This window comes from Diceros bicornis, chromosome 1 (assembly GCF_020826845.1).
Source record: "Diceros bicornis minor isolate mBicDic1 chromosome 1, mDicBic1.mat.cur, whole genome shotgun sequence".
Lineage (NCBI taxonomy): Eukaryota > Metazoa > Chordata > Mammalia > Perissodactyla > Rhinocerotidae > Diceros > Diceros bicornis.
Window position 1 is genome coordinate 41,749,438 of NC_080740.1, and position 215,242 is coordinate 41,964,679.

Sequence of the window (215,242 nt, forward strand, 5' to 3'; positions counted from 1 at the left end):
AAATTATTTAACTATAGAACCTGTGCCAGAATAACCATTAACCATTAGGCAGATAAAATACATGTTTGGGACACCAGCAAAATTGGGAAGAAAAAAAATGATATCGATATTTAATATCCGTTTAAAGCATCAAGAAAGTTAACACCAGAGAAAAATCAGAATTTTGTTGGACATGTTATTTATTCCACAGCCTAATGTGCTCATTTTGGTATGCATGGTGGATGTACACTTGATTTTTTCAGCACTTAAGGCCTTTAATGGAATTGATCCAGAACTCCTTTTTTCAAGGAGCATCTACCGGGGTAATGTTGTGTAGAACACACTTAGGGAATTTCTGTTCTAAATCCCATTGGCCATATTTGTCATTCTGCTCACCTAAGGATACTATAATACTTTTCTTCTTGGAACTTTCTGGCACAACCAGTTCCCCTGGGATAACTGTGGATCTGATGTGGCTGCCTCAGGGTTCTCTCATTAAGAAGGACCCAGCCAGCTTCTTAGAAGATACAAGAGCTAAGGATCAATTTAACACAGATGGTGACACTGAAGATGTCTCCTGCTTTGTGCAGTTGGAGGCGATGGGGCAAGATGACCTGCATTAACCCAAATCTCTTCTTGAGCTAACAAGGATTCTGCTTCACACAAGAATGGACTAAAGCATTAGGACTAAACCAAGGCAAAATAGCAAAGCAGATGATTTATTTTTAGCAGACTCTTTTTCTCTTCTGTCATATCCCAGTCAGCCATGCTTTCTGGAACCCCTAGACAGCCTTCTCTCTTATTTAGAGCCTTCTTACTGCAACACTCACTCTTCCACTCCTTTGGAATTACCTCCCTGATCTGCCATTGATGTTTGTGTGCTCTCTCTTCAAATACTCAACTAAATGACAGTAAATGAGCTTTTTTAATGGCTTTATCACAAGAAAAGAAAAAGAACAGGAGCAGAGACAACATAATAGAAGAGAAAATCATAACTGACTTAACAAAGCAGAGGAAGTTAAAACCAAAATGTCTTTAGAGAGACATGCCAAAGACAAGTAAGATACTCAGCCTGAAGAACTCATGAAAAGCTCAAAATCTAGAGGTACCCAATCTACCAAATGCAGGGATTATGTGGAGCTAAAAACAAGCAGATTGATCAAAAACAGAGTCCCGTAGACCTTTAGAGTTTGTTACTATCCTTACCCCCAGAAATCCAGAAAACAGTATGCACTGCCCCTTCCCCAAAATGAAGGGATTATTTTCCAGAGAAATTAAATGGCCCCAAGGGGAAAATACCTACAGATATTGATAAATGAGGGAGTGTAATGAAAAGCCTGACATTTTGTGATCACTATAGTTAAGTCAACTAAATCAGTCGTTCTCAAACTTGAATGTGCACATGAAACACCTGAGATCTTGCTAAAATGCAGATTCTGATTTATTCTGGTATGTGGCCTGAGATTCTACATTTCTAATACTTCCGTATATGCTGGTCCATGAGCCACACTTTGAGTGAAAAAACATTAGACAACAAACTGCATATGTGCTCAGAGTAATCGGTCATTTTTTACTGCTTCAGTCGTCAATATGGGTAGACAGACAAGAGTCACCAGCTATTTGAAGGAAGCTTCCTACATAAAAGACAGACCAAGAAGAAATCAGGGAGGCAAAAAAAAAAAGGGGAACATGAAGCTTATGGAGACAATGTTATGTACATAAGAAAATGTCAAAAAGTGAAAAATATAAAATACATGATAAATAACATCAATAGGAGAGTTGGAAAATAAAATCAAAGAAATCTCCAAGAAAGTAGAACACATATACCAAAAGACTGAAAATAAGAAAGACTGGCTAAGAAATTTGGAATCAATCCAAGGGAACTAACATTGGAAAAATAGTAGTTTTAGTAAGAGAAAAAAAAGAGGGAAGGAAATTATGAAAGAAAATTATACAAGAAAAATTATTGGAACTGAAGGCATGAGTCTCCAGATGGAAAAGGCTCACTGAATAAGACCTACTTCAAGACATGTCAATATAATACACGCCAGGAATACAAATTTAACCTCAGAATCTAAAAGATAGTATAAAAATGTCATAACAATCCTGAAGAAAAATTATTTCCAGCCTAGAATTCTATATCCAGATCAAATAGTAACCAGCTGTTAAGGTAGAATAAAGACCTATTTAGATACAAGGACTAAATATTGTACCTGCCATGCATGAGTTCTTAGGAAGTTTCCAGAGAATGTGCTGTAGTCAAATGAGGTATTAAAACAAGAAAGTGAAAGACATGGGATCCAAGAGAAAGATGACTCATTAAAGGATACTGATAAAACTAATCTCCAACATAACGAGAAAGAAGAGTCCAAATGGACAAATGTGCAGCCAGCCCAGGAAGCAACAGGTTGAATTGTATCCAAAGAGTCAAGGACTTGAGATGAAGAATCTCCAACAGAGAAAAATAGACGTAATGTACTTGAGCATATAAAAAGGAATAATAGATGTGGTGAAATTTTTAGACTTTCGGAAAAAAGGATAAGCACGTTAACAACAAAAAGAAGTGAAGTAGGGTTATCAATTGTAACAAATGTACCATTTTGATGGGGGATGTTGATAATGGAGGAGGCGATGCATGTGTTGGGGCATGGGGTATATGGGAAATCTCTGTAACTTTCCCTCAATTTTGCTGTGAACCTTAAACTACTCTAAAAAATAAATAAAAGTTTTCATTTAAAAAAAAAGTGAATGAACGAATTTGGCAGTTTTAATTCTAGGAAAAATGAAGAGAGATACAGGAACAGAGAAAGATTTGTATTAAATATTTGTACTTGTCTCAGCAGTAAACAACTGCAAAGTCATTATATGTAATCATGACTAGTGGTTTAGCAAAAAAAGTGTCTATAACTAGGTAGGAGCAGGGTAGAGATTATGTGGGTGAATAGAGTATTTTCAAGTTAAAACATCAACCACCACGGCCAGAAGTAAACAAATCATTTGTAAAATGAATGAATCAATAAATAACAGGATAATCCCATTAGTCAGAAACACAGAGAAAAATACCATGAACAATAGCTAGAAGAGTTGATGGTAGTTGCTGCCAGATGGCAGACCTAAAGGGTGAGAAGATGGAAGGAGACTTTTATTTTTCAAATAAGACTTTGAGAAGTATTTTTTAACTATATGATAACATCATAATTAATTTAAAAACAAGCAAACAAACAAGGTAAGGGCAATCAGGGCCCCAGTATGTTCAGCTGTGATGAAGGTAGAGCCTTCAGTTGGAGCTGGTCAGAAGAAGGGAGCCCCCATCTCTTAGCCACACTTTCCCAGAACTTAGCTTCAGCAAACATATGGCTGGGCATAGCAGGAGAAATGCTGAAGGCCTTCTCCTCCTGAGAACATAGCTCTCTGGCTGGGAGTTGCCTGCAGAAGAGCCTTGTTCCGGGCTGTACCCTACTGGAGTGGAGTTTCCCTCCCCTTTCCCTGAGCTGAGAGGGCAGTGGGGGGGAGCAGGTCTTAGTTCAAATACCTCATTGTTCTCATCAAGTTTTAGTATATTTTCTTTAAGAAATATGTTTTTCTTGGTATATGCTCTTAGAACCATTTCTAGAGACTTAAATTGTTGTTTTTTAAAAATAACTTTCACCAGTTTCACTAGAAAGCAGGTCCACGGAGCTCTTTCGGATATCATACCAGAAGCGGCTCTCTAACCAGCTTTCGATTTAATACCAGCTACTCAACTTCTCTTAGATTATTACTTTTTCTTTAAAATGAAAATAATACTGCCTAATTTTCAAGGTTTTTGTTAACATTAAATAAGTATGCATATAAAGTGTTTAATGTAATATTTCTTATGGAATGCATTTTTGTAAAGAGCAACTATTATTGTCTTTAATCAAAAGTGAACATATGTTCTGTATTCATTCATTCACTCAAATATTTCTTGAGCACAAGCTCTGTGTACTGTTCCAGATGGTAGAAATTTTGAACAAATTAAAGGAGATGCCTTCATAGAGCTTATATTCTAATGGAGGAGATAAATAATAAACAAATGAAAATATAAAATAATATCAGGGAGTGCAAAGTATGATAAAGAAAAATAAAACAAGTGGTTAGAAAGAGATGGGGCTACCAGAGATATGCAGGTTTCAACTATTCCACTTTTCCATTAAAATGTCAAGCTAGTCTAAAACTTCCAAATTTTGGCATCTAATGACTGTTGTCTTCAGAAGTAGAGCAAAAATCCTTTGTCAACCCTTGATTCCCAGTTTTGGACCTGGAAAATACAGGTGTGTGTGTGTATATATATATATCTGCTGTGATAGAGGCTAAGCTTCCACAGCAATGCTTAAATATAATAACCTTTAGCCATTGATTCTATTCTTATAAGTTGAAGCCTGCCTAAAAGTGGTGAGGACTGGCTAATAGACTCTCTGGTCACTTTTAATTCTGTACTTCTGTGACATAAAGATGTGATATATATATGAATGGGAGTTCAGAGAGAGTGAGAGAGAGACTAAAGATCTTATAAATCTGATAAAATACTACAGGAATTAAAAATATTGTAGATGACAGAATTTATTATCCTGAAAGTAACTTTAAAAAATATAGGGAAATATAAAAAACTTAATATAAATTATTTGAGAACTAATTACTAAATTGGTTTCTATGCATTAGTATTCTCTTAGAAGATAGAATAGCCCCTTGACTATTTACTCTAAATCACAAACACTGAGATTTTATTAAGTACCCAACTTTATGAGAGGGTATGTGGTATTAGACACATACCCTATCCTCAAGGAGTTTATATTATAGTAGAAAGAAGAAAAAACTACAGAAATAACTGTAAATTTCATATCCCCAGGCCACCAACACAGGAATAATGTTAAGATGAAGTTAACATTATAGCAGTTCTAACGGCTAAACTGCTTCACCTCCTTCCCTCTGTCTCAATAAGGATGGTGGAGAATTTAAGGGACAAGGATTATTTCTTGGATGTCTCCTGCATCCTTGTCTTATTCCTGATTGCCCCAACACCTCTCAGAGAACCAGGTACTGGTGGAAAAGTCCACATTCTGCTATTTCAGCCATTAATTCCCTTGTGGATCAGCGTGCTTGGGCAATGGGAAGGGGTGATACCCCATGCAGTCTTCCCTTGCCTTAAGAAGAACTGTGTGCCAGGAACTTGTGCAGAGAAAGTTGGCAAAATTTTACGTTACAGGCAGGAACTAGGGGGGTTTCATTGCAAGGCTGCTGCTCCGTCTGTGACAGCTGCTGTGTTCCACAAAGCCATGACCATCATTCACATCTGGCAACCATCGTGCATTGACCTTTCATTGCAACAGCCCCCTGAAAAATGCTCTTTTACTGCCTAAAATGGCTTATTTTCTTCTTTTGGTACAACCTCAAGAAGCTCTGAGCTATGGGTGCTAAACTTGCCTCTAATTCTTGACAAATTATTGATCCCGTTGCCTCATAAATTGCTGAGGAGGACTGACCTGAAATTCCCTCTCTCTCCCTTTTTCAGAAGTCTCCTAGAAGTTTATCTATTAAAAACCCCAAGTACCCCTTTGGAGTCTCACTTCCTAGTGGCAACTTCCAATTCTAATCAACCAGTTCCGTTTCCCAATGCCACCAGCAGATTTATTTTGGGAGGTCTGGAAAGGAAAGAATTGATACAAAAGACATTTAGAAGGCAGAAAGGGTAGAACTTAGTGACCAATTGGATGTGAGTGATGGAAGTTTGGAAGGAGTTAGGAACAACTTCCTAGGTTCTGGTATAGGCCACTGGTAGAGACAAGTGATAGAAATTCAAGAACGTGGGGAAGCAGCGGATCAACAGGCTTTGGTAACCCCCAAGATTATGTTTCAAAACTCATGTCGTATGTTCAGCTTCAAAAGGGGAGGGTGAAAGTAGAAAGAAATTCAGACAGGACGTGGTCAGAAAGGAACAAAATATAGGCACTAAAAGAAGATAACACTGGCTTGGATAATGCTCTTAGTGGATGCCACCCGAAGTACATGCCAGAGCTTTCACTCAACTGACATTATTCAAGGGTCCAGGCCAGAAGAGTCCTTTTATGTTGGTATAGAACTGTTACTTGATAATAAATCCATGACTGCACTCTGCTGTTAATGAGTTCAAATAGCAGGTAAGATGGAAATAAAGTGGGAACCAGAAGATAGGGATTTGTGGTCTGAGAATGAAACAGCGAATTTTAAGATTTCAGAGTTAGAGCAGTTATGGATTGTTTAAGGAGTGGCCTAGAGGTGAAGGACATTGGAAATATAGGACATCAAGGAATTATGAGTCTAGTGTATTGGTTAGGGCATTCTCATGGGGGTTTATATTAAACAAAAGGACAGATAGAAACAGAGCAAAGAACTATGAATAAAGCAGGTTCCTCCGTGATGGTAACTAAATTCCTTCTATGATGGTAACCAGGGTAAGGGGAATACAGTAAATTACGGAGAGGATAAAAAGAATATAATATTCCACCCCAACCCTGCCTGATAGAACTTTCTGCAATGATGGAAATGCTCTATATCTGCACTAATCAATATAATAGCCACCAGCCACATGTAATAGTGAGTACTAGAAATATGACTAGTTTAACTGAGGAACTGAATTTTTAACGCAATTTAATTTTAATTAAGTTTAATTTAAATAGTGACAGAGAGCTAATAGCCATCATATTGGACGTTGCAGTTCCAGATTTGGAAGAACAGTGTATTGAAACCAGTGACAGTGATGTGTCATATTGCTGATCCTTCTGCCAGACTGGAGCATAGAATACACATGAACCTCACAGTGTCTTCCACCTGTGTTTCCAGGAGTCCTACTATCTGCTTTACTCCTCTAAGGGTAAGGTGTGGAGACTAAAAGAGTAAGTCACGTTTAGGGAGCAGAGAGTAAAAATGCTGTGATAATTATAAGCTCTTGTAACTAGGTAATATTGATAAATACGTGATGTTGTAGTTTTTATGTACGCTATTTCTTCTGCCAGAATGTCTGTTAAGCTTCTATATCTTCAGCAGCAATTCCCAAAGTTTGGTCTATGGAACCCTAGGAGTTTCAGGACCCTTTCAGGGGGTCCAGGAGATCAAAACTATTTTCAGAATACACTATGGCATTACTTGCCTTTTTTCACTGTTGTGATATTTGCACTCATTTTATGAAAGTAATGGTAAATAATCTTAGCAGCAATCAAGGCTCTGGTACCAAACTATATAAGTAATCGTTGTATTTTTCACTGCCAGGCACTTGCAGTTAAAAAAGAGAGAATTTTATTTGGGAATGGATGCTTTAATGAAGCAATAAAATTATTAATTTGTTAAATCATGACTCTTGCTTACTCAACTTTTAAATATGTTTTGTGGCAAAAAGGGAAGTACTTATGCTGGACACTGAAATACAATGGTTGTCCCATTATGTTGTGCAATTTTTGAGTTGTGAGGTGAACCTGGCTCGAACTTCAGTCTTAAAAAACCTTTCTCTAGCTTCCCAGCCACTGACTCCCTGTTCTGTGCTTATATAGCATTTGCATAAATGTTCTTTTGAATGTGTCTATATTGTATGTGGGAGAGAGACAAAGAGAAAAGCAGACAGACACATACACTGGTGGAGTTAAGCTACAGCCCTATTTATAAAGTGGAAACAATGGTACATTTATGGGCAAAGACAAAGAAACCATGGATAGAGAAAAGAAAAATTAAAAGAAAAATGTAGAACGATGAAGCAAGTGCATGTGCTGGATTTTAAGAATACTGGTTGTGAAGAAGAGCCAAGGTAAAAGAATTAATCTTAAAAAGGAGCAACTGCATTTTTCTATCTACCTTGAGAGAGGTTAGTATTGATAAAAATTTAGTATTGGTGAAATGAAAACTAAGAATGATGAGAGCTATCGTGTTGAATGACCTCATCTTTTTCAAAAACAGAGGAAACATCATCATCTACTAAAGGAAAAAAGAGAGGGGAACTTGTAATCATGACTATCTGACTGTCATGACCGTGAGACAGTGCTAGGAAACAGATAGAGATGAGTTAAAGGACTTGCTGGGCATCCGAGGGGGTATGGCCATGATTAGACAGCTCAGATGTTTATTAGAACCTCCGAACTTTCCCTGACTTTCTCTTATAGAGCAGGGCAGACAAAGCTACTTAGAGTGAAAGTAAAGTTCAGAACTAACAGAGACAAAATCATAGAAAAGAGAAGTAGTGAGCAGCTTTGGCAGACATGGAGCTCTGATATGAAAGAGTTCCAGAGAGGGTTTTGTTTGCTTTATTTTATACATTTGATTGTTTGTTAAGTATAAGTCAAATTATATGAATGACTTACTCTGGCAAATAATTGGTGTATAGTATAATTTTTGATGTCTGACTAATGTCTAATTCAATTGAGAATAATGAGCAACTTTACTAATTATGGCTCCAATTTTAATTCTTTTATGAGGACAAGGAGACCTCAGAGTAAAACATACCCTATGCCTTAACTCTAGGAAAAAAGTATTTGAGGCTGGCATCTTATGGCATCTCTTTCATTAGCAATCACCTTTAAATGGCATTGGTGAGGGTACAGCAATTAATGTAAATAAATTATAGTCTTTCATAATAATTGTAAACTGGATCTCATAAGTTAATTACCATATTGTTTTTGCTTGTTTTGAAAATTGACCAGTGTTTGGTTTCAATCTTGTTATCAAAAAAAGTGTTAACCTACTGGTTTGTTATTTCTACCAAAAGAGACTTTTGACTCCTCTTCCAATTAGCTGTTATATCCTCCAGTGAGCGTTCCTTGATTTCCTGATGCTAGCTAGATACCTTTCTACTGGGTTCCCATAACACACTATGCCAACCTCTATCTTGGGGTATATCATATGGTACCATAAGCACTCATTCACTTGTCTGCATCACTCAGACAAAAAATTCCTAAAGGGAAAGATATGTATTTTATTTATTATATCATCCTCAGAGCCAGACACAGTATTGGGCAAATACTAAATAATTAATAATTCGAACAGAAAAAATAAGAAAAAGAAGGTAATAAAACAAGTCACAATAGCTTTAACCTAAGTTGGTCTTTCCAAGCTAAGTAAAAGGGCAAGGTGACACACAGGGACAGGTTTCAGCACTTAGATTTGCAGGCGCAAACCCTATAGCTCTTTGTGGTGTGGCTGCAGGAGGTTTTGAATTAAGGATTACATATCCATGATATATATCCGTGATCCTTTATTATTTAAGCATCTGGGGTGATGCATTATTTAACAAACAGTCTAATTTTTTTCTTAAATATTCGAAACATTTTGTGTCATCTTCATCCTAATTGGGAACAAACACTCTACTAGCCAGAGAATCAATCAAACCACAGTGAACTGTCACGTACCTCTCTTTGGATATTTATTTAAATTAGAAAAAATATTCACCTAGTTCTATCTTAGAAACTTTTATATATTTATAGGTAATTTTAAATGATGCTTTTGAATATGCAATACATGCAGTTAGCGCATTATTCAAAGGTTATAGAAGAATATACATAATAGAAAGAGTCTCCTTCCCTTCTCCAGTGCCCGGCCACATAGATCTATACACTCAAGGCAAACACTGATGAAGATTTTATAGATCATTTGTAAAATAGGAAATCAATTGATGTAGAATATATTTTTTAAATAAGTTCTTTCTTGTCGCATATTCCTCATATTGCATAATCCTGGCCAAGGCTACCCCACATTTTAGATCCCATTTGAAAAAGCACAGACTTAGGAAGAACTTTCCTGACCCTTCATTATGGTTTAACTTTCTCTTGTTATTTGATCCCATAATATCAGATAATTTATCTTTTATAATTTATTATACGATATCTGTCTTTTTTTACTGGGCTATAATTTTCATAAAGGATAAGAAAAATGTGTATCTTATTCATGATATGCTTTTCCACTTACACAGTGCCTTGCACAAGTTTGATATGTAATGAAATCTTGGTGAATGAATGTGAAATGAATAAGCGTGAGTTAGTCTATGAGTCCAGCTCCCACAAAACAGAAACTATACTAAGTCTTTCAAACAGAGGGAATAAAATTTGGGGAATTGTTTACATGTGTGGTAGAAGAGCTGGTGAATCAGTCAGAGATAATAAGGCAAACCAGAGATTAATAACAGCTGGAAGCATGACTAGCCTGGAGCACAAGAGACAGAGGGAAGAGGTAGTGATACCAGATCTAGAAGTTGGGCTACTCAAGGGGAGCTAGAACCTTGGCCATCAGTGAGTGGATCTCAGAAGGAGGGAGAGGCTGTTCTGCATGACCTGAGGAGATGCAACCACTGCCCAAGATGTTGCTGCAGTGTCTAACCATCCCAAAAGAGAGGAAGAAACTCTGGTTTCTCTCTTACTCTCACTTTCCCATTTTCACCATTGCATAAACCTGCCCAGAAGCCAGTTGGCAAGAGAAGCTAGCTGGCAGGAAAGTGGTGTTCCCTGTGATGTAGAACAGAGTTGAGGAAAGGGCAGGAAATGGATTAGTAGAGTAACAAATGCCCAGTACAATCGACTGTATAAACCACCTGGCTGACTGATTTCTTGGGGAGCCAGCCTGTAACTAGTGGGACACAAAATAATAATTTAGTGTAGAGGAATTCAGTATAGATGTCTTTTCTGGCACTATTATTTCAAGAGAATAAAGAGTAAAATATTTCTATTTCAAAATGAAATTGTTATACAGGCATTAAGTCTATGCATACTCATAAGGTGTTACTGGAATGGTGTATGGCAAAACATATATTGAGTATATAGTAAAATGAATTATATCCATAGACAAAAGAGAATCATGGTAACAGTAATAATTTCTGACATGTAGAATATATAAGGCTGCTAGAAACACAAAGAATAGAATGTATTCTGTTTTACATACTTTTGTGGGAAACATTTATAGCTTCTGGGGTATAAAAATGTGTGATCATAAAAGATCCTGTGTTTTTCTGACATCAACAACTTTATGGTCCAAGTAATAGATTTCAACCATCAGAGAATACATTCCAGACCCTTTCTTCATTGTTTCATTATTAAAGAGCTGAAAGGAAAATGAGAAAAGCAGTTAGTCAATTACATAAATATAGAGGGTTTTCAATAAGCATACTCTATCTCTAGAATAAAGAAAATATTATTAGGTAAGGAGGATGTGGCCCAACTGTTGGTGAAAAAATTATGTTTGTGTGTCTGTAACATTGGTAGTGGAAGTTATCCAGGGAGAGAAGCAAAAAACACAGACTAAAGCCTTATTTCCCTCTCCTAGTGGAATCTCCTATAAAAAGGAATGCAAGAAAGTGAATGATTTGAACATATACCATCCAGATAATCCAGTCGTGTACTTTAAAATTTCTGGGCACTTGATGCAAGCTCATTAAGTAAATGATTGATTGAATATATGAAATATTACTGGTGGAAAATTTATGAGAGATCATAAAGTAAAATGTCTTTATTACACGGATGAAAAATTGAGACCAAGAAAGGACAGAAATTTATTCAAGTTTGCAGATACATGACAGATAATAAATAGAGTTCCTGTTTTTGCACTCAAAGACTCGTAGTTAAGGGTACTGATTTTGCAATCAGACTTGGAATTAATTCAGAACTCTGCTACTTCTTGTGTGACCAAATGCAATTAAGTTCTTTTTGTCTCAGTATTCTTATCTGTACATGAGGATAAACATATTCAGTAACTCATAAGATGTTTGTAAGGATGAAATGAGCTAATGTGTATAAAGCATTGAGCAGAGTACCTGGTAAGGATACAATAGATGTTATTTTATTCTTGTTCTGCAACACTCCCCGACTTTCCATCAGGCACTGATTACCCAAGCATTTTAGTTGAAATGATGGTCTAAATCCTTATAGAGATCTACAGGAGGAGGCAGCAGTCATTCACATACTCTCGTGATATTTTCTGTAGGACTCATTCTAATATCTTCCCACTATCATCATACCACCATTGTAGTTTTCTTGTCCAAACCGACAGTCTTGATTTATTGTTCCTGACTACTTCTATGATCCAAAATGAACAGGAGACTCAGCAGCAAACTGACCACTGGAATCTTTGGTCTATTTGGACAATGAACTTTGTAGTTAGACCTTCATTAAGGTGTGGAAATGAGAGTCAGTAGGGACAGAACTTGCTGGCTAGGTGGCTTCTACACTGTGGCATGGATATGGGTGACAGTGGTCACCCTGTGCCACAGTGATTAATGTAAAATAAGAAAGAAAAGGCAGTGTTTAATGAGATGTGTTGTACATAATTTGTGATCATGAATTTCTGTTATAATATACTGGATTAAGAGATATGGAGTGGGAATGTGTTCCAGGCATGATTTTTCTGAAGGGCATAGCAAACGTATCAAGGGCTTTTCAAGTGCTTAGCACTCAATCAGAAAAAATATACATAATCAATAATATTAGTAGTCAAAGTCAGGGCCTTGAAAGGGAATGTGTGGGTCCATGAGACTAAAGACGGAAATATTTAGGTAGAGGCAGTTGAAATATACCACCTCCCAGATTCCCCTGAGTCCTCTACGCTTGTGGAATTAGTCCATTCTGCCTTGTTAGGTCACCCTTGTTTGAAGACACAAATATGGCTAGTGCCTTTTGGGACAACCTTGACCTATTCAGGATCTCCCCTCAAATACCCTCCTTACCATCAGACGAATAATTTTGTCAAATCTGAGCGTGACCCAAATGGGGAAGACCTCAGCATGTGAAGAGACGAGAGGATTATTTTTTTACCAAAAAACTATCAGGCCTGGCTGACATAACATGTATAATATTGTCAAAAAGAATTGGAGAGTATGCCTGGGAGTGGATACTGAAGGTACTGATCTAGAGGGGGCAAGAATATAATTCTGGATAAGGGAGAGTTTTCAATCTGGGGCACTTATTCCATGCCTCGGGAATTAACATTTTGGCACAGGACTTTGGAAATGATTTTAATAAGCCTCTCAGATGACTCTTAGAAACTTGAAAAAGTTAAGTGAGTTAGAGATGGCAGAACTGCTATGGGAGAATATGCAAGAATGGATCAAGAGGCTCAGAGAAGAGCACATGCTCTTATGTGCATGTTATGAAAGATTGGAAGACTCACCAGTCGAAAATGCCAAAGCAATAAAAGATGCGCTGGTGAGCACCAGCATTCCTGCATACCTCAGTAATGATTGTCCTCCGCATGACAGGATTGATAGTGGGAGCTTCTCTCACTCCCCATAGCAATAAGGATGAGAGAATCTCAGAATAGCAGAGGTCAGGGAGCAGCACTTAACCATCAGAAGCAAGGTAGGTGTAATAATCATAAAGGCCGTCTCAGTTAGAATAGCAGCTCTGAGACATCTGATACCTGTCTCAGAAGAATCTTTAGAGACGACTCATGAAACATGGTGCACCAACAAGGATAACTGTATTATATATAAAGCTTCCATGGTGTAATTCACGTTTTAGAGCTTTTGGTGGAATCAGACTTGGCCCCACTAAGAGGCAAGTTTTCTGACACCACAACTGTTATGGATTGAATTTTTGTGTCCCCTGAAAATTCATGTGTTGAAGTCCTACTCCCCAGTGTGATGATGGGGTCTTTGGGAGGTAATTAGGGTTAGATGAGGTCATGAGGGTGGGGCCCTTATGATGGGATTAATGCTCTTATAAGAAGAGATTCTAGGAAACCTGACTCTCTTGCTCTCTCTCTCCCTGTGACTGCACACAGAGGTCATGTGAGGACACAGTGAGATGGTGGCCACCTACAAGTCAAAAGAAGAGGCCTCAGAATGAACCTACCTTGATGGTACCTTGATCTTGGGCTTCTCAGCCTCCAGAACTGTAGGAAACAAATTTCTGTTGTTTAATCCATCCAGTCTATGGTATTTCATTATTGTAGCCTGAACAGAATAATACATCTTTGCCTGGTTTCTTCATACTCTCTCCTGCTTTCTTCATATCCTTATATGCTCCTCCTGAGAATGTGTATCTCAGGCCCTGCTACTAAGGAACCCAATTTAGGACAGCAATGTTTATTCACATATTCATTGAGCATATACCAGTGCCAGACATGCCGACACTAGGGATGCAATTGTGAACATGACAAGCACTTTACCTGCCTTCATGGGGCTCAGAGGCTAGTGATCTCATTAGCATTATTTACTAAGCGTTTTATATTAATGAAATTTGATAGTAATTTGTAAGAGTACTTTTGTTAACTTCATAATTATCTTTTAAAATTTTTATGTTAGTTTCTGGATTTGTTGTTTTCTGACCAGAGAATGTGTCATATAATATCCGCTTTAGGGAAAACATATTAAGAGCTTAATAAATTTTATACATATTCCAGACGTATTCAAAGAGAAAATATGTTACTTGCCTTCTCAGCCTGTTTTTTTCTTATACTTTTCTGGTATTGTTCTACAGATGCCATATTTTCTTGTTTCTCATTGGTATTGCTAAAAAGGTTTCTTTTAAAGTATTTTCTCTGGTTTCTTTATTAAATTATTTCTTCAAGCATCCTCTTCATTATTTTTCATATTAATGGTTTTCTTTACTTGTTTTGCAATATTTAATCGTAGTCCCCATGTTCTTTGGTTCCCCCCTCTCTCTCCACCTCCCTATCCTTATTTAAGGAGATATGCATTCCACCTCAGTGTTTGCCAATCAGTCATGGAATATCAGTTGCCCTGCCCTTTCCACATTCCTCTTGGATATTATTGAGGCCTTGAGTACACATCTCAGGTATAACCATAAGTCAGGTTGTGATACATGATTCCAGGGTCCTTCTTGGTACTTAGTTGGCATTTATTTGGTGTATTTCTGCTTTAAGAGATGGTCTTATTTTTACCCTCTGCCTGTCTTCTTATACTTCAAACTTAAAGAAGCATTCTTTATGTGAAAACATATAATTTCTAGTGTACAGAGCTACTTCACGGTCTTTTCGCTGCTTAGTTAATTTTACTTTCAAGGACTCTACCCTCCCGCCTCGGTTTCAGTCTGCCACTACCTGTATCTCCTCTTCATATAGCTGTCCTATTTTTCTCTGTCAGCCGCAGCCTCCGCATGGATATGGAGCTATGAAAGTGGGCATTAGCAGTATTCTGATCACATTAAAAATAAGTGACCAACAGTGGATAGGACTGCTTTTGCTTTTTATTTTTGTCAGTGGTCAAGCATCTAATTTACTATTTTTTTGTCTTTATAGGAATTTGAAAAGAAAATTTAGGGGGGAAGAATCAAACACCACTGGCAAGGAACCATTTAAAACTGCAACCAACCAATTACATTTTGAGATTTTTAAATGTATTGTTAACTTTAGCTACACTTTCCAAAGGACAGACACATTCGCCCTCACCAAATGCCCTGGGAGCATTTCTTAGAGATATGATCGGAAACACTCCACGCTCTCCATGCCCCAGTGACAATCTGCCCTACACGTCCTCTTAAATCTTCCATTTACCAGAACTATCATGGAGACTGAAGGGGTCCAATAGTATATAACTCTATACAAAAACATGCTAATGATAGTTCTAAAAATTAGAATGCTGCGAGACACCATATAGTATAGAGTTACGTATGTCATTATAAAATAGCCAAATGAGAACACTAAAATAGGAAGAATAAGCCAGCACAGCATGAAAAGAAACTTAAACTTCTAATAGAGTTTCTAAAATAATTAACATGTAAAGCAATTTTAATATGTTCTTTTCAAGTTAATCAGCAGTACAACTCACTATTCTTATATGAAACACATAAGCACAGGAGTTAAAAATAATTCAATTGCATTTAAAAAATATTTATTTCCACCTATGATTATGTACCCCAATCTCTTTTATTTGCCTGATATTGCTTATGGAAGAAACCATTGATGCTACTTATACAACTAATAGTATCCGAATACATCTAGTTGCTTAGAAAAATAATCTGAACGAGGCGTGTATGATGGTAAAGTTATTTGCGTAATTTAATTGTGAGAGCTAAAGAAAGAAAACTACTAGAAAAATATCAAATTTTATGCACCTGTAAAAATGTAAAAGTTTGACCATATAAACATGCTAAAATTCTACCATTTTGACCTAATATATAAGTAATTTATTAAATACATTGGTTATGAATGCACTTGTATTCCAGGGTGGGCATGTGGATGGGAGCATGAGCCAGCAGATACACACTACATTGTAAAACATACACACACACACACACACACACACACACATTATTTTCCTACAGTGACTATCAACCTGCGACTAAGATTGAGGACCTGAGGTCTCTCTTCATCTAGAGTCAAGGACTTTCCACAAAGTTCTTTTATATTTTTGCAAATAGGGCCCTAACTGGTTGGCCAGCCATACATGTGCAGACATGTTTGACTTTGTAGTGTATATAAGGCAGGGTCAGGTAAAACATGGCACTTTGACACTGGGTAATTTAAAAAGAGATTAATAAAAGGACAGTCAACAAAAGTCTGCTTAGAGTATAGTGAAAGAAAGTAGTGGAGCAGAACCTCCAAAGAGGCTGAGGTCTGAGGAGAAAAAGAGGGTGAATGGTATAAACAGAACCCAGGAAAGCCTTTGTCAAGGGCTACGACTTAGGGACATAGCCAGCCCTACAGGAAATAAACCACACAAAGAATATTCTTCCTCTAGTCCTCATCACCTGAACCAATCTGGAAGGCAGAGAGCAGAGGAATTCACGGATGTAATCCATATAGGTGAGTCTCCTGTGCACAGATCACTGCAAAAAATAGTGGACAGTGTGTCTAGTTTTACTAATGCAAACTCTTGCCTTGGCAAGTCCCCCATCAGGATCCACTCACTGACGCTCTTACCCCTTACCTGGCATGTGTACATTAGTACCCATCTTGTGACAGCAGAATCACTTCAGTATAAAGCACTATGGGAACCCCATTTTAATTTCATAACTTTACTAGGGTTATTCCTACAAAATTGACTGGAAAGATTTTAATCTATGTATTATGTCAAACTCAAAATAATAATATTAAATTAATTTTATAATATGCAATTTATCACTGGATTTAGTGAAACACTGTACATTACAACAATTTTTAAGCTTAGAAACATACATGTTGTCAGGTAAATAAGAAACAGCATATACCCTTACTAGAATCAGTATTGCATAAGTTATTGATTTTTATACTGCAACTCCTAAAATAATAAAAATCCTGGGTCAGGATTTTATTTTGTCCTGGGTCAGATCAAATTGAATCCAATGGTTACATTATTGCAGAATTTGGTACATAGCATGGTTTTCACACTATTCCAACCATCAATTCGCTTGGCTATAAATTACCTGGCATTCTGCCTATCAAAAGAAGCTGACTGAATCTTACCGTGTGCTGCAGCATGGTGATATGCCAACGTAGTCTAAGTCACATTTTCTATTCATGGGCTGCTCTACCGAACAGCTCAGAAATGTCAGGAATGTTACTGAGCTGCCAATATGTCAAACACATGGTGGAAAGTACACAGTGAAAACCTTTCCCTTTTTTGTTTTCTTAGTTACATTAGTGTAGTCTGAGCTCGTTTATGGCTCCAGATGGGCACCACCTGAACAACTGCTTTTTTTTCATAAAATATTGCCATGCCTTTATGGCAGAGAAAGTCCCATTGTTATAGTATGTACTCCTCTACTATAGGATTATTAACCCAATTCCCTCTGAATCCTCAGAGGATCAGTCTTACTCTTAAAAAGTCTGAAATAGCCACAGTCTTTGAAATTTCTTGAATAAATCTCAGTTTGATTTTGAGGATAGGAGACTTTCTTAAGTAATTTAAACCACATAACCTGCCCCCCCATCTCCCTCTCCTATTCCCAAATACTATGCAGCAAATAAAGGTAGGAGTTCAGTTATAGGTAGCTAAAAATAAGCAAGTAAATTCTACCCTTCACGTTTCTAACCTGAAGCAGAAAATACACTATTTTTTGGCACTCAATGACAGCAGAGAATTGCAGGTGCACAGGATGAAAGGCAAAGAGTTGAAGAAGCTTTGCATGATAGGAGAAAGCTCAATAAGCAAGAATGGGGACACCTAGGTTCTGCTGCTGGTTCTGTCTCACAACAGCTATGTGATCCCAAGTAGGTCTCTTAGCCTTGGAAGCCCCATCTGTAAATTGAGGATAATAGTACTTCCCTGCTCTAGTTTTATTGGATTATCTTGAGAATCAAGGGAGATGATGATGTGACATTGGGAAGTGCTTGGAAAATAGTAGAGGTCTATATAAACACAGCATGTATAAAAATAGAACAAAATTTGTTATATGAAAAAATACATCAGCATAAAAATACTACTGAAACACACACCTACACAAGATTCCTGATAAAGCCCTCCTATACATAATCCAGGCTCACAGAATCAATTATTTGGAAAAGAAAAATACGATCAAAAGTAATCACTGGAAACTTTTAGAACAGAGCTTACCAAATTGTGTTCCATGAAATTCTTTAAGCAGAATATTTATAGGTATTATGTTAAAAGAAGAAGGAAGGAAAAGACGGAAAGAAGGAAGGAAGGAGGGAGGAAAGCAGGGAAGGAAGCGACAAGGAAAGAAGGGGATTCCATAGTCAAATAAAATAAATCTGGGAACTAACATCAAACAGGTAAGATTTTTCAGACTTTTAGTATCCTGATATTTAGCCTCATCATTACATACAAAGGTTACATAGTATGCAGTGTTTCCAAATGTTTTTGAAAATTGAAACTCCTGGAACATTGAAAAATGCTGTTGCAGAGGAATTTACCTAATCAAGCAATTCTGGAAAGCAGCCAAATCCCGGAACAATGAAGGTAGCACGTTCCTTGATGCACAGAGAACATCACTCAAAACAAATGAAAAAGAATACAAATGGTTAACATTTGCTCAGTAATTCACTGATTACAAAACGTTGTCACATCATTATCTCTTTTGATTCTCAATCCACTTTTGCAAAATAGGTATTGTATCTACATTTGCAGAAAAAGAAGCAAATGGCTAAGATCACATAGCTAGCTAGTGGCAGAACATGAGTTTGAAACCCAAGGTGGTTAACTTCAAATCCACTGAGTTTTCACCAGAGCCTGCTGTTTTATTGTTTAGAAAGAATAAGAGAGACACCGAAGCACTTTGTACTGGTTCTTTAAAACCAAAGGGCTGGAGACTTTTCCTTCCATTAGATCTTACATACCGCTGGCATAGTGGTTTTTAAAGGGAACGGTACCACCCTGTGTGTTTGTGGCCGGGGGCAGAGGGCTTTTAGGTGTCTGGACAGCTGATATGACTGGCATTTATTGGAATGAGAGATACTAAATGTCTGTGCAAAGTAGGAAAGGGCTGAACCATTTTCAAATGTCCTACAAAACTATTAGTTAGCTAGTGCTAAGCACACTGAAAATACAGTCTAAGAGGTAACTTTATACAGGTAATATTAAAAAGCTTTTACAAAAATTATGTGAAAAGCTAAGTAATATACGAAAAGTTCATTATGATGGGATGCTACCGTGGAATAAAGACGTTGTCTTGAAACTTATCAACACTGAGCATTTTTCCCTCTCAATTATAACATTTACAAATACATGCTGATTTAAAAACAATTTCAATGAATTAGAACAGTTATTGAAAAAGAAAGAGATCTCGAGTCAAGATGGCGGCGTAGGCAGACTCTGAACCCACCTCCTCCCGTGGACACAGCCAATTTACAACTACTCGTGGAAAAATTACCCCTGAGACAGAACTGAAGACTGGATAAGAGGAACTCCTGCAACAACGGACAATCCTAACTGAGGTAGAAGAGGCAGAGACTCCCTTCCGGAGAGGAAAAACGCCGCTTTCACAGGCCGCCAGCTTCACTGCCGCCAGGAGCAGCTCACAGGTCCACAGTCCTCCCTAGAAGAGCGGGGCCGTGAGCCGGGAGCGCCCCCGCTGTGGGCATTTTGTGGACACAGCACAATCGAGACCAGCGGCATAATATCTGACTGTGCCTGCTACTAAAACATTGGGGAGCACCCCCAGAAAACCCGGTTCACAAAGAAACTAAAACCGGCTCTTAAAGGGCCCGCACGCAAACTCACCCATTTCAGAAAGCATCCTAAAATCACCAGAAAGAAAGGTGCACAGTGCTGTGGTGACAAGAGACTCACCTAATAGGCCCTGAGTGCATCTCGGTGAGGGGTGAGACCTCTCCAGGGACTGGGACATTGGTGGCAGCCATTGTTGTGGCCTGGTGTGGGCTTGCTGACACAGATGCCATTGGAGTTCTCCCTGGGGCCTGCTGGCCCAGGGTCTGCCCCACCCGCTAGAGTACCGATTAATCCAGCTCAGCCAGGGCAGGCAGCCCACCCTAGAGACTGGCCCCACCCAACAACAAGCCCTCAGGCAACTTGTGGGCCTGCATAGATTGGTGACTGGATTCTCTGCAGCCTGGCAACTGAGCCGACTTTAGCGGGGCAGGGTGTGCACAAGTAGCAGGTGGAAAGTGTGGGGCTCCCGCCGTGGAGAGACTGGGTCCTCTTGGGGAGGTCGGGGCATGCACACGGGGCAGGACTGTGTTGACTGTGTGTGTGGACCTGTGGGCGGCAGGGCTTGTCAGCTGCAGAAGACTTGTGCTTCTCAAAGACCCAAATAGGGGGTTTGCCCCACCTTCCAAAGCCTGAAACGATTGGGTGCTCCTGTGCTTGAGGCCAGCCCCACCCAGCTGCAATCCTCAGAGAGCTGACAAGAGACCTAATAGGCTAGAGGCTTACAGCAATTGTAAGGCCCTGAGCCTAACAACCTGCCACGCTGGGGGCCTACTCACTTAAAAGAAATACTGCAACACAAATGTGGTGTTAGAACTTGCAGCCAACTGTGCTGGGGCTCCCCACACCTCATAAAGAGACTGAAGGGCCCACAACAACTACAAGCAGCTGAGCATTACAACAGCTGGCCAGGAGCATAACTTGGCCTCCCTGGGCACCTACAGGGAGAGCAACCATGCCACAACAGAAGGACACACGTAGCCCACATAGGGGTCACCCCTGGAACACTGAGAACTGAGGGAAGCACTCTGGAAGCCTCCTAAGGCATCACTTACATAAGGTCACCTATCCAAGAGCAGGAGACGTAGCTGACCTACCTAATACATAGACACAAGCACAGGGAAAGAGGCAAAATGAAGAGGCAAAAGAATACATTCCAAGTAAGGGAACAGGACAAAACCCCAGAAAAGGAACTAAGTGAAACACAAATGAGCAACCTACCCGACAGAGAGTTCAAACAAAGAGTGTTAAGGATGCTCACTGATGTGAGGAGAAGAATAGATGAACTCAGTGAGAATGTCAACAAAGAAATGGAGGATATAAAAAAGAACCAATCAGAAATGAAGAATACAATACTGGAAATGAAAAATTCATTAGAGGGACTCAAAAGCAGAGTAGAGGATACAGAAGAACGGATCTGTGAGCTGGACGAAAGACTAGAAGAAATTACCCAAGGTGAACAGGTAAAAGAGAAAAGAATTAAAAAGAGTGAGGACAGTCTAAGGGACCTCTGGGACAACATCAAGCGCACTAACATCCGTGTTATAGGTGTCCCGGAAGGAGTAGAGCGAGACAAGGGGACAGAGAATCTATTTCAAGAAGTAATAGATGAAAACTTCCCTAACCTAAGGAAGGAAACAGACATCCAGGTACAGGAAGCACAGAGAGCCCCAACCAGATAAACCCAAAGAGGCCCACACCAAGACACATCATAATCAAAATGTCCAGAATTAAAGATAAAGAGAGAATCCTAAAAGCCACAAGAGAGTGTCAAGTTACATACAAAGGAAACCCCATAAGGCTATCAGCTGACTTCTCAGCAGAAACCTTACAGGCTAGAAGAGAATGGCACAATATATTTGAAGTGCTAAAAGGAAAAAACTTACAGCCAAGAATACTCTACCCAGCAAGGTTATCGTTCAAAATGGAAGGAGAGATCAAAATGTTCCCAGACAGCAAAAATTAAAGGAGTTTGTCAGCAAGAAACAAGTGTTATAAGAAATGTTAAAAGGACTGATTTAAGGGGAAAAGAGAAGACCACAAATAGGAAAAATTATCTATTTCCATGATAAGAACGTAATGGATACAAATGCAGAAAAAAGAGGTTAGAGATTATATCAAAAACATAAAAGGAGGGAGGAGGGGAGTTAAAGAGTACAGCTTTCAGATAGAGGTCAAACTAAAGTGACCATGAATTCTGTCTAGAAGAAGAAAGGAACAGAGAAGGACGACTAAAACACTGAGGAAAAAAAAAACAAAGTTAAAAAATGGCAGTAAATACATACTTATCAATAGCTACTTTAAACGTCAATGGACTAAATGCTCCAATTAAAAGGCATAGGGTGGCTGACTGGATAAAAAAACAAGACCCATATATATGCTGCATACAAGAGACACACTTCAGACCTAAAGACACTCACAAACTGAAAGTGAAGGGATGGAAAAAGATACTCCACGCAAATGGCAATGAAAAGAAAGCTGGGGTAGCAGTACTCATATTAGACAAAATAGACTTTAAAACAAAAACTGTAAAAAGAGACAAAGAAGGGCATTACATAATGATCAAGGGAACAATCCAACAAGAGGATATAACACTTGTAATATCTACGAACCCAATGTAGGTGCACCTAAATATATAAAGCAATTATTAACAGACATAAAAACAGAAATAGACAGTCACACAATAATAGTAGGAGACTTTAACACTCCACTTACACCAACGGATAGATCATCCAAACAGAAGATCAATAAGGAAACATTGGCCTTAAACGACACACTAGAACAGATGGGCCTAGTAGATATATACAGAGCATTCCATCCAAAAACCGAAGAATACACGTTCTTTTCAAATGTACATGGAACATTCTCCAGGATTGATCACATATTAGGCCACAAAACAAGTCTCCATAAATTTAAGAAGATTGAAATAATACCAAGCATCTTTTCTGACCACAACAGTATGAAACTAGAAATCAACTATAGGAAGAAAATCAGAAAAGCCACAAATACGTGGAGATTAAACAAAATGTTACTGATCAACGACTGGGTCAACGAAGAAATCAAAGAAGAAATCAAAAAATACGTGGAGACAAATGAAAATGAAAATACGACATGCCAGAATTTATGGGATACAGCAAAAGCGGTTCTAAGTGGGAAGTTTATAGCGATACAGGCCTATCTCAACAAACAAGAAAAATCTCAAATAAACAATCTAACAATGCACCTAAAGGAACTGGAAAAAGAAGAACAAACAAAGCCCAAAATCAGTAGAAGAAGGGAAATAATAAAAATCAGAGAAGAAATAAATGAAATAGATACCAAAAAAACAATAGAAAAAATTAATAAAACCAAGAGCTGGTTCTTTGAAAAGATCAACAAAATTGACAAACCTTTAGCTAGACTCACCAAGAAAAAAAGAGAGAAGGCACAAATAAGTAAAATCAGAAATGAAAGAGGAGAGGTTACAACAGACACCTCAGAAATACAAAAGATTATAAGAGAATACTATGAAAAGCTATATGCCAACCAATTCGACAATCTGGAAGAAATGGATAAATTCTTAGAATCATACAACCTTCCAAAACTGGATCAAGAAGAAGTAGAGAATTTGAATAAACCAATCACCAGTAAGGAGATCGAAACAGTAATCACAAACCTCCCCAAAAATAAAAGTCCAGGACCAGACGGCTTCCCTGGTGAATTCTACCAAACATTCAAAGAAGACTTAATACCTATCCTTCTCAAACTCTTCCAAAAAATTGAGGAGGGGGGGAAGTTTCCTAACTCATTCTATGAAGCTGACATTACCCTGATACCAAAACCAGACAAGGACAACACACAAAAAAAAGAAAACTACAGGCCAATATCACTGATGAACATCGACGCAAAAATCCTCAACAAAATACTAGCAAATCGCATACAACAATACGTTAAAAAGATTATACACCATGATCAAGTGGGATTTATTCCAGGTATGCAGGGATGGTTTAACATTTGCAAATCAATCAACGTAATACACCACATTAATAAAATGAAGAATAAAAATCACATGATCATCTCAATAGTTGCAGAGAAAGCATTTGACAAGATACAGCATCCATTTATGATAAAAACTCTGAAAAAAATGGGTATAGAAGGAAAGTACCTCAACATAATAAAGACCATATATGAGAAACCCACAGCTTATATTATCCTCAATGGTGAAAAACTGAAAGCTATCCCTCTAAGAACAGGAACCAGACAAGGATGCCCACTGTCACCACTCCTGTTTAACATAGTATTGGAAGTCCTAGCCAGAGCAATCAGGCAAGAGAAAGAAATAGCAGGGATCCAAATTGGAAAGGAAGAAGTGAAACTGTCACTATTTGCAGATGACACGATTTTATATATAGAAAACCCTAAAGAATCCACCAGAAAACTTTTAGAAGTAATAAACGAATATGGTAAAGTTGCAGGATACAAAGTCAACATACAAAAATCAGTTGCATTTCTGTACACTCACAACGAAGTAGCAGAAAGAGAAATTAAGAATACCATCCCATTTACAATTGCAACAAAAAGAATAAAATACCTAGGAATAAACTTAACCAAAGAGGTGAAAGATCTGTACACCGAAAACTATAAAACATTTCTGAAAGAAACTGAAGAAGACACAAGGAAATGGAAAGATATTCCGTGCTCTTGGATTGGAAGAATTAACATAGTTAAGATGTCCATACTTCCTCAAGCCATCTATAGATTCAATGCAATCCCTATCAAAGTTCCAACAACATTTTTCACAGAAATGGAACAAAGACTCCTAAAGTTTATATGGAACAACAAAAGACCCCGAATAGCTAAAGGAATCCTGAGAAAAAGAACAAAGCTGGAGGTATCACACTCCCTTATTTCAAAATATACTACAAAGCTATAGTAACCAAAACAGCATGGTACTGGCACAAAAACAGACACACAGATCAATGGAATAGAATTGAAAGCCCAGAAATAAACCCACACATCTATGGACAGCTAATCTTTGACAAAGGAGCCAAGAACATACAATGGAGAAAAGAAAGTCTCTTCAACAAATGGTGTTGTGAAAACTGGATAGCCACATGCAAAAAAATGAAGTAGACCCTTACCTTATACCATACACAAAAATTAACTCCAAATGGATTAACGACTTGAATGTAAGACCTGAAACCGTGAAACTTTTAGAAGAAAACATAGGCAGTACGCTCTTCAACATCAGTCTTAGCAACATCTTTTCAAGCACCATGTCTGACCGGGCAAGAGAAACAATAGAAAAAATAAACAAATGGGACTACATCAAACTAAAAAGCTTCTGCACAGCAAAGGAAACCATCAACAAAATGAAAAGACAACCTAACAATTGGGAGAAGATATTTGCAAACCATACATCTGATAAGGGCTTAATCTCCAAAATACATAAAGAACTCATGCATCTCAACAATAAAAAAACTACCAACCCAGTTAAAAAATGGACAAAAGACCTGAACAGACATTTCTCCAAAGAAGATATACAGATGGCCAACAGACACATGAAAAGATGTTCAAAATCACTAACTATCAGGGAAATGCAAATCAAAACTACAATGAGATATCACCTCACGCCTGTCAGAATGGCTATAATTAACAAGACAGGAAACAACATGTGTTGGAGAGGATGTGGAGAGAAGGGAACTCTCATACACTGCTGGTGGGAGTGCAAACTGGTGCAGCCACTATGGAAAACAGTATGGAGATTCCTCAAAAAATCAAGGATAGAACTACCATATGATCCAGCTATTCCACTGTTGGGTATTTATCCAAAGAACTTGAAAACACCAATTTGTAAAGGTACATGCACCCCTGTGTTCATTGCAGCATTATTCACAATAGCCAAGACTTGGAAGCAACCTAAGTGCCCATCAAGGGACGAATGGATAAAGAAGATGTGGTATATATACACAATGGAATACTACTCAGCCATAAGGAACGATGAAATCCAGCCATTTGTGACAACATAGATGGACATTGAGGGTATTATGCAAAGTGAAATAAGTCAGAGGGAGAAGGTCAAATACCTTATGATTTCCTTCATTAAGTAGTAGATAATAACAACAATAAACAAACACATAGAGATAGAGATTGGATTGGTGGTTACCAGAGGGGAAGGGGGGAGGGAGGAGGGTGAAAGGGATAATTCGGTACTTGTGTGTGGTGATGGGTTATAATTAGTATTTTGGTGGTGAACATGATGTAATCTATGCAGAAATAGAAGTATAATGATGTACACCTGAAATTTTTACAATGTTATGAACCAATGTTACTGCAATGAACAAAAAATTTAAAAAAAATGAAAAAGAAAGAAACAGCTTGCAAGTATGTAAAAGGATATTTGAGAAAAATTTAATAAAATTAGAACCAAATATTAAAATAGCAGAGATATCAGGGTTTTGATCAAATTTCATTACCACAGATGGTTAAAAATATTTCTTATGTTACCACCCTATACATATCCATTAAATTTGTGAAACATAATAATAAGAAATCTGTGTTGTGCAAAGTTACATACTAATTTTTTTGCTGTATTACCAAGTTAAGCATTGCTCTTCTCTCTTATTCTATATGCCTTTGGAGGTCTCCCCTACAACTTTTCTAGGGCCTGTAGCATTAATGCTTCCTTTTTTTAATCCCTGCTGTCTTTCAAAGGATATTATCACCCAGATAGTTTAAAGAACTATAGATTTACTGTGTGCTTCAAGATGTAGGGAGCTTTTAAGGTAGGAGAGATGGTTTTCATGATACTTTATTATTCTACAATGCTTTCAAAAAGATTCAGTTTAGGGAGAGCTAATGTTTTCTTGACCTATTTGTATTAGTCAAAGGTCCATGTATGACCACATATCAGAAGATCTGAATTTGATCATTTGTTGATTCTGTGATCTTCGACTAATCACGTAATCTCTCTGAACTTACTGATATCAGTAAGACTAAAAGATTTGGATTATATGGCTTCTAAGGTCATTTCTACTCCTGAAGTTCTAAGATTTTCTAAAATCTTTCTCCACTAGAGTGCAAGCATCTGCTTATTTTGTGATGTTGACTATTCTTATACATAAACTTTTGGAGTAATACCTGATCTTTGAATAGTGTACCATTTACATACACACTTCAATTCTCGTTAGGAGAAAAGTGCAAGGCCATTTGATTTCATACTATATGGTACATGCATTTTGCTTCTTTTTCCTTCAGTCCATAAAAATGTATCATTACCAGATTATGCATGACGTTTAAGTATGTTTCAAAATATATTAGAATATTTTGAAACATTTGAAAATAACATTGATTCAAAATCTTAAAACCAAACTTGACTTCTTTCTTACTGATGTATTGAATTAGTTGCCAGAGCATGTGGCTGATACCTCCTTCTCTTCCCTGAAAACCTATGGAGTATTTCCAATGCAGCATCACTACTCCTACCTAGTTTAGGCCTGTAGCCTGTGTCTACTGCACACCCACAGCAACCATCCTAACTCAGAAAACTGCTCTGTCTCTCTCTCCCTGCTCCTTTTTTTTTTTTTTTGCAGGGGAAGAGTGGCCCTAAGGTAACATCTGTTGCCAATTTTTCTCCTTTTTTCTTCCTTCCCCCCACAAAGCCCCAGTACACAGTTGTGTATAGTTGTAAGTTCTTCTTGTTCTTCTATGTGAGCCACTGCCACAGCATGGCTACTGACAGATGACTGGTGTGGTTCCACACCCAGGAACCGAACCCAGACTGCCGAAGCAGAGTGCGCCGAACTTTAACAGCTAGGCCATCAGGGATGGCTCTCCCTGCTCCTTTTTGTCCATTACTGAAGACTTTAACACTCAACTTTACACTTTGTGAACTGCAAGATCCCAGAGGGCATTGTTCACATATACACTCTATGCACTAGCCAACCTCCAAGGCTTATCTCAAATACTCTCTAAGAAATGCCACCACCTTCATGTAATTTTAGAACTCCTCTGAGGTGGACAATACCTGCCTCTGGGAGCTCTGGCTGCCATAACAAAATACCACAGACTGGGTGGTTTAAAGAACAGAGTTGTATTTTCTCACAGTTCTGGAGGCTGAAAAATCTAAGATCACGGTGCTGGCAGATTTGGTTTCTGGTTAGAGTTCTCTTCCTGGCTTGCACACAGTTGCCTTCTTGTTGTACGCTCACATAGCCTTTGATGCTTCTACATGGAGAGAGAGAGAAAGAGATGGAGGGTGGGGGGAGAGAGAGAGATCTTTTTCTTTTCTTTAAGGCCCATCCTCATGACTTTACCTAATCCTAATTACCTCCCAAAAGCCTCATTTCCAAATACCGTAACACTGGGAGTTAGGGCTTAAACATATGAATTTTGAGGGGACACAAACATTAAGTCTATAACCATTCTGTCCCTGAGCCCCCAAATTCATGTCCTTCTTGCATGTAAAATACATTCATTCCATCCCAACAGCCCCAAAAGACTTAACTCGTTCCAACATCAACTCTAAAATCTAAAGTCCAGTCGCAGCATCAACTCTAAAATCTCAAGTCCAGTCACAGCTAAATATTGTCTAAATCAGATATGGTGAGACTCAAGGTACAATTCATTCTGAAGCAAAATTACTCTCTAGCTATGAACCTGTGAAACCAGACAAGTTAATGTGCTCCCAAAATACAGTCGTGGGACAGGCATAGGATAGACATTCCCGTTCCAAAAGGGAGAAATAGGAATGTAAGAAAGGATGATGGGTCACCGGTGAGTCCAAAACCTAGCAAGGCGAATTCCGTCAGATCTTAAGGCTTGAGAATAATCCTACTTGATTCAATGCTCTGCCCTACAGGCCTACTGGGGCAATGATCCTACCGCTATGGCTCTGCTGAGTGGAAGTCACACCCCCAAGACTCTTGGCTGCCTTGTCCCACGGTTTTGCAGGGTAGTCTAGTCTGCAAGTCTTTAGTCAAAGGCCATCTGGCCTGTTAAAACCAAGGCAGTGACCCTAATAATTTCTGAATTGGCTTCAGGGTCCTTCTTCCCTTTACTTGAAGGAGAGTGCATATTTGCACTGTAATAGTTCTGATACAATCCTATAGGATCTAAGAAGTCTGACAGCCTTCCTTTATTTTGTTCCTTCTCTGTTCCTTTCAGTTCCCACTTCTCAGTGCCAAAATCTATCTTAGAACCACCATATGGTCCAGCAATATCCCCTTCTGGATAAATATCCAAAGGAAATAAAATCGGGATTTCAAAGAGATATTTCTACTCTCATTTTCACTGAGGCATTATTCACAATAGCCAAGATATAGAAACAACTGAAATGTGTGTCAACGGATGAACAGATAAAGAATGTGGTATACACATATAATGGCATATTATACAGCCATGATAAAGAAAGAAATCCTGCCATTTGTGACAATGTGGATTGACCTTGGGGCATTATGCTAAGTGAAATAAGTCAGGGAAAAACAAATACTGTATGATATCACTTTTATGTAGAATATAAAAAAGCCAAACTATAGAAATAGAAATTCAAACGGTTACGAGGAGCTGGGGGGTAGGGAAAAGGGGAGATATTGGTCAAAGGGTACAAACTTCCAGTTATAAAATGAACAAGTTCCATGATCTAAAATATAGCAAGGTGATTATAGCTAATAATACTGTATTATATACTTGAAAGTTGCTCAGAAAGTAGATCTTAGATGTTCTCACCACAAAGGAAATGGTAATTATGTGATGAGATGGAGGTGTTAGCTAACACTATGGTGGGAATCATTTTGCAATGTATAAGTATACCAAGTCAGCATGTTGTATACCTTAAACCTACATAATGTTATATGTCAATTATATCTTAATAAAGCTGGAAAAACAAAACAAAATCTATCTTTGTCATCTGGGGCTTCCATAACAAAATACTATAGACTTGGTGGCTTAAATAACTGAGATTCATTTTCTCACAGTTCTGGAGGTTAGGAAATCTAAGATCAAGGTGCCAGCCAATTCAGTTCCTGGTGAGGGTTCTCTTCCTGTCTTGCAGATGGCTACCTTCCCACAGTGGCCTCACATAATTTTACCGGTGCATGCTCACGGAAAGAGAGATCTCTCTCTCTTTCACTTCCTCTTCTGATAAGGTCACTAATGCTATTATTATGAAGCCTTACCTTCACGACCTAATCAACCCTAATTACTTGCAAAGGCCCCATCTCCAAATAACAACACATCAGGAGTTACGACTTCAACATATAAATTTTGGGGGCACACAAACATTCAGTCCATAACAATACCCTTTTATATATTTGAGGCTTGGGTTGAGGCATAGGCCATGGCTCATGGACTTTTGATGAGAGAGATGGGTAAAAAATGGAAGTAGTATGCCAATTAAATAGAGCAGTAGCTTCATTATTGACCTCAATTCTTGTATCAAGGCCCACTAGTTCAGACTGGCAGGGTGACTAAGTCCTCACATTTTTGCCTTACACAGAATGCTCTAGACTTGGGTTGGGTCATTCCATCCCAGTTCCCAATTGAGGAACTAAAACTATGCACTCTTTCTGGCCATACACAGTGAATGACATTGGTGGCCACCTTACACCTGGCAAGACGTGGCTTTATGTTCCTGAAGGCTGGGGTGGGGTATTCCTACAGCAGAGGGATGGGCACAGCCTCTGCTAACTTCTCTTTCCTCTCTGACTTTATTAAAAACCACTAATGCTTCCTGGCCCACCATTATTCACTACCTTGAGAAAAAAAAATAATAAAGACCCTGAAACTTAGTAAAGACAGGGATCTCCAAGTATCTACAAAAACTATCTGAGTGCGTGAATGATTGAGTAAGACTTTCAATCGTCTTGGTGCTAGCAGGGTGTATTGGGTTCTACTAAGTGATCAAGTTTTTCTTGGTTGTAGCTGAGTCGCCCTCCAGGGAAAGAAGTTGTTATGCAGAGTGGCAACTGGCCAAGTTCTAAGAACACCTCCTTAGCTGCATCTGTAAGAATCTCAGAGTATGGCAAGTCTCAAGTTCTCTCTTGGTCCAGCAATCTGAAGCTAACAGGTAGAATGAGATTGGGACTACCATGTCAGGCATGGCTCCAGGGTTTCAGGCTGAGTGGAAACTCCTAAAAACTTGGGTGAAAGGAAGTAATTGTCTCAGCATTGCTTGCACCTGTGGTGGGGCAGTTCCGCAGCTCTGGGCTGGGTGAGATCTTTAGAGCAGGGACCTTAAGATGAGAATGGATGAGGGGTTGGTGGCTCTTGGCATGGGTAAACTGAATGCCAAATCTAAGACTTGAGTGAAGTTAGCTTTGAGAAGCAAAAACAATTCAAAAATGTCAATCTGTAAGTGAGAAGAAACTAATGTACATAATACAATGTACAGGCTCTATGGTAGATATCTATTGTTTTATTTTCCCAGGGGTGCATCTCCTTTTTGGGGGGAGAAATAGGCCACAGGTGTAGGTAACGCAATCCAAATTGGGCCAGTTGTTATATTTCCTTACCACCAGTTACTGACCCAAGCAGGATCATTGCTAATTCATATAGTGTCTTTCTTTGCGTGAATTTGAAAATGATTTTCCTTTCTGAAAACACTTGACTACCATATACCAGAAAATTATCATAATATACTCATTTCTTTAGAATAATTCATATTACTGCCACCTGCTGGAAAATCATGGTACTAAATATATAGTTGTATGACTTTTCTATGATAAGAACGGAACAATGTAATAGCAGCTTTGCACCAACCCAATCACAGCCATTGGCGAGGTGTGTGTACATGATCTAAGTTAGGCCTATCAAAGTCCCCTCCTGGGAGCCTGCTGTGATGCTCTCTTTCTTTTCTAGTTATAAAGTTGTGAAGATGTGAGCCTAGATGTATCAGTGACCAAGGTTCAACTTATGGAGAAATTGGCCTAAAAGAAAGAAGCCAAACCACAAAAAGTGGGTGGGATACAGGGACAAAAAGAAATAGTGCCAACAGTCCTAGAATTTCTGGCTCCAATCCTACGTGAAGATATTTCTATCATTGCCTTTATGGTTCAGCTGTAAAACAATTTCCTTTGTTGAGTTAAGCAAAAGTTCAGTTTCTCACACATAGATAAAAATCAAGTATACATTGACTTTGGAGGTCAAGTAAAATGAACTGACTACAAATGGGAAAGAGGGCAGGAAGAGATACTCTGAGATAATCTCACTGTATTAGAGTCAGGTGTGGAATTATTTAATTGTTCCTGCTGGGAGTATGTCTTACTAAATCTGGGGACAGATTTACTCCATAGCATAGATTCTTACCTGGAGTAGCCATCTAAAAACATTTGTTGAATTGAATTAATTTCAAAACACACAGATGTAGACAACATTTTATTTATTCATTTATTCCGTTGTCAAGTATTTATTGAGCAGCTACTTTGTAATACACACAGTTCTAATTACTCAGGATACTACAATTGAGTATTGGTATTTAAACTTCCAGATCACATATTTTTTTTTACCAATATTCATCTATAGTAGATAGTCATCATGCCAAAAGCAGCTGATACATAAAAAGGAAACATTCTCCAGACAAATGAAGACAATTCAACAAAATGTATGAGTCAACACGAGTTCTAGCTCCCAATTTGTATTCCCTAGATGTGAAACGTTAGATATATCATTTAACCTCCCAAGGCCTTAGTTTTCTCATCTATAATGTAAAGAGTTCTAACTAGATGATCTTTAAAGCTTATTCTGGCTAAAAAACACCCTCAAGTCTTCTTGCACTCTCTCAAACCAGTGGTTTTCAGTGTGTGGTCCCTTACTAGCAGCCTAGAAACTTGTTAAAATACAAATTTCAGGCCCTACTTCAACCTACTGGATCAGACACCCTGGGGGTGGGGTCCAGTAATCTGTGTTTTAACAAGCTCTGATGTATGCCAGAGTTCAGGAACCCCTGCCTAGACATATGCAATATATTTAATAGTCAATGTACATATGGAGAACTCTTCTAATTTTTCTCTGCTGCATTTCACCAACAACATTTTATATCCTAGACTTCCATGTCCTTCTCCACCATTCTCCACCTGCATCCGCCAGTGAAAACTATTTTGGTCAGAAGAAAGCTGTCATTTTTTTTTCTTTGTTTTCAAATATCTCTAATGATTTTTTTGGATTTTACAAACAAAAATAAGTTCATGCAAAAGAAAAGAAAGAAAGAAAACTAAAAGTCTCCATTAAGAGTGATGTTCTAGTATGCATATCATTCTTTTTTTGAGAATCAATGAGCACCATTATGGTAGTATATCAATAAAAGCCACCGCCAACAAAATGGCACAAAATATTTTGGGAATATTCTTGAGCTCTTCGTGAATTAAAGATTATGTCCATGTCATAGTACTTCCTCATGCAGGTTAATTATTAGCGATCAATTACAATAGATTAAATACACACAGGAGAATACTGATAGGCGCTTGTAATGAAAAAACAAACACTAGATGATCTCCCATAATTATCCAATCTTGCCTGTTGCAAAACTCAGAAAATGATGAATAAAGAGACAGAAAGAATAAAATGCTGGGTGCACAATCACTTGTATAAATAACACCTTCCTTTTCTATTTAGAAATCTGTTATCCTGTCTAAGTTTATAAATGATGTGGTTTGAGTATGTACCCATTTGCAGCTAGCACTAGTACATAAACAAATTTATGGACAGATTCCTCAGACATTTTATTGGGTGTCGATTTTGCTGTGTGGTCCCTATGATTTGGCTTTAAAACATCATATATACCAATCTCTGAGAGAGTCCAGGATGAGCCAAAGGAATGAACGATTTTTCCATAGGGGTAATAAAAAAATGGGAGTAAATAGACTTTATTTATATCCATGTGTCCTTTTCATTCTGCCCCCTTACTGTCAGCATTTTTAACTCTCTTTGTAAAATTTTCTCCTTTAGGAATATTTTATCCACACCTGCTTAATGACTGGAAGATAGTGGTAGCCACCACTGCTAGAGTCCTACTAGCTTTCTCAGTTTGGGAACTTTTCCCCTTTCAGTTAACTCCATATTGTATTTAGATATAGACAGACAGATAGTTATTATTTAAGAGTAAATTGTGATGTGGATGTGGATGGTGTGTTTTAGAGTAATAATTATGGTTCAATTTTGAGCCAGAATAGTTTGGTTCATTAACAGCAATGGATACCATAAGAGAACAGAGTTTTTTTTTAATCTTTAGAGAAGGAGATGCCGTGTAGCATGGAAATATTCTTCTATTGTAAGAGGATTATTCTGTCAGTGGGAAGGAAAACACCACTTCCTTCGCTCTTCTCCAATATTCTTGCCTAAAATCACTATTCTTTGAGTTATGGGGGCTTCTCTATTCTCTTGCATACTATTGAGTCAAAAATTCAAATATAGAGGAGCAGCACCTTCTCTTTTTTTCTCACATTATCTCTTGCCATTTCATACCATTTATCTTTCTTCAGATATGAAATAAGAGTATCATTAAAGATGAGGAATTTCCAGTGGGGGAGTTTACAAACATGATATAACTATTTTTACTATTACATCTTTATAAAATAAAGAAGAACCTGCAGAGATAAAGGAACTTAAAAAAAAAAAAACTATTCTTCCTACCTTGGAGAACTCAAGCATATTACTTATTTTACACTTCTAATTATTTCTTCTCTTTTCTCCTCTCCTATTTGCTTAGTGCACACTGGCTCTTTTAATCTTCCTTATTTTAATTTTCTTCTGGCAGCTTCTGCTGTCCACCTTTCTTCTTTTTTCCTGATTTTTCAATGCTGGTATGCTTTTGATACCACTTCCAAATTTCTGTTTTTTTCTTCTATTGTCTCTTTCTTCTTCCGTCTCAAATATGACTTCCAAAGATTTTGTCAAGATGAATTGTTCGGAATGAAGACAGCGAGTATGAGGAGCTTAAGGAACTGGGAAAAGGAGAGCTGCCGAGACTGTCTTCCTGTATAGAAGCATGTTGGAGGGACCTGGGGTGTGAGAAGCAAGAAACAGAGAGCCTTGCTAAGGAATGACCAAAATGGGAAGCCTATTCAAATAATGATTTGGAATAGTGTGCACTGAAGAAAATAAAGTAGAGCCAGCCAGCCAGGTCAGTAGCTAATAGCCCATGGGTGTGCTACTATGGAAATTAAAACTTTAGCTAATGAGAATGGTAGCCACCTATCTACTGAGAATGACGCTGAAGGCTTCCTATTAACTCTCCTTGCTGGCTCCTTTTGACAGAACAGTCAGAAAGTTATTTCCTATTTACTTAGAAGCAAAATGCTTGAAATGGAGGCAAAAAAAAAAAAAAAAAGTTGGATGCGTTATTCAGCTCCCTCAAGAGGAGATCTAGACAGGGTACTTCCCCCCACCTCTATCCAAAACACACATCAGCATAGGTCACGAAAAGAGGAAGGACAGCTAAAAGAAAAAAAAAAGGAAAAGAAGAAGGGGAAGCTGTCCCAGATAAATACAGCCAAGATGACTCAGACAATCTCCCAGGGGATTTTTGGTGTGGGCACTTCAAGTTAATAAATCCGCTCTTAACACTGTGGAATCAGCAGGGTTGGGCTACCTCTTCCAAGAACACTTGTTGAATATCATGATTCCAGGGGGCGAGGGGTCGCTATTTACGCAATTCTCTTTGTTTTTCCTGCAGAAGTAAGAACACATCTGTTTAACTCGCAGGTCACTAGGAGAATGATTGCAGGCCTTCTGGACATACTTTGGTCCTGGATAAACATTAAGGGTCACTTGACTGACCCTAAACTCAACTGCTGATCCTATTGTGGTTCTTTCCAAATTGATCAGAAAGCGTGGTGGGGATCCGGATCTCTGCTACCGGGTGAAGCCGAAGGAATCCAGGCTAGATGTGAGACGACGTACAGCAGGCTGCGATGATGAGGGCATTTCAGGATTAAGAGGAGGGGACGCGAACTTGTCTCCAGGTGTTCTGGGAGAGACCCCGGAGGGTGTGCCGCGGGCCTGCAGCTGACGGCGCTGGGCACCGCGGCCGGGGAGCGAGCGCGTGTGTGCGCGAGAGCTGCGGGCGGCGGCGGGAGGAGGCGCAGGCGCGCTGCTCGCGCGTCTGCAGCCCCGCGCCGAGCGCGGCGTCTTGGGGAGTTGATGGCAGCACCACAGTGCGGCCGCCCGGCCGAGCGCCGAGCGCAGCCACCCTCCGCTGCCCAGGGAGCGTCCAAGATGTGGGGGGATCGGGGCGGCAGGAGCCGCAGCAGCGCCAGGGACGGGGGCGTGCAGCAGCCTCCGCTCGCCCGCCTGTGCTGACCTGCCTCGCTTGCCCCCAAAGAATGTCAGCCAAGTCCAAGGGGACCCACTCCTCGTCCTCTCCAGCCGAGGGACCGCCGGCAGCCTCCAAAACCAAGGTGAAGGAACAGATCAAGATCATCGTGGAGGATCTGGAATTAGTCCTGGGCGACCTGAAGGACGTGGCTAAGGAACTTAAGGAGGTGAGAGGCGCACGGGTGGGGAAGGAGTTCGTCGCCTTTTGCTCCCTCGGGGTTCCGAGTCCTGTTTTCACTGGGGACCGCCAGATTTCTTAACTCCTAGGAAACTATAGAAAGACGCCCGCAGACGGACTTTCTTTGCTCCGGCGACTCCTGAGAAGAGTTGCTGCACTTTCTTTTTTTTCAATCAGGAAGAAATCAACTAGTGTTTTAATCGATGGACCTGGGATGGTGGGAGGGCTGAACGCACGCGTGTGTCTCTGTATCTGTAACGTCTGGGGAGGGGGTTAACTGGGGGTGTGTCGACAGGGGAAGAAATGAACAGCCTGGCCGGAGAGTGCAAGATGCTCCTCTCCTGCCCTCTTGCTCCCCTAGAGTCCTTTGGCAAGTTGCTCTTGCCTGGCAGCCTCCCCAAGCCAGGGCTGAAGAGCGGTCGGGGTCCCGACCCTGGGCCAGGCCGGGGAGGGCAGCCTGGAGGAAGCTCGGTTCCGGCTCCCCTCCCGGGCTCCCGAGCCCCGCTGCAAGGAAGGCGACCCTGGCTGGTAGCAGAGAGCCCAGACTTGGGGATGTAGAGCGATCTGGGACTTGCTCACTTTCGCAGTTCCTGAAGCATCCCCTGCTCTCCTCCGAACGTCGCTACCAGTAACTCTGGGCCTTCCCACCACCCTACCTCCTTCCTTCCTCCCATCTTGTCGCCACTTGGCATTGAACCTGGGGAGCAGGGCGCGTCGGTGAGTGTGTGTGTGTGTGGTGTGCGTGCACCAGGGTCTTGCCACTTGAGTCCTGGCTCTTGGGAACCGGGACGGTTTGGGTCTTTCCGGCTCCCCCCCTCCCGGTTCCACTTCTGCCCTCCCACCCCCACCCCCCGTGATCCGTGATCCGGATAGAAAGAAGCGGAGGCAGTGTCAGGGCTGAGCCTGCGTTACTCGGCTGCTGCTCCAGGCGGGGGCGAGGGCCGGGTTGGGAGGGGTGGGGTCTCCCGCGAGCCCGGCTGGCAGCTGGTGGCGTCGCGGAGCTGGTGGCAGAATCCGAGCCGGCTGTTCCGCTTTCGAATGGGCGCCTGGTGCGGTTCTCGGTCAGGCAGTCCGCACCCGCAGTTGCTGGAGAGCTAAGACTGTAACTTCGAAGGTGGTGGTGGCCGCGGCGGAAAGGGAATGGGTGGGGCGTGGCCTAGGTCCAAAATTGTAATCCTGTGTCTGAGGCCAAGTGGGAGGAGATTGAGGGTTGTTTAGATGTCTGGCCTCTGGAGATTAACCTCCTCTGTCCAATTTCCAATCCAAATGTGAGGAAAGAGTGCCCGCCTCCTTCTCCCCGCTCTCTTCATTACCTCTACGAACTGAACTCCTCATTTGTTACCAAATGCAAATCTGTTAAAATGGCCCATTCGTTGCCAGGGTTCGGTTTGCCACTGGCAAATGTCATTTCTGTAGGTTGCTCCACAGACAGAACGTAATTACTACTGAGGTCCTGAGAGTGGGACTGATATAAATGATAGATGTGAGGATAAAACTTGTTCGTGTTTGCAGGGCTTCTCTAGGATCATTGCTTCACAACTGGTTGACAGATGGTGAGGTTACGTATTGAAATTAAACTCGAAAGATGTTCGTTTCTTTGTTATCCTTTTATTTGACATCTTTGGCAGGCTGTATTTTCATCTGAAACATTATGGCGTTTTAAAAAATGAACAAATTTGGGCATGTTCCTTTTGGCAGAATTGTGCTTTATAGTTGTTGAAGTTTCTAAGGTGGGGGAGATGGGAAACCTATATCAGTACAGTAACGTATATATTGTCTTAGCGAGGAGGCTGAGATTATGGTCACATCGCTCCTTACATTACGATGTGTCACTCCGCTCCGTATTTTAGACGAATAAATGACAAGAGACTGCACATGGTCCTGGTTCTGCTTTGCATCCTTATTCTGTAAACGTTAGAGACCAGGTAGATCTCCAGAGAAACTTTTAACCTCTCTGTGGCTCTTGGTTAGAATCGCAAAGAAGTAAATCAGGGAGTCTGTGGATCTCTCCTCCTTTCACTCTTTCTGTGTCTTCATTTACTTGGGGATTTTTAAGGAAAAAAAAAAAAAAAACCCAGGTAGTTTATAAAAGGAATAGAAAGCATAGATAATGTATAACCAAGTAAATGAAAGGATCTGTCTCCCAAACAGATCTAGAGATAAAATTTTGACTTGATGCTTTGGAAGCTTTGATCTGCTGCCAGGGCCTGTTTGGGTAAAAATCTTACCCCTGAGAGTGAAATTGATGAATGATAAATGATGTGATGTGATTGTTAGTTACTTTTGTGAGGATATCGTCATCCTCAGTTTGCACATGGAGATGTTTAGACTATGGCTAAATCTCAAAACATTAGCCATTTATATAATATGAATGATGGTTATTTTGAGAACAAAATATTTAGAGGGCATGTTTAACCTATGACATCTTGCAGTTGTTCATCATTTATCTTTTTGAGATAATACTGCACATGTGGCTGAACATGTCTTTAATGTAGTTTTAAATGAAGAAGTAACTGAAAACTTGGTAAATTACAAACCTTGTTGGTCTCTATACCTGTAAAATAAATATAAATGTCATTATTAATTCATCAGCTGTTACATTCAATATTCTGGCAGTTTATCCTTGGTATATATTAAATATAAACTGTTATATTTAAAATTCTAATTCCTTTATTTGCAATGCTGTGCTTTTAGGCCATAATGTATTTTGATATAAATTAGCAGAGAGCTCTTATTAACTTGGAACAGAAATTAGAAATCAAAAAGTGATTATGACTACATCACTATATAAGGCACCATATGGTATTTGTTTTTCTTTTCTGCTTTTTTCATTCTAAACAAAAATGCAGTATTCGTTTTTGAATATTCTGTTCTTTATTTTCCTATAACCTCTGCACCAGCACTGTTGGACTTTTGTTTGAGGTTATTTTAAATATTATTATGGGTGTCTTTTATGATTAGTTATTATTGCTTAATCATTTATAAGTGGATTATATATATACTGGAAGAAGAACAGGATTTCTAGAAAGTCTAAGGGCAGTTTTATTCTGCCCTCAGAATTTAGTGAAACCTCAAATAATTTGACTTTTCAGAAATAATAGGTCTTTTGGTCTTCTATACTATAATGGAAAAGGCTTAAGTATAATTCGACATATTTATTCAGTACCTATTATGTGCCAAGTACTATGTTATATTTTTATTGCTGCCAAGATGAGTAAGTTGTAGTTTCTGGTCTCAGTGAGCTCAACAGTTTGGTTTGGGATGCATTTATCCTCTCTTTGAACATCAATAGTGTAAAAAGTCATTACTGTTTTTAGTGGCCACTCTCACTATGATCTAATAGCTTTGGGGGAAGAAAGCAGAATTGAGAATAAGAATGAGTATATGAAGATTTATAAACCAATGCTTGCTATATACTTAGTAGTATGGTGAGCCTTTGGTGAAGAGAGTAGAAGCTTAAAATAGATAGTAAAATATGAATTTTAAGAAACTTACAATTTATTCAGATTGTCATGATTAGCATATATGGATCAATGCCATCTATAGGAGATCATATATCCAAGTGTTACAACTAAATATTGGAGATTTTCATGAAGGATAAGTCCTTTGAAGAAATGAAGAGTCAAAAAGGAAGATTTTGGATCTTTCTTTGAGGTGTGGATAAGATTTGAAGAGGTAGAGAGGAGAAAGAATTAACAGGAAACAGCATTGGAATACAAGATCAATCCATGTTGCCTTTTTCTACACATTGAAGAAAAGAAAAAAAATAATGGCGAAACTCTGGAGTTTTAGGGAAAATATTAACCATTACTGGTTTGTTAGGTGTGGAGTGATCTTTTTTTCTTAAGCAATGTAGAAAAAAGAGCTATTGATTTTTAGAAATAGTTCTTAACCTGACACTTTTGGGTACCAATTTGCCTGTTCTTTTATGAAGATCTCACTGGTAAACTGTTGTGCATTAAATGTTGGTGTTAATGTGGGATCACAGATCTTGTTGGTTAGAGAGAGATTGGAATATGTAATAAACAGCCTTTTATTGGAAACAAAATTCATTCCTGCTTCAGCTGAATTCTCTTTTAGTTTAGACTGATTATAACCTTGTGCATTTTTTGTAGTGTTTTCATTTTATGATTTTAAGTAACAAGACTGCTATATGGGTTGAAAAAATGTGTATATAATTTTTTTTTTTTTTTACTAAGCTTTGTCGAGTAGACATGACTCTCATGGAGGAACCAGTTAAGATGAGGTGTTCTCTTACTGCCCTGGAATCACTCAGTGATCAGACTCCACGGGTGGGAAGATGTGTCAGCATTGCGGTTGGGGATTGGAAAGCACCCAGGATTTGTCTTATAATGTCATAAACAGAAATCAATTAAACTTCAGTTTAATTTTGAAAAGTTTGAAAACTCATAGAAAATGATCCATTTGGGGGCTGATGAAAACAGAATTAACAGTTATCTGCAAAATATATTTGTTTTTAAATGTTTTCCTCTTTTTAATGGCTTATCCACTTGAAGCTCTGTAGTTTATTGCTGTAGGAAATCCTACCAAATATGTTTTGGTTAATGAGTCCATGCACATATAAAATTCATTACTAGAACAAATTATAGAGAATAATCTCTGGAGTATTTTCTAAGTTCTAAAGTTGTGAATGAATGAAATTTCACAGTTCATTCAATTGTAGCAATAGCTGTACTTTTACTAGGCTGTACAACAGTCTACCTCCCCAAACTGAAGTATATTTACCAAATGCTAAAATGCTTTTTAATTTTTCTTGTCTTAATCCTGATGGCTTAGCAAGTTCCTAAAAGAGCAGAATGGTTCTGAGAAAATAAAGATAACCAATAACTATCCTTCTAGGTCTCTCTATTTCCAATGCATTAAACCATTCAAGACTCAGAGAATTAGCTGATAAGAAATTCAAGCAGACTTAAAGAAATAAATAGACAGTATGCCTGAGGCAATAGTGAAGTAATAGATAATAAAACCAATGTAATAAGTTTCATTGCTACCTGGATTATGTTTTTTCCACACTTGCTGCTCTGAGGATCTCGGGTATTGAAATCAAAATGTAGGGAAAGAGCTAGAAATGCAAGTATCTATATTTCAAATAGAAACATATTTTCCCAAACAAATTAAACTACAGAATCTTCTTGAGAACTATTTCATGAAAAATTTTATGGGCAATTTTGAAAATTAGAAAGATAAAATTTCAATAGACTGCTGATTCAGTTCTGATTGAAATTCACATAATTGACATCAAGCTGAAAATAAAAGATTAGTGAACAACAAAAAGTATTTTTTTCTTTTAAAAAAATTAAATTTATTTATTTATTATTTATTTATTTTATTAAGACTTTATTTTTACTTTATTTTTTTAGAGCAGTTTTAGGTTCACAGCAAAATTGAGGGGAAGGTACAGAGATTTCCTATATACTCCCTGCCCCCACACATGCATAGCCTCCCCATTATCAACATCCCCCACCAGAGTGCTCCATTTGGCACAACCAATGAGTCTTCACTGACACATCATAATCACTCCCAAAGCCCATAGTTTACATTATGGTTCACTCTTGGTGTTGTGCATTCTGTGGGTTTGGACAAATGTATAATGACGTGTATCCATCATTATGGTATCATACACAGTATTTTCACTTCCCTAAAAATCCTTTGTGCTCTACCTATTCATCCCTCCACCAGACTCAACCCCAAGGATTCATTTTTTAAAGGACAGATATCGTTTTTTTTCTGATTTTAGAAGTAATATAGTATATGAATTTCACAGAGAGTTTGGAAAAATCTAAAAATTATAAAGGAGAAAATAAAAATTATCCTTAATACCACAGAGAAATAGATATGTTGAACATTTTGCTATATTTCCTTTCAGTCATTTTGTATACATATTTTTAACATAGATGAAGTCATGTAAAACTATGAAATTATGTACAAGTGTGTTTTCTGCTTTCTCCAATAGCATTAGATCATAACAATTAGATCTGCTGTAAGTTACTTTTATAGTTCCCCTAATGTTGGACATTCTATTTATTTCCAAATATTTGTGGTTTTAAATATCACTAAAAAGAACAGCTTTGGCAATTAAAATAGCTAAGATGGATAGATTTTACTCTCTGCCTGGTACTCTTCTAAGTGCATTTATTTATGTTAAATCCTCAAATCCTCAAAACAGACATATGAGAAATGTACTATTTTTACTCCATTTTATGGATCACAAAACAGAGGCTAGAAATATTAAGTCACATGCCCAAGGTCACTTGACTTGTAAGTGAGAAGTGAGTTTTCAGTGCCAGGCATTTTAGTGCTAGAGCCCAGGCCTTTAATCACTAAGTGCTATGGCTTTTCCCAATTTTTTTCTTCCCTTGCAAGTCAAGGATGTGAAAGTTTTAAAGTTTTCAATCCATACTGCAAAACTCTCTTCCAGGGAATTTTCACAAATTTTTACTTCCAGCAGCAGTATATGTGTGGACACTATTTCTTAAATTTCGAATGAAGCTAATAAACCATTTAGGTCTTGTGTAGTTTATTATTTTTTTATGGTAGCAGTCATCGTTCTTGTGGGTTGCACTCAATTTCACGGACCAGTACTGAGGCAAAATTAACAATAAGTTAATTAGACCTTGCAGTTTGCATCTTCCAAATAAATAGGTGCTGCAGTGAATTATTTTTGACCTATTTGGTCTTCAAAAAAATACTAATAAAGGGGCTGGCCTTGTGCCATAGCAGTTAAGTGCATGCGCTCCACTGCTGGCGGCCCAGGTTCAGAACCCCGGGCTCGCACCGATGCACCGCTTGTCAGGCCATGCTGTGGCGGCATCCCATATAAAGTAGAGGAAGATGGGCACGGATGTTAGCCCAGGGCCAATCTTCCTCAGTAAAAAGAGGAGGATTGGCATGCATGTTAGCTCAGAACTGATCTTCCTCACACGCACAAAACAAATACTAATAAGAATATTACATAGCTTTTGTATTATGACTTAGAAAATAAAGGAGCAACTAATATGGGTGCTTGCCGATATCTTCATTGTATTCAGCTGTTGCAAATGAATTTAAAAGAATTTGGAAAACTTTTATTCTCTTTTGTTATCAAATTGCCTTAGAAGGGAGGTACTATCCCTAAGTTTTCTGAGAGATGTTTGGGGCTTGACAGTTGTTTTGCTTTCTGCAAACATTAGATTTCTCATGTTAATTTTCGTGCCATCAAATGTAGGCCATCCTCTCTTCCACTCACGTATAAAGGGAAACAAGAAATGATCTTATTCTAAAATCCCGTTTGTTTTTTTTTCCCATATAATATGGATAGAAATGTTTTCATTATATTGAAAGTTAGTTCATTAGAAAGAACCAGTCTGAATTAAGATTTCCCATAGGACCTGGGAAACCAAAGTCAGCACTACTTCAGCTCTAAACAAGATCCAGAAAGTAAGAACAACTGAAATGAGAAATTAGACATATCTAATTAATGGCCAAATCAAAGTAGGCCCACAAAGTGGCCTGTCAACTCAGGACAGATGTTGCCTTATATGGCATAAGCTATTTTTATTTTTGAGAATGGAAGGACCTGAGGATTCCAAGGGAACTGAGCTCCCAGACCCCTCTTTAGGTAAGAAACATTAGCATTGTTAAGACAGAACTTGTATTTATGATCTTTGTTTTCCCTCCTGCTTTGCAAATACTACTTCAGGTCGGCGTTTTAGATAAATGTTTACTTGTAGAATAATTGAAGTCAGTCAAATTACATACCTATGCCCAATGAGTCAGTTGTTATGCTGTGTGGCACACTGTAAATAGAATTCCAGCTACAGATAACATATGCCATACTTGTCTAGAGAGAGCAAATTTGATAATTTCTAACAGGTTCTGTTGTCTTCTCTATACTACACGAAAGCTAACAGATATATTGGTGTTCATGTGCCTCTTTCATAATATCAAATCTTATTCTAAGATTTCAACCTATGTTCAAGTGACAGAAAAATACCAGGTTAAAAAAAATATCAGTCAAATCAATTGTCTTTTAGCAGCAGTGGTTCTTAATTTTTTTCCCCCATATCAAAAAGCCCTTTGAAACTTGGACAAAACTGTGGATATTTCTCCTGGAATAAAAGCTCATACAAACATAAGTTTTTGCACATGTTCAGGAATCTTGGGAGGATGAGAATGACTCAGGTAAAGAGATAAAACAAGTGATTGATTGCCTTTTAAAAAGTTTTTTCAGCTAGTTATTTGAGCCCCAGTTTCATAATTTTCAAAATCAAAGTCAAGGAAGCAAGGAAGAAAAAAATGCTAATGGCTGCCATCTGATGGTTTTTATTTCAGAGAGAAAATGGGTAGTTTATTGGCAATTTACTTCTCTTAGAGGGGCTGTGGTAGATGTAATCTCAAAGTGGGGGGAAAAATATATGTATGTAATTCACTACTCTCCAAAAACTGTAGAGTGCTCATATGTCTAAAGGTTAACTCTCACAGTTTGTTGTCTTTTATGATGTGTGCTGGAGTACATCACTTCATAGAAGGACAAAATGTTTCCAGAGCTTTTTGTAAATTAAGCGTATTCTCTTCTTAAAACTGGTCCCAGAACAGCCTTTTTCTTTGTTTATAATTTTCCTGTGTGATATTAATTCATGAATTAAGAAAGATTTATTGAATTCTTGATACGTGTAAGGCACTGTGCTGAACCGTAAAGGATGAGAACGTGAATGAGCTTGAGGACCAGCCCTTGAAGAAAGTCACCTGTAGTAGGGTAAACTTCACCTCTAGTAGGGTGCAGGAAGTAACTCTAAAGCAACGTGGAATGCAGAAAGGGCCGTATTAAGTCACACCTAGAATGCAAAGATGGAAGAAGCATTCATCTCACTTACCATTTTAATTGATTCTCTCTGAGTTAATGAATTCTAAACTTCGCTTAATAAGATGTGTGGTAACTCCGATAATGATACAATAATTTTGGGATATGAAGGCAAGCCTTTCAAATTCATACATATTTTGCTTTGTTATTCCACATTAGAAGATTAGTCTTAGGGATTATGTTAATGTATTATGAAATTTCAGTACATATTACTAACACCAGAAGTCACTTTTATAAAACAAGTCTCTCCCAATGTTCTCTGTTACCAAAGAAATGTGGATGCATTTGAAAACAATCAGCAACTGGTTATTGTTCTCTTTAAAACTTGTTAAAATAAATCACTAATGTTTTACGTACGTTGTGACAATCAAGCTTTTGTAGGTATATGATTTCTATCTCTTAATTTAATTTGAATATACAGCTAAAAAATTATGACAAAATTGCTGAAAAAGGTATCTAGGTAACTATTTTCTTTTTACTTTCAATGATGGTGATAACGCTCTAGGGCAACCATAATTATTTGAAAATTACTTTGTAATCTTAAAGCTCAAATATCAGATATAAGTTTTTGTCTATTCAATTATTGTATGTAGAATAAAGTATAAGTTTGATTGTCCTGTGATTGGCTAGATGGATGTTTTTGATAAATGTTTGAAATTATTTTTTTTTTAAAATAATAGGATAATTTTGAGGCTGTGTTACACAGTAAGGTGGAATAGTGCAAAAGGGTAAGATCTCAGACTCTGAAGCTGCCACTTCATTTCAAATTGCTCTGCTGTGCAATATTGGGCACATTACTTAATCTTTCTTTGACTTCATTTCCTCCTTAACATGGCAATGGCGATCATAATATTACGTACAGTATAGACTGGTTATGGAGATTGAGTTAATGTATGTAAAGCACTTAAAATGGTTCCCATGAACAGAGTGAGTGCTGTATGTGTATTTGTAATTGTCATTATTATTTGAATTTGTGCGAGCCTCTTTATTCATTTATTCAACAAATAATTGTTTAGCACCTACTATATGCCAGGCACTGTTCTAGTTCTGGGGATATAGTGGTTAACAAAATAGATAGAATTCCTTCATGGAGCTTGCATAGGGGGTAGGGAGGGCATGGGAAAGACAGACCAACATAATAAATGCCAAATTACGTCAAATACTAGAAGGTGACAAGTCCTGTGAAACAATAGAGGATTATAATGGGAAGAGCAGTGATGGGGAGGAGGTGCAATTTTAAATAGGGTGGTCCAGAATAAGCCTGATTGAGATAGCAACATGGCGGCATCAGAGAAAAAGCTTGGAGGTGAAGGAGATAGCCCCTAGTATGGATGTCTAGGGGAGCACTTTCCAAGTAGAGGGAACAGTGGTCCAAAGGCCCATGGTGGGCATGTGTTCCGAGTATTTGCAGAAGAGCAGGGAGGCCGGTGTAGCAGGAGTGGTTGAGCGGGGGTCAGAAGGGCACAGGGAGATACATCTAAGGATTCTAACTTTTACTCAGAATACAATGGCGTCTTTGCAGAGTTTTGAGCAGAGGAGTGACCATGTCTTCCTCTAATTTACCTTTAATCTCTAGTTCAGGGTTTCACAAACATCGCTCGATTGACATTTTGGGCAGATAATTTTTGTTGTTGAGGGCTGTCCTGTGCATTGTAGGATGTTTAGCAGCATCCCTGGCCTCTACTAACTAGATGCCAGTAGCAACCCAAAATGGCAGTGTGACAACTAAAAATATTTCTAGATATTGCCAAATGTCCCCTCGGGGGAGAAAGGAATCATCCTAGTTGAGAATTACTGCTCTAGCTCTTCCCTCTTGTTCCATATTACTTAATATTGCTTTCTTTCTCGCACCTTTTTATGTATTTATGCTTTTATTTGGTATTTATTCATCAAGCATTGGGATTTTATGTTCCTTTCATATCTTGTATTCTCTTTTTTTGTAAACCATTATCTGTGCTTTTTTCTTACAATTACCTGATTCTTTTTCCCCTCACTGAGCCTAGTTTTAAAATGCACCTTCTCATTTCCATTCTCCACTTTCTCTATTTCATTTTCCGTTTCTCACAATGAAATAAAAATTAAACTGACAAATTTCAAGGAATTTGAGTGTGTATGTGTATTTTATGATTTGGGATAAAGAAGGGAAACTCAGAAGGGATGCTGAGAATGGCCGGGGCTGAGCTGCTTGCCTTCTTGCCACTGTCAGTTGACTGGAAGGAAGAGCTCTGCATCTCATCCGTCAATCTGCCTCATGCTTCTCCTGCCTGCTCCATTTCTGTAGAGATAGGAGAAGTTTGCAGGGCATCACTGCTCTGTGGCACAGCACAAGTTTTAGAAGAAATAGGATTGTGGTGATGATGATGATGAACATGACTAACATCTGTTCAGTGCTCACCATGTACCAGGAGCTGTTCTGAGTTAACTCATTTAATCCTCACAGTCACCCTTTGAGGTTATTATAATTGTTCTACATATGAGGAAGCTGAGACAGAGAGATTGACTAGTATAGAGAGCAAGTGATGGAGTTGGACCCTTATATTTCTCCCTTTAAACCATTGTCCATAACCAGCTTCCCAGTTCCTAGCAGCAAAGTAGTCACTCTGCTATTTTTCAGGCTTTAAACTTCAATGTAATCTTTTTCCTGTCCCTCCTCTACTTCATCTGTCACTTTCCCTTTTCTTTTTCTTCTCTTCTTTCTCTTTTCCTATATTCCTCTGTTTTTGTTCTCTTTTCCTTCTTCTGCTTCCTTATCAGCTTCTTTGATAGGCCTATGTATCTTATTCACTTATTCAAAAATTTTCCTTAAATGCCCACTATTTTCAGGGCAATGTGCTAGGCAATAGAAATAAAATAGTGAGGAACACATACATGGCCCCTGCCATCTGGAATGTGCATGCTAGTGGGCAGACATTATTCGAATAATAACAGAAATAATATTTATTAAGGAGCATGAAGGGCTATTAAAGAAAAGTACACAATACGACACCAAGGTAAAATCATGGATAAATCTTGTAGATTCTTGCTCAACAGGGAATTTCAGATTAGCTGCCTTTTTCCTTCCCACTGCCACCTCTTTAATCCCAATGCTATTAATTTCATGGATGATGTTTTAATAGCCCTAGAGCTAATCTCTCTGTCTTTTGTTCTCCTCTGCCAATTCGTTCTATAAACACTGCCAGATTTATCTTCTTAATGCTTGCTTCCTTCAGGCCACTCCCCTGCTTAAAAGATCACACACTATCCTCCTGATACTTAAAGTGTTACACGAACAAACTCAGCCTTCCAGCCTGACATTCAGCAGTCTCATTTTTTCTGTTTGGCTTTATCTCTGTCTTCTCTTCAGTGAGTAACACAGAGACCATCCCTGACAATCTTGACACCATCACAATTTTTTACCTGACTTGAATTCTGTACTCCTCACGTTTATAGTCACTATGCCATTATGTTGTATTTGCTTATGTTACTTAACAATTGTTCCCTGTTCATACCTTGTTAAAAAATCTAGTAACTTTTTTCTGTTAGTTAATAACCGTGTAATCTTCAATACAACATTTTTGAAGTCTCACTCTTGTTATCTGATGAGGAACTTGAACTTGAGGATCCAATTCCAAGTAATACTTATTAAAGGTGTTAAGGGCTAAAAGCCAAGCATTCCACCTGTGTATGAAAGCCTGCTCTTTCTCATCTCAAGAAAATCACTAACAATCCTCCCCTCTCTCTCCTAAACCGTCATTTTTTCACTCTGCCCCAGATGATTCTCATCAGCATACAAATGAAAATAAAGATAATGGTAAAATCCTTTCTTGACCCCACTTCCCCTGAAAATTACCATCCTACTTCCTAGCTCCCCTACCAAAAACTTGAGTTGTCTATACTTGCTATCACCTATTTTCCCCCATTCTTTCCTAAACCCACTCTGACCAGACCTTTACTGAAACCACTACAGCAAAATTGTCTCTATCAAGGTTGTCAGTGACTCAATGTTATTTAATCAAGTAGTCAATTTTGAGTCCTAATCTTATTTAATCTATCAGCAGCATTTGACAGTCTCTTTAGTAATCTTCCTTCACTTGGCTTGAAGAATACTATGCTTTCTCACCTCACTGATTTTTCTTTCTCTGTTACGTTTACTTATTCCTCTTCTGAGATGTCTGAGCTCAAATTTTGATCCTCTTTTTTTTTTAAAAAAAATTCTTCACACTCCCTTTCTTGGTGCTTTTATTCAGTCTTATGGTTAAATTCCATTTGTAGGTCCATGACTTCCAAATTTGCATCTCCAGCCCAGACTTTTTTCTAACCTTATATAGTCAGTGGTCTTCTCCACATCTCTACTTGGATGTCTAAGAGACATCTTTACCTTACCATGTCCAAAACTGACTCCTGATCTCCTCTCTCCCTCAAAACCTAATAGCTTGCAGTCTTTCCCATGTCAATGGATGGTATTTCCATCCTTCTAGACCTTGGAATTATTATCAACTCCTCTTTCTCTCATGAGTTATATTCAATTCATCAGGAAGTCTGATTGGCTCTATCTGCAAAATGTTTCCAGAATTTGACCAATTCTTACCACCTCCACTGCCACCACCCTGGTCCAAGCGAACATCCTCTCCATTTGGATTGCTACTACAGCCTCCTGACTGTTCTTCTCTCTTGCTCCCTTAAGTCTTTTCTCAACTCAGCAGTTAGGGTAAAGCTAGATCACATTACTCTCCTCAATTCCCTGTAGCAACTTCCCATTTCACTCAAAATCTAAGTGCTTACAATGGTTATGAGGCCTCACAACATTTCCTTCCTCCCCTGTTAACCCTCTTTCCTCCCCTTACTACTTTGTCTCTTGCTCTCTCTGCTTTAGCTGCAGTAATCTTGCTGTTCCAGGAACCAATGTGCCATGCACATTTTCATGGCTAACTCTTTCACCTCATTCAAATTGTGCTCTGGTGTCATCCCACCACGGACTGTTCTGGCAATTCCGTATGTTGTTATATACTGGCATTCCCTATCCTTCTTTCTCTGTTTTACCTTTTCTCTTAATACTTATCAGCTTCTGATATACTAAACAATTTATTTCTAGTGTTTATCATTTGTTTGTTTCCCACTGCTAGAGTGTCAGCTCCTGGAGGTCAGTGACCTTTGTTTTATTCCCTTATGTATCTCAGGTTCCTAAAGCAGTGGCTGTCATGTGTTAGATGCTCATTAAATGTATTAATGAATAACTAGATCTCTTCTAACTCTTGTCCCATCAAAGTTCTCAAGGACCAAACTATCACCTTTTACTTTCCCCTGCATATCTACTAGTTACAGAGGAGTGTGTAGTCGATGCTTATTAAAGACTTTTTGCATGGATTATTTATCTTCCTGCCTATTACATATGGTGGTAGTTTGTAGGCTGGCTGGAGGGACCTCATGTTTCCTTTACTTTGATTTCATAATCTACTACTTTCATTAAACCCATTCCATTAAAGCCAATCCATATTCTTATTATTTGAAAGTGACAAAGGATCTCTCAATAGTAGTTAAGACCTTGAATGCTTACCGTGTGTCAGGCAGAGGTTTAAGTGTATAAAAAAAATATTAACTCATGAAGTCCTCACCCTTCTCGTCCCTCGACCAGTGGCTCCCGTGTTATCCCTTCCATATGGAAATCCTGGAGACATCTTGTCTATATAAACCCTAAATGTGGTGTAACCTCAGGGTTTCCCCTTCAGAGAGAAGTCCGGCTCTGATTTGAGAGTGCCCATTATTCCCTTAGGCTCAGGGATGTCATTTTAAACTCTTTGAAGCAAATCAGATATAATTCTACTTTCTTCCAATAGAATATGTAAACTAAAATGAGGAGAAAGTATGTCTACTTTTTATAGCATTCACTGTTTTTCTGCTTTTTAAATATTGTGTACCTTTCTTGCCATTAGTCATTATAAATTTTAAATTAACTGGAAAATGACATCTAAAGGGGAATATTGGATACTGTTTAAATACATTTTAATCATTCCACTGTGTCCATAAGAAATAAGCAAGCAGTTTGTTGCAAAGACCCGATAGTATGTAAAACAGCCAAGAACCAGGTAATATCAGATTTGGCTTCTTTTTCTTTTATGTACTCCCTCTAGTGTTCAAAAATATGAGTGCTTATAATTAGCCTATTCAGATACTAAAGAACAAACATTAATGTAGAAATAGGGCCTTTTAAACCTGATATCATTTTGTTTTACTCAGGAGATTATATTGTCCAGTTACTGAACTTTCAACATATTGTATGAAAAACATTCTCTCTCTCCTTTCCTGTGGGGATCTGATGACGTCTGTTTTTTCATATGGATATTTTCAATCTGTCCACTTCTGCCAAGGAGAATATTGGACTCCTTGGACTTCTGTCTTTAAAGACCATACAATATTGCCAATTATTGCTCAAATTTTAAAACTGAAGTGTAGGTTTTAGTTGGGCAATTTGGATATGAACAGAAACCTTCTCACATGGTGAATATATGCAAAGTGAAAAACAAACCTATATTAACTAGAGGAGTGTCTTTGAACATGGAAATTAAAACATTTAAATAACGTCATTTTGCTTAATATATGGAAACATCATTTAAATATATTGGTCTCAGATTATCTTAATAAATAACCAAGATATCCCTAGGAATAACAAATACGTAAAAAGAAATAATGTATACTATTGTTATTTAATAGAAAATATTAATAATTGCTAGCATATATAGAAGAGAGATAGTTTTAAATTGTAAAATTAACTAAGTTATTACTATTTACTAATTATTAAAAATCAGAGACTAGTGTCGGAAGTTAATTTTTCTAAACTGACATATATTGTTACTTATATTTGATTAATGTCCTACAGTTTTTAAGCCACTTTGATGCCTGCTATTTCATTTGCTCATCATCAGATGAAGTAAAAAAAAATAGAAACAATATGACTTTCAGAGGCATTGTTTTCTAAGGTCTATCTGCTCCCTGGAATTATATTCAATACTTAAACTTTATGCATAACAGGCTATATTGTATGTCCTTGGGTAAACTTACATTTTTTTTTTAAATAACAGAATAATATGGCACAACATGCCTATTTGGAGCTGTTTTGTTATAGACAGTTTGCACCAAAGTGCTTCAGAGTTTAACATGTGCTTCCTGAAGTCACTAATGCACATAAATATAGTGTCTAATGAATTCCATTACTCACCAACAAGCTCTTAGGTTATCTGGGTTCTGATATACTCTGCATTGAATACTGGGTTGGCCAATAACACTTCTAGGACCCACGATCTTGTGATACTGCTATCTTAACGCATGGTTTCCAGGGGAAAAAAAGGAATGCAAGGAGAATTCATACCCACACTTCTGTCTTTTAGTCTGCAAGTGATGCAGATTGCCTGTGCATATAGACCTGTAAGCCCAACGGTTGCAAGGGAAATGAAGCCTTCTTATAAACCCATGATGAAGAAAATTAGTTGGGACTTGATGAAGCCAGTATTGTCTTGGCTACAACTTTACTCTTTCTAGATTCTTGTTTTTAAAGTAAGCTTTATGGAATAATCATTTCCTCAAGTAGGTTTTGTGCGTACGCACGCTCACACACACGCGCGCGCGCGCACGCGCGCGCACACACACACACACACACACACACTGTCTTACAGAGAGGATTTGCCAAACAATACATTTGGCATTATTTCCCATACTTATTGGAATAAGGATTCTGCTTTTTGGAGACCATCTGTCGGAACTAGTATTCTGTGGAGCAATTTTAGAAAACACTCTTCTTCATCAAATAGATTGAATAAGTGTCAGAATGTGTAAGAAGAAGAAGAAACTCACATTTAGTGGAGTCTTTAGCTTACAATAAATTCATGGATACATCACTTTTGATTGTACTTGTCAATAAAACTTAAATGGAATAATAATATACCATTTAGCCTATCATAAAGACAAATTTCTGCCATCTCAGATGGCAGAGCATAGCCAAGGACCTGAAATTAAGAGAAAAAGAAATGCCTATAATTGACTTAAGTAATTCTTAACTAATTTGTGCAAAGATCGTGCACTAAAACAAATTTACTTTATTTCAGTCAATTCCAACTTAGTCTTAGTTGGCACAGAGTATTAACAATCTTACTTTTCAGTTGTAGCAAGTTATAGATACCAAATTAGAATGGATTGCTGGTTTTCTTTTCCCCTTAGAGATTTGTATACTGGCACTACTGTGAAACAAAAGCATACAGCCCAACAATAAGGAAAAACCCAGAATGACTATTAAAAAACAAGCAAATGCATAACAACCAACCATATTTTTAACAGGAGAAAAATATCTCTGTTCCTCAATTATTCAAGTTATCCAAGCGAAGTTAAATTACTAGTAGCATGCTCAGTTTTAAAAAGTCAAGCAAATGCATAAAACATTTTAAATAATTGTCAATTCACATATCAAAAGTAAAAATAATGTTTCATTTTTTAAAACTGTAAGCTTCAGCGATATGAGATTTTCAGAATATATCCTCCCTTCTGTCTATGTAAATTAGAAGACAATGGTATAATGCTGTTTTGAATTTATAGAATAAAATGTGTCATATAAATTTTTCTCATTTTCTCTCCTAATAAGATGGTGAAATAATTAGGAAGTTGGTGCCTAGTATTGTAAATAGTTGTTTTAAGTTTCATACATACATATATATTTTATATAATGGTATAATTGAAATTATATGACATAATTTCAATATAATTCTTTGATTTAAAGATTATATATATTTTTTTGTTGGCAGAAATATATCAGCTTCTAGGGGAGAAGGGATATATGCATTTTCCTTCCCTGAACTTCAGGAAAATAATTTCTGTACTGATTGAAATAATATAATTGATTTTCTGACTTGAGTACAACCATTTCATGTATGTAATTTTTATTAGCATTTTAAATGAGCAGTTATGCACATGCACTAATTTACAGTTACAATGAAATCTTAATTAACTTGCTAAATTGTCACATTTTAGGATAATTCTTAGCCCAATTAGAAGAGTAGATTTAAAAATATTTCCCTATATCTTGTATAATAATTGAGCTTTTGTAACAATTTGCATTACATTTTTCATTAAATTGTTTTCCATACTTCCAGAAAAAGTTTTAAGATAAATATTGATTAGTGAAATCAGTAAATTTTATGAGTGAAAAATTATAAAAGGACTATATATGTAATTAATTAGGTATACTTTTCATCATGTATTTGTTGGAGATGCATTTTGGATAATGGCAAATGCCAGCATTCAGTAGGCATTAACAGGATTATTTATGTGCTTATAACATCTGCTGTTTGTACCTGCTATGGATTTTCTGAAGTTCTCTTAAATGAAAGCAATGATGTATCATGCAAAGCATAGACCAACCACAGGAAAATTGTTCATCATGAGTTACTACTGAGCCTTTGTAATTGTTGGTGTAAATTATGGCTAGATTTAGTTTTTAACGTTTATCTACTGTCACATTGAGTATAGCATGAGGGGTCACTTGAAAAGACTGGAAAATGACTAGGTCCTGTGATTAATTTTCTTGGGAGTCTGTTAGCCTGAAAATATATTAGAAATTATATACCTTAATCATTTTCTCTTCTTGTATATTCTGTATTAACTTAGACATAAGACCTAAGGGCACACACTCTCTCTTTTTTATTTTTATTTTTATTCATTTCCTTTTAAAAACTATCTACCAGTTTAAGGGAATGATGTCACTTCCAATATCATAATGCTTTGATTACAAATCCATTAGGAGCATCTGAGTAATCAAGGAATTGGAATGACATGATTACCAGTGTACATAGTATTACAAAAAATGGAAATGGAGTTAATAAATTATAGTGTTCCCTTTCATTGTTCGCCTTTATTTTTAATTCATATGTGGAAAACACATAGGGTTCAGTTTTCTAGGGTTAATTTTTGAACTATTGTTGGCTTTGGTTGTTTGATTTGTAGTTAAAACGAAACAAGAGCATTATTAACTGTGTTATAGTCTGCTTTATACCTAAACTGTTACACTTTTTTTATGTCTTGTTTTACCAAAATCTTCAATAAGTTGGTACCATTTTTCTAAATTTAAGCTTTTCATTTTGAGATAACTGTAGATTCGCATACAGTGTAAGAAATAATACAGAGAGATCCCATGTACCTTTACCCATTTTGCTCCAGTGATAATATCTTGAAAAACTATAGTACAATATCACAACCAGAATATTGACATTGATATAGTCAAGATACAGAATAGTTCCTTCACTACAAAGATCTCTCATCAGGCCTTTTTATAGCCCAAACCACTTCTCTCTGCTGTCCCCATCCCACCCGCCACCTCCTGCCAATTGCTAATCTGTTCTCCATTTCTAGTTAATCGTTTTACGATTGTTATATAAATAGAATCACACAATATGTATCCTTTGGGGATTGGCTTTTTTTTACTCATCATAATTCTGTGGAGATTCTTCCAGGTTTTTATGTGTATCAATAGTTTGTTTCTTTTTATTGCTGACTAGTATTCCATGGTATAGATGTGCCATACCTTATTTAACCACTCACCCATTGAAAGACATTTGAGTTGTTTCCAGTTTGGGGCTATCATTAAAAAAACCTGCTATAAACATTTATATACAAGTTTTTGTGTGAACATAAATTTTTATTACTCTTACAGAAATACAAATGCAATTGTTAGATTATATGGCAGTTCCCTGTATAACTTTATAAGAACTGTCAAACAGTTTTCCAGAGTTGCTTTACCATTTTTGGTCCCACCAGAAATGTATGAGTGATCCCATTTCTCAACATCCTTACTATCATTTGATGTTGTCACTACTTTTATCTTAGATATTCTGATAGGTGTTCAGAGATATTTTATTGTGGTTTTAATTTGTATTTCCCTGATGGCTAATGATGTTGAGCATCTTTTCATTTGCTTATTTGCTAGCTGTGTATCATCTTTGGTGAAATATCTATTTCATGTATTTTGTCCATTTTTCAATTGGACTATTTTTTTTTACTGTTGAGTTTTGAGAGTTCTTTATACCTTCTAGATACTAGTCTCTTGTAAGATGTATGGTTTGCTAATATATTTTCCCAGTCTGTAGATTGTCTTTTCATCCTCTTCATGACGCCTTTCTTAGAGCAAAAGTTTTAAAATTTGATGAAGGTCAATTTATCAGTTTTTCATTTTGTGGATTATGCTGTCAGTGTCAAGTATAACCCTAAATCCTGAAGATTTTCTCTTTTTTTCCCTAAAATTTTATGTTTTTGCATTTTTCACTTAAGACTGTGATCCATTTAGAGTTAACTTTTGTATAAGATGTGAGACTTAAGTTGAAGTTTATTATTTTGCTATGGATATCTACTTGCTACGGAACCATTTGTTGAAAAGGCTAGCTTTCTTTCATTAATTGCTTTTGCATCTTTATAAAAAAATCATTTGGGCGTATTTCTGTGGGGCTATTCCTAGATTCCCTATTCTGTTCTGTTGGTCTATGTGTCTGTCCCTCCACTGTTACCACACAGTATTGATTATTGTAGTTATATAATAAGTCTTCAAGTTGGGTAGACTGATTCCTCCCACTTTGTTCTTTTCAAAATTTTTTCAGCTATTCTAATTTCTTTGATTTCCATTTGAAGTTTTAGAATAATGTTGTCAATCACTATTAAAAAACTTTGCTGGGATTTTGATAGAAATTATATTAAACCTGAATATCAATTTGGGGAGAATTGACAGCTTTACAATGTTGAGTCTTTCAATGAACATAGTATTTATTAGATCTCATTTTTAGATCTCATCTCTTTTATTGACATTTTGTGTTTTTCTGCATACGTCATGTACATGTTTTGTTAGATTTCTACCTATTTTTTAAGTGATTGTAAATAGTATCATGTTTTTAATTTCAGTGTCCACCTGCTCATTGCGAGTATATAAAGATACAATTGAGAGGGGCCGGCCCAGTGGTGCAGTGGTTAAGTTCACTCATTCTGCTTTGGCGGCCCTGGGTTTGCCAGTTCAGAGCCTGGGCTCAGACCTACGCACTGCTCATCAAGCCATGCTGAGGCGGCATCCCACATAGAAAAACTAAAAAGACCTACAACTAGGATGTACAACTACGTACTGAGGGCTTTGGGGAGAAAAGGAAAAAAAGAGGAAGATTGGCAACAGATGTTAGCTCAGGGCCAATCTTCCTCAAAAAAAAAAAAAAGAAAGAAAATACAATTGATTTTTGTATGTGTATCTTATATCCTGTGACCTTGCTGAAAACATGTATTATTTCTGGGAGATTTTTTTTGTATGTTTTTAGATTCTTTGGGATTTTCTACATCAACAATCACGTTATTTGCAAATAAATATAATTTATATTTATATATATAATTTATATAATATATGATTTATATAATATATAGTTTTATTTCTGCCTTTCCTATCTGTATGCTTTTTATTTCCTTTTCTTGCCTATTTCACTGGCTAGAACCCCTAGGATTATGTTCAATAAAAGTGGTGAGACTGGCCATCATTTTTTGTGCCCAGTCTTAGGGACAATGTATTCATTTTTTCAGCATTAAATAAAATATTAGCTGTAGGTTTTTTGTAAATGTTCTTTGATCAATTTAAGGAAGTTCCCCTCTATTCGTGCATATTTTTCTGAGCATTTGTATTATAAATAGTGTTGAATGTTTTCCCAATGCTTTTTCTACACCAATCGATATGATCATGTGACTTTTCTTCTTTAGCATTTTAATAGGTAGATTCAACCAGCCTTTCATTCCTGAAATAAACACCATTTGGTCATGGTGTATAATTCACTTTATATATACTTGAACTCTATTTGCTAATAAATTGTTAAAAATTTTTGTTTTTATAGTGGTGAGGGATATTGGTATGTGGTTTTGTATTTTTGTACTCTCATTGATTGGTTATGGCATTGGGGTGATATTAGCTTTACAAAATGAATTGTGAAGTTCCCTCATAGCTATTTTCTAGAATAGATTGTGTTAAATTTATATTAATGTTTCTTTGAATGTTTGATAGAATTCTTCATCTGGGCTTGAAGATTGTCCTTTTTGGGAATTTAAAAATTATCATTTCAATTTCCCTAATGATTATAGAATTATTCAAATTATCTGGTTTATATTGACTAAGATGAGGTAGTTTGTGTTTTTCAAGGAATTGATTAATTTCATTTAACTTGGCAAATTTATATCTGTAGAGCTATTTATAGTATTTCTTTATTATTGTTTTAATATCAGTAGGACCTGTGGTGATATTCCTAGTTTCATCCCTGATATTGGTAATTTGTATTGTCTCTCTTGTTTTCTTTGTCGTTCTTTAGAGGTTTGTCAATTTTATTGATCTTTTCAAAAAATCAGCTCATTATTCCATTGATTTTATAAATTGTTTTTCTGCTTTTAATTTCACTTATTTCTGCTCTTATGTTTATTATTAACTTCCTTCTGCTTATTTTAGTTTATTTTTTTCTTCTTTTTCTAGATTCTTAAGATAGGACCTTGACTGATTATTTTTGGACTTTTCATCTTTTCTAATGTAAGCATGTAGTGCGACATACTTCCCTCTTAACTCTGCTTTAGCTTTGTCCCACGTATATTGACATTTTGTATTTTCATTTTCATACAGTTCAGTTTATTTTTTAGTTTCTCTTGAGACCTCCTCTTTGACCCATGGATTGTTTAGAAGTATGTTGTTTTGTTTCTAAGTATTTGGAGATTTTCACGTTCTCTTTTTGTTATTGATTTCTAGTTTGATTCCATTGAGGTCAGAGAACACACTCTGTATAATTTAAATTCTGCTAATTAGTTGAGGCTTTTTTAATGGCCCAAAATATAGTATATTTTGATGTATGTTCCATAAATACTTGAAACGAGTGTGCATTCTGCTGTTGTATTCAGTAAAAAAATGTGCATTCAGCTATTATGAGAAGTGTTCCATAAATGTTGATTAGATCTTATTGGTTGATGGTATTGTTGATTTCTTCTATATCCTTGCTGATTTTCTGTCTAGTCGTCCTATCAATTTCAAGAGAAGAGTGTTGAAGTCTCCAACTGTAACTGTGGTTTTGTGTATTTTTCCTTCACAGTTTTTGCTTCACTTGTTTGCAGCTCTGTTTTTAGTGCATACACATTACAATTTCTATGTCTTCTTGGTGGATTGATCCTTTTATTATTATATAATGTTCCTCTCTTGCTGTGTCTTTCTTTTTCTCTGGTGTGTATGTATCTTTTTTTTCTAAAGTCTGTTTGATGTAATATTAATATAGACACTCTTGCTTTTTTTGATTAATGTCTGCATGATATATCTTTTTCAATCTTTTCCACCTGCCTATCATATTTGGAATGAATTTCTTGTAGACAATATGTGTTTGGGTCATTCACATTACTAATCTCTCTGTTTTAATTAATATTTTTAGACCATTTACATTTAATATGATTATTGACATGTTAAGGCTTCAGTCTGTCATTTTAATTTTTGTTTTCTGTTTGTATTCTTTGCTTTTCATTTCTGTTTTCTTTTTCCTGACTTCTTGTGTGTTACTTGAATGTTTTTATAATTACATTTTGATTTATCTGTGGTGTTTTCGTGTTTATCTCTTTATATAGATTTTTTGGTGGTAGTTCTAGGTATTGCATTATATATGCATAGTTTATTATAGTCTACTGGTGTTTCATTTTACCAATTTTAGTGCAGTGTAGAAACCTTACCTCTCTCTGTGTTCCTTTACCCTCCTCCATTTATAGTTTATTTGCCTTAAAAAATTTCTCTACATATATTTAGAACCACATCAGACAGTGTTATACTTTTTTATTCCACCATCAAACATAATACAAAAAATATTAAATAAGAAAGTAATATCTGTTGTATTTACTCATGTTTTTATTTACTGTGTTCTTTCTTCCTTCTGGACATTTTAAGTTTCCTTTCTAAATCATTTCCTTTTTGTTCAGAGAAATTCCTTTCGTCTTTCTTTTAGGAAAGGTCTGTTAGTGAGTAATTCTCTTAGCTTTCCTTCATCTGGGAATGTCTTGATTTCCCTTCCATTCTTTAAAGATATTTTCACTGGTTGTAGGATTAGTTATATGGGTAAATAGTTCTTTTCTTTCAGCAGGTGAAAAGTGTTGCTCCACTTTCTTCTTATCTCCATGGTTTCTGATAAGAAATTTGCTGTAATTCAAATTACTTTTCCCCCATAGATAAAGTGTTATTTTTTCTCTTGCTGCTTTCATTATTTTTCTATGTCTTTAGTTTTCAGAAAGTTGACTATGATGTTTCTTGGTTTGGATTTCTTTGAATTTATCCTCTTTGGAGTTTGCTCATTTTCCTGAATCTGTAGGCATGTCTTTTGACAAATATGGGACATTTTCAACCATTATATCTTTGATTACATTTTTGTAGCCCTGCCGTCTTTCTCCTCTCTTTCTGTGACTTCAGTGAAATGAGTGTTAGATCTTTGGTTATGGTCTCATGGATCCCTGAGGCTCTTTTTGTTGTTGTTGTTTTCAGTGTATTTTCTCTCTGTTGTTCGGATTGGATACTTTCTATTGTTATATGCAATTAAATTCACTGATTCTTTCTTCTGTCCCCTCCATTCTGGTGTTGAGCCCATTCACTGAGTTTTTAATTTTGATTATTATATTTTTCACAAAAAAAATTTACATTTGGCTCATCTTTATGTCTGTGATTTCTTTGCTGAGTTTTTCTATTTCTTTTCTATTTCTCCTATTTTTTCATTCATTTCAAGTATTGTCATAATTATTCATTGAAGCATTTTTTTGTAATGGGCGCTTTAAAATCTTCATCTGATATCTCTATCATCAAGCTATTCACACCTATTGATTGTCTCCCTCCCTCTCGCTCTCTTTTTTTTTTTTTTCATTCAGTTTGGCAACTTCCTGGTTCTTGGTATGATAAGTGAGTCCCAGTTGAAACCTGGATATTTGAGTATTATGTTATCAGATTCTGGGAAGTGAATGCATCACATCATTACTGCCTGAGTGGGTAGAAATCTAGTTTCCCTACTCTCCTCTGTTGATACCTGAGGGAGGGAAAGAAGGGTGTAGGAGGGAGGCCTACTCTTTACTGTCCTTTGAGTAAGAAAGTCCAAGTTCCCTCCTACTCAGCCTTCTCTGATACCACAGCAGTGGGAGTGTTGGAGTTCCTCTTTAGACCCTCTCAGGGCAGAAGTCTAGGTTCCACTTTGTCCTTTGCTGTTGCAAGTGAGAGTGGGGCCACCGTTTTTCTGTGGTGTTTGTTTAAAGTAGAGCAGCTGTTGTCTAAATTTTTCTGTCTTGCTAGGCTGTTCTTTTCCTGGTGATTTGGCTAGAGGGATAAAGCTTTTGTAGGGCCTTTTTTTGGTCTACTCCCCTTGATATTTATAGCTTGATGGCTTCTTCAGCAATAAGTCTTGGATATATAAGGCAAAAAGAAAAGCCAGGGAACTAATGATCTTTTTTCCCATAGGTCCCAAGGTCCCTAGCTGTTCTTCCTTCTTTCCTCCTTTTGGAGTCTTCTTATGTTAGTTTTATATATAATGTCCAAGGCTTTTAGTTGTACTTAGTGGGAGTAATAGAAAAAAGTACATCAACTTCATCTTTTTGGAAACAGAGGTCCTTTATACCGTTTGCTTTTCAACTGGAACATTAAACTAATTAAACTAATTCTGTATTTGATAATATAAACATGTTGTAAAAGTTAAAAATTTTTGGCTAAAATGTTAAATTATGAATCTCAAAAATATGGCAGTCACCAAGGAGAAGTATTTATTCTTGATTTCTTGCCTATTTGTAATTAGATAATAGAAACACCGCATGGAAAGCTATTTCCCTCTTAAGAAATTTGTATTTTCTTTATACAAATGTAGAAATTACATTAAAGGACATAACTTATTTTTGTTATTAAAAGAAGCAATCTTAAGTGTGCCAATTAATGTAAATCCATGAGAAGAGAATCAGAATTATTTAAGTTCATATTAAATTCTATAAATTTTATATTCTTTTCTTTGCTTATCTTATATGTTGAATAGAATTGGATATTTGGATAAGACTTCCTTGTGTTTATTTTTTTGATCTTATCCCTATGTAATCACTAAGAAGACTTAAAAAACAAAGTAAGTGGCTATGATATGAAAGACAACGGAAATACAAGATGAAAAGATCGAGTACATTTTCCTAAAGAATTCAGGGAAAAGGCCTTTAACTTCAGATGACACGTAGAAGTATTAAACTTGTTAATTTGAAATAATACCAAAGGTTTTGCATGAATATGTAGAGTGAATGTGAAAGGGCTTAGGAAGGTAGAAATGTGTAGAATTAATTTAATGAAGAAACCTTCAGAATTGGGTTTACTCTTTGTGGGTGACATGCTTAATTTAATGACATAAATTAAATTAATTGAACATTACTTAAGAATTCTACCAGTAAATTTTAAGTGGGAATATATTTGAATGTATATTGTGATAGGATTGGAGAAGGGATAGTAAAATTCATCAAAAATTCAGCCATGTGCCAGATATTTCTTTTGTCTAGGAAAAAAAGATGACGGAGATATTAAAACTTACACACATACACCCACACACACCCCAAACTGAATCTTGTTGAGAAAAGATTAACTTCTCAAAATAAGTCTAATTTTTGATGGTATGATGAAAAAGTAGTTATTTGCCACCTTTTTTTTTGCACTTTTTCAAGGGGACGTCTTTAATAAACAGTATCTTCTCTAATGTTTTAAAGGGCATTTATATTAAGATGGTATTTCCATATGTTGGTTCAGATCTCATTCATAGAAATGAGTGGAACTATCTAAAATGAAAAATGTCAGAGAATGTGATCCAGTGGTTCATAAAAAAAGAAAAATAAATGGCTAATATACATATGAAAAATCACTGTGGAGGCGAGGAGGGAGTGAAGCACATTCAAAACAAAGCTAATGAAGGTGGAAATTGGTACAATATTTCTGGAGGCACTTTGTCAGTATTTATCAGAAGCCACGCAAACCCTTTGTCCCAGTAATTCTACTTCAAGGAATCTGTTCTAAGGAAATAATCGGAGAAGCACAGAAAATTTTAAATAAAAGAGTATACATCAAAATATCTATGTTAGTTTTGTTATTTTTTTTAATTTATTCTGAATTTTCTTCATAATTCTGCTTTTATTTATTTTTTACATTGGACAACCAAAAGTATTAGTAAAGAAATCTGATAAATATTATTTTCAAAAGCATTTATTAAAATTGGAGTATTTAACCCATTAAACCCTATACAGTAGCCAGTCAAGGGTGAAATATTCGTCTTATTGTCTTTGTTACTCAGGCAGAAAATTCCTTTAATTCTTCCTTGTGTCTGTGACAGGAATGTTTTAAATGGTAGAAAACAGAAACTGTAGCAGAAAGACAACTGGTATGTTAAGAGGCTGTATGTGCTTAAAATGCAAGGCCACCTGGTGTGGGAATCCAGAGGTCTTGACTTAGATTCAGTTCTCTTACTAACCTTGGGTAAGTCTGTTAATCCCTCTGGGAGGCAGTTTTCTTTTTATTAGTTGAAGCATATGATGTTGCCATTTTTGTTGGTCGAAATAGTTCCCTACTGGCAATTTCTGGTTCAATCTAATAAAATGAGTAATAGATTTTCTCCTAACACCAATGATCTATGAGTCTATTGTGGAGTTAGTGCTGATTTGTCTAAAAAAATAAGTAGTTTCTTCTTATTCAAAAGATCTACTTTTAAGAGGCAAAGGAGCCTCTCTGGCCTTTCAAGAACCTTATATTTACTAGTGAAATGGTTAGCTCAGCTCACCTATAACTTATCCTTTCATTTAAAAAATATTACCCTGGTTAAAAATCCCATGTTATTTTGAAGCACATAAATAAAATACTAGGGGCCATTAGGTTAAAAAAAATAATTGCTATACATTCAGTTAATCTTAGAGACATCAGATTCCACCAATAAATATAAGAAAGTTTAAGAATAAATTAGAAAGTATCAGTATTGTGCATTTTGGAAATGTTATAAAAAATATAAAAAAAAATTCAGACTTTAGGAACTAAAATATGGCATGTTTGGTAAAATGAAGGAAAAGGAGAGAAAACACAAATTATAGAAAAATATTTGCTTAAAAATGATGCAAATTATAAGGATTTAAAGATTTAAAAAATTATACTATTTCATTGATTTACGGTTTCTATGAAGTGACATAATTTTACATGATCTCATTTTAGGGGTAGGAAAAATGTGTGTTGATGTAGTGTGAATGCCCTAATAGAAACAATAAACATAAAGTCATTGCAGAGAAAAATCTGGAATCCAATTCCTTTACTCCTAAAGTATGGTGAAAGAAGAGGGCAGGGAGATTCAGATAACCTCATGAGCTAAGAATATTTATTTGTCATTCAAGTAAGACTCACACTTCTTTGGAAAAACCATGAAATAATCCAGCTGTTGGAGACACAGTGGTATTTGGCAAAGGTTCAGGCCCTTCACCCACTTTCTTTTTCCCTCTGCCCTGGCCTTGGTCCTGATTCTGCTGCAAGTTACTGGCAATGCACCAGAATCAGTAGGAGTGATCTGGAGTCTTACAGTGTATCGTATCCTAGTGGAGAGAAACCAAAAGGGATGATAATAATTTCTCTGAATGCTTATCGGGTGTTTCTTATACATGAAGCTGATAAGTTACTGAAGAAATTGTGTAGATATGTCTAGTCTTTTTCACCTACTACTTTGAGACTGCCTGCTTTGAAGAAGTCTGTCATGTACTGGGCTGACATGTTGGAAAAAAACTCTTTTGCTCCAGTCTTTGAGAAGTACTTCTAATTAAAAAAGAGGGCAATGAGTCACCCTTCATAGGGTTCATGTGAGCAATGGACATTTGACCCAAGAAGGGCAGAGTCTCTGGAAGAAAATGATGATGTGGTCAGTAGAGAGGAGCTCATGCGAGAATTCAGAAAAGGGCATGGAGCCAGTTCTTTGCTGCAGCCGTGCAAAGGCCCCTTCAGCCATAGGGAGCCCCTCTGAAGCCAAACTCTGAAGGGAATGACAGTGCCTGTGACCTTTTCATGCTGCTTCTTAGGCATATCAAATATGAGTGCCAGAGAGTCACACACTCTGGGATGTCCTGCGTCATTACATTAAATCCTCCAGGCCTCACATTCACAAATCTATTGGCAAAGAAATGCTCTGCATTTTAAGGATTTGATCCCACTAACTTATGGGAACAAGGGGAAGTAGTTGATGAGAGAAGGCAGGAGTGCTTTTACTGATATTGGCGGCTTTCATTGTAGCACCTCTCCATGTTCTTAGGAATTCTCTCAATTTGGTATTAATTTTTTTCTACACATTTGGAATATAATCTGGAGAATCAAGCTGTCTTTCAATAATAATGCTAAAAAGAATTCCACCTGATTAATTTAATCCTGTCTCTTCTGTTCTCCTGCTTTCTTCTCCCTTTCCAAACACTTTTCTGACTATTAGAAATGAGTTGCAAGGTAATATAATTAAACTTAATGAGGCTTCCCATAAGTATTTGAATTGAAAACTCTAGTGTCTAAAAAAATACTGATGTGGTCCTTAATAAAGAAACAATTTCTAATCCATTTGGTTATTAAAGTGTGTCTGAACAAATGTAATAAAAATAATCCAAGTCCTGGGAAAGAACTCTAAAAGGGAGTTGGTTACTTTAAACGAGTCTGAATATGGCTTTTGTCACCTGCTTGGGCAGGTGTCCAATCATAAATGGACTTCCCAAATGGACTCCTTTGCACCCCACTTACCAGATGGAAGGGCTTAAGTACGTAAAGCTCAAATTCCAAAACATGATTCTCAAAATTTACTTTGAGATCGTTCATCATAAGAGTTATCAGATTATCCATCACTGGAGGATGAAGGTAACATACATATATCAATTGTATAAGTGTCAATTATTTTAATGAAAAAAGCGCCATGAAATTTTCCATTTTTCTTTTATAACAGATTGCTACAGAGGAAAGTTTTAAACAGGTTGAAACCTTCTCTTGTCTTTTTTCTTTGTGTAGCCTCAAAAGCTATACAAGATAAAAATTGTTCATGAATTATTTGTCATGTCTACTTTAAACTGATATCTACTTTTTAAACTTACTCCTTCTCTTCTGAAAGTATGTGTATGTGTGTGTTTTTATATATATGTATATATAAGTAAAAATATATTTCCCTTTTTTTCTGCATAATCTCTTTTTTTCTGCATAAAATGCATCTTGTTTTGTCACATTTATTTGTAAACTCATATCATGTGACAAAGAATAAAACTTTCCTTGCCTTGAGAACTTAAAAACACTGATTTCCCAGCAATGATGCTTTAAAAACAGTTGAAGAAACAGACAAACATATATACTGTACAGAGACTGTAGAGTATTTTCATATGAATTATCTTTGGGTCGCTGTCTGGATGTGCTTGTTTCAATTTGGAATTTTGATAAAAAATTGGCTTTTAGGCTTTATTTACAACTCCTTCCATCTTTATTCCATCTGATAAGGAAAGGACAAATACAATCTTATTTTAGAAGAAATCCCTGCAAACCCAAAATTAAAACACACTAGAATATATTTTGATTAGATATTTATAAATAATGTTTAAAAATTTTTGTCAGAGATAACAGCCTGATGTTCAGTGAATACATATGTGATGTAAGCTGAACTGGTTTTTATCAATTGAGACTGTATTCAAGGTACGAATTATAGAAAACTTGATGAATGGTGGCTTAAACTTACGATGGTGATTTTTCTTATGTAACAGTTTCAGAGGCAGTCCATCCAAGGCTAAAGCAACAGATTTACAGTGTCATCAAGCACTCATGCATCTTCTATCTTCTATCTTTCTGTTTCTCTATCCACGTTCTCTATCTTCCTTATGGTGGCAAGATGGATGCTGCACCTCCAGGTGTCACATCAGTTTCCAGGCAGAAAGAAAGGAGAAGAACAAAAGGCTACAGAGTGCTAAGAAGAGCTTGGCAGCTGCGTCTGTTCCTTTAAAAAAGTTTTCCCATCTGTTTCCATCTTGTTGAACACAGTTGGGTCCCGTGACTAGAAAGGAGGCTAGAAAGGGCAGTAGTTCATCTTTTTGGCCTCAATAGAAGCAGGCAAGGCAACTTCGATGGCTTTAGGGGAGTAATTCAGTGTCTGCCATGCCATTCATGTCAACTTTCTGTCAGTGGTCACACCAGGCTAAAGAAATCTGAAGGAGAAACCTTGATTTTTAAATCTAGCCAGGTAGCTACTCCATTTTCAATCTGATCATTGAGTAATTTATCTCAAAGGATAAGCCTTTTTATTTTTGAGAATATATCCAGAAACCCTGAAGAAACTAGATACATAAAGACACCCTTTCCCATAGAATGTCACAACTGTACTTTTATGAGACGTAATATTCCATATTTACAATCTTAAATGTAAAGATTTACACTCTCTAAGGCATTTTTATGTTATGTATACCTATGCTGTCAAAGCTAAAATGGACGTTAAGATTTATTTCTATTTTTGATGACGTATGTCCATAAAATATTTGCTTAAATTACAAAACAAACTTTTCGCTGATCATCATTTCTAATTTATGACCAGTGTTTCTTGATTTGAAAAACCTTATAGTTAGCAAAAATGGCAAATGTGTGACTGCATGCAGAACAGATGACATATCTCAACAATTTAGTTTGATCATCTTACAAAAAAATATGATTCCCCCAGGAATAACATACCCCATACATATCCCTTGCAGCGACACCACCAGTGAAATGTTGAACTAACGTGATGTAGGCAGACTGTATATATGAAGCCTGGAGAGTGTCATGCAGTATTTTGGTCATTGTTATTATTTCATTTTGCTTTGTTTTACATATTTTAATTGAAAGTGCCCTTTTTTTTCCTTGCTAACAAGTACAAGCTCAAGTCTTTTATGATATAACTTGAAATTTGGAGTCAGAGAGTACTAGGTTCGAATAATTTAAGATGTCTGACTTAAGTTACTGAGTGAAAAGTGTTAGCTTCTGTTATCTCCTTTGTCAGTGGGGACAATACCACCTCTCTTAGGAATGATGGTTGTGCTTCCATGAGATGGACGTGTGATGTGCTGAGCATAGAGCTTGTGTAGAGCAAGGATTCCAGTTTCCTTTCATTCCCTTCCTCTTCACCCGCAGCGTTTTACCTTCATACCCTAAAGCTTATAGTTCTTTCATAACCTTTATTTCAGATTGGGGGAGCATGGAGAGGGAGGGATGAGGGACACCAGTTAACTCTTAGTGTTTCTGGAGTGTTAAATATGGCAGTTTGTGCTTGGAGATCTTTGGGGGTAATCACTGCCTGATAAAAGAATCAGTATAAACTGATTCTCTTTTTCAGAGACTTTCAAAATTATGTCCTGTTGGGTTTGTACATAGAAACAACTGGACAAGAGAGCAGTGCATTCACAACAGTGCAGATACTGCTAGATGCCTACCTACTATAGTCCCTCTTTCTCCCTTCATGTCAGACTCTCACTTTGCTTTGATACGCTAATGTGCTCACTAAATAACTATACTTTTCAGCCTCTCATAATAAAAGGTTATGTAGTCAGGTCAGTGATATCTAAGTATAATTCATTGCTGGCTCTTTCAGGAAAGCTCTTGAAAGGGGGCAGATACCGCTGCACATGCCTTTTCTCCTTTTCCTTCCTTTCCTCCCCTTCTCGCTGCCTGTAATAGGGATATAATGCCCAGAGACGCAGTTGACCTTTTGAGACCGTGAGGATGAAAGCTACACACGGAGATGGATGATGTCTGGAGTATTCATTCCAGACTTCTTGTAGTTGTTGCACCATCCCTGGACTGCTTAAAATCGGGCTTTCTGTTATGTAAATCCCTGTGTGCTGAAAGCAGTGTTATTTTTTTTTTTTATGTGTAATTGAACACAATTTTCAACTATTACAATAACTTAAGGAGAATGTGTGGAGACTAACGACAATTTGCCTTCTTCAATAGTGGTCTGCTGCAATATGATAAAATCAACTTCCTTCAGACAGCTGATAAGCCAGGAAGCTTTAGTTGCTTTAGAAATTACAGTAGAAATGAAAGGCTTTAGAACAATGATATTATCTCTCTATATATCATTAAATTCCCATATTGGTAGGCTCAGGCTTCTCCAAAATATGCAGAATATACTTATATTATAAAATCTGTCTTTACTTAAGGGAGCCTTAGGTGGGTAACATTCCTCTGCAAACACTTTACTTTTGCACTTTGAATTTTTTTCCCATATTCAGGGGTCATCTTAGGTTTTAAAACATTAATTTGAGGACAAAGCTATTATATGATTATGGACTGCTTTGTCAAACAGTGAATATGTTAAATATATAAATGCAGCCTACGAATAAGTTAAACCATAATGTCGTGAGAAGTACTAGGGTTACCACTGGATGAATTTAAATATTTATTACTATATGCTTTTTTTCTGTATGACCTATAACTTCAGTTGGGTGGGGTTAGATGGTGATAATTTGCTCAGTCCAATAGAATTTATAAATTTGAAGACGTATATTGATGGGACTGGCTTTCCCTAAGTAGGCTGTTGATTTAGATTCTATAGTCCCATTTTACATTTACGTTACCCATGAATTTAGATAGTGAGTTTCTAATTAGCTGGCAAAATGCAGTAGTACAGTAAATCTTTGTCTTTTACATTCGTGTGTGTTTTGTGTTTCTTGCAGTCATCTTGTAAATACTTTAACTCACATAGTTTATGAGCAGCACAGGCCCACTATGGTGTAATCATTCATCTGCAAGCCAGATTTTCCCCTTGGCTTCTGTTGAGTTCTCTGCATCCATCTGTAGGACTTTTTACAACCATATGCTTTTGGTATCACGTGAGAGTAAAAGGATTGGCTGAGACCACCAGAAGATGAATGGCAAGTTATTTTGGGCTATTGAAATTTTTCAGTTGGGTGCAGTCCGCAGGCTGGAAAGTATGTTGGGTTGCTGAGGCTGTTTTTCTCAGGGTGGGGTATAGGGAATAATGGTTTAGAAGGGCTCCCCCGCTGAGGGCTTCTCTACCAATTGACAGTTCCTTTTGTCGTTCTTCATAGTTAAATGTGGTAGCATCTAGACATTACTGGGGGGTGAGGAAGGATTTAAATTTGAGAAGAGGAGGATGTTAGTTTTAGGCTACTGATGGCTGTTGAATTTTTATTATGTTTCAGTGTTAAAGGCACCAGAGTTTTGCCCTCTTGTATTTGTGTTAGAGCAGAAGGAAATAAATGTGAACTCAAGTTATCAGGTGAATATCAAGACAGATCAGTTTTTATTTTATCTATTCAATCAGGAACTTTCACTACCCAGTGAGTGAATAACCTTCTAAATTGGAATTTTGTATCAGCATTGAGTAATACTTAAACCATAATGGCCTATCAGGACTTCAAGTCCTCTTATTGGAATCTCTTCTCAGTTTGACATGCTGTGCTTCTGGTATGAAAGGGCGACTGAATCCCCCTTCATTATACTGCCCTTTACACATATGTGTTTGGACTAGTGCATCAGTAGGCTTCTACTAGCTAAAAAGAAAGTTTTAAAAAGGGCCAGTCCATGGAGGGTTAAAAGATTCTTATGGTAGAATGGCCAAAACTGGGTAAATACATGTTTTATTCTTGCTGGGCTTATTATTTAAACTGTTTTGTCATTATCTTACTCTGACTTAATGTTCTTTTCTCAACTGTTAAAGTGAGAGAATGATTTATTTATGCCTGCCTCCAAAGAGATGATATTATGAGCAAAGTATTGTCGGGGGAAGAGGGAGAATCTCCCTCTGCCCTTTCCCTTAAGGTTCTTATGGCTGGCCAAATAGTTAACAAGACAGGTTAGCAGGAGAAAATAATACCAAGTTTATTAACATGTATACATGGGAGAAACTCAGAAATGAGCAACTTGTCCCTCTGGCTAAGCTGCTTGCTTAAGTATTGCAGCTAAAGGCGAGGAGCATGTTGGGGGTGGGTAGTGGCCTGGGACTTCAGAGGGCAGGAGGCCAATTCTTTTTGGGGTCATCTATAGATAATGTGGTCAGGGAGAGACAGAGTTTTTTGATAAAAGAGGCTTGGTGCCTTTGCTATTGTAACCTCTATCCTACATTATCTTTATAGCCATCATGATAGAAGATCTGTTCCAGGAAGGAGCCACCATGTCAAATTCTTTAGGCAGTTAGTGGGGGAGGTCAAATGTCCCTCAGAGAAAACAATCAAGGTAAAGAGATATATTTCAGGGTGGCCAAATCTTGATCTCCCACAGTATTCATGATTGGCAGAACTCTTTGTGTTCTCAGAAAGCTACTTAAATACTACATAGTAACGTTCAGTGTGTACACAGGAGCTTGTTAATGTATGTTAGAATACAATTCATAATGGAAATATTAGAAATGGATAGGTCTTGACAGTTGAAACTGCTCCTCAGTTGAAATTACTAAGATGAAAAATTACTCTCTGGCATGCTTATCATTGTACAACAGAGCCTGCTATCTTTGAGGGATTATTTTGTACTCTTATCATTTGTAGAAAAGGATCATGTCCCATGAAATGCTATCTGTGCCCACATATTGGATGTTAGACATGGTTGATGCCACTATTGTTTTTTAAACTATCAAAAGCAGCCTTGTACATGGCAGATGAAGAAGGAGATAGGATGCATTGGGTGATGGTGAGAGGGGATTTGAAAATCACTTAATTAGATAAATGAATTCTACTGAGCTTGGTCTACAAATTGAAATCCCTAGAGGATTTCTGTTTATCACAAACCCAGGAATTTATACAGAGGGTCAGTAGATAATTAATGTGTTGCATACATCTCGGACGCAAGGTGGACAAGCAATCAAGAGGTCCAGTTTCTGGTCCTGGTTCTGCTACATATGAGCTATGTGCCTTTAGTTATCTTGTTTGTGAAATGTGTAGGTTGTCTCTTCCCTACTTGTTTGGAAACACTGATATCATGTGGATGAGAGTGCAGAATGATATTATGTAATATGTTCTGGTTTTCAGCTTTATATTCTCAGCAACCTGATTTATTGGCATACTGAATGTGAATCTTTCTCTTAGGATCCCACACACAAGCTCCCAGAAACTAATGGATAAAAGCAGAATGCCAGTGTATTAATGTATAATGAGAAATAGCACCACCAAAGGGGCCATCATCTTTTGGCTAGCTGATTTTTTTCCCTAAGGGTAAACTATTTGGGATACCAGAATATAATTAAAAGCCTGTACAGGTTGCATGATATCAGTTTAGGTTGAATGGCATCATCTAAGGTAACTTAATTCATACAAATAAAGTTTTATTTGTCCCTGGGACCAGAGAGAATGCATCCTTGGGCCAAAGCATTCCCTCCCTTGGACCAGGGAACTGAGAATGTTCATTTTCTACATTTTTCTAAACTTACATTGCTGATTCTCTTCCAACTAATTCATTATTATTGATTTTAGTCATAGTATAGCTGATTTTCCGTGTCTGGGAGCCATTTCTGGCTCTTCAAAATGACTTACCTTATCTCTCTCTGATCTATTATGTGATGCTTTTATAATTTAATTTTCATAGGGAAACCTTCTCTCTCTTACTTTTAAGTTCTTGGTGGAATTTCTCGCTGTAGCCCCTCCGCTACCATCATTGCCTATGTTAGGTTAATTCAATATTTAGAAAACTCAGATCTAGGGCAACTTTCTACTCAATGTATTTATTTGGGGAGTTCTTGGTGTTTAAGAGGCAATTAGACTTTTCAGATTTTGCTCTCATCCTACAGGAAAAAAAAAATCAAAATCCTTTGAAACACTAGGTAGGCAACAGAGGAGGAATAACATTATCTTTTTAACACAGTTTAGTGTCAAATTACAAGACACACATACACAAATGGAAATCTAGAGGAACCGCTCTACATGTGTCATTCCCATCAATTTGAGTTATCTTAGAAAAGTAAGAAAACTTGCCCCTTCTGGAAGTCTTCAAGGAAAATGAACAACCATTGTTTTTAAAAGCTTTGGTGAAAGAGAAATCTGTTTGAAGTACCCAAACCCCACAGTTAAATTATTCAGTCTTATTCACCACAGCAATTAGGTAATGCTTTATTAGTGTGGTTAAGGAACCCTGAGAGGAAAGATGCTAATAGAGTTCAAACACTTTCCCCATCAGGGCTCTGCTGAGTTTCAGCTCTGCTCTAGATTCAGGCTTCTGCTGATCAGCTTTGCGGGCTACCAGCTCTCCCTAGAACTCCTGCTGTTCCTGGACTCCCCTTCCATTAATCTGTTCTCCCCCACCCCCCTGCAGGGGTAGCGTACAGGTTCAGGATACACATCTTCCCTCCTTCATCCGTTGTCCCTTTTCTATGAGGCATAGCTTTTCGTTTCTCTGCAGCTTTGTGAACATCAGGGTGGTGACAGCTCCAGGGGATCAAGTCCATAAAAGATCACAATTGCCTGGCTGTGGTTCAGCACTTAGCAAAAAAAGTCAACGGTCATGAGGATGGGTGGTAGCACTTGGTATATGGAAATCCCTTCCTCTGGGACATTTGCTTCTGGCCATTCTTCCCAGACGTTTGGAAGGGATAGATGAATTTCATCTTACAGGAGGTTGGATTCTGGCAGCAGAGAAAAAACTTAGGATGATATCGAGATGGTGTTTCCTACAGGCACTCTCCAAACAGCCGTTTAAGACTTAAATCAGATCAAGTCATTCTGCTTATATCCTTTCAATGACTTCCTGATGAACTTACAATATAACTTCTCATGGTGGCCACCTCACATTGCCTGCCTCTCCAACCTCATCTCAGACCTCACTCCTCTTTGCTCATCACGCTTTAGCCATGTTGACCCCTTTCCAGTTCTCCAATGCTTCATACTCTCAGGGCTCCAGGCCTTCACACATGTTTCCTCTGCCTGGAGTTCTGTTCCTCTTACTCGTCACTTGACTCCTTCCCATCCTCAGACACCGATCGCTGCCCCCACCCTCCTCATCCCAGTATTCTCTATTACATGACTGTGTTCTCCTATTTTACAGAACTTGTCACAATTTGGAATTAACGTGTTTATTTGTGGTTTTGCTTAATTGATGGTGAGGCTTATGAGGTTAGAGATAACATCTGTTTCATTCATCATCATATGCCCAGCATTTAGCACCAGGTCTGGCATATTTTAGGTGCTCAATAAGTATTTTATAAATGATGAATGGATGGACTTCAGATTCCATTTTCAGCCTAAGGATTTACTGATTCTGTATGACACTATAACACGTGACATCTAGATTGCCTGGGCTGTCAGTAAGAGCTCAGTAAAACCAAGGGCTCAATTCCATTCTGTCTGAAATTGAAGGCTCTTGTTAAATTTGTGATAAAGGAATGTTGATGCATTTTCTTTAATTGCTGAAGATGTATATATGGAGTGTGTTTGCTGTCCCATAATATCTTCTAGGGACTCCTTAATATTCGTGTTAACCTTCTCCTTTTTTTCTTTAAGTAGAGAGAACACATAAAAGTCCCATCCCATTTTCAATAGAAGAGCCTTTCTAAAATAATCTCTTTGTAAATCAATGAAAAGTGATATATGATTAATAATACTCATGATCACATGGACAATAGGACCTTGTATAATGTAGCTGAGCACGGCACCTTTCCTTGGAAATTGCTTGGGTTAAACAGTATCAGGGATACCCTCCCTACTAATCACTGTTTCTTTTTTTAATCTTTATCCACTCAGTCACTGCAAAAAACCAGTTGAAGAGTCTATTGTACCAGTCTTTGATACAATCTACACATGTATATGCATATTAATTTACACAATAAATACAGCATGTTTCTCACAATTTTAAGCAATATGTTATAAAAAGTTCACCTCCGGAAAGAGAAATACGGTGTGTCTTGTGTGGACTGGGGTGTATGCAAAGATTGCACATTCATTCCCTTATACCATTTATGTATTCTGAGATTATTTTGGTTTTATTCAGTTGGAAGGTATTTCTGTACATGTTATCTTGATATAATTTCTTTCTCCAAGGATATCTTGTTCCAGAAAGCCTGACCTAAAACATCTCATTTTAAATTGATGGTGTTTTTCTGCTTATTGAGGATTTTCTGGTGGGTGATTTTTATTTTTCTGATTGGTCACTCTTGTTAGTATGGTTGCTTCCCTATATTGTCCTCTTATTGCAGTTTAAGTCTGAGAATTTTTATATTAAAAAGAAAAAAAGTCTCTTGATATTATCTCTAAGGACAGAAGTACACATACATTGGCAATTATAAGGCATTTACATTTCACTTTAAAACCATCCTATCACAACATTAGTGTCTACAGAATATTAATTCTGCTGAGCAAAGTATGGTCTGGATGGATGCTTTTCTTTTTACATTTTCTTCTTTCAAAATGTAGTTATTTCAGACACCAATCAAAGAAGTAAAAAGGAAATCAGCAGAATATTTTGAAGTACTATTTGCTATATTGCCATGGGTTGGTGATGTTCCATGGATGTTAGACATTTCAAAGGCAGGGATGCTTTGCATCATAGACTAATGCTAATTCTACCATGGCAAGGGAAGCTAGTGGCCTCACAACCTGCTGCTTTATTTCCTATTTTAGCAAATTTCCATATGGCTCATATGGAACCTATCAGCAGGCTTTGCCAGGCAGAAGCACTGAGTGGCCCGTGGCATTTTGAACATCCTGCTGGGTTTGTATTTTAACCAAGAAGGATTTCTATTGTTAGCAAATTCTGCGAGAAATTCTCCTGAGGTAAATATTGCCCAAAGAGAAGGCTTGTTCGGGGTTTCCCCGAGTCAGAGTAAAAGATTGGTGGGAAGAAATCTTTGGCAGCAGATGCTTTTACACCGCCCTGCCAGTAAAGTGGGAGAAAACTGTTAGGACAGAGAACATACCGAGGCTGATTTGCTTGACTTAAATTCTTTTGGGCAGCCCACTTTTCCTCATTTGAAAACATTAATTTTGATGCCCTTTTTTTTTTTTATTATTTTATTAAAGTTACATAAGAAATACAGGAATTCAACTCATTTCTCTTTCAGAGAAATTAGAAGATTACAATTGAAGCCAAAACCTGCTCGGCATCCTCCACAGTGTGATTCTCCCGCTTCCTGCTCTCTCTGCCCCCACCTACTCCCACAAACCCGCAAAAACTCTTAAGACTTAAGACTCTGAAGACTTTTGTTTGTATTCTTTCAGACACTTAAAAAAAAACTTTTCACATACATAAGTGGGTTCCCATATAAAATATATAGTTTTCTTTTTTATATATAAGACATAATGGAGTTTTATATATAAATATAAAATATAATATATAAATATATATAAATATAAAAACTTTTCCATGGTGAAAAAAATATTCTGGGGAATCCTCAGGGTTTTAAAAAAAAATAGCAGTTTCATAGATTGCCTTTCTTTTGAAAAGTAGCTAAAATGTTGAGAGATTGCTCTCTTTTTAGAGAAGTACCCAGACTGTTCATGGTTAATACTTTGTAGGTAATAGAAGAGTGTTCCTAGGTCAAACTCTGCTTTGTATCTGTCTCAGTCATTTTTTACTCTATTTCCAAAGAGAAGGGCCAGTGTGAAGTAATGGCTGAGCTCTCTTCTGAGAACCAGGAGACCTGGGTTCTAGTATCTTATCTGCCACGGCTCTCTGTGTGACTTTCCTAGGTGTGACCTCAGTGAGATCTACAAGGACTTGCTTAGCTGTAAAGTTCTGGGATTCTCTGCGATGCATCAGTGTACTTGCAAGTGGAATACATTGTCTTAGCGGGGAAAAAGTTGTGTGCCCATAGAGTGAAGGATAGGTAGCCCTATTGAGCTATAGGATCTGAAGTCAAATTGCCTGGGTTTGAATCTTTCTTATCTGCTCTTGTGTGTGTGTGACCCAGTAATGTGATATTAGAAAGTCTATATTAGAAAGACAGTTGTCTTCCTGATACTAACTTTTCAGCAAAAGTTAATTATGATTCTTTCATTTACAAATTTAAATCTTTTAGGAAGCTGTTTACATTTCTCACCTAGACTCTCTCTTGTACCAGTACTGAAATAGCAACTGTGTGGTTTTTTTGTTTTTTTTTTTTTTTTTGGTCTCATTTATTTTATTTGATTTATTTATTTATTCCTCTTTTTTTAAAATTGAGGTAACATTGGTTTATAACATCATATAAATTTAAGGTTTACATCATTATTTTTTTTTTTTTTTTTTTTTTTTTTTTTTTTGTGAGGAGATCAGCCCTGAGCTAACATCCGCCAATCCTCCTCTTTTTTTTGCTGAGGAAGACGGCCCTGGGCTAACATCTGTGCCTATCTTCCTCCACTTTATATGGGACGCCGCCACAGCATGGCTTACCAAGCAGTGCGTCAGTGCGCGCCCGGGATCCGAACCAACGAACCCCGGGCCGCCGCAGCGGAGCGCGCGCACTTAACCGCTTGCGCCACCGGGCCGGCCCCTACATCATTATTTTTTGACTTCTGTATAGATATATCGTGGTCACCATTAGAAGTCTAGTTGCCATCTATCACCATTCCTGTGTGCCTCTTTACCCCTTTTACACTTTCATCTTCCCCTCTGGTAACCACCATCTATTCTCTGTATCTATGTGTTTGTTGTTGTTTTATCTGCCACATGAGTGAAATCATATGGTATTTGGCTTTCTCCATCTAACTTATTTCACTTAGCATAATACCCTCAAGGTCCATCCATGTTGTCACAAATGGCAAAATTTCATTTTTTATGGCTGAATAGTATTCCATTGCATATGTATATACCACATCTTCTTTATCCATTCATCCATTGATGAGCGCTTAGGTTGCTTCCAAGTCTTGGCTATTGTGAATTATGCTGCAGTGAACAGCATACGAGTGCATATATCTTTTTGAATTAGCGTTTTCATGTTCTTTGGATAAATACTCAGAAGTGGAATAGCTGGATCACCTGATAGTTCTATTTTTAGTATTTTAATGAATCTCCATATTGTTTTCCATAGTGGTTGTACAATTTTACATTCCCACCAGCTGTGTGCGAGGTTCCCTTTTCTCCACAACCTCTCTAGCACTTGTTATTTCTTGTCTTTTTAATAGCCATTCTGATGGGCATGGGGTGATGTCTCATTGTGATTTTGATTTGCATTTCTCTAATAATTCTCTAACATCATTTCATGTGCCTATTGGCTGTCTGTCTATCCTCTTTGGAAAAATGTCTGTTCAGATCCTTTGCTAATTTTTTAATTGGATTGTTTGTTTTATTTTTGAATTGTACGTGTTCTTTATATATTTTGGATATTAACCACTTAACAGATATATGATTTGCAAATATCTTCTCTCAGTTGATAGTTGTCTTTTTATTTTGTTGATGATTTCCCTTGCTGTGCAGAAGCTTTTTAGTTTGATATAGTCCCATTTGTTCATATTTTCTTTTGTTTCCCTTGCGTGGTCAGATATATCCAAAAAGATATTGCTAAGACCAATGTCAAAACGTGTTCTGCCTATGTTTTCTTCTAGGAGTTTTATGGTTTCAAGTCTTACATTCAAGTCTTTAATCCATTTTGACTTAATTTTTGTATATGGTGTAAGATAATGATCTGCTTTCATTCGTTTGCATGTGGTTGTTCAGTTTTCCTAACACCGTTTATTGAAGAGATTTTCCTATCTCCATTGTATGTTCTTGGCTCCTTTGTCAAAAATTGGCTGTCCATAAATTTATGGATTTATTTCTGGGCTCTCAATTCTGTTCCATAGATCTGTATGTCTATTTTTCTGCTGGTACCATGCTGTTTTGATTACTATAGCTTTGTAGTATAATTTGAAATCAGGGAGTGTGATACCTCCAGCTTTGTTATTTTCTCAGGATTGCTTTGGCTCATTTATTTTAAAGAGAAAAACATGCCAGCAATTTTGCTGGGCCCCTAAGACAGGAAAGAGTTGGATGCAATGAGCAAGAGGATATGCTGATTGAGAGAGGAATACCAGGGTAAGTTGACCTGAGGAACTGACATGGAAGCTGTTTTAGGGATGGGCTAGCTGGGGCAAAACTTTATAAAAAGAGGACAGAATGCACGTAAAAGCTTTGAGATTGGAAAAGCTCTGAATAGTTGAAGAACTAGAACAAAGGTCCCTGCAGCAACATAGTGAGATTGGGAAAGAATTGTTCAAATTGAAGATGGAGAGAGTGTAAAGGACTCTATGAGAGCTGGAGCTACAGCTGGTATTGCTCACTCCTGTATCTCCAGACTCCATTCTACCAAATGAGTAAATGAATGAGCAATAAATAAATGTGTGAATGAGGTGACCAAAAAGAAAAGCTGTCACCAGGTTAGGAAGAAACCCATGAGAGTTTGGTGTCAAGAAAGACAAAAGCAGAACATTTTTAAAGAAGGAAGGGATGTTCAGTTGCTGCTGAGAAGTGAAGTGAGGTGAGGATGAAAGTCCCCAAGGGTTTTAGTAGCATTCCGGTCACTAGTAACCATAACAGGAGCAATTTCATTGGGCGGTAGAGTTGGTGGTCAGATTGAGTAGGTTGTCATGAGTAGTAGTGGAGAACATAAATACAGGATGTAATTATAACTCTTTATCTTGTAGATTTCTGGATTTATTATTGTTGTTGTTATTGCTATTTAGCTCCAATGGAATATGTATACTTTGTTCCTAATATATATAGACCAGACCAGAATCACAAACTACAGTCTGCGTATCTTTATGAGGCTCATTTTTGTGGTAAAACTTTGAGCCTGTTATCTGTCTTTTGACTTAATTTAGAATCATACAGCATGAGTCCCAGCCTCTCTTATTCTAAATTAACTTCAAAAGAGTGACTAAAATAATTTTCCTTTAATTCTTTCATTTATTTGTTTCTATTTTATAGAGACGGACTTCATAGCTTGTGCACTTCTGGAAAGTAACACATCTTATGTTATTTTATGTTTTGTATCTTATGTTTATTTATGGTTTGGATCTAATTAATTATTAGTTCTATGTTGGTGACATAAAGATATATGGAATTTTCTTAGGCGTAATTGCCTCTAGAATTGATATATTTCAATAGAATAACTTAGTTACAGCATATGGTATTAAGTGTGTTATTTAATAGTTAACATTATTATTAATGTGCTTTTACTAATGGGGTAAATGCTGTTTTGAATTGCATATATGAACTTTGCCACAGCACAGACAAGTACAATAAATTCCTTTGTATTTGCAAATATACCTAACCACCATTTAGTATTGATGTCAGTGAATATGGTTTATTAGCTGTATACTGTTTCATTTCCTTTAACTTTAATTTGTGGCGACATTTGTTGAACATAAAATTCATTAATTAATATTCTATGATTTAATATTTATTTTCAATTTAAATCTATTTTTTTCTGAGGGCTTCATAATTTACTGCAGTTATTATTCCCTACAGTCAGTGCTTTATCATGCTTGCATTTATGTGCATTTTTAAATTAACATAACATATGTTTCCTGGTAGTAATCACCTTCAGTCAACATTTTCAAAGTATGTATTATTTATGTATTCATTTATTGATTATTTTTTAACCCAACTTGTACCATAAAAGACTTGAGGTGATATCAAAAACACTCTATCTTATAAAAGTAGAATAAAGAAGAAATAGATAATTAAAACCAGGAGAATACAAAGAAGTAATAACTGAAAATCAGAGGAAGGAATATTAATATGTAGACCACAAGGGTCAAAGGGGTTCTTTTCTATGAAATAGTTTTCAATATCTTCTCCATGAAAATCCCTACAGAAAACCTAGTAGCCCAATCCCAAGTTTGTTCTGAGAAAGGGTCTCAGTGTATTTAAGTATAATTAATAGTGTGTCTTTATACTTCTTGCTTAGTAAAGACCTAACCTGTCTAATGTACAAGCTGCACAATTAAGTGAGGGTGAACAAATTTTGATGCTGCGCAAGATCCATATCACACTTTATTTTCCGTGATTTCCAAACTATGAAGGTAAACATTTGAAATGGCTGATGTTTAATTATTTTTGATCTACAAAATGGCAGTTCCATATGGTTCAGCCTAATATTGAAAGTGATATCTTAAAAATATGATAATATAGAAATGTCTCATTTGTCAGTAGGGTCGTGTGGAGATTTCCTATAATAGGTCCTCTAATTCTGCTGCCCCAGTCTATTAGTCTTCTTCAAAATATTTGATGTTATAGTCTACAGAAGGCAATTTGTGATGTCAAGTCACTCTTTTCTTATGAGACTTAGTTTCCTCATTTCTAATGTAGACTTACTGAGATAGGAAAATAAATGTATTTAACATTGTTTATATAATGCAAAGTGATATGTAAATGTGAGAGGGCTCCATTATATATTTAAATATAATAAATCAGGTTGACTTCAAATTCACCGCACTGCCCTCTCTTTGCAAGCTTGATGACTCAAGCCATGCTACGTGGCCCTATTATAGCTCCTTATTTCTGCCAGTTCTTCCATATCCAGACTTAAATTTAAATTAAATACACATTGTAGCTCTACCATTGTTTTTCTTTTTTATTCTCCTCTTTTAATTTATGTTCTCTTGCTATATTTTAAGAATCTTTATAAGCCATCTTAAATTCTTTCTGGAACATGGCTGATTAGAAATAAATGCATTTATTAAGTAGATGTTCCACTTCAAACTATTCAGTTCCGCGGGCCACTATGAATATGCAATAGTGACCTAATTTAAGAACACATGGTTTTCCTTTAGCAGCAGCATCAATATTGCATGTTTTTAGTAAATACTGGGTACAAAATTCTGCTAGGTATTGTGAGGGCCATTGTCTTGCCAAATCTGCACCCACAAGTAATAACGTAGACAAAACGGACACACACGAAGCAGTTACAGAACGTGTCAGTGTTTGTAAGTCATTAGTGCGCTTTGAAAAATAAGCCTTGATGAGGACTCACTGTGCAGGTCAAATGGTCAAGTTGGTGCAATAGATGTTGAGCGTAACATTTATTATTTTTTTAATGATGCAGCGGATGACTTATTAGGTAATGATATGCTTTGCTCCCTGTTTAAAGAATTTAAAGTGTTTTGAAGAAAGGACATTTTTGGACAAACATTTTCCCATGCAATAACATAACAGATTAAGTTATATCTGAAGAGAAATCTGATTTAATTGTCACTCTTGGCAGGAAAAGGGGCTGGAGGACGGTCAGGTCCCCAATTTCAGATCTAGTCTTTCTGTTCTGATGGGGAAGCTCATCCATGGTATGAGCTGCGAAGAAAGTGTTGTATAACCCCCAGAGAATTTTTGGGTCTGGATAATAAGGGTGTAATCTTGTGGTTGCCTTCCTTTCATTAATGTGAGCCTTGCAAACTTTTTCCCCATCATACACCAAGTACTACCCAGACTGCCCTTCCCAATGGGAACACAGATTAGGCCATCTCAGTCCATTGTTAACCCTAAATCCATTTATACCACTACTTTCAGATCTGTAGATCTTCCGAAAGCATTTATGTTATCTAATTATAATTTTGTACCATTTCTTTCCCTTTCTGACTTTTGGAATACATTTCTGTGCCTCACATTTTTTCTCTTCAGGCAACAAATCCAGGAAATAACATGGATTATTGCAGCCCTCCATCACTTACTCATCTTACAGTGCACTTACTGAGCTCCACTGTGTGTCAAGCCCTGGGCCAGGCACATCTTTGGTAGTAGAGCCACTGTACCACCTGTGCTCTCTACCAGAGACTGATAATCGTAAAATAATACAGTCTGTACATGTGATAGTTGGTTAAATCACATTCTTAAAAATTTGGAACAATCTAATCTCAGTAAAATGAAAGCAAAGTAACAGATGAAAGAATATATAATAATTATTTTCCAAGAATTTACAGGCATTTGCAAACTACATCTAGGTTTTCGGTGACATCATTGTAGCAGAACTGTTGCAGCTATTGCAGATGAGCCATTGAAGAGAATCGATAATCCATAATGAGTGATCTGATTAGCAAATACCACTTTTGCTAATTTGTTTGTATTGGGCCACTAGTCAGATAGCTCTCTTTTCTAGATTATGTCACTGTATAGGTGGACTTTAGAGCCTTAGGATCGTGTAAAGATAGAGTTTGCTGATATAGTAATCATAAAAGTAAAAATAGTAAGCAAATAAAAAATTCCTGGTTGTATGAAGTGAAGCCAGTGTCACATGGTGAGTTCATGGTTGAAATGGATTGATAATCTAGGTTTACCTACTGCGGAAGCATTGCCTTTCCTGATCAATTAATTTGTGCTTCTTGTAACCCTGTATAGGTCTTCACCTTGATAGATAATGGCTGCCCAGGTTAGAGCCTATTTAGGTTCGTACCCAAGTGGAAGATACGATAAATTAGCTCCCCAAGCTCCATTGACCAAAGCTCCTAGTTTCAGGGAGGTGAGTCAAGCCCGTTGGATCCGGCAGCCACAGCTCATTCTCGGTTGTGTCTTGGGTCTTTGCCTTTGTCCAGAATTCCATGCTGGATTTTGTGACTTAAACAAGATTAGAGTACCAGAAGTTCAAATTAGCACTGAGACATAGCTATTGCTATAATTCTAAATCTCCATGCCAATGTGGCTGCTTCTGAATGGGGAGTGGAGGGCAGAATGAACTCCAGTGAAGAAATGCTACCTTTAGGACAAACGGAAGCTGGAGATAGTTAAAGGAAATTGCCAGAAGGAGAGGGTAAACAACAGCAGAGACAGTACAATATTGTGATTAAGAATAGGGGCTTAGGGGTCAAAGTAAGCTGTGCCCATACTAGCTCTGTGTCTTAGGTAAGCCGGTTAGCCTTTCTGAGCCTCCATTTCATCATCATCTTTAAATAGGAACAATGCCTACCTCATAGGGTTTGAAGTTCATAAAGCCTAATACTTAGTAAGCATTCAGTTAATGCTGGTAATGAGTACTGATTTGAAAACCTGTTTTAGTAAGAAAATGAAGATAGAGGAGTTGCCACTTAACATTTAGTTAATATGCATTAAAACAAGCAGAAAAAAACAAAGAAATAGATGGTTTAATGTGGAAAAAATATAATGTGAAACTCCTCGAGTTCTTGCCTTAATTACACTGTTACAGAGGTTTTCCTTTGCTTTTCATGGAATATCTCCAGCTATGGTCCCTTAAAGCAGGGGTCAGCAAACCTTTTCTGTAAAGGGCCAGATAGTAACTATTTTAGGATCTGTGGATTGAGAGTCAAAATCAAGGATTTAATGTAGAAGCTTATGTAACAAACACACTTCCACACATTTTTATTGATGAAATTCAAAATATAATAATAGTAACTGGGTACAAGTTTTTGTAATGCAGATCAGTCTACTGAGAAGACTAATTGAATTCTTTTGGGGGAGGGAATAATGTTTTCCTTAATTGTGGTTCAAAGTTATTGTTCCCTATCATCAAACTGATTGCTAATGTTCGTCTGTGAAAACCATTTTTAGCTTATGGGCTGTACAGAAACAGGTGGCAGGCCGGATTTGGCTCATGGGCTGTAGTTTACTGACCCTGGTCTTAAAGGATTAAGGAAGCAAAAGAGCCTTGAGAGACTCTGAACAAATTAACATGTCAGCAAATAACGGTTTGAGTAGCTTCCGGCTGATTTTGAGTCATGAAGTGGGAAGTATAGCTGTAATAGTGTCTGAACATATTTAGATGAGGAGTGCAAATGGAAACAAAACTTGGGACTATGCCATGAATCCCTGGTTTCTGGAAGAAGGCTCTAAAATCTAAAACTGAGCTGCATTTCTCTTCTTCACGTTTGCCTGAACTTTCCATTAAGAGGGTAGACAGGATTGACAAATACCTTCTTATGTGCATCTTCTCAGATGCTGGAGCCATTTTCACAGAAGGGAGAAAGAGCACATCAAAGGCAGTGCTGAGGCATGCTCACTTCATTTCCTCTCTTAGAAGAACACAGTAGCCTGGAAGTGAAAACAGACGAGAATGGAAATTACCTTTCCCCTTTATATATGCCCAAAGTGGAAACAATATGAAGTAGTGAAGGGAAACCCGCAGATATCCCACAGAACCCTTTCATAAGTGATGAAAAAAATTCCAAATCAGTTACTTAGTGAATATTATTCTAGACAAAGTCAGATAGGAAAGACATAACAGAAGCCTTAATAGTGATAAGGTGCCTAGCTCCTCCTGCTGTGCCATGATGAGCATCCTGTATGCCTTGGGCTGGTGGAAAGACTATCTTTTACCTGCTGCTACTGTGGGAAATTCTAGAATTTAGATATAACGGAGAGGTGAGGTCAAGAAAGGGAGTCCAAATGTGACACCAATAGAGACAAAGGCGCTTGAAGCTTTTTGCACTGTCAGCACTATAGAGAGCCAGAAAGATGAGAGCAGAGTAAGCAGTGGTTGAGAAGAGTCAGTTGGAGTGTGGTAAAATTGATGTTGCCCTAAAATGGCCTTCATTTGAGTGCAATTGAATGGTGATTGCTAGACACATGATTTTGTGGGAATCAAGATACCAACCATCTGTGGCAACTTTGCCATATTCTGGGGATGGGGTAGAAGAAAGAGCCTGGAGAGGAAGGGGACCCCTGGAAAAGAAGAAAATGGGAAAACTGGTACCTCAGAGAAAGTCCAAAGAGTCCCCAAATCATGTAGGAATTTGGGGTCTGTGAAGGCATCTGAGTTTCCAGCTGAGTCTTGGGGATCTATTACAGAATGGGATCCCATTGGATGCAGAGATCTGATGCAGAATGGGAAGGACAGGAGCCTCAGTTGTAAGAGTACAAAGAGGATATGGCCGAGACACCAGGTCCAGAGGTGATTTACAGAGTTCAGTCTGAGCAGGATGCAGGACCAAATTCTTTCCTCGGAAGTCTGAGAGTGACAGGAAAATATTGGAGGCAGGCTGAGGCAGCCGTCTGGAGACTGTTGACAGGTCTTCCCTTGACCCGCCCTCATGCTGGATGACAATGGGCATATTCATGAGGAGCACAGGAAACTGAACAGTATGGATTTCCCAAATATCCTGAATAGTTTTGATGTTCTTCGGAGGTCGGCTAAGACCATGGGGCCTTGTGGAAAGAGATAAGGTTGACAGTGAGACTGCTTTACCCGGATGATGATGTAGCTTGAATAGAAAATCATATTTTTATAATTTTGCTAAACAGCCATTTTTTATTATTTAAGTGTTCTCTCCTCCTTGAAAAGCAAACTTAATCTCAGTCCAGCAGACATTAGTTCTTAATGTATATTAGAGCAGTGCACTCCATTGATGAAGAACAAACCAATCAATGTTCACTCTAGTTGCTTTTCTCATTACAGCACCTTTTGAGAGACTAAGTGCCAGTGCTATGCTAGGATTACAAAGATGAATTTTATATAGTTTCTGGAGAAAAAGCTTTAAAAATTATGTTAATTATAACATTATGGTCACTGGTAATGAAGAGCTACACAAACACATAGGAGGTGGTAACTAACTTTTAAAATTTCTGACAGTGTTTACTTTTAACAATAGCTTACTGATAACCCAAATCATCTCTGAGGTTATATATGCACTGAAATAATGAATAATAAGGCTTTATTAGAGACCACCTTATTTTGAAAAGTTATCTGTCCCTAAGACAAAAATCTAAATTTTTCTCTCTAAAACGGCAAGCACAATAAATAACCTTCTGGATTATATAACAAATTCTGGCGATATTTATCCATTTGAATTTAGTGCAAAAAAAATTCCTGCTGGGAGTTCACTATCAGAAAGTGCATCACCTTTCCTGGTGTGAGACCTGCTCCTGTTCAAATCAGCTTAATGAGGGGTGAAATAGGACGGAGGAAAGTTCTTAAACATCCTCTTGAAAATGATAAGAGAGGAATGGATAAATTGCATATGAATCTCAGGATTCAAGAATAGGTATTTTTTAACCCATTTGTATTGGTTTGCACTAAAATAGAATAATTGTCAAAGGATCTTGTTACCATGGTGATACATCTTTTAAGAGCGCATAACTAGATAAGGTCACTCCATTATAATACCAGAAAACATTGAACACAATATTGCAGGCTTTCTTTGTTTATAATATTAACCTTTTTAAAATTGAATAAAAATAATACAAAATTGAATTTTGTCTACTGGGATGAAATGAAAAGAATACATTATGATATTTGTTTTTAGGAAGCTTACATTTCTTAAAATATTTTTTTTCCTGTCTTGTATCAAGCTAACACAAACTGACCATTTGGGGACCAAGTATAGGCAATTCTCAAGCAAAAAATGTTATCCCTCTAGGGCCGGCCCTCTGGCTTGGTGGTTAAGTGCGCGCGCTGCGATGCTGGTGGCCCAGGTTCGGATCCCGGGTGCGCATCGAGGCACCACTTCTCCTGAGGCCGAGTCCCACATGCAGCAACTGGAGGGATGTGCAGCTGCGACATACAACTATCCACTGGGGCTTTGGGGGGAAAAAATAAAATAAATAAAATCTTTAAAAAAAAAAAATGTTATCCCTCTAAATTTGCTATACACATATATATGTTTTACTTAAACACTGCGTGTAAAGCAGGTAGCACAATGCCTGTCCCAGAGTTAGCCCTCAGTATTTGTGAATGATGATACTCCTCTACTTACCCTGTTTCCTTTTTCCCGACTTCCCCTCTCTGCCTTTTTCCTCCCTTCACTTTCTTTCATTGTGTCCTTGCACTTTCTGTTTTGTAGTTCCTTCTATTGGCTCTTAATACTTTTATCCTTAGTTTCCCTGTTTTTCTTTTCCTTCCATTTTTTAAACTAATTTGTGTGTGTGTGTGTGTGAGGAAGATCGGCGCTGAGCTAACATCTGCCAATCCTCCTCTTTTTTTGCTGAGGAAGACTAGCCCTGGGCTAACATCCATGCCCATCTTCCTCTACTTTATATGGGACGCCAAGTGGTGCGTCTGTGCGGGCCGGGGATCCAAACCGGCGAACCCGGGGCGCTGCATCGGAGCGTGCACACTTAACCGCTTGTGCCACCGGGCTGACCCCTAAACTAATCTCTTAAAAAAATTAAATAGGGGCCGGCCCGTGGCTTGGCGGTTAAGTGCGCGCGCTCCGCTGCTGGCGGCCCGGGTTCAGAACCCCAGGCACGCACCGACGCACTGCTTCTCTGGTCATGCTGAGGCCACGTCCCACACACAGCAACTAGAAGGATGTACAGCTATAACACACAACTATCTACTGGGGCTTTGGGGGGAAAAATAAATAAATAAAAAAATTAAAAAAAAAATTAAATAGGAGAGAAGTAGCATAAGACTGGTGCTAGGATGACCCTGTGGTAGTGAAAGGACATGTTGTTGCCAGGTTGAGTAACATTTGATTTTGGAAGAGGTGAAGTGGAGGGGATCTGGGAGAGATGGGTATGAGAAAGGGATGGCAGGGTGGAATTTGATAGGAGGAGAAAGGAAACAAGGTCAGTAGAAGAGGGATTTGAATAATGAGGAAGAGTCTCCCTGGCACCACTCAAGATGGAAATTTCTGTTTTCCCATCTAAGCTAGAGAGCCTCATACAATCCTTACTACCAAAATAGTAGAAAGCTTTAGCAAACATTCTACAGGAGACTTTAGTAGAGCATATTGGAATCTTAGAATTTTACCCACATCATTCCATGCAGTGCATAGCTTAGTGCAACAGAAGATAGAAACAGAAATAGACATACAGTTGGCAAAAAATAATTGAAATATAAAAGAGATGCACTGACAACCTCCTCCTTCTGTCAGATCAAACATTCTCTTTGCTTAGCTCCATTTTCTCTGCATTTCAGTTATGCTGGCTAGAATAACTAGGAGGTTTAAAAATCCAGAGTTTAAATTTTCTTTTCCTGTTTAAAGGAAGGAAAACTGTCAAGTAAGAACCTGTCTTGAATATAAGCATCTTTTTTCCGTCTTTAGTGGTGGTAGTTTCAAGGCAAATTACAGGTTGCCATATTTGCTCTCAGTTTTACCATGGGAATAATTGTTAACAGGGAGTCGTTCAGACCTTTAAGAGAATATTGCTGGGGGCTTCCTCGTCTTCTTCCGCTCTTTGCAAGGCCCCAGGGAACTTGGGGCCATTATGACTGCAACGCAGAATGGGTTGTAGTGAGTGAAGTAGAGGTCTGGAATAGCAGGTAGAGGTCTAGAAGAACATGCCTGGTGTCCAGCTTTCCATCCATAAGCAGTCACTCCCAAATACAGTAAACGAATCAGTGGACACTTGCATTCTCTAGCAGGTCATTCCCATATAAGCTTCAGTTGGGGGCAAGTAATTTGAATCTTTGATTTCTGCCTTCTTGTTTGTATCTTCATTTATTTAGACAGCTTGCTTTGTGATGTTCTGTCACTGTCTAAATGATGCTTCAGAACTCTATAAATTAAGGGAAAACACCAAAAAAGGAGTAGTATCTCTTAAGCATAAAGCTAAATTATAAATATTTTATGTATACATATTTAAATATGTAAATATGCTACAAAGCATGATTTATTTATTGACATGACTCTGCTGAGCCATTGTAGAGTAAGTTAAGACAGAGATAAAAGTGTTGTTAACTGGCATCTAATGAATTGCCAATAGTGAACTTGTTGTCTAATAGTTAACTTGTTAACAGTGAATTAATTGGAGAAATAATTATAAAGAAACTCCATTAGAAATTTCCTTTTTGAGTATGCTTGGGTTCTCCCCTCTCATATTTTGAGAAAGTAAGTATGGATTGAATTTCATATCAACAGAGAAGGTGAGAATAAATTAATATGATTATATAATACTGTCTCACAACCATAAAATCCTATTGGTTGGGATCTGGAGAAACTTACCCAGTCTCTTCACTCTAGGCAAGATTACACATAAATCTCATTATGATTATCCAGCCATGCCATTATAGGTAAGGATAATACACTGTTGTTTGGAAATATTTTCTATGTTTATTACTTATGTATAAGTTCTTTAGAAATCTATCTAAAATTCCTTTGGAGCACATTTCTGGCTCCTTTATAGATATAAAAAATAGGTTATAAAATTATTTGTTAAATCTCATATGATATCAGGCTTTATAGGAATGATTAATAATTCCAGTTTTTCTGGTATTGAGAGTGTTTCTACCTTCATTGTCCAAGTTGTGCCTCAGAATAGCTTGGTTAAAACCTTATAATGTGCAATGCTACATTCAAAGAACTTAGAAGAAATTTGGGATATTCAATTTTATCTTTTAAGAGGGTTAACTTTTACTTTTTATAAGGAAATGTATATAGGCTTAGAAGAATTTTTATTTTCTAGAAGAATTAACTTTCAATTTTATATGAATTTTTAGGGAAACAATCCACATACTAGAGAAATGACAAAAAAGCAAAACCAATTCCAAAGCCCATTCTCCAGAAAAAAAGTCATCATTAACATTTGGCAAATGTCATTCCAGAAACTTCTCTGTATAAAAACAAAAAGGTATAGAATGAGTGGGCTGGGGTTATGCCTCCCTACATTTTCAGTGTTTCCAGATCATTCTGACTCAGAGCTGTGTCCCTGAAGTCACAGGTGGATTGTTGCTTTTCCTGCTCTTTCACTCCCTTTCATCTCTGTCTGTCTACCTCAGGGGTCTACTGCAACTGGAACTTAGGGGTCTAGATAGAAGACTGTAGAATAGTTTACCTGAGACTCTACTACTCCTGCCCATTTGGAGTAATCGACTGGATTTCTCTGTGGAAATCTTTACGTATATCCCCCTCATCCATCTGAATACAACTCTAAGGCATCAAATTTAGTAATTCCAAAACAACCTAATTATCTGCACCACTATTAACTTGTTTTTTTTTAAATTTTCAATTTAATTCAATATGTATTTATTGAGTGCTTGTCATATGCTAGGCATTGTTGTAGGAACTTGGGTATCTGTCAATAAATGAAGCAGACAAAGATCCTTGTTCTGTTGGAGCTGAAATTTTAAAAGGGGAGATGGACGTTAAACAATAGACATAATAGATTAGTAAGTTATATATGGCATGTTAGAAAGTGATAAGTTCTGTGGAAAAAGAACAAGTAGACTGGTGTGAGGGGGATCTGGATTGCCAGGGTGGATGTGGGGATAGGTTGCTATTTTGAGTAGGATGGTTATTGTGAAAGTGTCATTTGAGCAAAGATTTCAAGAGGGCGAAGGAGTTGGCCATGTGACTGTGTATGGAAAAAATATTTCAGCTGGTGTAAACAGCCAGGGCAAAGTTTCCAAGGCAGGACTATGCCTGGTATTTTCAAGGAAGCGTTTGTGGCTGGAACAGATGGAGCAAGGGAAGGGTACTAAGAGATGACATCAAAAAGGCAACGAGAGCCCAGCCGTTGAGAATTGTAATACTTGTAACAACTTCAGCTTTTCTCTGAGTGAAATAGGGGACCAATGTGGACTTTTGAATAGAGGAGCACATGATTGGAATTATATTTTTAAAAGATCGTTCTAACTTGTGTGTTGAGAATAGCTTGTAGCATGGCACGGGCAGAAAGAGAGAACATTAGGAGGCTATTACGGTAGTCCAGGTGACAGATGACAGATGATGGCTTGGACCACAAAGGTAGCAGTGGAGGTAGTAAGAAGTGGCTGGATACTGGATATGTTTTGAGAGTACAACTAACAAGGTTTCCTGACAGATGGGATGTGGGTTAAAACAGCAAGAGAGGACTCAAAGATGAATTCAGTTCTTTTGGTCTGGTTATATGGAGTTGCCCCCACTGAGATGAGGAAGGCTTCAGTGGGACAGGTGTGGGGAGATATCAGTTCAGTTTTTGACAAAAGGCGCCTGAGCTGCTTGTTAGAAATGCAGACAGATGTTTAATAGGCAATTGTATAAACCATTTAGGAGTTTGTGCGAGAGGTTCGAACTGGGGATACAAATTTGATTGCTATTGGCAAACAGGTGGTATTTCAAGCCATGAAACTGATGAAATCATTAGGTAAGTGAGATAGAGGAGAGGGCCAAGGACCGAGTTCAGATGCATTCAGCATTAGGAGAATGAGCACCTGCTCTACACACGTCTGTTGGTCTTGTGTTTCTGAATATCTTTTTTAAATCTTATATTTTTACTCTTAGCCTTAAACTCAAATATTCTTTTTTAGAGAGTATATACAAAAAAGGCGTATAAATGTGCTATTCACAACACCTAATAGAGACAGTTAAGGTAGACCCAAGTCCAACTGTCGTTGACCGTACTGCACTTAAAATATTCTATCGAACCTTTTTTGTATATATTATTTTATAATTGGAGTTATGTATCTGACTGTCTGTACTTAAAAGTATATTACTTCTCACCTTTTTTCCTCTCCCTACACACTCAATACAACTGGTTCATCATTCTGTTTTCAGTGTATTTCCAAAGATTATCTTAAAATAGATCTTTTTAAAGTGAAATCCTGGAATCCTTTGTTGCCTTTATTTATTTAGATGTGAGCCCCAACTGGTTAAGTTAGAAAGAAGAGAAATACAATTCCTTAAACAAGCTATACGAATATGTGTAGTATGAAAAATTCTTGTATGGAAAATTTTCATTTTATTGGTAGTTGAACTTTTTTATAGTTCTAGCAATAACTTTGTAAATGAACCAAAATTTTTATCAGAATTTTGTAGGGCATAGTTGTTTTTAAAGGCATATATTAAGATGAGTAACAGATATGGGTCTAAATAATGTAATGAACCAGATTGTAATGAATTTGGAATCCAAAGTGATTATTTGTATTCACTTTACATTGTGTTCATTTTACTTGTGTGCCACACACACATATGCATGCACATACATGTATGTATAATGTACATATATAAAAAGCTCCATGAGACTGCCACGTCTGTTGCTTTATTCCTCTTCTCACTATTGAGAATAACATTGCAGATCTCTGTAATAAGTTGTTTATTGAGTATCATCATGAAGAAAAAATATGCTTTGTAAGATGGTCTTAAAAAGCTTTTTGTTTTGGAAGAACTTCAGTCACAGAGAATTTGCACAACTAGTACTCAGAATTCTTGTGTACTCGGATTCCCTAGCTCTTAACATTTTACCGTACTTATTTTATTATTCTTTCTCATATTCTATAATTGTCTTTTTTAAAATCGCTAAGTAATTTGCATATATGATGCCCCTTTATTTCTAAATATTTTGTGTATATTTCCTATAAAACAAGGACATTCACTTACGTAACCATAGTACAGTTTTCAAGATCAAGAAGTTAACACTTAATATATTGCTGTTATCTAGTCTACAGATATTTGTCAAATTTCACAAATTGTCCCAGGTTTAGTCACTAACTAAAAGTTAGTTATTTATTTTTAGGTCATTTACTTTTGTTAAGTGATCAAATATCACATCAACCACTGCTCGTTTTTAGTTATGGAGCTGTGATAATTGGCATAAGCAGATGACTTTGTGTGTGTGACTTGCCTGTAATCAGGAGAGAATTCTAACTGATTGAATCTCTTTAGTAACCTGTTGGTTTAAATGTCAGTGATACACTGATTCCCGTAATACTGGTCATGGTCTCTCTTTTCCAGTGCCATAATATTGTACATATTTTATATTATACAATGTACCTTACAAAGTTACTTAATTTTTGCAGTTAAATATCTGACTATCCCGTTCAAAGTGTTCTACAGATGCAGTGTCCCAAAATGTCTTCCCTTTTAAAAAAACATCTGGAAATAAGGATACGTGTATACTGTTTAGTTCAAACAAATTACACATGAATGAATGGAAAGAACCATGTCCATGTGAAAGGATGCAATTTTGATGTGTGTGCAAGACACTGTATATGTTTACATTTTAGTGGATCTACCTCTGTCCTTATTTGTCACTGATGAATTAAGTCTTAATACTAGGATTAGCTGTTATCTGCCTCCTATCAACTAAGATATTTTCCTTATCATTTATGATTTATTTAGATTCTTGTTTTCTAACTGTGTTCCTTAGCACTGTAGTGTGCTTCAGGGGAAATCATTATTTAATTCAAATTTAATTTTAAAAAATTAATAACTTAAAAAACCTAAAAGACCACACATTTATTAATTAACACATTTGAATACACCCTAGATCACCAGTGTATTTAATTTGTTTTACCAAATTGATTCTTGAAATAAAATTTTCTCTACCACCTCTGGGCATATATTTGGCACTTCTAGAAAATGTGTTATTGACTAGACAGGGTATAGTGTTATACTTGCTTCATTTGCAATCATATAAAATTTCTCAGTTACTATGGAATGCATATGCATACCAGGTAAAACTCACTGGACGCTCTAGCAAGTATTATACAAATATTACTTATCCCATCATAAAAATATCATTTTACCATGGTACTAGTGGATATTGTTAAATTGGAAGGTCCTCCCCACTGCACCCTGGCTGTTATTAAGCAGAATGAGCTGAATTTGGCCAACTAAGATCACGATTCATTTCCATTACTGGCTCTTTAACTACAGTTAAGCTACTTGTAGGTGACTGCAGTTAAAGAGCCTGTAATGGAACTGAAATAAAATGTGGAGTCAGCCTGAAATAAATTATTTTTGAACTTTTGAATGATTTTTTAACCCTAAATGGTTACCCATATATCTTGGAATTTTTAAAATATGATATTTTTTTAAACATATTATAATGTTAAAGTATACTTCGAAGTATAACAAAGGAGACTAAGACTGACTGAGTTGTCTTTTCATTGACTCCATCCATGTTGAATATTTACTATTTAGGAAATTCAAGTAAGCTATTATTAATGTTCTAATTCTAATTTGAACAAAAGATTTCTACTCCTCTTTCAGGCTACCGAATTAGTTTGATGAATATTCTGAGATTTTAAGAGGAGCTCTTGAGAAGACATGGCAATGTTAGCTATATTTCTATGTGCATTAGGATTTTGTCACTGCTGTAACCAAAATGAAATTTACAAGTAATTGATCTATGGAAGCAGCAGTCATCTATCAGCCTCAACTGCAGAATTTTCTGTTGATAAAATATACATCAATTCAGTTTATTTGGTGTATATATTACAATTTTGAATTTGTAAACATTTGTATATAATATTATAATGCCACTTTTAGTGGAGATTGAGTGGATAGAATAAAGGTTTCCACTGCTAATAGTCTGATACCTGCTTGATGGTTTGAATTACTTAGATCAAAAGAAAGCACGAGTCTATAGAGTGCTTTTGAAAACTGAAAACATCCTCCGCATTTGCAGTAATGTGTTGCAATTGCAGATTAAAAAAGAAAGCTGTTCTTGCTTAGCAGACTTTTCTAAATGATCCCAAATAACCGAATTCCTTGGAGATACCAGTCATCTGAATTACATCACTGTTCTCCTTTTCCCAGTGGTTCCAACCATGTGTGAGCCAGTTGAGTTTGTGCAGCCTGCTTAGGGCCACTGCTGGAAGAAAGGATCAGCTACTGACTAGCAATTGTGTTGTGAGTTTGTTCCCTGGAGGAAGATGGTGAAAAAGTGGGTGAAGTGAAATAGAAAGAAAATTGGTATGAAGGAAAATGGCTAAATCAGGAGCAGACAGATGACCCCAAGGCAGGAAAGAGTTTTTTTTACAATACTCGGCCTCCTGAAAAAACAGGAAAGAGCAGCTCAGTATGGTTTTTGGCATTTTGTGAAATTTCTGACAAGCAGCTTCAAGGCTATTTCTACCACATGAAGAGAAGAACTGATGCAGGTTCTCATGAATATTTCCTATTGAAGAAAACGAGATTTTAAAAAATCATGGTCCGTATTGATGAAACAAAGCAACGATATTTGTTTTAATGTAGTATTTTGTTTTTCTGGCAAAGTATTCTAAATCAGGACCAGATATTTAAAATAATAACAACAACAATAACAAAGAAACCAAGAAATAGGAAACAATGACCATAAGTTATTCAAAATGATTTTAATATAGACTTTATTCTGAAATTCAAAAGATTAATAATAAATAATATTGTGAATAACTATCCAAGACTCCTATGGATTTAAATCTTTTTCTCTAGCAAAAATTTAGCCATATTCGTTGGCAAAATGTATGTAGAAGAGCATTATGAGGCATGAGGTTCTTATAACAGTCATCCATTAATGTGTGTTTAAATGATGAGTATAATGTAATTAGATGGTTAAATTTTTAACAATAATGCGTATATCAGCCTGAAGCAGATAGTGTCTAGAGTATTTTATTTTTTCTATTTCTTGCAAGGATTATTGTGAAAAAATTATACTAATAATAAGCTTTATTTATTTATTTTTGATGAGTGATTAACATGTGCAGTGGAAGAGGTGACTGAGTTGTTTTTAGAGTTCATTCTCTTTTATATTTTAGGTTCCTTGTTTCAAAATGCCTCTTTGGTTGAAATTCACGCATGTCACTCCTAAAGGCTGAGAAGACAGCTGCTTCTACAGAGGCTCATACCTGTGTAGAGCTGGCCATGTTCTTATTTTACTTTGAAACCAACTTCAATTTTGATGAATCTAGCTGGGTTTCATATTGTGATAGTCATTAGATAGAGAAGACAGTAATGAAAATGTTGTTTTCTTGAATGAGCCAACCACATTTACACATTATATTTTTTGTTCTTGGAGAACTTCTCTCCAGGGCAGGACAAGAATTCTCAGCAGGGCCATGGTAGAGGCCACTAAGGAGCCTCTTTTATCTACCTGTACACAGCAGCCAGATGATCTTTCTTGAATGCAAATATGGAAATGTCTCTTTCTTCCTTAAGCGCACTTTGCAGGCTTGGGCTTGCCTTTACCAGCAAATTCAGGGCTCTTCCGATAACAATAAAATTTTTGTCTCAGTCCTATAAGACCCTGTGTGACCTGACCTCTTACCAGGCCCATTGTGCACCACGTGCCCCTGAACAGCCAGTGTTCTGGTCGCATAGGCCTGTTTTCTGCCCCTTGAAAATGTCACGCCCCTTCCTGCCTGGACGTTGGATGTACTGTACCCGCCGCCCGCTTCCTCTCCATTTTGGTCTTCCCCAGCCAACTCTTTTCCTCCTTCAGAACTGAGCTTACAGAGTTGAGCCTTTTACTGACCGCAGAATAGATTAACACCGCTGGTTTGCTATTTTTCAATACCATTGACTCTTCCTGTGTAGCATTTGTCGTAAACAACTCTAATGAAGTTGTTAATTTTATTATTGCTTCTTCATTGTCTGCCAGCCCAGATAGGATGTACGTTCTGTGTAGGCACGTGGAACAGAGCCATGAACATAGGGGATACGCGACAGATATTTAAACAAATGCATTCAGATATGTATACATGTATATGTATTTATTTATTTATAAAGGGATTCTTTAGTGGTCTTCTCATTGATTGCTTTAGTATTTGAGGTAGGGCAGAAGTAGCATGGTCTAGACATATAGCAATAAAGAACTGTTTTTTGAAAGCTTGAATGTTTTCCACTACTTCCCAAGTCTGCATCATTTCTAGTCAAAAGCATAGGATTTTGTTGAGCAGTGTAGACAAAAATGCACATTAGACTGTGCATTCCACTCCTAAGAACTAATGGCAAACAATTAAATAGTATCTTCTGCCACAGCAGATAGGGGGCTTTAAAATGACTGCTTAATGGCATTTTGAAGAATTGCCTGTTTCCTAGGATTCAGGTGCTGAGATACCCTCATATCCACGTCATTTTTTATAACAAATGTTAGTCTTTGGTAGTAATTGTGGACCTAGACATAGGAGTGTTCCTGCTGGGATAATTGGGGTCACACAACTTTCTGGGCCCAGATGGGCTGTGTTGGAAACAGGCATGTTCATCAACTGAAAAGATGTTTCCTCCAGGAAGTCTTGGCCTCTTCATATTCTCCTGATCTTTCTCTAAATCAATAGGTAGGCTTTTTTCCCCACTTTGTTCTTTTTTCATTATACTCTTAAGGATTCATTGAAGTCACAGGTTAAAAATAAGCAATACGTCTTCTTGGGTCTACCCTGTTAAAACCAAATCATTGGTATTTCTTCCCTCTAGAGTGTTACAAAGAACCTCTGAAAAGGATACTTCTTTATTAGTTAAAACTATTTTTTTGTATTATATGTCTTAGAGGGACACCGTAGTTCAGTGTTGGAGCACCTTTGGGCCTTGTTATAGCTATGACCTTGTCATGAGCCTTGAGCCAGCTTGTTGCAAGGTTTTGAGTGGTGATAGTTATACTGGAGTAGATTTTTGATGAAGGAATATTTTCTTGAAGATAAATTTATGCTTTTTTGTTTTTACTGCTAACTAATATAACATTCTCATAACATCTTTATTAATGGTTTCTCAATATTTTTTAATAAACCTTTTATTTTGGGATAATGTTAGATTTACAGAAAAGTTTCCAAGATAGTACAGAGAGTTCCCATACACCCTTCTAGTTTTCCCCAATTTTAACATCTTTCATTGCTGTGATGCATTTGTCAAAATTAGGAAATAAATGTGGGCTGTTCATACGTTAGAATGAACACAATGTAGTAATTGATCTATACCAATCTTCCATTCCTTCAATTGATATACACTTGGATATTGTAGATAAGCAAGGAAACTGATGTAAACAAAATATGATGTTGGCAAGAATAGAATAGTGATTGGTAGTACTTTATTTCTATCAGCAATGTCTACATTACTGATAGATCATTTACACATAACACATATTACCTTGGCTTTGGTATGCCTCAGTAGCATTTGTACTGCCTTTCACTTCTGAAAATTATTTAACTAAAGGCAGCCATGTGTAGTAGAAAGGTCATCAAGATAGGAAGGAGAATTTATTTCTAATCATGGAGCTATGAACTCTGTGATTTTTGGCATTTTACTTGCTCTCTTTGGGTCTCAGTCTCCTCATCTGTGAAAAGAAAAGTTTAGACTGAGGACCTCTAAAGAGTGTGTTGGCTTTACTGATGGATGATTTGGTAATTATGTCTTTCATGATCATGTATTCAGTGCCTGTCAGACTGTGGGGTGATCCAGGCCAAATCATGAATCTCTGTTAGAATCCGTGGACCTCTGTGATCATCATGGAAGCAGAAGTCTAGACCAGATGTGACAAATTCAAATGTCCAAAGTTATCTGGCAGGTACAGAACTGAAAGAAAAGAGAGGAGGTGGGGACCCTGATGACCTGGAGAACGCATGCCCTTACTAATGGTGCAGCTGTGCCTCGGCATCCAAGGACTAAACCCCAGAGGAAGGCCAGATCTTCGGATCTTTCAAAGGAAGCTGCACAAACAGCTTTATATGTGAACTCTCACAATCTTTAAATATTTGCAACTAATTCAATTTAAAGAAACCCGCGATGTGAGCTAAACTAAATATTCAGTTGGCTGGAACTTATCTGTTGGATGCCTGTTTGTGATTTCGGTTCTATTTCAGTGGCTTTCAAACATTTTTTCTCATTACAGTCGTAAGAAATGTCTTTTCCATTACAACCTAGTACACACGTGTGTGTGTGTGTGTATGAAACTGAAACAAAAATTTAATTAAATAACGTGTATGATACATTTATGTTTTCTATTTTATTCTATATAGCATGTTTTCTATTCTTTTCTGTATTTTTATATTTCATTTCTTGAAAAAGTTAGTCACACTCATTAAGTCACTTTCATGACCCACCAATAGATTGACTTCCTATTCACTGTTCCTGTGAAAAATCTAGAGGGCAGTACTGTTGATACTTGAATGTGATTTTCCTACCTAGAGATCTGAGATCTGAAATATCTCAGAGGTGATTTCCTCAGCTTGATGTCTTAAGGAACATTTCATAACCAATGTGAATGTATTGCTTGCTGAGAACGTGAGGTTTCCATATGTCCCAAGTAATCAGTACAGTGAGAAATGATAGTGTCCCCACTAAGAAGGCAAGGCTGAGCAGAGAGAGTAGGAGAGAAGGGACAAAGGTAGGCTATTTGGGAACCTTAAATTGAATGTTACAACTCTTTTTGGTAAAAAAGATAATTTTCTTCTTCTTAATTGCCTACAGATGGCATGTCTTCATGCTTGTTCACATGCACATGGCTGTGTCCATAAGCATCCTTGTCTCTTCTGAATGTTTTAGTTGTTTCCTGACAAATAAAAATCAATTTCATTAGATAAGTAGTATAGATGGCTTTATATATTAGATTCTGTCCATGAGATTCATATTTTTATCACACACTTTATTTGGAATTAATCAATGTTCTCCACATAACGTCAATCTCATTGGTAAGGCTTCTTTCAACCCTAATATCTTATAATTTATAGTAGACAACTCATATATGGCAATGAGTTTCATAATGTCATAAAGAAGGCTGAAAACTCTTACCTTACACATTTTATCCTTCAAGTCAATGGGGCTTATTTCTAGGAGAAAATATTGTCAAAAAAATCATTAAACTTATATATAAAATTAGGATGTCACATAGTGCTTCCCAAGTTAAATTCTTTTAAAAAATGCTACATGACATATTTTATAGTTTTTATTGGTATCTGTGGAGAAATCTCCTAAAACCATGTATTTTGTCAATGAATTATTGAATATCAAGACCATAATACACTACTCATGACGAATAATTTGCCTCATTAAAAATAAAATGAGGGCCGGCTCAGTGGCACAGCAGTTAAGTGCACGCGCTCTGCTTCGGCAGCCCCGGGTTCGTGGGTTCGGATCCCAGGCGCACTCCTACACACCGTTTGTCAAGCCATGCTATGGCAGCGTCCCATATAAAGTAGAGGAAGATGGGCACATTTGTTAGCCCAAGGCCAATCTTCCTCAGCAAAAACAGAGGAGGATTGGCATCGGATGTTAGCTCAGGGCTGATCTTCCTCACAAAAAAATAAAAAACAAATAAAATGGAAAGACGTCGGGTACCACAGATTTTATTTTGTTTTTTCAGACCTTTCAAATATGTTTGTTCCTCAATTCCCAAACTTAAGTTGAAGAATATGGCATTCTCCAACAGCTTGAAAAGTATGGTGGGTTCTTGCCAATTTCCTTTTAGGTGACTGAAGATACACCTGGAGACTCTATTTTCTATTGATCTTGTCAGGGTAGTTGGATGAAGACATGGTCTTCTACTACTAAGGTAGAGAGGTACCAGCAGTTACTGAGCACTCACCATGCAAGTTGCTTTTCATCCATTACTCTATTAATTCTCAGAGTGTTACAAGGAGTATTTTTATCATTTCCATTTTATAAATGAGGAAGCTGGAGTTAACAGTGTTGCACAGTTAGTGGTAGAGCCATGTTCTTAACCACTGTGCTACACTGTCTCCATATTTATCTTAGAAAAGATTTACTTTCGAGGCTACCAATAATTAAGTCACCACACACCCTAGAATATAGAGGAGATGCTTATACATATAAACACGGCTTATATTCAATCAGTACACCCTGCTAAAGATGTACTTGTGGATTGTAAAAATAATGAAATATTTTTATATAGATTGACAGATATTGATCTGACCTAATCTGACCTAGCCTCCCCCCCACCCCCTGCCACCTCCACCACTCAAAGTTTCCCACAGCACCTCAACAGGTCCTCCATGATTCAGAAACTAGATTATTGCTTGGCACAGAAGGAACCAGCAGAGACCTGCCTCTGTTCTCAGGCCCAGGCTGTTTCTGATTGGTTGGTATAACCTACTGATTGTTAAATACTTCAGAATCATCCCTACATATCAATGTTTAACTTGAAGAAAGAGGTGCTATCACTTTCTAAAGGTGCTAGAAAGAGGTCAACTATCACTGCATGATCTGCTGAATGGAAAGCACATATTGGGGTGGTGACCAAATGTTGACTAGAGATTTCCTCTCTGCTCTTAGGAGTCTGAAGTGTGATTCATCTCAATGAAGGGCCCTTGGCAGTTTCTAAAGAGCTCAAACCACTTTCAGTTTTCAAGGTTGGTAGAAAATTCCCAGATCCTTGGATCCTTCTTCGTTCCTGGGAAAATACCAAAAAAAAAAAAGAAAAAAAGAAATCTAGGGGGCAGTATGGGAATTTTGGGGATATACTCTTAGTTGCCAAGTGAGGCAGGAACCAGGATAGCTCACCAAATGCCATCCACTGTGTCCTACTTGTGCAGGGTGGCTGAGTGTCTCTAAACTCAGAGGTTCCGTTGGCCTGTCTTGAGAGGAAAAATAAAACAACTGGTGACTCTCCTCTCTGTGCTCTTCCTCCTTAAATCCTTGGCTGATATTCTTGGACCTGTGCTTCTCTCAGAAGGCAATCATCCTCATTATGATGCAATTTCCATTTTTTAAAATATTAATTATCTTTTGCATTATCTGCAAGAACATAATTGATAAAAACAAAATTGAATTCTTGTTATCTAACACAGAGTGTTAAAGAGCAGAATGTCAATCACTGAAGTAATCAAAGTGCTCACTTATTTGAAATTATTTAAAATTTCTGCAACAAGTATTAATCTCCTTCATGCTGTGAGACTTTCAAACATTCAAAAAAGGATAAGGATCTGAATTTTTGTAGGGATATAATACTTTATTCTATTTCTTAAAAAAAAATGATTAAAATGCACAGTGAGTGAATCTACCAATTTATATAAAAGCATGCACCCACACAGGCAATAGGTGAGAAATCTTATTTTTTTTAATTTTTGTAAGACCTTTCTTCAGTAACATGAAAAAAAATACTGGGTAATGAAAATAAAAACACTAGAGTTTTTAATGAATGAATATGATAAACGGTGGATTTAGGATGCATCTCCTCTGCTCCTGCGTGCTAATGATGACAGTGCTAAGTCTAAAGAGATACTGAGGAAGGTAGAGGTGTTTTTCAAGTTGAGAATCTTGATTTCAGAAAAGGAAACCAAGACTGTATGACCCTGTTTCCAAACATTGTAGACAGATATGCATGATTGATGTTACTAGTCGCTTTGTTTCCTAAGCTGCACCTATTTCTAAGTAACCAACTGTAGGTATATTAACTTTCTTGATATTTAGCACTGCTTATCTGAGCCACATGCAGTCGTTATTTTTCAGATTTAGATATATCAATGTGTTCTAGTCACTTGTTTACATTGTTACTATTTTTTCATAATTTTCTCCTTAAAGCTCAGCAAGCCCTCAATTGCAGCTTTTTAAGCATTTCAACTAAATGAAAGGGGCTTGGAAATTTAAACAGTTAGTAATAAACAGAAAAAACAATCCTTAAAACAGTCAATAATAAAGAGAAAATATTTAAAAGTATTGGGCACTTTTCATTGCTTGTCAAAGGCAAATGTTTCACTTTAGTGGAATCAGAGTTATTTTAAAGAAAAATTGAGAAGTTTATAGAAAAATAACAGGTCAGTCCTTTCAAGCTGTCTGTGCTCTGGCTGGTTGACAGAGTAACTTCAATTTAAAGCGTCAAATGTTATAATTGACCCTCAAGTCCTGTGCCTTTTCTTTCCTTGTTGTCCTGGAATTATGTTTTATCAGTAGAGCTGGAAATAAGCTAGGGCTTGACACGTTATCTTTTCATGGATTTATTGTAATGTAACATTGTGATGGCATCTGACTTTTATGGTCAAGAGGTTACTAAGAATTAGGGAACAGACAGTGATGTAAACTGCGTCATGACCGCTATGCTTTACGCTTTTGGTTAGATTCCACAAATTAGATTTTGATTCACTGAACCGAGTTTAAATGCATTGATAGATATGAGTGTTGAAAACATTGAGACTTGGTGTTAAAAAAAAACAAACCAGGCACTCTCTATCTCTCGACATGCACACACATACATGCACACACATACACATATATATGCACATTTGTTTCTTCTTCAATAATAAAGCCAAGTTACCATTCTAGAAGAGTATATTGGCCTATTTTCCTCATATCTCCAAGTTGCTAAACTTGCATGTTTTTCTACTTTTATCCTTTAAAAGATAAACTTGTTAGAATAATTTTCCTAAAATATAAATTCCATGTCCTCCCACTGTTAAGAATTGAAAGTGGCTCTCTGTCGTCTACCCCATCAATTGAAATCTCAGGCTGGGTTTTAAGACACTCCTTAATCTCTGATCTCCCTACTTATGGGAACATTCCTGCTAATTTTGCATCCTCTGAGGGAGTCAAGCAGGCTTCCTTCTCTTCCTTCGGAACAGCTAATGTTTTCCCTGTTTCTCTAGTCTGAAACCACCTCCTCTTCTGTTTTCAACACACATGCTGTGTATTTCATGCTGAGTGCTGGCTCCTACACCCGTAGTCTACCCTGAGACCTTGTCTGACTATCCGGCCCTCAGTGAGCTCTCTCTTGCTTACCCTGGTGTTAGTGCTGCCAGGTTTTCACTTCCTCAGATTGCTCTGAGCATATTCATCAATCAACTAGATTATGAATTTTTTGAATCCAGTCCTAATTGTGGATGGATTAGGAGCCAAGGCAGTTCATGGCTAAAGTAGCTAGGGTGGGACATTGTCCCAATTAACTAATTTTCACGTCCAGTAGACTTTATTGTGTTCCATGGCTACAGATTTGTCTAGCCCCAATTCTAGGTGGTTAATTTGCAAATTAATTAATCCAACAAATGCTTATGGAGCACCTACTACGCACCTGAGTGTTGCTAGGTATTTAGGGATACAATGTTGAGTAAAAATAGATAAGTCCCTGCCCTCTTGGAGTTTATATTCTACCCCCAAGGAATAGAATTATATAATTCCTCACAGAAATGTACAATTGCAACACTCATCAGCCCTGTAAAGGATGCATAAGGGGATTTGGCCCAAATTGGGAAAGTTGAAGCAAATTTTCCTAAGAGAAGAAATTGCAAAATGAGTACAAGTTAACTTGGCGATGAGAGGAAGTACATATGTGCTGGGCAGAGAGGATGCTGTTCTTAAAAATGTTATCAGGAAAATGAGGTACTGCACAGAATGTTCCATGGCACCTATTTGTCATTATCACTAGAAAAGCATCTTCAAGTATACAGTCCTCTATTACTGCTTAATAACAACTGCAAATACGAATTTCAAGGCATTAAAAAATTTGTTGAGAAATAATCGACTGAGTCATTAGGTTTGAATAGCTTGTATCTTAGTTTTTCTAAGAGGTTCAATAGAATAGAAATTATTTGACTGCAGTGAAAATGAAAAAGAATGGAGAGAAGTAAGTGGCAAATTGTGGGTCTGCTTATTTTACAGGCACAAAATATAGGAAGTTTCTGGGTTTGGTGGTAAATAACTAAAAACGAAATAAAGACATTTTAGAAAGCGGCTGCGCTCCCCTTCCACTCTGAGGAGAGAACTGTGCCAGTGCCCCTTCTGTTGATTAGGACCAACAGAAGGAGTGAGCGGATCTCAACAAACACAGCAAACAAAAATGTTTGAAATACATCATCTCTGAGTCAAACAGGCCTGGATTTCAATTCTGGCGCTGCTCTTCAAAGGGTGATTTCTCCATCTGTGAAAATAGAAACAATATTAAGAGGATTAATTGAGTTAATGTTTGGGTAGCTAGGTAGCTAGCATAATTCCTTGAACATGGATGTTTCCTCCATTATTTTTCCTCTTTCTTTTTTGCCCTCATTCCTTTTCTTCCTCATTGTTAACAGATTTTTAAACTGCATTGTAGCCTAAAGGAGGGAAGGACAGAATTGGCAGATGCCCTGATTATTTCAGTGTCTTCACTGCTCTTTACCAGCCCTCAATATTGTGTTGATTCTTTTTAAAGGGAAGCTGTATTAAAATTTGGCTTTTAGAGTCAGATGAACTTGGATTAAAATGCTGACTCTTTAACTAGCTGTGTGACTATTCACCAGTTATTTAATTTCACTTTAGATTCAGATTCAGATTCATCGTCTTATTAAATGTGGATAATAAGCACTCCCTCATCAAGCTATTGTTCTCTTAGCATAGCCTGTCGTATAATCAATACACAATAAAGGCATGTTTGTTTCCTCTGTGTACTGGAAGTAAGTCAAACTTAAAGTTAAGTTTTATCAAATGTTACTGTCTGTTACATCTAAGAGTTTTCTACAAACTGCTAATGCTTTCTTGGTCAAAAAGTAAGACCTGTGCATTCATGTAAGGATAGGATATGATAAATACGTAAGAGAAATTGCCATTGCCGTGGAACTAGTGTCAGTGCAGGAGTGCGGAGAAAGACATTAGCCATGCTGAATGGGTTGCTTGGCTCACCAGAGGGAAAATACTAGTGGATTCTCTGACTTGGTAGAACAGGTTCTCTTGTTGTGCTGGCATCGTGTCTTATGCATTTAATAAATATTTACTATTTGATTGGATGAATGAATATGTCCACTAAGAGCTCAGTGCAGGATGTTCAGAGCATCTCATGGATTTATTTACTCGTGTAGGACCAAAGGAGAACTTTCTTGCCGATGGAGCGATAAATAAAAGTGAGTCAGGCATCCTCTGAGATCCCAATTCACAATCCCCTATGGCATTTGGAGACTAAAAGTGACAAATGGCTTTCGCAGTAGCAACAGGCTATACAATAGGTAGACAATTTTGATAAGAGCATGTGAACCTCTGAAGTTTATAGTGATTTGAAATTCAATTTGTGTCTTTCAAAAGCCTCGGATGGCTCCTTTCATTGACATGGCTAGAGATGTGGTCAGTGGGGGAGTAATGGTAAATGCTTCTTTTCTCAACCTCGTTATACGTTTTGCCTCAAGTTACTGCACTAGGAACTAGCTACTTTATTCTTTATTATTGGTGTCAGTGGGCATAACATTAATATGACCTAGAAAATACAGAATAACTATAAATAGAAACAAAACAATAAGATTTATGTATCATTTTGGGTAGTGGTGTTGACATTTGTAATATGGCTGAAGTCAAATGGAAATCATAAGGCATATAGTGAAACACAGCATTTATCTTTTTAGCATTCAGAATCTATATCATTTATATCATTTAAAGAAGTTGAAAATAAGAAATATATTTTTTGATTGCCTGTGGATTATTCCTATCTTGTCCTACAAAATTGATGCAGATTTTTTTCTTTTTTTCAGTTAGAAATAGTTTTAGGAAATTCTTATCATTCAAAAACTAATATTTTTTATTTACATACTAAACCATGTTTCTTGATCTTGGACCATCCTTGTGGAAATAAACCATGTGCAAATTTCTTCTGCAACTTTCCAAGCTGAGACAAATCTGTATCTTATACTAATGTAAATTTTGCAGAAGAATCATTAAGAAATTGTAATCGTAACTATAATTTTTATTTCTATAGCATGTCATGCCTTAGGAAATTCTTTGGCACTCATTTGCTATTGACTGTCAGAGTCATCCACTGCATGTTGATGATGAAAGAAAAATTAGAATTCAGATGAGGAGATCTGAGTTCTGAGCCTGCCTCCTCCGCTAACCAGCTTCATAATCTTGACTAAATATTTTCAGCCCTCTGGGATCGCACAGTTCAGAGAATGGACCAGATAACTCTGAACTCAGACTACTCTCATTTTATAGACAGTGCAGAGATTTTAACTGGTTTGTCCAAGACAAATGTGTCTAGGTGATATACCCAGAAATATAATCCAGTTTTTCCACCTTAGTGTTAGTGTTATTCCCACAACACTCAGATGCTATGAAGAATGAAGGAGATAACAGATTAATAAGTGGCAAATCATTTTCTTCCCTTTGGTGAAAAATAAGATGTCATGCCAGATACATGCACAGACTATTATTCTTGAAAAATTCTACATAGACTTGTTATTAAATCATGGTCTGAGGATGTTAAAAAGAGCAGTAATGACCGGAATATAATGTATATTCCCTAGGAACCAATCTTACCATACTCATTTAATGTTTTGGTAGGGTTACTAAATGATAAATTAGATACTACTTCCTCTGTATCATAACTTGATTGTAGTAAGGCGTTTTGCAGAGTGTTTTGTGATGTCTTTGTTATACAGGAAGGACCATCCCCAGAATCAGGAAGAAGTGCTTTGAATTATAGCTCACAGTTTTTCAAACGTATAATCATTATGGATGATGACGCATGCGGGCCTGAGTTTTGGCCGCTTCTTAGTTTTGTTGTGGAGGTGCTTTCTCTTGTCTTTTTTTTTTTAATCACTGGTATTTTGATTTTCCAGGTGAAAATTCTTTTCGTGAGATATTTGCAAGGCCATGAGATCTCATAACCTTTTTTCTTCACATTTCTCTAAAGAGATTTTAAGGCCACACTCACAGCAACTGGTGAATTCATTTTCAAGAATTGGAAATCTCTTATATTTCAAGGCAATCAATTACCTTTTACTAACGTTTTAAGAAATAACCATTGTCCTTCATTCCCACAATGCTTCTGATTAGTGTTTTGTTTTTCTCAATTCTTTATACCACAATCAATAATCATGCTCAAATAATACCCTCAATGACATTGTAACTTGGTATAATAATTACCAATGAAACAATCACACTCAGATCATGTCAATTCATAGCAGTCTTCCATTAAATGAGATAGAATTTTCTAGCAAGTCACATAGTAGGAATTTAATAAATGTTCTACTTGTCTGCTTATTGAGTCTAGCAAGCAAGGCCCTCTCTAGTAACATTCCAATGAGTTCTCTGTTTTGTTTTGTCCCTTTTCAACATCTTTTCCTTAAATTGGTTAAATCCATAGAAGCATACTAACTAAATTTACAGATGACACACAATTGAGAGAGGATAGAAAACATATTGAAGTTTAGAATGAAATTTTCAAAATCAAGTTTGTTTAGTGCTGTTTTTGGAAGGCACCAGGTGTGTAGGCAGGACTGGCAGATATGATTTTCTAGGTTCTCCTTGCAAACTCCTACTTTGGGAGGCTTTATGCCAATAATCTTGGTGCATTCTTTAGAGAGAGTGTTTATAAATATATAGTGTTTGTTTGTTTGTTTGATTGTTTGTAGTAAATTCAGCTTTCATAAGATCTTGATAGTCTGGCATAAGTCTTGATAGTTCTTTCTTCTTCTTCTTATAAGGACACTGATCACATCACCGGGGTCCCACCCTCATGATCTCATCTAAACCTAATTACTTCTCCAAGGCTTCAGCTCCAAATACCATCACATCGGGGGTTAAGGCTTCAACATATGAATTTTTGGGGGGAGGGGAGGGACAAACCTTCAGCCCATAAATATTTATAACATGACCTATCCATAAAATGCGTAACTTCCTGGATTCTCCAAATTATAGATGCAACCTGCTAGATAACCTTTTAAGGTTTTATTGGTTTGAGTCAGTTATTTTTTTTTCCCTATGTGGGAGAGCAAGATTTTAGTTTAAGAAATATAATCCTGACATTGTCATAATTGTTTTTCCATCTAGAAAATTGATTTCAAAAAATGGTGAGTTCTTGTTTCCATTGGCAAGAATTGTATGTCAGCCAAATTGTATTCTTTGAATATAATCACCAAACTTTTCACCAATACCATTGTAAGACTCAGAGTATTCTGAAATGGAAAATTCCCAATTTAAATGTGAATTTTTTCTGTTCTCCTCCCATAGAATACAGAAAAGGGTTCTGAAGGCCAAAGAAAACTTTAATAAACAGCTTACCTAGAGTCTGTATAGTTCTAGGTCTAGATATATATGTTTATCTATCTGTATAGATATCTATCTGTATAGATAAATGTATATATCTATATAATACATACTTTCCATTTCCTCTTTATATTTTATTTTGCATACATGATATTTGATTTGATTGTATCTGTGCTCTTTGCAAATTGCTTCAGATTATCATTACTAATACAATTAAATGAACATGCACTGAAATGATGAAAAGAGATATGGACTGGGCTTCAGGGGACGTGGTTCCAATAACTGACTCTGTCCCTTGTTAGCTTCCCCCCAGCTTTGTTGAAGTATTATTGACAAATAAAAATCGTAGGTATATTTAAAGTGTACAGTATGACGTTTTGATATATATGTGTATTGTGAAATGATTACCACAATTAAGCTAATTAACATATCCATCACCTTACATAGTTACCCCTTTGTGCGTGTATGGTGAGAACACTTGAGATTTACTCTTAGCGAGTTTCAAGTATACAATACATTGTTCATAACTATAGTCATCATACCGTACATTAGGTCTCCAGAACATTTATCTTATGTTGTACCCTTTGACCAACATCTCCCCTTTTCCTCAAACCCCAGTCCCTGTTGGTTTAACCACCATTCTATTCTCTGTTACTATGAGTTGGACGTTTTTTTTTTTTAGATTCCACATAGAGTGAGATCATGCAGTATTTGTCTTTCTGTGTCTGGTTTCTTTCACTTAGCATAATGTCCTCCAGGTTCATCCACATTGTCACACACGGCAGGATTTCCTTCTCTTTTAAGGCTGAATAATATTTCATTGTATATATATATACATTTTCTTTATTCATTCGTCTTTCAACAGGCACTTAGCATGTTTCCATATCTTAGCTACTGTGAATAATGCTGCAGTGAACATGGGAATGCAAATATCTATTAAGATAGTGATTTTATTTCCTTTGGATATATACCCAGAAATGGAATTGCTGCTGGAAAAAATGGCAGTTTTATTTTTAATTTTCTGAGGGACCTGTATACTGTTTTCCATGATGGCTTTACCAATTTGCATTCTCACCAACAATTACAATGGTTCCCTTTTCTCCACATTCTCCGACCACTTGTTACTTTTTGACTTTTTGTTAATTCTAACAGCTGTGAGGTGATAGGTCATTGTCATTTTGATTTGCTTTTCCCTGGTGATTATTGACATTTAGCATCTTTTCTTATGTCTCTTGGCCATTTGTTTGTCTTCTTTGGAGAAATGCCTATTCAGGTCCTCTGACCATTTTTTAATTATTTTTTTTTTGCTATTGAGTTGCATGAATTTCTTATATATTTTGGATATTAACCTCTTATGGGATATATGGTTTGTAAATATTTTCTCTCATTCCCTCTATTGCCTTTATATTTTGTTGATTGTTTCCTTTGCTGTGCAGAAACTTTTTAGTTTTATATAGTCTCACTTGTTTATTTTTGCTTTTGTTGCCTATGCTTTTGGTGTCAAATCCAAAAAAATCATTGCCAAGACCAATACTTTGGGCAAATCTCTGGCAGTTCTGGATATTTATTTTCTCATGCAAAATAAAGTGTTTGATTATATATAATTATAATTCCTGTGGTTTCTTTTGCATTCTTAAGTAGAGATTGTAATATATAATTACATTTCAATTCACTAAATACTTAGTAGAAGAAATATGAACCCTATCTGATTATTAGGTTATTTACAATTTGAATTTAGCATCTCTTGAAATAACATGTTTTTCAAAGTTAAAGTTCTTGTATGTGTGTACTTCCAAAGAATCATTTTGGAACTCATTCTACTTGGAACTTGTTAATATTAGAAAATGTTTTGAATTTACAAGGGGGAGGACATAGGTATTGGTTAGAGTTTAGAGTTTCTACTACAAAGTACAGGAATTTTGCATTAGGCCTTTTACCATATTTGGGTGTTTTTTTTTTTTTTCCTCACCTTAATATTATTCAAGTGTTTCTATGTTTTTTGGATTTTTTATAAGTTTAAAACCAGAACTTTAAAGAAGTATTCTTTAAAATAATCCATTCTCTGTGTTAATGAACTAAATTATGGGAATCCTTTCACAGTGTACACATATATCAAATCATCATGTTGTACACTTTAAATATGTTACAATTTTATTTATCAATTATACCTCAGTAAAGCTGAAAATAAAATGAAATAATCCATTCTTCCACAAAACATAATAAAGGCACTGACATCTCCTACACCTGAAGGTTGAAGACTATTAAGAAGTAAATCAGTAAAAAGACTTGGAGGTAAATTCTTTCTGTATATAAACAATATGTAGTTCTGGAAAGATAACAGACATTTGGAAGGATTATAAATAGGATAGGTACCCTACTTCTGTGTTTTTGACTTAGGAAGTTTTAAAACAAAATAGATATCTTGTCACTAGACCGCAATGTTAGTTCCATATGTAACTTTCACTATGATTCTGCATATCTATTATTTTAAGTAAAGATTCTTCATATCTTTCTGGGAAATAATTGGATAATGATTTTTTTTTAAACCCACAACTAAGTCCCTTTAACAAATGATACCAAATATCAATATCTTCCAATTGTTCTTACATAATTTTTGTAAGGAACTTTACTGCTTGCTTTATATGAGTGAGATACAGCTTGTATACTCAATTATGACATCAATGAAATATGCAGGCTTCATTTGATACTTTGTTAATTTTTGATTTTGGTTATGTTTGGATTACAGCACCCTACAATACAAATTAAGATAAAAATTTTTCTTGGCTTTCGTTAGTAATCCACAATTGAAAGGTCCAGACATATGCAGTGGCATAATAGGTTGTAACATTTTTAGGGGAGCTGGTGTACTGATGATCCATTTATATGCCTGTATTTTATCCTAGTGCTGAAATCCTAGCTAAGCTTCCCAATTGCGTCAGTATGATATATTAGAAATTAACTGGGGGAAAACAAGGATTTAAGAAAATATTAAAGCCAGGTATAACCTTGAAAAATAAAGTGGTAAATTGGTGTAATGATACGTTATTGAGATGAAATGATATCTTGAGGTTTTATACTCTTTGTATGTGGAAACGAGCCCATTTGGACCAATCTGATTAACCTTGCCTAAATGTGGAGAAACATCTCAAAACTACTAGTTTCTAAAAGAACTTGTTTGGGGCCGTCCTGGTGGCGCAGCGGTTAAGTGCTTGCGCTCTGCTGCCGGGGTTTGGATCCCAGGAATGCACTGATGCACCACTTGTTAAGCCGTGCTATGCCGGCGTCCCATATAAGGTAAAGAAAGATGGGCACGGATGTTAGCCCAGGGCCAATCTTCCTCAAGAAAAAAGAGGAGGATTGGCATTGGATGTTAGCTCAGGGCTAGCCCTCCTCACAAAAAAAAAAAGCACTTGTTCTGCTATGTTTGATTGGATTTCTAATTCATCAAAGTGTGATCTAGAAAGATCATAGGGGTTTGAACTAGATCCAGACTCTTGACTGCTTTCTCTATCCCTTCCTACCTCTGAGATCCCTAGCAAATCTCTAGCCTTACATATAAAATAAAATAATACTTGCCGCTAAGGATTTGTGGGATAGAAGGAAGGAAGAATGTTCCCTTTGAAATAGCTCTGCTGATTCTAAAGTGTATTACAAGCCTTAGCAATTATCTTCTCAAAACCCAGTAGTACTCCTAAAATATCATTCTATTTCATTGTTTTGGGTACTGGGCTTATTATAAGTGCCATTAGCTTTACATTTGCATCACACATTGATTTCTTTCACAGTATTTTGACATTTCAATTTATTCTGAATGGTTTTTCCCTCTGAATTTTGACAGGGTTGATTTAGCCTATTCACACGTGGATCATGGCATATTCTGTGTAAATGTGTAAACATGTCGTTGTGGACTGGGGTGTGTGATTTTCTTCCTGCCCTTTCCAGTGGATGTTACCAAAACAATAGCTGGACTCATGTTTACCTTTGTGTCCTATTGAGTTTTACATATTTTCTTTTAGTGTTTGTTTTTACCAACAGTCTAGAATTTCTTGGCCCCACAGCTATTTAGAACAATGTCTTTTGCTGAGGTATGCTATTGGCTGATGGAAGTATTTTTGATCACTGATTTCAGAATATGGGTATATCCATGTATAAAAAAAGCAGAGTGAGAAACTCAAACACTCATCTCTTGTTTTAAAGTTAATTTTTAAGTAATTTATAGATGTAGATTCTATAAAATTTAAGTTTCAAAAGGACATTCATGTTACAGTAAGACTCTTCTATCTCCCTGCCTCTTACTCCTCTTCCTGGGAAGTAATAACTGTTAACAGTTTCTTGAATTACTTCCTATACATATTCTAGAAGCAGTGCTCTATGAATTCAATCAGAAAAGCACTTTTACCCTAACTCAGCCAATATCGTGCTATTCTTAGGTTTCACTCTGATCTTTGATATATTACTCTTAAATTGGTGAAAATGTGATTTTCTTTTATGTCTCACAAAATTCTATCTGTTGTTTTTTCTTTCAGTTCTTCAGGCATACTCAGTTCCTGCATAATTTCTAAATAAACAGCTTTTCAGCGGTTTGTGTTTAGTCTTCCATGCTTATCAGATCAGTGTGTGTTATGCTTTCATACTTCTCATATCTTAAAAATTAGTGTAGAGGAATAAATCTATTGTGCTAAGCCAGATATCTGATGCATGTCATTTGGACACTCTCGTGTCTACGATTGGCAGTATTGGTTCTTAACTTAAAAATACGTGCTTAGTCTGTGTTGCTGGCTTTCTGGCCTAGTTTCTTTTTTCTGAGGTACACTTGCCTAGGTCCCTGTTATGGACTGAATGTTTGTTTACCCCGCAAATTCTTATGTTGAAGCCCTAACCCCCAATGTGATGGGGGTTTTGAGAGGTGGGGCCTTTGAGAGGTAATTAGGCTTGGATGAGGTCATGAGCATGAGGTCGTCACAATTAGATTAGTGCCCTATAAGAAGGGACCGGATAGCTTGTTCTTTCTCCCTTCTCTGCTATGTGAGGATACAATAAGAAGGTAACTGGCATCTGCAAACCAGGAAGAGGGCTCTCACCAGACACTGAATCTGCTGGCACCTCAATCTTGGACTTCTCACCCTCCAAAACTGTGAGAAATAAATGTTTTTTTTTCTTGTTTAAGTCACCCAGTCTATGAATTTTCTTATAGCAGCCCAACCTGCCTAGCTCCCAAAGGGCATCTTACCTGAGGGACTGAACCTTGCCTTGGTTTTTCAGTTAACCTTCTTACCATTGTGTTTTTCCATCACATTTGCCTGGAATAGACAGAGTTCACAGAGCCTGGTGGGATGTTATCATTAAGACAGCTTGCTACCTTCTAAGAGACAGCCCTCTATAAGAAATGATTTGTCACTTTGGGCCAGGCCCTATCTTGTCCAGGTCCACTCCTCTTCCCACCCATCTCCACTCAGGTTCAACGTGTCTGTTGGATGAGACTGCAGAATGTATGAGAGTCACAGGAGTTTTATATGGTTGCAAAAGGTATATTTCTAGGATGACATGACATAAACTTTAGTTTCAATGAATACACCGGGACCCTATATTGTTTCTCTGCTTGTAAATCCATCACCAGTACCTGCTGGAAAAGTGATTATCAGCTTTGTGCTGTGAGGTAATTGCTTCTTTGCATATCGATCATCTTTGAGGAGACCTGGAGAATCCAGAAAAACTGATACAGATGGAACCAGGCAGTGTGCAGCAATAGCAGGGACTGGAAATGCCAATAGATGATGCTAATAAGCTGGCTTTCAAAAATTATAGGTCTCCAGGTCCCATCCAGATTCAGCATCAATAGGGCTAGGATGGAGCCCAAAGAATCTACTTTTAAAAGCTCCTTGGGTGATAAGGTTGTGCAGCTGGCAAGGAATTACTGCCCCAAAGAGAAAGTGATGAACTTTCTGTCATTGGTTATGATCAGGGATATGATGTTTATGGGAAAGATCTTTATTGAAAGAAACCAAAATCAAATCATCCTGGGAAAAAAATGACTTTTTAATGTTCTATATAAAAAATAATATAAAGGACTAACTCCTCTCCCTCAATCTTTCTACTTTCTCCACCACCTAATCAAGGGAACCAATTCTAAACAGAAAATATTGTTCAATATTTGTTGATTTATTGTCTGTGTTGTATAGCACGGCATATAGGATATCTCATTTTTTATTTGTGTAGTGAACAGAGTAATATAAAAGTGAGAATTACTCAGTCTTTGGTAATGATAGATTATACAACACCACAAACATTTTTTTAAAAGTGACCCTGATACTTTTTTGGCACACAGGGTTTAGACACTAAATGTCTGATATACTAGGTTAACTTGTCAGAACCAACTGAGTAGAAGCTTTGTGAAATGAATTTAGCTAATTTTAGGAAACCAAATGTTTTTGGAATTCTGTTATCACTGGTTTTTGACAAATGCAATAGATTCACCAGCCATTTGAAAGCTTTGATACTAGGTCCCTTTTCTGATGCCTCAACTTGTGAATTTTTTATTTCTCACTTTGGGTCATATGTGATTAATTCATTTCACTCATATTTTGACACCCTCATTTTATACACGATGTACATTACATCTCTGTCATCACTATCCTGCTTTTAGGGGTTATTTGTTTTCCTTTCTGTTTATAAATGTTTATAAATATTTGTTATATGTGCTAAGTTTTTCTGTTGTATACTCATAATACACCATTTTTAATCAATTGTTTACTTTATCTTTCATAAGCATTAAAGTGTTTTATATTTTTTAAATGTGCTCTCTTATAAACTTGCAAATTTTATACCTGTAAAAACTTATAAGAGTGGTGTACAGACTGTTAGAGCATTTAGTGTATTACACTGAGGAGAGACTCTTGCTAGGCAAGCATTAAGGAAAGTTCATTGCTTTAGTTTTAACAGTGATGGGGTTATGGAGTTTTCCATGCAACACAGAATTTTGTGTTTTGGAAACAGAAACTGAAGTGAGAATTTGGCTACCACAAGGAGGAAGCATGGACATGCTTTGCATAGTATGTTCATTTAATAAGGATTTACTGTCTTGGAAGAGATAAATAAAGAAAACTCATAGTCCCTGAACTCAGAAAGCTTATAAGTTGGATGAGGAGACAAGCATACTACAGCAGATGATGTACAGAAGATGTCCATTGGAACATAAGACTTTAAAAGAGATGACAAAACAGAACGTTACCCCACAAAGGAGTAGCAAAAAAGTGCTATGGTGTCATATGATGTCCCAGTACGTTCAGGGAAGCGTTCATAAAAGAGATAGGAATGAATCTGGGCTTTGAAATGTGGGCAGGAATTTGCTAGATGGAAGGTAGAGAATGATAAATGCCATGGCAGTGTTTGGAAACAGGGGACCTGGTTGGGAACAGCTGGGTAAAGGGTAATGTAAAGGAACAATTGGAGATAAAATTAGGGATGTATTATGACTTTTGTGAGACAAGTAAAGGAAACTGGTTAAAGAAAAAAGTTAAATGCTAGAGATTATTGGATCATGACAGCTTCAAATTCCAGGGATAGAATTCAGTTTAGATATGGCTTATTAGGACCGGAAGATGTAACCAGGATTTGGTTTCTCTGTTATTGTTTCTTGACTCTGTGTCTCCAAGATTTGCTCCATTTCCAGGTTACAAGCCTTATGTCTTTGACTGTCAAATCCAGGAGATGAGAGTATTGCTTTGGTAAATTCTATAGAAGAGAAATAAAACTCTTCCTCCAGGAGCTGCAGCAAACATCTCTAATAGCTTATCAATCACTGTGGATCAAGAGAATGGGATGTACTGAATGGCTTCTGCAAGTCAGTTCTATTCCTAGAGCTTCCATTGTGACACACCCACTGCTGAAATGAGAAAGAAGTTAATTTATCAAGGGAAAATTAAGGTATTGTTGGTGGAAGAACAGGAGAATAAATGGTGAAAAGATAACCACATATCCTGCACAGGTAAATATACTGGACCAGATGTGTAATGAAGGGACTAAAGAAGCTTAGATGGTGTTCAGTAGAAACAAGACCTGATGCAAGGAGTTATAGAAAAGCATAACATTCCAATAACCTATGACTTAGACGTTATACTGTTAGGTATTTTACCAAGGGGAACTCTTAAATATATGCACTAGAAGACCTATACAATAATATTTATAGTAACAGTATTCACAGTAGCAAATCTGAAAACCATCTAAATGCGAATCAAGATGAGAGTGGATGAGTAATTTGTTGTATATTCACAAAATAATATCATAGGCAAAATGAATAATCTATAGCAAAATGCATCAACATGGATAAATCCTAGTAATTAATTGTTAGATGAAAAAATGGATTCCCAAAGATTATAAACATAGTAGTCTTTTTGTAAATTTAAAAACAACTAACTTTTAAAAATATATAGCTTTTAAGAATAATGTAAATGCAGCACAATTATACAAAAAGGGCTGAGAGCGAAAATAAATAAGTGAATAGGTAATATAGATGGCTATGTTACATGGTTTGAGAAAAAAAGCAATGTACAATGATAGAGTTTCCTGGAGTGGGAATGTTGAGGTATTATTTTATATATGATGGTCATCAAAGTCTTCTCTTAGAAGATGACATTTAAGCAGAGAATGGATGGAAGTGAAGGAGTGAGCCATGTGGGTGACAAAAGAGGAGGTCTGTTTTGGGCAGAGGGAGTAGTAAATGCAAATGCAGTAATAAATGCAGTGGGAATATACTTGGCCTATTCCAGGAACTTCTGTGAGGCCAGTATGGCTGAAGTGGAACGGGTATGAGGAAGAATGGTAGGACGTAACGTCAAAACAGCAGAGGAGGTTCAGATCATGTAAGGCTGTCAAAGCCATTGTAAGGACCTGGCTATTAACCTCCATGAGATAGGAATCCATTGGAGGGTTTTAAGGAAAGAGTGACATATTTTTAAAAGGATTATTCTGGCTGCTTTGTAAAGAGAAGGACAGAAAGGTCAAGCTTGGAATCAGGGAGATTGAAGATCAAAGTCTTCAAAGTCATCCAAGAGAGGGATGATGGTACCTTGGGAAAGGATGATTGTTCTGGTTATCTATTACTTTGGAACAAATTACCCCAAAATTTAGCGGCTTATTTTATTTGATTATATGTCACATTTTTGTTCGTCAAGAATGTGAGCAGGGCTCTCAGTTGGGCAATTCTGCTTCATAAGGAGCAAAAAAAGGTCATTTGGAGGTATTCAGCTGGTAGCTTATCTGGAGGCTCCAAGACAGCTTCCTACACATGCTTGATACCTTGGAAAGGAGATCAGGAGGCTGGGCTTAGTTGAGTCTTTCTCTCCCTCCTTGTAGTCTCAGGGCCTCTCCCCATGGTCTTTCCAGTGTGTTATTCAGACTGCTTACATAGTAGTTTACAACTCCAAGAGGAAGTATCCCAAGAGACCAAAAGTGGTAGCTTCCGGTGTCTTAAGGTCTGGATGTAGAAAGTGGCACGACATCCCTTCCGTCATATTTTATTTGTCAAAGCAGTTACAGAGCCCACTCAAATTCCAGGGTAGGGAATTTAAACTTTATCTCTCGATGGGAGGACTCTCAAAGAATTTGTGGCCATATATAACCTGCCATAGTGCAAGAGGTACAGGTTATAAGAAGTGGTTAAATTCTAGATAAATTTTAAATGTTTAGCCTATAGGTTGGGCTAATGGATTAGATGTGTATTTGAGAGAAAAAGAAGAATCAGAGATGGCCCCATGATTTTTGATCTAGACAACTGGAAGAATGGAATTGCCATTTACTGAGATAGGGATAATAGTCTGAAGAAAAAGCAGAAGTTCCATTTTGTACATGGTAGGTTTGAGTTGCCTATTAAATATCCAAGAAGACATATCAAGTAGGCGGTCAGATATATGACTCTGCAGTTCAGGAGAGAGGTCTGAGCAGAGGCTATTTGCATATAGATGGTATTTAAATTAATGGAACTTTGTGAGTTTCATTTAGGGAGGAGAGTAGGTGGAGAAGAAGAGAAATCTAATTACTAACCCTAAGAGAAATTCAAATATTAGCAATTACAGAAATGAGGAGGAACTAGCAAAGAAACCAAGAAAGAGTATGTCATGAAGTAGAAGAACCAAAGAAAATGATGTCTAACAAGCCTAGTGAAATTATTTGAAGGAGTGGGGAATGATCAAATTGGTTACACACTGCTGATTACATAGATGAAGATGGAAACTTGAATATTATCTCGAGCATAGAATCCACTGGTGACCCTTCTAGGAGCTATTTTGTTTGAGTCATGGGCACAAACACCTATGAGAGTGGCTGCAAGAAGAAACATGAAGAGAGCAAGTAGAGAAAGCTAGCATGGACAAAATCCGTAATACGCTTTCTAGCATGGCTCTTGTCTACTAAAATGAAACGCCTTTATTCTCAGTCTTGGCCTGTGTGTCTGAACAGAGGCAAATGGAGGGCTCTGGACATTGGTATCAACTTAAGGGCAATTGCTGAAGCTCGTGTCTGTGACCTTAAGTCTGTGACTTAAAGAACGTTGACTAGAATTGTTTCTGGCCATTGAGTATGTTTATATTTGTCTCCTTCTCACACTGTTAAATATCCAGAAGGTTTCATCACTTTGAATTTAAATGCTTGTTTGAAAGTGTTTTCTTACTATTATATCAAAATGGCAGAGGAATTAAATTTCAATTTCAAACCTATAAGGAAAAAAATTGAATCCGAAAGCCTTTGGGCTTATATTTCTCAGCTGGCTGTAGTTCATACCATTATTTACTGTCTTATTAATATTTCCTGCCTTATTTCTCAAAGCTGTTGTGTTAGAGCTGTTGATTTCATTGTGGCAAAGCTGCTACCTTCTCTTGGATAATTTAGTAAAACTTTAGAAGGAGCACAGTGAGCCTGGAGGACATTGACCCTGCAGATAGGATACTCGAGTTCCAGACCTGGAACTCACTGGATTGGAGAACTCACTGCCACTCACTGGATAAAATTGATGACAATGATGTTAATGGTAGTAATGTCACCTCCACAACATGACTGCAAAGAAGAGGTGCTATGCTAATGATGTTATACATTCTATCTCATAGACTCCTTCCTATAAATTGAGGTAGGAATTATTGTTGCCATTTTACAGATGGGGAATTGAGGCTTAATGAGTTTAAATAACTTGTTCAGTGTCACACATCTAATCTATGCAGTCAACTTGGGAAGAATCCAGAGCTTATAAGGATTGAATGCTAACTGTCTCCCTTTTGCTAGTTTTAATTCAGTTTAGTGAAGTAAGGATATCAACTGACCTACTTATTTCTTATTGTGAGAAACAACCAGAAATATATGTAAATACACTTTTAGACTATAAAACACTATATAATTTTGAGATAATTTCTACAATGAAAGGTGGAACATATTAGTTTAACCCTCTGGTTGACCTATTTTTTAAGGTTACTGATTTCTAATACCTTTACCTTGGTCTTTTCTTTAAGGTTCCTGGATTTCTAATTTCAATTAAGTAGTGTCAAGTTAAGTGACCTGCCTTTCAGTTGTTCAAATCTGAAGCCAAATGATTTATATGTTCCCTTTTCTACAAAAATGTCACATATTAATAATTAGTAAATATAAATTTTATAGCAGTTTTTTAATAGTATTGACTTGCCTAGTTTTTGAAGTGATTATTCTCAATTCAAATATATCCATTTTTTTTAAGCTAAAAGAGCCCAAAGCTTAGAGAAGCATATACAGGATTCAAGAGATAAAAAATGTTACTTGGTTTTCAAAATATATTTATGTTCATGTTGAGCTTACAGGCAAATAATGGGAAGACAAAATATCCCCAAAAGTATTTTTTAAATGAAAATTTAGGTTCTCCTTTATGTGTTGTTGGGTAAGATAATTTTCATTTGATTTATTTTCATTCTGATATTATTTGACGCAGAGGAATATAAATAAGAAGAATCTAAGGTCATTGACACACTATATCTACCAATGTATGGATTCTGTGCAGCTAGTTAATTAATACATCAAAAGATATCCTGAAACCCTACTGCAAAGCATGTGGTCTATTTTCTCTCTTTTTCAGATAATCATAAACATAGACTTAACGTTACAAATTTATTCAATTTAGTTTGAGAAATTCAGAAAAGACTGGATTTTAAAGATAGTTGTTTAGTAATCTAGAGCATAGATTAAACATTACACAGAATTTTATTAAGGCAACCTTGAAATGTTCTCGGTTCGAGATTTAGTCTAGCCTGAAATCTTTCCAAAGTTGTTGGAGTCTGCATATTCTCTAGAGCAGAACCAACATATGATCCTCTGCATCACTGTGTCTACTCAACAGAGCTGCAGTTGGACTGGCACCGCAGTTGTTCATGGAATACATTTACTGTTCTTGGCAAATGGCTGTATTCACTCCAAATTAAAAGAATTTATGGAAAAAATGGATTTGAGAGAATTTTTGTTTTGTTTTATTATTCTACTTTTCTAATTCTAGCCGTATGTCACAACAGGTAGACCAGAAGTCCCAGCATTTTCCCCCTACTGAGTATTCAACCTGTCTCCTTTCTGAGAACTTTGATAGGAATGCTTCATTGGAAACTAGTGGTTTGGGGTAAATTAGACCTTTTGAAAATAACATTTTTTTCTGTGTATAAAGGTACCATAGATTCACTGTTGAAAGTTTGGCTGCTATATTGAGATATAAAGGAGAAAGTAAAATATAAAGCTTAATCAGGACAAGAATTAATGCTTTCAAACAGAAATCCTTGAATTCCCAGAGTAGTAATTTCCTAAATGGGACCAGTCTTAAATGTTAATGTTGTTGTTGTTGTGGCAAAAGAAATTGTTAGTTTTATCAATTCTCATATTTTTGAATTATAGTTAGTTCTCTTATGAGGATACTACAAGTATCTTTTTCAAATTAAAGCACTTTGATATTTATAATTATTTTGAATTTGGACATAAATAATGAATACTAATATTTTGCTGTTCTTTATAAGTGAAGAATCCAGGACTATTAGTTGGAAGAATGTGAAAACACTTCACTCAAGAAAGATTTATTGAGCGCCTACAATATGCCATTTACTGTTGCAGATGCTATGAGTATAAGATCTCTAACTCCTTGTTCTCTAAGAAACCAGTAGGGTTATGGAATTAAGAATATGTTGAGACTATAAGCATGAATTGTTACTTTGTAGGTAATAAATTTGTTCCCAAAGCACTTCTTTTTATTGAGATAAAATTGACATATAACATTGTGTAAGTTTAAGGTATATGACATGTTGATTAAATATATTTGTATGTTGCAATATGATTGCAATTCTGTCACGTTATATAATTATCATTTCTATTATCCAAAGAACATGAAAACATTAATTAAAAAAGATATATGCACCCCTGTGTTCACTGCAGCATTATTCACAATAGCCAAGACATGGAAGCAAACTAAGTGCTTATCAACAGATGAATGGATAAAGACAATGTGGTATATATACGCGATCGAATACTACTCAGCCATGAAAAAAAAAAAAAGATGAAATCTTGCCATTTGCAGCTACATGTGTGGAGCTTGAGGGTATTATGCTAAATGAAATATCATATGCAGAAAGAGAATTTCCATATGACTTCACTCATATTTAGAAGATAAACAAAAAAATACATAGGTGTGAAGAAGAAATTGGTAGTTTCCAGAGGGAAAGGGGACAGAAGGGGGCAAAAAGGGTAAAGGGGCACATGTGTATGGTGACAGATGGCAACTAGACTTTTGGAGATGCACATAATGTAGTGTATACAGAAGCCAAAGTACTTTTAAAAAGAAGCCGAGTTGTCTATAATACTTTCTATTTGTCTTTGTGTAATAACTAAGCTAAATTTAGTACTCAAAATGTCTGCAGGTGTGGAGAAAGGATTTTTGTTCAGTAAATAATGCCATGTCAATTGAATGTATAGTCTGGAAATAATAAATGAATTTTGAACCTTACTTCATATCATTAAAAAATCAATATTAGAATGATTATAGCTATAAAAGTGAAAGATAAAACACTATAGCTTTTAGAATAAAATAGAATATCTTCATGACCTTGTAGTAGGCAAAGATAATTTTTTAAAAGATACAGAAAGATCTAACTGTAATGGAAAAATATCAATAAATTGAACTAAATGAAAATGAACTACTCTTTATCAAAAAACATCATAAAGAGAGTAAAAGAGCAAAACACAGACAAGAAGAAGAGTTTGGTATATATATTTGAGAAAGGACTTGTTTCCAGAATAGACAACTAATTCCAACAAATAAATAATGATAATAAAAAAAGACGACCCCATACAAAAAATGAACAAAGCCGTGAATGGTCATATTACAAAAGAGTATATCTAAATCACCAAAAAAATAAGAAAGGCCGCCCAATTTCATTAGTCAAAGAGAAATGCAAATTAAACCCACTTTATATTTCTACACACTCACCAGAATGGTTAAAATGAAAAAAAATGGACTATATGGAATGTTGGTGAGGACACGGAGCAACTAGAACTCTCATACACTGTTGGTAGAAAGTTAAATTGATATGACTACTTTGAAAACTGTGTCTAGAGTCTCGGAAAACTGAACACCATATGTACATTCAAGCCCAGAAATTCCACTCCTAGGTATATACCAAAGGAACTTATTCACATATTTGCCAAAAGACATGTAAAAGAATGTTTATGGTAGTATTATTCAAAATAGCCAAAAGAAAGAAGTAACCCAATTGCACATCATAGTAGAATGGATAAAATGTGATATATTCATTTGATGGAGTACTACATAGCAAAGAGAATAAGCTGTATGCAACAGTATGGATTAATCTTATGAATTAATAACATTTCACACACTATGTTGAGCAAAAGAAGCCAGACACAAAAGATTACTTCATTTATAAAAAATTCAAAGCAAGTAAAATGAATCTATGGAATTAGAAGTAAGAATCATGGTTATTTTTCTGAGGAGGTAGTAACTGAGAGAGGGGTGAGGGGAGCTTCTAGAGTGCTGTTCATTGTCTATCTCTTGAACTATCTGCTGATGTCATAGGTGTGTTCACTTTGTGAAAATTTTAAATACTTTGTGCACTCTTTTGTATGCATGATACACTACAATAAAATGTATTTATAAAGATTAGAAAAATAAATGAAGAGAACAAAATATATTGCAGCTAATACATTGCTCAGAATTGACCCCTCCAAGAGAAAAAGCTCAACATTTTTTATAAAAAAAATTTTATTCTGATAGTAAGGAAACTCCCACTCCTATACACTGCCTCTGTCAGTTATCCTAGTTTGAGCTATATTTCCTTAATCATGCTACTATTTTGTTCTTATGTTTTTGCCTGGAAAAGTCAGAAAATTATTACTAAATTTAAAAAATAGTGGCTGTTTGAGCTGAGATATTGATCTTCTCCTGCCTTTGAACCTGAACTGAAACATTGGCTTTTCTTGAGTCTTGAGTCTTCCAGCTTTTGGACTGGAGCCTGCACCATCGGCTTTCCTGGTCTTCAGGCCTTTGGACTGGGAATGGAACCACGCTATCTGCTGTCCTGGATCTCCAGCTTGCCGACTGCAGATCCTGGGACTTTGTGGCTTCTATACTCATCTAAGCCAATTCCTTATAATCCATCTCTTTATTTCTCTCTATATGTACGTTACTGCACAAAACTGGGGTTTTCTTGCCGAATGCACACTAAAAAAAAAAAAACAATTATTATGGCATCATCTTTTAGAAAAAGAGATCAGCTTTATTCTGTGAGATCAATCTGCAGGGAGACAGGGGGCGTGTGCCCTCTGATCTGTCTCTGCAATTCAGGATTTGGGGTGAAATTTAAAAGGTTGGGGAGAACAGGCTGGCACTTAGAAACACTGGTGGAACAGGTTTTGATTGGTAGGCTTCAAGCATTTATGGTAAGGTTCTAAATGTTTATGGTAAGGTTCTAAACATTTATGGTAAGGTGGGGAAGGAATTTTAACACCATATCTTCCTGAATGACGGACCCCTCACTTCTGATAAGAGCCCAACTTTTAAGTTCGGGTTATGTCCTGGTCCTTTGGTTCCATGGGGAGGAGAATCTTTGGTTCTGCGGTCATTCCAGGTCAAGATTTCTTCTTCTGCACGTGCTCTGGCTATGTGACTTTGCAAATTTTCTGAAAGATAATTCTTAATCATTCTGTTGATAAGAGATGGGGTCTGTTCATACTGCCTCTAAACGGACCCATGGTTGCAAATACATCCTATCTGTTCTGTTTCTCTGGAGAACCCTGAGTAATACAGGCACCATTTTTAAAAGATTTGGTTTTCTTAGGCTGACAGATTCTTTTTTTTTGTTAAGCATGGGTGAATTCCAGGAAATGGTTCAAAATGGGTGAATAATTGCATATTCTTGTGAGTTCACACTAATATGATTCATATATAACTATATATAGCAATGTATACAGACAAAAGCAATATGTGTTCCAAGGAAGTGCTTTGAAATTTTAACAAAGAAATCCAAACCAGACAGTTTTTGTATTTTCATTTCAAATGTCCTTGTTTAAAGCCTTGCAGTCTCCATACTGAGAAGTCACTAGCATATGAAATCTCAGTTAGCAAAGGCTGTAAACCGAAAACCGCAGAAGCTGGAGAGAGACTGTTTTATTGAGGTTTAGAGAATGACCTTGGCCCATTCATCGTCTCCATGAACGGTAACTTGATTGACACATTAGTTCAGTTTTGAGGAAATAAAATAGGAGCAAAGAAATAACAGCAATTTTTTTTCAAGGTAACTTTTAGTTGTGTGGGTTTTTCTTTTTTTTTGAAACACTGACATCTTTCTGACATTTTTGAGAAACACCGTTTCATGATCACTGCTTTCTGGAATTTGCGCAAATCTTTTTACACAAGTCAATGCAGCATTAAAAAACACACAAATGTTTGTTTGGGTTAGGTGATGTTTGATGTTCCTTCTGCCTCTGTTAATAATACTGACCTCCCCTTAAGGGAGGTAAAGAAGGACACAGAGGGAGGAATGACAGGAAAGAGAATGCAAAGTAGCAGCTCTCATTTGTTGAGTGATGACCATGTGGCAGGCACAATGCTAAGAGCTTTATTATCTTATTTAATTTTTCAGCAATTGGAGATGGAGATACTATTATTATGCTAATTTTTATAAATGTGGAAACCTGGGAAGTCACTAATTTACGGAAATTCACACTGTTAGAAAGCAGCTGAGATGTCATTTAAACCCAGTTCTTTTATAATCCAGAGACCAAACTCTTAATTGGCTAACTTGTGAATGAAGAAAAGAAATAGAACGAAGAGAAAGGAGGCAGAGAGGATAAAAAGAAAGAGAGAAGGGCCGGCCCGTGGCTTAGTGGTTAAGCGCGAGCGCTCCGCTACTGGCGGCCCAGGTTCGAATCCCAGGCGTGCACCGATGCACTGCTTCTCCGGCCATGCTGAGGCCGAGTCCCACATACAGCAACTAGAAGGATGTGCAGCTATGACATACAACTATCTACTGGGGCTTTGGGGGAAAAAAAGGAGGAGGATTGGCAATAGATGTTAGCTCAGAGCTGGTCTTCCTCAGCAAAAAGAGGAGGATTAGCACGGATGTTAGCTCAGGGCTGATCTTCCTCACCAAAAAAAAAAAAAAAAAAAAAAAAGAAAGAGAAAATTAACTAAAAATATTTTATTATAAAAGATATACCTTCCATTATAAATTATTTGGTAAAATAATAGAAAATGTAAAAGAAAAAAAAGTCAGCTAGGCACCCCCAACCAAGAAACCTCTTTTATATTTTCCCCAAGTTTTTATACTGTGCATAAATTTGCTTGATCATGGTCCTATTATATATGTGCTGTAGTTATCTTATTTCCTCATTAAACATTATACTCTCAGTATTTTCTGAGTTACTGTAAGTCTTTGTATACAATTTAATGTTGTATAATATTACATTAAGAAAATGAGCCATAAATTAATTAACTATATTTCTATTTGAGGACCTTTAGTTGTTCACTGTGATACATAATACAAGTGTGGACATCAACATTCATAGAGCTTTTTCCCAATTTGGAATTAATCTTCTACCTCTGAATATCCATTTTATATGAAACTTTTAAAATACTTGATTCTTGACAGAATTTTAGAGATGGTGTATTATAGTACCCACTTATATAGTATTGCTACCAATGAAAATAAATTTTAAAGACAATTAACTTCTAAACCTTTTCACCCTTAAATTGCACGTTTTCTGGCAATAAATTGTATATCATTGATTTTTTAGACAAAGCAGCTCAGTGTTATTTTTCCTAGCATCTTAGAATACTTGAAGAGGTTCTTTTCTACAACCATAATACTTGTTTTTTAAAATTTTTTCTTAGCCTTTTCAAGTAAGCCTTTTAACAATACAGGTTAGAAATATTCAAATGGAGGTTTACTTTTTCACAAAGTAAGCACTGTGTTCATAAACTTTTTATTTTATGTCATTCTTTATCACCTTCAGATTACTTAGGCTTCCATCATCATATTACTCACATATAAATCCCAAGCCTGACCTTGGTGTCTAAATCATCTGTTGACCTCTGTCCTTTTAAGTCCAGAGAGATTGCCAAAGTTTACTTTTTTCCCCCCCTTATACCTCTTAAAATTGAGAGAAAGGGTTGCAGCTTTCTTGGACACTGTTCACTGAACTTCTACTAGCAGATGAAGTTGTAGTCTCTAAAATTGCATTTCTTGTTCTAGTTATACCATCATAACTTTGCTGGCTAAATTTGCATGTATTTTGTCAAAATTAATAAATTCTACATGGAATATCGGAAGAGGGTTGTTTTTCTAGTTTTATGGCTGTGTTTTAAATTGTAGGCATCCCTCGAATTTGATGTTTAATGTTGATAATTTGACGGTTTAATGTACTGCTCTTCTCTAACTGCAGGTGATCATACAATGAGTATTAAGCAATTGGCTGGACACAACAGTAGGGTGAGGCAAAGAACTTGCTCGGAAAAAAACTTGAATACAAATGAAAAGATAAGATGTAAATATCATAATAATTATAGGTGTACCTTGACCTTTTAAGTGCTTAGATTCTCAGTTAATCCTCACAGCAGCTTTGGGAGCTAGGTACAGTTTTCATCTCCATTTTACAGATGGGAAAACTGAAGCATACATGAGAAGGTAAATAATAATCCAGAGAGGAAATGGACTAATTTTGATTTTCAGGAGCATGTTATTTCGCAGATTGGAATGAGGTCTTCCTACTGGTATGTACTCGGAAGACTTTGTAGAATATCTGTGGGTGTATTTGTTGGTGGGGGACTGGACAGAGAGGGGTTAAAGATGAGCCATAGGTTTGAGGAGTGGTGGGGAGGGAATTCTAACAGTGAAAACTGAGTGAAAAAAAAGTATGTTTCAGAGAAGTATTTTTATCAGTCAAATAATTTGAATAGAATCAAGAATTTATATAGATAAACTTAAAATCAAATAAATGGGTAAAGACTTCTTAGTGAATCAATAGGGAGTAGAGAGGTCTGGGGTTCACAGTATTGTGTATTTTCTGCCAATGAGAATTCACATTTCATAAAAACAAAAAGAAATTTAAAAAAATAAAACAAAACAACAAAACTATGTTCTTCAAACCCTGTTGGAGAAATATAGTTGAAAACATAGATAGAGAAATATTGTGGAGAACTTTAAAAAACAATCTAGAATCTTTTATCGAACAGTTAAGGAATTTAGTACAGTACTTTCTGAATGATTTTCTTATTTCTTCCATAATGGTAATATTTGCTATAGGAATATGAGGTTCAAAGGGGTTATTTCCAGATAGTATCAATAAAAAAGTGCCTAAAGAGTATGAGAGGTCTCAGACTACCTTATATCTAGTTGTAAATTGATATTCCAAAGGCTAGGCAACCTGCCAAATCAATTTTGATTATCTATTGCTGCATAACAAATCATCCCAAAACTTGGTGGCTTAAAACAGCAATAATCATCTATTTTCTCTCATGGTTCCTATGAGTCTCAGCTGGAAGACTTAAACGTTGGAGGCTGGAGTTATCTGTAGTCTCATTCACTCACCATCTGGTGGTGGGGGCCTACTATGGCTATTGGTTGGTGTGCCCACATGGGGCCTCTTCAAGTAGCCTGGGATTCCTCACAACATAGTGGCTGGCTTCCAAGAGCAAGTGTCTCAACTTTGAGGGTGGGCCAATCTGAGGTCGTTTTTCTTTTTATTACCTAGTCCCAGAGGACACACAGCACTACTTCCTCTGCATGTTATTGATCGAGGCAGTTATAAAGGTCCATTTGGGTTTAAGGAGGAGGGAACATAGACCTCACATTTCATTAGAGGATTGCCATTACATTTTGGTTGTGTGCAGGAAAGGATGTGTGTGTGTGTGTGTCTGTGTGTGTGCATGACCCTGCTTGGAAAATGCAATCTGCCATTCCATCTGAGGGTTCTAAAAATTCCCAGGGCCTGGCAAACCAGGTAGAAAGCAATGAGTCACATTTGTCTCCTGGAGGTATTTTATTAAGCATGGCAGGGGCTAGGCCAACTCACAAAGGGAGACTTTATTTTGTATCTCTTTAGCCCATACATTTTGGTGAGTATTTGTACTAAGAAGTTGGGAATTTCTTGTGGAACATGACTAGAAATAGATCTAAAAATAAAATAGTTGTGTCAAAGATGAAATAACTCTGTCAAGAATGGTATCACAATTATTTGTAAATCTCATGAGATTTGGGTATTTGAACTGCCAAGGCTAAGATTAGTTGCCTGGCACAAAGACAGCTCTGGAGGTTGGTGGAGGTTTTAGAATGATGTTGTTTATTGTAAATGGAAACTACCTCTTACGTGCGGGGCACGCTGACTGTAGCCTGTGCTCTAATTGCCTGATGTTAGGGAGGGTTCTCAGACTCACTGGCCTGGCAGCTGTGATCATTTTGGCATTTGACCCAAGCCATCCCAGGTATTCCAGAGATTTGTCGGAAGTTTCAGAGATTGTCCTGACTTTTTTTATTGGTCCAGTTCAACTCTTATTAAATCTCTGGTGTGGATCAAGCACTGTGTGCTCTGATGAAAGTGCAAAGATGAACAAGGTCCCCTCTGTTCAGTAACGGATCTAGCAAAAGAAAAAGACATGCAAATAGGCCATTTCACTGCAGGATGGTAAGTGCCCGATAAAAGGAAAAAGAAAGGGAGATCTTCTACGCAGAGGGAGAAGCACTTGAAAAGAATAGAGACAAAATGCCACAAGGCATTACAAATTATAGGACAAAGTGGGATGAAATAGGAGTTGAGGCTTGCGAGGTAAGTAGCATCTAGGACATAGAGAAAGAGTTTATTATTGAGGGGTGTTACCTAAACTAAATAGATACAGTGCCTTCACTTTCTTGAGTTCTGTGTTAGAGTCTGAGTAAGCAGTTTTTACAGGAAACGTCAAAAATTATAAAGTTTAAGAATCAGAAAGAATCTTAGAGGTCATGTAGTAACTGTATAATTCTAATTAAATGCTGGGTAATAAATTGGCCTATGAAAATGATATCATAGTTGATTAATAGACTGAAAAGTTAATTGCCAAAATTTTTTCTTACTCTTATTCTTGAATTTTAAAAAGTATTTTCTGGATGCTATTTGGAATTAGTTATACTACATTTATATTGCTTTTCTGTTCCACATGCAGTATCTAATTTGATGCTCAAGCAATTTTTTTTAGATAGGCACAGAGTAGATTATCTGCATTTTATAATGGAGTAAAGTTTATTTTAGATGAGTTGTGAATAGCCTATGATCAAAATTTAGCAATTTGTACAACCAGGAGTAATAATTCTGACTTTTGACTTCAAATCACTTGTTTAAAATGAAAGTACTTTCTTCCAAAATTGTAGTCATCTGTGTTTATTAAGAGCCTGCTATTTAAGAGGTCTTCTAGAAGCTTCTTCCATATGTTATCTTATTTAACCTTCCCAATGATCCCATGGGATAGGTGACGTGGTAGAGAAACTAAGACACAGAGTCATTCGATGGTCTCAGGGCAGAGTGGGGCTCCAACATGTCTTGTTGAAGTCTAGGACCCTGGCCTTTCCACCTCATCAGATTGGCCCCACTGTTGTCCTCAGTTTCTCAAAAGTTTTCTCTAAAATAAAATGGCAATGGGTTTACCCTTCCCCTCGTGGGAAATGAAAGGTTCAATTGTTAAAACAGTTTAAAAATTAATGGACTTTGAAATGCTAAAAAAAAGAACAAGACAGATATGTCGATTCCACTTCCGTGCTTGATGGAAATATGTTTTCTTATTGAAGTGGGCCTAATTTTTTACTGTTAAAATTTTAAGTCAATAGAATAGCAACACACATCACTACACAGTAGTGTAAGAAAATTTTGCTGATTTAGAAGAATGAAGGACAGGGTTTTTCTGTTTGGTTAAAAATAAAGCTTAATTTTTGTCTCCCCAAATATTTACATTCTATTAAGAATTTCAGCTATTTGAGCATATAGCTTCAAGTTAGTGCTTCTAGTGAGCATATTATTTCAGGTACTTGTTAACATATCACCTTCAGTTCTGGGATTCCTGTCATCTTGGAGTTTACTCTCCACATATAAAAATAAAATACAATAATATATTTTAAATTGATGTGTACAAGTTATCTTAATCTTGAAATGTAATATGCACAACAACTCAATCTGGGATTAAGATATCCATCTTCCACTCTTTCTTATTTCTTTGTTTTAAAAAATAATAGGATAATCAAGTCCTTCTTCTCTCTGTATCTAACATAGGATCTGTAAGTTATTCATAGTAAATCCCAGTTCTAATAATATTATTTTCTAGGGAGAAAAGTCCCAGTAAACCTCCGGGAGTAGAGTCTTGGCTCTACCATTTTCTAGCAGTGTGACCTTAAATTTCTTAGCCTCTCTGGGCTTCAGTTTAATCGTCTATAAAATAGAGATAATAATAAAACCCACTTTATAGGGTTATTATAAAGATGAAATGAGTAAGCGCTTTATGTTAATAGAGAATAAAAATTAAGCTCATTAGCCTGATTTTCAGGACTTTTTTGCTATCTAATTTAAAGACACTTTCTGAAATATATCTTCTGCCTTAAAAAAATATATGTGCTCCAATTTTCCTGAAACATGCCTGATTTTCTGAGTATTTCTTCTTGGCTCCACCTTTCACAGCTTTGCAGATGCCATTCTCTTTAACAAGAATACCTCTACCTCCTTCCTATCTGCTTTATCAGAATCTGTTAATATTTGATGTAACCCAGCCCAGTCCAAGGAGGGTATCCATAAATTCTCAAGGTATAGGAATGTCCAACCCAATAGACTTTATTGCCACTGCCCGCAGGCTTAGTCTGAGGCTATGGCTTTAGGGCAGTGATCCTTAGACTACCTGGCCAAAGGGCCACAATCTGAAAGGGATTGGCTTCCAAATTTGCCTGCCAAGAAGGTAGCTTAGAACTGAGAATAGTTTTCCCTTATATGTATGATAGTAATTATGTGTTTCTTCTCTACTCAAAAGCATTTCTGTGATTCATAGTTGATTTGTTTGATTTCTTATCTAGGATCTTCAGCTAATATTTTTTTAAAGACTTGGACATACAAAAAGCTATACATATTTAATGTACACAACTTGATGAGTTTGTAGATACACATATATCTGTGCAACCGTCACCACAATCAGTGCCATTTCCATCACCTCCAAATGTTTCTTCCTGCCCTCTTTATTTATTATTATTTTTTGTGATAAGAACACTTATTATAATATCTACTTTTTTAGCAAATTTTTAAGAGATACCTGCACTTCCATGTTCATTTCAGTTGCTGTTTTTGTTCCATATCTACGACATGATTTTCAGAAAACACTTGGCTGGAAGAATATTTCCCTCTCAACAGAATCTAAATGGAAGATACGTGACAATATCAAATACTCTATTACTTTAACGAGGCCTCATTTCCCAACCTCTCCTCAACTTGATCCTTGAAGATCCAGCCCAGATTCTTATTCCTCCCCTTTTCACTCTTCTCCTGCCTCTGAATGCCCATGGCAATTTGTGCCTATCTTGCTGCACCTATCCAGTTTTTTTGTGTCTTGAAGTTATTTGTGCACTTGCCTTGTCTCACTAAGAAATAGTGAGCAACCTGAGAGGGGTTTGCCTCATCTTCCTGTTTTCCACAGATATTTTGTCAGTAGGAGTTTCTGAATGAATATTTCATTTTATTCTTATTCTGTAATTATTAATAATATTTTTATTCTTATTCTAAATGATTCAATGTTAAAGTTTTAGAAAATTTTACTTTTTTCTGAAAGCTTCAGACTTACTTCAGACTACTAACTTCAGTAGTGTTGGTTGATTTCAACTTTCAGGATTATAGAAATTGCTATATAATATCAGGGTAAGAGTAATTTTAAAATAATAAACTCATAGAGATTAATAGTGTTGTAAATAAAATTGCATAAATGGATTTGGAATTCTTATCCTGAATCTTTAAAAGTACAAATTAAAGATATAAGATTTAGAATGGTATCTTTAAAAGACAGGCTAAAACAGCTTTACAAGAGTAGCTTGCAACATAGCACAAGTAGCTTATGTTTCCATTTGATATGTATAAGAGAAAAATCCTAGGATTGCTATCGTAGTCTTTATTTCTTATGCAGTACAACAGCTTGACTCTTCATATGGTAATTAGGACATCTATCACTTTCACCATCAAGATGTCTGAGAAGATACACTAGCATAACCAAGGCATTATACTATGTTATAGTTTTGTCGTACATAATGATGGAGATGTCATACTATTCTTCCATAAATGTTGGTAATGAACTTAACTTGGTTGAAGTCTATATGGTACTTCCAAAAGACTCTCTTTCAAGCATAAATTTCAGATGAAAATACTCTACTTATTAACATGAAAAATGTACTCGCAGGCCTGGGGAATGAAATGCAGAATAACTCTTAGAGCAGTATACTGCTCAGTGGATGCTTAGTAAATGCTCTTTGCTGAATTGACAGTCGATGCAACCAAGTTGTGAAGTGCTGTATTCAGGACCAGTCAATTTGTTTTTGTTTCATTTTGACATATATTACATCATCTTATATATTACATTTATATGAAGTATATGAATCGTAGTAAATAAAGTTTTTTTTATATATTGTCACTTTAGGAAGACAAACTTTTGGCGAATGATGGAAGCATAATCTTTTCCAGTGGTTTATTTCAAAAGCAATTTGAAATACAACTGTTTTACACATTATTTATCTTTTCTTTTTCTTTGCTGCCTACTCTCTCTGTGATTCATCCTTAGGAGGACCATAATTTATTGTTTAAACTGAGACATATATCTACATATCTTAAGTAATAATTAACTTTGGATTTTCATAATAATGGTTATTTTATAGGACATGTGAAAGTATTTTATTATATTATTAATATTTTATTAACATATCTCCCATGTAATATTGCAGAATCTCAATGATAAATGCAAATGCTAGCTTCTAAAGATGCATTACTCTATTTTCTGGAGTAGCGTGAGATAACTAAAGGTAACCTCTTTAACAGATGCAAAAAACTAAGGTATGTACCTTGTTTGTGATTTTCCTTTTTAAATTACTAACCTGAGAAACTACTTTATTCTCAAAGAGTTTTAATGTGAATTTGGTATTTTCCTTTAAGAATCTTTTTTTCCCCAATTAGTGTCCATTTTTCATATAAATACTTTAAAGCGTTCTGGGTCTCTAATATTGCTTTATCTTGACAGTAGTTCTAGTTAGGAGAATTTAGCTTTGCAACTTAAATTAACTCTTAAAGTTCTGTCATTAAAAACTACCTAATGTATTTCCTTTCAAAATGAAATATTTGGTAAGCACGTTTTCAAGTGAGATCCTCAGAGCAAGGCAAAAGATTGGCAGCTATTGTGAAAATTTAAGAGGTTTCTCAGCAACGTTACGGATAGCTTTGTTCTCAGATGTCGGCAATTGCTTGGCTTTGCTTTGACTCCTTAGAACTGGCCATTGAAATACAAAAAAGCTTTCTCATACTTTGTACTTTTATCTGTATCTGTCTATCTATCTGTCTGCCTGTCTGTCTACCCACCTACCTATCTATCTATCTATCTATCTATCTATCTATCTATCTATCTATCTATCTATCTATCTATCTCATAATAGACATAACAGATATCCCACTTTTTGATCTCTTGTCTTTTTTTATTTCCTAATCTATTGGCCACTGTGATTGGTTAAGGCATGTAGTCTTGGTTTGTTCCCATGAGATATGAGAAGGCACCTGCTGAGGTTTGTGGGAAAGTTTTTTCTCTCTTCCTCCATAATGTACCTGAACTTCATCTGGACACTGTGGTGCAAGACTGTGAGCTCTAGACCCCACCTGAGGATGAATTTAACTCTTGAAGTAAGAGCTGTGTGATTTTCAGAAAACCAGAGGCTGATTGTACTGAGAAGCCTAGAGATAAACTCTTCCTGAAGCTTGCCCTACCATTGAAACTTTAATTTATTTTGAGTGATTAAATTAAATCTTTTGTTTTTCTTCTTTATTTTGTTTTCTTAGGAATAGTTTTTTCCCTTTATTTTTCTTTCTTTTAATATAATGAAATATTTCAACCATATCAGAATTGCAGAAAATGAGATAACCAACACCTTTGTATCCATTGGCCAACTTTAACAAAACAAATGGTTTATCATATTTTATCTAAAATTTTTATAAAAGTTTTATAAATAAAATATCACAAATATGATTTATGTCCCCTATGTAAATTTCCCTAATCCCACTCGCTCTTTTCATCTGTTCCTGGATATAAACAAAATCCTGAATTTGGTGTTTATTATTATAATGTATGTTCTATATCTTCCACATATGTATAAATCCATACATAATATGCATAAGTGTTTTGAATTCTATCTGATTTGTGTCATATGCACTTATTGTGCAAAATAATTTTTCATACAACATTATGCTTTCTAGAACTTCTGGTTATAGTTCATGCATTTTTACTGCTGGAAAGTATTCCATTATAGAATATAAAGGGCATTCCATTATGAAGATAGACCACAATTTATTTATATATTCACCCATTGATTGACAGTTATGGTTTTTCAAGTTTTGTTATTAAGGATATTAAAATGGCATCTAACTAACATTTTAATCAGTATTTCCCTGATTACAAATGTTCATTGGCCATTTGAGTTTTCTTATTTGTTAAAATTTTTGTTCACATACTTTACATTTTATTTTTCATATTGATTTATAGAAGATTTTGTTTATTATATTTGAGTACTAGTACTTTATAAGATATATGCTTTGAAAATATCTCTTGTTCTTTTAGTTGTTTTGAATATTGTTTATAGTATCTCATAATTTTTAGTGGAATTTATCACCATTTTACTTTATGGTTTGTGCTTTTTGGTTCTTGTTTTCAAAATCCATTTAGATTCTGAGGTCATAAAATTCTATATTCCTATATTTTCTTCTAAACTTGCTAAAGTTTTGCCTTTCATGTTTAAGAACTCTTTTCATATCCCAATATCATGTTTTTCACTGTTTTTCTCTAAAAGTGTTCAAATCCTGACTTGCACATTTAAATTTTTAATAATATTTATTTTTGTATGTCATACAAAGTAAGGGTAGAATATTCTGATTTTCCATATTTATAGCACATTATCAAGAACCATTTATTCTTTCCCCTCACTGATTTATCAAATTCCTCATAAATATATTTCTGGGCATTTGTTACTATATAACAATACTGCATTTTCTGAAGTACTCTAACTTTATAATATGTTGGTATGTGGAAGGATGATCCCCCCAAATTTAGGCTTATTTGTCTTTCTGCTTCCCTTCCTCCAACTCCTCCTTCTAATTCTTCTACTGAATATTCTTGGCAAAGCCAACAAAGGCAAAAATAAACAACTAGGACTACATTAAACTAAAAAACTTCTGCACAGTGAAGGAAACCAACAAAATGAAAAGGCAACCCATGGAATGAGAGAAAATATTTGCAAACCACATGTCTGATAAGGGATTAATATCCAAAATATACAAGGGACTCATACAACTCAATAGCAAAAATACAAATAGTCCAATTAAAAAATGAGCAGAAGGGGTGGGCCCGGTGGTGTAGTGGTTGAGTTTGCCTGCTCCACTTTGGCGGCCCAGGGTTCACGAATTTGGATCCCAGGCACAGACCTACACACCACTCATCAAGCCATGCTGTGGTGGCGTCCCATATACGAAATAGAGGAGGATTGGTATAGATGTTAGCTCAGGGACAACCTTCCTCAAGCAAAAAGAGCAAGATTGGCAATGGATGTTAGCTCAGGGCCAATCTTCCTCACCAAAAAAGAAAGGGGGGGGGGCAAGGACCCAAATAGGTATTTCTCGAAAGAAAACATACAAATGGCCAACAGGTATATGAAGGGATGCTCAGCATCACTAATTATCAGGGAAGTGCAAATCAAAACCACAATAAAATATCACTTCGCACCTGTTAGAATGGCTGTTATCAAAAGAGGAAAGGTAATTAATGTTGGTGAGGATGTGGAGAAAGGGAACCCTTGCATACTGTTGGTGGGAATGTAAACTGGTACAGCCACTATGGAAAACAGTATGGAAGTTCCTCAAGAAATTAAAAATAGAACTACCGTATGATCCAGCAATCCCAAATCTGAGTATATATCCGAAAGAATCTAAATCATTACCTCCAAGAAATATCTGTACTCCCAGGTTCATTGTACCATAACTATTACATTTAAAACATTTTTTCATTTATCACCCAATGTCACTGTATTAACCACCAATCTGATGCTCTTAGGAAAAATTGTGGTAAACCACACCACCTCCTCTACCTAACATCACGTGTCGTTGGCTTTAGGTTTAGCCAAGCAAGCAACTAGATCTGTGTTAAATAATTTCCAAGATGTAGGAAATGCTTTGGGATCCAATTGGAAAGGAAGATCCTTTTAGTCTATTAGATTTGTGAGTGTAGGAATTTTAAGTATCAGTAAATTATCTTTTATAACTGCCCCATTAGAACCTGTAAATAGTGGTACTTGGTTCAGTTGTTTCAGGAAGGTATTTGAAGCAGTAAATGCACCTATGATTTATAACAACTTTATTCATGTAGCCAGTTGTGAAATGTATATCTTAATTTATTCACTTTTTAAAGATAGACTATGTCTTTTCACCTTTAAATGAAGAGTGAGAAGTTCCTAGTGTTTTTTTTAACATGCTATATCCCACATGCAATGATATAATGTGAAATGTGATAACTATTTGTATCTTGTCAGCACTGAAAGGAAGAAACTAAAACAAACTTTTCTTATTCTTTTCCCTTTTGGAGATGAATATTAGTTTCTTTGAGATATTTTATTCTACAAAGGAGTTTTATTGGAATTCACAGAGATTTGTCAGCACAGGTGAGTTGTGCCAGTAGAGACTTTTGTTGTAGTGATTGTTTTGTTCCCTTCCATTTGTCTTGTTTTCCTAGAGTTTATTACTCATTTTTTTGTTGTTCTTGTTTTGTTTTGCTTTTTTTTTTTAATTCTAGGAAATTCACTTTAAAGAAAACAACGAAAATCTTTTAAATTTGGCACATCCTGAGCCATTCTCATCCTTCCCTACTCCCTTCACCCATGTAAATAAAGAAATAAATCAACAGTAGCAAACCTTACATTTAGAGAGCTGCTTTTTAATGTCTTTAAGTCGCTACTTTCTTCAACTCATCCTTCAAGTGGATGGCAGATCTTGGAGTTGCTATAGTAGAGTCACCTAATGCAGGCAGCGGTAATCACTGGGAGCACATCCACAGGCTTCAGCATCTTAAGCTCATAAGACAAGGGGGGCATATCTTGGTTGAAGCCCTTCCCTTATGTTATGTTTCCTTGAAATACGTCCAGTTGTTTAGTTTTGAACATAAATCGCTAAGAAGTAAAGACCAGAGGCTTTTGGTAGTACAAGAATGGAATAAGATTTAACCTTCCCTGTATAATCTCCATTGTTATGTTACCTTCAGCCCCTCCAAATGAACCTGTGCTTTAAGTAAAAATATCGTTCTTACTATGCACAATAGGTTTCTTAGGCTAGATCCCTGACCCACCTTTCCAGCTAGATTGCTGCCTCTGAGCCCTTCCTATGTAGGTATGTTGAAGCCAGCACTGCTATTCAAAATTTATGATGATTACATTAGTATTCAAAATAGGGGGCAGAAGTGAAGAAGGTAAAGCTATCCAATTAATGCAAAAATGAAACAAAAACAAAAATATAGACCTGTTTTCAAGGTGAAGGTTTGTTTATTGCTAACAGTCCAAATTTTGCAAGCATTTTAGTAGTTACAAAAAAATGACTAGAGTACTAATTAGTGGTTTATTTATTTATTTATTTTGTGAGAAGATCAGCCCTGTGCTAACATCTGCCCATCCTCCTCTGTTTTTGCTGAGGAAGACTGGCCTTGGGCTAACATCCCTGCCCATCTTCCTCTACTTTATATGGGACGCTGCCACAGCATGGTTTAACAAGTGGTGCGACGGTGCACGCCCGGGATCTGAACCAGCGAACCCTGGGCTACCACAGCGGAGCGCCCACACTTAACCGCTTGCGCCACCTGGCCGACCCCCTAATTGATGGTTTAATATACTGAATAAAAATTTTTAATCTAGTAATTATAGGAATATTTCTATTAGGCCAGATTTTATTAACCTATTTTCAATTATAAGACTGCATTTCTTTGAAAAGTATATTGTGATAATGATTAAGTCTTCCTAAACCTGTAGATGGTATTTCATCTCTTTTTTTTAATTCCTGCTGTGATTCAAGGTTCTGTTGTATGTTTGACCCATAGAAAATAAAATGGGATTAACCTATTCCTGGTGAATTTTCGGAATGTAAACTGAGATCTTCATTCCCATTGTGTTTCATCTGGAATCAGAAAGCTGTTAAAAAGAGAATGTCTCCTGCTGGCATCAGTATTATGTTAAGAAAATTAATCCTTGAAACTCTTCATATTCAAAGGAGAGCTATCATCCTAGGAAGATCACATATTCAAAAATACTTGCTTTTCTTCCATAAGAAGAGATATTCTTCATTGAGTTACATCACTTGGCTTCTCTTTTCAAATTATTTGGGGATCTTTGCCAAATTATTGTGGAAACAGATATGATAATCTCAGGATGAAGAGCCGTTTATCAAAGCTTTTAAACAATGAAAAGTTTCAAGATTAAAATAATAATAATATGGTCATAAATGTAAGGCTCAAGGCAATGTGTATCTTGTCAAATTGTTCCCTTTTTTTCTCTAAGTGAAATCTGAATTGCTCAAAAATTTGAAAAAATGTTTTATTAAGAATTAGGTATGGGTGAGTGTTGCACGTGTGTATACTACATTATTCATGCAATTAAAAACTAGAGTAGTAAAAAAAAATGTCATATTTATTATCTGGAAATCTTCACTCCATTTTCTTCTCCGTTTCCCTGGGCTGTTCCTAGAATAATAGTTTAAACTGAGGAAAGCTGCCATAGTTTCAATTCTGTTACCATGGTCCCAGAGTTACGTTTTTGCACTGCACTTAGCTTTCCAAATTCTCAGGCCCCATGAAGAACTAGTTTCTTTGGTATTGAAGCCTGTCCTCTGCTTTGCCCAAATTCCATAAATAAGGACATTTAGCTTCAGGCAGTTCTGCTACAGTCTAATCCCAGAAGTGCATGGCATGCATCACAGGCCCATTTTAGCACCTTCAACAGCTATGCTGCAAAGGCAGGTGAAAAGCAGTTCCTTACCATTTCATGTACAGATTTGTAGGGGAGGAGGCTTTCTCCATTGTTGTCCATCTGTTTGCTGATGCCAGTTGAAAAATTCCTTTGCACTACAAACTGGTTCAAAATGCAACTGCCTTGAAATAGTCTATTTCAAAGCTGCACTCTCCCTTTTTTTAAACCCTGAATGTCTGCTGTGGCAACGTGAGTTTTTAGTTTTGAGGTAATATTAGCTATAGTTTAAATATACTTTAAAGCTAAAAAAAGTTTTAATACGTCTTTAATTTTTAGTTGATTCTTTTTTAAATTATGCTATTTTGTGTTCTAAAATGCTAATAAATTCAATTCTTTTATTGCATTGTTCAGTGAAGTAGATATATTACTTCCACAAAACCTTCAAGTCCTTTTTAGTATGAGTATTAATGCGAGTGTTTTGTGAAATTGAGCACTCAAGTGACATGATCATATTTTGATCCTGAAAACTCAAACTTTTGTTTTACTGAAGTGATGGATTATTTAAGAGGTCACTCTGTACTATTTTCTGAAACTGAAATTCTTATTGGACAAAGACATATAAATGTTGTGTATACTTTGTGCTGATTATAGGCAAAGCGTCCATTTAGTAGTTTAGCGGAGATTGAAGAGCGTATAATGCTGTTACTTACCCAGGAAATTATACATGGAGCATGGATATAGTGCCTCTTGCCCAAATCTAAATAAAATGAAGAAAACTTAGTAATTAAGCATGAATTTTAAAACAAGGATCACATTTTGTTGTTTAATTGCTGGTTTTCTGGATAATCATAGAATGCACAATTAAAGCTAGTATTGGTATTTTATAAATAAGAAGTATTAAATTTTATGGTCAGATTTCATCATTGTCTTTTTGGTGGCATTGAACTTGAAGTTAGTTTAAACTTGCAAGTTTGTAAATTTCTTTTTTTCTCTTTTCTTCTTTCTCTTAAATCTTAAAATGTAAATGCAAATCTTAAATCTTAAACATTCTTTGGAAAGTCATGCTTTGTATTTTTTTTTCAATAATTCTGTAAGCATATTACTAAAATTCATAACTTAAATCCCCCAAAGATGTTTCCAAATAATTTACATGAAAGTTATTTAGACTATCCATTTTTCCTTTCATTTGGGACAGAGTAACTAAACTATTATCCAAAATTTGAATATTTTATTTAATTCATATGATTGCCTTCTATATGTGATCTATTATATAATTAAATTTAGTTTTTAAAATGTATTTAAATCGTCGGCTTTTCTAGGGTTCTTCATACAATTTCAACAGCATGGTGATATACTTGATAAATACTTTCTTTAAAGCAGTAATACATCATTTAGATTATGGCCACTAATAATGAGACTGAATCCTGCATTGTAATTCTTTATATCCACCACGTGATTCATTTAAGAAATCTAGACTGAGAGTCCAGTAGCTGTCTGCTGCTTAGCCTAACAGCTGAACTTTAATTAAGTGTGTATAGTCAATACACAAATCTCCTTTGTTTCTCGGATGCTGGTGTTATAAAGATGAGTAAGAGGTTATCACTTCCCTAAAGGAACTTTTAGTGCAGCCAGTTGGATACTGATTAGAATTTGAGTGGAGCTTTCTTAGCAAAGCACTCTCACCCACATGGATTCAAACGATGGATATTTGTAGCTTGTGGATTATGGGTGTATGTTTGATTGCTAGATAAATCTGATGGCTTAATACAGAGACTTCTTTTTCTTCTATAACCAGACTGTGACCCTGTGCATGTGACACCTTTTGCAAGTGTGTGTTGTTGATCATAGCGGAGACAAGATAATGTGGCAAGCTCAGTCTAAAACCCATAACGATTCCTGAAAAACCTATTCAACATTCAGTTCTTATACTGCGGGCTTTTTCACATCTTGTTGTTGAAGGATAAGCAAATACTCAGGGTGGAGTTATCAAAGCAGACTGTGAATGTGGATTAATTCTGCAGAGGCCAAAAATGTAATTGCACATTTGTCAGGAATTCAAGTTTGGTACTCTCCCCTCTAACAAATTCAGATCGTCTTCTATTATCTCCCAATGGCCAATTCCAAGCATACATTTTAGATATTTTCCTTCTAGAATGGGTAATGATTCTCTGGATAAGTGAAATACAGTTTAACGGTTTACTTCAAACATTTACTAGATAATTTTCAAACCTTTCCCATTTTGGTTTTAGCCTAGTTTGAGACTGTGTCTGAAATACATGAGCAGAATGAAGGAAGGAATTGTTCAGCTTGTACTTGGCGGAAAAATTCTATTGCTGAATAAGATCACAAGTTATGGCTGAAATGGTTTGGTAATAGTTTTTTCCGCTGAGCCAAGCCAAACCATCTCTGCCAAACAGCCAAACAGAATCTATACCGTCAAAATGAAAAAATGGAAAAAGTGGTGGCAATTATGAAGCCGGGGAATTCTGGCAGTGCTCTTAGAATTTGGCTCTTGCACTTTGCTGTGAGAAGGAATGAGTGGGCACCAACTATTGCAGCTTGGTCTGTAGCTGTGTTGCCTGGAGCGTATTTGACAATGAGATTAATGACAAAGCTTAAGTGCTTGGTTCAGGAGTCTTCCTTCAGAGAGTTCTGAGAGCCTCTGTCAGTAAAGATTGTGACACGCATCGTTCCTGCAGTGCTCTTCCAATTTAACGGCAGAAATGAGAGCACACACTTATTATGTGCTTTAAAAAGTGTTCAATCCTTTCCGTGTATTAACTCATTTAATTCTCACTTTAATCCTATGAAGCTAGTACTTTTTTTTTTATTTACCTCCCTGTTGGAGAGGTGAAAAGAGAGGGAACAGGGAAGTAAGTACCTTGTCTGGGGCCACACAGCTAGCAGGTCTGACTGTGGAAGCCGGATTTTACTACCATTTTCCAGTGTCTTGGTATGAAGAGTGCAATAGCAGTGTTTAACAGAAAAATCCATATTCTCTTCCTTAGGCCCTTAGGGCTCTTTTTTAATGGCTTTTTTTGGGTAAAGATTTTTTTTTAGGGGAAGGGGAGAACAGAGGTACATAAATTCCATCAAAAATATTAATATAGAAAGCATAATTTTCACTGTTTCTTTGCTTTTCCGCTCCAGCATAACTTTATGAATCTCTGATTTTTGTCAGTGTTGTTGGGAGTATTCAATGTAGATTTATGTGAAATGTGGTTGGAAAATTTGATTGCTTTCCTTAGTTTTGACTGTTAACTTTGTTAAATGTTTGAACCATGAAATTGTTTAATACTGAGTCACAATTCAATAGTGCCTGCGTAATACTTTTCATTAGATTATTTTTTTAAATTAGTGTTTTGCATTCAAACTTTATAATTCATTATTAACAGAAATTTTTCCTATAATCCACCTGTATATAAGAAAAGTGTGGGCAGGAATTTTGGGTGTTTTATTCCCAACAACTAAAAGGACTCCTGGCACGTAAGGGGTGCTCAATGAGTATTTCATGAATGAGTATTCATCGTGAATGGATGAAGGATGAAGCTAAACACTTTGAGCTTATTAAAGTGTATAATTTTGCTTTTCCTCTACTAAATATTCAAGGTTATTGTTGATGAAGAAAGTCAATAATAGCAGGAAGCTGAGAAAATGGTGCCCTTCCTCAACCCTTGCCCCAAGCTGGTTCTTTTGAGCTCCTTGAGAAAGGATCTTTCTCATTTATCTCTGCATTCCTTGTACTGACAAAGTGTAGTGCTCTATAAGCAGTGAAAGAATGAGTGAATGATTGTGCAAACTGAATGGCTTAAACTCTTGTCCTTTCATTTATACCTAGTTTGAACAAGTCTCAAGTACAGCAACTGCCATGTTTGGGGAACATGTTACCAAAGGCTTAATGCAGGAATGACGGACTGCACAGTTGGAGAGCAAGGATCTAGCATCTCTAGATTGGGTGTGACCTCATGGATCACTGGCTCTGTACTCACTGCCCTCTAGTACTTCGAGTCTTGACAGTATCACTGCCAAGTGATCACTTAGCCTCTGCTCTAACCAACCGTGTCACTCAGATTTCGTGTAGTCTTTGTTTCGCATGACCTAGGGTGTTTCTCTGAGGATGGGTCAGCCCATTGACATCTCACACACCAAGCCTAGGTTTTCTGAGACAAGGCATCCCTTCAAATACTTGAGGATAGCTCTCTTATTTCCAGAGGCTACTCTATGAGACTACACTACTTGGGATATTTTTACCAGTTTTGGTGACATGGTTGACTGCCCTTTCTCTCCTGATTACTGTCCTTAGAGCTGGTCCACAATCGTCTATGTTAATGGCTCATTGAGCAGCAATACTAAAACGGTGTTGATTAGTGAATAAGTGTTAATCTCATGAAAGTTTCCAGTGACTTACTGTAGCATTCTGTTCTCAGAAAGAATAGGTGCTCAGTGAACATTCTTGAAGACTATATCACAGTCCTTATGTTTTCCTTCACATTATTAGTCCTTCACATACATTTCCTCCATAAACATGCTTCATATGTTAACTCCTTCTCTCTTCCATTCATGTATACATTTCCATCATTACAGCCTATTCCTTCATACTGACTAATCCCGATTCATAATCTCCTGTACCTGTTCAGTTCAGTGTGTTTTGGAAAGTCTAAAGTAAATACACTATTTTTAAAAGTTCTCTAATTTTTTTAACAGAAGCTCCATAACCTACTCCCACCTCCCCACATGATGAAACAGGGAAACAGAACTGCAGGCAGACAGTGACAACAGGACACCAGGAAATGCCCAAGAAGGTCAGCCCCACCTTGACACGATGTTTGCAAGAATTTGGACAACACATACCAGCATTTCTAACAAACATGCAAGTCCAGTATATCATTTGTTATTCAAAATATGTGCAAAAGTTGCGATTAACAATTAGATATCTGAGTATTAAAATTATTAAATAATGGCCATGAATAACATGATTAACAATCACAACACTAGTTATCACCATATAAATTATCATATTTTCAGTCTGTCTTTTATGATTAAATTTCATAAAGGAAAATGTGTGTAAATATCATGAAATTCAGCAATGTTCTCTTTGTTTTTAGGGCTCCAAAAATATTTTAAGGAACATTTATGGTATTTTTTAAATTGCGGGATTTAACTTCCAATATGCCAGGATTAATGAGTTTATGTTACAATATCCATGCTTTCTGTGACCGAAACTAGTTTACATTTTGATAATTTCTCTTTATATATATTGACTATAGGAAACTAATAAATGTGGCCATTAGAAAAGCAACAAAAATTACATAAAAGATATGATTATATAGAATGAAATATTGAGTTAATGCTCATTTTCTCTTAAAAGTTGATTTATGTTGCACAGAACTCATTTGTAACTCAGGGATAGTCTTGGCTACACCGTATGTGAGCATAGAAGGATCATTACCTTTAACAGCTGTGAATTCCTAACGAAGTGAAAACATGTACAGTCAAGATCAACAATGTTCTTTTATTGCAATTTTCCATTTTCCCACCATAAAAGGCTGCCAATAAGGGTTTCATTGATCCCAGTATTTTTCTATATATAAAAGAATATGGGTTTATTGTTCATTAATCCCTAATGCTTCTGGAACAATAATTTAATTTCAATGCTCCTGTCTATATAGGGCTCTACATATCATTTGTGTTAAATTTGGATACTAAATTTTTCCACATGTAGATAAATCTGAAAGACACCATGATTAGTCAGCTATTGAATTTGAAGAGTGAATTTATTATATCCAAAACCAAAAATAAAAGATGCCTGGATAATGTCAAATATTGAGGATTTATTGACATGTTTACAATGACTCTTTTTCTTTAATCAGTTACAGTCTTTTGTTATGCATTTGGGAATACTCTGTTTGAAATGAATTCCTCTGAGGGGTATTGACTTTGTTCTTGAGAGCCCGGTAAATAAACTTTCTCTATAAGTGTACAGTGAATTCAATAATGTAATTAGTAAACCATTTTCAATTGTGAAATTGTAGCAATTATACTGTTTTTTAACAGTTTGTTAGGAGCTGTGCCATGAATTGTCTTCATTATAATATACGCTAATTGTAAAACCAAAAGGGGATATTATTTGAAATTTAGCTACACTGATATTCTTAATCAAATTTTACTTTAGAGATAAGTAAAATAGAAGTTATAGAGATTTATGTAAATGGAAAAAATATACTGAAAGGAAAGTAAGGGTAAGGTAAGTTGTTGACTAAATCAGGATAAACAGGTTAAAAAAAATCTGTCTATATCTATATTGATAGGCAAGACCCATGGAGAAATTCTTAGACTTGCTTTTTAATTTTCCTTTCCTTTGTTATGAGTAATGTGAATTCACCGTGAAGCTACACAACATATTCAAGATCAAATTATGTGGTGAAGATCATGTAAGACCAGAAATGGAGGTTTCTCAAATTCAAATTCTAGCTCTACTATCAACTTTCTGAGTAATATTTTGCAAGTTGCTTATTCAATATGAGTTCATAAGACCTTCAGCTGACTTAATGGACCAGAGAATTCAAGACCTAGTTTCAATGTATTCTGTTTGACATGACTTTTATAGAAAAAGCAGGACACTGTAGGCTCCACATTTTCCATTGGAATGAAGTGTTGATGGTCTACAACCAGACAATATCTTTCTCCTCCAGTGAAGTATGTTGCACTCTTTTGGTTTCTAGTGTCTGATAGAACCTCTCAAATTCATTTATAATTTTTCTAGAAAAAATATCCAGGTCTAATATTTAACTGTTTCAACTAAGTTTAGTTGATTAAAAATGGTGAATTCATTGTTGAAATAATTATAAAGTTGATGAGTAAAAATAGTACTATAGAATTTGCAGTGTTTTTTCGTAATTATTATAGGAACTATAAATTTTATTAACATATAAGAAGTAGTTGCCACATTGAGCAAAGGAGAAAATCAAATATTTAATATTGCTGTTGAGTTTAACCATATTGAAGTTTTTGAGGATAAAAAAAAATCATAGGTCAATTGAATAGCAGTTGTCACTTAAAATGGTTTGTTATTATACTAGCATACTAATAAAAATTACATAGCCAAATAAAAGAGAGGTAGGAAAATTTGGGGGGCTGATGAATCTCAGTAATAGGGGAATTTCTCCTAAGTGTCTAATTTAAAATACAATAAATCAGTCCCTTGATATCTTTATTATTTTTGTCAAACTGAAAAAGAGCAGTTTGAACTAATCCAGTAGATTAGTTAGCTCATTCATTCACTCAAGACTTATTGAACATGTACTTTGTACTGGGCACCATGCTAGAAATAAGAGATATGAAGATTAATAAGACACAGTACTGCCCTTGATATGTTCAGAGTCTAGTGGAAGAGTTAAAAAAAATAAATAAGATAAGACAAGTGAATTGAAGGTAAATCAGAGAGAGGATACAAAGTAATTAATCAAGTTTATGCAATAAAAATGAATAGTGACAGTAGAGAGCAGCTAAAATTAATGTGGCTCAAAAACTGAAATAAGTATTGTTTTACAGTTGTCGAAATGTCTCAAGAAAGAATGCACAATGATCTGGCATCTGCTGTTTTAGTTAGTGAAATAAAAAGAAGAATATGAAAAATATCTATCAGAACTTTTGCAAGATTGTGCATTACATAATAAAATAGTGAATGAAGTTTATCTTAAATTTATTCGTCACAAAGAATGACCTTGAATGTGATGACGGTGAAGAATTATGGCTCAAAGTGACAGCAAGGCCAGCAGTTGTAATGGTGAAACAGGAAGATCAGCTTGACGGTTATGTTGCAATTCCCCTGAGATGTGTGCAGTGATTGATAACCTGCAGGAAAGTGTGCTTATGAGTTGAGGTTGCTTGGTTTTGTTGTTAAATCAAAACACTGTAGAAATTATTCTAGAGAAGTATTGTTTATATCCAGCCTTAATCAGCAAACAAGTAGTTCTATGATATAGGTCAGCGAACTTGCTATGATAGCGCTGCAATGTGTGAAAAATGCCAGAGAGCACTACTTTTTGGTTATTGTTGTTAGAATGTTATCTGTCAAGGTTCTGTGCATGGAACGGGTAAATTTACATTTCCCCTTCTACCTCACTGGCCACCCTGCCTTAGTGTTTCTTGCTGAATCCTTGCTTCCTCAACCTCTAAGTGTTGCAGGGTCCAAATACTCAGTCTGAGCACTCGCTTTCTCTCGCTTTCTCTCGCTCTCTCTCTCTCTCTCTCACACACACACACACACACACACACACACACACACACACACTCCTCTCCCCCTGCATCCCCCATGCTAATCTCATTTAGTCCCATAGCTTTAAACACTAAGTATATGCGAGTGGCTCCCAAATTTATATCTCTAGCCCTGACCTCTCCCCTGAGCCCACTCATCATCTCCATTGGATATTTAATAGGCGTCTCAAACTAAACATGTCGAAAGCAGAACTTAAGAATCAATACCCAGGCCCATAACTCTCTTTTGTGTTTAATCTCTTCCATGTTAGTACATCACTCCATCATTTAACTAGTTGCCTGGGCTAACACTCTTGGTGTCATTCTTGCTTCCTCCCTTTTACTCACCCCTCACGTCCAATCCATTAGAAAGTTTTGTGAAATCTTCCTCCAAAATATGTCATGAATCCTCGTTTTTACTGTCTTCACTGCATCCGTCTTGGCTGTCTTCATCTTTTAATTAGACTGTCCCTACACAAATTCCTAACCAGACTCTGCTACCTCCCTGGCCCTCCTATAATCCATTTTCCTCAGAGCAGAAAGAGTAGGATTTTTGAAATGTAAAAGGTTCAGCGTCATCCCATGTTGAAAACTTTTGTGGCTCCTCGTTGCTGCTAGAGCTCCTTCATTATCTCTCTTGGCTATCTACCTTGTGATGAACCCATTGTGATCTCTTCTGACCCCAGAACTCATCTCCGGTCAGTCTCACATGCCCCTGCCTGATGCTCTACCATGCAAGCTCTTCTTTGGGTTCCTTGGGCTTCCCAAACTCATCCCCTCTTCTGGGCCTTTGCACTTCGTATGCACATGGCTGGCTTTTTCTATTCTTTTAGTCTTAGAGATGCTTTTGCTGACCACGCAGCCTGACTCTAGCTGTCCATGTGCATCTCTCTCACTCTCCCATACTTAACCTCCTGTGCACCACTGTCTTTCGTGGTACTATCTGTAGTTTTCCTCATGGCACCTACCACTCTATGATATCTTGTTTATGTGTTTGTTTTCTTATTTGTTGACCGTCTCCTGCCTGTCAAATGTAACTTCCTTAAGAGCGTGGACCTCATCTGCCCTTTTCATTACTGAGCCTTCAGCATCTAGAAAAGTAATGGCAAAATATGTATGGAGTAAACGAAACAGATCAATTTGTTCTTCTTTTTCCATCTTCAGCAGCTTTGAAAAGGTTACCAAGAGATAAGCTACAGAGAACTGAAGAAATCTCTTACTCATTACTTTGATATTGTCTTCTGAGAACAAAGCATGAAAAGCGTGCACTTTTTAGAAGTTGGCATTCCATTTTTTAGCAACGTTTTGCAGTCTTTAAATCTAGTGCATTTTTGCATGATTTCCTTTTTGCTCTTTAAAAGACTATGTGTCGAAATAGAATTTGATTTGCCAAAAATTAATGTTGGCACTTTGAAAAGCGTGGAGTAGGTAGAAAACAATAATAATAAAAAAAAAAAAATGCATACTCTTCACTCACAAACACAACACATTTTATATCTCAGAATTAGGGATTAATGTATGAATAATCCTTCCATAGAAAAATGAAAAGTAATATGAGAGAGTGCTTTGACTGCAGATACATTTTATTATTTTCAACTGTTTACAGAATATACCACCACTTGAAAAATGTGCTGTCACTGAAATTATTTTAGAATGGGGAAGAAAGAAAAAAATATTCTAATCATCAGACTCCTTAGTAAAGAGAAAAAGAGACATATAAAAGTGGAAAGGTTTTATAATAGCAAAAGAATCGGGAATTAACATAAATTACGGTGAATAAATCATGTCTCCCATTCTTAGATTTTCCTTGGTAGTTTTATGCAATAATGATCTATTTCTTAGTCTGCATGTGTAAGTGATATGATTGCCTGGGACACAGTAGAAGGCAGGTCAGGGTAATTATTGGAATATGAATTCTGGGTGTAGAATGCCTGGATTTGAAGCCTAGCTTCACCTCTTGCTGAGTGTGTGCCTGGGGCACAATACTCAGTTCTTCCTTTGTAAAATGAGAATCAATACATACTTGCCTTCTGGGGTTATTTTGAGCATTAAATAAGATAATCCATGTACAACACAATGTCTGCAGCATGATAAGCCCCTAATAATGTTAGTGAATGTTACTTTACACTTACCCATGTCATCATATATTATTAACTGTTGTCTTTCCTATGGCTCAGACCTCAAAGATTGTATTAGAATAAGGTTTCATTGGAAGAACAAGAAATAATTGCATTAATTTGCTATAGATTGGTTAGATGTCTGGAGAACTATTTTCTAATATAGGTAAATAGGTGTTACATAGAAGAAAAGCAAACTCCATTATTTTAATATAATTTTTAAATTATTTTTAAAAATTATTTTCTTGAGGTCACATTGGTTTATAAACATTGCATAAATTTCAGGTGTTCATTATTATATTTCAGCTTCTGTATAGACTGCATCGTGTTCATCACCAATAGTCTGGTTTTTATCCATTACCATATGTATGTGCCCCTTTACCCCTTTCGCCTTCCCCCCACCCCCTTCCCCTCTGGTAACCACCAATCTGTTCTCCCTATCTATGTGTTTGTTTTCTTTTAATATTTTGAGAAGTGCTGCACTAAACAAATTTAGTTAGGTTTATATACATCAGGACTGTTCAGAGCCTTTAAAATGTTAACCTAGAGCTACATTGGGATTATCTGTAGGTTTTATCTTTTATAAGTATGTACCTAATGTTTGTGTAATTAAAAAGTTTAAAAATGTTAATGTGCACCATGATCTTCCAAGAAGGTTATAAACTGTGCAAGATTTTTAAAAATTGGGAATGTTTTTCCACAGAGGGTCTACTACTCGCTCAATTCCCAGTTAGTGAAACAGTGATTGATTAGAAAGAGAATGTTCTTATGGTCAGATTAGGGATCCTTTCTGGTGTTCGACGAACCTCATCTATGAACTTGAAAAGCCAGCATTACATTTATATAAAATGGGCCAGGGGATTTAAGATGAAACTGAATGTAGGGTATAATTTAGACCTTCCTTGTTTCACCTATCTTTGAAAGTGGTGTTTCCCTGTGGCTTAAAGTAAATCAAATAGTATGATTAAAGGAAATTGGTCTGTGTGCAGAACAAAATTGATTGTGCTTCTACCTGTCTTTTCTGGGGATATTTCTGCTTCAGGAAGATGTTTCTATCTTCTAGCAAAAGAGGTAGCAAAGCATAGAGGTGTGAACTAAACGCTGGAGCTAGGTTGCCTGGTTTGAAGCTCAGCTCTGTACTTACTAGCTGTGTGACCCTGGTCAAATTACTCACTCTCTGTGCCTCAGTTATCTCATCTGAAATTGGAGAGAGTAAATAGATATTACCTCATAGGGTTTTGTGAAAATTAAATGTTACTATTTTTAAAAAATTCAGAACTGTTCCTGACCCATAATATGTACTTTATACTTGTTTAAAGAAATAAATTAAGCTGGAGAAACTATGTCATTGCTTTTTCTATTTATTTTTCATTCCCTTTCTTCTGTCATGTGTCAAGTGTCATATTCAAGAGGATGTGATAGCAGGAAGAATGGTTGTTCAATAGTAGAAATCTAATTCTGCTACTTTGTCTCCAGATCTGGTGATGTTCTATCTTGAGGCAAGCGGTTATTAGAGATTCTTTCCCAGCCAGTGGCTGTGTGGTGATGGCCAGACAGAAAAATCAGTATTTTTCTACCCTTCATATAAAATCTTGTGGTGTCTGCACTTGATAGTGTACTGTATTAAGCAGGAGTAAGGGTTGCATCTCTTAGTGGGAAAATAGATTCAGAAATCTTCTAAACATCTTGTTTTAATAGCACTACTAATCTCTTAAAAATTACTTCCATGATGATTTGGTGCACAGTTGTAATTATAAAAGTTTACATCTAGTGAGCACTGTGCTGAGTGTGTTTTGCATCACCTAACCCTCACTATAAGCTTATAAAGGAGCCATTGTCATTATCCCCATTTAACAGTGAAGGAAACCAAAGAAGTTAATGACTTGCCTGACTTAGAATGTATGATGTTGAACTGGTTTACAAACCCGAAGAACCCGACTCCAGAATCTGTGCTCTTAACCACTCTACAATTCCGTCTCTCTTCATCTGGAAACTTTAGAACAATAATAGAGCACCTGGAAAGTCTAAATTTATGGCTTGTATATCTTAGTACCAATTTCCCCAATGCTGAGTGAGCACTAGGGACATATATACCGTATATATTATGAGCAAAATCCATTATATACCCGTGAAACTGGATTATGATGTCCATCGCAGCATTATTCATAATAGCCCAAAAATGGAAACAATTCAAATGTCCATCAACTGATGATTGGATAAACAAAATGGGAAATATCCATGCAATAGAATATTATTCAGCAATAAAAAGTAATCAACTATTGATACATGCGACAACAAGCATGAACCTCAAAAACGTGATGCTAAGTACAAGAAGCTGGATATGGAAGACCACATAGTGTATGACTCCATTTATATGAAATGTCCGTAAAAAGCAAATCTATAGAGTCGGAAAGTAGAGTATTGGTGGACTGGGACTAGGGGTTGTAAAAGGTATTGACTGAAATGGGCATGAGAAGTCTTTTTGGTGTGATGGAAATGTCCTAAAGCTGGACTGTGGTGATGGTTGCACAAATCTGTAAATTTACTAAAAATTATTTACCAAAAAGGAATTGTGCACTTAAATGGGTGAATTTTATCATATGCAAATTATTCCTCAATAAAGCTGTTAAAAAAAGATAAACAAATGGGATCATGGCCCAAAGATTTAGTATGTTGGATCATAGAGTAGTGATGAGGATAAAGAAGACTGACAATCAAGTTCAAAAGTTTATCATCTATTGTAATTCTTACATTTATCTGCCCTCTCTCCATAATTTGAGGAATAAAAGGTAAAAAGTCACTTTTTTACATTTAGCATAAAAAATAAATTGGCAAAATAAATTGGGTTTCTGTACTTCATTTAAATCTTGTCTCTTCAACTGAAAATATTTAAATGGAGGTTGCATCATGGTATTAGATTCGTGTATAGAGGAACATCTGCAAAGCGCAGAAGGAATCTGCTGCCTGTATCCTGGATAGGTGATTAATACACTCCTTTATAGCCAATAGCCCAATTTCATTATGTTCTATCCTTTGATTTTCACTCATTTCTATTTTGTGAGATATGCAGGGCATTTATTTAACATGTCCCCCATTTTGCAGATTAGGCAACAGAGGCGTATAGAGATTAAGCCCGAGTCGTGTAACTTTATGGCTGAGATGGGCCTAGTATTCAGTTTTCCTGAACACTAGTTGTGTATAATCCATATATGATCCTAATACTCTGCACTTGTTGCTTGAAATTATAGCTATTTAATAAGTGATGATTGATTAATTCCATAGAACCATGATAGATATCATAGCTGGGTTCTTGAGCTATAATAGTTTCATTACCATCATCTCATACGATTCTCTTAACATCATGTATTAAGTTGGAACTGCAAGCAATAAGAGTTTAAAATATGACTTGGTACTGATGCGTTATAATGGAGTTTGATGTGCATTATCAGATACCTTACAATGGGTAGATGGAGAAAAGTATGATCCCACATACGCTATACCCATTTAAAAATAATGTTCCTGAGTGTAGCATTTTTCATTCCTGGACTTCAAGCTTTGTGAAAAAAATTAGGGAAGTATCATAAATTATTTACCTATTGTGCTGGCTTGCCATTCATCAAAACAGAAGAAGAGAGACACACTGCTGCCTTTACCAAAGGTGGAAATGGGCTCTGATGTACCTCCAACTTATTCTTCTCCAGGAATATTCTGACTGGCATATTTCCTGATGCTTGAAAGCCTTAGATCTCAGTCCATTTCTTATGGGCTCAACATCTTACTGTTAAAGATAGAGTTGTCAAAAGCTCACAAATCCATTCTCTCCCTTTTTAGTCCCTTTCTTTTTTTTTTTTTATTGCTGTATCATTGGTTTATAACATTGTATAAATTTCAGGTGTACATCATTATACTTCTATTTAGGCATAGATTACATCATGTTCACCACCCAAATACTAATTACATCATGTTCACCACCCAATACTAATGAAACAATGTCTCTTGACCTGTTCTTAGTACATTTATGTTTCTTAATTATATTCCCTTTCTGTTGTCCTGACTCTGCTATATTTCTTTTTTTAACAGCAACATGGATCCTGTAATCATTTCTTCAATTGTTCGTTTTCTTGTGAATTTATGTTCCTTACACGTGAAGATGGATTGTTCCCTGGAAGGCTGAACGTCAAGCCTAGATGCTTTGTTTTTTATTTGCAGTCCCCCTGTTTTCACTTCGTGTTTTTTTGAGTTTAGAAACTGATGTGCTGACAGCAAGGGAACAAAGATGGGTATCTTTTTCAGAAAGCAGTACACATGGGAACTATGTACACATTTTTCTGGTTACATTTATTTTGTTTTTAAGACAGTTGTTTTTTAGGTATAAGTGAGACTGAGTGCGGTGGACTTAATGTAAAGCACAAGTATTGGCAAATTTGCAGACACTTGTTAGAGCTCTCTGCGCCTATGTTGAATAATGGATTCTTTTTGTTATGTGTTTTTGGCAAAGCCTAGCACTGTGATTTTCAAAATCTAGGAAACATGTAAGTTTACAGGAACTCTTTACCACCACTTCAGGCTGTAAAGAGGAAGGATTTAAAATGTAGGCAAGAGAGATTAGATTTCTCTAGAATAAAACAGATTTTTATCTTTTGCTGTATGAAATTATATCTGTGTTTTTCCCATCCAACAGTAAGCATCATAAAGGCAGGAAGCTCTGATTTTCGTTGTTGAATTCCCTCAACTTGTTTGAAATATACACTTTTTTTTTCTGGTCTTTAGCGACTACGTTCACTTTTTAACATGCATACTTGATTTCGGCAAATGTGCATTTCTAAAATGCGGATTTAACATGCATAAAAATATTTCTATATGCCTCTTGACCAATAAAAGAATCTTAGAATGTTTTAATTCTGCTCACTACCTTACTGTCCAGTATTTGACTCATCTTGGTTTATATGCCCTAAAGTAGTCATTATTATACTTATTGTTTTATACTAACAATGCTTATTTAGATTTACTGCTGTGCTTCCCAATTTCTTTGTTCACCATTGCATCGTACTCCTTTCTGGCTCAGTTTCCATATTCCTAAAGTGTATCATTTAGTTTTTTAGTTAAGAACAGCTAGTAGAAGACTTGTTTTTGCTTTGAAAAATATTTATTTTATCCTTCATTTTAGATGACGATTTACTGGGCATAGCATTGTAGGCAAACAGTTATTTCCATTCATACTTTTAATAATATTAATCCATTATCTTCTGGTTTCTACTGTTGCATTTGAGAAGTCTGAAATCAGCTGTCAGCATAACTTTCATTTTTTAGCAGTTAATCTGTCTTTTCTCTCTGGCTGCTTTCAAGATCTTCTATATTCTTTGGTCATTGACTATTTCGTTTTGATGCCCCTGGGTGTGTATTTTTTTTTTAATCACATTTATGTCTCATTTTTCCCTTCTATCAGAGGATTCATGTTTTTCATCAATTCTGGAAAATCCTCAGTTATTCTTTCTTTAAATACTAATTTATTCCCATTTTCCTTATTTTCATTCTCCTTCTGTCTCCCTTCCTCTCTCCCTCCCTCCCTCTCTTTCTCAGAACTTTTATTAAATGTTGTTCCTCTTTATTGTCATCTGTATCTCTTAACTACTTTTTAATATTTTCAAAATCTTTATATTACTCTACTATATTTCCTTGTTTATTTTCTAGTTCACTGTATTTCTCTTTAGCTGTGTCTAATTTGATGTTTAGCTTGCTTATAAGTTCATTTACATTTATACACAGCATCTTATTCTATGTGTTTTTAATATATATATGCCTTTAGTCACTTTAAACATACTTATTTCACAGTTTATATTTTTTATTATCTTAAGTGCTTGGGTTTCTATTTCTATTGTTTGTTCTCTGTGCTCTCAGTCATAGTGCATTGTTTCCTTATATGTTTTGTCACTTTTGATTATAAGGTCATCTAAATCTTTAAAATCTCCTAAGATCTGACTTGTCTCTACTTCTGCCAGATGTTTCTATGCTATCACAAGCTTACTGTTAGACAAGCTTTTATAATTCCCTGGCTTGGGATTTCCACAATGTGCAGATTCTATAAATTTGAATCCGAAACCCAGATAAAGTTTTTTAAAAGTTACCGAAAAAACACTTTGTTTTCCCTGCACCAATAGTGCAGAAAAAATCCTTGTCTTCTACTCTAATTAGGTGTATTTATCTTTTTCTTGTCTACCCCTTCACCAAGGGTGTAGCTCTTCTAGGATTCTGCTTTGATGCAGGTGTTGCTACCTCTTCTCTGTGGTCCATGTGAATGTCAAACCCTAAACCCCTTGATTACCCAAATAAACAGTCACCTTCCTCCCCAGCCAAGGTTTATTTCTATACCAGCTCATTGGCTTACATTTCTGTTTCTGGCACCTGGATGGTCCTTTTCCTTTTTGAGCAAATCTAAATATGCATTTTAGAGAAGGTTCAAGTTTTCTAGTCTGCCTAGTCTGGTATATTGTGAGAAACAGCATTCTCCCATATCTGTTAATTGTTTAACTATATTTTCTCTAAATATTCAGGACTCACTCACAAACACATTTTTAGTGTTTGAAGCTGACCTATCATAAAGAAACAGGTGATAATAGAATAAACTAATACTGAAAATTTGTTTAAAACAAAAAATTCAGAGGGAATTTACTAGACCCAAAATAGAGACAACCTCATCTTTATATGTCACCAAAGTAAAATAAGAGCTGATGTTTTAAAGCTGATGATTCTGGGGCATATTAAGAGCCCTAATTACATATGTACATACATAGTGTAAACCTGGAATACTCCTTTTTACTGAGCATAAAAAGAAATAGATTGGAGGGAAAATAATTTACCATTTGAGTATTGCTGTCTTCTTGATTTTTTTTCTTATTAGATGAATCTACTTCCTCTATCTTTATGTCTTCCTATTTTTTGCTGCTTTTAACTCACTCTCCCATACATTTTTTAAAAAGATCTCTCTTAAAAGGAACCCTGATTTAGCAGTTTTATTATTGGTTTTCTTTGAAATGCATGCAAAGTAACACCTGAAGGCAAAGAAATATTGAGATACCGTAATAATATTAGGTTATCTCCTTGTTAGAAATTTTAGCCAGATTCATTAATTCTTCTTGAGCTCCTTCTCCAGTGTTGGTAGGCATCATAGTAACCTTTTTTAAAATATAGAAATAGCATCACAGATTATTTCATCAAGGTCTTTCATGAAGTTATCAGTAATGTGATATTTTTAAGCATAAGTATATCCATAAGCTGTCTAAACAATGTATTTGACTCAATATTTTTTGGGATAATTCGTGACACATAGAGGCTAGAGGAATTTCGATAATGGTAATCAATAAATAATAACGCTATAAACTAGACACTGTTCTGAGATTTGCCATTTATATACTCATCTAGTTCTAACAGGTCTATGAAATTATATTATAATCCTATTTAAGGCAAGGCATTCTGAGAGGTTAAGCTCCTTCTCAAAGTTATGTAGGTAGGAGATAGCAAAGCTGGGATTTACAGCCAGGTCGTCTGTAGTCTGGCTCTACAGTTTAGCTGTGAACTACTACTCTGCACGCCAACACACACACATATCCGGACACACACACCTCGACACACACACGCAGCCTATAGTGTGATAATTATCTTAGAAAAATCTCTACCTCTATCTGTCTATCTTTCTCTCTATTTACCTAATTAGGAAGAAAAGGGGCAAACACTCTCGCTATTCAGTTTATAATAATGATCCCAATAAAATGGATTTTCTGATCTGTGGCAAATGCTCCAATCCTAATGAAGGATGTTATTTTAGAGGAGTTGAGGCACATATTTCATAGAATTGAAGCCAAAAATCTTATCTATTCAGTTAACTTCAAGGAGTTCTGAAATCATTACAACACGTATTTTATTATTGGAAAACAACAGATTTTATTTCAAACTTCAGTATCTAGTGAGTTGATTCAGCATCTGTGCCTTCCACTAACTCAGAACAAGCAAATGAATGACATTTATCGTTAGTAAGTAACTTATTTTTTGGAGCTTAGCCATTTTATACATTTATATGTTTTATATATCTGATAATGATCGCGTATTAACCAATATTAGATATTTAATTATGATTTTGGATTCAATTAATGTATTTTTATTGTTTTAATGTTATTTCAGTCATTTAGTTATTATAGTTTGTTTAACTCATAAAATTGTTTGGAAAGAAATGAACTTTAATTATAGTCAATTTTATAACAAGAAGATTATAAAAATGGAAATAAAGTTCTAATGAATAGGAAGGACATTTTGCTTCCTTTCATGATATATCAATGTATCTTATATTCTGTTTTCTTCTGTAGTTGGACTAGATTAAGCTTAGTCAAAAAGTCTTTGGAAATGCTTTTTATATATTCAAAATCCAAAGCCCCCAGATAATGGTAGCTTTTCTGATTCTCCTTCTTCTTCACCTTAAAATATCCTGATTGTCATTTTAAATCAATGTTGCTGAATTTAAATCTATGACATATAGATACTACAAGGATTTTTACATTGATGTCATTAACATATTTTATGCCATATGGAAAGAGAAACATGAGACAGGCACACATAACAGTCTCATGAAGGTAGTCATTCTAATGCTGCATAATAACTTTGTAATTCACCACCAGTGAAATAGCAGTTTTGAACACAGTGTAATCTTAGGAAAGATTGTGATTTATTTATGCACTAATCATTTATACATGGATAGAGAACTAGAATTACATATAGAATGGTTGCACGTGCCCGTGAATGGAGCACTAGGTCTGGGCCAAAGGTAGAACATGAATTTTACTGCTGTTTTCTTCACAGAATAACTTTTGGCCAACTCTTTCATCTTCATTAAAAGGTAGATGAATAGTACTGTCAAATGGCCTCGCCATTCTCAAAAGAAATAAAACGAGATGAAACAGAAAAAAACCCAACTCTTCCCTGAGTCTCTTACCCACAAAACCACTATTGGCTTTAACCCTTTAGGTTGAGCTGGCTTATTGGTTAGGCAGTTTTCACTTTATCCTTCTGAGTTGGCAGTCTTTGAATTGGCTCTCAAAGATCTGGCTGACTTCCTACAGAGCCTAGAGGCAATGAGTGAAAGAAATATCCATTGCCTAAAATTTTTAACAAGAGGCCATTGTAAGGCTAGTGCCTTGGCAACCAGAGGAACAGAGAAGGGGTGGAGGTGGGAAAGGAGAAAAAGAGTAACAACAAACAAGCAAATGAAGACAGACGGTGAGGATGAGGAGCTAAACAAAGCTTTAATCTCATTTCAGATTCTGCTGAGACTGAGCAGAATGTGACCTGTCTTCTCTATATGCAAAAAATAATCCTCCTTCTCAATTTATTCATTCAGCAAATGTCTACTGAGAACTATGCCAGGTAGTGTGTAAAGGCTGGAAAATTAACTGTTAGGAGGTTACGATACCTGGTCTGGTGGAGCTAATAGATTAATGGCAGAGACAGACAAAGCCAATAATTATAATGTAGTTAGATAAATGGCAACAGAAATATATAATTACTAAGTAGTTTCTGAAGAATGTATGTGAAAGAGAATAAAATGTTTTTTTTCCTCTTTTTCTTTAACTTCTCCAGCCTTCTACGGTAAAGGAGAACTGCACTTCAGGTAGCAATGTCATTGTCACACTGTCCTGTACAAAGTGAGCATCATCTGTTCCTTGTCACACTCCCACTTCTCACCCCTAGGCACACTAAAACTTTCCTTTTCTATATGTTCCCACTACATTTTATCTTCACTTCTATAGAATAATGTTTTGTAACACTTGTCTTCACAACTGTTTCTCTAAGATCCTTGAAGTCAGTAACTAGGTCTTTGTTCTTGATTTCTCAGCACCTAGCATAGTCTTTTGGCCTATAGTGGATCATTAACAGATATTTGTGACATGAATAAATAAATAAATAAATAACTTGCTTCTTGAATTATTTTAATTAGAGTTAATTTCAAAGATAAATATACTCAAAATATTTGGTATAGTGATATGCTCCTTCATTTTTGAAATAGAATAAGAATTCAGATGTAAATTTGTTGATAATAAAATGATTGAAAGCAAGAAGAGACGTATAGGTGAAAAACAAACAAAACAAAACCCCTCAATTGTCATTTTCATACCGATTGGGATTCATATATAGGGTGTGAAACTTTCTCTTTTGGCTTCTTTAGTTTGTTATTAGTAAATTTAAGGCATTTGAAGAGAGCCTGCCCAATCTCCAGCCCATCCAAAGTTTCTCTGCTCTGTGTGTTTGTACAGTGAGCACTGACAGTCAAAATCACAACTCATGATTGTGTTATGTTCAAGCTACATTCAGGTAACTGTATTTAGACTTAGCAGTCCTGGAAAATGGAAACATAGTGAAAAAAATGATTTACTCATTCTTGTGTTTTGATCAAAATACTATAAATCTTTAGTAACGTAAATTGTAAAGTATAACTGTAATGGTTTGTCTTTTTATACCTTAAAATTATTAAAATTTATTTTAAATATCTATATTGAGAACCTGATGAATATTACAGAATATGTCCCCAAAGTGTAAAATGGGCCAACGAGCCCTCACTGTCAGCTCAGCAGTGATGTCTTTCCCAGGTAGGGCTTCAGTACACCTGGGTGAAGTAGGGAGAAAGGTAGCCTGGGGACTAAAGCATTTTGGCTGAGGCCTTAGAAATCCTTAGATAGAACTCGAAGACCTGGGTTCCAAACTTATACATTCTCTTACTAGCTGTGTAAGTACTTGGGCCAGCTATGTAATTTCTCTAATCTCTAATTTCTACTTCTGGGAAATAGGGATGATAATAACTACCTCATAATGAGGATTCATTGAGATAATGTACATAAAGTGCTTAGTTTAATTCCAGTCACAGGGTAGGCATTCAGTAAATGCTGGCTATTATTTTTATTTGACTCCAATATATCAAATATCGGTCCTTTAAAAAGCTCTGATGTTTATAGCAGTGCTCCTGAGGAAAAAAGGCAAAAGAAAATGCCCAACTATCCTAAGGACAAGAAGCTTGGAAATGTCAAACACTGATATTATAACAAATGATGTTTAATTTTGTTCATATTGGTAATAAAAGAGGCTGATGGGATTAAAGATGTATAAGGCAGGTAGATGGTGCAGGTTAACACACACAGTGAGTGCAAACAGGGCTTTCCAGAATATCTGACAGCTAGCCATTGCATTAACACCTGAGACAACAGAAAATTGAATAACATATTTTCATTTAATGTTGTCTCTTGGGTCAAAATATTTCATAAACTTTTGAGCCGAGGGCCAGGCCTCCCTCATTTTTTGTGGTGCCTGGTCCTTTTCTTCCTTTGACCTAGCATTTGGAAAGGCATTCCAGTTCCTTTCTTTGAGTAATGGATGGTGCCTGTATTTCTCAGATAGAACATTGTCATTGAGGGTATTTCATACAGTGAAATAATGTTTCTGGCTTATATACTTCAGTTGGTTTATATTGTGAGTTCATAAACCATATGGGAATTTAAATAACTTGAAATGAGACCTATGATAGAAAGCTTTCTTACCAGACTTTCATTTACAGTGAAAAGATTCATCTCAACAACCTATTCATCTAAAGCCAGCTGTTGACTAAAATCAAATATTTATCCCTCTGGCTCTCCTCTGACTAGGTGCCTTGCCAACATTTGTATGTCTTGCCATCTCTAGAGAGTGCTGGATATTTTCAACTTCTCTGACACCTATACCTTTTCTGTTCTCTTTAAAATTGCAGATTACTTGGCTGTGTTTATGGTATGTTATGGAGACAAGACATGAATGCTTTGATTACTGAAGGAAAGATTAATGAAATTGAATGCTTTCCTCTGTGTCTTTCTATATCATCATAAGTGTTCAACCTGTGTGTTATAGCAGTATAGGAAATACATTCTAATTGAGTTGAGACTTTAAGCCCAGTACTGTGTAATGCTTAAAAGCCTGGACACACACACACACACACACGTGCTCACACGTACATACACACACACATATAGTGAGAGAAACAGAGAGAGAAAGAGTGAGAGAGAGAGAAAGAATATAAATATTTTAGTTGAAATGCAACTTTAATTTTCCAAGCTAGTATTTTTGACCAGCTATTGTGAGCAAAAGTCCTGTCGGATACTATGGAAATAATGGAGATGAAAAAGATATATTCCCCATCCTCAGAGTGTTTACAATCTAGTAATGTGATATATCAGTATTTGCTGTAAATTACTGGCTTAACAGAAAGGAAAATTTTAAAGTCACTTAATCAGGGGTTTAGTGATAGATATATCTGTGGGTACTGCAGGATTGGTTAATTCAGCAGCCCCGTGACATCAACAAGAGCCAAGGGTCTTTTATTGCTCCATTGTGTCATCCTTGGTTTTGGTATTATGCTCACTCACTCTGGTGACTAATTGTCTGCAGTACTTCCAGGCATTACATCTTGAATATCAATGACCAGAAGAAGAAAAATCATACCATGTAATCTTGTGGTTATCTTTCTTAAGACAGAGGAAATTTTTTCCTGGAAACAGTCCAGCCATCTCCTCTTTTATGTCTTATTGCCCAGTGTGGGGACCATGATTGATTTAAACTCATCATATGAGAGGAATAAATGTTCAGAGTTATTCAAAATCCTCCAAATAGGAAATTAAGTTCAAATTGCAAATAAATATAATACAGACCAGAGTATGATAAATGTTATAGAAATAGTATTGAAATATAAAGATGACTTAGGGTTTAGAGACAGGAAGAAAAATGACCATGATCTCTTTGTGGTCGTGAGGGAGAGCTGAAGGAAGTGTCAAAAAAGTTTCAGCCACATTATTTGTAGATTTTTTAAAAATATTACTTCTGACTTCTATCAGAGCACCTCTCACAATTATTTATAAGATTGTTTATTTTATGTTGTTGCCTCCATACTGGAACTTCATAAGGATGGGAAAAATGACTATCTTATTCATCTATTCATCATTTCTCTTTATTAAATGAATCAAAGAATGAGGGCATAGCCTTGGAGAATTTGTAGAATTTTAGCAGGCAAAGGAGGATATTCCAGGTAAAGGGAACATCATTGGCAAAGTCATAAGTCAGGAAAGCTCAGACGCCTGCCTGAAGCCTAGAGTAAGTATGGTAGAAGAATAAGAAAGTACACTGGAATGATAGAGTATGAAATGCGTGGATTCATTCAGCGGTCATTAAGGAGAACTGACTGTGTCAGGGTTGGATGGAGATGTGGTAAAAGCTCTGCTTTAGAGAGAGAAACTTGGCAATGATATGTTAGATTCACTAAAGGGGAAGAGTGCGGGTAGGAGACGGCAGGCCAGCGGCTGTATCAATAGTCAGGAAGTTATTGAAATCCTGATCTGGGGTTAGCAGAGGAAGAAAATTGCAGTAAATGTATATCTACGGATATTACAGTTGAGAACTGAGATGCTTTATTGAAATTTTGCATAAGTCAGAGAGGAATGCATTAGCAATGGGAAGACCAAGAGAAACAAGACAACACAATTACAGATATCAGAAGCAGGCATTACTCTGGATTGGTTTTGATTTGTTTTCAGGGACTATGAGTTGCAGAGATAGCATGTTGTGATGAGAAAAGGCAACAATTCTTCTAGATTCCTGAGGCTGCCATATAGGACATGTCAATACGGGAAATTTTATAGAATGACAATAACAATAAAATTTGTATTAAATGTTTTCTGAAATAAAATAAATTATAAATAATTCGTAGGAACCTCGAAAGGAATTTAAGATTAAGAAAAGAATTAGAATAAGGCCATGACAGAAAAAGCATAGGACTAGAAATTTTAAGAAGGAAATGTTGACTACATTGACAAGTTTTGCCTCATAGTTGTTTGATTGTTGTCTAATGTGTATCTTGGCTTTAATCATGTATTTGTAGAATAGAAAAGAGCTTTATGATATCGTCCAGTCTTCCCTCTTGCTTTCAAGTAGATGACAATTAAAATATTCCAGGTTCATGAAAATCTGCTTAGTTTTTGAAGAGATTAAAAGAGATTTCATAAATAGAGTCGCTTTATATTTGGGTGATAAATATCAGTCTCTGCCAAGAAATTTCACTGTGTATAATTGCACGTTAGTATAATTAATCACTTGTACGAAATGTAAGCTGATTTGTTTTTGGTCTGTGGCTTGATAGACTGCATGTGACCGATTCCTTTCACTGCTGAGCCTTAACTTATTGATGTCCACTATAATGTCACCTTTCAAGTTATTTCTTTAATAATTCCAGTCTCTAAAAGAGTTATTCATAAGTACAATTTTTTAAAATCTTTAATTGCTTTTGGCTGACCTCTGAACCCTCTTTAAAAACTTATAATCCTTTTTAATTCTATACAGCCTAGAATATGTTGCAGGCCTTTGTAAATATATCTGAGTGTCATGTTTCATCTTAACATCATTTCCTAAAGTACTTTACAAACAACTAGTATTTACAGGTAATATGAGGACATTACCGGGCTACATAATTTTGTTTGTAGGGGAGAGATATTGAGATCTTGATTTAGGGGTCAGCAGAGAAAGGAAACGGCAGTAAATGCGTATTTAGCCTTATTACAGAGGTAGAACTGAGAGGACTTATTGCATTATAGATGTAGCAATTTAGAGAGAAATGGGTTAGCAATTCACTGATATTGGAAAATCAAGAAAAATACGAGAAGTTTTAGCAACACTGCTAACTATATTTATTTAGGTTTCTTACATGCAGAACTTCTCTGAATTTTGGTATGCTAACATTCAGTGTAAATATACAAGCAGAGTTTATAAAAGGCTGATCTACATTGTACTCATTAGGTGTTTTTGAATCACAGCTTCTCTTTTCACAATGATGATACATTGCTGAACCTAGATGTACATTATTAAAAAACAGCTAATATTTACTGAGCATCTGTGGTAACTTCACATTTATTATCTCACTTTACTCTTAAAAAAAACTCTATAACATAGTCTATTACCACTTTTCTTTTTTTAACAAACAAGGATTCAAGCCTTAGAGAGACTAAGTATGTTCCCAGTATAGTTAAGTGGTAAAATAAGCGTTAAACTCATTTCTGTCCGTCACCAGTGTGCTCTACTACCTCCCTTTACATTCAGAATTTGTTCAAGTCACATAGAAGCTTTCTTCCTGAGAGATGGTTTTTTGTTTGCAGTAGCATTGCTTTTCTATTTTTCTCTCAAAATAATAAAAAATCTCTATTATTTTCAAACGAGTCAGTGTTATGTACAAAACTGAAAGTTACCCCCAAACAAGTATCTTTAAAGAGAATGAACGCAAAGAAATTCGGGGGGTGGGGAAGATAGAACTGGCAAGGGGGAGGGTAAAATATGAGGTTGGTCAATGGTGTGCTGGTAAATGTTTACCAGCTGGCTCTCTGAGATGGGAAGGCAGAACCCTGGTTTGTGACATTTGCTTATTTTCATGGTGTAAATAGTCCCACCATGACTTATTTCAAGCTGCCAACCTGATCTAACTGAATGTGGAATTGGGAAGAGATGGGTAGCACACCACGTGTAGAATTTCTACCGTATGGAATAGGTGTAAATGACCTCAAGCACATATAAAATAGTAAAACGTTAGAAAGTGATGAGTTTTGAATATTCATTACCTTTGTTTTTAATATGATTAATTGTAAGTTTATATAATTTAGTTTTTAATAATGACTGTGTTTAACAATAGGCTCACAAATTCCAAAACATTTAACAAATGGCTCCTGCGAGCCAATATGAACTGGCTCCAGTACACCATTGATGGGGTGGATTGGAAGATCTAATTTAAGTCGTGTGGAAATAAACTATCTGGGGCACATTTTAGCTTTATCTCAATATAGTTTTTGCCTACTCTTTTGAAGTTCAATATGAGTATCAGTTTTAATAATGAAACATCAGTGGTATGAGTTTTCCTAGGAAGGTTTCAATGTGTTTCTTGCTAATTTACATTGATCAGTAGTCTTTGTGACAGTCAGGGCAGCTGACGTGATTCAAAGTTGGCATGAAGATCAAGAGTCGTTCACCTCAGCAATGGATGAAGACAGCAGAATCTGTTTTTGAAGATCATTGTCATTTCTGTTACTACTGATTATACAGGAGTCGTGAGTTATCCAACATCTTATTTTCACTTCAGTTCAAAAAGAAGGATGAAAACTGTGTTTAAGCATAAAGTGAACAGATATACCTCTAGCTCTGACCATTTGGAAAGTAGTTTTAATTGCTGAATGGCACTTAAAAATTAAGGGTAGATTATATAATTTATCATATAAAATATGGAAAGTATACTGTATTATTTTCTGGGTTGTTAGATTAATAAAATATTTTACGTGTTAAACTAAAGAGAGTTGAGACATATTCTTCAGGTATATTTTCCACTGGACCTATAAATTTTATCTTCTTATAAGATAAAAATGATGGTAATAACTTATGATTATATTCTTTTTTGGGGGGGGGGTGAGGAAGATTAGCCCTGAGCTAACATCTGTTGCCAATCCTCCTCTTTTTGCTGAGGAAGATTGGCCCTGGATTAACATCTGTGCCCATCTTCCTCTACTTTATGTGGGACACCACCACAGCATGGCTTCAAAAGCAGTGCATCCATCCACACCCAGGATCTGAACCCACGTACCCTGGACTGCCGAAGGGGAGTGCGTGAACTTAACTGTTACGCCACCGGGCTGGCCCCTATTGATTATATTCTTAATAAAGTACTCCTTAATAAATTGAATAATGTAATCTATTTTAATCTTATATGAATAAATTCGCTCAGCATTCTTCTGTATTTGCTATATCAACTCAATATTATGTGGCATATATTTTTGGAAATTTTCTTTAGAAGCTCTGTTACTAGGCCTACGCATGCAAAGGGAAAATGAAAGAAATAAGTGATCCAAATTTGACTAACCCAGGTTTTCAATAATTTTTATTTGAATTGTATGAATGCTTTTTAGTTCTTTCACTTGGCTTTCTGTAGACTCAGTCTAAGACTATTTCTATAGATTCACACTGATTTAAAGATCAAGTTAATTAACTATTTTGACAGTCAATTTAGATGATTTTGTGAGTAAAACACGTTTACAATGCCATCTGCATTTTCTGGACTGATAATCTATGTGGATATAAGAAATTGCATCTATGGTAAATGTCCTTTTAATGTAAGTTTCTGAGACACTGTGTGTTGGAGCCATATAAACTTGTTATTTTCTAGTATATATTACTTTCTTCCAAAGAGTATGGTATGGAAAGGAAGAAGAAAAAAGAGTAACTTTACAATAGAGAAACCTGACAAACACTACCTGAAGCCAAGTGATTCAGCTTAACATCTACAGTGATAAGTTATATTGATAATAGATACCCTCTATATGATGTGATAACAATGGCACTTTATCTCTGCGATCTCCTTCCCAAAAACACATTTCCTCAGTCTAACCAAGGGAAAAACATCAGACATATTCCATATAAGTGACATTCCACCAAGAACATGACCAGTAATCCTCAAAGCTGTCAAGGTCATGAAAAACAGGGAAAGTCTGAGAAACTGTAACAACCAAGAGAATGACTATATGTAATGTGGTGTCTTGGATGGGACCCTGGAATAGAAAAAGGACGTTAAGGAAAAACTCAGGAAATCTCAGGAAAATATAAGCTTTAGTTACCAATATGTCAATATTGGTTCATTAATTGTGACAAATATATCATACTAATGTAACATTCTAATAATAGGAAAAACTGGGTGTGGGGTATATTTTAGCTTTCTGTACTATTTTTACAAAAATTGAGTAAATCTAAAAATATTCTTTAAGAAAAGTTTATTTAAAATAAAACTATATATCCAACGATGTAGAAATATCACCTAATATTCAGCCAAAGAAGCTGGACACAAGAGTGCATCTGGGATATAATTCCATTTTTATAAAGTTCAAGGATACGTAAAACTAATCCATGCTAGTAGAAGTCAGGAAAATGGTTTTACTTGGGAGAGGGAAGTGACTAGAAGGGTCACAGAGGATCTTTTAGGGCACTGGTAGTATTCAGATTCTTGGTCTCTATGTTGGTCACATGGGAAAGTTCATCTTGGAAAAAAAACTCATTGAGCTGTACTTAGGATTTTTGTATTTGTCTGTATTTGTTATACTTTAATAAAAATAAAAAAGCAAGAGGATTATTTGGTTTTGTTCAGTGGCGTTTGGATGACATAGATTATAAAGGATTTTTTAGCGTCAAAATAAACACCAAAATGCATTTTATGGGAAATGATTTAAAAGAAAATAAAAAGTAAGGAACAGTACAATATTAACCCATAAATGTAACATATAAATGTTATGTTGTGAAATTCCAATATACTTTAGGATGGGCTAAGTATCCCTCCTCTATTCTCCTGTAGAACACTTTTATTGTTATACTTATGTCATTATATTGTAATTAAGACTTTATATGCCTATTTTCTTCAATAGAATAAGATCATGGAGAGCAGAAACATTATCTTATTCACCTTTTTCTCCCCAGTGCCCAGCATATGTTCTGACAGGTACTGTGTGGTCAGTAATTATGATTGGTATACATGAGGTAATGAATGAATACGTGCATATTTCAATAAGTATATGCCTTAGCATTTACTATTTTAAGATGTGTTAACATGTTCTGTTTTTGATAGTTCTCTCTCCTCCTTCCTTTCTTCTCTCTTTTTGATAATTCCTAGAAGTTGATTATGGGGTATTACAGATTGATCCTGCAACGTTTTTATCTTCTCTTTCCTGTTTTTCATTTTAGTCATTTTGTCCTACTCTCTGGTACTTTATCTTCCAACCCTTTTACTGAAGTTTTAAATACAGTAGTAAAATGTTTAATATATGAGATCAGTTTCTTATTTTATTACATATTTTCATATAACAATATTTCTTTTTAGTGGATGCAGTATATTCTCTCTCCCTTTGAAGATGTTTATAATAATATTTGAGGTTTACCTTTTCTTTCCACAGTATTTCTTCTAAATTCTTTCTCCCTGTTTTTCCCCTCCTGGGTCAGTGAGGGTGGGAGATAGGTTAAGAATATTTCCTTTAGCTCTAAGATATTTCTGAACTTTTCTTGGGCAACTACTGTGTGTCAAACAGTATGTTATATACTAGGGGAAAAAGACTAATTTTTGTCTTCTTCTAACAAGCCCATTGTTTATTTTCCATGCAAAGGAGCAGAGATTGAGTAGAGGTAGGAGTAGAACATTTTAGATGCAGGGACCAGCTTATATATGGAAATAAGAAGTAACATGGCATGTTCTGGGAAGTGGTAGTTAGATATAGTTGCAATATAGAGTGCAGTTATAGGAGTGATAAAAGATGAAGTCAGAAGGATAGATAGAGACCAGGTTGTGGAGAGTGTTTTGTATCCATTCTTGATTAGATTTAACTCTGAGGGACTATTCTCAAAATAACATGAGGCTTTAAATGAGTTATAAGTTTATTTTTATCTGCTGTAAAGTAGGTAGTTCAGTACATCTTCACTGTGCATCTTCCACTTTGTGGTCCAGAATGGCTCTTTCAGCCATCATCTCAGCATTCCAAGCAGTAGAAAGAAGGAAAAGGCAGCAGATCAAAAACTCCTCCCTTAAGGATATTTCCTAGAATTTGTACACATCCTTTATCTTCCATTGGCTAGGCATACACTGTATGTCAGTCTACTAGTTACACAAGAGCCTGGGGAATGTAGACTTTGGGGAGAGGGTAGCCGCGTGTCCAGTTAACATTTGGGTATTCTTTTACTGAGGGAGGAAGGGGATTTTGTTAGGGTACAATTCATAGTCTTGTTTGGGAGTTTAGAATTGATCTAGACAGTGGGGAGAGACCACTGAAGAAGTTTAAGCCGAGGAATTTTTCACTTTAAAAAGGTCATTCTGGCTGTGACATGAAGTGTAAAGTGATGTGAGATTAGAGGTGACCTGAGCAGTTAGGCAACCATGAGAAGCCCCTAGCATGAGAGATATAACGTGTATGGCTGTCCATGAGAGACTGGAGAGGGAGTGTCAGTACCAGTGACATTGAATGACTGCACTGATTGTGTTTTTTTTTTTTTATCTACAGGGTTGTATATTTGATTTATAATTATTTATAGATGTACATTTACCATAAACCTAGTCCTAAATCAAATAAATGGCAATCAATGCTCTTGACTACAGATAACCCTTCCTAAATCTTAGAGGATTTTTGTCCTATTTCTAGAGTACCTTTGTTTCTCTAAGGATGTGTATTGTGATTTTTTTTAAATGGCACATACACATGGTGAAAATTTAAATACAAAAAGATATATCAAAAAAGTATACCTTTCTTTACATTCCAAGTATATTTTTCTTTACATTCCCAAATCCCAGAACATTATCAATCCTACTGTCTCAACAGGTATGGTTTATCCTTCTAGAAAACCTTCACACACACACACACACACACACACACACACCTTCTTTCTTCCAAAAATCTATTATTTTCAGAAGATTTCCAACATAATTCTTTGATTTATGGAGTTTAGCTATGTATGCAAAATCAACGTAACAAAGGATTTTGGGAGATGGGTTTAAATATGCAATCTGTTCAGTGTCCATATGCTCAAGAAAGGGGACATAAATATTCTGTGTCTAAATCTAGTCTCAGTGACTCCTACTCCCCCACTGACATTTTATCGTGTAAGCATCACTTTGAATTCAGTGTGATTCTATTCTTTGTAGATGTACATATTTACAGGGTTATTTTCATTATATATACAACATGAACTTTAAATGCAAGCTAATTACTTCATTTGGTGCTTAATCAAATAGTAAATCTGTTCCAAGGCTGGAGGAAAAACTTACTGTGTTACGATTATGGAAAAAGGATATATTAGTCTCCAACTCAGAATCTTCCTAAAGGATTTTCACAGTAACCTTGACCCCACCTTATGCACTGTTCTGTATCTTTGCTGTTGTTTAAAAATACAGCTTCTTGATCTTTCTAAGTCAGCCATATCAGTACATGCAGACCTTTCTACCTCAGTTATTTTAAGAGCTGTGCTGTGTATACTCTAGTTCCCTGTTGATGGACATTTTATTTCGTTTTGTATTTTTGTTTTATTTTTTTCAGTTTGTGAGAATTTATTTTTGTTCTCTTTCTTGTTTCTTACAAAAGTGTTTTAACAAATGATACTTAAATTAGCATTCTTATACACATAATGAAAGTATATCTATATTTACATGTACATAAATATATAACAAATAGTACTCAAGTGAATATGTGAGAATATATGTGTAAATACATACATATACAGATAGGGTGAATTCCTAGAGGTAGAACTGAGGGCCAAATGGTATGTTTATTTTTTATTTTGATTAATTTAAAATTACCCACCAAAATTGTTAAGCCGTACGCTCCCACACAGAGATTTGCTAGCGCCCCAGGTAGGTGACATAAATGCATGGAGCAGCCTGTGTGTAAGGAGTTCAGCTGCTTGTTCTGAGGAGCTTATTTATATGAGCCACCTATTTGAATCCTCTGTCAAAACACTGGCTACCCAGCTATCTAAATAAAATGCCCCCTTGGGTTACATGCTTACCAAGGCCTTATTATAAATGTTTTTACTTTTGCTATTGTTCTCATTATAAATGGTATTTTAATAATAAGGCTGAGTAATATTTATGTTTATAAGCAATATGTCTATCTTTATTTGTGAACTTTTTTATTTCCTTTGTGAGCAATGACAATGAAGACGAGGGCATAGATATTGATGATCCAATGCCAAAAAAAAAAAGAAAAGCATTGGGAATAAAATACCAAGATATATGGAGCCATCTTTGGAGCCTGAGTGTAGACAAAAAGTTAATAGAACAGAAAATTTTAGAAAGTTCATAAGGCAAAAGAGATGTGCTTCTCATTGTTCACATTTCCATTTATATACAACCCTCCAGCCTTCCCCAATAATTTTGCTCATTTATCGTTTATGTTAACTCTGGTCAGTGGTAATGATGAATACTTAATAATGTGATACTTAATAACATAAATGCTTGGTTTCTGTTGGTGATTGTGTATTTTGGCTTGTTGACATTAAGTCTATAAAATTTACTTGTACAAATAATCAAATGGATAGAAATTTATAATGTTGACAGGAATTTTCAATGGGTGGTTTTTCTTCAATTCAATAATTGACATTTTTTTTTTTTTACTGTGAGGAAGAACAGCCCTGAGCTAACATCTGATGCCAATCCTCCTCTTTTTTGCTGAGGAAGATTGGCCCTGGGCTAACATCCCTGCCCATCTTCCTCCACTTTATATGGGTCGCCGCTACAGCATGGCTCTACAAGCAGTGCGTCGGTGTGCTCCTGGGATCCAAACCTGTGAACCCCAGGCCGCCGAAGCAGAAATCACGCACTTAATCGCTGCACCACCGGACCCGCCCCAATAATTGACTTTTTAAAAAAGATTTTTATGGTACTTAATAGCTTAGTGTGTAAAGGAAAGCATGGAAGGAGGTGGACCTATTTATTACAGACATATATAGAAGCTTTTGTATAGATAACTTAAAAAAGGGAGAAGGAAGAGCAGAAGTAGTAGTTCAGTAACACTCGAGGGCTCAATTTAATGCTTAATTTTCCTCCTAACATTTCTTTATATAATTTTATAGTTTACAAACTCAGGGATATGGTATGTGGGGTTTTCCATTAAAATCCCCTAGTATCAAATGTAATACAATAAAACCATGCAATTACATGCCTCACGATGCAAATTTGGATGACAGTGATTGAAGATTGGATTTCATCCTCAACTCAACCCATATTTTTAAATGAAGATGGTCAAATGAGGAGGCTAGATATGGCGGGAAGAGTGAGACCCTCCCCCCCTTGGGGAGACAGGCGATTTGAGGAAAGTCCTCATATTCTTGGTATTCATCCTTCCCAACTCCCTGGACAGGGGTGATGGGACAGGTGCCAGCTAACCAGAAGATTCCTTGAATTACTGTCACCATACAGGAAATCCCCACTAGTCTTGGAACCCAAGCTTTTTCCCCTTCATTTAAGACAGAGTGGATAGCTGCCACCAGATGGTGACAAATTCCAGCTGAAACTTAATAGATTTAGAACACACAGCCAGACCCTGTTTTGAGAGGTTCCGTGGATTCGATCGGAAACGTAAAAAGAAAATTTCCAACCCAGACGAATGGACTGAATGTATATTTTATTATATAGGGAAGGATAAAGGCCAAAGTCCACAAACTGATCCCAATAGGTCAAATAAAAGAAGGAAACAGCATCAGGTCGACCAAAAAGGGAAATGTCAGATCGACCGAGACAGAACAGATTCAAATAGGTCAAATAACAAGAGGGGAAAACATCAGGTCGATCGAAAAGGGAAACATAAGACCGACCGAGAGAGAAACATCAGGTTGGGTACTCACAACATCCACCCCCTTACACCAGGAGAGTCCCTTGAGTTAACACGGCTAGGCGGGAGTGCCAATCAACAGAGGTCCTGGGCAAGGTGCCTGGCCACAGGCGAGACTCTCATCAGGTTTCAGTTTCCAGCAGCTTATATAACATGAGCAATCTCCAGAGTAAGCATTTGGAAAGTAAGCATTTGGTGTTCCCATGCACAAAAAATTACCAGTTGTGTACGTGCGTTGAGCCCCTTGGCTATTGTCCCAGCCCGGCACAGATGGCCACTCTGATCTGGGATGTGACTCCCACAGAGTCTTGTAATCTTACAAATTGCAACTCTCTCTGTGGGAGAAGGGCCAGTTCCTACCACACAGAAAGCCGCTTTATATTTCTTTGTGTGCTGGTGGCTGTAGGTTCATGGACTGGCCAAACATGGCTGTACTCATGTCAAGACAGATCCATAGAATCCAAACCCACTAGCTGTTTAGAGCGGTCTAGTTCTTTTCATTATCCTACAACATCATTGCCACCTTTTACGTAAATGAATCTCTTGGACCCTATTTCTCACATTATGACAGAGTTGTTTTGTTATGGGGTTTTTTTGGTGAGAAAGATTAGCCCTGAGCTAACATCCATTGCTAATTCCTCTTTTTGCTGAGGAAGATTGGCCCTGAGCTAATATCTGTGCCCATCCTCCTCCATCTTATATGTGGGACACCTGCCACAGCATGGCTTGATAAGCAGTGTGTAGGTCCGTGCCTGGGATCCAAACCTGCGAACCCTGGGCCGCTGAAGCAGAACATGTGAACTTCACTACACCACTTAATTGTACTTTAATTTCTGATAGCTGGAAATCTGCAGTTATGCTATCACTGGGTATCATGGAGGAAGAAGTCAACTAGATAGAGTTAAATTATGTAGCTAATTTAAAATTATGTATGTGCTTGTCTTTGGCTCAGTTGTCTGTTTACTTCTTATAGCACCTCTTTTCTTAATAGATGTAAGGTTGAAGGATGGTAGCTATTATGTGGAAAAAAATTTTTTTTCCATTATCTCTCATCACGTTAAGGTCTAAAGATAATAGAAAGACTTTCCAATAGTAGTAATGACTCCTCAAAAAACAAAAAAAAAGATTAAGTACTTATCAAAATACCACAATGGGTAAAAAATAATTGTGAGTATAAATGTCAACATCTAAAATCCAGTGTAATTGTGACTACAAATAAGCTGTAAAAGAGGCATATTTAAGTTGAAATATTTATATACTACTTTCTAAAGTAGCTTTTTACCAATTTTTAAAAGAGCCACTTATATGTTTTTTGTATCTATTCTAAACAAATATAAGCAATTTAAATAGTCACTCAATTGTTGACTTATGTCATACATAGATGATATTTTTGTGCTTAATGTTTAAGTATTATACTATTTGGGAATTTATTTTATTCAATCTATATTTTTATAGTGAGGTTACCATATGCTGTGAAGAAAATACATCCAAATGCTTTTGGTAGAAATATTTGAAGTCAATAATAAAAGAACTTAATATTCTTATTTCCCAGGGCTTTAAAATGAGAAATATCTACATTTACCTTTTTTTTCTTGCAAATTCCTTCCTTTGTGTTTAATTGAGGTGACATTGGTTTATAACATTATATGAATTTCAGGTTTACATCATTATATTTCAATTTCTGTGTAGACTACATCATGTTCACCACTCAACGACTAATTACAATCTATCACCATACACATGTGTCTAATTACCCCTTTTGCCTTCCTCCCTCCCCCCTTCCCCTCTGGCAACCACCAATCCACTCTCTGTCTCTATGTGTTTGGTTGTTGTTGGTTTTATCTTTTATTTATGAGTGAGATAATAAGGTATTTGATTTTCTCCCTCTGACTTATTTCACTTAGCATAATACCCTCAAGGTCCATCCATGTTGTCACAAATGGCAAGATTTCATCCTTTTTTTTATGGCTGAGTAGTATTCCATTGTGTATATATATCACATCTTCTTTATCCATTCATCCCTTGATGGGCACTTAGGTTGCTTCCAGGTCTTGGCTATTGTGAATAATGCTGCAATGAACATAGGAGTGCATATATCTTTACACATTCCTGTTCTTTGGATAAATACCCAGCAGTGGAATAGCTGGATCGTATGGTAGTTCTATTCTTAATTTTTTGAGGAATCTCCATACTGTTTTCCATAGTGGCTGCACCAGTTTGCACTCCCACCAGCAGTGTATGAGACTTCCCTTTTCTCCACATGCTCTCCAACACTTGTTATTTCTTGTCTTGTTAATTATACCCATTCTGAGGAGCATGAGGTAATATCTCATCATAGTTTTGATTTGCGTTTCCCTAATAATTAGTGATGCTGAAAATCTTTTCGTGTGCCTGTTGGCCATCTGTATATCTTCTTTGGAAAAATGTCTGTTCAGATCTTTTGCCCATTTTCAATTGGGTTGGTAGTTTTTTTGTTGTTGATTTGTATGAGTTCTTTATATATTTTGGAGATTAACCCCTTATCAGATATATGGTTTGCAAATATCTTCTCCCAGTTATGTTGTCTTTTTGTTTTGTTGTTGGTTTCCTTTGCTGTGCAGAAGCTTTTTAGTTTGATGTAGTTAAAGTTAAAATGTCCATACTTCCTACAACAATCAACAGATTCAATGCAATCCCCATCAAATTTCCAATGACATTTTTCACAGAAATAGCACAAAGAATTCTAAAATTTATATGGAACAACAAAAGACCCTGAATAGCCAAAGGAATCCTGAGAAAAAAGAACAAAGCTGAAGGTATCACACTTCTTGATTTCAAAATATACTACAAAGCTATAGTAATCAAAATACCATGATACTGGCAAAAGAACAGACACACAGATCAATGGAACAGAATTGAGAGCCCAGAAATAAACCCACACATCTATGGACAGCTAATTTTCAACAAGGGAGCCAAGAACATACAATGGAGAAAGGAAAGTCTCTTCAATAAGTGGTGTTGGGAAAACTGGACACATGCAAAAGAATGAAAGTAGACCATTATCTTACACGATACGCAAAAATCAACTCAAAATAGATAAAAGACTTGAATGCAAGACCTAAAACCATAAAACTTCTGGAAGAAAACATAGATGATATGCTCTTCAACATCAGTCTTAGCAGCATATTTTCAAGTACCATGTCTGACCAGGCTAGGGAAACGATAGAAAAAATAAACAAATAGGACTACATTGACCTCTGTAGTAGCCAAATGATTTTTTAACAAAAAAGCCTAGATTGCCTGAATGAAGGTTGCATATCATGCTATTTTATATATATGAACATATCCCTACACCATCACAAAATCAAATTTATTCATTCATTTTTATTGGCTAAGTGCCTCGTATGGTTTAGTAACTAACTGTGTTACTCACAGAGCTAAAGGTAAATTAGAAATGGTCCATATATTGGACCTCTATATATTTTGATGTTTGAGGGAGTCAAATAATTAGCACTCCTCTTGCCAACTCAGGTTTTAAACCAACTGAGAAATTAAACTTCAGCATGAGCAGATTGAAGCTAAAATATCCCCTAAGTTACTGATAAAAGGCAGCTTGAAGAATGACGCTTATGTGCAGTCGTCTGCTGGAACCAGCTCATAGGGGCTGTGACAGCCACTTGTTCACACACCTTCCCAACTCTTTGTTCAGTGACATCATGTTGGTAGCTTGAAATCAGCTATGGTAGGAGTATTTACACCATGGAAATTGGTAAATGACACAAATCAGGGACTTTTTCCTCTGGAGAGCCAGTTGTTAAACATTTAACAGTGTACCACTGTCTGAAAGCATCAATTAGTCCAAATACTGAATCCCAGGGTTACCCATTCAGTCGCATACAATGGAAGCTGGGAGATGTCCTCCTTGGGCCTGCAGCTGAAAAAGTGTGTACTCTGCAGATAGCTTACTCATAAGAAGAAGGGAAAAGGAAGAGCTTTAACTATATATGATTTTTCCAAACTCTCATATTCATCCCACCTTCCCAAGGGCAGAAGAAGTGAGGATGTGAAGAAATGTGACTCTACTTGAAAGGAAACATTAGAAGTGTGAATAAATGTGTCCCTACCCATTGCCTCCAACCCTCTGTTTTTTGTTCTTCTGTCTGTTGGACTTAACTAGTAAGGATTATGAGTGTTCCCTGTGGAGAGGAAATTTGCATTCCATTAGGACAGTCCTCTTCCTACCTTCCTGAGGCTGCTCTCTCAATACCAGCCATTATTTCTTTGAGTACCCTCCTGAAAATACTGGTCATCAGTTATCTTTTGTTCCTAGAAAGCTCTACCTACTGGACCCATATCTGAAAATGAAATATTAGTAGATTAAAATTCCATTTTTCTCCCTACATATTCAATTAAATATTTCTTATGCAATGTTTTTTCCTGCAACAATATGTGGTTTTACAATGGAAGGCATTTCTCACACTGTGCTGAGAAGTCTGTGTAATTTTCTGGTGTGATATATGTCTGTCTAGTATATCAACTTCAGCCACACTTAGATTCATAGGATTTGGGTATTTCTACAGTTGTTCTAACAGTTTCCTATGGATGTACAAAGACATGCTCTGAAGTCTAGTTCTTCATGGAGCCCAAAATCTGTGCAGTGCCCAGGCAGCACTAGAGAAAAGGTAAGGCAAAGAGGAAATAGTTGTGTCCACCATTCCACTGTCCCCAGAAAGCACTGAAATTGCTCAGAATTGCACAATAATTAAATCAATTCCAAAAGCTTTCTGTACTCAACTCTGAAAATGTATTTGCTAGTCTCTTTCTCATCCCGCAATATTTCCAACCACATTATCTAGCAGAAGTTTTGGCAATTTGATTAACAGACAAAAATAAGATACTACAATAGTACGTAAGTGTGTAGAACTCCAATATATAAAGATATAAAACGCATAAAGAACTTAAATAATAAAATGCCAACGGTAAGATGCCCCATATTTGTATATAAATCTGCTCCCATTTTCTAATTATTTGAGGACAAAATTATTTGATCCTCTTTTAAGTTCAAATCCAGACATATAGGCTGAAATCAAATTATCTTGCCCTTGTTTATCTACAAGTCCAAAGAAATTGTAGTGCTTGCCAATTTCTTATTCTGCTTCCCCTAGTTAGAATCAAGAGCATGCGTTCCTTCTCTCTCCTACTCTCTCTCTCTCTCTCTCTCTGGAGAGGCAGAAGTTCCTTTAGGGCCTCAAAAATTACATTAGTTTACTTTTAAAGAACCAAAGAATTAATAGGACACACAGGATTACCATAAGCACTTGCCCCACAAAATTTAAGTTCAAAAGTGGGCCAATTTGATTCTGGACCCCAGTAGTTAGAGTTTTTCAAAGACCATCATTATTTTGATTTTATTTCTTTGTTGGCTAGATTTCATTGTCAAGGAGATTTTTTTCTTTTAAAGAAGTCTTCAAGAGATCTTGTAGTCTCTGTGTTCTTTGATTCTTAAGAATTTCTAACGGTTGTCACTATACTTGAAGGATAATTTTTAAAATGCTCTGGTAGTGTATTTTCTTCTTCAGAATGTCTAGGCCTGCCCACTGAATATTGATCTAATCATTTCATCACAGCTTTTCCTATCATTTTCCTGGTTGATGAATTTTGATGTTTATTCTAGTCGCTGGGTACTTGAGGTTTGAGACTAATTTGTCTGCTGTGTGTATACTTGAACAGCAACTTGGCTGGGTTGACGTTCTTGGGTCGAAAAGAGACACGGTGATATCTGAGGGAAGGGTGGTTTAACTTGTGAAGGTTTGAGAATACTGTTGAGCCAGATCATTTGATGTTAAAGAGGTGACAGATTTCATAACTGAACCACCTTCATATTCAGGCTACTGAGCTGGTCAGTGAAGCAGCTGAGATAATACGCATGTCGCCCACCCAGACCCCCAGTGCTTCTCACGACATAGGTGTTGCCACACACATCCTCAAGTCAGGTTCCTCTCACTCATGTCTTAGATTGCTTCCTCAGCAATCTTGAGTGTGGAGTCTAGGTCACGGACGAGCACTTCATTACTAAACATCCTAAAATTATGAACCTAGCATAAGGACGGTATAAATACATCTGTCACTTTTGGCAAAACAAGCATTTTACAGTAAATTTATCAACTTTCTATCTTCTGGTCCCCAAACATATATATTGCAGTTATTTTTAAATTAGAAATCATATTTCTTATAAACAGTTTTTATATATTTTTATATGATAAATTTTAAATAATATGATATTAGTGGCAACATATTTTGTAACTAATTTCTTTCCACTGACAGTCATCATTGCAAAGGAAGCTTGCCATAGTGCTCTTTCTGTTTATTTGTTTTCTTAATAGGGAATCTGCATTTTGATAACTTCACACACTATACAATTAAAATGTTCAAAACTTCTACACAGTAAAACAAGCTAATACGTTTTGCCGGCAATGCACTTTTTAAACATTTTAATTATGAACGTTTTTAAGCATATAGAAAAGTACAGAAAATAATATAATAGGCACATAGTACTAATGATCCAGTTTTAACAGCTGTTCTTGATTGCCATGTTTGCCGAGAAAAATTTTTTTCCTATTAAACAGCACAGATACTGCAGAACCCCTGAGTCCTTTGCTCCCAACCCCATCTCCTGCCCCTTGACGTGGTCGCTTATCCTCCCTGTGTATGCTTCTGGACTTTTACTACATAGTACTCATGACAGTTTGTTGTCTCGTGAGTTTTTATAGAATTTGCATAAGTGGTTTAATTTATGAATTTATTTTAAATGAAGATTTTAGGTTTAATGATTATGAAATATAAAAAAGCAAAAATGGACTTGAAATCCTTTTCCGTGTTTAATATAATCCCATGCTGTCAAGTACATTGTCAAGGAATTTTCCTTCTGTTTTTGTTTTCATTTGTAATTTTGTTTTTAAAGAAGTGTTCAAGAGATCTTGTAGTCCGTGTGTTCTAAGGTTCTTGAGAATTTCTGTCATTTGTCTCTACACTTGAAGGATGATTTTCAAAATGTTCAGGTAATACATGTTCTCCTTCAGAGTGTGTGAACCTGGCCAATGGATATTGATCTAATCCTTTCATCACAGCTTTTACTTTCATCTTTTGGGTTGGTAAATTTTAGTGTTTGCTACCTTTCTTGGGTACTTGAGGTTTGACACTTATGTCTGTTCTCTTTATACTTGCACAGTACCTTGGCTGGGAATGACATTCTTGGGTCACACTTTCTTTCCCTCAGAACTTTGTACACATTGCTGTTCTATCTTCTGTCATTTGATATTGCTTTGCGAAAGTCTGATACCAACCTGATTTTTCTGCCTTGAACTTAACTTGAACCCTATCTCTTTTTCTTTAGTGATTGTATTTCAAATTTAAGACAGTGGATTGCACCTCTTTCATTTTTTGGTTTCTACAATTGTTTTTTTGCTATTTGTTATTTTATTTGTTACTGAGGAAGGAGATTCCACTTTACTAAACTTTTCACTGTCATCTCCCTTTTCATAAGTAAAAGTAACGCATGCATGCTGCTGAAAAGGTGGAAAAAGTTGGACAGACACAAAAAGTAAAAAAATAAAAAGTCATTTCATTTCCGTTTCATTCAGTGCACACCTCCTTCCATTATTTGCTCATTACTCAGAAATTTTCCTATTCATTGCTTCCTAGAGATTGTGTTCCTCATCATGCTGCTGTCTTAAGTAAGTAAATTGTTTTCTTTGACCAGCTCATGCCAAAACACTTGAAGTTAAGGAAAACAAGCTTAGAAAGAAAAGCATTAATTACAAAATTACGTATTATGACTTTTCAATGTTAAAACTTCACTTCTGTCCTATGTAAAAACTCTTACTTCTCTAATATACATATTAGTATTACTGTAGAGTACACCCATTATGTTTTGAGGACTTGGATTATTACTCTGTTGTGTTTAACAGTTGGGTCTAAGCTAACTATTAGCACATTGGCACTATTTGCTAAGCAATTCTTTAAAACAACTTGTAATAGAAAGTCCTTCTGTAACATGCTGTGACACACTGGTGCCACAACCTATTCTGAGGTGGACCGAAGGTGTTTTTTCCACTAATCATAAATATTGAATGTGGGGAATTGATTACTTTTAAAAAATTGACTGTGTTCAGTGGTATATCTATTAAAACGCCAAACGTATCAAGAATTAGACAAATCCTTATCTGCCATAAGATACTCATGCCATGTGCCTGGGAAGAATGACTGTATGTGCACATCTTCCCACGTGTGATGGGGCAATGAAAAGGTGAGAAAAAATATTTTAAGAGATAAAATGAACCTCTGGCAAGTAGGATGCCCTATATTAATTTATTGCTTAAAGGCTAATTCAGGTATTTTAATTTTGAGAAAAGTTGTCCAAATGTTCTTTTCAAATGTGCGAAAAGAGACTAACTTTGTGGTGTATTCATGTAATGACAATGAGTCTGTTAAACAAGGGCTCTCAGAATGGTGATGTGTGAGCTAGATAAGGTCTGCATGCAGATTTGGCTTGACCTGCATGATCAGTTGTTGTGTCCTCTACTGTTCACTATATTCCTCTTCTTCATTGCAGTGTATTCACACCCTTCCCCCTTTTAGATTTGACAGCTGTGCTTTACGGTATATCTGAAAATGCCATATTACATTATAAACAGTCCTTATATAGTTTTTATGTAAATATTTAACACAAGCCTTCTAGAAAAAATAAGTTTGAATGGCTAGATATTACAAATTACCCAGAATAGGGCTGGCCTGGTGGCGTAGTGGTTAAGTTTGCATGCTCCGCTTTGGTGGCCTGGGGTTTGCTGGTTTGGAACCCGGGCATGGACCTACACACCACTCATCAAGCCATGCTGTGGCAGTGTCCCACATACAAAATAGAAGAGGATGGGCACAGATATTAGCTCAGGGCTAATCTTCCTCAGCAAAAAAAACAAAGAGGAAGATTGGCAACAGATGTTAGCTCAGGGGTCAATCTTCCTCAACAACAAAAGAAAAATTACCCAGAATATTTAGTAATCATCCTCTAATTCTTGGTTTGTACAATAAAAGTCCAGGACCAGATGGCTTCTCTGGAGAATTTTACCAAACATTCAAAGAAGATTTAATACCCATCCTTCTCAAACTATTCCAAAAATTAGAGGAAGATGGAACACTTCCTAAATCATTCTACGAGGCCAACATCACCCTGATACCAAAACCAGACAAAGACAGTACAAAGAAAGAAAATTACAGGCCAATATCGCTGATGAACATTGATGCAAAAATCCTCAACAAAATATTGGCAAACCGAATACAACAATACATTAAAAAGATCATACACCATGATCAAGTGGGATTTATACCAGGGACGCAGGGATGGTTCAACATCCGCAAATCAATCAACGTGATACATCACATCAACAAAACAAAGAATAAAAATCACATGATCATCTCAATAGACGCAGAGAAGGCATTTGACAAGATACAACATCCATTTATGATAAAAACTCTCAATAAAATGGGAATAGAAGGAAAGTACCTCAACATAATAAAGGCCATATATGACAAACCCACAGCCAACATCATACTGAACGGGGAAAGACTGAAAGCCATTCCTCTGAGAACAGGAACGAGGCAGGGCTGCCCACTCTCACCACTCCTGTTCAACATAGTACTGGAGGTTTTGGCCAGAGCAATTAGGCAAGAGAAAGGAATCAAAGGAATCCAAATAGGTAATGAAGAAGTGAAACACTCACTATTTGCAGATGACATGATTGTATATATAGAAAACCCTAAAGAATCTGTTGGAAAACTATTAGAAACAATCAACAACTACAGCAAAGTTGCAGGGTACAAAATCAATCTACAAAAATCAGTTGCATTTCTATATGCTAATAATGAACTAACAGAAAGAGAGCTCAAAAAGATAATACCATTTACAATTGCATCAAAAAGAATAAAATACCTAGGAATAAATCTTAGCAAGGAGGTGAAGGACCTATACAATGAGAACTACAAGACATTATTGAAAGAAATCCATGATGACATAAAGAAATGGAAAGATATCCCATGCACGTGGATTGGAAGAATAAACATAGTTAAAATGTCTATATTACCTAAAGCAATCTACAGATTCAATGCAATCCCAATCAGAATCCCAATGACATTCTTCACAGAAATAGAAAAAAGAATACTAAAATTTATATGGGGCAACAAAAGACCCCGAATAGCTAAAGAAATCCTAAAAAAAAAGAACAAAGCAGGGGGCATCACAATCCCTGACTTCAAAACATACTACAAAGCAATAGTAATCAAAACAACATGGTACTGGTACAAAAACAGACACACAGATCAATGGAACAGAATTGAAAACCCAGAAATAAAACCACACATATACGGACAGCTAATTTTCGACAAAGGTGCTAAGAACATGCAATGGAGAAAGGAAAGTCTCTTCAATAAATGGTGTTTGGAAAACTGGACAGCCACATGCAAAAGAATGAAAGTGGACCATGTGCTATCGCCATTCACAAAAATTAACTCAAAATGGATCAAAGACCTGAAGGTGAGACCTGAAACTATAAAACTCATAGAAGAAAATATAGGCAACACACTATTTGACATTGATTTTAAAGGAATCTTTTCGGATGACATGCCTACCCAGACTAGGGAAACTAAAGAAAAAATAAACAAGTGGGACTTTATCAGATTAAAGAGCTTTTATAAGTCAAATGAAACCAGAATCAAGATGAACAAACAACCAACCAGCTGGGAGAGAATATTTGCAAAACATACATCTGACAAGGGGTTGATCTCCATAATATATAAAGAACTCACACAACTGAACAACAAAAAAACAAACAACCCGATCAAAAAATGGGCAGAGGAAATGAACAGACACTTCTCCAAGGAAGATATACAGATGGCCAATAGGCACATGAAAAGATGCTCAACATCACTTATCATCAGGGAAATGCAAATCAAAACAACACTAAGATACAACCTCACGCCCGTTAGAATGGCTATAATCACCAAGACAAAAAACAACAAATGTTGGAGAGGATGTGGAGAAACAGGAACCCTCATACACAGCTGGTGGGAATGCAAATTGGTGCAGCCTCTATGGAAAACGGTATGGAGATTCCTCAAAGAATTAAAAATAGAGATGCCCTATGATCCAGCCGTCCCACTACTGGGAATCTATCCAACGCACATGAAATCAACAATCCAAAGAGGCTTATGCACCCCTATGTTCATTGCAGCATTATTCACCATAGCCAAGAAGTGGAAGCAACCTAAGTGTCCCTCGACTGACGATTGGATTAAGAAAATGTGGTATATATATACAATGGAATACTACTCAGCCATAAAAAAAGACAAAATCGTCCCATTTGCAACAACATGGATGGGCCTGGAGCGTATTATGTTAAGTGAAATAAGCCAGAAAGAGAAAGACAAACACTGTATGATCTCACTCATATGTGGAATATAAACCAACACATGGACAGAGAAAACTGGACTGTGGTTACCAGGGGCAGTGGGGGTGGGGGGTGGGCACAAGGGGTGAAGGGAGTCATATATATGGTGATGGACAAACAAAAATGTACAACCCAAAATTTCACAATGTTAGAAACCATTAAAACATCAATAAAAAAAAAAAATCGTGTGTTCTAAAATCCATATGCATAATTCTCCACATATTAAATTTTGAAATTTCAGAACATTTTGTTCACACTATCTCATAATCTTGTATTATATGGCATATTTTTATAAATTTCTTAATACTATTAACTTAAATAGCATAATTGTTCCACCTTTTTACTAAATTAGATCTCAGCGAAAGAGAAAGTCTACTTTTGAAAGAAGAAACAGTATTCCTGGGTTTTATATTAACAATATAACAAATATGCTAATTAACTTTTTTAATAATAATAAATAGAAAATTTGGTGAACTACAGTAGAACTATATACAATTTCGGCCACTAGAGGGCTTTGATAATTTTTTTTTTTTCCTTCACCAGTGAGAGTATAATTGTGAAGATTAACAGTGAAGTTTATGAGGCTACCAAAGTTTAACTGGGTAATTACAAAGTTTTAAATGTGGTTATAATATATAAAGTATGCAAGAATCTTATCCCGACCATAAACAAAATATGTAATGTTTGACATTGTATGTAGGAAGGCAATGTTTCATATTTTATAAGTGAAAAGTAGTCACTAATGCAAATTCACAGGTGGGATAAGTTTTACAGTTTTCATATGTTCATTGCCTTAACATTTTTAAAGTGTTAGAAAAATATTCTACATTTTGCTTCTCCTAATACCATGTATAGAATATGTGTATCTGCAGTACGTTTGCATACCGTTTTGTTAGAGCTAAACAATAGGAGTAGCTTTTGTTTTGTATACTCTGAATAATCTGTTCTCATAAAGAAAAAAATTCATGTTGAAGTCTTTCAGAGGTTTTTCAATAGAATGAGAGCTGTGAAAGATCAATTTTCAAAATCCTAGCAGATTTAAATGGCTGTTGGCTCTCTGTGGTGAAGATTTTCATTGTTTTTCAAATTATCTGTAATATATTTTTAGAAAATATCTCTGGAGCCCTATGACAATGAAGACAGATACTTGAGAAGCCTATTCAAAAAGAATTCCAAATTTTAAATTTCCTCTCTCTCTTTCATCTGATATATTCTGGTTTGTTAAATCAGACATAAAGGTATTCCATTTTAAAATGCAACTCCCCTTACTCCATTAAGAATGCTAGAACTCAGGCACAGAAAGGAATGCCATAATGCTTGCATACTTTTATTAAACCAAGGATAATGTCCCCCTGTGCATTCACGCTAAGCACACTCCCATCAAAATTGAGTTAGACTAGGTATTTTCAAGTTGGAAAAGATATTCTAAGGATGGGCTTTAGAGATTTTCAACTGTTTTCATTAATGCCAAGATAATGTAGTATAACCTTCCCATTTGCATCATTTTCCATTATTTTCCCTAGGTTTGCTTATGACAAGAATAATCTTTTTTAATGACTTGCTTTATGGCAATGTCTTTCCACTTCCTCAAGGCTCTATAAAATCATAGATGCTCACATCATTTTTCTGTTCAAACCTTCCCTATTACTTTCAGGTAAAGGCCAAGCTCGTTAGTATGGGATTAAAGACCCTCAGGTGTTCTAGTACTTCTTCACCTGCATCTCTTTCTCTTTTTGTCTTTACATACTTTCTCTTTTTCCTGGCTTGTCCCTTCATTAATTAAACATCCCTCCAAATGTGCACATGTGTGTACACACACACACCATACTCCTTACAGTCAGCTGCGTTGGATGACTTTCTACTCCTGGTAATTTCAATTTATTTTTCACACCTCCTTTCCTTTCCTGTGCCTTTTATCGTGATTGAAACGCTCTTCCGCTTTTTTCTACCTGATCCTTCAGAGTCCATTTTAAACATTTCCTATTTTCAAGACTTTTCCTGGCATTATTTCTCCCTCTCTGGTAGAATTAATTATTCTTTCCTCTCTCCTCTCAAAACACTTTATAGATACTCATACTCTAGCACTTACCACAAATGCCACAGAAAGTTTCTCTCACTTTCCTTCTTCTTTTTCTTTTTTTTTTTTAGTTAACAAAGTAGGGAACCAATCCCAGAAAGGAAATACCCAGTTTCATCATCACGGGACTAATGAAAGCCCAGATTATAATTACATCCAAACGCCCTACCTTCGAATCCAATCATGCTATCAATATCAGCATTTCTAATAACATCATGTTGAATGTTTGATGAATGCTGTTATTTCTACAGCATAAATATGTGCTTGAGATATCAAAGAAAGGAGTAATAGAGTTTTTCTGATGTTTTTGACAAGTAATTTAATATTCTACCTAGATTCTAAGATAATTTAGATAAATAGTAGTCTAATTTACTAAATTCTTCTTCCTTTATGTTATATACTAAAACTTATCTCAATATCTGAGATATACAAAGTAAAAACGTACATCTAAATGTCATTTTAATGTATATGCAAATATTTCTTTAGAGATATTGATAAAGAAAATGCTTTAGTAATCTTGCAAGTTTGTTTTAATATATCATTTCAATGTCTTCCCTCCAACAGAGCTATTTCCGAAAGTATCTTCTGTTTTTAAGATATGTGTGTATAAATACATATATTAGAGAGATTAGAAATCTCATGAGCATAGTTTTTTACAACCCAAATTCATCACCTCAAAAGTTTATAAACATACACTGAACTGTAAGCAATAGATACCTAATGTAAAAATACTTTTTTACAAGGGCCAGCCCCGTGGCTTAGCGATTAAGTATGTGAGCTCTGCTCTTGGCGGCCCAGGTTCAGATCCTGGGCGCGCACCGACACACCGCTTCTCCGGCCATGCTGAGGCCCCATCCCACATACAGCAACTAGAAGGATGTGCAACTATGACATACAACTATCTACTGGGGCTTTGGGGAAAAAAAGGGAAAAAAAACAGAGGAAGATTGGCAATAGATGTTAGCTCAGGGCCAGTCTTCCTCAGCAAAAAAAGAGGAGGATTGGCCTGAATGTTAGCTCAGAGCTGATCTTCCTCACCAAAAAAAAATAATAATACTTTTTACAGTATTTCCCTTTGATTTATTTATGTTTATTATTTATTCATTCAATATATATGTCTGCTTCAGACATACAGGCACAGGATACCCTGCCCTCTGGGAGCTTGTATTGTCACCAAGAAGACAGACATTGAAGAGCTAAACACACATTTAATCACTGTGTTGGTGTGATATGTTCTGTGAAACACAGGCATCAGGAGCTCTAGAGTTGTGTTATGGGACCTCAGGGCAATCTGGAAGATTTCTTTGAAGAGATATGTGGGCTAATTTTTGAAGGATAGGCAAAGTGTGTATATATGTGTGTGTGTGTGTGTGTGTGTGTGTGTGTGTGTGTGTGTTGTGGGAGGAAACAGTGAGGAGTAACTAGTCTAGGTAGAGAATGACTTATACGGAGATCCAGACACAGGAGCTTAGCATCTTCTAAGCACTGGAAGAAATGAAAAGAGCACAGAATGAGGACGTGTGGCACAGGAGCATGCTGGTGTAGAAAGCAGAACCCAGATCCAAGGAGTATTGTGACCTTATTAAGTATTAGGTCTTTTTCTTAAGAGCAATAGGAAACCTCTTAAGGTTTAGTGATTTATATTATATAAATAAACATAAGAAATATATACATATTTAAAGAAAGCTCTTTCTGACTGCAATGCAGACAATTGATTAAATGCAAGAAAGAGTGGACTGAATAGAGAGGAATTTTGTTCTTACATTCTTACTCATAATGCTATGGAATATTTTTTATTGAGCTTGTGTAACATCAATAAGGAATATAATACACAACATGATGTTTGTTTTATTTGCACTTTTACAAATGCAAAAAAATACAGAGATTGAGAGCTGTGAGCTTGCGTTCCAGTTTACGATCCCATTATCATGAGTTACAGCCTTCTTCTGAACGTTATTAACATAATGGAATCATTTTGAAGTGCAGACTCACAAAATGTAAGTAGATGAGTCTTTTACATCTATTAAGTAACCAAAGCAATTATGATAAGGGATGTTTCCTTTTCCACACTTTATAGGCAGCCTCAGGAGAAGAATGCTGCCTCTTAAAAGATATCTTATGAAAACAGAAATTATAGTTAGCAATGGTATTTCAGCCATTATAATCTGTGGGTAATGTTTGTTACAGGGGAAAGAAAAGTCGTAAATACCTCACTTACTAAAGCAAGTAAATGTGGGATTTACATGAAGTGATTATCACATGTAGTCCATTTTAACTATATGGGGCTAAGCTGTGCTGTTTTTTTTTGTTTGTTTGTTTTGTGTGTGTGTGAGGAGATCAGGCCTGTGCTAACATCTGCCAACCCTCCTCTTTTTTTGCTGAGGAAGACTGGCCCTGGGGTAACATCCATGCCCATATTCCTCCACTTTATACAGGACACCGCATACAAGCCACAGCATGGCTTGCCAAGCAGTGTGTCAGTGCATGCCCATGATCTGAGCCTGCGAACCCCAGGCTGCCACAGCGGAGTGTGTGCACTTAACCGCTTGCGCCACGGGGCCGGCCCCTAAGCTGTGCTTTAATAGCACTTTCTCCCTTAGTATTTAATTGTTTAATGTTTATTTATTCTAAACAGTAAGCATTTTGGCATGTGACCATTAGAAACTGTATATAGTAATTTAGGGTATTTCTACTTCCTTCAAGAGCAACTTGAAAATGCTTACAGTTCTATTCCATCCAAAAGCAGAAAAATATATATTCTTCTCAAGTGCACACGGAACATTTTCAAAGTTAGATCATATGTTGGGAAAGAAAACAAGCCTCAATAAATTTAAGAAGATTTAAATCAAATCAGGCATCTTTTCCAACCACAATGGCATGAAACTAGAAATCAACTACAAGAAAAAAGCTGGAAAAGTCACATATATGTGGAGACTAAACAACATGCTACTGAACAACTATTGGATCAATGAAGAAATCAAAGGAGAAATTAAAAAATACCTGAAGACAAATGAAAATGAAAACAAAACATACCAAAAGCTAAGGGATGCAGCAAAAACAGTACTAAGAGGGAAGTATATAGCAGTAAAGGCTTATATGAAGAAAAAAGAAAAATCTCAAATAAACAATCTCACATTACACCTAAAGGAACTAGAAAGAAAAGATAAAACAAAGCCCAATGTCAGTAGAAGGAAGAAAACAATAAAAATCAGAGCAGAAATAAATGAAAAAGGAACCAAAAAGGCAGTAGAAAAGATCAATGAAATTAAGAGCTGGTTCTTTGAATAAGTAAACAAAGATTGACAAACCTTTAGCTAGACTCACTAAGAAAAAAAGAGAGAAGGCTCAAATAGATAAAGTCAGAAATGACAATGGATACTACAGAAATACAAAGAATTGTAAGAGGATACTATGAAAAATTATATGCCAACAAATTGGATAACCTAGAAGAAATTGATAAATTTTTTAAGTCATACAACCTTTCAAAACTGAATCAAGAGGAAATAGAAAATCTGAATAGACCTATCACTAATAAGGAGAATGAAACAATAATCAAAAACCTCCAAAAAAACAAAAGTCCAGGACCAGAGAGCTTCTCTGGTGAATTCTACCAAACATTGAAAGAAGATTTAATACCTATCCTTGTCAAACTCTTCCAAAAAATTGAAGAGGAGGGGACATGTCCTAAACTCATTTTATGAGGCCAACATTACCCTGATACCAAAACCAGGCAAAGACAACAACAAAAAAATTACATGCCAATATCACTAATGAACATATATGCAAAAATCCTCAATCCCCAAAATATTAACAAATCGAATACAACAATAAAATGATCATAAATCACGATTGAGTGGGATTTATTCCAGGGATGCCAGGATGGTTCAACATCTGCAAATCAATCAATGTGATACATCACATTAATGAAATGAAGAATAAAAATCACATGATCATCTCAATAGGTGCAGAGAAAGCATTTGAGAAGGTTCAGCATCCATTTATGATAAAAACTCTCAGTAAAATTGTTATAGAAGGAAAGTACCTCAACATAATAAAGGCCGTATATGACAAACCCACAGGTAACATCATACTCAAGAGTGAAAAACTGGAAGTTATTCCTCTAAGGAAAGGAACAAAACAATTCACACTCTCACCACTCTTACTCAACATAGTACTGGAGATCCTAGCCAGAGGAATTAGGCAAGAAAAAGAAAGCAAAGGTATCCAGATTGGAAAGAAAGAAGTAAAACTGTCACTATTTGCAGATGACATGATTCTATATATAGAAAACTCTAAAGAATCCACCAAAAAACTATTAGAAATAATCAACAAATACAGTAAAGTTGCAGGATACAAAATCAACATACAAAAATCAGTTGCATTTCTGTACACTAATAACAAACAGCAGAAAGAGAAGTCAAGAATACAATCCCATTTACAATCCCAACAGAAAGAACAAAATACCTAGGAATAAATTTAACCGAGTAGGTGAAAAACCTATACACTGAAATCTATAAGACATTGTTGAAAGACATTGAAGAAGACACAAAGAAATGGAAAGATATTCCATGTTCATGGATTGGAAGAATTAACATAGTTAAAATATCCATACTACCTAAAACAATCTACAGATTCAATGCAATCCCTACCAAAATCCCAAAGATGTTTTTAATGGAAGTAGAAAAAAAGAATCCTAAAATTTATATGGAACAACAAAAGACTCTGAATAGCCAAAGCAATCCTGAGAAAGAAGAACAAAGTTGGAGGTATCACACTCATTGATTTCAAGGTATACTGCAAAGCCATAGTAATCAAAATAGCATGGTACTGGCAGAAAAACAGACACACAGATCAATAGAACAGAATTGAGAGCCCAGAAATAAACTCACACATTTATGGACAGCTAATTTTTGACAAAGGAGCCAAGAACGTACAATGGAGAAAGGAAACTCTCTTCAATAAATAGTGTTAGGAAAACTGGACAGCCACATGCAAAAGAATGAAAGTAGACCTTTGTCTTACACCATAAGCAAAAATTAACTCAAAACAGACTAAAGACTTGAATGTAGACTTGAAACCATAAAACTCCTGGAAGAAAACAGTGGCAGTATGCTCTTTGACATTGGTCTTAGCGATATCTTTTTTGGATGTCTCCTCAGGCAAGGGAAACAAAACAAAACATAAACAAATGAGACTACATCAAACTAAAAAGCTTCTGCAATCAAAGGAAATCATCAACAAAACAAAAGGACAAATACCAATTGGGAGAAGATATTTGCAAATCATATATCTGATAAGAGGTTAATATCCAAAATATATAAAGAACTCATATAACTCAACAACAAAAAAATCAGCCTGATTAAGAAATGGGCAGAGGATCTGAATAGATATTTTTCCACAGAAGATATATGGATGGCCAACAGGTACATGAAAAGGCATTCAACATGACAAATTATTAGGGAAATGCAAATCAAAACCACAATGAGATATCACCTCATGCTCATCAGAATGGCTATATTAAAAAGACAATAAATAACAAGTGTTGGAGAGGATGTGGAGAAAAGGGAGCACTTGTACACTGCTGGTGGGAATGTAAACTGGTGCAGCCACTATGGAAAACAGTATGGAGATTCCTCAAAAAACTAAAAATAGAAAAACCACATGATCCAGCTATTCCACTGCTGGTTATTTATCCAAAGAACATGAAAATCCTAATTTGAAAAGATATATGCATCTCTATGTTCATTGCAGCATTACTCACAATAGCCAAGACTTGGAAACAACCTAAGTGCCCATCAACAGATGAATGAATAAAGAAGATGTGGTATATATATATATATATATACAATGGAATACTACTCAGCCATAAAAAAAGATGAAATCTTGCCATTTGCAGCAACACGGATGGACCTTGAGGTTATTATGCTAAACGAAATAAGTCATATATGGAAGATAAACAAACGCATATATACAGAGAACAGATTGGTGGTTACCAGAGGGAAGGAAGGATGCAAGGATGGCAAAAAGAGTTAAGGGTGAGAGTGACAGATGGCAACTATATTTTTGGTGGTGAACACTATGTAGTCTATACAGAAGTCAAAATATAATGATGTACACCTTAAATTTATATAATGTTATAAACCATTGTTACCTCAATTTAAAAAATGCTTACATTTCTGTGAGGAAATGATTTAAATGAAACTAGGTACTTTTGTGTTACGAGTTTTTAAAAAAGTTAAACATCTTGGTTTTGCAAATTGTAGAGTTAAAAATTTTGGATCATTCATTGCTTCTAGTAACATAAACTTTTGAAACTTGTGTAATTTTCTAAGGCTGCAAGGATCCATTTACATTTTTGGACAAATCATGACAGGAGTTGAATTTTGTGTTTAAACCTGTGCCATCTATATACTGTCCATGCTATGTCTATGAAATAATTAGCCTTTTAAAGAAATGAACCTACTGAAATGTGTGTGTCCATCTGCATTCTCTGTCAAAGTACTAACTTTGTGCATTCCTTTGAATGTGCCACAAGTCCAAACCTTTTGGGGACTGATCTTTAAAACTGCAATTTAAGGTGTTAAGTTCAGCCTTCTCTCTTATTCATGTACCATCTTCTACTTTATTCTTTACCAGCACAAAAAATTAGACTTCATACCTTCATATCACTGTACATGCTATTGCCTTTGTCAAGAAATGCCTTTTCCTCCAGATTTCATTTTATCATGCAAGACGTCTCTCAGACATCACCTGGTTTGAAACCGTCTCTGTCAATGTCACCTCCTGCCCTGCTTGGAAAGAGTAAATCCCCCCTTTCTCTGCTCTCTTATATTTGCAAATCCTTTCACCACTGTACAGGTCACACTGTATGGTAATTATTAGTTTGCACGGAGAAGAACTGTGTCTAGTTCATCCTTTTTCTTTGATTTTCTTGGGTCTGATTTTAACTATTATCAGGCTAAAATATGCAAATGCATCTCCATCACCAAATCAAGTTCTGCATAAGGATGTATAAGTAAAATTCACCTTCTTCATCATCTCCATTCTATATATAGCCCCGTTCCAAGAGATGGCCACCTTTAACTATTTATCTTTGTTTTCCAGATAGTCAACTATCTAAATAATATGCTCAAACACTTTTTTTAACTTCAAACCATGTCATCTGACTCATCTTTATGGAAGATGAGGAATTAGTCTTTTTTTGCTTTTGCCATATGTTGAAGAGAAAAATCTATAACCAGCATCTCAGTAGTAAAAGTAGAATGAAATGCTGTTAATGAACTCATAAAGGAATAAATTTAAACCTGTTTCTAAACCTGAACCTCTCAAAAGGGAATTCAATTCAAGATTTAAATGGATTCTCTTCTTACGCACCATTATTCTCATCACCCACGCTGCAGTAGTTCACTTCTTCTCCGTATCACTAATGTGTGACAGCTTGCCACTTCTATGATATGTTGAATGTAATTCATTATTATTTTTTCTTGGAGCCTGCTGATTTCCTGTTTTAGTTTAGAATAATTGCTTTTTAGGACTGTGGTATAGCTGCCATTCTTAAATTCTTTTTTTTTCACACTTCTGTATGAGTTATGTTTCTTGGATCCTGTGCATTCCTCCTTTCTTGGATTCTACTTTACTGTGCTACAGTACATCCTTAACTTTTAAAGGACAGATGCAAGGAAAGTGAACGATCTTTGTCCTTAATATCTAAAAATATTTTAATTTCCCCTTACAATGAATTGTTACTTTAGCCAGGTGTAGAATTGGTGTTGAAATTATTTTGCCCCAGAACTTTTGTTGAAGTTACTGGTAAAATGTCTTTCATCATCCATTCAACCTGAAGAAACTATGATGATTATTTGATTTTTTAATCTTTCTGAGTGTCCTGTGTTTGCTTGGTAAGTGATTGATTTTGTTTTCTTTTTCACTCATCTTGATTAGCACTCAATTGGCTCTTTCCATCTGAAGCTCCATTTGTATTGTCAACTCTGGAATTTTTTCTTTTATTATTTCTTTCATTATTGCCATCTCATATCTTTTTTTCTTTTTTTCTTTTTCTAGAACTTCTCAATCAGCTGCTGAAGCTTTGGGATTGATGTTCTTGCTCTCTATGTCTTTTAACTTTTTTCTTATTTTCCTTTTTAAAAAAATCTTTTTGCTTTATGGTTGTAAATATTTGTTAGATTTTCTTTCAGCCTTTCTATTAATCTTTTTAAATTAATATTTATGTTTTATATTCCAAATATTTTCTTATTTTATATCTGCTTCTTTTTTTGTAACAGAATGTTCTTATAATACAGCTGCAATGCATTCTCAAACCTCTCTAAATACATTAATTATATTTACTACAAAGTTCTCTTTAGTTCACTGATAATGGCAGCTTCATCTTCAATATTGATCTGTTCATTCACCTTGGTCCTTCTATTTTGTGTTGTTGTTTACTATCAAATATCTCATGATCCTCAGGCGTATATTCATATTATATAGATGCTTTACAGCCTTTCCTATATATAGGGCAAGGGAGGATGCTCATTGAAGGTTCTGATTATGTCAGATGGGCATGCAATACTTTAGGGAGAAGACAGGCTAGCTGCTCTTACCCCATTTATACCACCTTCTCAATGGAGAAAATAAAGGAGAAGAGCTTTTTTCTGAGTTGCTACTAACCACACTCACAGCCTCCTTCTTATCTAGAGATATTGTTCAGTTTCTTTTCAGCAAGAATCTCAGTTTTTCTTTAGGGTATAAGCTATTAACATGTTGTCAGTCTTGCTGTACTTAAAAGTGTGGGGCCATTTGACACAATTTTTTCCTTTTGTGAAATACAGTCACTCAACAGTTTCACACTCTTAATTTTTGCAATACTTCTCACTCCCATTCTCTCTACATAACACTTTCGAGTTTGGGATCCTTCTGGGACTCCATCAGTGCTTTTCCCACCTTTTTATTAATTCACCCACGTGTTTATAAAAATCTCTGGTCAATTTATACACCACTCTGAGAAAATTTTTTGAATTTATTACTATTTTATTTCTTTATTATCATTTAATAATGATTTGGGGAGGAAGACACTAAGTACATATGATCAGTCACTATTAAACTAGAACCTTATTTTTTTAATCTTCAGTGTCTCATACAATAACAAATTAATAGTATTTGCACAATAAATATTTGTTGAACCCAGTTGAACACACAGTAAAATATGACAGGGTCCGGCCCGGTGTCGCAAGCGATTAAGTGCGCGGCTCCGCTGCAGCGGCCCGGGGTTCCCCAGTTCAGATCCCTGGCGCTCACCGAAGCACTGCTTGGCAAGCCATGCTGTGGCAGCATCCCATATAAAGTGGAGGAAGATGCGCACAGATGTTAGCCCAGGGCCAGTCTTCCTCAGCAAAAAAAAAAAAAAAAAAAGAGGAGGATTGGCAGATGTTAGCTCAGGGCTGATCTCCTCACAAAAAAAAAGAAAAAGAAAAATATGACAAATTACATTATAGCTTTATCTTGCTCTTTTATTCATCAGGCTTGGTCTGATGAATAAATTGGTCCTCTTGTCTCCATGCTGGAATAGCCCCACTGGCGACTGCGTTTCATTCTGCTTCATCTCTCCCGGGGAAGAACCTGACTGGGTCTGCCAGCTGCTATCCTGTGTATTGTGGCTCTGTTGGGCAAAGGTCTTGGGTCAGTCTGCATTTGGGTTTAGCCATTGAGTGTGGTCTAATAGTTACGGCCAGGAAGTGTTTTCACCTCTCTCTTTCTCTTGGTAGAAATTCCTATGGCTCCTATTCATTTCTCTTTTAGTTCTCTGCTACTGATGCCACAAATTTAAAATGTGGTTCTTTTCATAAATCAATATTAAGGATCTTAGAAAAATTCATAAATTTTCTTGTACAGATTTAAGTTGGGGTTAAATTCTTCCTTTCCTTTTGTTAAGTTTATAACTGAAATTCTTGTAGTCACAGAATTGTTACTGAGGAGGCCCTAGAGAAAGATTCACTCAAATCAGAAGAGGGTTTTCTTTGTTTTTAAGGCAACTGAACTATATTTTATGTAGTTTTTAATTAAACAAGTTAAGTAGGATTATAGGAAAGTTCTAAATACATCTAGAGCTAGTTAGACAAATATTTAAAGATAAGTATATACTTAAACTATCTTAATTGTTTTGGAGAGTGAAACATTCTCTATGCCAAGCTGTGGAGCTAGGCTGTAAGAGTCAGATAACACAGGAAGAGAATTCTCCATGTCTCACCAACTCTTTGTTTCTGCCTTCCTTTTTCTCTACCTAATCCATTCTCCTATGTGCCTTTCTGGACCATCTGGATTTGGTGGTGTTGAAGACCTTGAAAATCAGACCTAAGCTAGGAAAGCTGGGGAGGGATGTAAGTACGGGCGAAAAATGACTTTTCTCTCAGTCTCCGTTAATCTACTTCCTTCACTCAGCATATTATTATTGAACGTCTACTATGTACAATCACTGTGCTTTCTGCCAGGGACACAAAGGTGGAAATACATGCTTACATGGTCTGAGAAGAATATACATAAGTAGATAATTTCAATATAGAGGCAATTGTAATAATAAAAGGACAAAGTCCAGTGGGAGCATAGGAAGAGGGCCTCCTAAAGGGTTATTTTATTTTATTTTTAAGTAAATCTGTTTATCCTGAATTTAACTCTAATGACAGCCCTACAATGTCTTAATTTTTATTCTTTGTAGCTTAATATTTACTTATTTATTTAGTAGAAGTAACATAAGCTGAATTTTGTTTTCCCACAAATAACTTAGATCATATAGTCACTTATTTTCTTCCAAATCTGCTTCTCTTTTATGAAAATATTTAGGGATATTTTCCCTGATGTGAAAACCTTGAGCTTATGCATTTCCAAAGTCACAATTATTAGTATTCATAATTATTCCACGATATAACCATAGTTTCCTTGTATGTGAGTTTAAGAAGTACCTCCTGGAATCAGCGAACACAACACCTGCCATATCCTTTCTTTAAATCTCTCTGTTTCAGTCCATTAGCCAATTCCTCCATAGACCTGAGTGGCCATAATTGCTTGGCCAGATGACTCCATTTCAAGCTGGAGATACACATTTCTCCTTTGCACCTGATGTTTAGGTCTGGATGTTCTTAGTCTTACGGTTAACGTCGTGCTGTCTTCTCACCTCCAAAGATCTGCAAACTATCTGCCCCTCTGGTCCTACTTTCTTTCATTTTGTTTTACCTTTAATTCCATCATGGCTGTGGTTATGATTCCTTTAGTTGCAATATGATACTTTGAAATAGTTTCAGGAAAATATGGAAGTGTAATTATAAGGATACAGTATATTCCTTGTCTGGTTAATTTATTCATCTCTCACTTGGCTGCAATAGCATCTAACTAGCCAAGTAAATAAACTGCATCACCCTTCAATATGTTCTCCACATGGCAGCTGTAAGAATTACTTCTTTTATTTATAACTTTATTTAACTAGTGTTAAATATTTATGTTATTTTCAAATTATAAAATATTTCACACATGACAGAAAATAAATAAATTAATGTAACAAATATAATCCAGACTTAACAGATGTTAACACTTTATCATAATTACTTTATATCTAGTTTTAAAAGAAATATAATATTTCAGCTATATTGCTGGTGCCTCCCAACATCCAGTCGTCTTCCTCCTTGCCTAAACTTGACGTGTATTATTTTCACATTGTATAAACTAAACTACCTCTGCTTCTATATATCAACAATATATACATACTGAATATATTTTTTTACATTCAACTTTAGGTATTTGAGATTTATTCCTGCAGATACATATAGCTCTAGTTACTTCATTTGAACTGCTTTATATTTATTTACTCAAACACTTACTAATAGATATTTAGATTGTTTCCAGTTTTTTGTTCTGATAAAACAAACAAAAAACCTGCAAAGAATGTACTTGTGCTTTTTCAACCCTGTACCCATCTGTTAGGGTTTCTAGAGTAGTCTAGGTTTTGTTCCTAAAAGACCTGTACCATAGGGTATGTGCCTTCTCCAATTTATAGGACCTTGTCAAAAAGTTTCCCAACTCACTGAATTTACATTTGCATTGACAATGTACAAAATTCTCATTTGTCTACATCATCACCAGCAATTGGAATTATCAAACTTTTGTTTTTACTAGACCAATGAATATGAAATGCTATCTCATTTTTCTTCAGTTTGCACTACCTTGATTACTGGTGAGATTGAGTGTATTTTCATGGTTTTTGGAGATATGGTGTTCAACTTACATGAATTACTTCTTTATAATTTTTCTTCCATTTTTCTTGCGTGTGTGTGTATACATGAAATCTCAATTTTGTTTCATTCATTTTTTTCCCCTAAGTTAGTATTGATATAATGCTGGTTTTGTGTGTGTGTGTGTGTGTGTGTGTGTGTGTGTGTGAGAGAGGAAGATCAGCCCTGAGCTAACATCTGATGCCAATCCTCTTTTTTCTGAGGAAGACTGGCCCTGGGCTAACATCCATGTCCATCTTCCTCTACTTTATATGGGATGCCGCCACGGCATGGCTCGACAAGCAGTGCGTTGGTGTGCGCCCGGGATACGAACCAGTGAACCCCGGGCCACTGCAGTGGAGCTTGCGCACTTAACCGCTTGCGCCACCGGGCCGGGCCCGATACAATACTGTTTTGATTAAGAAAGATTTCGGTTAAGCTTTTTGGCTTAGTATTAAACTAGCTGCGTCGTTTTATTTGGTTATTTGCCTGCTATCTCTTATTTCTATCACTTTATATTCAACCTTTCTGTGTTTCTTTTTGAATAAATTATTTTAATCTATTTATACTTGTTATGATTACTAATATATTTGAAGTTATTTTTTTACTGTCATGCAATTTTTTCTATTTACTATGCTTTTTAAGTTTTCTTATATTCTGTCTTTTTTAAATTTGCCAAATTTTCCTTACTTTTTAATCCTTATATTATTTTGGAAGTTATGTTTGTCTATTATTTCAGTAGTTGCCTTAAAATTTTTCACATGCATTCTTGATTTAATAAAGCCTAGATTTAATCAGTATCAGATACTGATTCCTCACACACAAATACAGTGACCTTAAAATGTTTTAACTCTGATTGTTCTCCCAGAAATGTTCTTTTCCCTAATATTATAGTTTCACATTTTTCTAACCCTTTCCCAAATTAGTCATTAGTATATTATTATTTCGTAATCAATGCACATTTTGATTTACTAATTAACAATTTCTTGGTCCACCTATACTTCTTGTATTCCAGTCCTTTCTTCTGATTTTTTTTACTTTTTTCTAAATTGTCATTTATCAGTACTTTCAACACTGAGCTGTAAGAAGTATACTATCTTAGTCTTTATTGTCTGACAATGTCTATTTCACTCTCAGTTTTACAGAACAGTTAAACTATATTACATTTCTAATTACTTTCTTTCGGTATGAAACATATTTCTAAATTTTCTTCAGGCTTCTAGTGCTTGTGTGAAAATCTCCTGTCAGCCTAATTTTTGTTAGTGTATAAATATTGGGTGTTCCTTTTTTTATTGTTCTAAAATTTATCATTACTTTTCAGTGTTCTATATTTTCACTATGGTATATCTGGGTGTGGGTTTGTTAATATTTTCCTATTTGAAACTCTGCATACTTATTTAATTAGATGATGCTTCAGTTCTGAAAAACTGAATTCATCATCTGTGAAAATTGCTTCTCTCACTTCTGGAACTCTTTAAAAATATGTGGTACTTTATCACAACATAACAAGGACTCTCACAGCCAAGCTGCTCCCTGACTCTCCAACCTCATCTCTCACAGTGCCCTTCAACCAAAAGAGTCTTTTTAAATTGCTTACTCTCTGGTGCTCTCTTCTACCAAAGGACCTTTATCAGGATCTTTCCTGAGTGGATACTTGAGAATCACTCCTCTTCTGCCCGTTGACTGCAACTCATCCTTCAGGAATGCTTCACGGACTTTTCTGCTGGGGTCTTATTCTCCTCTTATAGCATCTTGTGTTTCTCGTTCAGAGCACCTGGAGCAGTTGTACTTTTACAGTTATTTGTTAGAGTATCAAATTACTGTCAGGCTCTTCCGCTAGATCCCTGCTCCATGAGGTAGTATTTTGGTTTTTATTCTGCTGGAATTTTGTAGGTAGTCAGGAAATAACAATGTAGAGACTGAAACCCACCAGGTACTGTCGAACCATGAGGGACCCAGGCCGTACTCAGTCATCTCTGAAAATCAGCTTCTCTCTCCTTGCAGTAGACCAGTTTTCTTTCCTTTGCTGCAGATATTTAATATGATAAAAGGCTTAGAGTAGGTAACCTCTCCAGGTTAAATAGTACACGGTACCCATGAGCCAAGACTGTCCGTCTCTCACATTCTTTAGATTTTCTCCCACTTTAATTTCAATGATATCTGGCCTGGAGCTAGAGAACATGCCACCAGCTCTGTGGATTATTTATGAATAAATCTTTTTCCCCCATTTTATTCTAGAATAACTGAGCAATTATGACTTTTTAAAGTAACAACACCTTAAAAAATCAATTAGGAAAAATGTGCTTTTGCTAACATTTGATCCAAAGAAATAACTCTTAATACATTTATTTAATGTATTAAGCTCCTATTAGGTTTTATTCATAACATTAGGCCTTTAGGATGCAATAGTAAAAACAAGGTCCCTGATCTCACTGAGATTAGAGTCTCGAGAGGAATTATTATTCCAATGCTCACATTGCTACTAAAAATACAATCACAAATTATGTGAGTGCTTTGAATGAAAGAAATAAAGTTCCTGTGAATATTTAACAAGTTAACTTGACCTATCAGGGAAATTGGAGTCGAATGGGGAAGGCTTACTTCATGATTGACTCCTGAGCTAAGAGTTTAAAGATGAGTAGGAGTTAATTAGACAAAGAGGAGAGGTCAGAGTATTTGAAGAATAAAAATTGGTTTGTGCAAATGTCCTATGACAGGAAGCAGACTAACAATTATGAGGGTCTAAAACAAGACCAAAGAGGTTTGAGAACAGAAAGGGAAAGGGAAACTTATTATAGTTGAGGATGCAGAGTTATTTAAGAGTGAGAGACAGTGCTGTGCTAGCTTGTATTGGCTAAAAAGGGCCAATTATTATATTTTCAGAATTTTGTGAGCCAGTTATTAAACAACTATTATTAAAAACAAAACTATATAAACTTATAATTAAATAAATTACACTAAAAATAAAGGTTTTCTAATTATTCCTAGTCATTTTTAATTATTTTACTACTATTTGTGCTCCTGAGTTTATGTCTATTCTATTGGTATGGTGGAAACACTTTATAATGGTGTGCTACTGCACATTTCTTCCCAACCTCACGTTGAGTGAATTGCATTTATTAACTTGAAATCAACCATGGTGGGAGTTTACACCATGGAAATTGGCAAACTCTTCAAATCAGGACTCCTTTGTACCCCTAGGAACCAGTTGTTAAACACTTACCAGCACACCACTGAATGAGACTATACAGGACCTTTGAGACAGTATTAAGAATTGTCTTGATCACAGGAGAAATGAGCAGGCATGAAAAGGTTTTAGGCAGAGAGTTGGCAAGAGCACATTTCTATTTTAAAAAGATCACTAAGACTACAGAAATGAGAGGGGAAGCAAGGTGACTCTGAGTGGCCCATATGGTAAATAATTGTGGCTCAGACTAGGATCAAAGAAATGAAAATGGAGAAAAGTGAATGGATTTAAGATATATTGGAGCTAAAATAGAAGGCTGAGCTCTGGTGGCGTTAGCATGAGCCAGTCACTTAAGATCCTCATCGGGAGGAAGTAAAATCTCTATATCTTCCTTGACTTCTAGATGCTTATGATGTTTTCATTTTGAGCCCAATCCTGCCACCATGTGTCAAAGAGCCAGCTTCACAGTTGAACAAACTTAGGCCTGAGTAAGAGAGGAGGGAAAAATCTACATGTGGAAACATGTGAAATAAAGAGCACTATCTCCATACAAAAATAAATCATTTGTAACGGAATTCATAACTATTCCATTTTCATATGTGTGTAATAGTGCATGTATGGCAGCCATGATAATGGCCTCCAAGATCTCTGTCTGCAAGGAGTGTAAGTGACTGAGGGCCCAACTACTGTGCTCTGAAATCCAGCATTTGAGCCGAGGCCATGCTTCCCACAAGCGGCCCCCAGACAATGACTGTGCAGGACAGAGACAAGCCTGTTATGGGTGATGCCAGATTCCTTTGATGGGCAGCTTCAACTCCAGGACTCCCCAGTGACCTTGCCAAACTTTCCTTAAAACTGCATTGCCTAAGACGCTTCCACCCAATTTTCCTGTCTTCACAAGCACTCTGCTTCATTTGAGGTCAGACCTACATTATGGTCTGACCGCCCTGCCAGCCTGATTCGATTTCCTGCCTCTGCCTTGTGTCTGTGGCAGGTCTTGAGTGGTGTGACTTGGGTCTCTCCCCCAAGTGATAGCAGACATATATAGTGTAAGTTGCTGGATCCAAGGGAATTTTCGGCCCCCTTTCCGAAGGTCAGACAGCTTTTGCTTCTGCCCTTTCCCAGAAGCAGGAGATCATTGTGTCTTAGAGGTTAGAGGGTTTCTTGCCATTCCCCTCGTGCTTTAGGTTTCTGTTTTGTAAGAGAGAAGGATCTAGGGAGTGGGTGGAGTTTTGCGCCTTGTGCCCAGGAGGGACTCTTTCCAGTCTCTGCCCTCTGCTCAGTCTCTCACACAAGAGGCCCGTGGAAAAGCGGCCATGAGTGAGGACAGTCTACATTGTGTCTCGGCTCCTGGGGATTCTGAATTGTCACGACAGCACATACTCCACCTTTAATTATTCATTAAAGTTTTAGCCATTTTCTTTTCTCTCTTTGGTGAAGGCTACCTCTTTCTCTGTGATTGGCCAAAGATGAAACAGTCCATGTGTCCTGTCTGAACTCAGATGGCTTGAACCTCTTTGCAGTTCAGTTTATTTGCTTACCTTGTGACAGTTCTCCGAGGGTCTCAGGAAAAGTTATGACTTTTGCAGATTATCTGGCTTTTTCTCATGTTTAGCATGAGATTAATGTTCTATTGTAGTTTTTTACATGCTATGCAAAGTCCCCTCCTCTTTCTTTTAAAAATTAGTTATGTTTCTGCAACAGGATTTTATCTTTGATAGGTATAACAGAGTCAGGAATAGAACTTATACATAAATAGTATATTATATTCTAGGCATGTGACATTGTTAGGTTATCAAACAGTTGGCACTCTTATGGTAGCTATTCTGTAAATTTATTGAATGCAAACATTAAGCAGCAATGGAATACACAATTCATTATTAGCCAGGGCTCCCACTGTAGATTACAGCTAGACAGGAAGATATTGTTTCTAGCATATTTTGCCTTGGGTCGTTCTTCAACACAATTACCTTGTCCTTTCCACTAGGTGGTTGACCAGATTGATACCCTGACCTCTGACCTACAGCTGGAGGATGAGATGACTGACAGCTCCAAAACGGACACCCTGAATAGCAGCTCCAGCGGCACCACAGCCTCCAGCATAGAGAAGATCAAAGTGCAGGCCAACGCGCCTCTCATTAAACCCCCAGCGCACCCTTCTGCTATCCTCACGGTCCTGAGAAAGCCAAACCCTCCACCACCTCCTCCACGGTTGACACCTGTAAAGTGTGAAAACCCCCAAAGAGTGGTGCCAACTGCCAATCCTGTAAAGACCAATGGCACCCTACTGCGAAATGGAGGCTTACCAGGGGCACCCAACAAAATTCCAAATGGAGACGTCTGCTTCATCCCCAGTAGTAACTTGGACAAGGCTCCAGTGCAGCCTCTGATGCATAGACCTGAAAAAGACAGGTGTCCCCAGGCAGGACCTCGGGAACGAGTTCGGTTTAATGAAAAAGTGCAGTATCATGGCTATTGTCCTGACTGTGACAACCGGTATAACATAAAAAACAGAGAGGTCCACTTACACAGTGAACCTGTCCACCCACCAGGAAAGCTTCCTCACCAAGGCCCTCCCCTCTCCACTCCACCCCATCTCCCCCCTTTTCCACTAGAAAATGGGGGACTGGGAATCAGCCACAGTAACAGCTTCCCCCCTCTCAGACCTGTAACTGTGCCTCCTCCCACTGCACCAAAACCACAGAAGACGATCTTGAGGAAATCAACCACTACAACAGTGTGATGTATGCCATTTAAAAACACTTTTTTTTTTAATTTCTATATTATAAACATAAAATAATAAGTAATGAGCACTTTCTACTCAAGCAATAAAAAGCCCAAATATATTAATCCTACGTTCAGCAAAGTGGCATAAAAATCATCTGGTAAGTATGCGGTACGTTGTTTATATCCTGGATATACATTATTTAAAAAGTTACATCGTCAAAAACCACAGAATAATGAAAAAGCTGAATATATTGTTTTTTTCAGTTGACCTATGACAAATTGTGACCTGTAGATTTCAAATATTCTGATTTACTATAAGAGGTGGGATTAGATTCATTTTATTCATGCCTAACTCATCTATGCATTAATAATATCATCCTCTTAACTTTGACCTAATGCTTTTTAATAAGAAATTTTAATACTGAAGTACTATTTTATTATTTTTTCTAAAGATGTTTGTCACTACTTTTAAATTGTTAAATGCTGAGGACAATAGCAAAAAGTTTATTTTCTATACTATACAATTAACAATTATATGTTCAGCTATATATGTAATGAAATATTTTGGTCTGTGGAAATATCATATGTCAATAAACGATAGTAAATAATGACAAAACCAAACGTTTCTCAGAAGTAAAATGAAGCAGTGGTTCATTTAATCCCATATTAGTATTTATCAAAATGTGTAGCAAGTCTGACAGAGTTTGCAGAAGATCCCAGTGAGTGTATGGCAGAATTTTCTAAATTAAATATCGTAATCCAGGTCATAAATAGAACTTTATACGTTTCATATTATATACCTCTATTTTGGTTACCTCAAGGACCATCTGCTGAACGCCTCCTACATTGCCAACCCCTTTAGACCCTCCTCACCCTCAGCATTCCTCCAGGACACACCATAAACCAGTATATTGAAGTGGTGGAATGTTTTGCCTCCTGCGTCAGCAGGCTGTCTGCTTCTCTGAGAGAATCCCCATTAAAGGAGAATCATAGAGGAAAATAAAGATGCTTCGCAATAGGATATAGCGTTAGCCTAAACTGATTCCCCTCAGTGTTGAAATATGTCAGGGTTCTTTGTTATTCTATAGAAGAAAGAGAGGACTTCTTTCTTCCTAACATCAAATGGAAGTCCTCTTCAGTCTAATTTGCCAGCTTAGGTCACTGACCCACCTATGGACCAAGTTCGCTTCCCAACCACCATGATTTGGACTGATCAGATGTCTTGCCCTGGAGCTAGAAATGAGTATATCTCCCCTAGAATCACAATGACAGGTGCATGCCTAAGCAAAATCGGTCCATTAAGTTGTAAGAGCAGAGGAGTCATCTTTGGTGGAAATTTGTTCGTTGTGCAACTTAATAAACGGTACTGTAATCTTCTTGACTATTTGGCTTTTGATCTCAAAACTTTAATTTTCTCTGCTACAGGGAGGTAGTCTTCAATCATATTTTTTGTTACCTTTTTCAAACTGTATCATAGTAATTTGGAATATTGTTTTTAAACTACTTCCTGTTAAGAGATAATATATTTTAGGCAGAATAACAGAAAGAAAACACGCTTTATTTTTTAAAAGAACAATCAAATGAGTATAAAATAGAGAAGTCACATTAAAAATTTACTCAGCATGATTTTTGTTCTGTATGTTGGACGTGAAGATAATGCTAGCAGAATAAATCCAACTTTTCAGAAAGTTAAAAAACTTAAGACCAATAATCAAGAAAAGCCATAATCTAAAATTTATTAACTGTATGGTCGGTATGTTTAATAAATATGAGCCAGGTAAACAAACAATTGACTTATTGAATACCAAAATAATATCTTCTTAACTCTTTAATACATCCATTTAGGTTTGATGTAAATAAACCCAGAATTTCATCTTTCTAGATCTAAATAATTATTTCCTTTCAAATATCCATCCAGTGTTAGACCTTTATTGATATTATAAACAGTCTTAGAAGACATAGGGTTTTCTCCCTTCAGCCCATCTTCCTTCCATAGCCAGTTACCGTGACCTAATAATTACCTTATAGTTTGAGACACTGATCCCTATAGATGTCTGGGAAACAATCTATATCTTGAGCTAGAGCTTCCTAGCAACCGCAAATCACCCACACAGTGGATAACTTATTTGCAATAAAACAAGTTGAATAAGTTGAATAATCAAGCTGGTTGAATAAGGACATTGAGCCAGATGCCTAGACACAACCTCTGAGGTTCAATTCCATTTCTCTTCCTCAAAGTATAGGCTACCTTATGAGAGACCATCTTTTTAAGTTTTATTAGTGACATATGCCAAAACTACAGCACCTGTTTTTATTCAACACATTCATAAGTAACTGTTGGCCTAGAAAACTGAGTTAAATCTCAACCAGAAAAAGTTATAGTTATTGACCTTCTCTTATTACAGTTTGTTATATACTCAACATTAAATGATAGATTACAGCTGTGTTGGGACTTTCTTTTGAGTTTATTTGCTCCATGGTACTTTATTTTTTTTTTTTTTTCATTAGTGTATGGAATATATTGGGCCAATAGGTTTTTTTGCCCAACTGATAATTTTGCAACGTTCACTGAAACTTATAAACTTGTAAAACATGGAAAGCAATTGACATAAAGTGTCATAATATTTGCCTGGAAACTTGTAATTGAAGGGTCATAAGTGGCAGTGCACTTTTGTAATCAGCCAACATTGCTTTCAAAATTTAAATTCTGGAGTGCAAGCTCTGCACATTATCCATTAAATTGTCATAAAACATGGTATATGTTTCCTCTTCCTGAAGATCCCAAAGCAGACATGCTTTCCTCAAATCCTCAAGGGCAGATTCTTTTTTCACAATATGCATTTTAACATTTTTATTCACACATAGAGTAGTGTACCACAGAGCTAGCCTCCATACTCCTTTGAAGGTGTTGTTCCTAAAAAATGCAAAACGGTAATACTGCTTATGACAACATCCATTCATAGTGAAAGGGAGAACACATATTTCAAAAAATGGAGTATCCATTAACTAAACTAGAATAGGAAGGGTTTCTCTTGTTAATTTAAACAAAGGCTGTCCCATTTTTGTGATGGGAGGTTATTGTATCTCTACCGATGAAAAGCAGAAAGAAAATAAAAATTGACCAAAGTTCTCTTCCATCTCCCAGTAGTTACAGCAGTTATAAAAGGAAGTAAAACTATACTTCTTAGGTGATGCTTAAGCTAAACATAAAATATTTGCTCAAAAATACAGATCATGCAAAATGAGAAATTCCCGTCTCTTCCAATTCAATGTTATTATATTCATACCTCCCCTGATTAGTTTAATAATATTCTAGAAAAAAATGAGCCTGTTAGTAACCGAAGTGGTTTAATTAACCTAGAAAATCTTGTGTTTGAATTATGCCTGCATCTAATTATTTAATAAATAGAGGAATAATATGCTGTATTATATGGCTTTCTTTGGACAGATCAGTAGCTGCTTTTAGTATGACCAAGAGCAGCAGCTACACACAGTCTCTGGAATGACGCAAGACCTTTCATCTACAGGTTCTATTTATAGCTCTTTTTGGATGATCCGTGAAGAAAAGCCCGAGTAGTTCCACATGTAATTGCACTGGGTATGGTGTAATCAAGTCATGAATCACTGCCTTGACTGATTTTTTCCCCATGGAATATATGTGATAACGTAATGTCAAGTATTGGAATTGTCCTGTTCAGTTTCTTTTTCCCGATTCTCTGTTGTTAGCACATTTTGCTATAATGTACACTCAAATTTGTAGCAAAAGATTGCACTGTAGTGTACTTTGGTACATACTGATGACTTCTAAGTGATAAAATGATTTATGAACAATAAAGTTCCATAAAAATCCATATGATAGAAAAGAAAAAAAATCCATATCACATAATTAGGTCAAGTGCACAGAATCTGACGATTACTAGACACTATCACAAAATCACATGATGTTTTTTGGATCAATTTGTAACTGTGACACTGTATATAAATTTTAGACTAAACGTTTTGAAGTTTTAGAATCCTTCAAGTTGAAATAATGACAGATGTGATATCACCATTAGGGCACATGGCAGTGTTGAACATAAAACTGCAGTTAGCCACATCTTATGGAGTAGCAATTATGTAGGGTGTCATTTCCTTAGAATTGCTTATATTTGTCATTCTGGTATTTTTGGAAAAAACTAAAGTGGAACATAAAGAAGCTTTGCAAAGAACCCTCTCTTTAAAATGTAGTTAAATCACCGTGGGGTACAGAATTCTGTAAAAGCCAAGGGAAAATAAAGAGGAAATATCACTTATAATTTATGACTTCTAGACTGATCAAAGATAGGTAAGCTAATATTAACTGCTTTCTGAAACTTTACATACATTGGAGTTTCTCTAAGTCTCGCATGAGTATGTAAAATAGTTATTATTATCCTGATTTACAAGTGAAGATATCCAGGACCTCAGTTTCAGTATTTTGCCAAAATCTACTCTGTAGTAAGTGACTGGGCTGGCATTTTAGTGCCAGCATTACTCCCCATAATTTTTTCCCCACAACATCACCATATAATTGTGTTCTTCATAGCCCTGAACTTTCCAAATCTTTCCTTTATTCTGAGCAGTTATTGTGACACTTGAAAGGGGTTACCTAAATGTTGTTTTGACGTTGTTAATATGTTTGGTCTTTGAAGAATATGAAAAGAGATTTCAGGCAATTCACATTCTAAAATGAATGAGCTGCTGAATAATGCAAGACTCATTTTCTCATGTATTATACCAGCAACTTCACCTTTCAGGGTTTTTTTCTCTAAGTTCAAAGGCTGTCTGTTATTTTGGTTTCTTTCCCTAAGAAGTTCTGATTTCATAGTATTAATGCCATTGGCGCTGAATGTGCTACTTTCATTACTGAGATTTCATTTGTGAATTTCATATTTAACATTGACCTAGAGCTAAAAATAGCATTAGATCCACTCTGTGGAACCTCTAACAAACCAATACATTCGAGCTCTCTCTAATAAAAGTATTTCCATCTTTTTGTTATTAGAATATAGACATGATTTTCCACTATTTGATAATGTAGTTGTCAATTCTCCTAACCACCAAGGGGAATTTTGGACCAGCTAAATAAAACAACATGTGCCCTCAAGTGGGTTAGGGTTGATGTTGACAAGACATGTGATACCCAAGCCTTAACAAGGGCTTATTTTATGCCAAACACTCTTGTACATGTTTTGTATGTATTATTTTTTCCCTCATAACATCATTTTCCTTCATAACAACCCCATATCTTAGACACTATCGTTTCTACATTGTACAAACAAAGAAACTATGGAACTGGAGACCTGCTGCCCAAGGTCGTACAGCCAGGAAGTGGTCAAGCCAGAATTGTAAGGCAGGCAGTCAGCCTCCACAGTCCAAGTTCTTCACCGCCTTTCAGAACTGCCTAAAGCACGGCCCCTGCATTGTGTATAGGTCATCTGTAGAGCTGAAAGTCATCATTTCACTGGAACTTGCCTGAAGAAGTTGTTGGAGGATATAAAATAAGAGAAAAATAAGGGTATTGTTGTATGTCAAGATAGACTAGTCCATGCCTCAGTAGCAAATAACTCCAGTATCTCAGAGGCATCTGAGTTATTTCTCACTCACTTAAAGTTCACCCTGAGTCCAGGAGACTCTCCAGGGCGGGAGTCCCTCAGGAAGTCATTCAGCAACACAGGCTGCACTGACTGTGTGGAAGCACCATCTGGTCAATCATCCTTTTCCCGACCACCACAACAGAGGAAGGAGCGACTGCAGACTCCTTGCTGTGTTTGTACCTCAGCCCCTCTATGCATATTGGCCAAAACTAGTGACGTGGCCCTGCAGATAGTCCCCTTATGCCCAGAAAGGAAAGGAGATCACCATATGGGTGAGTGCCAGTCATGCCATCACTGTTTTTAAAGGGGTAATTTTTTGATATGTGTATAATTTGAATATGTTATAAACTATTATAGACCTCCTTTCCTTTCCTTTTCATTTTACCTGATGTTCATTTAATCCCATCATAAATTAGGATGCCATCTTATTTAAACAAAGATGGAGAGGAAAGAAGTGAATCTAACAACAGCCCTGCTAACAACTTGGTGGAGGGAATTGACAACATTTACTAAGATGAAGGATGAGTTTTATTACAGCCTTTACCTACCATATTTTTGTTCCATCTGAGGATACATACTACCCTACACTTTATAGTTCAACATTTTAGTGCTGCATACTAAGTTTTCATCATAAATAAAGATGTTTTTCGGTAAATTAGTTTACTATATGAATAATTATCCCCATAAGAATAGATAAACCTAATTTGAAGACACACACTTATTTATCCAGAATAGCCAAAGAAATATGAAAATCTACTATAGAAATTTAGGTCATTGATGATGTAAATTATGACGTGTATTTACAATATTAATTTAGAGGGCAGTATATTAGGATAAAAGTGTAAATTTGACACTCAAATTTACTCGCCTGGATTTTAGTCTCAATTTCCTCCGCTCGCAAGTATTCCTGGTCAAATTGCTTAACCAAGTCTGAGGCTTATTTTAAAATGAAGATAAAGGTGCCACTCTTTCCTACCTAGTAGGGCCCTTGGGTCATTATCATCCTCCCCTTGTATATTCTGGGCTCACTCAATTCTCCTCTACATGTAAGGGGCAAGGAGAGTAGTATCAACAGAAGGATGTTGCAATTGCCCAAACCTCAAATGAACTTTGAAGGCATAAGGACTATAAGATTCAGCTCTTTCCCAGGCAGCAGTGCTGAAAGGTAAAATGGATGAGGCAACATGGATAGGCAACTTCAGGAGATTCAACAAGTCTGCAGCCTTCAAAGCTATTGAATAGGCAGAATCACCAAATTATTCCACCTCATGCTTTGCATATGTCAGAAACACCCCCCAAACTCTTCCTCAGAGCATCCTCTAGGTTGGAGCTTAGTAGACTAGGTATGGCAGCGTAGCTGATTACCGTTTACTCTAGGTTTTGTTTTAAATTCGATTGTGTTACTTGTATGGGATAAAAGCTGACACAGAGTGGGTTACACACATAGTGCAGCTCAGTCAATCTTCTGCTTTGTTTAGTTGCTCAAACTCCAACTCCTTTTCAGCTCCTGTCTTTCAGTGGTCACAAAAAATAGAAATAATGTGCATTCCCCTTGCTTTAGTTTGTCTATTCCTTCACAAGGTCTTCGTCCTATACTTGTTACCCAAATTACCTGGTTTCACACATTTTATTTCTACTAGAGTAACATTGATAAACTTAACCATTCCCCACTACCACCCAATTCCCTAACATTTTTCTCTGGGTTTCTCCTCTAAAGGGGAACACTTTCCAACATATTGTGATAAGGTCCTAATGATGTAATGAATGTAAAAGTACTTTACGAATAGTAAAGCCTCAAACAAATGCAAATCATCATCATCAATTTGTGATACTTCTTTCCGAATTTCCTTGCTAATCTGGTGGTTTGATTTGTATTTGTCTAGGTTAATGCTAATGATTCATCTCATTTATAAAGTAATTATTTTACTTAGATGTCTTTGTAGTTACTATTATCATCAGCATAATGATTTTCTTAGAAACTTGCCAGTTCATATGTAGAAGTCTCATGTTTGATTTAGTAAGTTTTGTGAATTAGCAAGTCAGAAAATGAACACGATAGAATTCTGAGGTGACTACAACAGAAAAGCACAGTTTATTACACTGTTTTGACAAGTATAGCTTAGTTTTAATTATTTATGATAATGTTTAATAACACATGAGTAAATTCATTTAGAATATAATTTGTCAAAATAAAGTCTAATACTATTAGGCTTTTATAAATCTTAAAATATTTGTTCAAATAAGAGATTAAATCATCAAGCTTTTGTTTAAAAAAGAGAATGCCTACATTTGTGGTTAAAAACATCATTTATCAGTGATGTTATTAAAATCTGACAAAGCATTAACTATTGTTTTGCTTTAAACAAAATCTGTGATATATTTAGTACATGTTTCAGTGAAGTACCTTTCGGGACTAAGAACTAAAGTTCTTTGATTACAGTGGTTTATGGCTTATACATAAGTAAAGAAATATTGCTAATAACGATAACTGCCCAAGATTATCATCTGAAACTATTATTTTCTACAAATTCAAACTCTTTAGGAGAAAAATAGAATATTTGGATTTATTTTACCTTCTTTTTAAAACTTCATGGTTATATCAAATCACGACTATATTCTGCTTGATATTTGAAATACAGTACTGATGTTCCTTTTTTTTGATAGTTTTCTTT

At 36.2% G+C, this 215,242-nt stretch overlaps 1 protein-coding gene across 1 annotated transcript; it reads left to right on the forward strand.

The window, feature by feature from the left end:
- The first annotated feature begins 36,276 nt into the window (after positions 1–36,276).
- PRR16 (proline rich 16) lies at positions 36,277–206,971 on the forward strand. Its single transcript, XM_058539180.1, has 2 exons — positions 36,277–36,459; positions 206,216–206,971. The coding sequence occupies exons 1-2, from the start codon at positions 36,301–36,303 to the stop codon at positions 206,969–206,971; spliced, it is 915 nt and encodes a 304-aa protein (XP_058395163.1). The 5' UTR covers positions 36,277–36,300.
- Positions 206,972–215,242: the final 8,271 nt, after the last annotated feature.

Excerpts from the sequence above, each read along its gene's own strand:
- PRR16 (XM_058539180.1), top strand. The coding sequence starts at position 36,301 with ATGTCAGCCAAGTCCAAGGGGACCCACTCCTCGTCCTCTCCAGCCGAG. Across the intron at positions 36,460-206,215 it reads TGGCTAAGGAACTTAAGGAG|GTGGTTGACCAGATTGATAC; the intron begins GTGAGAGGCGCA and ends CCTTTCCACTAG.